General features: G+C 41.4%; 2 protein-coding genes across 17 annotated transcripts; one reads left to right on the top strand and one right to left on the bottom strand.

Moving 5' to 3' along the window:
• Positions 1-8,257: 8,257 nt before the first annotated feature.
• LOC144507991 (SRSF protein kinase 2-like) lies at positions 8,258-208,695 on the bottom strand. 6 transcript variants are annotated; one of them, XM_078235669.1, is made up of 18 exons: positions 208,575-208,649; positions 208,279-208,339; positions 118,650-118,713; positions 90,769-90,908; positions 86,674-86,782; positions 70,395-70,482; positions 64,611-64,698; positions 62,245-62,351; positions 59,854-60,019; positions 52,197-52,222; positions 45,741-45,978; positions 44,161-44,646; positions 32,979-33,079; positions 30,527-30,634; positions 25,267-25,336; positions 20,614-20,706; positions 19,915-20,007; positions 8,654-10,479 (listed from the first exon to the last, which is right to left on the bottom strand). In XM_078235669.1, the coding sequence occupies exons 3-18, from the start codon at positions 118,685-118,687 to the stop codon at positions 10,295-10,297; spliced, it is 2,136 nt and encodes a 711-aa protein (XP_078091795.1). In that variant the 5' UTR covers positions 118,688-118,713; positions 208,279-208,339; positions 208,575-208,649; the 3' UTR covers positions 8,654-10,294. The 6 variants fall into 6 exon arrangements, with proteins under 6 accessions (XP_078091794.1, XP_078091799.1, XP_078091796.1 ...); XM_078235668.1 differs by lacking the exon at positions 118,650-118,713 and having other exon boundaries at positions 8,258-10,479; positions 208,575-208,695; XM_078235673.1 differs by lacking the exon at positions 208,575-208,649 and having other exon boundaries at positions 8,258-10,479; positions 208,279-208,335.
• Positions 208,696-212,650: 3,955 nt separating this feature from the next.
• pus7 (pseudouridine synthase 7) lies at positions 212,651-265,128 on the top strand. 11 transcript variants are annotated; one of them, XM_078235677.1, is made up of 18 exons: positions 212,673-212,742; positions 214,117-214,185; positions 216,136-216,339; positions 220,244-220,723; positions 222,247-222,331; positions 223,501-223,602; positions 224,971-225,115; positions 244,507-244,618; positions 245,631-245,708; positions 246,566-246,694; positions 251,155-251,280; positions 254,663-254,724; positions 254,836-254,996; positions 255,424-255,550; positions 256,077-256,178; positions 259,358-259,487; positions 261,503-261,594; positions 264,739-265,128. In XM_078235677.1, exons 4-18 carry the CDS (start codon positions 220,368-220,370, stop codon positions 264,873-264,875), a joined length of 1,944 nt encoding a protein of 647 aa, XP_078091803.1. In that variant the 5' UTR covers positions 212,673-212,742; positions 214,117-214,185; positions 216,136-216,339; positions 220,244-220,367; the 3' UTR covers positions 264,876-265,128. The 11 variants fall into 11 exon arrangements, 6 of the variants coding, with proteins under 6 accessions (XP_078091801.1, XP_078091805.1, XP_078091803.1 ...); XM_078235676.1 differs by having other exon boundaries at positions 216,191-216,339; XR_013500189.1 differs by lacking the exon at positions 216,136-216,339 and having other exon boundaries at positions 212,651-212,742; positions 258,884-259,487.
• Positions 265,129-272,389: the final 7,261 nt, after the last annotated feature.

Raw genomic sequence — 272,389 nt, forward strand, 5'->3', positions numbered from 1 at the left:
AGCAGCTGGCTTGATTGCCACATCTTAAATATTCATTCCCTCCATCACTATTTGAAGATGCCCTGCAGCAATTTGCCAAAGCTCCTCCAACAGTGCCTTCCAAATGTGATACCTCTACTTCCTAGAACAAGGGCAGCTGATCCATGCGAACATCACCACCTGCAAGTTCCCCAAGTCACACACCATGCTACCTTGAAATCATATTTTTCATTCTCCACTGTCCACTCCATTAGTCCTTTTCTAATAGCATTGTGAGTGCGTGTACACCACCTGTTCAAAAGCAATTAGGGATCGGTAATAAAGACTGGTCTTGCCAGTAATGTTCATATCATAGAATCCCTACAGGGCAGAAGGCCATTTGGCCCATCGAGTCTGCACCGACAACAATCCCACCCAAGCCCTATCCCGTAACTCCACATATTTACCCTAACACTAAGGGTAATTTAGCATGGCCAATCTACCTAACCTGCACATCTTTGGAGTGTGGGAGGAAACCAGAGCACCTGGAGGAAACCCATGCAGGCACAGGGAGAACATGCAAACTCCAGTTACCCAAGGCCGGAATTGAACCTGGGTCCCTGTTGCTGTGAGGCAGCAGTGCTAATCACTCTGCCATTATGCATATCCCAAGAAAAAAACAAAAAAGTGACCTATTGCCTGTAACAGACAATTGCCCGAGATGGCAAAGAATGGACTCAAAGCTTTAAGCAGTAGCTGCACGTGTAGATTGGGCACAGGTTATCCCACTGCTAAGTTGAGCGTAATACTTGTTTTACATCTGAAAAATTAGTGCAATTCCCCCCCAACAACCCAATTCTGCAGGCATTTTCATACACTGGCAGCAGAGGGAGCCCTTCCCCAATTTGTTTTCAAAGCCTGTACAAGTAATGGTGAAAATAGTGGTTTGAGGCTGAAGTGAGCATTACCAATTAACCAACTAACCAATCACAGCAAACGTATGGCTAGAACATTACTCTGCAATTATATAACATTGCTTTTTTTCACTTTTGAGTGCAAGATCCTCTGTATAATGCAAATGCTATAAAAAAAAGTAGAAAATCTTCACCTAACAGCCCTCTATTAGGAAACATAAAGAGGTTGAAGAGTAACGGGTGACCCTCAATTCTGCAAGGTTACAAGTGGAGGACAGGTCAGGAGTTGCCAAACTGGGATCATTTGTTCTGGGTATATTAGGGGTCTTCTCTATAAATAAGGTGTTTATCAAGTACTGGATTCCATTCTAAAAGGGAGGGGCAAGACCGACAGCTCAGTGTTCCAGGGTACAGATGCGATAGGAAAGATAGAACAGGAGATAAGAGAGTAGAAGGAGTTGCATTTTTGATTAGGGAGAACATCACAGCAGTACTGAGAGGGGATATATCCGAGGGTTCGCCCACTGAGTCTATATGGGTAGAATTGAAAAATAAGAAGGGAGAAATCACTTTGATACGATTGTACTACAGGCCCCCCAAATAGAAAGAGGAGCAAATATGTAAATAAGATAATGCAAGAAAAATAGGGTGGTAATAGTAGGAGACTTTAACTTTTCCGACATTGACTGGGACAGCCTTCGTATTAGGGGCTTGGATGGGGAGAAATTTGTTGAGTGTATTCAGGAGGAATTTCTCATTCAGTATGTGGATGGCTCGACTAGAGAGGGGCAAAACTTGACCTCCTCTTGGGAAATAAGGAAGGGCAGGTGACAGAAGTGTTACTGAGGGATCACTTTGGGACCAGTGACCATAATTCCATTTAGTTTTAAAATAGCTATGGAGAATGATAGGTCTGGCCCAAAAGTTAAAATTCTAAATTGGGGCAAGGCCAATTTTGATGGTATTAGAGAGGAACTTTCAAAAGTTGATTGGGGGAGTCTGTTGGAAGGCAAAGGGACAGCTGGTAAGTGGGAGGCTTTCAAAAGTGTGTTAATCAGAGTTCAGGGTGAGCACATTCCTTTTAGAGTGAAGTGTAAGACTGGTAAAAGTGGGGAATCCTGGAAGACTCAGGTTATTGAGGCCCTGGTCAAAAAGGAGGAGAAGGCATATGACATGCATTGGCAGCTGGGATCAAGTGGATGCCTTGAAGAGTTTAGAGGTTGTCGAAGTAGAATTGAGAGAGAAATCAGGAGGGCAAAAAGAGGACATGAGTGCTTTGGCAGATAAGGCAAAGGAGAATCCAAAGCGCTTCTACTAAATCCATAAAAAGCAAAAGAGAAACTAGGGAGAGAGTAGGGCCTCTTAAGGATCAACAAGATCATCTATGTGAGGATCCACAAGAGATGGGTGAGATCCTAAATGAATATTTCTCATCGGTATTTACTGTTGAGAAAGGCATGGATGTTAGGGAACTTGGGGAAATAAATAATGATGTCTTGAGGAGTGTACATATTACAGAGAAGGATGTGCCAGATGTCTTAAAGCGCATCAAGGTAGATAAAATCCCAGCACCCAGTGAAATGCATCCCAGGACATTGTGGGAAGCTAGGGAGGAAATTGCGGGTCCCTAGCAGATATCTGAATCATCGACAGCCACAGGTAAGGTGCCTGAAGATTGGAGGATAGCAAATGTTATACCTTTGTTTAAGAAGGGCTACAGGGAAAAGCCTGGGAACTACAGACTGGTAAGCCTAACATCTGTAGTGGGTAAGTTGTTCTAAGATATTCTGAGAGACAGGATCTACAGGTATTTAGAGAGGCAAGGACTGATTAGGGACAGTCAGCATGGCTTTGTGAGTGGAAAATAATGTCTCAAATTTGATTGAGTTTCTTGAAGGGGTAACCAAGAAGGTAAATGAGGGCAGTGCAGTCGACGATGTCTACATGGATTTTAACAAGGCCTTTGACAAGGTACCGCATGGTAGGTTGTTGCATAAGGTTAAATCTCTCAGGATCCAGGGTGAGTTAGCCAACTGGATACAAAGTTAGCTTGATGACAGAAGACAGAGGGTGGTTGTAGAGGGTTGTTTTTCAAAATGGAAGCCTGTACCAGTGGTGTGCCTCAGGGATCGGTGCTGGGTCCACTATTATTTGTTATTTATATTAATGATTTGGATGAGAATTTAGAAGGCATGGTTAGTAAGTTTGCAGATAATACCAAGATTGGTGGCATAGTGGAGAGTGAAGATTATCTCGGATTGCAATGGGATCTTGATCAATTGGGCCAGTGGGCCGATGAATGGCAGATGAAGTTTAATTTAGATTAATGTGAGGTGATGCATTTCGGTAGATTGGATCGGGACAGGATCTATTCAGTTAATGGTAGGGCGTTGGGGAGAGTTATAGAACAAAGGGATCTCAGAGTACAGGTTCATAGCTCCTTGAAAGGGGAGTCACAGGTGAACAGGGTGGTGAAGGCATTCGGCATGCTTGGTTTCATCGGTCAGAATATTGAATACAGGAGTTGGGATGTCTTGTACAAGACATTAGTAAGGCCACACTTGGAATACCGTGTACAGTTTTGGTCACCCTATTATAGAAAGGATATTATTAAACTAGAAAGAGCGCAGAAAAGATTTACGAGGATGCTACCAGAACTTGATGGTTTGAGGGGCATAGATCAGTTAGTTAGTCAACTTCTTCCCCAAAAGGTTGGAGAGTCTAAAACTAGAGAGCATAGATTTAAGGGGAGAGATACAAAAGGGTCCAGAGGGGCAATTTTTTCCACACAGAGGGTGGCGAGTGTCTAGAACGAACTGCCACTGGTAGAAGAGGAGGCGGGTACAATGTTGTCTTTTAAAAAGCATTTAGACAATTACATGGGTAAGATGAGTATAGAGGGATCTGGACCAAATGTGGGCAACTGGGACCAGCTTAGTGGTAAAAACTAGGTGGCATGGACAAGTTGGTTCAAAGGGCCTGTTTCCATGCTGTAAACCTCCATGACTCTATACATGTTCTAGATCAGGAAAGCCTAGAGAGAAACATTGTGAGAAATGGATTCGTCAAAACAAGTGGATTTAAAAGGATTAGTAAAATAAATGTTTTAGGGCTTAAGATCATTGACTTGAGCGTTGTTAAACTCTTAAAAAGTGTAGACAACAAAAGAAAAACAGATTCTTTACATCCAAATTTTCAAGTACTACTCATATTTAATCATTATAAAGGTCTCATTCATTAGTTTTGGACAACTCCTTCAAAGCATCAGTCTCTGGAAACTTAGTTTTGTGACAATCTCAGGTACAACTTTTAACAATACCTGATAAATAATTTACCTTACTGGTGATCCAGTCCTCAATAAGATCAACATGAATATGCTTCTACGTTTCTCTGGAGCAATGTCCACACCCACTGTAATCAGGAATTTGGTTTGCCTCTACACTTTTAGAATCTAGCATTCAGCATCTTTTTAATTTTACTTACTTTAAAAAAAACATAACTAAACAACATAAATGAAACCAAAGATGCTATCATTGGGGATCATGCCCAGATCTCCAATCTGAACATCTTGTAGAAATCATCCTGCTCCTGAGGATCATAAGGCAGGTGGATTTCAAGGGTGATGGACGCAAACATAAAACAAGTTTTGGTTGGAAATGATTCCTGTTCCTTCAGAAGAATTTCATTAATAATAAATATAAACTTCAACATGCACTAAATTCTATTGTTCATACAGATATTGGAAACTATCTTGTATAAAGTAGTAAGAACTCAGATTACTTTTCTACCCACCATAGACTCATTTTCAATCACTTTTAGATCCTGTCTCAAAAGAAGTATGAACTTCAAAATACACTAAAGAGTATATACCTTAAAGGATCAATATAATAAAAGCTATAATTATTGGTGTCAGACAGAGATAGAGGTAGCTGGATTGTTAAGCTGTGTGCGAAGCTTGAACTTTAATCAAATAAAAAGGAAAATGTATACCAAGATACAGTTAAATCAACTTCATGCTAAAATTCAGTAGAGTCTTGGATGTGGGTTTTCCAACACCCAGGTTTTCAGGACAACTTCGTACATCACTAATCCAAACTGCTTGTCTTCTGATATGCCAAAAATGCTTGGTGTGTACTGATTCAGGTTGCTACCTTACTTGATAAGAACCTTTTGTGCAATAAGTGGCTACTCCAGTATGTCTCATTCAATTTTGGGTTAACAGCCTGGCTGCATTCCAGCAGCCAGGCTTTTCTTTTATTTAGGATTAGGTATAGAAAATATCATTTGGCCAAACTGCTCCACATCAGTGTTTATTAAAGCTTCACTCGAGTCTCCTTCCATCTTTCTTCATCTCAATCTACCATCCTAACCACCCTTCTCCCTCAAATGCTTGTCTAGCTTCCCCTTAAATATATCTATACTATTTGCCTCAACTACTCCCTCTGGTAGCAAGTTCCACATTTTTTCCACTCTTTTAGCAAAGAAGTTTCTTCTGAATTCCCCAATGGATTTCTTGGTGACTATCTTACAGTGATGGCCTCTAGTTACACTCTTCATCACAAGAGGAAATATTCGCTCTCTATTCACTCTTATCGAAACATTTCAGAATTTTAAGCACTTCTATTAGGTCACTCCTCAGCCTTTTTGAGAGAAATGAGAGCCAGCCTGTCAATCCTTTCTCAATAAATACAGCTAGGTATTTCTAGTATCATTCTTAAGTCCTCTCCAGTGCCTCCATATCCAATTCACAATATTGCAACCAGAACTGCATGCAATATTGTAAGTGTACTCTAACAAAGGTGTGATGCAGGTCTAGCATAACTTCCCTACTTTTGAATTCTATCCCTCTAGAAATAAAGTCCAGTGCTTAAGTTTGTTTTTTCATGGATCGCTAACCTGTGGCACAGCATTTACTGGTTGATGTATTTGCACCGAGATACCTTTGTTCCACTGCCCCAACCAGATGTGCCCCTTCCAATAAGTGATCTCCATAGTTTTGCTACCAAAGTGTACTAAATATAACTAGTTAAGGGAGGGAGGAGACCAGGGAGAGATTTAATGCTGAGGGAGATATTAAATTTGAGGCCTTGGAGAACCACACCGAGCCAGAGTTTATTGGTGCAATTAGCAAGTCAGATTTGTGCAGGATAGGATACAAGGTAGCAGAGAAAGCTTTGGAGAGTGAAGAATGAAATGCCAGTCAGAAGTGAATTAGAATAATTAAGTCTAGAATAGACATGGGTAAGGATTTCAGTGGCAGATGAGCTGAGGGCAGGGCAGATGTGGATGATGTTACAGACATGGATGTAGGAAGCCTTTCTGATGGCACGGGGTGGGGGTGGGGGGAATGTGGCATTAAAAGCTCAGTTTGGCGTTGAATAGGACGCCAAGATTGCTAAATCTGGTTCAGTTTGAGATCATGGCCAGGAAATGGGATGTAACCTCTAACAAAATAAATCTTTATCGGAATTTGAGGCAGGGGCTAAAAGGGAATTTTCTTTTGAAAATTTAAACGTTTAGTTGGAGGAAATTAAGGTTCATCAAGGGCTGACAAGCAGTCTGATCACAAAGGTAAAGTGGGAAGTCAGCAACATCCACATGGAAGTTGACTCCATGCTGCATATGTCACCAACAGTACCACAAAGAGGAGGAGGAGGTGGTGGCCATGGATGGATCATTGGTGCGACCAAAACTATTGATGGAGGGCTGAACAGATTTTGTGGTGAGGAATGAAATCAAGCTGGATAATAGAAGTGATACGTTGTAGGAGGATGGTTTGTTCAGCTAGGGAAAAGACTAGAGTTGTCAAGAATGAAGATGGCATCGTGTCAAAGTCAGCCATTCATGACTTTAGTTGGGGTTATTTTGGTGCTGTGAAAAATGTGTAAAATTAATTGGAGATGTTCAAACAAAGGGTCATGTAAAAGATGGGCAAACAGCAGATCTACATCTTGAATGATTTATTTATTGGAGGTGAATCAGAAAATGTCCACAAAAATGGATGCCCTTGACAACCAGGGATGTTAGATCTTCAATGGTTAGTGCTGCTGCCTCACAGCGCCAGGGATTCTGGCCTTGGGTAACTGTCTCTGTGGAGTTTGCACATTCTCTCCGTGTCTGCATGGATTTCTTCCGGGTTCCTCCCACAATCCAAAGATGTGCAGGTTAGGTGGATTGGCCATGCCAAATTGTCCCTCAGTGTCCCAAGATGTGGAGGTTAGGGGGATTAGTGAGATAAATAGATGGGGTTACAGAGATAGGGCCTGGGTAAAATGCCCTATCAGAATCGGTGCAGACTTGATGGGCCTCCTTCTGCACTGTAGGGGTTATATGATTCTATGATTAAAGGCTCAATGCATACTCACAGCTGAACTCTCAGAATCTCCTTGAATTTCAAGGAAATTAACCAATTTAAAACAGGAAATAAAATTGACCCACCTCAACAACAGACGTGGAAAGAAAAACCCATCTTAACCACTCAAATAAATGACAAACTTACAAGAGTGATTTGGTCAACAACAACAGTCTCTTATTTAACCCCAGGAGACTAAGGAAATTTGACATGTCCGCTACGACTCTCACCAACTTCGATAGATGCACCACAGAAAGCATTCTTTCTGATTGTATCACAGCTTGGTATGGCTCCTGCTCTGTCCAAGACCACAAGAAACTACAAAGGGTCGTGAATGAAGCCCAGTCCATCAGTCATCCAGCCTCCCATCCATTGACACTGTCTACATTTCCCGCTGCCTCGGAAAAGCAGCCAGCATAATCAAGTACCCCACACACCCCGGACATACTCTCTTCCACCTTCTTCTGTCGGGAAAAAGATACAAAAGTCTGAGATCATGTACCAACCGACTCAAAAACAGCTTCTTCCCTGCTGCCATCAGACTTTTGAATGGACTACCTTGCATTAAGTTGATCTTTCTCTACACCCTAGCTATGATGATAACACTACATTCTGCACTCTCTCCTTTCCTTCCCCTTGTCTATATAGATTTGTCTGTATAGTGCACAAGAAACAATACTTTTCACTGCGTACTAATACATGTGACAATAATAAATCAAATTCAGCAGAGAAGCAGGTGGTGGGTGGGGTGGGGGGTGGAGGGGAAGAGGGGCGTTGGAGGGGAAGAGGGGCGTTGGAGGGGAAGAGGGGCGTTGGAGTGTAAAGGGTCATGTCCAACAATTCTGAATGCTTGGCAAGTACATCTTCAGGCATGACCAGCCAAGGAATCACAGCTACACCTCTAACACCTACAGCTCCCCAAAACAGGAAGGTTGAATCAGGCTTCCCAATGTCAGGCATTACTACTTCTAAGAAACCCAACTCTTCAGGACCATGGTCTGAAATCTGGCCAAACCATACAATTCAAGGTTGGGAACAGAAGCCGTTCCACATCTGACCAGAAAGCAGTCCAGAAATACAGCATTTCAAATAATTAGTAAAGCGAGCTGGCAAAGAGTTTATGCTAATAACAAAAATAAAATGAAAGGCAAGAGACTTAGAATAAGGCTGTAGTCGTATTGAAGGAGTAAAAGGTTACTTAACCTTTAAGAGGAAACAAATGTTCCAAATGATTGTCCCTTGGTGGATGATGAGGCATTTCCTATTGCATGTAGAAACTGACTGAATCAAGACATTATTAGAGTGGGTGGAGAGAAAAATGCCATACATTTTCCACTTATATATTATTCCAGAACAATACATATAATGTTCTATTTACAACTAAATGCTGTTGTGAAAGTTCAAATTGTAAAATATCTTGTCACTGTCATTCCAATGAGCAGCACAACTTGTGGAAACAAAACAGTTTAATTAGACGGTTACAAGCACCTCAAACAATTGGCTATTGTTACAATACCAGAATTCTTTTGTCCACAATCTAGTTATTGCAAAGGCAGATGGAAAAACCAGCAATTGGTAGATTTAGGAATGGTGGCACCATAATTAATGTGGAAAATGGAAATAAAACTAGCCAGTTCACTTTCACGTCATTGACTGTCTAGTGCACACTTGAAGATCTGACAAGTAGAAAACGCAATGAGATGGAACATGCCAGAATAGCATTTGACCACAACATTCTGTTACCTAATAAGTCTTTCATTATACACAGCAACTCAAGAAACATTTAAACTTACATTTCAAGAATGCAATGCTTACATGGATGATTAAAAAAAATACTTCCTATTTACATTGTTAATCCCTGAAAAAGCTACAAAGACCAGTGCAATTTATTACGTCACTGTCTGATGCTGAGAAAGCAATGCTGTTAATTGACTAAGATCAACTTTCCCTTTATGCTAAAGTTCTGTGGGGTCTGCTGTATTGCAAATTGTTTCAAACAAGTTTGATCACGTCCACTTTTATTTTCACTTTCATATCAATGGCTATCATTTCTGACACAGCAAAATATTTTAACATATAAATTTTTGTGACAAAATAGTAAATCTGCACATAGAAAAGTCACTTTTTTTTTACTCTCTTTTGCAGGCTTCAGTACAGGATATCGCAAATATTTTTCTTGGATATATATCTTACAATGCTGAAGCACAGTAAGGATAGTTGAATTAAAAAGAAATATTTTTTCTAATGCCAAACTTTGTGCAGGGCCCATTCTTGCAGGTATGCTTTCATAAATAAGGAAAGGCGATTAAGGGACTTTTGCAATGACAACAAAGTATACTTGCGGGGGCAGGCAACTTATCTCCTTTAAAGGACTGTTTTAGGACAAATCTGTTGGTCATCTGTATGGTTGAATTCAGCAATTCAACACTAACTGAAGCAAATTTTCCACAGTCTCCTTTGTAAGTAGACAAGCTCCAAAACATGCATTCTCTTAGCCACATTACAGTTTAAGTCCCGTTTCTGTATTTTATGGAAAGATATTTTACAGGAAAATCTACAGATTTTACAAGAATAATGCTTCTTTCCTATTGGATACAATTGTACAGCACTTTGCAATATCTCAGCTACTTCCTTACTTGATACAGTAGCTTCTCGCCTTTATCTTCTTGTCATTCAATATTAATACTCATCAGCTAAAACAATTTTCATAAATAGGTACAAAAAATATCCAAACACGTGAAAAAAACTAACATTTTTCTCATTACTTTCAGTTAGGAAATTTAACATGAGAAGGTCAGGCAACACAAGAAACAAAGCATCAAGACATGTTAAGTGTTTTCAGCAGAGTCAGTTGGCCAACTACCTCTTGCTAAGGACAAAAACTACCCTTCCCAAAACACAGTGCACAAAAGCAAAATTTCAAACATTAACAGTACTTCAGAGTGAACAATGGTCTGATGTTGGAGCCATCTGATTTACACCACTGATGTTTGAGAGTTTGCCACTTTGCTGGGTCCACGATGAACACTGGAGTGATCGTTGGCTCCTTGAAGAAAGCTGGCGAATGCTGCTAGGAACCAAGCCAGGGATGTCTGAGGCATTCTGCTGCAGAAGCGCGTTTCTCAGGGACCATTTCTAACATGGGCAGCAAGAAGTCAGTGAACTGTACAGCTTCTTCATGAGGCCATCCATATTTCTCTATTAGCACATCAAATAAGCTCCAGGGTTTCAGTTTTGTAATGTGTCGTAGTTCACCTATGCACAAAGTATAAAACAGTCAGGAAAATTCATGAGTACACTGAACCTAAGGGTTTATTAGGGTAAGAACAGATCCTAAAAGCAAGATGTGTCTGGATTTCAGATTTTTGCAACTCTATTGCCTAACATTTACAACAAGGATGCAGTTTCCATAATCAGGTGGGTTTCTATAAACTGAAAACTGCAGCCTTTACCCTGAAATGGGCAGAATAGCATGCCACGGATTAACAAACATCTCTCAACTATGATGGAAAGTGCTAAAAACTACATGGAATACTCACCAAATTCTCCCATCTATTTGGAAAGGAGATAAATAGCACATCACCAGCCTGGTTCTTAATATGACTGAAAGGAAACTAACTAAAGTTGAGCACTTTTATGCCAAATGAAGCATTCGTATGACAGAATGCTGAAAGTATTATCTTCTTCCCCAGTGTACTCATATGCTGAGCAGAATCTTTCTAGACACACTAAGGCACCTTTGATGACAGAACCAGGATAAAGGTTGGACAGGAAGGTCGGTTGGCCAACGAGTTCCCGCCTCTGGCTGATTGGTGGGCTGATTGGGAATGCTGGAAGTGAGGGGACAGCCTGCCACTTCCAGGCCAGTAGTCCTCATCACTTTCATCCTGCCTCTGGGTCAAAGTCCAGCAGATACCTAGAGTGGGAATCCTGTAAATAGAACCCTCGCCATAGTTCACCTTGCGAGCTCCATGTATAAATAGAGCATATCAAAGCCGTCCTGCAGGACAATGGCTATCCGGATCAGATCATTGTTAATTCTGGATCGCACAAACTCACAAATGTGCCAAAGGTTACCAGATTCAGACCTGAAAATTGCCTTGTCTACTTCAACCCTAGAAAGGCAAAGTATCCCAAATATGAGAACAACAGGTTAAATAAGCCAGTTCAAGCTGCTACTATGTAGTGTCGACTTGAGTGGCATTTTCCACTAACAGCCCTTCTTAGACAAAGGCACAACATATGCTACCCTCTAATCTTCAGGCACCTCACCTGTGACTGTCGTTGATTCAAATATCTCTGCTCGGAGACCCGCAATTTCCTCCCTCACTGTCCTGGGATACATTTAATCAGGTTCCAGGGATTTGTCTACCTTGATGCGCTTTAAGACTTCCAGCACCTCCTTCCATGTAATATGTACACTCTCAAAACATCACTATTTATTTCCCCAAGTTCTATGCCTTTCTCAACAGTAAATACTGATGAGAAGTATTCATTTAGGATCTCGCCCATCTCTTGTGGATCAGCACATAGATGACCTTGTTGACCCTTAAGAGGCCCTACTCTCTCCCTAGTTACTCTTTTGCCCTTTATGTATTTATAGAAGCTCTTTGGATTCTCCTTTGCCTTATCTGCCAAAACAATCTCGTGTCCCATTTTTGCCCTCATGATTTCTCTCTTAACTCTACTCCTGCAACCTCTATACTCTTCAACTTGATCCCAGCTGCCTATGCATGTCATGTGCCTCCTTCTTTTTCTTGACCAGGGCCTCAATGTCTCAAGTCATCCAGGGTTCCCTACTTCAACCAGCCTTACCCTTCACTCTAAAAGGAATGTGCTTACCCTGAACCCTGGTTAACACACTTTTGAACGTCTCCCACTTATCAGCCGTCCCTTTGCCTACCAACAGACTCCCCCAATAAACTTTTCAACGTTCCTGTCTAATGCCATCAAAATTGGCCTTGCCCCAATTTAGAATTTTAACTTTTGGGCCAGACCTATCATTCTCCATAGCTATCTTAAAACTAATGGAATTATGGTCACTGGTCCCAAAGTGATCCCTTACTAACACTTCTGTCACCTGTCCTTCCTTATTTCCCAAGAGATCAAGTTTTGCCTCCTCTCTAGTCGGGCCATCCACATACTGAATGAGAAATTCCTCCTGAATACACTCAACAAATTTCTCTCCATCCAAGCCCGTAATACTATGGCTGTCCCAATCAATGTTGGGAAAGTTCAAGTGTCATATGTTTACACACAGGGTCCCATTCTTTGAAAACAGAAGGAATATGTTCAAACCTCGAATCTTTTTTGAACTGCCTGAAAGCTTGAGGAGCCTGTAGTTCCCCACTGCATTCTCTCTGGCAATGCCTCAGCTAGAGTCCACTTGCCAACCAATCAGCATCACTTTTCTCCCATGGGATAAGTTGTTTGCATTTGTGCAATATGAAAAGCTTTGGCACTTCTCTCTCTTTCCAGTGATAAAACATTGAACTCATTCAAAAGAAAGGCAACAGCTTTTTAAAAAATTTGTATTGCAAAATCTTATTTTTGAAAGGAATGGAAATATTCCACACCTCAGTTAAACTTTACATCTGCAGGAACATAAATATTTTTTTAAATGTTAGTTATTAATCCAATTGATTCATATTGAAGTAGTAGCTGTGTGCCTGACACACATTTGATTGGAAAAGCTGAATAACTTGCAAAATTCTGAATGCCAGGAATAACAAAGATGTTAGTAACACGCAATTTTAATTTACGATAGTAGTGATTTGAAATATATTAACAGATTACACTTCATTAAATTGTAACTTTTTAACCTCATCAGAATATCACCAATTAGAACTGGATGATAATCAGTCAGACAGCACATTGCTCTGGGATATGGGATCAAATGAAATCAGACTGCTGACCATACTTCTTTGTGAAATGAACCAGAGCAGTCTTTGGTCCTAATTAGCACAGGTCCACAGTATGAAATTAACAACATGGCACAAATAGTCAATCTGTTCAATAGTTTTCTGATGCAGGATACGGAAACTAATATTATAACTGATCCAAGGATAATGCCACACTGCTACCTATGTGAGTATAAGATTTACAGGGCCGCTGGTTAGATGCATTGACCCGAACAGGCGCCGGACTGTGGCGACTAGAGGAATTTCACATTTACTCTGCATCCGTTTCAGGAGTGTTTATGTAGAAATTGAGAGCCTAGACTATAAAGGAGACTAATTTCACAGTGGAGATGTTTGTCAACAGAGCATATTTTTTGAAACTAGTAAAGGCCGTTGATCTACCACATTGCTCTGTTTAATTTCTGAGGATTGCATACCAAGTCTCCTCCAGTCAAGCCAACCAATAATATCAAGCTCTGTGAAAATTGCCAGCCTCAGGCTACCAAGAATAGTTAAGCAAGCTTAATGCGAGTGAGTTCAACTTTACAACACAGCCTTATTATCAGACCACCTGAATTGTATATGTAACCCATCAGTGTTTCAGAAGTACAAAAACTCCATGTTCTATAACCACTAGACAATAATGCCTTCTAAATGTATTTAATAATTCCCTCACTGTTCCTAAATACTTACCAAGTGATTTGATTTATTTAAGAATGCACATTGCATCAACTGCTTTTGCTGAAGGTCTATTTCCGATACTTACTTTTAGTTGGAAAACAATTAGTAGTCTGACTCAAAGCTGGTTAATTCCATACTCCTGTTCCATGATCATCTCCAAGTTGAATTATTTATTTGCATCCATATTATCAATATTTCTCATTATTTTAAAGGGGAATATCATTTAACTTTCCAAACTTTTCTCCAACATGGACATGTTCAGTTCTTGGTCCCTTCATTGCTTCCAGCCAAAAACAATATCATCCTATTTCTGAAGTCACAGTAACATGTAAATGGGCTTTTGGAGGTAGGGTACTCAAAAGGGTATTTTTAAAATGACCTTGATAATAGCTATCCAGAGTTTTACATCAGTCTTCTTTGGTTTGAATGAAATATCCTTGACTCACATCCTAACAATTGATACCATATCAATAATTAATTCCTATTAGATACTTATAGCAATAATTATACATTAATTTCATTTCCTGCCTTTGATATTGCACAGCTAGTGTAAATTTATATTCATGCTTCATGTTCCACTGTGCATAATCTTGCATATTTACCATATTTAATAAATTTATCAAAAACCTGAAAGCTATCACATAACTAGATAGCAGCGCATCAATAGTCATTTTTTTCCACATCCTTAGTTTTGGTTCTATTTTCTTACCATTCATAAATAATATAAACAGAGGACAAGTAGGGTCCTGTAGAACTCCAATCCAATTTCTGCTTCTCGCCAAGGCTTTTCCACTTAGCATCATTTTCCCTTACTAAGGTGTTATCAATCCAGCTCTGAATTGCTATTAATTTCATGAGCCTTGATTTTCTTCTAAATTTTTACAAGCTCTGAAAATATTATTCACAACCATGCCTCATTTCTCACTTCAAACAAAATAAACAACCACTTTCTTCATGTTCACATACTAAATCTAGGAAAACCGGGCAATTCTGCAAAACATTTAGGAAAGCTTTTAGCTATAATGCTTGCCTGAACTTGGATTTATATTTGTTTTAAAACATAATACTGTCTTAGCTTTCCTTGTGACCAAATAAAAAACATATCAGAGTTAGCTTAATACAACATGACTATCTTGCTGAAGATCATTTCAGAATCACTTTCTTATTTTATAAATTCTATAAATTCTTTAAACTCTGCACGTTGAATGTTTGACCTTTTTGAAATATCTTTCCAATAAAACTTTACATCACGTGCAAATAAAAGGATTGCTGTAGAACCAGCTCATGGTAAACGATGCAAAGTGCATTTATACGGTGGATAGCTAAAGCATCAATGGACCTCCAAAAGTACTTTACTATTAAGTACAGGGTTTAACAAAACAGCAATGCTGCATTGCAATTATTCCATAACCACATTTCCTAAACATGGATAAAGTGGTTATCAAATGACTTTAATTTTGAATAAAACTTGATGGCCCAAATCTTCAGATCCCAATACTGGTGAATGCTGAGACGATTGCTGCTATTGAGGGTTGCAATGGTATTGGAAATTCTAGGGAGCTGATTTACCCCCAAACTTGCAACTTCCGGTATGTCAGAAACGGCGCCACGGAAGTCCTCACAGATGGTCTTGTCAGCACCTGCTGCCACATAAACATGGGCTGTTTGCCATATATATATATATATATATATATATATATAATGCTGTTTATTTTACACTGATCCTAGTTGGCAGAAAGCCTGCTCAAAAGTGCAGCTGTAAGTAAATCAGGTGGAATGTCAAAAGCACTAAAGCACCCATGTCAACCCTGACACTGTTCATTGGGACTCCACTCCCCACTGACACTGCTCACCCTCTGCGCACAACCCAACACTGTTCACAATCTCCCCAACATGACTCACCACACCCAGTATCACCCAAAATTGCTTATCCTCTCCACCACCTGACACTGCTCACCCCCCAACCCACATTCCTGACACTGCTCACCCCTCCCCCCAACCCACATTCCTGACACTGCTCACCCCTCCCCCCAACCCACATTCCTGACACTGCTCACTCCGCCCCACTCTAGCTCACCATCCGGAATCCCTGGCTCCTTAGTCCAGCCGATGCCAGAGGTGAGCGGGTGAAGATTATTGGTTGTTGAGAATTGCCGGTGGGGTGTAGGTCACTTCAACGCCATTTTCCCATATCACTCCATTTCTTGAGAGACCAAAAATATTTATTTCTGAGCGTTAACTATATTAAGGATTGGAACATTTACTATCCTCTAGGGGTAGAGAATTGCAAAGTTTCACAACCTTTGCAATGAAGTAATTTCTCCTCGTCTCAGGACTAAATGATCAGCCCCTTGTCCTTAGACTGTATCCCCAACTAGAGGAAACAAATTCTCAGTATCTATCTTATCAAACCTCTTCAGAATGTTGCATATCTCAAAGAGATCATCTCTCATTCGTCTAAACTACAGAGAATATAAGCCTAATTTATTAAGCTTCATCATAGAACAAACCCCTCTCATTCAAGGGACCAATTTACTAAACCTTCACTGTACCACCTTCTACACTTCCTTCAATATGGAGACCAAAACTGCGCACAGTATTCCAGATGTGATCTCACCATAACCCAGAACAATTGTAGCAAGACTTCCTTATTTATCTATTCCAATTCCCTTTCAAAAAAAGGCCAACATGCCATTTGCTTTCCTAATTGCTTATTGTACCCACATGCTAACTTTCTCCATTCCTTGTACTAGCATACCCAAATCTCTCGAAACATCAACATTTATAAGTTTCACATATTTTACAAAATATTCTGCTTTTCTATTCTTACTACCGAAGTGAATAATCTCACACATCCCCACATCGTACTCCAACTGCTATCTTGCCACCCACTCACTTAAGATGTCTATATCGCTTTGCAGCTGTTCTCTGTTCTCCACACAGCTTACCTTTGCACATAGCTTTGCATTATCACCAAACTTCAATCCGTCACTTCTGTCTCTTCACCTAAGTCATTAATATAGATTATAAATAGCTGAAGCTCCAGCACTGTTCCTTGCGGCCCTCCACTAGTCACAGCCTGCCAACTTGAAAATGCCCTATTTAAGCCCACTCTTTGCCTCCTGTCCATTAACCAATCCTCTATCTGTGCTCATATTACCCTCAACTCCTTACGCCCTTATCTTGTGTTTCAACCTTTTGTGTGGCACCTTATTAAATGCCTTTGGAAATCCAGGTACTGGCTCTAAAGTTTTAAAGTTTATTTAAAGTAAAAGTAAATTTATTTATTAGTCACAAGTAAGGCTTATATTAAACACTGCAATGAAGTTACTGTGACATTCCCCTAGTCGCCACATTCTGGCGCCTGTTCGGGTCAATTCACCTAACCAGCACGTCTTTCAGACTGTGGGAGGAAACCGGAGCACCCGGTCACAAGTAGTGTCGCAATGAAGTTACTGTGAACCCCCCCCCCACCACCGGCCACCTAGTCGCCACACTCCGGCACCTGGGTACACTGCAGGAGAATTTAGCATGGTCAATGTACCTGATAGCATATCTTTCGGACTGTGGAAGGAAACCAGAGGACCCGGAGGAAACCCATGCAGACACAGGGAGAATGTGCAGACTCCGCACAGACAGCGACCCAAGCCAGGAATTGAACCCGGTCCCTAGCGCTGTGAGGCAGCAGTGCTAACCACTGTGCCACCACTACTGTCTACTGATCTAATGTCTACCCTTCTAGTTGCATTCTCAAGATAACTCTAAAAATTTGTAAAACAAGATTTTTGTTTTGTAAAACCACATTAACGTTTTCTAATCATTCTATACTTTGCTAAGTCTATTGTTAAGACGTCCTCTATAATAGATTCCAGCATTTTTTCAATGACTCATGTCAGGCTTACAGCCCGTAATTTTGTTTTCTCTCTTTCCTTTCTTGAAAAGCGGTGTTACACTTGCCAACTTCCAATCTGATGGGATCGTTCCTGAATCTAAGAAATTTTGCTCGTGCAAACACTATCTCTGCAGTATCTCTTCTGGAACTTTGGGCCATTAGGCCTCAGGGAATTGTCGGATTTTAGACCTTAGAGTTTCTTCAGTACTTTATTCCTCTGTTGATATTAATTACCTGAATTTCCTCAATCTTTTGAGCTCCCAAGTTATCCTTTATTTCTGATATGTAACTTGTGTCTTCTACTGTGATGACAGACACAAAATATTTGTTCAATGCATCTGCTATTTCCTCAATCCCCATGATAATTTCTTCTGTCTCTTCTTCCAAGGGACCAACGTTTACTGCTGTACCTTTTCAATCTATTTACCAAATCAGCCTTAGCCACCTCTCCCCAGATTCTTTTCTGCGACTGGAGTACGTCACTTTCAAATTTAACATGGAATTCAATGGTATTATGATCACTATTCCCAATGGATCTCTAACAATGATATTACTAATTAACTCTGCCTCTACACAATACTAGATCTAACACAGCTTTGTCCCTAGTTGGTTCCACAACATATTGCTTTAGAAAACTGTCATAAAAGCATTTTACAAATTCATCTTCTAGACCACCCTTACTAATTTGATTGTCCTAGTCAATATGAAGATTCAAGTTCCTCACAATTATTGCACTGCCTGTGTTACAAGCACCAATAATTTCTTGCTTAGTGTTCTGTTCAACGTTATAACTACTGGGTGGCACAGTGGTAAGCTTGCTGTTCCTAATTTCCACCCATAATGATTCCACTTCATGTTCTTCTGAAGCCAGATCCTTTCTCACTAATGACCTTGGCCGAAATTTTCCCATCCTGCCCGCCACGGGAATTGGAGTGGGGAGTGGCGGACAATGGGAAAGTCTGTTGACTTAGAGTGGGATTTTACAGTTTCGGGACTTATAATCCCGCCCCTTGTCTCATCCTTTACTTTTTCCCACCGCCCCCAAGCTCCTTTGCCATTCAGTCTGTCTTTTGAAAATATTGTGGACCCCGAAATATTTATTTCTCAATTTCATCATCTTGCAATCAAGTCTCTGTAATGGTGATCAAATCAAAATAATTACCTGTATTTGTCCCATCTATCTCTTATTGCAGATGATTATACATTCAGACAAAGAATCTTTAATTTTATTTTATAAACTACCATTCCCTGTATGGACATTACTTGCTGGTGTACATTTTTTTGTTAAATTCTCTGTCACTTCCTGTTCCTCGCTGCTGATCTTTACCGACATTGCTACCCTGTTTTGATGCCTTGACATTTCTGTTCAGATTTTTAAATCTCCCTTCACATGAATCCTCCCCCACCAACTCCCCACTGTTGGTTTAAAGGCTATACAATTGGCCAGGACGCTAGTCCCAGCCCGGTTTGGGTGGAACTCTTCCCAATGGAATTGCTCCCACTTCCCTGTATACCGATGTCAGTGCCCCATAAATCAAGACTCCTTCTTCCCACATCATTCTTTGAGCCAGGAGTGGATCAAGAATTAAAAACAAAGCCGGGTCTGTTTAAAAGCAGTGAAATTTAATTAACTGAAGACAGAGCTTAAACTTCTCTGCCATTGTGCTTTGCCACTGGGCCTCCCAATTCACCGATGGATGCAAGCTGGAGCTAGGACAGGAAGGTCCTGGCTCTCCAGGGTATAAAGGCAAGGCAACAGTTTTAAAGAGGGTCACCAGTGTGTGCTCTCTCTCTGCACCTGACCAGGTCCATCTGACCTATTTAAAAGGTTTAGCACCAAAATATTGAGCCGATGCACATTTAAATTCTGCCTAAAATACTTGAGATAGCCATTTATTTTCAGAATCCATTACTTATGCCTGATTTACAGTTCAAATTGTACACTAAGCCATTGATACTGAAATGTAGTACAATGGCCAGTGTGCTTTCCCAAGTATGCAACAAATCGCAAAGGCACCCAGCATTTCAAAGAGCATCCATCAGCTTCTTGACAGACACTTCAGACTTCTGCAGACATCACCCACCTTTAAAAGTGCAGCGTTAGGTAATCTATTCAATCGTTAAAAGTTGACAAGAACATTTTTTTTATATGCTCCCTAAGCAAATCGCCTCTGAACATTTAATATAGTTGAGTCAGTGCTTCATAACTATCGTTACCTTTTTTGGTGAAAAACTCCTTGGAATATTTCCCAGACATTGCGAACTTTCGAGGGATTTTCCCCAGCAGTTCAATGATCAAAGCTATGTGATCTGCATTGAAGAATATTGCCAGCAAAACAAAAACAGTTTAATCAGTACAATGCATGCATCATGTGATACTAGTCCTGGTACAGACAAGAGTGTTTCATCCTTGGCACTGAAACAGCCTCAGAATCATTTGGGCTTCTATAAACATTAAACCTTTATCACACTTCTGCTTTTGTTTCTTTGGGATTATTATTATTATGAGCATTGTGATTTTAAAAAATCAATTAAGTTCAAAGGAACATAGCAAGATTTTTCTCTAAAACGTTAGGCTGGTGTTCCTAGTTCCTGTACGTCAGTCAGCAGGATACTTTTCTGGTTTAGCTGTGTCTGCTCACAGCATTTATAATTTAATGTATATTCTGCAATGTTACAATTTAAAACTGATTACAGTGCAGGAAATACACTTGCAGCAACAGATCGTTGTAATCTGCATTATATTTGTTTTCAGTGGCAGACTACTTTGAAATTTCATCACTGACATTCCCACTGGTTACATCAAACATTAGCTTTAGCTAAAGTTCTGGACAAAATATTATAATTCAGTTGCCATGGAAACCTCTGTCCACTTCTGTCTGTGTTACAGGACCTTCCAAAGAGAAGAGGTACTACCTCTGCGATTGAAGAATTCCCGAGAATATTTCCCAGAAAGAGCAAAGTGTCTTGGGATATTGCCTAGCAGCTCTATGATGTGTGCTATGTGGTCTATGAGGGAGAGAAAAAAGGATACAGGAGTGGGTAAGGACAGGGAAGGAAAAGGGTGGGACATAAAAAGAGGAAAAGAAACTGGAATTAGTAAAATTGGAAAGCAGATTCAAATCACCCATGTTTGCAGCAATCCCCGGCAGAAGATTTTAGGTTAAATCTGGTCTACGGCATCATAACCTGCTGCAAGACTTAGAAGACATTGTGCCTGTGGGTCTACTGCAAGGGGGTGCGATAAGCAAATAGACTTGGAAATGAAAAGGTTGGAACACAGATGAAAACATGAACACCACCAGTGAAATTAATAATCAAACGTTCAAAGTTTAAAAGAAAATAGTGTTAAATTACTTCAACAATCAAATATCAAGAGACATCACAACACTTAAAAAGTATCAGAGGCAGGTAGGTCTGCCAATGTATTTTAAAAAGTAATGTACAAATTCACCTTGTAAAAGCAAAAGGTGTGTTTTAACAAACACTATCAAATAAGATGTTCAAACAAACGTGTTATGAGCTTTAAAAAAAATCTATTGTGTACATTAGTTGGTCTTTTATTATTTTAATAGAAAAAAAACACTTTTAATCACAGCTGCAGTATTTACAAAATAAAGGGCCTGAACTTCCTTGGAGGAGCAGTCAAGAGTCAGGTTGCCATTCCACTTCTGGTTCTTTTTTAACCTTACATTTAAAAAAAAATGCTAACTCATCCAACATTCCGACTCAGGCCGGGTGAGATCCAGGCAGTGCAATGTGGCACATCCCCGGGCCTAATGCTGAGTGCAGCTCTGTTGGGTGCAAAGAGACTATGCTCCCTTTTTTAAGGCACCAGCTGCCGTAAATCAGGCAAGTTTAAAGACCCTTTTACAGGCTCAGGAGAAGGTGAATATATAAGATAAGTGGGTAGGATTTGAAGAGGGAAATCGGGTTATGCCTCCAGACAAGGGATGGCAGGAGGTGGGGTGTCAGTCCTCGAGAGGGACTGGGGAAAGGGGGTAAGAGTCCCTTTGGACGAATTCCCATGGTTATGGGGATTCCCGTGGGAGGGGTGCAGTCCCACAAGGGTGGAGAAGTTCCATGGGGTGGTAGTCAGGGGTAGCCACCTCCGGGTTTGTGCGCGCGCGTGGGGGGGAAGGGGGGGTGTGGTTTGGTGGATCCCATTTTTTTGGCAAGGGGGCAGGGGCACTCTGCATCTGTGCAATAGTTACCCAGAAGTTAGGAGAGGTTTTAATTCTTCTAACTTTTTCTGTGTAACTATTGATATAACCCAGTTGGAACCACCCAATGTTTGCTATTAAAATCTCATTTTTGGATGGTTACCAGTGCAGGGAAATTGCTCTGGGGAAGTTGGTACTTTTGGGCAATTGCTGTGCAAACCTTACCTGGGAACGTCCGGGTAGGGTGGGGGCTCCCTAGTGCATCTTTGGGGTAGCCCCCAGTATGGTGCTTGGAAGTTGTGGCCCAATATTTTTCTTCCATGCACAGTGCTTATGATACGCTCAAACATCTCCCTACTTTGTCTAACCCCCAACTTTCTATTCCTTTCTCCTGTGTGCTTACAGCTTTTCCTTAAATGTAATTATGCTATTCATTATAACTTCTACTTGTGGTAGCAAGTTCCATATTCTAACCACTCTCGGGATAAAGAAGTTTCTCTTACATTCCCCATTGGTGTTTTTAATATTCTTAAACATATGGCCTCCAGGTTTTGGCCTCCCCACATGACAAAGCATCCTCTCTACTTCTATCCAATCAAAACTTTCCATAACCTTAAAGAGCTCTATTTGGTCCCTTTCAACCTTTTCTAGAGAAAATAATCCTAACCTGTTCAATACTTCCTAATAGGTATAACCTGTCAGTTCTTACATAATCCTCGTGAATCATTTTTGCACCATCTTGAATACCTCTATATTCCATGATATTGAGATCAAACTATGCACAATACTGGAAGTGTGGCCGAGCCAAAGTTTTTTACAACTATGTTTTCAATTCCCTGCTTTTCAATTCCAATCTCTTAGAAATTATGCTACTTTTTAAATGGATTTATCAACCTGCATTGTTACTTCTGGTGAATTGTGATTCTCTAATCCATTTAGACTCTAATTTCCCTAGGTGTATATATGGCCTCCTTTTTCTTCCTACCAAAATGCACAACTTCAAGTCATAGAACATAGAACAGGCCCTTCGGCCCACGATGTTGTGCCGAGCTTTATCTGAAACCAAGATCAAGCTATCCCACTCCCTATCATCCTGGTGTGCTCCATGTGCCTATCCAATAACCGCTTAAATGTTCCTAAAGTGTCTGACTCCACTATCACTGCAGGCAGTCCATTCCACACCCCAACCACTCTCTGCGTAAAGAACCTACCTCTGATATCCTTCCTATATCTCCTACCACGAACCCTATAGTTATGCCCCCTTGGAAAATTTTCGGATTGGAGGCAGGTTGCTAGCGGAGTGCCGCAGGGATCAGTGCTTGGTCCTCTGCTCTTTGTGATTTTTATTAATGACTTAGAGGAGGGGGCTGAAGGGTGGATCAGTAAATTTGCTGATGACACCAAGATTAGTGGAGTAGTGGATGAGGTGGAGGGCTGTTGTAGGCTGCAAAGAGACATAGATAGGATGCAAGGCTGGGCTGAAAAATGGCAAATGGAATTTAACCCTGATAAATGTGAGGTGATTCATTTTGGTAGGACTAATTTAAATGTGGATTACAGGGTCAAAGGTAGGGTTCTGAAGACTGTGGAGAAACAGAGAGATCTTGGGGTTCATATCCACAGATCTCTAAAGGTTGCCACTCAAGTGGATAGAGCTGTGAAGAAGGCCTATTGTGTGTTAGCTTTTATTAACAGGGGGTTGGAGTTTAAGAGCCGTGGGGTTATGCTGCAACTGTACAGGACCTTGGTGAGACCACATTTGGAGTATTGTGTGCAGTTCTGGTCACCTCACTATAGGAAGGATGTGGAAGCGTTGGAAAGAGTGCAGAGGAGATTTACCAGGATGCTGCCTGGTTTGGAGGGTAGGTCTTATGAGGAAAGGTTGAGGGAGCTAGGGCTGTTCTCTCTGGAGCGGAGGAGGCTGAGGGGAGACTTAATAGAGGTTTATAAAATGATGAAGTGGATAGATAGAGTGAACGTTCAAAGACTATTTCCTCGGGTGGATGGAGCTATTACAAGGGGGCATAACTATAGGGTTCGTGGTGGGAGATACAGGAAGGATATCAGAGGTAGGTTCTTTACGCAGAGAGTGGTTGGGGTGTGGAATGGACTGCCTGCAGTGATAGTGGAGTCAGACACTTTAGGAACATTTAAGCGGTTATTGGATAGGCACATGGAGCACACCAGGATGATAGGGAGTGGGATAGCTTGATCTTGGTTTCAGATAAAGCTCGGCAAAACATCGTGGGCCGAAGGGCCTGTTCTGTGCTGTACTGTTCTATGTTCTATGTACTTCCAATTTGGTGAGTAGTACTGGACCACCACCGATCCTTGTGAAACAACACTTCCCATCTGCCTGTCGGAGTAACTGCTACCTCTGTTTTGCTTTATAGCCAGCTTGCTGTTGATTCTGCTAATTGTTCCTGGATTCCATATGTTTGATCACAGCGATGAATCCAATGTGTGGTCATATAGTGCTCCTATTATACTTTAGGTTTCTAGATGTTGTAAATTACAAATATTTTTAATTCACTAAACTTAATTTAAAAGACCATAGTTCCATTATTTTTTTCTGTCTCTCTTTTTAAACCTAGATATTAAATTAGTTGTCTGCCAGTCCTCTAGCATCATTGAGCCTCTGCTACCTCAGTACACTTAGAATAAAGTCTTCTCCATAACCGGTTGGCAAAACCAACTAGCTGCAGATAAAACCAACTAACTCCAAACTATTAATGGACTATGTGTCTAAGAATTCTTCTCCCATACCCACCAAACCAATGAATGACATTTTATTTATTTCTTTGTGAATGTTGAATTTGAAAAATATTAAATGGTTTTAATTACTTTTTTTTCTTGTAACACTGAAGAAATGTTACTTATATCAATTTCCTTACCATTTTATTCCTCCAACTGTGGGGTTGAAAGTCAAATTTCTACACTTTAAAAATTAATATCTGTATCTACATTAATAATTCAGAATAAACATTCATAGGAATTACCATTCACTGCTGCACAATTCTTCAGCAATCATCCAAAATACAAATTCAAGGCCGTTGGGACTGCAGCCATTTGGTCACAAATTAAATCAGTGAATTTGAATCATTACGAAAAGTAGAACTTCTAAAAAGTTATAGCTACTATCAAATTGGGGAGAACTTTATGCAACAAAGTAACAGCTGCTATCAACATCAGTTATTAAGACATAATCCTTAAATTTGAATCATGTTTTGAACTAATGGATGATGAATAAGCAGATGCAACAGCAAAAAGACAAATGTGCTGAAGGCATGAATCAGAAAACCATACAATTGTATTTGGTGTTGAAATGATCTTTGGGAATTAACTTTCAACATGAGGTTTTAAATTAAACTATTGAAGTTAACATTTCAACTAGGCATGTACTGACCTTCATCCCTGGAATAGTCTTCACCAGAATGAGGTTCAAATAAATAATCTCCAGTTGCAAGTTCAAAGGCCTTTTAGGGGTATAAAATAAAGATCCAATAAAGCAACATCCCATACAGCAGTCAGTCAAAGATATATTTATCTACTTTGATTCAGTAGAAAGTGTTGCTAAGCTTTGAAATGCAAAATATGTATTAACTATATAATGAAATGCTTAGAACATCCACTTATAAATGCCTTATTTGTGTATTCAGTTTAAAAACACACTCTTATGAGAAACTCACAAAAATCTGTTTAATTAGTCTGAAAGCTCATTTTGAAGCAGCGGCCTTCCAATCGGAGCTGCAATCCACATTACATTTCTGAGGCTAGGCACAGATATATAGTATCTTCTTCACCTAACTTTGGTTTCCAGCAATTCCACGATTCCGTGTTGTAAGGAGAGAGATACAGTTATAGAAGGGAGTTCATGTTTCAGCACCTACTCAGAAATACAAATAGTGGCCTGAAACAACAAGCCAGCCACCTTTAGCAACATTTACACTTTTTTAAAAAACGTGTCACATTTGAAAATGAATTGCTCTATTTCCCAGAAAAACTGGAAAAGAAAGGAAGTCGTTTCTTCAAATTATATATTTATATACAATTACAATTTATTATTCTTCAAACCAATACAAACAGATATTTCAATGAGACATGTTTAAAAGTAGTCAGTTAGAAATCCATCATGTTGGGCCACCTCACCCGGAAGACCCACTTAGATTAGGGCCCATTATTTGCTGTAGCAGGGCATCTAATGGTATCCGCCATTGTGATATGTAGTTTAGATGGATTAGCCATGGTAAATGTGTGGGGTTACGAGGATCTGGTTTGGGGAAGGGCCTGGGTAAGATATGCTGTCAGAGAGTTGGTGTAGACTTGATGGGCTAAATGGCCTCCTTCTGCACTATAGGGATCCTATGAATAATTAGACTTTCTCTTGCACGTTTAAGCTTTTAAATGTTTTGCATAGCAAGTAGCTAAAATCAAGCTGGTAACTGCAGAAAGGGAAAATGGCACCTGGGACATTAGTGAGCAGGGCAAGCTACAGTGTATCTCCTTAACCAATCACCATAGAAATCCCAATAGTGCAGAAAAATAGTAATTTGGCCCATCGAGTCAGCACCGATTCTCCGAAAGAACATTTTATCCAGGCCCACCACCTTGCCTGAGAAGGAAATGTAAGTTAGAATGTGCAAATTCAACAACAAAAGTCAGGTACAGAAAGAGGGAAATAAAAATTGTCTTTTTTTTTGCTCAAAGAGAAGGTTATAAAAAAAGGTAAAATGTAACATTTTTATAAAATCTTCAACAATTAAAACTTGATGAGACTTGTAGTAGTTAATGTTAGTACCAAAAATGGATGACACAACATTTTGTGGTGAATTTAGTTTGTATCTACCATGCAAACTTCATGCTGTAAAAATCATTTCAATAGTGAGGCAGCCAGTGAGATGCCATTTCACAAAGATCACAGTGGAGCAGCAAATAATTTTTAATTATCATGTTTAACCTCATTTTGGCCCTTATCTGACATTGCTGTAGTATTTGCACATAAATAATGGTGAGGGCTTTCAACCATACACCATTATTTGACAGGATATTATGGGCTGAAGCCTCTGAGAAGATAATCCCCAATTTAGTTTGACTGAAGGAAGCAGGGATTAGAATCATTCCTACTTCTTAAAAAGCAATCAAACTTTACACTCAAAAGTTAATGCATTGACTAAGGGGGCGAACTTATCAAAAAAATTCTAAGCTCAGAACGAGCGTGAAAACGGGAGAGTTTCGGAGAGTCTTGCTTTATCAGCGAGTCCAAATCTGGGGTGCGATTCTCCCAGCCTGCTGCACTGCTGGGAGGCTTGAGCGGAGGCTGTAACGGGCTTCCTGTGGGTGCCACGGCCGCCGTGCATCTCCACCAGCCAGATTTCCAGCATTGTCAGTCCCGCGCCAGATATCGGCGTGGAGCTGAATACATTACACTGCTTTCAAAATAGTTAACATATCATAGCAGGCCCGGGATGAAGTCTCCGGACCCGCTAGCAACTCCACCCGCGCCAGGAGTGTTTCACTCCAGCAGAGTTTACAACAGCACTTCACTAGTAGGGAGCTTCCAGCCCGACCCCGCTGGAGTGAAGGGGGGGGGGGGGCATGGAGGCCCGTCCAGGAGGTCGGGGTAAGGAGGGGGGTGCTCCCCTGGGTATTGCAGCTTGGTAGTGCCAACCAGGCCCCCTGGCACTGCCCACTGGGTGTCAGACAGTACCAACGCGGTGGGGCCAGAGGGGCTGGGGTCCCTGGGGGTGGGGGAGAGATCGGTGGGGGTAGGGTGCCCTGCTGCCATACTGTACTGGGATCAGTGACAGAGGATGGGAGGCCAGTGATTAGGGCTGGCCATCGGGGTGCACTTAAGTGCATTAAAAAATCCTGAACTCTGATTTCTGCCTGTTGGGGGAGTGGGCAGGGCTTAAACCGTTGCTGGGGACCAGCTGTAATTCTCGCCGGACAGAACTTTTCTGGCAAGGTCACACATGCAAATGAGCCCGGACCATTGAGTCCAGGGTTCGCTAATTTAATTTAAATTATATGCTAACTCAATTTAAATAATTTATTCAGCCTCGCACCGGAAACCAGCACAAAGGTGATCGCACCGGATATCCGGAGCCAGTAAGATCACGAGAGGTGAGAAATCGGGTGCAAACCTGATTTCTTGGCTCTCTCGCAATCTTACCGGCTCACCCCACCCATCGGCCAGCAGGGCACAATGGTAAGATCACCCCCCAGTCTTTACAACCATTGTGACAAGAATGCAGTTTCAGTCACAAATATGTAGACTTCCTTGAATTTAGAATTAATATTTATCTGTATGAAATTGAAGTCATTATAAATTTCATAATTTATACCCTAAGGCACAATCTAATAATGCAATATCTTTCACCTCAGTTCTGATTGAGGTGCCCTTTAAAGATGGTGTCCCAATCTCTGTGGAGCCAGCCCTGCTAGCTTAATCAGGCCCTGCCTCGCCCGACCCTCAGCTTAAACCATGTCCCCCAATTTATTTTTGTCTGAGTACCTCAAGATCTGGTCTGAAAATTTGGCAGTGAATCTGGAGAGATACACAATTTAACACGAGATTATTGAAATTATGTCATGCGAGGTTTTATTGGAAACTATTGAGAGTATTTTCAAAATTCATAGTCAGGAAGTGGATGCCACTGATAAAGTTGGCATTCATTGCCTGTTTGAGCTGCCCTTGAGAAGTTGGCACTGGACCTTCTTCTCAAATCATGGAAGTTCACATTAGGAAGCTGCTCGCAAAATGCTGTTACGTAGGGAGTTGAGGATATTCTTAGAAATCTTAGAAACCCTACAGCACAGAAAGAGGCCACTCGGCCCATCGAGTCTGCACCGACCACAATCCCACCCAGGCCCTACCCCCATATCCCTTCATATTTACCCACTAATCCCTCTAACCTACGCATCCCTGGACACTAAGGGGCAATTTTTTAGCATGGCCAATCAACCTAACCCGCACATCTTTGGACTGTGGGAGGAAACTGGAGCACCCGGAGGAAACCCACGCAGACACGAGGAGAATATGCAAACTCCACACAGACAGTGACCCAAGCTGGGAATCGAACCTAGGTCCCTGGAGCTGTGAAGCAGCAGTGCTGACCACTGTGCTACCGTGCCGCCCAAATATTGACCCAATAATGACTAGTTAATGGTGATATGTGTAAATATCAAGACAATATGTGACACAGAGGGGAATATGTTAGCGATGGTGTTCTCATGCAGTTGTTGCCCTCAATTTTGTAGGTGGAGTTTCTAGCTTTTCAAGCAGCATGTAATTGCAAGTTCCACTTTTTCCAAGATATGGAAGATTGAATCCTGTTAAGCCTAGCAGCTCATTTATTATGCTGAATACCGCAAGTACAATTCTTATGAAGGCTGTACTCGGACAACAGATTGATACACTTCAATCGGAAAAGCATTGGGGTAGTGTTTGTATATACGCACTTCCTTTTAACTTAATTGACTATTTGCAAAACAAAGCAGGTTCATGTTGTTTTACAACTAAGGAAAGATCAAACAAACTTGCATTTTTGCTCTTCATTATATTGGTGGGGCAATCTCAAGCTCTGCGTGCTCAATGAATGAATTATGCAGTTTTACAGGCAGAAGTGACAGCCTTTGTGCAAATAGCAAGGCCCAATGCGTGAAATGAAATCAATGACGTGTTACTCTGTTTTTGTTAGTTTTGGCTGAGAGAAGAATGGTGGTCATGATGTGGAGATGTCACATCTCCCCGAATAGAAGAATGGTGACCAGACCATGCCAGGATTGGATAGATTTTGTAAACCCACATTGTCCTAGTGTCTTTGTTATCGATGAACAATTTTCATTGACATACTTGTTCATCGGTTTATAGCCTAAATCACACTCAGATGAGGTATGCTTTTTACTACTTCTAAATCTTGTTTGAGATTGCAAGACAATTAAGGGGGCGGCACGGTAGCACAATGGTTAGCACTGCTGCTTCACAGCTCCAGGGACCTGGGTTCGATTCCCGGCTTGGGTCACTGTGTGGAGTTTGCACATTCTCCTCGTGTCTGCGTGGGTTTCCTCTGGGTGCTCCGGTTTCCTCCCACAGTCCAAAGATGTGCAAGTTAGGTTGATTGGCGATGCTAAAATTGCCCTTTAGTGTACTGAGATGTGTAGGTTCGAGGGATTAGCAGGTTAATATGTAGGGGTATGGGGGTGGGCCTGGGTGGGATTGTGGTCGGTGCAGTCTCGATGGGCGAAATGGCCTCTTTCTGCACTGTAGGGTTTCTATGATTTCTATGAATTTGTAACATAATTCAAGTAGACCACAGTGACAAAGGTTTCTGGTTTACTCTTTCTCTTGCTGCATTTCTATCTATTTTATGCAAGAATGCATCTCTAACAATGAAGCATCCCCTCAAGTATTCTCACAGTATTGCATCAGTCTAGATTTTGTATTCAGCTACCTAAAGTAGGGATAGAGCCCACAATCTACAGACTTAAAGTGAATATGCTTCCAATGAACAAAGCTGATACTCCTGGCATGGTCTGGTTAATTCAAGTTACACCATCACATAAATTATGCTGCAAAATTTAACATAAAATAGGGCCAGAAGAAATATATTGCTTATTGTCTCTTTGAAAATTTACTTAATTAAAATGCAAAATTCTGAGCTTACCATGCAGGCTGTACTCCATATATCAGCAGGTGTGCTATACCCAGCACCAATTAGAACTTCTATTGATCGATACTGTCTTGTTTGGATGTCTTCGGTGAAATGCTTATGCTGTAATAAATGTTTTTTGCAAAACAAAGATGTAGCAAAGGTTGTTTGCTCTATATTACAAAACATATGACAGAAACATAAAATATAGATTTGAAGAAAATGATTTGATACATCACTAAACATTTGCACCCATCACATAAAAAATAGAGCTGATTTTCTTAATATTTGACTGAACTTCCAAAGACCAATTTCATTATATAACAAGCATACTATCTGCTTAGATAAGTGGGCCATTTGGCTCTGCGAGCTTGCTCCACCATTCAATAAGATCAGAGCTGATCTGACTGCATTCTCAACTCCACTTTCCTGTGTCTCCTCCCCCCCCCTCCCCCCGCCACAACCCTCCCTTGTCCATCAAAAATCCATCCGACTCAGCTTTGAATAAAAAATAATTTTAGCTTGCATCAACCAAGCTTAGTCTTTCCAAAGCAAAAGGAAATACAATTGTGGAGTAGAAATTTCAGTTTAAAATTGGGCTTTGAAAGCTAACAAGGGAGTCAAAGGTTAATGGGGATAGGTGGGAATGTTTAAATATTTTAAAGTTTATTTATTAGTGTCACAAGTAAGCTTACATTAACATTGCAATGAAGTTAATGTGAAAATCCCCGAAGTTGGGGGCTATGATGATACACTAGCTAAGCCTCATCTGGAGTACTGTGTCCAGTTCTGGGTGCCATACTTGAAGAAATATATGAAAGCATTGGAGAAAGTACAGAGGAGATTCAAGAGAATGATTCCAGGAATAAAGAACTGTACTTTTGAGAATAGATTGGAGAGGTTGGGACTTTTTTCCTTGGAGAAAAGACTGAGAGAAAACTTGGTAGAGTTATCGTAAACAGTACGGACAAAGTACAAGGTAAGAAACTGTTCCCACTCAAAGAACATCAAGAACTCGAGGGCACAGATTCAAAATAATTGGCAAAAGGAGTAGAAATTATATGAGGAAAAGATTTTTCACCCAGAGGGTGGTTGGAGTCTGGAACACACTTCCTCAGAGGGTGGTGGTGGCAGGTTTGATCGAGGATTGCCAACTGAAAATAAAGAATATGTAAGATTGCGGGGATAAGGCAGGGGAATGGGACTAGGTAGAATGCTCAGAGAGACAGTGCTGGCTCAATGGGCTGAATGATCTCCTCCTGGACCATGAAGATTCTGTGATTTTATGATCAGATCAGCCATGATTTTACTGAATGGAGGAGAAATGCTCAAAAGGCCTACTCCTGCTCCTAATATGCAAGTTCTGTTCAGATTGACAAAACATAATTTCAGTTTAAGCAATGCAGATCCAAATATTTTTTTCACAAGTCATGAATATTTCCCAATCTCCCTTTCAAAAATGCATTTTTAAGTTCAAAATAAATTGCATTTATATGTCACCAAACATCTCAAAGTACTTTAAAGTCAGTGAAGTATTTTTAAGTGTAGTCAGTTGTAATGCAGAGAATATGGGAACAATTGGAAATTAAACTATACTGTTCGCAAATTTGATGTCATATTTGACCCTGGAATGGACTTCCGACCACATCCTATGTCATCACTAAGGATGCCCATTTTCAATCAGTCACATTGTTGACTCTGCCCTTGCCTCAGTTAATCAGCTGCTGAAAACCTCATCCATGTCTGTTACCTCCAAACTTGATTCCCAAAACACACCTGGTTGGCATCCCATATTCTACCCTTGAAAACTGCTTTCTCTGTCCTTACTTGCACCGAGTTCCATTCACCTACATTGTCACATGTTTAAGCAATGCCTTCAATTTTAAAATTCTCAACCATAACCTTGCCCTTTCCCATCTCCGCAATCTCCTCCAACCCCATAATTCTCCAAAATATCCGTGCTTCTCTATTTCTGGCCTGATGAAAATCCTCGATTTTAATTACTCTACCACTGGCACTGTGCCTTCAGTTTCCAATGCTCTGTGCGCTGGAAATCTTTCTGAATTTCTCCTGCCTCTCTAGCTCTCCTTTCTTATTTAAGGTGCTCCTTAATCCGTAACCCTTTGGCCAAGCTTTTGGCCATCTGCCCTTATATTGCCTTGTGTGGTTTATAATTCACCTGTGAAGTGCCTTGAAATATTTTATTAAATACGTTGTTGTTGTCAGGTCAATGTCAATGTATGCACAGTAGCCCATGTTGGAGAAATGGTACATTGGCCAGTCTCTTAATCAATACCAAGTTCAGGCGATTTTGAAATAAGACTAATAGAATATTTCTGTTTCTTAACACGTCACATTGAAAGCATTTTTAAAAAAAGATCTGCACTCATTCAACTATTCCTAATATTAATTTCCAGCACAGTCAATTAACAAAAGTTAAACATTTCAGAAAACATTATGTACTTACAACCCAGCAAGCATTTCCCAAGTCAGCTATTTTAACTCTAATTTTCTCTGCATTTCTTGGATCAAGTGGATTTACCAGCAAGTCCGCTGCCCGAACTTTTACTGTAAGATAGAAAAATCATGTTCTGGTGATACAAGGACAAAATATTAATGTTGCTGCCAAAAAAATAAGAGTGGGCACCACAAACCATGTTGTTCAACTAACACACACATACAACACACACACACGTAATCTGTGGTGCAATAAGTGATACGTACTGCTGAACAACTGTCGTAGCCACAAGAAATTAATTTAACAAGTGTGGAGATATTCACTCAAAAAGAAAATCAATGTTGAATATTTTTTAAAAATAACAACTACAATTTTCTTTTAATTCTTTCTAAATTATTTGTTTTAAGTAGGTTCCTTCACACCATAGCTGTGTTCAAAATTTTGGCTTGAATTTTACCCTTGGGGTGTGCCCGAAGTAGGCAAGTGCAGGAGCAGATCCGAAACCTGCTCCTGCCCGAGATTATGTTGTTAATGCGATATTACACTGGATGGGTGGCCAATTAAGTCTCACCCAGCATGCAACATACCTGCTGATTGGGTCTCTGTGTGGGTAGGGGTGGGAACATGTTGGGTACGAGGTCCAATGAGAACCTGGTGTGGTTGTTTAATACCAGAGGATGCTACTCCCAGAAGTCTGCCAAGAGTTTTGGGGAAGACTGAGGGAGCTGTGTGGCTTAGAAGCAATAATGTTACTGCTGTCCAGAAATGTCAGCAGCACCAGGAAGCCATGGAAAGTAGGAAGCCAAGTTGGGTGGGCTAAGTGCCTCCCCCCTCACTGCCGTCTCAGATGAGCGCCTGTCAGTGTCGGTGGTCAGTGCCAGGTGCAACATTCTGATGGCAAGAGAAGTCTGCCCCACCTGACTGAGGAACCTAGACTGAAGTAGCAACCAAGGCCACCTGCATGTATAGTGATGATGATGGGTGAATTCACCAATGTTGTCTTCCTTCCACAGATGAGCCAACCACACCAGCCAGAGGAGACCCCCTGTCAGGCACCCAGGATGACATTGCTGCTGTACCCGCATCATGTTTTCTTTCAGTACCAGGCACCAGCATAGATACTCACCCATCGGTGGGCATTAGGTCATCACCTCTGCAGATAGTGCAATGCTGAAAGCACATTACACTTGTGTGAGGATATGACAGAGGCAGAGAGGGCCCCATGCCCTGACTTTGGGAGCACTGTTGGAGATCAGGACCATACTGAGTCGGAGGCAGATGACAAGCCTCTGGAGATATCCATCAGGTGACAGATGTGTTCTGTCCAGTGGGATGGACGGGAAGATCTGGCAGAGATCTATGAGGATCTGCGTGTCATGGCATCTGACATGAAGGAGCCCATGTGGAACAAGAGCACTGCATTAACCCTGAACACCGAGTGCATGTCCTCCATTGGCAGAGTGGCGATTCTTGTGGAGAGGCTGCTTGAGGGACACCCTCTGGGGTTCCGGGGTTATGCCTGGACCTGCAAGCCAGCATACCAGTTATGACCTCTGGAGGTCACTGCTAGTGTGAGAGCTGAATGAGGCATCTAGTCTCTCTCTCTCTACTGTGTGTGGTAAAGCATTTCTGGGCTAGGCTCTTAAGGAAATTTTTATTGCGAGCGAGACATTGTCATTGGATTGAGTTGGCCTCCATGCCTCGCTGAACGTTTGCCACATCAATCCATCCCTCACATCCCTGTCCCCTTGAATGTTCATATCGTCCACCCCCAAGTCCTCACTTTGTGAGCTCGCAGGCTCATCCTCAGACCCATTGTTGGAGTCATCCTCCCTGGCCTATGGTTCTGGCTCACTCTCCTCAGCCTCCATTGGCTCCCTCCTTGTCAGAGCAAGATTGTGCAGGGCACAGCTGCAACAACTATGAGACACACACTCTGGTGAATATTGCATTGATCCTCTGGATCGGTCAAGGCATTGGAAACGTATCTTGAGCAGCTCAATGGTCCTCTCCATCACCACTCTTGTGGATGCAGGACTCTTGTTGCATCTCTCTGCTTGTTCTTGGGTGTTGGAGTGAGGTCATCAGCTACCTCTTCATGGATAGCCCATGTCACTCAGGAGTCATCCATCCAAACTTCCAGGAGCCATAAACAGCCTCGGTACCTGGGGGTGCCACAAGATGTATGAATTGTGAGAGCTCCTTGGATAACAGGAACATTCTTGCAGAATCTATGACCTGTGGTCATAGACAATTTGCACATACATAAAATGGTACCTTTTCCTGTTGATAAAAGACTTCGGCTCTTATGCTGATGCCCTGATGGCTACTTGCCACAATCTGTAGTACCTTGGGATGCAGGGAAACCCAACCATTGTTGCAAATCCTCGTGCTCGCTCCCCTGGCTTGTCTGTTTGTAGTTGATGAATATGAGGGCAAGTCTGAAGATGGCATCAGACTCTAGCTTGACTGATGTGTGGGGCTGATTTAGTGACACTGCACAGATCTCCCCTAGAGTCCTGAAGTGAACTGGAAACATAGATGTTGAGGGCCACTGTGTCCTTTAAGTCACTGGCATGGGGTTACCCACTCATGCTGTTGGAGGTGCTTTCGGGACATATGCCACAAATTGATGTTACTGTGTCCCTGGAGAGGCGGAATCTCCTGTAGCACTGGACCTTAGACATCTGGAACTATTGGTGCGCTGCCTGTCTTCTCTAGACACTAGGTAATCGGGGGTTCGGCATCCCCTCTCACGTTGGCCTCCCTGCTGGTCCTGCACCAGTTGAGCCCGTGCTTCTCCTCTTACAGGTCTCTGCCTGCACTCACCTCGCCTCCTCTTCCTCCTGTCGCTCTCTTCCTCTTCAGAGGAGATCCTACCAGCATAACACACCAACCCCACTGGATCAGAAGAAGAGGACCAGTGCCGTGCAAATGATGAAACACTGTCCTCCAACCCTCAGGAAAACCTTCCAGGGAAGTCCTGAAATACTGAAAGTCACGCCTCAAATGCTAAATGATAACTAGTAAACTCAAGCTAAACTCCAAACTCACATGAACTCTATCACAGAGAAACTGCCCTGAGGGTTTTTTTATCCTGCCCTCAGATGAGGAAATGCAAGAAACGTAATGCCAACGTAATGCCCCCCCCAACCCCAACAAGCTAAGAATCACAAAGGCAGCATAAAATCATTATCAATTGGACTTTTAAAGGCCTTAATTGGTCCTTTAATTGTTGGTGAGTGCACATCCAATTCGCACACACGCCTGCCAATCTTGAAATTGCATGCACGTGCGATGACGAGGGGAAATGTTCCATATGTCTTCTTGCAAGATTTTACGTTCTTCCAGGTAGAGCACGCGCACGGCCCAGACACATAAAATTCTTGCCTTTATTTAACTTTCTAGACAGTAATTAAACTACAATTTGTAGCCCTTATTTTTTTACTTCCTGCTTTGCAGTCTGTGTCTCTCAATGAGGATTCTTCAATCTGATTCAAAGACCTGCCAGTTGCTAGTCCTGTGCCCCTGTGAAGAGTGCCACTTTGGATCAGAGGCTCAAAAATTGGAAACCTCTGCTGACAAAAACATGAAGAATCTCCACGCAAATGTACACAAAACGAATGGTGAAAGTCACTTGCAACAAATTTCTGTCCATTAATCCATTGCTTTTGCAGGGGGAATTATTAATTGATACAATTAAGTCAGAAATTTTTAATATGAAAAAGTGATATCAAAACAATATTATGATCTAGGAGGAAATACCAGATGCATATTTAAAGCTGGTTCCCAATGAAGATTATAAAATCAGAACTTTGGCAGAGCTTGAATACAAAAAAGTGTCCATAACAACACATATGTATTATGGAAGTGATGCATATTTGGCAGCCGAGACACTAACAAAGAGGTGCCAAATAGCTTCAACACAAGTGACAACTCAAAAACTGCTCTGAATAAAAGCCTATGGTAAGGGAAAGCAAATCATGACACATACTACAATGGACATTGGCTTGTACATGAAGTTATGGCTACATCTAAAAATCATTCAGCTAAGTACATGACACCTAAAGGGAAATTCATATTTTAAAAAAATACATTTTATTTTCTACAGTGGTTTCAAGACTTCACTCCCTACCCCCTTATACCCCATCTATAAACACCTTAAAATAATTTTTATTCAAGGTTTTGAAATCTATCATGAACATGGGCGTTGTTTTATCTCTGAAGCAAGAACAGAGGATGCTGGAAAAACTCAGCAGGTCTGGCGACCTCTATTAGGAGATAATGCAGAGTTAACGTTTTCGAATTCTCTGATTCTTTGTCAGAACGGAAGAGAGGAAGATTGTATTAGGGCAAAAAGTAGCAACTTTAAGAACAAAGGACAGATGGCCTGGTGGGGGAGGGGGGGTTGCATTAAGGCAGTAGATGAATGGGATTTTTTTTAAAAAGGGGTTTAAGATGGAGAAGAAAGATTACAATCTAAAGTTGCCGAACTCAACGTTGAGTCCCAAGGACTGTGACATGCCCAACCAGAAGATAAAATGCTGCTCCTCCAGCTTGCGCCGGGCTTCATTAGAACATTGCAACAGATCAAGGACTGACATGTGGGCATGAGAGCAAAGTGCTGAGTTAAAATGGCACACAACAGGAAGGTCGAGGTCATGCTTGCAGGCCACGTGAAGGTGTTCCGCAAAGTGGTCACCCAATCTGCATTTAGTTCCCCCAAATGTAGAGAAGATCACACTGGGAGCAGTGAATACAGTAGACCATATTGAAGGAAGTGCAAGTGTAACGCTGCTTCACCTGAAAGGAATATTTGGGGCCTTGAACGGTGAGGAGGGAGGAGGTAAAGAGACAGGTGTTGCACCTTCTGCGATTGTAAGGGAAGATGTCTTGGGAAGGGGGTGGGGAGTTGGGCGTGATGGAGGAGTGAGGGCAAAGGTGCCGGAAATGGATTGCACCTGGTTGAGTGTCCTGTTAATCACAGGTGGGGGGAAGCTTTAGTTAAGGAAAAAGACAGACATGTCAGAAGCACCATTTTCGAAGGTGGCATCATCAGAACAGATGCAACAGAGGTAGAGAAATTGGGAGAATGGGATTGAGTCCTTACAGGGAGCAGGTTGAGGAACTGTAGTCGAGGTAGCTGTGGGAGTTGATGGGTTTCAGTCTATCACTGGAAATAGAGACAGAGAGGTAAAGGAAGGGAAGTGAAGTGTTGAAGATGAACTACGTGAAGATGAGAGGGGGTGTAAATTGGAAACAAAGTTGATAATATATTCGAGGTCCAGATGAGAGCACGAAGGAACACCGATACAGTCAACAATCTAACGGGAAAAGAGTTGTGGGAGCGGGCCTGAGTAGGACTGGAACAAAGAGTGCTCCACATAACCCACAAAAAGACAGACATAACTGGGGCTCATGCAGGTACCCACGGTCACACCTATTTTTTTGCAGCAAGTGGGACAATGAAAAGAAAAATTATTTAGTGACAGAACAAGTTCAGCCAGGTCGAGGAGAGTGGTGGTGGACATGGATTAATTGGGCCTCTTCTCAAGGAAGAAGGTTTTTAAAAAAAATTTCATTTGTGAAACATTGGCGTCACTGGCTGGCCAGCATTTATTGCCCATCCCTAGTTGCTCGAGGGCAGTTGAGGTTTGAACTATATTGTTGTGGCTCTGGAGTCACATGTAGGCCAGACCAGGTAAGGATGGCAGATTTCCTTCCCTCAAGGACATTAGTGAACCAGATGAGTTTTTCTGACAATTGACAATGATTTCATGGTCATCAGTAGATTCGTCATTCCAGATATTTTTTATTGAGTTCAAATTCCACCATCTGCTGTGGCAGGACTCGAACCCAGGTCCCCAGAACATGAGCTACGTTTCTGGATTAATAGTCTAGTGATAATACCGCTAGACCATTGCCTCCCTCAAGTCTGAGGAGAGCCCTCAGACCATCCTGCTGGGAGGTGGAAGTGTAGAAGGATTGGACATTCATAGTGAAGAGGACATGGTTTGGGCAGGGAACTAGAAATTGTTGATGTGAAGCAAGGCACCAGATGAAACATGGATGTAGGTGGGAAAAGACTGGAGAGACAATGGAGTCAAGATAGGAAGAAATGAATTTTGTGGGATAGGAACAGGCTGATACGATGGGTGTACTGGGGAAGCCCCATTTGTGGGTTTGGGAAGGAGGTTTCAGGTTCAGATGAGAGCATGAAGTCAAACTGATATAGTCATCCATGTAACAGAAAAAGAGTTGCGGGAGCAGACCTGAGTTGGAGTAGTTGTTTTTTTCTGTTTGGCTTCATTGAGAACATTTTAGGAAGGAACTACTTTTCATTGTATTTTAAAACTTCTTTCCCCAATGCCATCAGATAAACCATCACCAAGGGCAGGGGAAGGATTTTTTTTTAAAAAAACCTAATAGTAAATTAGGAATTCAAACCACTCTTGACCACATTGTTTCATTGAGAGTTACTGATGGTAAACAAATGTGTAATTAGTATTACAAATGCTTCCTAATGCAGTCTCTCATCCAAATGATGGTACATTTTAAGGGGGTCAAGGGATGTACCTCTTTGGAATTACTGCAGTTTCACATCACAAATGGTACTTCTGATTAATTTTCAAAAAATTAGTATGTCACTACTGATTAAAAATTGAGACAACTTTATTTTGAACAGATCAGTTTAAAAGCTCAACAAGAGCTTTGATCCCAGCTTAGCTCCCCCTACCCCAGTTGTCCCCCCTTCTTCTATTGCTGATGCTGTTCTCATTCCCTTTTTCCAAAGTGCTTTGCTGCACTTTCTCTTTTTTCCTCACTTTTCATGCTGCCGGCTTCTCAATCCTCAGAATGCTGATCTTTGCCTTCCTGTGCATTTGCAAACAGTGTGGGCAAAACATTTGGAGTTATGACAGGTTATGGTAGGTTCTTTACCCAGAGGGTGGTGAGGGATTGGAATGCCCTGCCAGCATCAGTTGTAAATGCGCCTAGTTTGGGGGCGTTTAAGAGATCCGTAGATAGGTTCATGGACGAAAAGAAATTGGTTTAGGTTGGAGGGTCACAGTTTTTTTTTAACTGGTCGGTGCAACATCGTGGGCCGAAGGGCCTGTTCTGCGCTGTAATGTTCTATGTTCTACACTATGATTATTTAGGAGGTAGGAACAGCTGGTGCTTACTCAGGCTGATAAAATACTCAGGCTAATAGGTGATCAGATACTGTTTTGCGTGAACAAGATTTTCTTCAGGACTTTAAAACAGAGGGCAGAATTTTCTGTTCTGGAGTATAAATTTGGAGGCGGAGTGTAAGTGACACATGCATGTTCCTACACTACCCATGCACCCTTTGCATTGACATTCAATCCTTCTGCAGGAGAAAAACACTCACAACAGGAGGGATTAGTCCCAGACTTGTGCAGAATGCAGTTCGCAAGCCTCACCATTTGAGGAGGGGGCTTCAGAACTAGCCGGGGAGGACCGGAACTGGACGTAGTGCCATGGACGTAGAGATAGGACTCTCGCAGTAAGCCAGTGAGGATGCCTCCAATCTGCAGTTGTCAGATGAGCCGACAGAGTGAGACATTGTTTAGGTAACAGAATGTGCATAACCAACAGTTAATTCTTTCTCTTCTCCACTCCAAGTACCAGCAAGCAGGCCAAGCAGAAAGAGAGGAGGCATTCTATTCCAGCTCCACTGCTACCTCAGAAGATAATTAATCTCAATCCTCAGAAGAAGCACCAATAGTGGGCATCCCCTATACCCACCACCAGCGCGGAGACATTCATCTCAGTGGGTGCACTTACTAGATTAGGCTCAGGGTCACAATTTCAGGATCAGAGAAACTGACAGCCATTTGGGTCTCTGACACTCGGAGGTCTGCTGCAGACCAAGCCTTTGCTGAGCCCCATGCAGATGTGAGCCTCTGGGCTCGTTCCATAAAATAACTGTTGGATGTAAAGGCAGGCAGGTGAATATCAGGCAGAGGTGCCAAAGGTTATCTGCAGACTTCAGCAAAAGATGGAGGGGGCCATCCAAGTTCTGACTGTTGCAGCACATGAGCACTTGGCTGTCTTTGTGGAATGGATAGTGATTACCTTGGAAACCCAGTAGCTGTTGAATATGCACATGACCTGCATTGCTCTAGCCATTGGTACAGTATATCAATGGCTAGGCAAGAGAGAAACGAAGCACCTCAACCTCCCTCTAGGTGCTCCTTCTCCTCAAGGAGTCAGGAAGTGCCACCAGGCACCCCCAGGGATGAACAATGCCAGCCAGGTGTCTTATGAGGATGTTTTGAGGAATCTTGATCATTACTTCAGTCCAAAGTAGAAGCTGGCAATTGAAAAGGCAAGGCTCAATCAAAGGAGCTAAAAGCCAGGTGAATGCATCGATTCATTCCTTAACAATTATGAGAGGCTGAACAGTGACTTCTGCTATGGAGCTTTAAAATGCAAGTTAATTCAAGGGTGGTGCTATCGGACTTCTTGCAAACCCAGGAGAATTTAACATTAGAGAAGACTAACTGTTGGCAAAGCCGCTGCAAAAGCAGAATCAGGGTGTACCTTGGGGAGATCAAGGCTAGGGAAGAGTCAATCCAAAATGCAGGCCCAAAGTCGAGAGACCTACCCACCAAAGAGCCCATGAAAAAGCCCACCAAAACTGCCAAAGGGGCAGGAAGAACCCCTTCTAACTAATTTAAAATATCCCAGACGCAGTGCCAAAAAGCAGCATCATTGCAAATAATGCCCAACAGGGGGAGCTGAATACTGTCTATAATTCCCTTTTTTTCTCTCTACCTCCCTTTTCAAATAGTGGAGTTACATTAGCTACCCTCCAATCTGTTTGACCTTCAATCCCATCAATTTCCCCAACACCGTTTCTCTATTAATATTGATTCCCTTCTGCTCCTCTCCCTCACTAAACCCTGTGCTCCCCATCATTTCTGGTATTGTATTTGTGTCCTCCTTTGTAAAACATGTTCCACATCACATTTCAGACTTATTCCACCACCTTCCACTCTCCTCTCATCACACTTAACCCTCCCAATATAGCCCTTCCTTTCCCCTTTGTTACCCTTAAACGACCGAGTTACCCATGAGCCTATAACCATCACCCTCCACATGCCTTCTCTCCCCTTTGAGCCCCGCCCCACAAGATGATATGCTACCTGACCATGCTCCTGGACCTGCCACCATATTGCATCCCATTCCCCCTTCTCACTGATGTTCGATCTGCTACACAGAACCCTCAGCTGACAGCATAACCCTGCCCTTAAGGACCATCTCTCTCTCACCTTTCCTGCCCAGAAACCTCCTTCCCCAGACAACAGGACCTCCACAGCCAAGATGCAAGGCCTTTCCCACCCTCCCAAGACCCTGCACCCTCACATTACCTCCCTGGCTCCCTCCATGACCTAGAAAATCTGCCTCCCTTCCTTCCTAACTCAGGCACCCTGCCTCCCTCCCTGTCCCAGATGCGATGGCTTCCTTCTTTGGACACTCTCCCCACATTTATTGAATTTTTAATCTGGCTCTAATTCCACCCTTCCCCAATGACCCTCCCTCTCTTATCCAGCCTTCTTGATCCTTGCCCAGCAGACTGCATCCTTCTTCCCTTGAACATGCACCTTGGACAACTAACAGCCTCAAGCTTAATCACAACCTGCCATAGAAGAATGCTCCTGAAAGAGTAAAAAGTTGCGGCCACACACTACAAAGAACAGGAAGATAAGTAGATGAATTCCTTGCCTGGTGGACGCCACTAATATGCACTCATGAATCTGAAGGCATGTTTTTCTCACTTGCAGGTGACTTAATTTTGAGAGGGAACTTAATTCTGGAGGGGGAGACAACTGGCCTTTTAATGGGCATGCATGACATGCAGATGCAAGTAAAAGAGCTTCCTGATGCTTGGCATCAGGAAGTTAAAGCTCCAAGAACTTGATTACAAAAGCTCATGCCGCAATCGGGATTCTGAATTTTGACCTCCTGCATTCCATGAACAAATAAAAAAAGCATTGCAGCCTCTGGCATATAGGCAGAGTTTTGGAATGAATTTCTGAAGTCTCCTTCCGAACTATGCTGCTATCTTACATATATTGGGCTCTGAATTTGCTGGACAAATAACAGTGAGTTAGTGGCAAACAATGTTAATTAATGCATGAAAAAACAGCAATTTGGGGTGAGGAGGAGTTACTCCATGGATTGCAAGTCCACACAAATTGCTGGGGTTAGTGTTTCTTCATTGTTCGTCTTGCAAAAACAGGAATTCACGACCTGCGAGTATATCAAGAAAAAGTTGGATTTGCGCTGTGAGAATAAATTAAACCGACCACTGAACTAGTATTTCATGTAGTACGATCCTCTTAATTACATGATTTATGCTCCTGACATGTCACTCAACCTCAGAGATCCAGAAACAGAGCAACTGAAAATGTAGTCTTATTCCTGCAAATTGTAAATGTTAAAGGCTTTTTAAAGAATTACTTTTGCTTTCTTTTTCCCCTTTTTTAATCCAATCTTTTTCTCGCTCTTTTCATTTCTTTTTCTGAAATTAATTTGATTCTAATTCACCCCATTTCCTTCATTCAATATCTTTCTTTATCTTTAATTTAATTGGTGAAGGAGATAAGATAGTTGGTTTCTTGGCTCCAGATACTCCACTATCAATTTGTACTTCCAATAATCTGCAGCACAAAAATAAACTGGAGCTGAAGGGAAAGAAGAAATTCCAATGTTATAGAGCACACCATGAGGGCACACTCCAGCAAATTCTGGGCCACTAAAACAAACATCAACTGATTATGAACAATGCCACAGGCAATTTATCAATAGTTTCAGATTTCTTTCATTTCAGCATGAAAGTGCTCCTATCATTGTCCAAATTGTTTGTCTCATAAATCCTCACTCAGATACAACTCTAAAATTATGTTATCATGTGGCAAAGTCCTAATATAGGCCAAATACATTAACTCATTCATCCAGAACAATCATTCAACACAGTTTATTGGAGTGATTTTTTTTACAATTAAGTTTTTATGTTAAAAACCAGTGAAAAATGTGTTCATTCGTATCAATTGAAACCTATGGCAAATCTCAAACTGACAAGCAGCATGAATTAAGAATATATTGATATAAATTAACTTCTTTATGCACTTCATAATAAAAAAGCAAATATCTGCAGACTTACTTTTTGGCATGTCTCCAGTGCTGGATGCAGACACAGTTCTACTCCTGTCTTGTGATGGACTACTATCTTCTCGCTCAGTCACTGTTGACCCATCTGATCCACAAGCTGCAGATTCTAAAAGCTTAGAAAACACAGATTCAGACATTTCAGAGAACTCTGACTCAGGACTTTTATTCTGTCCATTTTGTAACTCTCCATTAAACTGTCCATAAGGGTTACTAAAGGTTAAGTTTTCAGCATTTGGTCCATCAACAGGACTATCTTCTCCATTTGGGCATTCCTCATCATCATCATCATCCTCCTCCTCCTCTTCTTCCTCTTCCTCACAAAGCTGGTCAGGTGAAAATGGACCATTTTCAACATGCCCATTTGTTTTTGGTGACTCATCGCATTCCAGCTCTGTCCTGGTAACCACATTTTCAACTTCATCTTTTCTCACATTTTCTTTTTCAGTGTCTTCCTTTTCTTCCTGATTATCAACTTTATCTAGCAAATTAATAAAACAGAAAGTTATTCCAAAGAAATCATATTAACAGAACAAGGCAAATAAACCAAAAATTATGAAAAATCAAAACAAAAATGGGAAATGTGACACTGCACCAAATGGATAAAAGAAAACTGAAAGAAATCTTGAACATGAAACATTGGTTCACCAATGCAAACATGACAGGCCTAACCATTATGCAACTCTGATTCACAAGTATTTGTTTTTAATTTATTTGTTCACAGGATGTGGACATTGCTGGCTAGGCCAGCACTTGTTGCTCATCCCTAATTGCCCTTGAAAAGATGGTGGTGAGCTGCCTTCTTGAATTGCTGCAGTCCATTTGGTGTAGGTACACCCATAGTGCTGTTAGGAAGGGAGTTTCAGGATTTTGACCCAGTGATATTGAATGATTGGCAATATAATTACAAGTCAGAATGGTGCGCAGCTCTAAGGGAAACTTGTAGGTGGTGATATTAGCATGCATGACTTTTCCCTTTGAGGTGGTAGAGATTGCAGATTTGGGTGTCGTCGAAGGAGCCTTGGTGAGTTGCTGCAGTGCATCTTGCAGATGGTACGCACTGCTACCATTGTGTTAGTGGTGTGGGAGTGAAAATTCAAGGTGGTAATGGGCTGCTAATCAAGCAGGTTGCTTAGTCTTGCAAGCTTCCAGAATGCTTTTGCAGCTGCATGCAAGTGGACAGTATCCTATCACACACCTGACTTGTGCCTTGTAGATGGCATATAGACTTTGGGGAGTTAGATGTTAAGTTATTTGCTGCAGAATTCCCAGCCCCTGACCAGCTAACGTCACCAAAGCATCTATGTGGCTACTCCAGTTCAGTTTCAGGTCAAGGGTAACCCCCAGAATATATTACAAATCAATATGCGGATTTGAAATGTTAATCAGGCTTGAAAGTCATATGAAACATTTACTCTCGTGATACAAATGGAGTTAAAAATAAATTCTCAAACTGACCACAGAAGTTTGAACATGTCAAATTTGGCAATTCTTGCAATGCTCATAAGTACTTAGACAAGATCGCCATGTTTAGGAATACCATTCATGGCGCATGTCTTTTTTCAGAACACTTACAGCATTCATTATGTTGTTCCTCATCTACCACATGATCTATCACTGTTTCTTTCAGCTCATTTATTTTCTCTACTTCTGGGTCATTTGATGCAACAGTTGTTAAAATCTCTTCCATCTTCTTCCTCTCTGCCTCCCTCTCCAACTCTTCTATCTCTTGCATACGTTTCTCCAGTAGCTCCGCCTGTCTCTTTTGTTTCTTTTTCAGTTTCTTCTTTTTGTTTTTAGACATTTTTCCTCCCTGAAACATTAAAAAATGATTTGCTAACACACAATACTCTAAAATTATTGTGCAAATAATCAATAATAATTGCAAGGAGTTGTGAACTATAAATTTTGAAAATACGAAAAAATACAAACTTCAGTTTATTTAATGTTACCATTGCATAAATGCTCACTTGCTTACTCTTCCTTTTTCATTACAAAACCGAATTTAAAATATGGCATGGTTTATTTTCAATAAGTCTACAAAGTACTTTCAGTATTTTTCTTAAAAGAAACTGTTAGTATACGTCAAATCTACATAGTTACTGAGCTGGACAAATTAAGTGATTTCAACAGTACCAAGTAAATTCATTGGTTTACAAACATTACAGCAATGATTTATTGATCTCACATTTGACGCTGAAAATTATGCATAACAAATAAAGAATTTGCATTTCCACACAACCCTTTTTATAATTTCAGGAAATCCCACAGCCAATGAAATATTATTACTATGTAGTCACTGTTGTAAGGTAGGAAATGTGACAGCTAATTTGCATGCAACAAAGTCCCACAAACAGCAATGTGGGAAATGACCAGACAATTTATTTGAATAATGTTGATGAATGACAGTGGGACAACTCCCCTACTCTTCCTAGGATAGTGGCACAGTGGTTAACACTGCTGCCTCACAGCGCCAGGGACCAGAGTTCGATTCCTGGCTTGGGTCACTGTGTGTGTGCGGAGTCTGCATGTTATCCCCGTGTCGGCGTGGGTTTCCTCCATGTGCTCGGGTTTCCTCCCACAGTCTGAAAGATGCGCTGGTTAGGTGCATTGGCCATGCTAAATTCTCCCTCAGTGTACCCGAACAGGCGCCAGAGGCAACTAGCGGATTTTCACAGTAACTTCATTGCAGCGTTAATGTAAGCCTACTTGTGACACTAATAATAAATAAACTAATGCATCTACCTGTTACGTTGTTAGTGTCATAGAGACATAGAAAATAGGAGCAAGAGTAGGCCATGTGGCCCCACGAACCTGCTCCATCATTCAATATGATCATGGCTAATCCTCTATCTCGATGCCATATTCCTGCTCTCTCCACATACCCCTTGACTTAGTGTCTAGAAATCTATTTCTTTCTTAATTATATTCAGTAACTTGGCCTCTACAGCCTTCTGTTTGAGAATTCTACAGGTTCACCACGCTCAGTGAAGAAATTTCTTCTCATTTAAGTCCTAAATGGCTCAGCCCGTATCCTGAAACTGTGACTCTTTGTTCATCCCTGCATCCCAGCCTGTCCTTGCCAGAATTCTATACTCTTTGTTCATCCCTGCATCCCAGCCTGTCCTTGCCAGAATTCTATACGTTTCAATGAGATCCCCTCTCATTCTTCTAAACTCCAGTAATTACAGGCCTAATTATCTCTGCTCATATGACAAATCCTGCCATCCTCAAAATCAGCCCGATGAACCTTCGCTGCACTCCTATGGCAAGTAAGGAAAACAAATCTGCACACAGTATTCCAGGCCTGGTCTCCCCAAGGCCCTGTATAGTTGCTGTAAGAGCTCCTTGCTCCTCCACTCAAATCCTCTTAGAATGAAGGCCAACATTATATTTGCCTTCCTAACTGCTTGCTGTACCTGGGTGTTTGCTTTCAGTGTCATTCAATGGTTAATGTTCTGTATTTCACCACAATTTAATTCATAACCTCTAAATATGACAACACTCAAATTCAAAAGATCTTGCATGATAACGAATGAAGAGTAAAGAAAATTTGTATTAAAAATGCATGGTGAAGAACTGAGCATTAGGCTCGATGGGCCGAATGGCCTTACTTCCACTCCTATGTCTTATGGTCTTATGTTTTCCCAATGTCAGTTTCCATTTTAAACCTAATACCATTTTGGCAAATATGCATTGTATTTGCTTGTTAAACCAAAATAGTAGTGTGTTAGACAAATCAGCTGCCACTTAACATGCAGGCTTTTCACATAGCTTAGTCACTCTCCTGTGTGTTCTTTGCATTTTCACTGTACAAAATTAGCTTCATTAGGTAGTAAGTTATTCTCAGAACGCCTTCCATTTCATTGTGATGGAATATTTAAACAGGCAGTTTTGCCAAATTTTCAGACTCCTCTTGGAGACCAGCAATTTGACTTATCACATGTCAAGCCTATGTGCTTGGAGATTCCCAAAAGTACAGAAACATCAGATGTCTGACAGGAAGCCGAATAAGCCCACCACCTGGCTACAGATACATGTCATTCTACCCACAATATAGGGAAGTCCATGTTTAATGATTCTAATAGTTGTTAGTTACGTGCAATTATCAAGGAATCAAAATTAATCAATGAACTCAACATATAAGACACTTCTGAAGGGTGACTAGGGATGGGCAATAAATGCTGGACTTTTAGTTCTTTTTTATTCAGGCATCAGCAGTCACTAAGAAGCTACATTTAGGTGTTTGACCTTTCCAGAACACTCAAGATGTATTAGGTCTTTTGGGCCAGATGAACATCTGGAACATGGAACAAGCTGCCAGAGGTAGTAGTAGAGGTGGGTACAATTTTATCTTTTAAAAAGCATTTAGATAGTTACATGGGTATGGTGGGTATAGAGGGATATGGGCCAAATGCGGGCAATTGGGATTAGCTTAGGGGGTTTTAAACAAAAGGGCAGCATGGACAAGTTGGGCCGAAGGGCCTGTTTCCATGCTGTAAACCTCTATGACTCTATGACTGCAGTAACTTGGCCACAAATAGGTAGTTGAACGCATTGTGAAATTCAATCTTCTTCATTGATAAAAATACCGAAATACAGTACAGCATGGACTCGGAACTGGAGCCAGTTACACAAGTCCCCTGTGGCAAGACTAAATGTGTGAAAGCCCATGTTACTGTTGACATCATGCGTGCATGCTCATACCCACTAAATTCATCAGCATTTACATTCAAATAGGAAGATGCGCACTATAATATTTCACCCCTCTTAATTCCACTTCCCCTTAAGGAAAGAAACAATGAAACTCACGTCTCAACTAAACGTCAGTCTTTCAGGAACTTTGCAACTATGCTGTGACCCGTGCAGTACCACTGGTGACTCAGAAGACACTAGGTGAGGATTGTTTCAGTGGAGCTAGACCTTTGTGCAAGAGTAGGTTAAATATCTGTGTATGAATGTCCTTCATTCTCTCCTGGAGTAGAGTCCATTGGAAATCCTTGTACACAAGGTACAATTCTCTGTCGAATGTCCACAGCAGCATTTCCTTGATAGCTCTGACTTTGTCTTCCACTGGGGACAGATCCTGCACTGTGATTTTGTGACCCAAATATTCTCCACACTATGCCTAGGAGATGCCCTTGTTATGATTCAGGCGCAGCCCTGCCTCTGAAAACCTCTAATACTTGATCTATGTTGCTGAAGTGTTCCTCTTCAGTTTATCCGGCAATCAGAATGTCATCCAAGTAATCTGCTCCATGAGGAATCCCTGTGACAGATTGTCTATTGTCCTCTTAAAAATCACCAGACTGGAGGACACCCCGAAAACCAGATGGCTGTATTTGTGAGTGTTAATTGTGACATACTGTTTTGAGTCCTCCTCTAACCAAAGCTGCTGGTAGGGGTGGCTGATGCCAAATTTTGAGAACATCTTGCTTCATGCAAGGGTTGAAAACAGATCCTTCACCCATGGCAACAGGTAAGTGTCCAACTTGGAGGCCTGAAGAATGGTAAGTTTGTTACCTCCGCATGCATGCATAGTGCCTTCACTTTTAAGAGGAGGAACAATTGGAGCTGCCCAACATGAGAACTGAATAGGCTCAATAATTCAAAGCCTTTGCATCAGCTCTAACCCCTGCACAACTTTGCCTTTCATGGCGTAAAGCACTGTCCTTGGCTTGAAAAAGCAAGGAGTAGTCTGAGGATCTACTAACAACTTAAATGTAGTGCCACACAATGCACCCCGTTCACTTCATGAGTGTTATGGAGAACAGGCCGGAAAGTTGAGTTGAGGCCGAGACAAGATCAGCCATGATTGTATTGAATGTTTACCTTTGAAAACCTCAGGATATTTCGGAATAACTTCCTCTGTCACTTGTGTGTGGTTTATCTCATCGCAGTTCAACTGAGCTTTACTGAGCCAGTCACACCCTAGTAAACTAGACCCATTCCTTGTATGACCAGGACCAGTGCTCTTGATTGTATGCTATGTGTTAGTTTAATTTGGCATCACGTTTGGCACAACATCGTAGGCTGAAGAATTGGTTCCTATGCTGTATTGTTCTATGTTCTAATGTGCACCTCAAATGCCCCAAACATTTGAGGTGCACACCTTCCTGGTGTACATCTGAATTTGGATTCCAGCCCAAGGGCAGGTGCCTGCTCAGAGTCGCAAATCTTCCTGTAGGTCTCCTTACTAGTTACAGATGCAAAGGCTCCCATGTCCACTTCCATCTTAATTTCCTTTCCACTGACCTCCACTGTAACAGAGATAAGCTTCACGTAAACCTCACTCACATTAAACATGTTGTAGGAGCACTCCTCTTTCTGCGCTGTGCTTTTTAGGTGATGCAACTGACTGAGGACTTTTTCGAATTCAAACTTCCCTGCTCAGTCTTCGACTTGCTCTTAGCACTCCTGCGTTTCTTAGCTCAATGACTAATTTGGTACAACGGTGATAAACAGCGTTCATAAATTCCACTGCTTTCACCTTGTTGCTTGCAGCCTCTTTCTTTATTTGATGCATTGGACCCATCCCGTGCATCACCATTGGCCTTTTGAATATCTTTTGCATGGCTGGTAGCTATTTCCATTCCCTGAGAAATTCAGAGCCTTTTGAAAGTCAGTGCGGCTTCTCCCAACAAATAACTCTGAATGCTGACCTCTTTAATACCACAGACTAGGCTTAAGGATTGTAGAGATTCTGAATGAATGTAACTAAATCCACAAATAGAATGTAGCCCAGTCTCCGTGGTGTTGATAAATTCCTCACTAACCTGTAAGTCTTCGTCCCACATGCACTCATGAGAATTTTAACCTCATTTGTAACTCCATTTACCAACAAAAAAGTGTTCCAACTCACTAACAGTCCCGAACGCAGTCATGGTGCTGCTAACTGTTTTTCGGTGGCAAACTCACAAGCCCGCTAATCAAAGCCCACAACTGCTGCTCATGTTGCAAACTAGCTGCTCACTGTGCAAGCCTTCATAGCACCATGCTGAACCTCAAACTTTTCTTTTCATTTATTTTGTCCTTTTCTCCTCATCACCAAAAAGATGTGGTAACTTGGCCCAAAAAGGTCATTGAACATGTTGTGAAATTCGAAGCCCTTTACTTACAATAATATCGAAATAAAGCACGGCACAGACTTGGAACTAGAGACAGCTCATTACACAGGTCCCTCGTGGTCAAGTCTAAATCTGTGAAAGCCCATGCAACAGGGGGGGCGGTGCGTGGGGGGTGCACTGAGGGGCTGGGGGGTGCGCGAGGGGCCACCAGAGTGCTGAAGGGAGAGAGGAGAAGGAGGGAGAGAGATAGAGAAATCAGGGGAGAGGTAGGGACTGCACCAGAGGGATTGCTTGATAGAGCCTGAGCGAGTGGTACTGCGCGAGGGGGAATGAGAGAACCTTGTAGAAAAAGTGAAGCACTTGCCTGAAGTTGAGGGTGCGTGGGGGTGCAGAAGAGGGTTGTGGCTCATGGTGGACTGGAACTGGGGATGCAGTGGAGGGTTTGGAGATGCTGAGGAGAAGAGTGTCAAGGTGCGGAGGGCCCTGTGAAATCATGTGATAACAAAATGCAAAAAAGAAGAATGTGAAGGAGACTATAGTGAAAGGAAAGAAATGTTGTGAGTAATAAAACATTAAAATATCTGATGCACAGAAAGGTAGAAGCTGATCAACAGAAGAAATCAGATGGGGGCGAGACAGAAATAAATGAGCAAAGAGCGGAGGAAGAGACAGGGTAAATGAAATTATGCAGTGTAGTGAAGCAGTTGGAAAGAAATGAATAGGAAAGAAAAAATGCAATAAACATGGAATACTGGACCCAGTAAATCACAAAGTGAAATGTTTTGGTAAGCTTATTGTAAGAATTTTCACCTAATAGTCCTCTTTTAAAGGAAACAAATTGAGTGTTTACAAATGTCTCGACTGCTGAGTTCTATTTCTGGGAGGCTGATAATTTAGTTGCAATTCTGAAGAGCTGCCATCAGTATAAATAATCTCTGCACAGCAAAACCAACAAATTACTCACCGATTTCTGCTGCGGGGCAGTACTCACTGCAGAAATAAAACAAAAAAATAGTCAGCATCATGAAATGGAAAGCTACATAAAACTGTGCTGCTTATTTCACATTTTGTTGATGTTCTATCATCAAGGATACTGGAGGCAATGCAAACTATGAATGTGCAACCACATTAAAACCTTATTGCATTAAAGAAACCTTGTTTTGAGATTATAACCTTCAAAAAGAGTTAAGATTTTGGTTGTGTAGTTGATCATAGTAAATTATCCTCATCTCATTTGCTGAGTGTGGGTACAGAGTGGGTATGCCTGAACATGCTGCCAGTCATCTTACTAACTCTCCCTTTTTGATTTGCTCACTACCTCCTGTGGTGGAGCTCATGAAGAGAGTAAAGATTACACCAACAATCGTTCCACTCTGTGGCACTGGTTGTATGGTACACTGGTTATATAACAGCTTGATGTGGCTCCTGCTCTGTCCAAGAACACAAGAAACTTCAAAAGGTCGTGAACAAAGCCCAGTCCATCACGCAAACCAGCCTCCCATCCACTGACTCTGCCTACACTTCCCGCTGTCTCGAAAAAGCAGCCAGTATAATCAAGGACCCCATGTAACCCAGACATACCCTTTTCCACCTTCTCCCATTGGAAAAAAGATACAAAAGTCAGAGGTCACATACCAACCGATTCAAGAACAGCTTCTTCCCTGCTGCCAACAGACTTTTGAATGGACCTACCATTTATTAAGTTGATCTTTCTCCACACCCTAGCTATGACTGTAACACTACATTCTGCACTCTCCTTTCCTTCTCTATGAATGGTATGCTTTGTTTGTATAGCGCACAAGAAACAATACTTTTCACTGTATACTAATACGTGACAATAATAAATCAAATCACTTGAGCTTTACCAATCTTGTATACAGTCTAAAAGCAAGCCTTTAAAATCTTGACTATTTGTATACAAACATATAGTTTTGGTCTCAACAAATCTGCCTTCTATTCAGAACTAAGTATTGATACAGATGTTGTAGATGTAACAGGTACAGTCCAATGTCCCTATTGCTCACAAGTCCCTATTGCTCACAAGACCCCAGCTCCCCTCAAAATGAACTTTGCCTTCCATCGGGACTGCCAGGCAGCTACCCAGAAACCACTAGGGAGAATATCTACCTTGAAGGCTTTGATTTTCCTGATGGAGAGCTGGAAGAAGTTCTGGTTTATCTAAGATTTGGGATAGGATTTTTGCCTTAGAGAATTCTTAATTGGACGATGAACATGCTGTTCTGCCACTAATTGGCCAATCCAGCCCAAATCAAAGTCATTTTGCTGCTCCTAACTCAGTGCAGAGTATGGACCTGTGTTTGATGCAAATATCATGGTGCCAATGCAAAATGGAAAATCTGGTTCTTGATGCCCATCAGACTGATAGCATGGAGGCAATAAAAGGCTAAAGAGAAATAGCGAAGAAACACAGCTTTGTATCATCACAAAATGCAAGAAGCCATAGGTACGAGTATAATCAGGGGATAGATGGTGTTTCTCTGTGCTGCAACCAAGAATTCCAAAGGTTGTATCATCTATTCAGGGGTTACAAACACTTGTAGCTGGAAAACAACTTAAGAACAGGAGGGTGAGGATCCCGGTGACATTGTCCACTGAGTAACCAATGAATAGGCAAAACTAGGAATGTTCTTCTGTGAGAGTTTGAAGAGCTGGAGTTCAAATTAAAATGGAGAATCTCGCAGGGTGGTTCCTGAAACACACATAAATTGTCACGGGATAAACAGATTAGAAGGCTAAAGGCAGAACTGAGAGCATAGTATGAGAGACAAGGGTTTTGATTCATGAGGCATTGGCACCAGTTCCAGGGAAAGTGAGAGTTGCTCTGTTGTAACATGTAAACACAGTGGGGCTAGGACAAGTGCCCCAACAAACTGACGGCCCAGGGTGGTAGATAGGGCTTCAAACTAATGAAGTGGGAGAATTCAGTGAAGGGTAAATTCAAAAATACGAAGAAAAATGTCAAGGCTGTAGAGCAGAGGCGCAATTTGGGTTAAAAAAGGAAGAATGGGTCAGGAAGGAACAGACAGCTTAACAAAGTAATTGGACATTGGGGACTAAAGTGATATCACAGAAAAATGTTAAACAGAAAGCATTATATTCAAGTGTGCAAAGCATTCATAATGAAATAACAGAATTAATTGTACAGCTAGAACTAAATAGGTTTGATCTAATAGCCTATATGGAAATTTGGCTGCAGAGTGACCAAGGTTGGGGACTAAATATTCCAAAATACTTGATCTTGAGAAGGGAAAAACAAAATGGAACGGGTTGGGGTAGCCCTTGTAATAAAGGGTGGGATAAATACACTAGAGATAAAGGATCTTAGCATGGAAAATCAAGATGTACAATCAGTTTGGGAAACAAGGGGCAGAAAACCCAGATGGCTGTAGCTTACTGGCCACAAACTAGAAGTTATAGTGCCAGGCAGAACACAAATCAGGAAATTAGAAGTATATGCCACAAAGGTTATAAATGAGAAAAACAGGAGTTTAATCTTCATATAGACTGGGGAAACCGCATCTGCTGAAATAGCCTGAAGAATGAATTCATGAAATGCTTTCAAGATAGTTTTCTAGGCCTGTCTGTCAAGGAACCAACTAAGAAGCAGGCTATTTTATTTCAACATTGCACAATGAATCAGAATTAACATAACATTGTATTGAAGGACCCTCGGAGAATGATTACAATATGATTAATTCTATCTTGAGTTTGAAAGAGATTTAGGGTCTTAGATTGAAACATGGTAAACCATGCATGTACGAGGAACAAGTCAGCTAAGGTAGGTTGGAAAAGCAGATTAAAAGATATGACAGTATATAAACAATTGCAGACATTTTTTAAAAAATCTATAATTTGCAACTCATGGCCAGTAAGAATTAAAACAGCTTTGGGAAAAAGTGCTCCAACTGTGGCTAACAAGAGAAGTTGAATATATGCCCATAACCTCTTAGCTCTCCAGTATTGGATTTGGGAGTACTCCAAAGATACCCTGTGCAATCTCCCAGCCCCCGCTGTCCAACTCCACCCCATTCCATGACATTCAAACATTTAAAATCTGTATCAATGATTTAGATGTAGGACTGAGATGTATCCAAGATTACAGATAATAAAGCTAGGTGGGAAAGCAAACTACGTGGCGAATGCAAAGAGGTTGCAAAGGGATACAGATAGGATAAGTGAGTGGGCAAGAATGTGGCCGAAGTAGATGTGGATAATTATTTTATTTATCTGCTTTAAGAAAAACAGAATTTTTTTTAAAAGTGAAGGACATGGAAATGTTCATATTCATTAGATTTTGAATGTGAAGGGCTATGGAGGTAAGGCAGGAGAGAAGTTGAAGACAAAGATCAGACGTGGATTTTATTAAATGGTGAAACAGACATGAAAAGCCCGATCTCTGCTCCTATTTATGTTCTTATTTTGTGAATTGGGCTGGATATTGTTGCTGATCTTTAGTTACTTGTTTAAACTTTGCGGTGGAGTAGAACTTAAAGGAGTCTGAAGTCCTGATGTTATAGGTTTCCACGGCAAAATTACAAGAATTTGGTTGGGCCACACTTAGAGTATTGCGTTCAATTCTGGCTGCCACATTACAGTGGAGGCTTTGGAGGGGGTGCAGAAGAGGTTTACCAGGATGCTGCCTGGATTAAAGAGTATGAGCTACAAGGAGGGACTGGACAAACTAGGGTTGTTTTCTCTGGAGCGGCGGATGCTGAGGGGAGACCTGATAGAAGTCTATAAAATTATGAGGGGCATAGATAGGGGTTGACAGTCAGAATCTTTTTCCCCCAGAGTTCAAATGTCTAATATGAGAGGGCATGCACTTAAGGTGAGAGGGGGAAGTTCAAAGATGATGTGAGGGGTAAGTTTTGTTACACAGAGGGGTGGTGGTGCAAGCAGGTACAATAGGGGCGTTTAAGGGGCTTTTAGATAAGCACATGAATATGCAAGGCATAGAGGGATATGGACCAAGGGCAGGCAGAGGGGATTAGTTTAATCTGGCGTCATGTTTGGCACATCATGGGCTGTACTGTTCTATGTTTTGAAACATTTATTTTGTTGCAAATAACTTCAAATATTTCACTGCATTTTACCTGCTGATTTATCTTGCTTTACAATTTTGCGCCTTACAACAAACTTGAATAAATATTTTTAGCCTGAATCATATGGTCTTCAAATGTGACGCTTTTCTGCCTATTTGAAAGATCAAGAATATACAGCAAGCATGTAATGCTATTTTTCCAATTTAAATTCCATTAAAATAGCAGAATGCTAGCTCTGAATTCCATTCACTGCATGGATAAGGCCTGCTTTCAACTCAAAGGAAGCACAGGTTGCCTCTGAAGTATTGGTAGACAGCCCAAACACGGATTAGAGAGGGAATTCCAGTATGTAATCTGATTGGAAAGTTAAAATGATATCACCAATGGCTTAATTTTAGCAGTTGAATATTTTCAGTGAACAACTACATGAGATTTTGCTACCTTAGTATCAGTCCCCAGTAACCATTAATTCAATTTTTAAGGTTTAAATACATGAATTTGTTCTCAAATAGAACTAAAGTAGAAATCCTACTCTACTATGGTGCAATTCTGAATATACAGGACAGTCCCAATTCTTGTAGCCTGACCTAAAATACAGGATAGATAGATTATGGAATAAATTCAATAATTTCAAGAAATGTCAATCAAGTCATGTCATCAGAAATGGGGATACATTAAATTTTATATTGCAAACATATAAATGAAACGTATCTTTCTAATTTCATGCAATAAGCTGTACATACTAATCATAATATTGGTTCCTTAAAAGTTTTGTTAATACACAAAATCCACTTTTCAAACCATAGACAGACCAGGTCAGGCAACATCAGCAGAAAGAGAAACATTTCAAGTTGATGACCTTTGCTCAAACTAAGTGAATTATCTGGTAAGTGTTATAATCCCTGTAGAGGCCGATAACTTGTAAAATAAAGGAATTCCCCAAGGCTCCAACAGAAAGAACTCTGTTGGACAAGATTTCATTTTTTTAAACTTTTCTTCTAACAAACCAACTGAAATCAACATTAATCAACAGGTGAAGGAGATCTCAAATAAAAAAGGTGTTTCACCTTAAATACTCCGTAAAACAAAGATATGCCTGAATAGCTACGAGCACTCACATTACTTCCCTCAAATGCAGTACTGTGATAACCCCCATGAATTCCAAGGGGAATCTCTAATTGATCTCCCTGTGGGGCTTATTGAATAAGAGTTCCCAGGTAACAGCCTGCCCAGGTGGAACTCATCACCTTGAGCCCTTTATAAGGCAAACACTGGGAAGGGTCTGCAGAATTATTGTCTCAGTAAGGACTCTTGTGAGAAATACTGTGCAAGTTGGGGGCTTGTGTGAAAACCGTTGTTGCAGTTGGGAATCAAGTGTCCTAGAAGGCGAAACCCCGGACAGCGACAGACGACTTAACTTAAAATGAACTCCATTTTCACTGGAAGGGAGGTTGTTTGCTGCTGTATTAAGGAAGGTATATTTGCTGTTGATATTGTATTATATCAGCTTATTGTTTTAATAATTTATCATTGTGAAATTATAATGTATTTGGATTATAATTTATAATGTATTTGAATAATTGTTTAAATGAAAAGAAAGTTGGGGCTTGTGAGAGAAATATTGTCCCGGTTGGGACTTTGGAAGTTTCTAGGTGTCCAAATCACCAACAATCTGTCCTCGTCCTTCCACGCTGGGATGGGAGGCTGGTTTGAGTGATGAACTGGGCTTTATTCACGACCCTTTGTAGTTTCTTGCGGTCTTGGGCAGAGCAAGAGCCATACCAAGCATTAACTTCTACTTCCCGCTGCCACAGAAAAGCAACCAACATAATCAAGGACCCCACACATCCTGGACATGCTCGCTTCTACCTTCTTCAGTCGGGAAAAAGATACAAAAGTCTGAGAACATATACCAACCAACTCAAGTACAGCTTCTTCCCTGCTTCCATCAGACTTTTGAATGGACCCACCATATAGAATTGTAGAATCCTTACAGTACAGAAGGTGGCCATTTGGCCCATCGAGCCTGCACCGACAACAATCCCACCCAATCCCTATCCCTGTAACCCCACCTATTTACCCTGCTAATCCTCCTGACACTAACGGACAATTTAGCATGGCCAAACCACCTAATCTGCACATCTTTGGACTGTGGGAGGAAACTGGAGCATCCGGAGGAAACCCATACAGATGCAGGGAGAACGTGCAAACTCCACATAGAAAGTCACCCGAGGCCGGAATTGAAGCCGGGTTCCTGGTGCTGTGAGGTTGCAGTGCTAACCACTGTGCCACCATGTTGATCTTTCTATACACCCTATCTGTGACTGCAACACTATATTCTGCACCCTCTCCTTTCCTCTCCCCCTCCCCCCATGTATTCTAAGAACAGTACGTTTTGTCTGTAGAGCGTGCAAGAAACAATACTTTTCATTGTATCCCAATACATGTGACAATAATAAATCAAATCAAAACTTGTATGAGAAATGTTGTCCCGGTTGAGAGTCATGTGTCCTAAAAGGTGAAACCCCAGAAGATGACAGATAACGATTTATAATGGACTCCATTATCATTAGAAGGGAGGCTGTTTGCTGCTGTAAAGGAAGGCATATTTGCAGTTGACTTTGTAATTATATCAGCTTGTTTTAATAATTTACCATTGTGAAATTGTGTGTTTGGATTATAATGTATTTGGATGAATTGTTTTAATAAAAAGAAAGTTGGGACTCACGTATGTACAAAATGTCACCATAAAGTAGTGACTTTATTTTGTGGTTAACAATTCCAAATTAACAATTTTAACTATTCCTTTCCAGTTGGGCTTCCTGAGTTATAAGTACCATGTGCAATTTTACGGTCTTTCTAACTCAGCCTCCATTATGTAGGATCTCTCACTTCCCACTCCATCATTTTGGCAATTGAGTTGCATTTACCTGCAGCTGTATTTCACCCAAAGTCCCTGGACACAGTTAAAACTGACCAGACGGATGATGTCTATGGATCCTCTCTCATTCAAGTCATGACAGTCCTGATGGCACAAAATCCCCATGTGGCCTTTTCTCCCCCATCTCCAGCCCATTTAAATGGTCAGGTAAGGTCTGGCAATACAGGCAGCAGCAGTGGGTTGTTTTACAATCCTCTGCTCTTCTTATCTTCAGCCTCTGATCTTTCCAACTGTATAACACATTGCAATACAGTCTCTGCTGTATTCACAAAGACCCGCTTCAACACCAGGATCTGTTCTAAAATGCAAAACAGTAAACTGATCCACTCATTGAGTCTTGCTTGATTCCACTCATACCATGTATGTTCTGAACTGCCTGCCAACAGACTAGCTGGAAACCTGCCACTGCAGTTAGCTTAGTAAGCTTTCTATTTTTGCTTCTTAGCTTTTCATCCCCATGGCAACCTCAGATCACAAGGTAATTTCTGTCATAATCAGGAAACCAATTAATCCTCTCTCAAAATACTCAATTCACTTTGATTTTAAAGGGGCAACTGCATAAAAACAAAATACAGCTTTTCCCAAAGCACATGGTTCATCATGTAAATATGACTTACCTGCTGATCCAGAAGGTGGTGGAGCACCAGCTTTTTGCCATTCTGTTGCTTCAACAGCCATTCGTCGAATATAGGATTCATCTACACACATTAAAATATTTTCAGGTTTTATATCTGTATGGATAATCTTGCACTTGCTGTGTAGATAATCCAAACCTTGCAATACCTGTTAGCAAACAAAGCAAAAGATATATGGAAGCAAAATAAGTTTTATTTTCATTCACTGAAGTACAATAGCCAAATACAAACTGGATTTTGTAGAGTTTCAGTAATGAGATACTCTAATATGCTGATGATATTTGAGAGTAGTTTGTTCAGTTCTCATAAGTATTGCCCAGAAGTAGCACAACCCTAAAAAAACAATAACTTGATCTAACATTTTACCTTAATTTCTCACTTGCACAAAATTTAATTCGGGCCTGCAGATCTGCTTCAGAATAAAGGCAAAGTCACTTATATCAATAGTTGATAAGCAGTCATGGGGTCAACTGCCTATATATATTTTCCAATGAGAGGGGCTGTGTTTTCAATTTATAGCGTGGTCATTACTTTAATCCAAGTTCTGCTACTATACCATGAACCCGGACTGAAGGAGACAAGTGGAAATAGTTCAATCGGTCATGCAAAATGCAGTTTATATTTCAATCAACAAACATGCATTGTTTAGAGTTATGAGACAAGTCATCACTGATTGTAAGTAAAACCCACTCTGGCGAAGCAGCTGAAGCCAATTTTTGATTCATCGCATCTTTAAAACGATAGGGGATAAAAAAAATCAGTTCTGAGGAAGGACCTGGGATACAGAATAAGCTATCTGACTAATGTGGCATTTTGTCTTCCTTGTCGTAAACTCTTAACTCCAGCAAATTAGGTTCAGAATGCTAGAAAAAAAAACATTTAGTGAAGTTAAGCCCAAATCTGTCCAAATCTGCTCCCTTAGAGGTAAGGCTAGTCAGATCATTAACATGCTTCATGATCGTGCAATGGCAGAGATTGCCAGAGTGTAGTCTATAGATCACACTGGGGCTTTCTTCCCCATTCAAGAGTGTTTGGGATAGCAACTACGCTAGTTGAGAAGGGAAAGAAAAAGACAATAAAGGGAGAAACAAAATATACAATAGGGTGGATTTTACAAGGGTCAAATTACCCACAACTGCCTTTGACCTGAATGTTTGCACTTTGCAGACATGAAATCTGGTTGTCTTGCAGCGATATTACTCTTAGCTAATTCAGATAGCCCCCAGTGTAAGAGTTCTACCCCCATCGGGAAGAAAGAACTGCCCAAGAGAGCTGCCAGCCAATCTGATTGGCCGCCATCTCTGCAGAACCAGAAGAGAGCACTTGGCCACTACTTGGACTATCGCCAGTCCCTAATAAGAAGGTAAAATGGCTACCGGACATGAGCTAAGTCTGGGGATTTTGACTGGATATGGCTGCGAGACGCCGCGAGGGGTTGGGAATGGGTCGAGGCATCAAGGAGGTATCATCTTTGGAGGTGATGTGCTCCAAAGGGGGCCTAGTATTTTAAGTAAGCCTGAAAAGGCAAATAATTGATACCTGCAAAAAATTTTAAATTTGAGCTGCATAAGTGCAGTATCCCTTTGCGCAAGAGATAGCATGCCTCTGCATGGGAAGAAAAATATCTCTGGATGTTTCACTTAATTTCTATCATATTGCCCTATTCACTGACCACCAAAGTGGCAATTGTCACAGCTTTGCAGAAATCCAGAGTAAAATAGCAACTGAAAAAAGTCACCTGTGAATTTATATCTTTTTATATCTTAAAAAAATACATGCTGGACAGCACAGGAAGAAAGTATATTTACTCATCTTGATTTAATAAAATGAAATTGGCATTCAAGAAAATGAATTTTGTAACAACTTGAAAGGAAACAATTGCACTAAATTTTCAAAAAGTAAACATTTTTATAATGTAGTTACAATCTTGATCATTTTTAAATAATTAGTCAAGGCATGCCAAACCCACAGCATGAGTTACTTGTGTGCAAAATAAATAGTTGGATCTCTGAAAATTATGCATGCTACAGTTGCAGAAGTACAAAATAATGTGCCTTGTAGGACTATGACAAATCCTGAGCTGTAAGGAAAGTAGAAAACAGAAATAAATAAAATGTCATCCAATAGTCCGCTATCAACAAAGATGACTATCTTTAAATGTTTATACATCTAGATATAGTTAACATTATGAGCAAATACTCACACTTTTTCTTTTCTCTGCACAATTAAATGTTAATGCCAAAGTTCAAACATAATTTTTAGGCCCATTAAATCTGTAAAAGGTGAATAAAGCCAATACTCGAGGATATACAGCACTTTTAAAACATAGAACAGCTTTCTGTTCAATATCCAGTTCACCTTTAATTTACTTACCTGTTGAATAATGCTTTTCACACAAAGAATAGGAAGTCCCTGATAATTTGATTTGATGATCCATTTCAAAAGATGGTGACCCAGCACTTCAAACACCATGCAGACATCTTTAACATAGTCAGGGAAAAACACTTTGATACAGATTTTTTGTATATCCAATTTATAAGTAAAATTAAGTCTTCACAATTGCCAATGATCTTACTATTTATCATTATTAAACAGAGGAGGAATCCAATTCCCACATTGTAAACATATTTGTGCTGGATTAACTACTAGTAGAGGCTCCAAAGAGGTGGAGAGTCCTGTCCAGACCCCTCAGACAGCACCTTGCAAACCCAATGACTGCTACCATCTAGAAGAACAAGGCAGAAGACACCACCACTCAGAAGATTCCTTCCAAGCCATACACCATCCAGAGTAGAAACACTTTGCTGTTCCTTCACTGTTGCTGGGGCAAAATACTTTAACTCCCTCGCTAACAGCACTGTGGGTGCTACATTCCATGCAATGCAGCAGTTCAAGAGGCAACTCACCACCAACTTCTCAAGGACAATTTGGGATGGGCACTAAATGCTGGTCTAGCTAGTGACATCCACATCCCATGAATCAATATTTTTTAAAAAGCAGCACAATGAGGAATATTATTTGCATGAAAATAAGATATAATTTTGCCTGTAAAAATTAGGAGGGCAGTAGTGGGCCAGTCTGATTGAACAGCAGGCTTTGTTGTAGCTCTTTAACTCAACCATGACATTAGCATCCTGTTTTCAGATTTCTTGATCAGTCAAATTTGTCAAAACAAGGGTTCCTAGTTAAAGGAATTAAGCAGAGGTCAGAATTACTGAACTGTACATTTATCCCTGAGACTTAAGCAACCAGAGGAATAGAAACAGACCCTCATGCCTGGAGGTCCTGCTGGATAAACCCAAAAATAATCTTTCCAATAATAAATTTAAAAAGCTGTGAAAAATGAACTTGTGTTAAGGTTCCAGACCAGAACCCCAATATATATTATGAAGCCAGACGAGGCCCCAACAATTTTTCTATTTTGGCATAAATGTGAGGAAAGGATACTTCCTTCCAGGGGTCATTCCACTGACAATGTAGGGATTTTTTAAATAGTGAAACAAACTTTATTCAATAACAGTTTAAATATAACTCTAGCAAATGAAGCAATTTAACCATTAACAGTTGAGCAATTATTGAAAATGAAAGGAAGCAACTTTATTTTTCAGCTTATGACTGTTCCAGTTTCAAAAAAAGCCCCATTCATGCATAAATCCAATCCACTTTCAAATAAATACAGTTAGCAAACAAAAGCATACTTGCTTCAATATTTGTTAACAGTCTTGGAGCTTTCAGAAAGAGATAGCATTCCAGAAGTTTGCAAAGTCTTTCGATCTTCAATTAGGCTTCAGCTGTAAACTAACTACCATCTGCAAAAGCTTTTATCTCTGCTACAAACCCAGCACTGCACAGAAACCACGTCACCACATGACCCTGTCAATCACTCTGATCAGAAATCCCTGGGAAACTTAACTAAACAAAAGTCCATTAACTCTACTTAAAATAATAACTTGCAAGGCAAAAGTGAGTAATTATCCTACTCTCCCAGTATCTGAGTTGATCAGACAAATTGACTGCCTGTAGCATAAAGCTGAATTTTTAAACATTCCCCTTAAACACAAAAATAGGGGAAGGCAATGGCCTAATGGCTGAACTATTAATCCAGAAACTCAGTTTATGTTCTGGGACCTCGGTTCGATTTCCGCCATGGCAGATGGTTAAATTTGAATTCAATTTAAAAAAAATCTGGAATTAAGAATCTACTGATGACCATGAAACCATTGTCAATTGCCGGAAAAACTCATCTGGTTCACTAATATCCTTTAGGGAAGGAAATCTGCCATCCTTAACTGGTCTGGTCTACATATAACTCCAGAGCGACAGCAATGTGGTTGACTCTCAACTGCCTTCAGGCAACTATGCAATAAATGCTGACAAGCCAGCAACACCCATGTCCCATGAATGAATAAAAGTATACGTAGATCCACCTCAATTGCACTTCTATCAACCCACTCAAGGCTTTCGATCTAAAAATTCTGATTAATCCAGTAAGCAGTACCCTTAGACCCCCCCAGAAACATGCTACCAATCTCATGAAGACAGACACGTATTTGGAGGGGGTGTACAGAATTCTCAATTTGCTACCAGTGTCCTAGAATTTGCAGTGCAATCTTAACCACCACGTTATAACAGAGTGGTGGAGTAACAGAAATTAGGTGCGTAATTTAAAATATTTCTGAAAGTCAAATACAGGGAGGCAATATATGCTGCACCATTAAAGTAAGTCAACTGAAGGATACGTATGCCATTCATGCCTGAAAGTTTGAAATCATCGATTAGTTGTACCACCATGTCTTTATTTGGATCACAGGGATCACTTTCTCGCACCTGAGAAAATAAAATCCAGGATTAATGTCTCCATTTGTTGGATTAATTGTTAGTTCTTGAATGCATTCTAAACAAAATTCACCGTATGCAAGTTAATAATGTATTTTCAATTGGGAAATAGCAGAGACATCTACTTTTCTAACAGAAAAACTATATGTTCCTTTATTAAATTCTTAAAGTATAAAATCTGAATTTCAAGATCACTCAGATAAGAAACACTGGTTGGAATTTAGTGGAGCCTGTTGAAGTGGGTAGGAGGGAGGTGGGCCTGGAGAATAGCATGGGAACCCACGTGTCTGACTTATAATGGCTGGAAATCTATCCTAATTAAGAGCATGGGGGGGGAAATTGGTGAGCTTGGGAAAGTTGTATGCTAGTGGTGGGAAGTGAATTTGGGTTTTTAAGGAGTCACATAAATCCACTGGGTTATCATCGAGTCCACTGGGACTTAATGGCAGCTCAGGAATTAAACAATACGTGCACTGGTCTGTGCCTCCAGAAAGTAACCCAACAGCCTACCAGGGTGGGGGTCCCACATTCAGAGGCACTCAATACCCTGTCGAGGGGCTCGCTATCAAAAATGGGGGGTATCCACAAAGCCAAATCTTTGCCCTTGCTTTCAACCCTCATCTCTCACCTACAGCCCCCTCCCTATGACTCTAATTGAACTCCACTTAACTCTCTCCAGGGACTGAGCATGAATCTGGAGTGAAGGCCCCAGTGTTTTACCAGGAATGGTCACTGCTCCCGGTGGCATCATTGGTAGTTGGGCACAACCAGTGCTGGGGAGTTTCCAGCCTCTGATTGGCTCTCAGGAACAAGAATTCCACCTGACTGGGGGCTTAATCCAACTGGAGGCCCAACGCTGTCCAGATAACTCCTAATTACTATGTCATTTTAATCAGCCTCCTAGGAAAAAACGATACGGTGGTTCCCAGCGATTCTCCAAGTGGTAGGTGGGACCCCTGTCACAAACATTAAATTCTGACCATTATAACTTGGAAGTACATTCAAATTAAGTATGGTACAATGTCACAGTTAAAAATTAGAGAATTGGTTCGTACTGTACTTTTTCGAGCCCTTTCTTTCTTTGTCAACAGTCTGAATGCAATTTGAAAATAATTAGATCCTATATAAAGTCACATTTCATCATTTTTACATTGAGTGATTTCCCATCATTTATACCTGTTTATATTTATTAGCTTCAACAGCAAAGACAACAGAATTTTCAATTTCACTCAGTCTTTCGTGTAGAACACACTTCTGGTATAACATTATCCCTATTTTCAATTACTATGATTTTTGTAGCACTCTTTTTATGTCAATATGTGCAATGGATAAAGCCCTTCTTAATATTTAGCAATAGAAAACAATTTGTCAACATGTTTTAATGGCAAAATCCATTGTTTCTAATATGCACTAGGTGGCACAGCAGAACAAGTCACCAAAACCCACTTACTGCCTCAATAAATGCTTTTTTCTGCCTGCTTTCAAACTTGTATTTTCCCACTCACTTATGTTCACATGATGCTTAAAAAAACTTTTAGTCACCTTCAAATTAAAGTCGTCATTCACTTGGTTATAACTGCCCTTCTCATTGTTTCTGCCTGGCACGACTCAACTGTAACTTAAATTTCCAGCTGATCACCGTGCTCCACTCTTCCTCCGGATTGATCTTGATGCAGATGGCTCTCTCCCAGTTTGTCTCCGGCAGCTCATCCCCTGCAGAGTCTCATCACACTAGCATTTCACACTTTTTCTTAACTTTTCTTTGCCTTATTTTCATGATTCAGACTCTCTCAACCTAGTCACCCACTTAAGAAGTTTTCTTTCAGTGGTTCTTCCCTGCCAGGCTTCTGGCATCTTACTTATATCGGTCCTCCCTTCTCTGAAATTTATCTTCTAGTTAAAAATATAGTTTGACTTCTGCAGTGCGTCCCTTAATTCACCATCGACAATGGCGGGGGAGACCTACTATTACATCAACAAAATTAGATATATGGGTTTCTAAGCTGTAATTATTTGAAGACAAAAGGATATTACTTTGTACTAAAATTAAATTTAAAATTTGCTGAATAAGAGAAAATGTTTAAAAAGATGCTAAATCGTCCATTGAATATTCACAGTAGAAGTCCACAATGTAGGAATAAATTGAGTGAAGCTTTATCTCACACAATAGATGTACACCATTAGAGCAAAGGGCGGATCAATCCTTGTCCAATACAATGCAGATAAGATCAATTACTGGAGCATAATCCTTTCCATCCGAAATAGCTCAAGTCTAAACAAAGCGCTTTTCCACATCAACAGTCTCTGTTTTTAAATAAAAGTGCATCAAATAGAAATTTCAAACTGATCTCCCAGGATTGGTTATTTCTTAAAATGAGATATGGGATGCTTACCTAAGGCAATCCAGCTTTTGTAATCTTTGTCTCACATTTTCCAATGAGCTTATTCCAAATTATTTCTCAAATTCTAATTTACTATTATCATTTGAAGTTGAATACAAAAACTGGACAAAGATTTATCCATGAGGGGTAGTATCTCATCCACACAATTAACATTTTGCACCTCAATTTATGACCTTAGAAGTAAATCATATCCAAAGTACTACATATAAAAGCAAAATACTGTGGATGCTGGAAACGCAAAATAAAAAACTGAAAAAACTGGATAAACTCAGCAGGTCTGGCAGCAATTGTGGTCAGAACAGAACTAACATTACAGAGAGTCATCCAGACTTGAAATGTTAGCTCTGTTCTCTTTCCACAGATACTGTCAGACCTGCTAAGATTTTCCAGAATTTTCTGTGAGAACAGGATAATTTGTTTGATGCAGTGTGTTGTTCTGATCTGCAACATACTGCCTAAAGTATAGGAAGCAGATTTAATACTAAATTATAAAAAGGTAACTGGATAAATACTTGAAGGGTAAAAATGTTCAGGTCTAAGAGGAAAGGGCAGGAAATTGGCACTAATTGGATAACTCGTTCAGAGATTTCGTACAGGCAGAATGGATAAAATGGCTTCTTTCTGTATCATTCTGTGACAAAACCGTGAAAAGATCAAATTGAGCAAAAGATGCCAATGAACCAGAAAGATAGCAATCAATTCTTTCTCCCCACCCTCCTGAAAGTAACTACTTACAAAACAAGCATCACAAAAGTGACCAAATTATTATCTGTTTCTACCCTGTTTTCAGTCTTGTTTTCCTTTCTCATTTAAATAGCTGTATGTTGGCAAAAGACATCTATAAAACATGAAAATATAAAGATACTTTTTTAAAGAATTACTAAACTTGCCCTTAAAATGGACCATTTGTTAGAAACACCTGCAAGAACTTTCCTTTTTGACACATCTTCTCTTTACATTTGGGGTTTGAAATTGAAATTCGCTTGAACTTCAGGTGCTGAAGATTCCTAGCTATGTTCATATACTATATGTGTGACACAGAAATATAGAATGGAAGCTTTCATCCTGTTCCTGTGGGATTAAAATATCTAGTGCTTCTTGTCATGACACTGATACACAGTCCAAGTTCTCACCACGCTCTCCGATGCCTTCCACGAGAGTGATCCTGGCATTGAAATCAGATATTGCAGATACTGGATGCTGCTCAATCTGAGACAACTGCAGGCAAAGACCATGGTCTCCCAGAACATACTTCACAATTTTCTGTTTACTGATGACTCTACACTAGCTGCTGGTTCAGAGTTGAACATGCAATGTGGCATTGACTTGTTCTCCAATGTATGCAAAACTTTGGCCTTTAGATCAGCATGAGGAAAACTGAAGCAATCTACCACCCTGCTCCAGGTTTGTCCCATCTTGAGCCCAAGGCTTCAGTCCATGACCAGAATCTGGTCTACAGAAGTGGATAAATTCATTTATCTTGGCAGCACACTCTCATGAGTCTCTACATTGATGGAGCGGCACATGCAAGAATTGGCAAGTGTACGCTTTGGCAGAATTTGAACATAGAGTCATAGAGGTTTCCAGCATGGAAACAGGCCCTTCAGCCCAACTTGTCCATGCCGCCCAGTTTTTACCATTAATCAAGTCCCAATTGCCCGTATTTGGCCCATATCCCTCTATATCCATATCACTCATATAACTGTCTAAACACTTTTTAAAAGATAAAATTGTACCCGCTTCTACTACTACCTCTGGCAGCTTGTTCCACACTCACTAACCTCTGTGAAAAAATTGCCCTTCTGGACCCTTTTGCACCTCTCCCTGCTCACTTTAAACCTATGCCCTCTAGTTTTAGACTCCCCTACCTTTGGGAAAAGGTGTTGACTATCTACCTTATATCTATGCCCCTCATTATTTTATAGACCTCTACAAGATCACTCCTAAGCCCCCTACGTTCCAGGGAAAAAAAGTCCCAGTCTATCCAGCATCTCCTTATAACTTAAACCATCAAGTCCCGGTAGCATCTTTTCTGTACTCTTTTTAGCTTAATAATATCCTTTCTATAATATGATCAGAACTGCACACAGTATTCCAAGTGTGGCCTTACTAATGTCTTGTACAACGTCAACAAGACCTCCCAATTCCTGGATTCAATGTTCTGACCAATGAAATCAAGCATGCCGAATGCCTTCTTCACCACCCTGTTCTCCTGTGACTCCACTTTCAAGGACTGATGAACCTGTACTCCTAGATCTCTTGGTTCTGTAACTCTCCCCAACGCCCTACCATTAACCAAATAGGTCCTGCCCTGATCCGATCCACCAAAATACATCACCTCACATTTATCTAAATTAAACTCCATCTGCCATTCATTGGCCCACTGGCCCAAATGATCAAGATCCTGTTGCAATCCAAGATGATCTTCTTCACTGTCCATTATGCCACCAATCTTGGTGTCATCTGCAAACTTACATTAGTCTGCAAACATAGAGAAATCTGAAACTGAAATTTATGGAGCAATAGAATGCCCACAAAATAGTTTTTACAAAACTAAGTAAATTGATTTACAAATAACATATCTACGATATATTTCAGTATTATTGAGGTACGCAATATTTTCACCTGGTCAGTCGGTCATTTTGCTATTGCCTTTATGTTTCGGCGAAACTGTGGTAAACAACAGAAACCACAATCCAGACCACAAAACACCATGTTGCAGGACTTCTGCTACTTTTAAAAACAAATGTCAAGTTCTCCAAGTTAAAGGCTTCAACAATCGCCAGCCCAATTCAAAATCACAACATGGGAAAAGCCCTAGGATTGCCAATCTTCCAGAATTTCCCAAGAGCCCCTGGGAATTAAGATCTAGTGCTTCAAGCAGCCAGTGAAAAAAGTCGTAGGAAAATTCAAAGAATTGTTATTTTCTTGAACACCATTGTTTATTAGTTACAAAACTATTGAAGATAGGGGGAAAGGGCTGTTAGACGGTCAAGAATCACTCAATTGAGTAATGAAGAGTTAATTTATCTTCTAATTGGCGAGGTAAAATAGGGACTGTGACAATAGGTGTGCTGGATGACAAAGGGCAGGTGCGTGGGGACAGGGTTGTTGGAGACAAGAGGTCGTGTGATGAAACGTCCAGAAATATGTACAACCAGAATTGGCAACGCAAGAAATTCTTTAACATTAAGTTATGAAGATCCCAGGTTATAACATGAAAAATAATTTTGGTCAAATAGAAGCGATAATATGTTTCAGCATTACTAATGACATTATACTTACACACTTCAATAACTTAATTTCATCCAGGGCTGTTTCTGTGTAGTGTTGAGCGCTCTTTACCACTTTCATGGCAACAAACCTTTTCCCTCTTTAAAAAAAGAATAAATAAATTTTAAAAGGGGAACATCCAAACAGAATTCAAAAGAACAGTAATCATTGGAAGTGTGAAACAAAAACAGAAATTACTGGACATACATCTGGTCAGTGAGCATCTGTGAAGAAAGAGACCATGTCCTTCAGAACAGAAAAATACAAGAGGAACAAGTATTTTAATTGAATTAGCAAAAAGAGAAAAGGAGGAAGGAGAATCAAAACACAGGCAAAACAGATGGAGAGGAAGTGAACGGATGAATGAACTGCAACCTGCTTAAAACAAAAGAGAGAGATTGTTAGAAGATGCGAGGAGTCCTTTCAGACATGTTAAAAGGTGCAGAAATAAATGTGCAAATAACTTGTCAGTAAGATGCTAATAGAAAAACAGAAAATGCTGGAAATACTCTGGAGCATCTGTGGAGAGAAATGGTTAACATTTCAGGTTGATAACCATAGGATCTCAGTAAAATAAGAGAAAATAGTGGATTAAAAAAATTGAGGCAGAAAATCTTCAAATTGAGTTCTGGAATTAAAACTAAATACTTTAGGAATGTCCTGAAGAGATCAAACATATCTGCCAAATTATGGGTGACCCTGGCCTGGACCAAACCAAAATGGAAAAGGTTCAGAACACATTGAGAGATTTCAGCAGGAATGTGCAACGGCAAAGTCAAGGGGTCAGGGGAAATGCACAAACCCCCAAACCCATCTACACAACCCTTTAAGTGCCGCCTGCCCCACAGGCAGTAGAGTCTGCAGATGATGCACTGGACTTATCAACCATCTCAAAATCCATCAAATCAGAGTGCAAGCACAGCAATCCAAAGGGATAGTTAAGAAGACAGTGTTCTCCCTCCAGTCGATTCCCCTTTTTACTTTCTTATTCTATTAAAATATTTATTTGTCATCCATTATTTTGTTGTCTTTCTCTTCAGATAAAGACTGACCTGCTGTGTATTTAAAGTAATTTTAGTTTTGAAAAAGAAACATCCTGTTACTGTGAAATCAAATGCTTTGTCTCAATTGTTAAGTGCTTTTGAAAATATATAATTGATTGCATTCTTTGCTTTATTCTCAAACTGAATGCCATAGTATAATCATGTATAATAACCTTGGAAAGAAAAATTAAATGTAAGGTAATAGTATCATAATATTCACAATAAAACCCTCGATATCCTGAAACAAGTTTGGATATTGATGACCAAATCTTCAAATTAATGGTTGCACCAGGATGCAATTGAAAAAATAAAAACTAAACAGATATTTGCAAATACCAGCCCCGGGGAGGGCGGGGGGGCAAACCACGTGGGGTCAGCTGGTGTGAGGGGGCCACAGGCTATGAGGGGGAAAACAGACTTGGTTGGGCTGGTCCCCAGGAGGCCTGCTGCAGCAGGGCCGTAACCGTGGGTGCCTGGCACGGCAGGGTTGGAACTCTGGGTGCCTGGCACGGCGGGGCTGGAGCCCTGGGTGCCTGGCACGGCGGGGCCAGGGAATGTGAGGGCTTGGCAGACGAGGGAAGGCAAATTCAATTCCAGCCCAGAGAGGTTGAAGTTTTGTCATTTTGGCAGAACTGGGGAGGAGATGCTGACTGAGTAGGTGCGTGGGAGTGAGTAGCTGAGTGAGTGTAGGAGTGAGTGACTGAGGGTGCGTTCATGCATGTAGGTGTGACTGAATGACCAAGTGACAGGATGGGCGAGTGGTTGTGGGGGGTGAGTGAGAGCCTGCCTCATGTCCAGTGTCAGGTTCCAAACTCCCTCTCACCAACACAAACACACATGCACCCCAACATTCCCACCCACACAGACTGACCATCCAACGTTCTGGTCATTTTTATTGCTGACTCTTTTTTAACTCAACAGTTTATTTTATACATTGTTTTACATTTGTTCAGCAATTGCTTCTTTCTTTAAGACCTCAATTTTAAAAAAATTCAGTTTATTGCTGTGCCAAACCTTAACTTTCCGAAATTTGCTTATTGGCCCCTTGAGCAAGGAAAATATGCAAATGCAGTCCCCTGAGCGACAAGGTTGGACAAGCCTGATTCAAGTCCATTCACACGGAAAAACATCCCAAGATACTTCGCAGAAGTGTCCTAAAAATGGCCAATAATTAAATAAACATTAGAATGGTGACCAAAAATTCAATTACAAATTTTAAAGAGGGGTTTAAAGGATGAAAAATTGGAAGGTGGAGAGGTTTAAGGAGGGAATTCCAAAATTTAGAGCTTCAACAGCTGAAGGTACAGCTGTCAATGGTGTGATGATGCAAACACAGAACCCTTGGAAGTGTTGTAAAGTTGGTGAAGGTTACAGGTCAGGAAGGGCCAATGTCATGAAATGGTTTGAACACAAGGATGAAAATTTTATTTCCCTTTTCTTTATTCTTCTGGGGTTGTGAATTTCCCAAATGGAATGCCATGAGGCATTCACCATAAAGGTAATTAGAAGACACTTCCTACCAGTCGATAGCAATGCACAGTGCTACAACATTTGATGCCACCTAGCATACATTCTAACAACTTAAAGATAAAAATGCTTTGTTGAAACAATTTTTTTGCTGTTCAGTAAAGCATTTTTAAGTTACCCGCTCTTCATTTTTAGTTTTGAGGACACATAAAATTTCAGTAAATTCACTTTAAAAGGCTTCAATGCCTGATGAATGAAAGGCTTCATTTAAATTTATGCAATTTTTACATCAAGTTGTCAACTTTGTATACAAAAAACAGACTGCTTACAGACACATGGTTGGTCTCATTAATGGTTCACAGCAGAGTAATTTTAGAACTCTGGTGAGAACTGAGGTAACAAAATCTGGAGTTGCAAAGAGGACACATGAATAGCTCCCAGCATGGCAAGATGTCAAGAAACACAAATTAACTGAAGATACCATCAACTATTTTCTTCACTATTTAAACAATAGTTTTATTGCTTTTGTTATTCCTTACTTAAGATCTTTTGCCCACAAAACAGACATTGAAATGTTAGAAATCACAACCATTGTTCTGTGTAATCATCATTTGTTTCTGTTGCTCCTCATCTTCCCCAAGCAATTCACCATTTTCAACACGACTGATCATTCCAACTTCTCTTATTTGGTCCATTTCTATGGCAGTGCTCTTGCCTAGTTCTGTTCACACCTTTCATTTTCCAGCCATTGCTTCATTTGATGGTTTCGCCTCTGTTCATACTTCAGAGTTACCTTTCTCCACTCATCTTCACCGTTACTCCTTGATGATGCCATTTAGTGGCATGGAATCAGCGTTTACATGCATGTTGACAACACCCAGCTCCACTCCATCATCAATCCAAAAACTGTTGCAAAACTCAGCCAGTGCCGATCAAATAAAACAGCTCGACAAATCAAAATGTTCTCTAGCTTAATGTTAATGTGCTGTTCTTTTTGGTTTTTGCCATCTCATAAGTAACTCTGACTCCACCTAACTTGGCTGACACCTCAGGAGATGCAGAACTCTGGCATACTGCTCTGCACTTGCTTCCTCCCCCACGTCCACTCAGTACCTTCCATCTCCACAACATCCCAATCTCACCCACTCCACCACATTCAATATCTCAATGCTCGCCTTCACAAATTTTAAACTGGGACCAACCTCCCACAACTTCAATCCATCCAAACTATTGAAGTTTTTGATTTCAACACTATGTGTCACATTCCTACTATCTAAACCTCCAGTAGTTCCAAAATTATTAGGCTCTTTCAATCACTTGGCCTTTTGCTGTCCCATTGTCATACACAGTTGCATCAGAATCTTCCACTTGTGCTGCAGAATTCTCTACAGTTTCTTTGATCTCTCCCTCAAGTCCACTTCATCTCTATGAAGTCTATCACCTTGTCCTCGATTCAACATGAAACTTATGTTGTCCTTGTTTTAACAAACCCATCCTCAAACTCAGTTTTCTGACCAATATCCAATCTATTTCTGTCTATTCTGTCTTTCAGATCCTCAACAAGTCATTGCCATCCAAATCGATACCAACCTTTCTCATTTCTCTGTTTGAAAATCAACAGTTCAGCTTTCACCTTCTCAGAATATTTAGCCAGCACAGGTCAAATCTCACATGTAACTTGAACTCTAGTATTAGCTTTCCTCAATCTCCGTGCAACTTTTGGTAAGAACAATCATTCACTACTGCCTTTTCTGGTGATGTATCTCCATGTCAGCTCATCTGTCAAATCACTCAACAATGACTCATAAAATTGGCTCGTTAAAAAGTACATCGCATAGAATCCCAACAGGGCAGAAGAGGCCATTCAGCCCATTGAGTCTGCACCAACTCTCTAACAACCATCCTATGCAGGCCCTCTCCCCCACCTCAACCCTGCAACCCCAGGCATTTACCATGGCCAATCCACCTAACCTGCACATCTTTGGACTGAAGGGGGAAACTGGAGCACCCAGAGGAAACCCATACTGACACAGGAGAATGTGCAAAGTCCACACAGACAGTCACCCAAGGCCGGAATTGAACCCGGGTCACTGAAGCTGTGAGGCAGCAGTGCTAACCACTGTGCCACCATTTTTATCGCTGCGAGCAGGGAACTTTTAATCCCCGAACTTCAGCCACTGCACTCCAGGTCAATCACTGAAAGCAATGGGCGGATTTTTCTCCCTCTCCGCAGCATATTTCACAGCGATGGGAGGCTTCATGCCGCTTGCTGGTGGTGGAATCCTATAGTCCTGCTGTTGTCAATGAGGATCCCTGCTGAACACACAGTTTGCTACTGGGAAACCTGCAGTGGGGGTGCACTGTCGATGGGATCATAAGATCCCACTGGTGTAAACGGCAGCAAGATTTCAGCAAACATATTTACTGATCCTAAAATGAAGCTGACAACTATGATGCCAGCAACACAGGAAAAAGCACTGTTGTTTTGCTACTTGTAACTGAGACTAAACAAAATATTCCATGGTGCAATTATGAGACCAAAGCCAATGTCACTTCTAGATTCCTCTGATTCCTTTTCTAAATGTAAATTCTTATTGCAGTTATAACCTTTGTGATAAGTTTTCATCTGTGCAATTCATCTGACTTCTTGTCCACATGCTCTACATTATTTCTGTCCCATTCAAAGTCAGTAATGATAACCGTGCAGCTGCAGCTGTAGTATATTATCCTTTTTGATTCCGCTGCAGCTTTTAATATTGATGATCACTCAATTGTCCTCCATTTGGATAAATGCGAGGTAATGCATTTTGGTAAATTGAACCAGGGTCGGACTTACTCAGTTAATGGTAGGGTGTTGGGGAGAGTTACAGAACAAAGAGATCTAGAGGTACATGTTCATAGCTCCTTGAAAGTGGTGTCACAGGTGGACAGAGTGGTGAAGAAGGCATTCAGCATGCTTGGTTTCATTGGTCAGAACATTGAATACAGGAGTTGGGACGTCTTGTTGAAGTTGTACAAGACATTGGTAAGGCCAAACTTGGAATACTGTATACAGTTCTGGTCACCCTATTATAGAAAGGATATTATTAAACTAGAAAGAGTGCAGAAAAGATTTACTAGGATGCGACCGGGTTTGAGTTTATAAGGAGAGGTTGGATAGACTGAGACTTTTTTTCTCTGGAGCGTAGAAGGCTGAGGGGTGATCTTATAGAGGTCTATAAAATAATGAGGGGCAAAGATCAGTTAGATAGTCAATGTCGTTTCCCAAAGGTGAGGGAGTCTAAAACTAGAGGGCATAGGTTTAAGGTGAGAGGGGAGAGATACAAAAGTGTCCAGATGGACAAGTTTTTCACACAGAGGGTGGAGAGTGTCTGGAACAAGCTGCCAGAGGAGTAGTAGAGGCGGGTACAATTTTGTCTTTTAAAAAGCATTTAAATAGTTACATGGGTAAGATGGGAATAGAGGGATATGGGCCAAATGCAGGCAATTGGGACTAGCTTTGGGTTTTTAAAAAAAGGTGGCATGGACAAGTTGGGCCGAAGGGCTTGTTTCCATGCTATACACCTCTATGACTCTATGACACTGCCTTTCCTCCATGATCCACTTGCATTGTATATCCTCTAATTCCTTTCTTATTCTCGAGCTAGCCAGTGCATCTGCTGCAGCAGGTACACCTGCAATATCACCTTCAGCATGACCCAAGGTTTCAACCTAGATCTTCTGTAATTTCTTACATGCATGCTGTCCCGTGGAGACATAATCCACAAATATGAGGTCAGCTTTCTTCTGCACATCACCGATATTCATCTTTAACTCTGTGACACAACTCTTGGCAGATGAACACAAACATCAAGTTGTGGCTGAGCCAATATCTCCACAAATCAAACACCGACAGGCCAAAACCATTCAATTTTGTTCTCCACAAATCTCCACATGCTAGTTCCCAATTTTATCTCTGTTCATGCTCACCACCCTGAACCCAACAGCACAAACTTTTGGTGCCCCGAGCAGTAATAAAGAGAGCTTCAAATTTCACACATCTTCAGTCCAAAATCCTCAGCCATATTTGTCACCTCCAGGCTTGATTTTTTTTAATGTTCTCTCTGTCAGCTTCTCGAGTTCCACGCTATACAAATTCCACCTCATTCAGAATTCCACTGCCTACATTCTAATCTAAATTGAAGACTGATCACCAATCACCTGCCCCCACTGTCCTTCACTAGCTTCAGTAAGAAGTTTAACAACACCAGGTTAAAGTCCAACAGGTTTATTTGGTAGCAAAAGCCACACAAACTTTCGGAGCTGCAAGCCCCTTCTTCAGGTGAGTGGGAAACACTTCGTTCACATCCTCCATATTAGAGATTGGAGTATCATGTGCCCTTCTTCTACTGTCCTCATCTTCAGATCCTTTAGCTATCATGGATTTCCTTTCTGGAATTCTTTCCAAATATACCTCAATCTTCAAAAATCTTGGCTAATCTATCTCTTCAATCTTGTTTTTGGTCACCTGCCAAGTTCTTTTTCAAAATTCCTGCCCCCTAGAGCGATTTGAAATAAATTTATAAATAAAGCAGCAGGGTCAGAGGGAACAGGGAAGTTATTACAAATCAGGTAGGGCTGAAAGGAGATACAAAATCTTTTGTGAACATACATTTAACCAATTGGCACAAATTTTGTGGGGGTCAGTTAAAATGGGAGTGTGATTGGGGCTAATAGTATGTAAACACCACCATTTGCGAGTGCCCCTCCCAGCTGTACACTATCCTGATTTGGAACCATAAACGCCTTCACTGTCGCTAGGTCAAAATCCCGGAACTCCTTCCCTAACAGCATTGTGGGTGCACCTACAACACATGAACTGCAGCAGTTCAAGAGGGCAGCTTATCATCATCTTCTCAAGGGCAGTTAGGGGTGGACAATAAATGCTGACCTAGCCATCATCCACATCCCATGAATGAATAAAAAGGGTAAAGTTTTCTTTTAAGTTTACTCTTAGGAGATGGATGATATGGTCTCGCCTATTGTCTATCTTTATTTTCCATGAGATAGGTGAAATGTTTTCTTTTTTAAATTTTAATTTTCAACTGAAATTAATGACAACATTTTGGTTTTGAGTTTTGTCAAAGAAACCAGAGGTGGTGTGTCAGTCTGCAAATAGAAGAGAAGTAGTCGTTAAATGTCAGATTTGCCTGAAATGAAGCTTTAAGAATTTAATCTTCAGTTATTTTCAAAGATTTGCTTTATTGGCTTTTATTTGTTATTTTCAGGGGAAAAAACAAAATTTCTCATTGGAAGACAGAAATCATTATTCTACATCAACTCCTGCTGAGCCACAGATTGTATACTGCGGAATTCAACAAATTACACATTTTCAGAATGCAGAAATGTAGTTGGAAGCATTTTCAAACTGTTGAAGTAAAAAAATCCATTTAAACCTGGGCTTTTGTGACAAATTTGAGGCCTTGTAGTAACAGAAGTTTTTTTTTCCCAATTTAGGCTTTGAAAGACACTGAAAACAATTTAATTGGTAAATTTATGATATTTTTGAAAAATATAATTTGTACTTTTGCTTAAAGCCTCATTATGGGAAACAGATGTTTCAGTTCCTGTCAAAAACTGTTGGGAAAAGTACCTTTCAATTTGTATTTTGAGTGGCTCATTTGGTTCTTTGTGGCTTCAAGCGTGATGAAACATTGACTTCAGGGGTGGGATTTTCCAGCTGCGCTCGTCCCTAAACCAGAAAGTCCCACCCGAGGTCAACTGACCTTTGCATGATCCGCAACCCCCCCCACCCCACCAGCCTGCTACGATTCCCGTGGCGGGCGGGATGGGAAAATTCCACCCATAATTTTTTTCTCATCATAAAATATTGACATGTTACTGAACATTTCACCCATAAGTGTTGACATGAAATGTTTTAGTAGCAAATCATGATATTGGGATGTAAAGTTTACAGATAGGAAGCATAGACCATATGCAAGATTTTTGATATCTTGCACATGAACAGATATAAAATGGAGAACTACTTCTTCACTGAAGTGCACATGCAATCAACATATACAAGTATTTTCATATGGGATGCATAAAAGATTATGTCAGGAATTTTTAGAAGAAAAAAAAACCTCTGAGCAATGCAGACATGCTTACTGGTTTAGATGGAGTTAAGTCACAGTGATCATAGCCAAGTTTTTAAATTTTCTCTAACAAGCATTTATACATTTGGTTGCAGTTCTTGAGACAAACCTGACGGATTCATATTAATCAAAAGAAATCTTTTCAATAGATGGAAAACCAACCTTTAAAAGACATTTGCACCAAAAATAAAGTTGCAGCCACTTCCAAAATGTATGACTGCTACAGAGAGGCAAACAAATAAAGGTTTTAAACTTGAGTAAAGTAGCAAAAAAAAGTCAGTATTTAGAAGAGAGCTGAACAAGTTGAAGAGTGAAATAAAGAAACAGAATAGAATGAAACTGGATATTTGAATTTTTAAATTTTAATGTCAAATTGTATCTTAGGGACATTACAGTATTGGGCTACTTCAAATATCACAATCTGCGATTTACAAATTAAATATTGGAAAGGCATAAAAAGATTGATGAGAGAAAACTGTTCGCTTTATTGAACCAGCTCAATCAACAGACATTTCAACGAACATGATCAAATTAAAAATGATTTAATTGTGAGATCTGAGAACAGACAAAACCACCAAAAAGATCCAAATGCAAAACTTTTCCCAGAAACTGGAGCATAATCAAACAAAAGGGCAAGAATATTGTGTTACTCGTCAATAATGTTTTGCATATGGTTTCAGCAAGACAGGAACATATCAATTACATATCTGATTATTTATGTACAAATATATTAACTTCAATCAGTTATAAAACAAATATTCTTTCAAACAATGGAAACTGAAATAACTGTAAAACAACAAAGATAATGCAGATATGAAAGTCGAGACAAATCCAAATATATTAACTTCTACAGTACTCTGCTTCCAATATTTGCTCAATGAACCTGATAAATGGCAAAGCAGATTTGAAAATTATCCTTCAAAATATACTTCATGTTCCTTAAACCATAAATCTGGACAACAATCTGGATTGCTGGAAGATGACAATTTGTTTTTTGGATTTCTAATACCAGCTTGTTGGCAGCTTTTGATTAAATTCAAAGATATTTTACTAGATTGGGGCTATACACATCTAATGTGTCAAATACAAATGTAAACTTTCCCTCAACACAGCTAAAGCAGTGTGCATTCTGCTATGTCAGTGACAAGAGGTAGAAAAAAAGCCTGATGAAAAGAAGGCATGGAGTCTCTTGTGATTAATTTTCCTATCAGATTGCTAAATTTACCCAGGAGATATCAAGAATAAATAGTCTGCTCTCTTATGGAAACACGATGTTTACCATGCTGTTAAATTATTCAGCAATTTCAAACAGAGATGGGCAGAGGAGTCTTATACCTTGTGAGCTAAAACACTACAAATATACCACCTTAACATGTAATACATGACAGTTGGACAAAAAGGCTGAATTTATAAATACCATAGGAATAGACAACTCTTATTACAAAAGCCAAAATGAAAATAATTTACATAATATTAATCACAAAAGAATGTCCTGTATTTTGGATGGTAAGGAGGGTAGAAGAGAGAAGTAGACATTGAATGCAAGATAAAAGTATTGAGGTGGAAATATAGATTACTAGCACAATTGAAGAAATAAGATGAAAGATTGGTGCACTCAGAGGTGCTACTTTTCAGATGAGCAGTTATAGAATTATAGAATGATTAGGCACAGAAGGAGGCCATTTGGCCTGTTGCATCCATGCCAAATCTCTGCAAAAACAATTTAGCTGGTCCCATTTCCTTGCTTTTTCCTTGTAGCCCTACCAACTTTTTTTCTTCAGCATTCCCATTTGAAATCCACGTGCAAATCTGCCTCCATCATTCTCCCAAGCAGTGCTAGATACGAACCACTCATCATAAAAAAGATTTTCCCTGTGTTGGCTTTGGTTCTTTTGTCAACCATTTAAAATCTGTATTCTCTGGTTCTCGATCCTTTTGTGAACGGAAACAATTTCTATCTAGTCACCTAGATCCATCATGACCTTGAACATCAAGGGCAGGATGTTCCATGCCGCACTTGACATGTTTTGCAGCAGTGGAGGCAACCTGACACTGGCTGCTGTCAATGGAGTTTCCCATTGGGGAATTTCCCAATGGTAAAACCCATTGAGAGGGTTTGCTGTCAGTGGGTCTGGAAGGTCCCGCCAATGAGAACAGCTGGAAAATTCCGACCCAAATCTTCTCTCAGCCTTCTCCTCTCTAAGGAGAATAACCATAGTTTCTCCAATCTATCCACATAACTAAAATCCCTGATCATTGGAAAGATTCGCTTAATTGTTTTCTGCACCCTCTCCAAAACCTTCACACCCTTTCTAAAGAGTTGTACCCAAAACTGGCAGTTGAGGTTCATTATAACTTTCTTGCTTTTGTACTTTATGTCCAGGATTTTATGTGCCTTTTAAATCATTTTCTTAATCTTTCATGTCACCTTTAATGATTTGTACACATATACTCCCGAAGTCTCTCTGTTCTTAAGAGAACTATATCCTTTATGTCTTCATGCCTCTCTTCATTCATCCTGTCAAAACATATTACTTCAAGCTTCTCTACATTTAATTTCATCTGTCACATGTCTGTCCACTCCACCAGCTTGTCTATGTCGCCTTGAGGTCTCCTATTATCCTCGTTGCAATTGACAATACTTCCAAGTTTTGTGTCATTGCAAGCTTTAAAATTTGCTCTACATTCCAAGCTTAAAAGTTATTAATATACAAAATCTGTGATCCCAGTAAAGACCCTTTGAAACCCCAATGTAAACCTTCCTCCTGTCTGAAAAACAACTGTCACTGCCATTTCCAGTCACTTAGACAACTTCACATCCATGTTGACAGTATCCCTTTTTATTCCACGAGCTTCAACATTGCTGGCATCTGTTGTGGCATTTTGTTAAAAGCCTTCTGAGTGTCCATATACACCATACTAACCAGATTACTCTCATCAATGCTCTGTTACCTCATTTAAATTCAATCAAGTTAGTTACACAGAATTTGCCTTTAACAAGTCCATGTGGCTTTCCTTAATTAATCTACACTTTCTCCAAGTGATTGTTAATTTTGTCCTGGTTGATCATTTCTTAAAGCTTTTCCATCAAGGTTAAATTGATTGGCCTGTAGTTTTTGGGTTTATGCTTCAAGCAAGTTCACACCTGCTCCAGTCCTACAAAAAAAATCTCTCAGCATTTTTCACCGAGGCTCAGGGGAGTCCAGAATTGTCAGCTTTTTCTCCACAAGACCATCAATTTAAATATATATTTAACACTGTTACAACTCGGATCCCAACAAATGAGCCATGCATCCCACCAATCTGAGCTGAGATTTCAGCTCTCATTGGATGAAAATCAAAGAAGTAAACACGTGACTAAAGTAGTGTAGGTAAGAGGGATTCCATTTGATGGTGCACTGACATTAGTATTGGAACAGGAGGGATCTGTACCTTTGGGACGGTCTTCACCTGAACTGATCCGGGACCAGTGTTCGAGTACGGGAAGTACAATGGTTAATGGAAAGCAAAGCAGCAGGTTAGCATATGAGGAGAAGGTTCAACTACGTGGAAAACTTTGAAAAATGTAAAAAGGAAGGAGAACTCAGGAGATGTTATTAATGGAAGTGTTAGAATTCAAAAAGGTATAAAAACTAGCATAAGGGCACTTTACCTAAATGCTCGTAGTATTCGAAACAAGCTAAATGAGTTGACAGCACAAATCATTGCGAACAAGTATGATTTAGAGACCTTTATAGAGACATGGTGGTTATGACTGGGAGTTAAATATCCAGGGGTATCAGACTATTCAGGACAAACAGGAAGGTAAGGGAGGTGGTGTCGCTCTGATATTTAAGGATGACATCAGGGCATTAGTGAGGGATGATTTGGTTCTAGGGAGAAAAAGGTTGAATCCATTTGGGTGGAAATCAGAAACAGTAAAGAGAAAAAGTCCCTGATAGACTTGGTCTATAGCCCAGCAAATAATATCATGATGGGACGTACAACAAAGAAATAACATGCATGTAAAAATGGTACGGCAACTATCATGGGGGATTTTAATCTACATGTTGATTGGTTGGTCAAGGCAGCCTTGAGAAGAAGTTCATAGAATGTATCCGTGATAGTTTCCTTGAACAATATGTAATGGAACCTACGAGGGAGCAAGCTATCCTAGATCTGGTCCTGTGTACTGAGACAGGAATGATTAATGATCTCACAGTTAGGGATCCTCTCAGAAGGAGTGATCACAATATGGTTGAATTTAAAATACAGATGGAAGGAGAGAAGGTAAAATGCAATACCAGTGTCTCGTGCTTAAACAAAGACGACTACAATGTGATGAGGGAGGAGTTGGCTAAGGTAGACTGGGAGCAAAAACTTTATGGTGGGACAATTGAGGAACAGTGGAGGACTTTCAAAGTGATTTTTCACAATGCTCAGCAAACGTATATACTAGTGAAAAGGAAGGACTTTAGGAAAAGGGATAATCAGCCATGGATATCTAAGGAAGTAAAGGAGGGTATCAAATTGAAAGAAAATGCATACAAAGTGGCAAAGATTAGTGGGAAACTAAAGGTCAACAGAACACCACAAAAAAAGCTATATATAAAGAAAAGAAAGATAGATTATGAGAGTAAACTAGCTCAGAATATAAAAACAGATAGCAAAAGTTTCTATAAATATATAAAATGAAAAAGAATGGCTAAAGTACACATTGGTCCTTTAGAGGATGAGAAGGGGGATGTAATAACTGGAAATGTGAAAATGGCTGAGGCATTGAACAGGTATTTTGTGTTGATCTTCACAGTGGAAGACACAAATAACATGCCAAAAATTGATGACAGGAAGGCTATGGCAGGTGAGGACCTAGAAACGATCATCATCACTAAAGAATTAGTGTTGGACAAGCTAATGGGGCTAAAGGTAGACAAGTCTCCTAGTCCTGATGGAATGCATCCCAGGGTACTAAAGGAAATGGTGGGGGAAATAGCAAATGCACTCGTGGTAATTTACCAAAATTTGCTGGACTCTGGGGCAGTTCCAGCAGATTGGAAAATAGCAAATGTGACGCCACTGTTTTAAAAAAGGAGGTAGACAAAAGGCAGGTAACTATAGGCCGGTTGGCTTAACTTCTGTAGCGGGAAAATGCTTGAATCTATCGTCAAGGAAGAAATAGCAAGACATCTGGATAGAAATTGTTCCATTAGGCAGATGCTACATAAGTTCATGAAAGGCAGGCCATGTTAAACTAATTAACTGAAATTCTTTGAGAACATTACGAATGCAGTAGACAATGGGGCATCGGTGGATGTGGTGTATCTGGATTTCCAAAAGGCATTAGACAAAGTGCCGCACAAAAAGCTGCTGCATAATATAAAGGTACACGGCGTTACAGATAATGTATTGGCATGGAAAGAGGATTGGTTAACGAACAGAAAGCAAAGAGTGGGGATAAATGAGTTTTTTTCTGGTTGGCAATCAGTGACTCGTGGTGTGCCTCAGGATTCAGTGTTGGGAATGCAATTGTTTACAATTTGCATCGATGATTTGGAGTTGTGGATCAAATATAGCATATCAAAGTTCGCAGATGATACTAAGATGAGTGGTAGAGCAAAGTGTGCAGAGAACACTGAAAGTCTGCAGAGAGATATAGATATTTTAAGTGAGGGGGCAAGGATCTGGCAGATGGAGTACAATGTTGGTAAATGTGAGGAGGAATAACAGCAAAATGGACTATTATTTAAATGGTAAAAAATTGTAGCATGCTGCTGTGCAGAGGGACCTGGGTGTACTTGTGCATGAATCGCAAAAAGTTGGTTCGCAGGTAATTAAAGCAGCTAATGGAATTTTGTCCTTCAGTGCTAGAGAGATGGAGTTTAAAAACAGGGAGGTTATGTTGCAGCTGTATGAGATGCTGGTGAGGCCACACCTGGAGTATCGTGTGCAGTTTTGGTCTCTTTAGTTGAGAAAGCATGTACTAGCACTGGAGGGGGTGCAGAGGAGATTCACTAGGTTGATTCCGGAGTTCAGAGGGTTGGCTTATGAGGAGAGATTGAGTAGACTGGGACTATACTCATTGGAATTTAAAAGAATGAGGGGGGTCTTATAGAAACATATAAGATTATGAAGGGAATAGATAAGATAGAAGCAGGGAGGTTGTTTCCACTGGTGGGTGAAACTAGAACTAAGGAGCATAGCCTCAAAATAAGGGGGAGCAGATTTAAAATAGAGTTGAGGAATTCCCTGCCCAGTGATGCAGTTGAGGCTACCTCGTTGAATATTTTTAAGGCAAGGATTACAGTAAAGGAATTAAGGTTATGGTTAGTGGGTGAGTAAGTAGAGCTGAGTCCATGAAAAGATCAGCTATGATCTTATTAAATGGCAGAGCTGGCTCGACGACCAGATGGCCTACTCCTCTCCTAGTTCTTATGTTCTTAAGTTCTTATTGTCCAGAGTCAGCTGAATGCACAGCTGGAGATTTCCCAAATAATGTGGAAGATGCTATGGAAGGATTTGATAACAAAGACATGGATCTTGAAGTTGATATCCTGGCACTAATAAAGGCAGTGAAGCTACACCAAGAATGGATGTCCTAAATTGCTCGCAGCTAATGAAGTACTTTTGAAGTGTAGAACAAGGTCCCCCAAACAGCAGATCAATGACCAGATAAAGCTTTTGGTTGATGAATAAATGTTAGCCAGGACACATGAAGACTCCCTGCTCATCAGTTAAAAACAAAACCTACAGCATATTTCAATGACTGAAGCAGATGTGGACTTTGTTTAATAGTTTATTTGAACAACAGCACCTCTGAAGGTGCAGCGCTTCCTCAGCACCAAACTGACTTAGCCCACATTTTATGCGCAAGTCTTTGAAGTGCGGTTTGAACCCGTGTCCTCATGACTCAATTTCGCTACTACTGATTGAAGACTGACAGCTGGCAGAGTAACATGTATGGATTTTCTACATGAAATGATGCAGGCTGATAATTTGAGATTTGATGTCAATAGGCAACAGCTCAAAAGCTAGTGGTGATGACAGAGGATAGAATTGGGTATCATTGGCACACACATTACCTCACATTTGTTTGTGGGCAATGATGGCATGTAAGAGGGGACCAAAGATGGAATTATGGGCCACAAAAGCACAGGAAACAAACATGTTTCAGAAGGTGTCAATATGCGCTGTGACAATTAGGAGTGAAAGCATGTAATAGTAGAACAGTGGTGAGTCATGGCAGGGAGAGGGCAAATTGAATTGAAAGCAATCAGTGTTGAGAGCAGGTATCAAGGAAGATTTTGAGTCATGGCCACTCATATAGGATTGGGCCAGGGGTGACTTTAATCAGAGCAGTCTCCATTCTGGAGCTGAGTGAAAAACAAGTAGATACTTCAGTGATAACAATGTGCTCAATGACCTTTAAAAAAACCCAGTTACAACACAATAAGCAATAGTTTAATGATTGCAGATAAAATTAACTTTGTCAACTCCCACAATACAGTAGCTTCTTGACCACCCAGGATCCCTGGCTCAGGCTTTCTTGTTCCGTTTTTTCCGCACACTGTTCCCCCACATATCCTCTAATCTCAAGAAAAGTGCTAAGACTCCGAATTCACATCAATTAAATGAATATCAATAACATTTATATCAAAAATGTTCACTTACTGAATGTCCCAGCACAGCCATACTGTAGAAAAATGTCCCCATCCTAGCTTCCTAATTACATGATATCGTGCATTAAACAGGTCCCCTATTTTCACAGCATGGTAGCCACCTGAAAAACAAGCAAGGAAAAGAATAACTGTTCAGTGCCAAGGCCATTATTTTTCTTAAAAGATATAGTGGAGATATAGAATTGTCCAAAATTGTAACTGCAGCCATGAACTTGAAAATGCAAAATCTCATGTCGAAACCAAAAGAGCATTTTATTAAAGCAAATATGCACAATCCAAAATCATAGCATTCATGAATAAAACCAAGTTATATTTTGTATTCTTTGAAGCACATGGCCATGTAAATGAGAGATGGTAGGGGAAGTGGAGCTGAGGTAGATGAGCCAAGATCGTTCTGAACGACATGCAGGCTTGAGGGATCCTGTAGTCTACTCCTGCTGTTATTTCTTATGTTCACATATGCCTGAACAGCTGTAGTTTGAAACTAAGTTTTCTAATAAAGCTATGTACCAGCCTTCGATAATATAGAATGATTACCAAATGACTTTCAAATGTAAGAGTTTACATGAATAGTTGACTCAGAATGATTATTATTTTTCTGAGAATAAAAGCATAAAATGGGACTGAACTAATTCTTGTATTTTCTCAAGAATCCTTTGAAAATAAATATATGCTATATCTTATTTTTCAATTTTTAAATACAAACTCCTTCACATACCACACAAAGCTCAGGATCAATGCAGGCTAAACGTCTCTTGTACACACATTTGTTAACATAAGCATCACAGAAATGGATGTGCTTTCTCTCTGACACTGGCACCCTGGACCACGCAAGGATGTCACACCACAGCAAAAGCATTACTTTTCCAGAAGAATGACTAGAGACTAGAAACTAGAAAGGTGAAGCTTAAACTTTCAATAATTAACCACAGAGAACAAAATATCACAATACAGGCAAAGTACACCAGCTTAGTTTCTTCATTTCACTTGTTACGTTTGTTACTAGAACGTAAAAAGTAGCACGGTCAAATACATAAGGAAGATACATCCTTCACACAAAGATAAAAGCAAATTACTGTGGATACTGGAATCTGAAAAAAACAAAAATGCTTGAAAATCTCAGCAGTTCTGACAGCACCTGTGGGAGAGAACAGAGTTAACCTTTAAGTCGGGATGACTCTTCGTCAGAGCATTCAGACTTAACAGTCATCCAGACTTAAAATGTTAGCTCTGTTCTCTCTCTACAGATGCTGTCAGACCTGCTGAGATTTTCCAGCATTTTCTGTTATAGTTGTGTGACACGTTTTTCACAAGTTGACAACACAAATTAATTCTACCAAATGGCAAGTCACGGCACGGTGACACAGTGGTTAGCATTGCTGCCTCACAGAGCCAGGGACCCGGGTTTGATTCCCGGCTTGGGTCACTGTGGAGTTTGCATGTTCTCCCAGTGTCTGCGTGGGTTTCCGAAAGACGTGCTGGTTAGGTGCACTGGCCATGCTAAATTCTCCCTCAGTGTACCCAAACAGGCACTGGAGTGTGGCGACTGTGGGATTTTCCACAGTAATTTCATTGCAGTGTTAATGTAAACCTACTTGTAACACCAAGAAATAAACTTTAACTTTTAAACTTTAAGTCTTTCATAGAAGAAATATGCAATCAATCAGTACTATACATTAAATTATCAAAATCTTTGAAGGTGTTACCTTCACATGGGATCAAGGTAGCCCAAGTAAATGGCAAATGATGTTCTCTTGGCAAAAAAATCAGCCGTTTAAAATGCATGACAAAAGTTATTTAGCAAGTGCTTGCTTAAAACTTTGGTTCAGAAGGCATTTATTATGTAGGATGGCAACAACTGTTTAGTTTCATAAGCTAATTCCAGCAGTCAACATTCAGTTTTACTTCTAAAAGATCAGAAAAATGTTATAGCCCTGATCTCAAAAACACAGGTGGGTTTTTTTAACCACTGGAATTTTTTAAAAATCACAAAAATAATGACCATAACTAAGGCAACAGGAAGATCAAATTTCGATTCCACAAAGGCAATGTGTGATTTTTTAAAAAAAGATATTTGGGATTATTTTATATGTTTCTTCATAAACTATGAAATTCTGTCTTGAACAAACTTTCAAACTGGAAGATCGTATGAAGAACATTGTATTGGTTTTTGCATACCGGCTTATTCGGTTGTATTTCAGACTGATATTGAAATTGTTTATGGTCCACAACTGTTAATGAGCCAAGCAAAGCCTGAGTCAGGAAGTGTCAGTTATATAGTTAATTTAATGTCGAATAGAAAGCAAACTAAAGAGAGGGAAAGAAATGTGGGGGTAACAGAAAAAGATAAAGAGACAGAAAGCTATAAGTTTTTAAAAAATCATCAACAATAATTAAAATTTAAAGGAATGAGACTCCACATTTCTACAAGCTTATTTTCATGTCCTTCCACATATTTGAATAATGAGTCAATCAGTGAAATACTGTTAGAGCAAAGCTTTAGGGGACCCGGTGGTACAATGGTTAGCACTGATGCCTCAAACGCCAGGGACCCAGGTTCAATTCTGGCCCTGTGTGACTGTGTGTGTGGAACAAGAACAAAGATCAGTACAGCACAGGAACAGGCCCTTCAGCCCTCCAAACCTGCACCGATCACATTTACCTATCTAGACCAACTGCTTCTAACCCTCTATTCCCGTTTGTTCATATGTCTATCAACCACTCACTTGACAGTGCATTCCAGGCCCCCACCACCCTCTGCGTAAAAAACTTCCCCCGCACATCTCCACTGAAGCTTTCTCCCCTTATCTTGAACTTGTGTCCCCTTGTAATTGTCATTTCTGCCCTGGGAAAAAGCTTCCAACTGTTCACCCTATCTATACCTCTCATAATATATAAACTTCCATCAAGTCACCCCTCAGCCTCCATCCTTCCAGGAAGAAAGAATCCCAGTTTATTCAATCTCTCCTCATAGTTAATACCCTCCATACCAGACAACATCCTGGTAAACCTTTTCTGTACTCTCTCCAAAGCATCCACATCCTTCTGGTAGTGTGGTGACTAGAATTGGACACAGTATTCCAAATGTAGTCTAACCAACGTTTTATACAACTGTAACATAATTTGCCACCTTTTATACTCAAGTTTGCACGTTCTCCCCGTGTTCTGCATAGATTTCCTCCAGGTGCACTGGTTTCCTCCCACAGTCCAATGATAAGCAGGATTGGTTGGATTGGCCATGCTAAATTGCCCCAATGATGTGTAGGTTAGGGGGATTTGCCATGGTAAATGTGTGGGGATATAGGATAGGGTGGGCATGGACATGGCTCAGATGCACTGTTGGAGAGTCAGTGCAAACTCGGTGGGCTGATTAGCCTCTTTCCAAGACAATATTTCTCCCTCAATCATTACCACCACAAGCAGATTATCTGATCATTAATTAATCTGCTGTTTGTGGGATTTTGTTACAAGTAAATTGACTAATTACCCAATTAATTACTAAGGTGGGTAAGTGGACCCGAGTCCACAGAAAGATCAGTCATGATCTTATTGAATGGCGGAACAGGCTCGAGGGACCAGATGGCCTACTCCTGCTCCTAGTTCTTATGTTCTTACCTGTACGATTTATTTACTCAACACGGATTGCACCTTAGAAGTAATCAATTGATGTCAATGTCTATGACATGCCAATGTCAATTTAAGTTCCTTCTTAATCCTAGCCTTACTACTTGTGATACGTAAACAAGTTAAATAACAAAAGGCATTTCAGACGTCATGTCTGTGGAACCCTTGTAGTTTAAGTACGTACTTTTCAGGAAATATAAACTGAGAGTTTTCCCAGTAGTATGTCATTTGTTATATGACCATATATCAAATATGTGAAATAGTACCAAGTTCATATTTTATATTGCTCACTCAATGCCATTTCAAATTCAATAGCAAAGGACATATTCTTCAGCACACCAGTAGAAATTCAAAGTATTCACAGAAAGAAAAAGCTCAGCCAGAAAGCTGAGCAATACATCAAGTCTATTCATACAGATCAGATGTACCGTACCCTATTGTAGTTCAGTAAACTGGAGTTTACCTTTACAATAGTCAGCAGGGTCTTCTTGCTCTTCATCGTCAGATCCAAGGATTTCCTCCTCAGGTTCTGGAGGAACAGGTTCTGGGAGAGGTGGTGGAGGTGGAGGGGGTGCCGCAGGAGCTTTCTGTTGAGCCTCTGGCCTTGAGGAGAAAGAGAACAATGAGCAAGTACTGTTTAAAATGTCATGCTGGAAAAGGTACAATGTTTTTTAAATTGGAGATGTATAATAAAGTACACCTTAAAAGGATACAATTTGTTTTGATTGCTCACATAGAAACAAGAAGCAGGAGTAGGCCATTCGGCCGTCAAGCCTGCTCCACCATTCATCTTGATCATGGCTGATCATTGAATTCAATATCCTGATCACCCCTTCCTCCCATATCCCTTGATCCCTATATAGAAACACCTTCAATATTGGACTAAAACAGTTAATTCTAAAATCCTTTACATATGATTTATGATCTAAAACTTTTATTGTTTTAGATCTTATACTGGGTCAGTGCTAAATTCACCACCTTGTGGATACTGAGACATACGAACCAGGAGAGTCCTGAATCCCTGGTCTCTGCTGTTTAAACTTAATAGGCACCAGTGGCAGAAAGACACAATAACAGACTTCAGCAACCAAAACCAGGGAAAAAGGCATCTATGGTTACTCCCTTGATTCAATGACCACTTTTGAGAAATCTGCCTATATATGCATACTGAAGTGAACTTAATCAGGCTCAGTTGTGAAGGCACAACAGAAGACCCTAAGCAACATGATTGCCTGTGTTCACACTTAAGAACAGCACTTGAACAAGGAGGCTGACCTCCTTGAGCCCATACTCCAATAGTACTTACTGTCTTCAAGAGTGGAGTATGCACGAAAATTAACTTGATAAAAATGTCACACTAATAACCTAGCAAAATTCTCTCAAGAAGTCATCTGGTGTTGTGTGTCAAAAAAACACAGAACAAAGGTGGATTCTTGACAGCAAGAGATGACCACATTTGTCCTCTTTTGAGGGAGATGACCACATTTGTCCGTATGACAAGAATCAATCCTGGATCCCCAAACTTCAAGTGGTCAATTGCAGGTAGCATTCAACATTATTGTAGAGATTTTAATAAAAATGGGAAACATGTGAAACTTTCATGCAACAGCATTTTAGGCATTTGAGATAGAGTTTGTGGAATTTGAGAAGGGGCTGTCAGAAAGTAGATTTATAATCCACAAAGATGATTAGGAATTTGCTTGTTGAGTAAATAAACTGTAAAATGCTATATGGCAAAATTCACTCTTTAGCTACAAGTCATGCTACACCTCCATCTCATGGTGGCATTCCAAACAAGCAAAGACAATATTGCTGATGAGATTTGTATATTAACATTGGTATTATAATATTAACAGCATCACAAATGTATATTGACACAACATTGAAAGAATACCAGTTGAAGTGTTATTTTTCCAATAGCATATGGGCACCAATATACTAAGAATTATGTTTCAACAATTTGGTCATTGATAGAGACCTAAAAAATATGCTGAGCAATGTTTGGCTGAAACCCTTCTCAATTGGTGAACAATAATTGTGTTAAGAGGATTTCAGAGCTATCAAAGGCTTTGGAGGAGAGAAAAGAAAAGGAGGAAGAATGATATAGGCATTACAGTATACTCCTTCAGGATGCACCATCAAATTTGTACATTCGTCGTCTGAAATGTCAAATATTTCAATCTTTGACATTATGAAAAAAACAGATGTTTTTTGACAGTTGTTTCCAGCTCACATTGATGTGCTGCATGCAGGAATGCTACTAGAATCCCAAATTTAAGTTAATGAAAATTGACTTCAAGGGAGATTCACCACAGGTCAGGTCGAAAAAAACAGCTGCATTCTATGTTGCTCTCCATAAGACCTTTTAAATCAGAGCATGCTATTTTTTAAAAAAAGTTTGTCAGTCTCTTCAATCCCATTATTTGTAAGCTGTAGCTGAAGGCAAGATCAATGATGTACACTTGGCTTCCTGATTCCGAGAGCCGCTTTTACAAAAGAATAAGTGCACAAGTATAACAAGCTTAAAGCCAAAATATCAACCTCCAGACAAACCTGCATTATGCTCTAACATCTCTTTGCTTCAGTGCCTGAATTCTGATGCTCCATCATTATATAACATCAATAAGCATAAAGGAAGATGATGAATTTTTCATGCTATAATAAAAATAAAGGATAAAATGTCCAGTTTTGGTACCTGCTAGCATTAAATATCCTGATGTGTAACAGCACAGTAAATGGTTCCCATAGAGACAGATTTTGGATTTACGGACAACTGCTCAGGGAATGATCACCAACATGTTTTTCACTGCCAGTGCAACAATACAACAAAATACTGCAAAACCGAGAATTTTATGATGCTGGCTACAGGCACCATTTTAATTATTTTCAAAAATTACATTCATTTTATAATATTCTTCTCTTTTTCCATTTAGGCTGGAATGCTGTAAGAAACACCATTATTTTTGCAAGTGTATCCATCTACACATTTTATTTTCCAAGAGCCTACTCTTAGAAAATAAAATGTGTAGATGGATACACTTGCATGACTGGCACACATCAATTTTACACCAATATCAATTTCATAAAAATATTTGCCGTAAACGTCCGGCTTAAATATAGTTTGAATTAAAATGAAAATTTCACCTTCTTGCAAAGGTTCCAGATAATTAATCTTTTTGTTACCAATTGGTCAAAGGACAAAGCAGCAAACTATATACTGCATTGCATTTTAACATTATTAACTATTTTTTAAACTAAACCCCAAGGTGCTTTTAATTCAATTTTAATATTCACATCTTACAAAGTCCTGACCTCAGATTGCACTCATGTGCTATCAATAGACTCATAGCTCAGATTATAATGGAATATATACCCTGTTCAACAGAAAGAAATAGAAAAATCTCTTTCCAAAATTTGACTCGATAATCAACGTGGTCCCAGAAGTAGATAGAGACCTAAAAAATATGCTGAGCAATATTCATGTAGACTTTTCAGGTATAAAAACTGTGATGATTGGGTATTGATGTACCGAAATGCAATGTGGCTGAGTAAAGGCAGAAGCAAGTTAGGGACTGCTCAGTCTCCATTCTGAACCGTAGCTAATATGGAGATATTGAGCAAAGGCTGTGCTGTGCTCTGAAAGGGTGAAGCAAATATTAGAGGGTGCTGATGCCAGGCAAGTGCCTGGAGGACACCAATATTCTCTGGAGGCTAGCAGTTGAGCCATTTTGAACTGACAAAGAAATGGGTATAAAATTAATGATATGCTCCATCAAATGGCCAACTCCAATACAAGGAAGTTAACAACATAATATGAAAAATGTAAGCTCTGTCTTGCTGTTTTCGGTATTGTTCTAGAAACAAATATCACAATATGCAGTGGAAAAATTTTTGTGATTTATTCAAAATGTTCAGACATGCTAGATAAAATTAGTATTTGCTTTTTCAGTACATCATAATTTTTTTTACAATCATACAGCATGATTTGTTTGATTTTAACATTAATGTTCATTGTTACTGTTAATTTCATATTAACCATGTTGTCAAACTCAAATTTGATCTATAAAATGGCAGATTATCAGTGTCATAATGCTTTGAATAAAGAATAATCTAACAAGACATCAGGATAGTTTTTTAAAAAGCAACTTTCAGTATATCTTGCAATTCTAATTCACATGATAGTACATGTGCTGCGAGGTTACATAAAGCCATAAATACAAATTAAAATGCAGCTACACCTCACAGAGAATCAGTCCTTGAATGAATCTTGTGAATTACCTCAGTGTCCTACGCCTACAGCTACATTCTTGAGTTTTTGCAAAAATATGAGTTCGCACTGTACTAAATATTTCTGTGGTGGAATCTACCTCAAATATTTGGACAGGATATTGCAACTCTAGTCATGCCACAATTGATATTACAGATGTGGACTGCAAATCTAGTACAGTAATGCATTGACCATCCACTAAACAAGACCCATCACATCTATTTAACATTAACGTGTCTAACAGCTATGGTAAAAATAAAGGCAATGAAGCATACTTCAATGCTGGCTCAGATATTCAATCACAGCAGCAAAGAAATACATTTAAATTATTCAGGTCTATGTTAAACAGCAAAGAAGCCAAAATATTTATTTAAATTGGATGTCAGTGACATGGCCAGTAATTATTGCTCATGCTTAGTAACAGAGTGGTAACACAGTATTCGTTCATGGGATGCGGGCATCGAGGCTGGGCCAGCAATTATCACCCATCCCTGGGCATTTAAGAGTAAAACACATTGTTGTGGATCTGGAGTCATATATAAACCAGGCCAGGCCAGACCAGATGGTAGATTTTCTTCCCTAGAGGACATTAGTGAAGCAGATGGAGTTTTATGACAATTGACAATAGTTTCATGGTCATCATTAGACTTTTAATTCCAGATTTTTATTGAATTCAAATTTCACCAGTTGCCATGGTGGGAATCGAACCCGGGTCCCCAGAGCATTACTGTGGGTTTCCACCACTACGCCACTGCCTCCCCTTTAGAACAGACCATTGTCCGCAGCAAACTACCCAGCCTTCAGGAGAACAGTGACCACGACACCACACAACCCTGCCACAGCAACCTCTGCAAGACGTGCCGGATCATCGACACGGATGCCATCATCTCACGTGAGAACACCATCTACCAGGTACACGGTACATACTCTTGCAACTCGGCCAATGTTGTCTACCTGATACGCTGCAGGAAAGGATGTCCCGAGGCATGGTACATTGGGGAAACCATGCAGACGCTACAACAACAAATGAATGAACACCGCTCGACAATCACCAGGCAAGACTGTTCTCTTCCTGTGGGGGAGCACTTCAGCGGTCACAGGGATTCAGCCTCTGATCTTCGAGTAAGCGTTCTCCAAGGCGGCCTTCACGACACACGACAGCACAGAGTCGCTGAGCAGAAACTGATAGCTAAGTTCCGCACACATGAGGACGGCCTAAACCGGGATCTTGGATTTATGTCACACTATCAGTAACCCCCACAGCTTGCCTCCTGGACTTGCAGAATCTCACTGGCTGTCCTGTCTGGAGACAATACACATCTCTTTAACCTGCGCTTAATGCTCCCTCCACTCACATTGTCTGTATCTTTTTAAGACCTGGTTGGCTGTAGAGATTCGCATTCTAATCAGTATTCTGCAACTTGATTTTGTGTCTCTGTATGCCCTGTTTGAGAGCAGATATCCACTCCATCTGACGAAGGAGCAGCACTCCGAAAGCTAATGGCATTTGCTACCAAATAAACCTGTTGGACGTGAACCTGGTGTTGTTAAAACTCTTACTGTGTTTCCCCTTTAGAAGGCAGTTATGAGTTAAGCACATTGTTGTGGGATTTGAGTAATATTTAGGCCAGACTCAATAATGTCAGCAGATTTCCTTCTCTCAAGGACATGAATAGATTAGTTTTCCTGCACCAGCTTTTTATTTCCAGATTTTCAAAACTGAATTCAAATTCTCAACCTGCCATGATGGGACTTTGTATTTATTTTGTTGGGTTGGTGCAGGCCTCGTGATCACTCAGCCAGTAGCATAACAACAATGCTAGCTTACCATTCCCATTAAAATATTCTGTTACCATTGCTAATACAGAGGAGTATGCATATATTCAGTACCAAGTACATAACCCAGTCAGAGGGCATAAAAATGACATTGGCCCAACAGCACTGACAAAAAGTCTCATAACAAACATTGCGTACGGAGATCTTTATATTTATCTCTGTTAATGGGGCTTGTGCACATGTATCAAAATAAGATTATGAAGTGTAGGAGTTCCCACACTGAGATCTGCAGCAGGCCAGGTTGAGCGATATAATTTTGATGTGAGGGAGGGGAGAGCCGGGTGGTGGTGGAGGGCATGCCCTATGAGTGGGGGAAAAACAGAAATTCCAAGATGAGGTTGGGCGGGCGCGAGGGCGCAGGGGGGGGGCGAGGGCGCGGGGGGGGCGAGGGCGCGGGGGGGGCGAGGGCGCGGGGGGGGCGAGGGCGCGGGGGGGGGCGAGGGCGCGGGGGGGGCGAGGGCGCGGGGGGGGCGAGGGCGCGGGGGGGGCGAGGGCGCGGGGGGGGCGAGGGCGCGGGGGGGGCAAGGGCGCAAGAGGGGGCGAGGGCGCAAGAGGGGGCGAGGGCGCAAGAGGGGGCGAGGGCGCAAGAGGGGGCGAGGGCGCAAGAGGGGGCGAGGGCGCAAGAGGGGGCGAGGGCGCAAGAGGGGGCGAGGGCGCAAGAGGGGGCGAGGGCGCAAGAGGGGGCGAGGGCGCAAGAGGGGGCGAGGGCGCAAGAGGGGGCGAGGGCGCAAGAGGGGGCGAGGGCGCAAGAGGGGGCGAGGGCGCAAGAGGGGGCGAGGGCGCAAGAGGGGGCGAGGGCGCAAGAGGGGGCGAGGGCGCAAGAGGGGGCGAGGGCGCAAGAGGGGGCGAGGGCGCAAGAGGGGCCCCTTTCACCAAGGCAGATGGTGAAAATGGAATTCAATAAAAATCTGAAATTTTTCAAAACCATGAAATTGTAAAAATCCATCTGGCTCACTAATGTCCTTCAGGGAAGGACATTTAATTCTAGACTCTCAATGCCCTCTGATTGAGGACAATTAGTGGTGGGCAATAAATGCTGGCTGGCCCAGTCAGCGATGCTCACCTCGTGTAAAGAGAAATTAATTTCATCACAACATAGAAAATGTACAACACATAGGGACGCCATTTGACACATCCTGACTGTACTCGCCAGAAAAAGCTATCCAGCAGCGTGTCCAATCTAATTACACTTTCCAGCTCTCAGTCCATCGCACTGTTTTCAATACAAGTCAGGCAGAGGGTTCCAGACTTCCGCCATCCTCTGATCAAAATTCTCAACTCTGCTCGAATCCTTCTGCCAATAACTATAAATCTAAGCTCCACTGATAGATCTGCTGAGAGAAATAAGTTCTTCCCATTCACCCTATCTAGGTCCTTCAGTATTTTAGACATCCCAACAAACTCACTCCTTAGCTATCTCAGATCCAAAGAAAACAGCAGCCTCATCGCTGAAATTCTCCATTCCTAGCAACATGCTAATAAATCTCAACTCCCTCTCTATTGCAATAACTTCCTTCCAGTAATGGGACAACCAGTATTCTAGTTGTGGCCTAACTACTGTTTTGTATTTATAGCAGAAGCTCCCGACTTCAATATAATTTCCCGAATTATCTAAATATAGATTTCATTAGAACAGAGAAAGTACAATTTTTCTTGACCAAAATATACCAAATAGGCTATTCATAACAGTACTGGACTATTCATACAAAACATTTAAAAGATCACACATTAACTGATCCAAGGGCGGCACGGTGGCACAGTGGTTAGCACTGCTGCCTCACAGCTCCAGGGACTGGGTTAGATTCTCGACTTGGGTCACGACGTGTGGAGTCTGCACATTCTCCCCATGTTTGCATGGGTTTCCTCTGGGTGCTCCAGTATCCACCCACATTTCAAAGATGTGTGGGTTAGGTTGATTGGACATGCAAAATTAACCCTTAGTGTCCTGAGATGTGAAAGGTTAGAGGGAATAGCAGGGTAACTAGGCAGGGATAGGCCTGGGCGGGATTGTTGTTGGTGCAGACTCGATGGGCCAAATGGCCTCCTTCTGCACTGTAGGGTTTCTATGATTCTATGAAGTAGTCATAATTCTGGATAGCATGGTTATTTTTTTGTGGAGATGTCTGCCGTAAAAATACAGCTTGGCTTCTTCCTGTTCCATGAAAAGACATATTTACAATGCATTGCATAGTTAGTAATCAAGTCAGTCCCAATGAGTAAATAGCACCCATCATTTATTGGACTTGTCCTTGCATATAGATTTTCTATGGGATTTTGCATGCAAATTGCTGTGGAACATCCAAACAAGACATCTGGGACCAGTGTGAACTAGGCACGCCAATATCTATTCCTTAACCAACCAGACTGAATGAGAATGATGAAGTCAGCATCACGAAGTACAGAAAGACAAAGAGCAAAGAGATTGGATTGAGAGAGAAATATGGAACTGAGAATAGAATACACATACACGCCACTCCCCCCACCTCCCATTTTTTATTGCAATTTTAGTTTGTATCTATGATGTTAGTACCGGGACTTCATACTGTCAATACATTTGAATAGGGAACACAATACATGTAGCTTCTGGAAAAGCATTGAATATCAGAACTTCCAGATTTTCACTTCCAACTCTGCATGTGTGGTAATAATGGAGAGTGCTATTAGCTTAATTATTATTTTCACAAACCAGAATGGGACAGATTTTGCTTTGATTCACATCTCTATCTTGCTGAACCTGGTTGCTATTGAAGTCTTGTCAAACTCTCCAATCACTTGTATTCAACCTGGCCGCTTCCTTGAATGACATTTTGCGTAGCATAACTTGACATCAAAATAAATGCCATTTTTACCAGCACGCTGGGTATGATCATTTGAATTAAGAGTAGACGGTTTCTGCAATTCTACTTTCTTAGTACTACCCACTCTTTCAACAATTTGAAATAAGATGGTGTACATTATAGAACATACTCATTACATATTTTATTCCAGTTTATCTTTCCATTCAACACAGTATCAGTCATCATCACCCCTTTTTCTGCCTTATTGGAGGATGGCCAGCTCAAAGCCTGGAAGAATAAACTGCATACAAGAGCTACAAATTTTAAATATAGTATACAGAACTTGTATGCTCAATGACACATCTGACACAAGTTGCAAATGAGCCAGAATGGAAGAAATGCTGCCCATTTCGATCTCCTATTGAACCTTACTCATTGCAACTGGATTGAATCCATACGTAGGTACAATGAATCAGTCCCATGCAATAAAATTATTTGATTTGTCACATGTATTAGTCACGTGAAAGTATTGCTGCTTGTGCATTATACAGATAAAGCATACCATACATTGAGAAAGAAAGGAGATTGCAGATTGCAGTGTTACAGTCATACCTAGGGTGTAGAGAAAGATCAACTTAATGCGAGGTAGTCCATTCAAAAGTCTGATGGCAGCAGGGAAGAAGCTGTTTTCGAGTAGGTTGGTACGTGTTCTCAGACTTTTGTATCTTTTTCCCGACGGAAGAAGGTGGAAGAGAGTATGTCCAGGGTGTCTGGGGCCCTTAATTATGCTGGTTGCTTTTCCAAGGCAGCAGGAAGTGTAGACAGTGTCAATGGGTGGGAGGCTGGTTTGAGTGATGGATTGGGCTTCGTTCACGACCCTTTGTAGTTTCTTGCAGTCTTGGACAGAGCAGGAGCCATGCCAAGCTGTGATACAACCATAAAGAATGCTTTCTATGTGCATCTGCAAAAGTTGGTGAAAGTCGTAGTGGACATCCCAAATTTCCTTAGCCTCCTGAGAAAGTAGAGGCGTTGGTGAGCTTTCTTAACTATAGCATCGACATGGAGGGACCAGGACAGGTTGTTGATGATCTGGGCACCTAAAAACCTGAAGCTCTTGATCATTTCTACTTCGTCCCCATTGATGTAGACGGGGGCATGTCCTCCACTACGCTTCCTGAAGTCTAAAGACTCTCTCTTCCATTTTGTTGACATTGAGGGAGAGATTATTGTCATTGCATCAGTTCACCAGAGTCTTTATCTCTTTCCTGTACTCCGTCTAGTCATTGGTTGAGATCCGACCCACTACGGTGGTGTCATCAGCAAACTTGAAAATCCAATTGGAGGGGAATTTGGACACACAGTCATAGGTGTGTAAGAAGTATGACAAGGGGCTGAGGACACAACCTTGTGGGGCACTGGTGTTGAGGATGATTGTGGAGGTGTTGTTGATGCCTATCCTTACTGATTGCAGTCTGTAGGTTAGGAAGTTCAGGATCCAGTTGCAGAGGGAGGAGCCAAGCCTCAAGCCATGGGCTTTGGAGAAGAGTTTTGTAAGAATAATGGTGTTGAAGGCTGAGCTATAGTCGAGCCTGGTCTATTGCCAGGAAATTTTTCAAATCAATGAATTTACCATCAACTCTGAACCTTATGCTTCTTCAACAAAGTCATGTGAAACATTATTAAATGCTTTTCAAAAAATAAAGTTAAATTGTGCAATTACAACAGTCTATATTCATTAGTTAGCTTCTCAAAAACATATATTAGAAATAATAAATTATGCTTCAAGTCCATGCTGATTGCTTTTATGGTTTGTACTCAAAAAGTAAATAAAATGAGTTGGACAAATGAGTCCATCTTAGAAACTACAGTATCTAATTTTCAAACATTGTGATTTTCACATCCATTACTCTACCCAGCCATTCCATCTCAGGAGCTCTTGGCCATGTTTAGGATGGAAAAGCAGAAAAAAAGATTGGAGTCAGATTCTAAACATGTTGTAAAATAAATCAAGTACATTCCAAATCATGTAATCACCTGTTTCACACACTAAAGAAGTTACCTCAATGCTCTGACCCTGTCTGCTCCTGATGACAGTACAGTCATGCTAAGGAACTTGGACAACTGAATCCATTTCTCCTACAAATATTACAACTGAAGTGTACAATGGGTCGGTAGAATATATAGGTAAATATATACAATCATATCTATGAACATACATGTACAATGGTCCAGGTATATATTCAAAACTAGTTTCTTGGTAACCCAATAAAAACTGTACTACTGTAACTGATCTGTGTCACTGCCTTCTATCCACTATCAACGTGAAAGAAGATTTGCAACAAAGTGGTGATTTCCAAATGGGTACCTAACCATGAATATCAATGAAAAAAAATGCAACACAAATTATATGCAGAGAACAAAAGGATCTATTTTGAGATATGTCAATGCATTTTAGGATCAACCTCATCAGGATATATTAGCACCTAGACATAGAGGAGAGCACAACCAAAAAGTAAAAAAACATCAAAAATAGTTAAATTAATCTAAACCAGGAACATCAAAATAAAGGTGCCATGTAATGACCAACTATTGCATGTGAACTGTTAAACATCACATGCCAATATGCAAGAGTTACTTGAGCACAAACCAAAGTAGAAAATTTATGCAAGCAATCGGACAAAGCCTGCCCAATGATTATACATCTTGATCCTCAGTGACAGACTTTATCTGGACTAAAGGCAAACCACACAAAGGTAAAAACACAAAGGATTTTAAGTTGATTACAAGAAAACAGTTTAAAAGCCAAATCTAATTTAGAATCGTAGAAACCCTACAGTGCAGAAGGAGGCCATTCAGCCCATCGAGTCTGCACCGACCACAATCCCACCCAGGCCCTACCCCCACATATTTTACCCGCTAATCCCTCTAACCTACGCATCCCAGGACTCTAAGGGGCAATTTTTTTTTTAAACCTGGCCAATCAACCTAACCCGCACATCTTTGGACTGTGGGAGGAAACCGGAGCAACCGGAGGAAACCCACACAGACACGAGGAGAATGTGCAAACTCCACACAGACAGTGACCCGAGCCGGGAATCGAACCCGGGACCCTGGAGCTGTGAAGCAGCAGTGCTAACCACTGTGCTACCGTGCCGCCGTGTTTAAGGCCACAATTGGAATATTCTAGAATCATAGAATGGTTCAGCACAAAAAGAGGCCATTCAGCCCATCAAATCCATGCTGAATCTCTGTAACACCACTTTAGAGAGTCCCGTAGCCCTGAAAGATTTCTCTTTTCAGATGCTTTTCCAATTCCCTTTTGAAAGCTATGATTGAAATTGTCTCCACCCACTCTCAGGCAGTGCATAACAGATTCTAGCCACTTGCTGCATAAAAATGACTTTCATGTTTCTTTTACCAATCACCTTAAATTTATGCCCTCTGGTAGTAGATGCCAATTGGAACAATTTCTCTCCATGTACTAAGTCTATATCCCTCGTGATTTTGAGCACCTCTGTCAAATCTCTTCTCAAACTTATTTTATCCAAGGATAACAACAACAGCTTGTCCAATCTTTCCATGGAACTGAAGTCCCTCATCCTTGGAACCATTCTCATAAATCTTTTCTGCATTTTCTTTCAGTTCTTCACATCCTTCCTAAAATGCAGTGCCTTGAATTGGACACAACACTCCAATTGAGACCGAACCAATGTGTTTTATAAAGGTTCATGACTTTTATGCCTCTACTTATGAAGCCCAGAATCCTGCATGTCTTTTTAACTGCTTTCTCAAACTGTCCTGCCAACTTCAAGTGATTTATGTATATATACCCCAGGTCTCACTTTTCCCACAGTCTCTTTAGAATTGTATCCATTATTTTATGCTCTCCTCATTCTTCTTAACAAAATGTATGACTTGACACTTCTCTGCATTATATTTCACCTGCCATGTGCCAGCCCATTCCACCAGCCTATCCATGTCCTCTTGGAAGTCTATCACTATCATCCTAACAATTCACAATATTTCGTAGTTTTGTGTTATCCACAAACTTTGAAATTGTGCCCTGTTTGCCAAAGTCCAAGTTATTAATATACATCAAAAAAAGTAGTAGTCCACTTACTGACCTCTGGGGAAACCCTATAATATGCATTTTTCCAGTCTGCAAAATAACTGTTCACCACTACCCTTGGCTCTCTGTCACTGAGCCAAATTTGTGTCAACGTTGTTACTGTTCCTTTTATTCAAGAGGATTCAATTTTGCTGGCAAGTTGATTATGCGGCACTTTGTCAAACACCTTTCGGAAGTCCCTGTACTCCAAATCAATCAAATTATCTTCATCAACCCTTTGTTACCATATTAAAGTGTTTAACCAAGTGTTAGGGTCCTGGACCTGAACCCCAAGGTACATTATGAAGCCAGGCTAGACCCCAACAATTTTTCTATTTTCAGCATAATATATGAGAAAGGGTACTTCCTTAGGCGCACACCTACACACGCGCACACAATTGCACTATCATCACACAAATTAATTAAACAAAATCTACCTTTAACAAATCAGTACTGGCTTTCTTTAATTAATTCACATCTGTCCAAGTGGCTGTTCTTTTTGTACTGGATTATTGTTTGTAAAAGCGTTATCACCACCGAGGTTACATAGAAACATAGAAAAACTACAGCACAAACAGGCCCTTCAGCCCCACAAGTTGTGCCGAACATCCCTACCTTCTAGACCTACCTATAACCCTCCATCCTATTAAGCTCCATGTACTCATCCAGGAGTCTCTTAAAAGACCCTATTGAGTTTGCCTCCACCACCACTGACGGCAGCCGATTCCACTCGCCCACCACCCTCTGTGTGAAAAACTTACCCCTCACATCTCCCCTGTACCTACCCCCCAGCACCCTAAACCTGTGTCTTCTCGTAGCAGACATTTCCACCCTGGGAAAAAGCCTCTGAGAGTCCACCCGATCTATGCCAATCAACATCTTATACACCTCTATTAAGTCTCCTCTCATCCTTCGTCTCTCCAAGGAGAAAAGACCGAGCTCCCTCAGCCTATCCTCATAAGGCATGCCACTCAATCCAGGCAACATCCTTGTAAATCTCCTCTGCACCCTTTCAATCTTTTCCACATCCTTCCTATAGTGAGGCAACCAGAACTGAGCGCAGTACTCCAAGTGGGGTCTAACGAGGGTCTTATATAGCTGCATCATTATCCCCGGACTCCAAAACTCAATCCCTCGTTTGATAAAGGCCAGCACACCATACGCCTTCTTAACCACCTCCTCCACCTGCGGGGCCGATTTTAGAGTCTATGGACCCGGACCCCAAGGTCCTTCTGATCCTCCACAGTATTAAGAGTCTTTCCCTTTATATTGTACTCCTTCATCCCATTTGACCTACCAAAATGGACCACGACGCATTTATCTGGGTTGAAGTCCATCTGCCACTTGTCTGCCCAGTCTTGCATCCTATCTATGTCCCTCTGTAACTTCTGACATCCCTCCAGACTATCCACAACCCCACCAACCTTCGTGACTCATTTAGTTGCTAGGTTTACGACCTCTTGTGAACAAGTATGCAATATTTGCAATGCTCTAGCCCTCTGATACCACCGCTCTAAATCAAAGGAGGATTGATTGATAGATTATGGCCAGTACTACTGCAATTTTCACCCTTACTTCCCTCAGTATCCTTGGATGGTCAGTCTTTTTATTACCTCCTCTTTACCACTTTTTTGCCCATCCTGTACCCCAACTACCTCTTTCACTGTGACTGGCAGCATCACCATCCTTGAAGACAGATACAAATTATTAATTTAGTATCTCAGTCATGCCCTATGCCTCATGCCTAAATCCACTTTTCAGTCCCTAATTAGCCCCACTTCTCCTTTTACCATCTTTTTTACTATTTATATGCCTACAGGAGACTTTTGAATTGCCTTCTGTTAGCTGAAAGTCTCTTCTCATACTCCCCCTTTGCTCCCTTTCCATTTCTCCTTTGAATTTCCAACATTTAGTCCAGTTCTCGCTTGTATAATGAGCCTGACACCATCATATGCATCCTTTCTCAGCTTCATCTTACTCTTATACCTCCATTCTGGCTTTGGCTGCCTTTCATTTCTCTTGGAATCTGTCAACTATGTGCAAACCATCTCTTCTTTAAAGCCAGCCCATCTTTGTTTCCAATTTACACAGGACAGATTCTTTCTCAAAAGAATGAAATTGGCTCACTTCCATTTAAGTATTTTTACTCTAGATTTCTCTTTGTTCCTTTCTGTAGCTAATCTATAACTTCTGATACAATCATTGTTCCCTAAATATTTCCCTATTGACATTTAATCTACTTGATCCACCTACTCTCCCAGAACCATTTTTAGCAATGTTTTCTTCCTCGCTGGGCTGCAAACATACTAATCAAGAAATTTCTCCTGGACACAATTCAAAAACTCTTCCCCTTCTCTGCCCTTTACAGTATTATGATACCAGTCTATATTAGGGAAACTGTGAACTGTTGTCACACTTCTTTCTAAAGGAACTTAATATATTAGACGAGAAAAAGGAATGATAAAGATAATGCTCCAAGTTAAAGATTCAAGGAAATTAACTGCTTTTTATTGAATAAATATTGTTGGGAGAATAAAAGGCTTGTGGTCTTCCAAAATACATCTATATTATTTATGGCCTGACTGCAATATAACAAGCGGGACAGGAAAGAAAAAGGATGAATTTATGTAGCATCTCAGCAGTAGTTTTGAAAACATCCATCAAATATTTGGCAGAACACCAGCAGAAATTCCTGATTGTGAATAAGTCCACCTGAATGATTCATTAGAATAGGAAGTACAAATTTTACATCTCACCCACTCTTCATTTTAGTTGAAGAAAAGGAAAACCAACATTCTTGCTCACCAATAACCTGGTAGTTCATGTAAAGTGTACCACCCCCTTTCCTCACATAGTGGGAGACCATTTTCAACCTGAATTTAAGATTTCTACTCTGAAACATTGGACAGTAAACCATCAAATTGGTGGTGAACAGATCTATTTTTAAAGTGAAGGTAGCATACCATATCCTGACGTGAGTTTGCAAATATATATTTTTATTTATTGTTCCTCACCTTCATGCTCCTCATCTCAATTGATCCTATGTATTTACTTTATACTGTCTCCATTCCGCTGCTACAACGAATAACTCCTTAATCTCAATTCACGTTGCATTTGTCTCCTGGGTGCATTGCCTATTCTGCTCCCTTGATCTCCCTTGTCACACAAAGCACCTATAAAATTCACTGTTATCCACTAAACCTTGCCAATTCACCTGGTCTCACTATCACTATTATCTCAATCTCAAGCCACTCTGAGCCACTGGTTCATATATAGCTATTCACAGAAGTCTGGACTGTTTCCAGGGACTAGAAAAAGGTCCATCTGGTGCCTACATTTAAAAATAGAAATAGGTCTGAATTAAGAAATTAGAGACAATAAGCTGTAGGTAAGATGTTAGATTGTGAAAAGTTTGGTTGAAGAATAGCATTAAATAACCTTTGTTTGGCTTTAAGAAAAAAAGTTGCCATCTCATCAACTTAATTGAATTTTCTGGCAATTTCTCCCCCTGGAAATTGATCCAAGGATTTTTTTAAATCTCCCCAAAAGATTGTGTGCAAGAGAATGGGAGCAGGATAGGTTTAATAGTGTTAACAGGTTGCAACATATGGGGCAGGACAAGCTTGAACCAGCTAGTCCTTTCTTGTTTTGGATGTTTTTATATTTTATTCAAATGTACCATTCAATCTTTAATTGTGGAATACTATTTTCATAAAGTTGTTTTTCTTCACTGGGTTAGAAATAGCATTCTGGGGAAACGTGCCACATATACTAGCAACACATTCTATAGATGATGAGCTGTTAAGATTGTTGCCCAATTAGTAGTGGTTATTACAATTTAAAAACTTAACTCAAATGCATTGTAATGTTGGAAAGTGCAGGTGGTTACAACCTCAATCTTTTCAACTCTGGGACCTGGGTTTGAATTTATGACCACAGGATTGGAATGTTTTTTTAAAATGGCAGCTGAATGAAACTGCAACAACAAACAATTAGCATACCACTTTTAAAATGCGAAGTATTTCCAGACACCACAGAGGCTTTAACTAACAGCAAACAGAAGTATAAAGTTCAGTGGAAGTGACTAAAGGCAAGTAAGGTGAAGAGATAAGTTTAAATGAGACATTAGCAGACTATTCGAAGATCACTGATGGTACAATGGGAGAAGGAGGAGACAGAATCACAGAATTCCTACAGTGCAGATGGAAGCCATTTGGCCCATCGAGTCTTCCCCCACCACAAAAAGAGATGCAAAGGGTGCCACAGGAATGGCTCGTGTGAAAAGGAAAAGATTTATGTTATTGCAGTAGGGAATGATACATATATTTGATCTATTTCAATAAGCATTGATAAGCAAATAATTATTGCTAAATAACGAGGATAAAATAATGGAGAAAGGCGAGATTTCAAATGCCTGTAATAATAAAATTCTTTTCTTTCATCTTTTCTCAGAGTTAAATATCTGCAACTTCTGGTCATCCTTCAACTGCCTGATGTGACATGTTTCATGCATATTGCAGTATCCATTGAATCACCCTCAGGAGTTGTGCCACGCCCAAGTATGGCAAGTCTCCATATGAGCTGGCAAGAAAACCATATGAGCTGACATAGAAAAATGTTCAGTGGAAAAATCAGAGTCAAATTTGTATAGGTCTTGTTTTGCATTACTGGGCCAGCTCTTCAATTACATTAACCAGGATATCCTCTAAAATATCTAGTAAATAAAAATGGCAATACTTATCATGAAACAGTCCCAAGAAACATACAATGCAAAAGAGCGTAAAATATGGAGTCTTTACCCTTCACACTTGAAAGGGAAAACCCAATCTTACATGTTCTTGCATGTTTTGCCAATGCCATTTGACATCTTTCCTCGACCGTATAATAAAAATATACAACAAGAAAAGGAATATACACTTTTTAAAAAGGCTTTAAAACACTAATTCTTTGCTTAATGTTGTACTTGCATTCCAGAAAAGTGCAGCTATGAATAAAATGAGGTTAAACAAACCAGATTTTCACATTACAACCAATGTAAAAGCTTTAGTTAAGTTCTGTAAGATCTTTAGTGTCAGGAAAGCGTTAAAATATTATACCCTACAAGTTTAAATACAGTAAATTGCTAACTTCCTATATCTGTAAACAAAACAAATGTTTAATTTAGTTTAAAAGCTAGAAGAAATCACAATTATGAATCACCACCAGTTAACATGCAGGTACAGTAAGTAATCAGGAAAGCAAATGGAACGCTGACCATTATTACAAGGGGGAGTAAGTATAAAAATAGGGAAGCCTTGTTACAATTGTACAGGGCATTGGCAAGACCACATCTGGAGTAGTGTATACAGTTTTGGGTCTCCTTACGTATGAGGGATATACTTGGATTGGAAGCAGTTGAGGGAATGTTCACGAGGTTCATTCTTGGGATGAAGAGATTGTCTTATGAGGACAGGTTGAGCAGGTTGGGCCAATACTCACTAGAGTTTAGATGAATAAAGGGTGATCTTATTCGAAAATACAAATTTCTGATGGGGTTTGACAGGGAAAATGCTGACAGGATGTTTCCTCTCAGGGGAACCTAGAACTGGGGGCACAGTTTCAAAATAAGGGCTCTCCCACTTAAGATGGAGAGGCAATTCTTCTTTCAGAAGATGCTCATCTTTGGAATTCTTTACTCAAGATAGTAGTGGAGGCTGGGTCATGGTAAAAATTCAAGGCTGAGACAGCTTTATGACAAGCGAGTCAAGGGTTATGGGGAACAAGCAAAAAAGTGGAGTAAAGGCCACAATCAGATCAGCCATGATTTCATTGAATTGCAAATCAGGCTAGAGATAGCAAGTAGTCTACTCTTACTCCTATTTCTTATGATCTGACAAAATATATTAATTCTTATTGCCTGCTCACCACCTCTTCTGTTCCTTTCTTCCCCTGCGAGTCACCTCTCCCACTTCCTGATCCTCTGGCTCATCACTATCATGCTCTCCAACTGCCCACTCTGCAACCTTTCTTATGGCTGCCTTGCCCACTCCCTGACTGTCCTTCTGCTTGCTGGCCATCCTCCTTTTGGCAGCTTCGCTCTCCAAAACCCTTGCCTTGAGCTAGAGCTCTGGAGAAGAGCAACAAGAGGCAGGGAGCAACCTAGAGAGTGAGAGCAACTTTAAGTTGCTGGCTGATGGAAGTAAGCTGGCTGCAAGCAGGCGGGGGCCCTCCAAAATGGCATCAATTGGAGCATGCAATCCTATGTCACACCTGTCACACATTAATGCAAACCCAAAGTGCTGAACATGAATACCAGCCCCATTAAAACTGCAACAATAAATTGAGATGACTTAAAACGGGGCATCTTAGAATTAGGACTAATTGTACATTCTTGTAATAAGAAAATAAGCCAAACAATTCCATACAAAGAGTGGTTCTTCTGAACCCAACTAACTTATGGGTAATATTGTCTTAAATCTATTGCAATTAAAATATAACTTAAACTAAGAGCCATCTTATTTACTTTGTTCTTTTTAACCTTCATGATGGTACAATGTACAGCAATGCTGATATGAAACTTATATGGACTTTAACAAAGAGGTTGTGCTGGAATCTTTGAATGGCATCAAGATAGATAAGTCGCCGGGTCCGGATGGGATGTACCCCAGGTTACTGTGGGAGGCGAGGGAAGAGATTGCAGAGCCTCTGGCGATGATCTTTGCGTCGTCGATGGAGACGGGAGAGGTGCCGGAGGATTGCGGATGTGGTTCCTATTTTCAAGAAGGGGAATAGGGATAGCCCAGGAAATTACCGACCGGTGAGTCTAACCTCAGTGGTTGGTAAGCTGATGGAGAAGATCCTGAGGGACAAGATTTATGAGCATTTAGAGAGGTTTAGTATGCTCAAGAATACTCAGCATGGCTTTGTCAAAGGCAGATCGTGCCTTACGAGCCTGGTGGAGTTCTTCGAAAATGTGACTAAACAGATTGACGAAGGGAAAGCGGTAGAAGTGGTTTATATGGATTTTAGCAAGGCGTTCGATAAGGTCCCCCATGCAAAGCGTCTCGAAAAAGTGAGGGGCATGGGATCCAAGGGGCTGCTGCTCTGTGGATCCAGAACCTGCTTGCCCAAAGGAGGCAGAGAGTGTGTATAGATGGGTCTTTTTCTAATTGGAGGTCGGTCACCAGTGGTGTGCCCCAGGGATCTGTTCTGGGACTCTTGCTGTTTGTCATTTTCATAAATGACCTGGATGAGGAAGTGGAGGGATGGGTTGGTAAGTTTGCCGACGACACAAAGGTTGGTGGGGTTGTGGATAGTCTGGAGGGATGTCAGAAGTTACAGAGGGACATAGATAGGATGCAAGACTGGGCGGACAAGTGGCAGATGGACTTCAACCCAGATAAATGCGTCGTGGTCCATTTTGGCAGGTCGAATGGGATGAAGGAGTACAATATAAAGGGAAAGACTCTTAATACTGTGGAGGATCAGAAGGACCTTGGGGTCCGGGTCCATAGGACTCTAAAATCGGCCCCGCAGGTGGAGGAGGTGGTTAAGAAGGCGTATGGTGTGCTGGCCTTTATCAATCGAGGGATTGAGTTTATGAGTCTGGGGATAATGATGCAGCTATATAAGACCCTCGTCAGACCCCACTTGGAGTACTGTGCTCAGTTCTGGTCGCCTCACTATAGGAAGGATGTGGAAAAGATTGAAAGGGTGCAGAGGAGATTTACAAGGATGTTGCCTGGATTGAGTGGCATGCCTTATGAGGATAGGCTGAGGGAGCTCGGTCTTTTCTCCTTGGAGAGACGTAGGATGAGAGGAGACCTAATAGAGGTAGATAAGATGTCGAGAGGCATAGATCGGGTGGACTCTCAGGGGCTTTTTCCCAGGGTGGAAATGGCTGCTACGAGAGGACACAGGTTTAAGGTGCTGGGGGGTAGGTACAGGGGAAATGTTAGGGGGAAGTTTTCCACACAGTGGGCGGTGGGCGAGTGGAATCGGCTGCCGTCAGTGGTGGTGGAGGCAAACTCAATAGGGTCTTTTAAGAGACTCCTGGATGAGTACATGGGACTTAATAGGATGGAGGTTTATAGGTAGGCCTAAAAGGTAGGGATATGTTCGGCACAACTTGTGGGGGCGAAGGGCCTGTTTTGTGCTGTAGTTTTCTATGTTTCTATGAAACTTCCACTCCCCAAAATATCCTACCAGGGAAACAAGAGTGACTGGAAAATGAAACACAAAATTGGATCAAAAATCAGGAAGCTCAGTAATGCAATTTTTTTCAGTTATAAAAATTAAGTAAACTTGGGTTGTAATCCCTGGAAATGGTGGTTGAGAAATGCTTTGATTGAAACATTTAAAAAATGAAGGGTAGAGCACAACCTCAGAGGCAAGAATTATAAATTTAACCTGATTGGCAATTAGGAGCTTGTAGAGATTGGAGTGAGCAGGTGATAGCAGTGATACAGAACTTAGTGGGTAATAGGGCACAGACTACAACATTTCAGAAAAGCTAAAGCTTGCAGAGGGCTGACAGAATAGGTCACAAGAACATTAGAGGTCAAACTTCAAGGTGAAGACAGTACAGTGTTAGAGGTATGATGAGATAGACAGGAAGAGAGGCAAAGCAACATTGCAAAGATGAAAGAAAATGGTCTTGATAACAGTGCAAATGCATGTAAGGTGGTGGGCATGGGGGTTGAGCAATATGCAAATGTTCTGGACCACCTGACTCAGACAGGCTGTCAAGGTAGTTTATTGAATAGAGGCTAGAGATACCTCTGTGTTAACGTTAAGCCAGATAAATTTTAACTCTTCAGATCTCAAGATCAGACAAACTGTTAATATATTCCATCGAGGAAGAAAGACTCTACCAGAGGATACGCCATCTGTGACTAACTAAGGAAGTTAATGATGGTATCAAATTCAAAGAAAATGCATACAATGTTGTGAAGATTAATGGGAGGCCAGAAGATTGAATAAAGTTTAGAAACCAGCAAAGGATGACTTTAAAAGTGGGAGAAATTGGAGAATGAGAGAAAACTAGCATGATTTTTTAAAAATTATTTTTTTTGACTGTTTGTGTGTCCTGCTTTTGTGGACCATTATTTCTGGGGCCCTTTTATTCCCTGGAACTGCCTTGATGACATAGGTTATCAATTTAGTCCCCTTATAACTCCAATAATCAATCTGGGATTCAATCAAGAGCTAACCTATCAGAAAGAGTACTTTTAGTTCTGCATGCCATCAATCACAAACATCAATTTCAGAAGTAACCTTTCGAGCTGTTCTGGAAAAAAATCAGTGGTTGTACAGAATAATAGTGAATAGAGGCATGAAATAGTAGGCTGTTCGAAGTACAAATTATAACGACACCATAATTGTACACTTTCTAAAATTTATAGTTGGGAAAATCATTTTTAACATCTACATGAACAACTTCAGAATAAAGGTCAGATTAAATCAAAATTGTGAAGGTACAGAGAACTGTGTTACTTTACTATTAATATGCACATAGGTTAAAGAGCATGCCATCAAAATTGATCAATTAATCACAGCTTTCAATTAGAAATTGTGGTTTCACTGGCTCGCTAATATAAATAACAACCAATAGTTATGCTTATAGAAAAATTAAACTTAGCAAATTAATCTAAATTTGATTTATCTGGTTTACTGACAGAAGGCAAAAACTTCCTTCAATACATAGGCTGCACAGATTTCCTACTTGAGTTTGGAGAGCAATTATCAGACAAGTCCTTTTCAGGCACCCTCAGTTCCACCAGGCACTAGGAATCCCTTTGCAAAATGAAACATTCCAACCAGTTCTTCCAAATCATATGTCATAGCGCTGGCAAACCCAGGATCAATCTAGAATCCTCCTCAGCTTCAGAAACCCTATATCAGTGCTGCTAAACCCCAGAAGCACCCTGGCCCAATGTTACAACTCCCGAGCACTCCTGCCTGTGCTGAAACTCCACAACCCTCACTCGTGACAAAGCCCAATATCTCACTCATCTCCAGTGTCCAATAAGATATAGCATTGGCAGCACTGCCTCTAAAAAATAAATGTTATGGTGATTCATTCCAGAATTTATGTTCATTGATATGCAGAAACTTTGAGGGAAAAACGTGACCAAAAAAAACAATTTGGTCCTCGATTGCCAATGGAGTCCAAAGCAGAAACTCTATGCCTTCATTTATATTAGTGGATCTCCCGTTGTGGTATATGTGGTAAGTTGGAAGATGCGATGTTTTGTTATAAAGGGAAGACAAGTAGCACACAATTAATTTTGGGGTCACTGATTTACAGGGACTCTGAACAACAACCTACCCCCATCTCTGCACTAATACTGCTAAACGCTTGGTCCCCATTTCCAACCTGATACATGTTGCCTGCTGTACATCGTGGGATTAAAAAAACATTAAAATTAGAAGTAAACGAACACACTATAAATAAAAAGAAATCCAGCACATACGAAGGATCTTAGACATGAAACATCAACTGACTTCTAATTTGCCACAGATGGTTCGTGATCTGCTAATTATTTCCAGTTTTTGTGTTTGCACAATAAATCAAGGCTACTGACTTAAAAGTTTTAAAACTGAAAAATGGATGAAGGAAAAACTGAACTCCTGAGGCATCAATATTAGAACCATATTTAAAAATGCAATCTTGACTTAGTCCCTGTAAATCAGTGACCTCAAAATTAATTGTGTGCTACTTGTCTTCCCTTTATAACAAAACATCGCATCTTCCAACTTACCACATATACTACAACGGGAGGTCCACGAATATAAATGAAGGCATAGAGTTTCTGCTTTGGACTCAATTGGCAATCGAGGACCAAATTGTTTTTTTTTGGTCACGTTTTTCCCTCAAATTTTCTGCATATCAATGAACATAAATTCTGGAATGAATCACCGTAAGTGGGCAGTCTTAAAACATTTATTTTTAAAAATCACTTTGTATACTCTGCCGTTTGATGAATACAGCTGAAAACTGGTTTATTATAAAAAATGAGTATTTTTAATTCTAGCTCACCACTGTGCAACCTGATGTTAAGTAACTGAAAATGGCACTCTAAAACAATAACTATTTGCTAGTGATATTGGTAAACAATAGTAATTTCTTAGTTAAGAAAAATTATATTAAAAAATGTTTAAAACATGTCAACATGGCACAGGTCTTCCAGTCTCTGGAAGGTCAGACATGTACTTCAGGGCTCCCTTGGAAGTCTCAATGCAATGGTTCTGCAGGAATTGCCCAGGAGCTTGCAGCTTCCTGTTGGCAATTCCACATCTCCTTGGGGTCCTCGAAAAAGTCTCCAATCCTGAGTTAGAGTCGGAGACTTCAGAGGATTCCAACTGAAGAGTTGCCCAGGAAACATCGGACTCAAAGAAGTCTGTCTAACTCCTGGGTAACCATATAACTGATTTCACGACACTCCCAACCTTACGCCTCCCACTCCCCACGACCCACCGGACTACCCTACCACCTATCTACCCAGCACCCTATCGGACTTGGCTTAAATAATACTCATTCACTAACTCAATGAAAGGCTATTTAAATGTGTTAGTGAAGAAAGAGTTAACAGAATAGGGCAGCTAGTGCTGTAAGAAAGCAGCATGGGTTGGTTTCACCTGATGACCCTGCTCTACAAACAAGGACTACCAGAAGAGGTACACCCCCCTTTTCTGAAGAGGTGCAGTTCAGAACACTGGGCCAGAGACGTGGAGCTCTGGCACTGGGTAAGTAATTGCAGTGGAGTGGATTGCCACTTTTCAGAAGATTCTTCGTGTCTTTGCACCCAAACAACACAGCTTAATTTAAAGAGCTAGTTTGAAAGCCTGCTAATATGAACAATTAGCATAAACCTGTGATGATTAATTCAAGCTTGGGGGTGTGGCCAGTGTTGGAAGCTTAGCCAGTATCTGATATTATGTGTATACACGGGCTTGGACAATTTTGAGTGAATTGTATTTAAACAGCTTAACTGAGCAGAAATGTCAGGCTAAAATGTTTTGCAGATTGCATTGCATGGAATCAAAATTTTAAATTTTCCTGCTTGTTTTTCCAACATCTCTCCAACAGCATAAATCAAGGATTGGGCAGCACCTGCCAATCCACAGATACTAACTTTCGCAGTTAGTACACAAATGATCTCACGGCATACCTATGTGGTCCACTTAAGGCTAAGATCTTCCAACTGAATTTTTAGAACATTCTTCTTTTTCTGCATAAATATGAACAAGGCAAATATTCAAAATCATAGCAATCCTGTGCAGTCACATGCTCCAAGTCCTATACTTGATCCAGTTGTTCAAGACTGAACTTTCACATTTGCAAAGCAAATATTAAAGCAAGTTTCCAAAAGAGTAAGTTGTGCACAACAATTTTTAACTTTAGTAATCTTATTCCATACGTTGTGGATATCACATTGGAGAGGATTGCAATCTTGACACATAAAATAGCACTAAACAGTTCAAGATTCTTTATTTCCTTTAAAATGTAATTGTTTTTCCATGTACTTAATTGCTAAGGCGGTAATCAGCCATTCAGATAAAATAAACTGCTATACTTTATAATTGACTTCAACCCCATCAAACCTGTCTTTTAATCATCTTTCAATCCTTCCTCATCTTTCCAGAGGATATTTGTCTTTTTATATTGTTTCTAGCCCTCTCTGATAATTTATTCCAAAATTCTAATGATGTGTGGAAAAAAGTTCTATCCATTTTCCCAGGTATAACATTGCCACACAATTTACCCAGATCAACTTCATCGAGCCCTTTTTAAATTTTGAAAACCTCAATGTTGTCTCTTTGAAGTCTTACTTTTCTGAAAGGCAAAGAAGGTCCAGCTTCCTTAATTTATCCTCCTCAGCACCTTTTGGGATGCTGGTCTGTGGATCCTCTTGACATCCTCTCAAGCATAATATTATTTTTATGACTAGTCTTCTTCTTCCTCTTCTTGAGTTTTCTGCCTAATACCAGATTCTTAGCAATCATTCGCTGGTCCACTGAGTGCTATGATTTATACTGCAGTTGGGGTGAGGCAGCAGGCCCCAAATCTATCTCAGTCAGAATGGGGTTCAAACCCCATGCTAGCAGCCCTATTATGATCCACGTTAGGCATCTAGCCAATCTTGTGCTGAGTGGCTAATATGCTTCAGCTGCCTTGTCATAATACATATATATTATCATAAAATCTATTCGAACATGATGATGACCTAGGCAGTGATGATGGCATTTCAATTAGGCCAGCAACTCCCAAGTTAAAGAAACATGGGCGAGGGAAGAAAATAAGAACCGAGCCACAATTGCTGGGCCTGAGTGCTATCAGTGATTCCTGCTGAAAGCTACAAATCTGGACATCAATTGAGCACAGAATTGGAATTGTTTGTGATGCCTGTCAAAAACAGTACCAACGCAGTCTAGGTTCAGACATAAAGAATGGCCACTTGGACGCCATACCAGAGCCCTGTTAGAACAGTTACACGTTACGAATTGGTACCTACAGGAGAATGTGGGAACAGGGAATTAAATTGAAGCTTATAAATATGCATCAACTTCAGATCAATATGGGAAGTTTTTCACTGTGTTACTGTAATATCTACATGAAAATTGCTAAATCTCGCACATCACCCAACAGAAGAACGTCTATTACATCGCCTGAAATGGCAAAATGCAGCAAAAAATATGATGGGGTACAAGAGATTGAATAGAATGTGTTTCTTTTATAATGGAAATAGCCAGACAGATAATAATCTTTTCTGGTATAGATGTGGACATACATCCCCCAATATATAAGTTTTGCATAAAGCATTTGGTGGACATGCAATACTTATTTGCTGTAACAGTTGTCCTGTCACACTGTTGGTAACACTTCATTTGCTATAAAACAACCCCATTGTAAGCAATGCCAGGGGGACCTACCAGCAATACATTAAATGTCTTACATATGTTGAAATGTTAGCCAAATACTGTTTGTTCTCTCTTTCAAAAGATGGACCCTCTATCCGAAGAGAGGAAGGACAATTTTTATATTTTTTAAAACATGGTAATCGTCAGATAGGCTCAACAACAAATCATAAAAATGCTTTGCATAAGCACTGGTACTGGCAAACCAACTTTAGTCTCTCTGGATGGCCATAACTATCAACTTAAAATATGCCCATTTAAATTATTTTACTGAACAATGAATGTTGTGGAACCTTTAAAGTGAAGTCAACTATTTTCTGTGCATATAACCATGCTGGCCAAAAAGACAAAGTAAGATTTCCAACCACAGGTGGACAATTACATATTCCCCTTTACTATACTTCAATTCACATTTCAATGTAGCATTTGTTGCAGCACTCTCAAAGTAAAATGGAACACAGGTATGTTTTTCACAAATGAACTGCTTTGTGATATCCAGTCAGTGCCTCGTGCAACATGTTAAACTAACTCTTCTTCTGAGAGTTGTAAAGATATGCCTTTTACCTAATGGCTAGTAAATGTTAAATGTGCTAATATACTGAACACATCTTCAGCAGAAATGCCTAAAATGTAATTAACTAATTAGGTACAGAAGAACTGAAGACTAGTAGTGATGGCTGACTGAAAAGTAGGTACGTACTTGACCAATTTTGAGATTAGTCTCCATGATAATCTAACTTCAATGTGAAAACAGTTAATTACTGGTGCAAGAAGGTACAATTATAAAATTGAAGTGCTGGTAAATGAGTAATGCTACATGGACTTTTCCAAACCACTGCAATTAATTATTTCAATCAATATTTATTTTGGATTGGCAGATATAATACCGTTGGATAAATACTACAAGTAATTTAACCTAACCTGCAGTCATGAAACATTACTGCATCTGCTGAATATTCTCCTTCAGAAGAGAAGCATGAAGCAGCAGCATGCCTGCCTCACAGAAGGTGGCTGACTAATCCATGGGTTAATGATTTCAAATCCTATGCACAGACATACTTTCTTAGAATCAGCACCTAAACAGATCTGAGAAGGGTTAAAATAATAAATGAGATGCTCCTCATTTAGTGTGTCACAGCAGGAAAGGAAGGGGGGTGGGGGGGGGGGGGGTACCCTCTACTTAAATAGAACACTGACACTCAGTTAATTGTCGCTATTTGGTTCACGTTATGGTTCTATTAAGCAAAACACGTAAGAGAGATAAATCAATAAGCCTCAGCAAAGCAACAAGACTTCAGAATAAGAGATTCTGAAAAATATATTAACCAATGCAGTGAAGCTTCCTTTGCTGACGTTTGAATATTGGCAGCCCCCTTCTGCTCCCCTCCCTCCTTCTTTCAGATTTCTCACTGTCTGTTTTTAGCATCAATGCTGGGTGCAATGCATGTTTGCTGTACCTTTCTGAAGAGGACGACTTCCCAGAGTTAACTGACATCAGCAGCTCAATCTTCTGCTTCGTTTCTGGAAAAATTAGAAAACGTTCAGAGCCGAGCACCTTTAGTTTCTCTTTAAATACCTAATTTCAATATTTAGATATTTTGGCTAAACTAGGATGAGGCCACAGGTTTCAAATGCTTCTGCACGTACTGCAATTCACTGCTTCGGAAAAGAGAGAGAGAAAGACAGCAAAAGCTCCAGAGGAATCAAGCTTCACTAAAATATGCACACGACCGTTTATGAAAACAGGAAGTACAGTACCACTTTTTTCACAGTAGGGGTAGCTTTCCAGGCTGTACCAACAGACGATTTATGTCATACCAGATGGAGCGATTATACACAGGAATACAAGTGCTATCTTGATAGCTGAATCAGATGAACAGCTTGCTAAATTTATGATTTCTTCTGACCTCAATCTTAACCAATGAAACCAACCATTTTACATTAGTTCCTTCCCTCCGCTGCTGCAAATATTTCGTTGTGTCTTTTTTTGCAAATTCTGGGTAGCCAGTCATATTTTCAGTTTAGATGTGCACTATTGTTACAAGCACAATCTCAAGTGCCTGTTTAAGTAGGTAAGACAACACAGGCCCTTCAAATTTCACAAAGACATGGAAATTACACAATATCTGAAAATCTTGGGTAATTTATAATTATTTGCCTTGGTTTGCAGAATCATATTACCGGGAAAAGAAGAAGCTCTTCCTCCATTGGTATTTGCCAGAAAATGACAAAAGGAAGAAATCAATTAATGTACATTAAAATTAAAAACACGGTGGAAATTTCAAATAAAAACAGCAACTTACTGAAGACGGAAGATAACTGAATATCCAAACACTGGTTCACATTTCAGGTTAGATATCTTTAACAGAACTAGAATAGGCAGATGAGCCCTGTATATTGTGCTAACAAAAATAGAGATAGAAGTATTGGAGGAATAGGTAAAAGTCACAATCCATGGAATCGTCCCTGCTGAAACCCCTCCCCCCCCACCCCCGACAAAGTCCAAGGTTAAAAATGCCAATAATACAAAGATTATGCCAGTCAAAACATGCAAAGGCATCAGAAATATAAAAAATGAATAAGTTCAAAAGATTCTGAAGGAAAGTCAATAGTCTGAAAATATTGACTTGTTTCTTTTGCCACAGATGCTAATAGACCTCCTGATTGTTTCCCCCAATATTTTCAGTTTTCATTGCAAATTTCCAGCATCCATAGAATTTTATTTTTGGAAAGGTTAACACTTAATTCATATACTTCCAAAAACTGAAGTAGGACAAACATATGATGAGATTAGAAGATCAATTGGGAAATGGCACTTCCAACATAGTTAATTTACATAGTCAGGTCCATTGTGAAAACAGGAGAGAGTAACAAAGAGGTACAAATAAGAGTGTTGGATTTGAAAACAGAAAACTTTTGAGAGACAAGAAACAATCGGGCCCAAAATAACCAAGCGAAAAAACTCAACAATGGGATGGCAATAAGCAAAACTGAATCTTCAACTATACAATGTGAAAGGAATGTATCTATTTTGCACGCTTCCCATCAGGTGAAAAGGAAATAATCGATGGGCATATTTGCTCAAAAAGACCAAAAGTAAATTAAAATTCAGATCTAATATATTAAATAAAGTAATATTCAGAGTGCAATGAAAATTGAATAGGGAGATTAAAAGGACAAAAAAGACTTGTGGTTAATATAAAAGGAAACATAAGACTACTTTTTATAAGAATGCCCTAAATAAGTTTGAAGATAAGACTCCTCAGGGATGCAAAATTAATGTATTGGCAGAGTATGAAGATACTGTGTAGATTTCCATAGTAAGAAGTTTAACAACACCAGGTTAAAGTCCAACAGGTTTATTTGGTAGCAAAAGCCACACAAGCTTTCGAGGCTCTGAGCCCCTTCTTCAGGTGAGTGGGAATTCTGTTCACAAACAGAGCATATAAAGACACAAACTCAATTTACATGAATAATGGTTGGAATGCGAATACTTACAACTAATCAAGTCTTTAAGAAACAAAACAATGTGAGTGGAGAGAGCATCAAGACAGGCTAAAAAGATGTGTATTGTCTCCAGACAAGACAGCCAGTGAAACTCTGTGGGGGTTACAAATAGTGTGACATGAACCCGATATCCCGGTTGAGGCCGTCCTCGTGTGTGCGGAACTTGGCTATCAGTTTCTGCTCAGCGACTCTGCGCCGTCGTGTGTCGCAAAGGCCGCCTTGGAGAACGCTTACCCGAATATCAGAGGCCGAATGCCCGTGACCGCTGAAGTGCTCCCCAACAGGACGAGAACAGTCTTGCCTGGTGATTGTCGAGCGGTGTTCATTCATCCGTTGTCGCAGCGTCTGCATAGTTTCCCCAATGTACCATGCCTCGGGACATCCTTTCTTGCAGCGTATCAGGTAGACAACGTTGGCCGAGTTGCAAGAGTATGTACCGTGTACCGGGTGGATGGTGTTCTCACGTGAGATGATGGCATCTGTGTCGATGATCCGGCACGTCTTGCAGAGGTTGCTGTGGCAGGGTTGTGTGGTGTCATGGTCACTGTTCTCCTGAAGGCTGGGTAGTTTGCTGCGGACAATGGTCTGTTTGAGGTTGTGCGGTTGTTTGAAGGCAAGAAGTGGGGGTGTGGGGATGGCCTTAGCGAGATGTTCGTCTTCATCAATGACATGTTGAAGGCTCCGGAGGAGATGCCGTAGCTTCTCCGCTCCGGGGAAGTACTGGACAACGAAGGGTACTCTATCCACTGTGTCCCGTGTTTGTCTTCTGAGGAGGTCGGTGCGGTTTTTCGCTGTGGCGCGTTGGAACTGTTGATCAATGAGTCGAGCGCCATATCCTGTTCTTATGAGGGCGTCTTTCAGCGTCTGGAGGTGTCTGTTGCGATCCTCCTCATCCGAGCAGATCCTGTGTATACAGAGGGCTTGTCCGTAGGGGATGGCTTCTTTAACGTGTTTAGGGTGGAAGCTGGAGAAGTGGAGCATCGTGAGGTTATCCGTGGGCTTGCGGTACAGTGAGGTGCTGAGGTGACCGTCCTTAATGGAGATGCGCGTGTCCAAGAATGCAACCGATTCCGGAGAGTAGTCTATGGTGAGTCTGATGGTGGGATGGAACTTGTTGATGTCATCATAGAGTTGTTTCAGTGATTGTTCACCATGAGTCCAAAGGAAGAAAATGTCATCGATGTATCTAGTGTATAGCATCGGTTGAAGGACCCGTGCGGTGAAGAAGTCTTGTTCGAACCTGTGCATGAAGATGTTGGCATATTGAGGTGCAAATTTGGTCCCCATGGCTGTTCCGTGTGTCTGGATGAAGAACTGGTTGTTGAAGGTGAAGATATTGTGGTCCAGGATGAAGCGGATGAGATGTAAAATTGCATCTGGAAACTGGCAGTTGTTGGCGCTGAGCACTGAGGCCGTTGCAGCAATGCCATCGTCATGGGGGATGCTGGTGTAGAGTGCCGAGACATCCATTGTGACGAGGAGCGCTCCTGGTTCAACTGCTCCATGTGTGCCGAGTTTCTATAGGAAGTCTGTCGTGTCGCGACAAAAGCTGGGGGTTCTTTGTACAATGGGTTTCAGGATGCCCTCGACATAGCCGGAGAGGTTCTCGCACAGGGTCCCATTGCCCGATAGATTTCCATAATCAGGAAGAAAAGCAACAGGCACTTGGAGAGGTTTGAATTAATCAAGGAGAGGCAGCATGGACTTGTAAAACGCAGATAGCGTTTTACTAATTAATTGAACTTTTGATGAAGTAACTGAGAAGGTTGATGAGAGGAATGTGTTGGACATTGTCAATATGGATTTTAAGAAAGTGATTGGCGAGGTATCACAATGGACAGATTAACAAAATTGATGTTTAGGAATAGGTGCGTCAGTATTCAAAAACAGAAAATGCTAGAAAATCTCAGCAAGTCTGACAGCATCTGTGGAGAGAGAATAGAGACAACGTTTCAAGTCAGGATGACGCTGCATCAGAGTTGATGAATAGCTGATGGGTCAGTATGCAACTGGATTAATAAAATGACTTAAAGACAGAAGGGTTGTGGTGGATGGTTGTTTTCTGACTGGAGGGGAATAGACAGTGGTGGTTCCTCAAGGGTCAGTGCTAGGACCATTGCTGATTTGGATCTTACAATACAGAGTAAAACTGCAAAATTTGCTGATGATATCAAACTTGAAGGGATGACAAACAGTGAGGATGATGCAAGTTAGTTGTAATAGGTTAGAATAATGAACGGACAAATGGTAGATGGAAATTTAAAACAGAGAGGTGATGTATTTAGAAGGAATAAGGAGAGGCAATGCAGATATAAATGGCACAATTCTAAAGAGCATGCAGGAATAGAGGGATCTGGATGTGCACTGATCGTTCAAAGTGGCAAAACATATTGATAGAGAGGTTAGAAAAGCATATGGCATCTTGGATTTCATAAATAGAGACATGGAGTACAAAAGCAGAGAAGGGAGCAAAGATTTACTGGAATGGTTCCAGAGTCGAGGAGCGGGTTAGTTCTTTCCCTCTCACGGCCGTCACATCTTTCCTACATGTGGTGACGAGAACTGGACACAAAGCTGTAATTGGGGTCTAACCAGAGCTTTATAAAGTTTCAGCATAACTTCCCTGCTTTTGGACTCAACGCATCTATTAATGAAGACCAAGATCCCATATACATGAGCTGAATAGGCTGAATGAGCTTCTTCTGTGCCATTAAGGGTCATAATCTTATCACAAATTTTTGCATCAGTATTGACAAATGACAAGTGGACCACTAAAGAGTAAGCTTAATAAACTCACTGGTAATAGAAAAATTATAGAAACATTAAATAACTCACTTTTGCTTCAATTTTTACATAGAAGGTAGTGAAGTAGGCATTGGTTTTTAAAAGGATAAGTACAGTTGGGACAGAAAGGGAGAAAATAATTGACAAACTAGTAAACCAAAAAAAAGGATAAAAACCTCAGGTCCAGATGGTGTACACTCAAGGGAACAGCTGAGACACTAGTTTCTATATATTTTTATAGAAGTGAACTAATGTTGAAGGCTAGTAAATGTTGTTCCTATGTATTTATATGTATATATAAAAAAGAGATGGGAAAATCCTGGGAATTGTCTGGAGACAATACACATCTCTTTAACCTGTGTTGAATGCTCCCTCCACCCACATTGTCTGTACCTTTAAGACCTGGCTGGCTGTAGAGATACGCATTCTAATTAGTATTCTGTAACTTGATTTCTGTGTCTGTGCACTGTTTGAGAGCAGATATCCACTCCATCTGACGAAGGAGCAGTGCTCCGAAAGCTTATGGTATTTGCTACCAAATAAACCTGTTGGACTTTAACCTGGTGTTGTGAGACTTCTTACTGAACATAACTAGGAGCAGGAATAGGCAATTTAGCCCCTCGAGTCTGCTCTGCCATTTGATACAATCATGGCCTATCTCGGTCTTAACTCCACTTACCTACCTGTTCACCATAGCCCTTTAAACTCTTACTAATTAAAAATCTGTTCACCTCTTCCTTAAACTCCCAACATCCACCAACCTCTCAGGTCATGAATTGCTCAGTCTAATAACCCTCAGAGGAGTAATTTCACCTCATCTCTGTTTTAAATCTGCCACCCCTTATCCTAAAACCATGACCTCTTGTTCTAGATTGCCCTACATGGGGAAACAGTCTCTCCACGTCTACTTTGACAATCCCCTTATTATCTTGTACACCTCAATTAGATCTCCTCTCATTCTTCTAAATTCCAAGGAGTATAGGCCTAAACTGCCCAATCTCTGTTCATAAGACAAACCCCTGATTGATGGAATCAATCTCGCAAACTGCCTCCAATGCAACTACATCCCTCCTCAAGGAAGGGGACTAAATCTGTACACAATGTTCGAAGACAAGTCTCACTCATGCTTTATAGTAAGTCGTCTCACAATACCAGGTTCAAGTCCAACAGGTTTATTTGGTAGCACGAGCTTTCGGAGCATTGCCCCTTCATCAGGTAAAGAGACAACGCTCCGAAACCTCGTGCTACCAAATTAACCTGTTGGACTTTAACCTGGTGTTGTGAGACTAGGTACTGTATCTACCCCAGTCCAACGCCGGCAACTCCACATTATGCTTTATACAGTAGCAGCAACACTTCACTACTTTTATATTCTATTTCTTCAGCAATAAATGCCAAGATTTCATTCAACTTATTACCTGCTGAACTGCATACCAGTTTTCTGCGATTCATGCACCCAATCCCCCTGCACCGAAGTACTCCAAAGTTTCTCTCCATTTAGATAATATTTTGCCTTTGTATTTTTCTTAACCAAATGGATGACCCATGTTGAACTCTATCTGCCAAATTTTGACCCGTTCATTAACCGATCAGTGTTGGGGGAGGGCGGGCGATCCTGAGTGAGAGGGAGGGTGGGCAACCCCGAGCAAGGACTTGGGCGGGCGAACCAGAGTGAGGGGGGTGGGAGATGCAGAGCGAGGCGGTTGGTCAGAGAGACAGGGAGTGGAAGTGGAACAGGAGAGGAAAGAGGGAGTGGCAGCACAGAGACAGAGACCCGGCTCAGGAAAGAAAGCTAAATGTTCTCAGTCCTGCAGAGAGACATTTGGTAGAAGAGTTTGGATAAAAATTAGAGGATCGTGAGTCTCCCCAACAATTCCACTGATGAACAATCTTGTTAGAGGTGGGGTCTGACCAGAACCGGCTGTAAGCCTGGTTGAGCTAAGTCAAATTGACCATGCCATCACATGGTGGATGAGTCCTCCATTGAAGCCAAAGCCAGTTTATTGCCTGGAGGCGACTTCCTTGCATAACATAACAGAGGGGGAGGGGGCGTTGAACTGCAGCAGCAATGCTTCCTTCAAATCTCAAACTCCAGCGATGAAGGTGCCAGAAGTCTACAGCTGCAGGCTGTCTATGGAGGGATACACCTTCCACATTGTTGGCCTGGCAGCTGTGTCTCCTGGTGGGGTTGTTGGGTGAACATCGCTGAAGGTTGGACTTGCCACTTCCCTGTTCTGCCTGCCATACTTAATTGGACCAGGTTCCAGAAATTGAACTTAATGTTCGGGTCCTGACAATGTAAGCAAATGTCATACCTGAGAGCATAAAGAGATAGCAATCGGAGATTAAAACAAAGAGAGAATGTGCACCGGAGATGGGTTGGGGCGCAAGTGAAATTCAGGGAGAGAGAAATAAATAAAATAAAGAAATAAAGTAATAATATTGGAATTGGCCTATTTGAAACAGCAATGAACTTGCTCGTCATGCAGGTTGAGCTTTGCATGATTACCTGGTAACAAAATATGTAAATTAAATAACTTTACTCCAGTGCTTCAAGATTTCTTCAACAAAATTAGATGTGCCCATCCACATATATAATTTATTATTCAATATCTTCAGTAATACAGCACTGGCGATAACTCTCCATTCCTACCAGCTAATCATGAGGCTATTGAAAATTTACTTGCTGAACTAAGTTTCCAAGGCATTACATAAGCAGGAGTGGTTCCCTAATGCTGAAAAGTCAGCAACCAGTCAATGTGCGAAAATCAGGATATGAAGTATTACACAAAGATCGGAACATGATCCCTGGAATAGGGAAAAGAAAAAAGTCGTCCTGTCTGTATCAAGATTCTGGCCTTCCAAATGATATGCTCTATATGCCAAGCATCAACAAATAACATATTGAAGATAGCAACATTGAAGATAATAATGGAAATGCTGGACCAAGATTTGATACAGGTTCCTTTTTAACAATACTAAAATTTTAACAACAAATAGAAAAACAGTTATTTATTATATTTCATTTATTGAGAATCTGTAACCAGGGATTTTCTATTTTAATTTAACAAAGCAAGGAGAAAAACCTTCGAACAAGGGGCGTCTGGAGCATGGAATGCTTTGCCAGAGAAAATTGGATAAATGTTTAAAACAGGCAAATGTGAAACCCTGTTTGAATCTTTCCATTCATAGCCAGTGTTGTTTCTCAGTGTTATTTTTACATAATTGTTTTTGAATCATCATCCATGTGAAGCACCACATAAATCCAAACATAGACAGGAAATATCTACCCGATTTCTTATTGGAGCCTGACAATATTTTTACAAAGAAAACATATCAACTGTATTACAGTTTACCCTGAGCTATTACATATTTTATGATAAGTATTTGTACACTTACATTTTGCTAGGATTTTTTTCTGATCTTCATTTACTTGAATAATTTTAAAATCTAATTTGCAACAGCAAAATTCAGCTACTTAGCTGCTAACAAGTTATTTATATTTAGCCTCTTAAATTAATCTCATTGACAGCAGACATGCAGAATCGGCTTCCTGCCATATCTGGCCTAAATGTTTTGCAGATTTTTTAATGTTAATCTACGATGATGTTCTAAGGAAACTTTCACCTTGCAATCCAAATTAAGCAAATCAAAACAAGTATACTTGACTCTCCTTCGATGTTCACTTGTAATTTAACTGGACGCAGGCTCAAAAAAGATTCCTCCATGTATTTTGACACATGAATAGGAGAAGAAAATAGTCATTTGTCATGTTTATTTCATGCAAGTTCTTACTAACCAACAACATATTGTTCATCATCTATTTTTAGGAAAGAACATTTTAAACAATATATTGAATTACAGAATTTTAAAGTACCACAGGCTATTAAATTCACTGTGCCTCTGAGTTCTCTGAAAGAGAATTCACTTAATCCTAATCCCTGGCCTTTCTTAGTGAGTGTTGATCTTCAAGAATGCAACACTAATGTTAACAGCTTAATTTTAAAAACAGTTTAAAAATTCCAAGCATATCATTGCAAAAATATTGAATAAGTTTAAACTTTAAAGGAGTTATTTTAAGCCTACCAAAGACAACTTCAAAGCATTTTTAAAAAATAATGGGACAGGGATGTCACAGGCAAGACCAACATTTACTGCCAAGCTGTAATTCCCAGAGAAGGTGTGGTGTGCCTCCTTCTTGAATTAATGCTGTTCTTGTGGTCTTGGGATGCCAACCATGCAGTTAAGGAAGCAGTTCAAGGATTTTGACTCCGTGAAAGAACAACAATATATTTTCAAGTCAGGATGGTGCCTTAGAAGGGAACTTACTAGTAGCTGTATTCCCATATTCTTGTTGCCATGCCCTTGTTTTTCTATGTGGTAGAGTTCAGTTTGGAAGGGGCTGTCAACAGAGCCTTGGCAAGTTGCTGCAGTGAATTTGGTAGTTGTTACACACTGATGCCACTGTGCACCGGTGGTGGAGGGAGTGAATGGTTAAGGTGGTGGATGATGTGCCAATCAAGCAAGCTGCTTTGTCGTGAATAGTGTTTGAGTTTCTTGAGTGTTGTTGGAGCTTTGCTCATCCATACAAATGGAAAGTATTTCATCACACTCCTTGTGTTTTAATCGGTGATGGACAGGCTTTGTTCGGGCAGTGAGAAGCTGAGTTCCTCATTAGAATTCATAGCATCACAGTCATTACAGCATAGAAAGAGGCCATTTGGCCCATCAAGTGCACGCTAGTTCTCTGTAGGGCAATCAAGTTAATCCCATCCGCCATTCTTTTCCCTCGCCCTGTAAGGTCATTTCCTTTCTGTCCATCCACTCCTGGGTTAGACTCACCATAAACAGGGTCCAGGCAGTGGGTGATCGAGGGGGTTGTCTGACCCGACTGTCTGCCCTCCCCACTGCGGCTACATTCGCGGCCGGGTGTCCCTGGAGAGAGCGCATGTGGAGTCCACGGGCACTACTGAGACCTTCCGTGCCTGTTGGGCCCAGCATGGGCTGGGGTGTATTACTGATCCTTCTAATCACCTTTTGATTCGATGTTTTAAGTTTCCTTTACACTTTGGTTTATTTTGCTTCGGGCGGTCCCCCCCTTTTACTTTGTCCCTCAGTTAATCTGATTAGTTTGTTTGGTTTGTCAAAAAGATGCCTTTGTGTCCATCCAGTGGTCATTGGAAATCATTCTCCACTTTCATCACCCCCTTAGGCTACCAGCTCCAGAGCATTATCACTCACTTCATTCCAGTGCATTCCAGACCCAAATCACCCATGTGAAAAAGTTTTTCTCACAACACATTTGCTTCTTTTGTAAATCACTTTGCCCTCTCGTTCTTGATCCTTTTATAAGCAGGAACCGCTTCTCCCTATCTTCTCTGTCTTGCCTCTTCATGATTTTAAACATCTCTATCAAATCTCCTCTTAGCCATCTTCTGTCCAAGGACAGCAGTCCCAATCTCGCCAATCTATCCTCATAACTGAAGTTTCTCATCCCTGAAACCATTTGGAAAGAAAGCAGGAGCTGTTCCAGTGAACAATAAATATAGCAAAGAAAATAAAATTGATGCAAAGAAACCAGAATGCTCTTATTGCCATTACATTGGAAATCTCAAAGCCAATTGTTAGAAGCTGAATAGTAAAATGGTGGGCAATAATATGAATGCTTAAGAAGTCTTTAGGAAAAGCTGTACCAGAAAAGGAAATATGTGTTAAAACAGTGGCAATGGGTATAAGTGAAACATGTTCCCTCAGAATCTACTAGAAATCTATGATGGCAAATGATAGTCAAGGTGGTTTTTCCTTGAATAGTATTAAAGTGAAGCAAGGTTTTGAAGATTACATTGGTTGTGTCTTTCAGGGAGAAGTATTCCTTTACTCCTTCAACAAAATAAATAAACTCTTTCCTGATTGTGCAGTAGAGCCCAAGTTTCTAAAGTTAGACAGGATGAAGTGGGAAAAGCCACTAGCCCATGACCAAGAAAAGTTATCAGAAATGCAAGAATGTGAAAGGTTGTGTGGCGAATTAGGTTCTGCTAAGGAAAAACTGATCAGCAAAGGGAATCAACTTTCATGTATGCAAGATGAATTTGCTGATTAAAAAAAACAAGAACTGGTGAGAACATTGGACTGTAGGTCACAGGAAGTAGAACACTTGAATGAGGACTTGAAACATCTTAATGATAAACTTGCAGACGCAAATTCAACAAAAATAGATCTTCAATTAAAGTTTGATGAACTACAAGTATTAGAAGTCTCCATTATGTCTTGGGAAAATGCTTTGAACAGGAAAATGAATAACTGATGAATCAGAACAGTTGGTTGAATGCAGAATTAAAAACCAAGACTGATGAAACGTTGGAAGCTTGTTGTGAAACAAGCAATGAAATTCTTAAATTCCAATGCAATCTGGAGAACAATATGGATGAGATGTGTGGCATGGAAGAGTGGATCCAAACTTTAAAAGCAGGTAAGGAAAATTTTAAAAAACAGATTGGGGATCTAACGGGTAAATTGGAAAAGTCTAAGGAGCAATTAGTAACCATAGAATAAAGATTCAGAAATGAAATAATTACCCAAATGAAACTGTTAAGCTTGTAAAAAGATTCTACAAATGAACTGAAATAAAGACAACAGAACTCACCAGAGAAATAGCTGAACTGAATTAAAAGATTAATAAGCTTGAAAAAGAATTGGAAAAGAGAGTAAACACAGATTTGGAAAAAGTTGTTAAAGTAGTGCAGATGACAGTTCCGTATTTTAAGCATCAACAAGAGGAACCTAAAAGTGCACAGAAGGCTGTAGCATCTCTCTTGGATAAGCTAGGAATTTATTTTTTTACTCATTTTACAGGACATGAACATCACTGGCTGGGCCAGCATTTATCGCCCATCTCTAAGTGCCTTCCATTTCAGAGTCACCCACATTTCTGTGGCTCTGGAGTCATAGCTAGACCAGGTAAGGACAGCAGATTTCCTTCCCTACAGGACGTTAGTGAACCAAAATTGGTTGTTAATTAGTGAATTAATTAGTGAACCAGATGGGTTGTCTAATTACTTCTGAGAAATTTATGTAAAGCCATTGGATAAAATCATTCCCTATGGTGAAGCTTTCTTCCTACGGGGATTAAAAACCGTAATGAAACCCGACTTACCATACTGTCGAGAGCAGAGGTCAGAAACTGCTAGTCCTGGAAGACCTTGGAATTTTCACACGTGCAGACTGGGAGCAGGCTGCGCATGCTCAATTCAGCATTTTAAGTTCACGGGACTGAGCATACGTCCAACACGCCTGCGCAAAAAGGAAAAACAGCATGAAAATCTGAATCATGTGACTAGGGAGCTGGCACCATTGTAGACAAGAGACTCAGGCATGGGACAGAGAGAGATCCCAAAAGAAGAGCCCCAGACAGGGGACAAGGACAGGAAGAAGATCCAATTAAGTTAAGAGGGCAGCACAGAAAAAGGTTCCAAGCAGAAATAGGGCTGCAATTAGCAAGCTGCAAGTGAAGAAGGCCCAGAAGATGTGCTGGCTATCAGAGAGGGCTCAGGAAAAGCCTTGGCAATTGAGAGGGACAGCAGAAGGTTGGTGACTCCGTGCTGTGGGCTACTGAAGCAATAATATTTTGCTCGGCACAGCCAAAGAACTGAAGTAGTGCTTGTGAGTTGGCGCTGGAGTGCACATTCAGGAATCCAGAGGAGATGAAATTTAAATCCTGCGAGGTGGGCCACTGCTGTTGCCATCCAGGTTGGAGCGATTTTTGGAGAGAATTCTAACATTAGATCTTCAAAGGTGAAGGTTGAAATCCCTGATGAGAGAGACAAGTTCCAACAAGGCGGGGGGGGGGGGGGAGCATCTGGTGTTTCACTCCAGCTACACCCACTAGGAAACCTTTATCAAACAAAGTTTATTTAAGAACACTGTTAGCATAAACAAGAATTGGCATAACTTTTTTAAAATTTCATTCGTGAGACATGGGCATCGCAGCTGGGCCAGCATTTATTGCCCATCCCTAAGGGCAGTTGAGAGTCAACCACATTGCTCTGGAGTCACATGTAGGCCAGACTGGGTAAAGACGGCAGATTTCCTTCCCTAAAGGACATTAGTGAACCAGATGGGTTTTTCCGACCATCGACAATGGTTTCATGGTCATCAGTAGATTCTTAATTCCAGATTTTTTTTTACTGAATTCAAAATCCACCATCTGCCGTGGTGGAATTTGAACCTGGGTCCCCAGAACATTAGCTGAGTTTCTGGATTAATAGTCTAACAATAATACAACTAGGCCATCGCCTCCCCAGTTACAAAACTTAAACATGACACACTAATTCTTAATAGCTGGATATTTCTGGTATTTCAATTTAAAGCAATAACCTATTGACATACACCCTTCTTCAGAAGTAGTTAACAGCTAAACAAGTATGCTCACTTGATACCAGATTTCTAACTTTTTAACACCTCTGGACAGAAATCTAAACAGTAGTTTTCAGAGAAGGATACATCCTCAAGACAGCAAACCAGAGAAGTAAACCCAGTCTTTAGCAGCTTCCAGTCTTCAGACTTCAGAGATAGAAAAGGATACCTCTCTCTGTGCAGCTTCCAAAACAGCAACACTCAGACAGCAGATACTCCAACTCCAAAGAGAGGACAAAAAAAAGAGATTCTGCTCTCTTTCAACCGCAAACAGCATCTAAAACAGCAATTAAGCTGAAATTCTGTGAAAGCCTCGCTGTCCCCAGTCATATGACCTGATCTGTCAATCATCCAAATCAAGTTCTACTCTGCAATTCCAGGGGAACACTAAAACATCTGAACACTGCATTCTTTCAGATTAAAACAAACATGATATTAATTATATTGCTTCAGTAACAAGGCAGGGTGCTGGTTGTAGACAAAACGGCTCCGATAAAATGCCAGGGACAATTAGAAACATCCTTCAGAGAAACATGATTAAAATACATTTCTTAAAGGCACAGTGTCGTCACAACACACACACGCTCACACAGTGTGCTATAAAACTCAGACTCTAGACACGCACAGAGGTTGTGGTACTCAGGGCTTATGTGGGTGATTTAGTGTTATCCGAATTTCAATGTATATAGTATTTATGTTATATTCAGTGATTTATTCTATTTTGCAATCTATTGCATCTAAGAATACACAGTGCTGCATAGTATATCAACTTGTACATTGTTTATTCCAGACAAGAAATATCTGAAGCAGCACTAACTCAGGTTCCATAAGAATCAATGTTAATTCCAATGACTCACAAAGCTGTTTCACTTAAAAGTTGTGATTTTCAGGAACACCATCAGTTTATCATCAGGGGACTTCAGTGTAGACTGCTTTAAATTAGGAAAGACTGGCACATAGCATCTGTGGCACCTGACACCTTTCTAATATGCATCATGGAATTCTTGCATTTTCTTCCTTAACTAACAAAGCAAAATGCTCCCATCAATTCAGAAATCATGGCTTCTATACTATTCATCATGTACTGAAAATCATAAATCCAAGCAAATTGACATTGCTGACCAACTTTCATCTCAAAAATAATTTCATTTCAACCATCAAGCACAAATCTAGGTCAGTAGTGCATTCATCATCTTCGTTGTAATTGAAGTAACCATAGGATATTAACTGAAAAACACACAGGGTACTATGGGCATAATTAGAACCAGTTATTGCACATCCACTTGTTAACTTTTATTAGTGATGCTCAACACTATGCATCAGGGACAAGAAAGATCCATAAAAATCAACCAAAAGCTAACTTGAATCGATTCATATTACAGGCTACCAAGTGGCTTTGGTACATATATTTTCTCTGTACAGCTAAGAAATTAACATTTTGTTACCCATTTGAAATGCTAATATCCTGTAGATTTTTAAAAAATACTTTTCCAACTCAATCAAATCAAATCCAATTCAGAGTCTCAACAAGTTGAGACATTTCAGATCCAGGCTGACAAGACAGGGCGAGCGACCAAAATCACCCTGTCCTGGGCCTGATCTACATGAGCCAAGCTGATTGGAGAAGGGGGAGGTTCCTCCTCCAAGGCTTGAGCTCATTTGCATCTTAGCCAAAAGGCCGAGATGCCGCTTTTAAAAATTGCTTCAAATGAAACATATGAAGCTTCAGTGTAACCCAATGACCTCAACCAAGTGCAGCATCCAATCCATACCACACCCGATCCCAGCCAAAAGGCCGAGAATATCCTGTAGATATCAGATTTCATTTATACGAATACTCATGAATTGTTTCAGTTAACTAAGATATATATTTTTATACATTCCTGTATTCACAGCATAGTCAAGTTATCTTTGCAATTAGTTTTTCAATGGTTGCACATCAGTAGTATTTTGGGACCTAGATTCCAAGGCACAATCCTTAAATGGTAAGCTATGCATAATAAAGAGGACTGATTACAAATTATCATAGATTGCACTGTAACCTAATTAGTTGGTGAGAGTGATGCGAATGAGAGTCGGCTTAAACACAGTACCTTTGGCTATATAAGTTGCAAGGTGTAGGGATTGTACATAGTTCAAGAGTCTGAAAAACATCATAAATCTTTATTTGATTATCTGTATGCAAGAAGAATCTCTCTCCTTTTGTATTTGATCATGATTTTTTTAAAATTGCAATTATGGAGCATTTTTCACAATCTCAGGATGCACCAAAGTACTTCACAGCCAAAGAAGCACTTTGAAGTATAGTCACTCTAATAGTGTAGGGGAATCTGGCAACAAATTTGCTTACAGCAAACAGCTACACCAGCAATGAGATAAATGCCCAATGTGAATATTAACAGGGGGTTGGAGTTTAAGAGCTGTGGGATTATGCTGCAACTGTACAGGACCTTGGTGAGACCACATTTGGAATATTGTGTGCAGTTCTGGTCACCTCACTATAAGAAGGATGTGGAAGCGCTGGAAAGAGTGCAGAGGAGATTTACCAGGATGCTGCCTGGTTTGGAGGGTAGGTCTTATGAGGAAAGGTTGAGGGAGCTAGGGCTGTTCTCTCTGGAGCGGAGGAGGCTGAGGGGAGACTTAATAGAGGTTTATAAAATGATGAAGGGGATAGATAGAGTGAACGTTCAAAGACTATTTCCTCGGGTGGATGGAGCTATTACAAGGGCGCATAACTATAGGGTTCGTGGTGGGAGATACAGGAAGGATATCAGAGGTAGGTTCTTTACGCAGAGAGTGGTTAGGGTGTGGAATGGACTGCCTGCAGTGATAGTGGAGTCAGACACTTTAGGAACATTTAAGCGGTTATTGGGTAGGCACATGGAGCACACCAGGATGATAGGGAGTGGGATAGCTTGATCTTCGTTTCAGATAAAGCTCGGCACAACATCGTGGGCCGAAGGGCCTCTTCTGTGCTGTACTGTTCTATGTTCTATAATCTGTTCTACTGATATTGGCCAAGAAATGTGTGATGGACTTTAACCTCACATTGTACTTTTTAAAATATAAAATATGTTAAAAATTATATATATTTACTCATTGCCATTTCGAAATTTTAAAACTGGACCTTGGCTGAACATGACCCTTAAAATTGTTGAACTGATGTCCATCGGTGACCCCAGCACCACTTTGAAGTTTCAGGAAAACTCACCTTGTTATCTCTGAGGAGACACTAATCACCTGTTGCCTACACAACTCAACTTTATACAAAGGGCATTTGACAACCCAGCTGGCCCACAGGAGACATAGGGTCTACTATGACAAACATTCCTTTCAAATCAATGGCTGAAACTTTGAGCAGTCTTTGAGACCCACCAAATTCCAGATGATGGGTACACATCCTTTGTTGAAAATCTGATGGAGAGGTAGGATCATGTGACTATTCCCCTGGATTGCTGAACAAGTTAATATTGCCTTGCTACGCTAAATAACTCAGTCTGCTCTTTAACATCTGATGAGCAGCCGTACAAAAAGGAGCTATGTACAGAGTAAACAGAACTTCTGTTGGAAGTTCTGTACCATCGCCTGCAAGGCTGATTCATCTTTATGTACCCAAATCATCTTGTGAAATTGGAAAACTGAATTCTATAATATTGGTTTTCAGCCTGCCAACCTCCGTAAAGAAATACCTCATTGGACGTTTGATTCTAGACTCTGGAACTCACATGAACCTTTCTTTAAATTTTCTGTGGAGCTTGCACTATAAAATCTTTTTTTCTCTATCGCTTTTTTATATTTATTGGTGTCACGAGTAGGCTTACATTAACACTGCAATAAAGTTACTGTGAAAATCTTCTGGTCACCACACTCTGACGCCTGTTCGGGTACACCGAGGGAAAATTTAGCATGGTCAATGCACCTAACCAGCACATCTTTTGGACTGTGGGAGAAAACCGGAGCATCCAGAGGAAACTCACAGAGACGTGGGGAGGGTGTGTGGACTCCGCACAGACAGTGACCCAAGTCAGAATTGAACCCAGGTCCCTGGCACTGTGGTGTAGCAGTGCTAACCACTGTGCTACCGTGCCACCCACAAAAAGAACAGGGACTCTCTCTTTACTGTCTCAATGTGAAGGTGATGTTATGAACCCTCCTTCCCACATTTTGAGTTAATGCAACTAAACTAGCACTTTGAGTTCATCCCATCTTGAGTTTGCTTTGGAGTGATTAATAGAAATTTGAATTGAGCAACAACCAAGGGGTTGGGGAAATACACCACCACTTACAAAGAGTGAATCAAATTAAAACACCTTTCTGTTTACGGATGGGTGCTGAAGAAAGAAATTAGTTTGAATGACACACACACACACGCATGCATGCACACTCTGTCTGTAAGAAATAAACATTGGCCAGGATACCAGAGGAACTGCCTTGCTATTCTTCAAATAGCCCCATGGATTGTTTATATCCAATTGAGAGCAGATGGGGCCTTGGTACAACATCACATCCAAAAGATGGCATCTTCCAACAATGTTAAAGTTAAAGTTTATTTATTAGTCACAAGTAAGGCTTACATTAACACTGCAATGCAGTTATTGTGGAATTCCCCTCGTCGTCACAGTCCGGCACCTGTTCAGGTCAATGCACTCAACCAGCACATCTTTCAGAATGTGGGAGGAAACCGGAGTACCCAGAGGTAACCCACGCAGACACGGGGAGAACATGCAAACAGCACACAGACAGTGACCCAAGCCGGGGAATCGAACCCGGGTCCCTGGCGCTGTGAAGCAGCAGTGCTAACCACTGTGCCACCCCCTCAGTATTGCACTGCAGTATCAGACTGAATTATATTATCAAACCTCTTGGGTAAGGATTGCTCCTGTAACCTCATAACTGAAAATTAGAGTGTGAGATCAAATTGCATACATACATGATGGTACATGGCAGCACTAGACACATCCTCCTTTGTAGCACTCCTCGCCATATGCTACATGGAGATGGCATTTTTCTCTCTCAGGAAAATCATTATTGATCAACGAAAGTAGAATCTTTGGATACCCGATAAAATCCTCACTTCCAACCTATCTCCCTTGTGACAGCAACACAACAATGGCAAAAATTCTGGCTAGTCATCAGATGTGTTTTGGGATGTTTTATTACAAATATACCATAGAAGTCTATGTTATTGTTGATAAAATAATCATGACGACCAGAAAATATTGTATTGGCCTGAGTATGCATGGGAGGCATTCAGTTGATAATTTGCATGTTATAATAGATTACCACATTATCCTGAATATGCCAAAGCTATTTATCTGGATCCTTGTGTACAGAGATGAATCAGTCCTGTAGGCGATGGCACAGAACTTCCAACAGAGGCAGTGTTCCAAAATACATGACTAGGTTCTAACCAGTTCATAATCGAACAAAAGATTTTTCTTACTAAAATTACTTTGAATGTTTTAATCACTACATTAAGTAGTCAGAAGGGGAATTACCCAGAAGGGTAGGGGGTTTTAGTTAAGTCGGATAGCATGGTCGGTACAGGCTTGGAGGGCCAAAGGGTCTGTTCCTGCGCTGTAATTTTCTTTGTTCTTTGTACATCCTTAATGTCAGGAAACAGAGGTCAGTTTAAATAATGTTGATTTTATATGTGGGTATTAGAAATAAGGCATAGCTTTAAGCAAGTTTAATTAATATTGGGTTTCTGTACTTGAAAGGGTTAATGACTTCAGGTTGGTTCAGATGCTTGCATGGTAATGAGGGGTTATGAAAGCAAATAGGGTTTAAAGAAAAATTAGGATGTTGCTTAGCAACCAGGGGCCACCCTGAGACAGGAAGAAATTTTGAGTGAATAATGAGTGAGCGCCAGAAAAAACTGGACACAAGGCAGGAAGCTGCAGAGAACAGATTTTCCAAAAGAACAAGAGAAAATCCCAGAAACCCAGAAGTGGGAACAAAAGAATGCCTCAGGAAGACAGTTAAGTCAAAAATTCAAAGAATAAGAAGTTGAACAAGGTCCTGGTTGGGGAAATTCAAGTTAAAAGCAGACAGCTGCAGCAACCAGTTTTAAAGTCAAATAAGTAAGAAGCCAAACATTGGAGGTAATCTGCCTGTGAAGCAGTGGTGCTCTGTTGGTGTAGCTGGGTACCTTGTGTGGCAGTTTGAATGCATGTGGCGATCCAAGGCAGAGGACAACTAAATGGAAAGGTTGGATTTCTAGAGATGGATTCTTAACGAAGACCCCAAGAGAAAGTATTGACTGGGAGAAGATTCCAAGAGGTGCTCTTCAAGAATGGAATTTGGAAACCGTTGTGTGAAAGCCAGAGTTCCAGTAAGACCAGGTGGCTCAATTACAAGAAAAGCATCTGGAGGATTTGATGAGATCCACAGAAGTTGGATTGGGTGGCATCTGTATTTGGTTTCAGGGTGTGAGATATCTGACCACAATTTGCCTATCGATTTACATCGACTGTGTACTTACTGAGAACATTATGGGGGAGGCAATGACCTAGGGTATTATCACTAGACTATTAATCCAGAAACTCAGCTTAAGTTCTGGGGACCCAGGTTTGAAACCCACCATGACAGTTGGTGGAATTTGAAATCAGTAAAAAAAAACTCTGGAATTAAGAATCTATTGATGACAATGAAACCATTGTCAATCGTCAGGAAAACCCCATCTGGTGCACTAATGTCCTTTAGGGAAGGAAATCTGGTCTGGCCTACATGTGACTCCAGAGCCACAGCAATGAGGTTGACTCTCAAATGCCCTCTGCAATGGCCTAGCAAGTCACTCAATCACTACAAAGTTTCAATAAATAAATGAAACCGGATGGACAACCTGGCATTGTCCTAGGCACCAGAAAAGACAATAACAAAAGAAACAGCCCCGTCGACCGTGCAAAGTCCTCCTTACTAACATCTGGGGGCTAGTGTCAAAATTGGAGAGCTGTCTCACAGACTTGTCAAGCAACAGCCTGATATACTCATACTCTCAGAATCATACCTTACAGATAATGTCCCAGACACTAACATCCCTAGATATGTCCTGTCCCTTCTTCGGCTGATGAGTCAATAACCCTCCATGTTAAACAGCGCTTGGAGGAAGCACTGAGGGTGGCAAGAGCACAAAATGTACTCTGGTGGGGGACTTCAACATCCATCACCAAAATGGCTCAACAGTAGCACTACTGATCGAACCAGTATAACTGTTAGACTGGTTCTGCAGCAGGTGATGAGGGAACCAACAAGAGGGAAAAACATACTTCATCTCATCCTTACCAATCTGCCAGTTGCAGATGCATCTGTCCATGACAGTACCTGTAGGAGTTTCCATGTGGAGACGAAGTCCTGTCTTCACACGGAGAATAATCTCCATCGTATTGTGGCGCACGATCACTGTGCTAAACGGGACAGACTTCGAACAGATTTAGCAACTCAAGACTAGGCATCCATGAGGCAGTGTGGGCCATCAAAAGCAGCAGAACTCCAACACAATCTGCACCATGATGTGGAGATCTGCACCTGCATGGCCCAGCATATCCCCCAATCTACTATCACACTCAAGCTAGGGTATCAACCCTGATTTAATGGAGAGTGCAGGAGAGCATGCCAGGAGCAGCACCAGGCATACCTAAAAATGAAGTGTTAACTTGGTGAAGCTGCCAAACAGGACTACTTGCATGCTAAGAAGCATTAACAGCAAGTGATAGAGCTAAGCGATCCCACAATCAATGGATCAGATCCAAACTCTGCAGTCCTGCCACATCTAGCCGTGAATGGTGGTGGACATCTAAACAACTCACTGAAGCAGGCGGCTGCTTCATCAACGACCTTCTCTCCATCAGAAGTGGAGGTGTTTGCCAATGACTGCACAATGTTCAGCACTATTCGTGACTCCTCAGATATCAAAGCAGTCCATGTTCAAATGCAACAAGATCTGGACAATATCAAGGCTTGGGCTGACAAGTGGCAAGTAACATTCGCGCCACACAAATGCTAGGCAATGACGATCACCAATAAGAGACAATCTAACCATTAACCCTTGACATTTAATGTTGCTATCATCACTGAATCCCCCACTGTCACCATTCTTGGGGTTACCATTGACCAGAAACTCAACTGGACTCACCACATAAACATAGTGGCTACAAGAGTAAGTCAGGGGCGAGGAATACTGCAGTGAGTAATTCACCTCCTGACTTCCCAAAGCCTGTCCACCATCTACAAGGCACAAGTCAGAAGTGTGGTGGAATACTCCCCACTTGCCTGGATAGGTGCAGCTCTGACAACACTCAAGAAGCTTGACACTATCCAGGACAAAACAGCGCACTTGATTGGCACCACATGCACTCCCTCCACCACCGATGCTCAGTAGCAGCAGTGTGTGCTACCTACAAGTTGCTCTGCAGAAATTCACCAAAGATCCTTAGACAGCACTTCCAAACCAACTATCACTTCCATCTAGAATTACAAGGACAGCAGATACATGGGAACACCAAAATCTTGGTCAAAAAATTAAAAACTAAGTTTTGCAGAAAAAAGATAAGATGGAAAGGTTTAAAGGAAGAAATCGTAGTTAATGACTGTGGTATATATGATTGACTATTTACATAAAACAAAGAGTTCAACAAGAACTGCAGGGATAGAGGAGGTTCACAGACAAGTTCATGGAGGAATTTAAAGGCAAGAAAAATTATATACTGGCATTGGACAACAATGTAGGTCAGCAAGGATGGGGTAATGGGCAAGGGCATATTAAAGACTATATGTAAGAGAGAAATACTTAAAAGACAAGACCTTATAATTTTGACAAATGGGCAACAATCTCATTGAAATTTCATTTTGTTATGTCCCTTTCTTGCTACAACACATTAATTTGTATTTTTTACCTTCTTTAGGTCTCCACTGGCGACAGGCAAAACATTCTCAAAGTAAGAGGGAAGACTGCTCCTTAATCTTTGGGCAAACAGTTTATGCTTACTACAAAGCACTAACAAAATCAGCACCAGAGAAAATAATTTCTTCCTGATTGAAGGCAAAACTTATTCAGAGTTCATAGTCACCTCAGTCCTAGGCGCTCGAACTCCTTCGTCTTCCCACTTCTCCATATTTTTAACATAGTCAAAACAAAGCATTTGGGCAACCATCTCTCACATTTTTCTTCTTGGTTGTGCATCCATTTCTTTTTCAAATCAAATATAACAATTACATGTATTGTTCATGGGTATGTGGCAAACATTTTGCAATAAGATTTATATGTCATTACTTTCCATTCAAATTAGTATTAAAAGTAAATAAGTTTCACAAGGTGCGTTTCTCAAGATCTTGTATAGCTCCTGAAGTACAATAGGCCTTTGATAGGGATAACTGAATAACATGCTCCCACAGTGACTTCTCTCAAAATATACCGACACTTTTATCAGCACCACATAGCAGCTGTGAATTACAAGAGTTTTATTGGTACAGAATCTTACTTTTTAATCTAAGAACGATAACCTGAATTATTTAGAAGTTCTAAAAATATATTTCTAATGTTGAAGGAAAATTAAATTACCAAAATGTATTTTTAATGGGCAACATTAAATGCAGAAAAGAGTTGAGGTATAATTAACAAGTAGTTGAAAACCAGGAAAATTAATGTAATCTTTCTAGACAAAGTGAACAGATAAAGAATCAAGTGTTTTTTTTATATTAGATGATGAATTGAGTAAAGCTTTGAACTAAGATCATGCTGCACACTAAACAGTCACATTCTACATCTACATCTGTTGGGTCTCTGTTCTCCCTTAAAACTAGGAAAGTTTCAATTGGAATTTTAAATTCCAACACTGATGCGCATCAATTGGACACAAGGCACAAAGCTTTGGTAAATGAAGGCTTTTATTAACTAACAATGGAACTATCAGAACTTTAACACACTATCCCAGACTGAAGAGGTCCCGCCCGAGCAGGGGGTCTTATACCTCTCCCAGGAGGCGGAGCCAGACTGGGATGTGCCACAACAGTTACAACCACAGGTGTATCAATCCCACCCTAGCCCAACAACAACATTAGAACAACCCAACAACAACATTAGAACAATCCCACAGTGGGAACCAACGATGGTTCACCACAAACACACAAGACTCAATTCAAGTGGGTACATTACCTGGAAAAGGAGACCTAGCTGTAGAATAAGACATCATCAATGTACTGGAAGGGACCAGGGGGTGGGAATGGCAAGAATAATGTAACTGATGCAACTGCAACTTCTAAACAGGTACAAACATTGCTGCCTGATCATTAAGGGTTGTTTTGAGACCTTTTTCCCCATATCAAGTTTTCCAGCTTTACTCTTAGATGACATAAAAATGATGAGGAAGAGAAGAAATCAACATTAATAAGCCTAAGACTACAATACGTTTCCCAGCACAGAGAAGCATTGGACAGGGGTAAAACAGGAGTAAAAGTTTTGAACTGGGGAAAGGGAAATTTTCTGCAGTACTGTAGGGTTTCTATGATTTCTATGATAAGATGCTCTTTGGGACCTCTTTCACAAGTTTTTAATCATCTGACCTAAGATCTTACATGACTTGGTTTCATATGTTGTCTTATATATTTCTGTGAAGCACCTTGGAACATTTCATTATTTATGCAATGCTTTCAACATTAAGTTCTTCTTCTTGTAATGAAAGATGTGACAGTTCATTATCAAAATTGGTTTAAGTTCAAGGATCCAATATCTGAAATGAGCTTGGAAATTTGCTATAAATCTGATGTTTTTAAAGCAACATCCACATTCCCTGATCATAATTAGGAGTTTTAATACAATTCAATTTCCTTCTACATTCATTATTGAAAATTTATCACAAAAATTATGATTTTTTTGGTTATTTGCAATTGAGCAAAATATCATGAAGAATCTATAAAGTGATTTCCTGTACTTGGTCCATGCTGCAATCATTTTGAAGTCAACAGACAGCACAGCAGCCCAAATTCTGTAACTTTAATATATCCCTCAAATAGTCAACGGGACCCTTCTCTGCCTTAATTAAGATTTTCTTCATGAATTGTCAAGATTTTACAATTGACCTGTTACACTATACATTGCGCAGAAATTATGATCGAAACTAGTAACTCTTGTCAGAGCAATTATCACCATTCAACTACACATAAATATATAGCACTGAAAATGTAAATACCATATACTGCAAAGGAATAGGTATGGCAGAATTGCTGAATACAATGAAGAACAAATGCAAATCTTACAATCTTATAAATGGAGTGCACGATATAGATTCCAATGGGTTGGTCCAATTAAACACAAAACAAAACACGAAATCCAGTTGTGCAGGTCTTAAGTTTCATCCTCTCTTGTCCTGCAAGTCTTCTGATACTTGATATTTTTAAGTCCTGACATATCTCTATTGGTTTTGCTCATACATAGTCTTTGACCCTGAACAGTTACATAGTTGCTAACCTAACATGTCCCTTTAAGGCCATTGGTTACGCATATCCCCTGTGCAAATAGCCAAATAGGTGCATTCTAAGATCAACTATTTTTTAGAAGTTTGGCAGCTACTTTACTTCTGCAAAAAGGGGGAAACAAAGTTACTTCAAGATTATAAAAACCAACAGGAAACTATAGGCTTTGCACAAAATGTGATAGACTTGCTCAACAATTCTCTTTGAAAATGGGCTCAGTTCCAAGGCAACAAGCTGGGGCAAGAAGAAAGGGGACGGTTTTTGCCCTCAATGTAAGTTAATTATTTTGCAGAAAAAAATGTTAGTAATTTATCACAAATTGGAAAGTAAAGCACAGGAGACACAGAATAAGGACGTTCCACTTTATAGTTTGTGATTCATTTCTGTGCAGTATATAATATGTAGGTTGATCGCCAATGCTCCATGGCATGCCTCGTAAGTATTCTGATTTTTGATTTTTAAACATCCTGAGGTCAAGAGAGTCTAATAGTTGAGAGCAATTGCTCATAAATCCACTTGCAAATGCTTGGGGACCAGTCCAGGTCATAAGATCATTAAGAAAAGTAAGAATGGCTGGCATTTTCTCTTTTTAAAATATTTTGAACACCCAAAGTGTTGCAGACAAGCACAAGATGAAATAGGAAGCTAATCAGATGAATATAATTTCAGATGGATGATAAAATATAGGAGCAGAATTAGGTCATTCGGCCCATCAAGTCTGCTGATATGATTCTCATCCCCATTCTCCTGCCTTCTCCCCGTAACCCTTGACCCCCTTATTGATCAAGAATCTATCTATCTGTCTTAAAGACACTCAATGACCTGGCCTCTATAGCCCTCAGTGGCGATGAGGTCCACAGATTCACCACCCTCTGGCTGAAGAAATTCCTCTTTATCTTAGTTTTAAAAGGAGCGTCCCTTCACTCTGAGGTTGTGCCCTCGAGTTCTAGTCTCTCCCACTAGTGGAAACATCCTCTCCATGTCCACTCTTTCGAGGCCTCTCAGTATTTTGTAAGTTTCAATTAGATTCCCCCCGATCCTTCCAAACTCCATCGAGTATAGGCCCAGACTCCTCAACTGCTCCTCATATGACAAACCCTTCATTCCTGGGATCATTCTTGTGAACCTTCTCTGGACCCCCTCCAAGGCCAGCACATCCTTCCTTAGGTATGGGGCCCAAAACTGCTCACAATATTCCAAATGGAAATCATACCCAACTACTCATTACAAGTCAGTACAGGGATCAGAGTTATTTCTGTTCAGACTAACTCAACCAACAGTGATATTTATAGATAAACTACACTGGGACTCTATCATAATGCAGCCTGCAATATCAGGGAACTCAACATAATGCAGGTCTGCCTTGAACCTCCAAATTTTCATTCAGATTTATCCTTTCAGATCATTGTTGAAGTATAAATGTTCCACAATTAACTTCGAACCAGCCAACAAGTCTCAGTACTAATTAAGGTGTCATTTTTCCCTTAATAAATCCAGATCAAACTTGCACTAATACCCATATAACCAAAACGAAATTGTGTATAGAGTTACAACAGGAAGTCCAACACCACTGCTGAGAAGTTGAAAATCATTACCCTGATCAAGGAAAGCAAGCAGCAATTTTGCAAATAATAGGGATCACTGAATTAGTGCTTTATGGACAACTTAAAGATGAAGTGAAGTTGAGACTGGTGTCAATGGAGATGGATGAAAGTGGCCAAGAAAGACAGAAATGCTGACAACACATCTCGACAAAACCATATATACACAGTTCATCCAGCAGAGAGCTGTGGACATACAAATATCCGATCCTGTTATTCAAGCTTCAGCTCAGCTTTTGCCACCAAATGAATGAAAATACCAACATCACAGTAGAGTTTGGAGACAGCAAGGGATGGTTGGAAAGATTTAAGAACTAGCATGGCATTTCACAAGTTACTCTAAGAGAACAGTAGTCTCTGGATGATCCAGCCACTACATCATTCCCCACTAAATTAAAGGATGAGTTTACACAGAGTGAAATGTTATAAGTATCTACCTCTTCAAACAACCAACCAACACCTAGTCAGTAAGTGTCTCTGTTATGTGCTCAAGTAGCCATCCAATCAATGCCCTCCAAGTTTAATTTATATGATTAACAAACTGATTCAGAGAATTGTGAGATCCATGTGAAAACTCATCTGAAGAAACTCAATGTGAAAGAGACTATGCCTGGTAAGAAGTGATAATCAACCATATCAAAAACTCCTGGAAACACACAGTGTGTTGCATTCAAGATTGAAGTGACTGCAAAGAGGGTTTTGAACATTTCACGGAAGAATATATATTTGAAAGTGAGAACCATATTATGGGATAACAGCAGATCCATACTTGGAGCCAAATTGATACTGGCAACAAAAATACATGAACGAATATCAATGGCAAGAAGCTACCGAAACAATGACAGATGAAGTATTGGTGCAAAAGATCCAAATCTAGTAAACTGAAGATGATAATGAAAAGAAGTTAAGATGGCATTAAACTGAACAAAAAAAGTGTATAATTCCACAAAGGTAATGGCAATTCAGAAGATTGGACAGAATATAACAGCAAAGAATGACTAAGATTAACATGGTGCAAGAAATTAGAGCATGAGCGAAAACTAGCTAGAAATATGAAAAGATGGTTAAAGCTTCGACGTGTATTTAAAAAGGAAAATAAGTATTTGTCTTCTACAGAGAGAGAAAATGGAATTAGTAATGAAAAATAAGGAAACAGCAGATGAATTGAATACATACTTTGCACAGTCTTCACTGCAGAGCAGGGGTTCCCAAACTGGGCTCTGCAGAACCTAGGGGATCCATGGGGGCCTCCCAGGAAAGACAGGCACATTTGAAAAATGCTGGGAACTGCTTGTCTAATCAGAGACCATGGACAGTAGAGGGAACAGAACTTGCAATGGGGCAGGGTGTGGGCATGTAAGGGGGCAGGGGGATTGTTTGTGAGGGAGCGAGGTAGGGGAGAAGGCGGTAGAGGGGCGGGGCGGTAGAGGGGAGGGGCGGGGCGGTAGAGGGGAGGGGCGGGGCGGTAGAGGGGAGGGGTGGGGCGGGGCAGAGGGGCGGGGCAGAGGGGCGGGGCAGAGGGGCGGGGCAGAGGGGCGGGGCAGAGGGGCGGAGGGGCGGGGCAGAGGGGCGGGGCAGAGGGGCGGGGCAGAGGGGCGGGGCAGGGGGGGCGGCGGGGGGGCGGCGGGGGGCGGGGGGCGGCGGGGGGGCGGGGGGGGGCGGCGGGGGGGCGGGGGGGGGCGGCGGGGGGGGGGGCGGCGGGGGGCGGGGGGGGGCGGCGGGGGGCGGGGGGGGGGGGCGGCGGGGGGGGGGGCGGCGGGGGGGGGGGGGCGGCGGGGGGGGGGCGGCGGGGGGGGGGCGGCGGGGGGGGGGGGGCGGCGGGGGGGGGGGGCGGCGGGGGGGGGGGGGGCGGCGGGGGGGGGGGGGCGGCGGGGGGGGGGGGGGGCGGCGGGGGGGGGGGGGCGGCGGGGGGGGGGCGGCGGGGGGGCGGGCGCGGGGGGGGCGGGGCAGCGGGGCGGGGCGGCGGGGCGGGGCGGTTGAGGGGCGGGGCGGAGGGGGGCGGTTGAGGGGCGGGGCGGAGGGGGGCGGTTGAGGGGCGGTGCGGAGGGGGGCGGTAGAGCTGGGGGGCGGGGCGGAGGGGGGGGGCGGGCGGGGGGGGCGGGGCGGAGGGGGGGGCGGGGCGGAGGGGGGGCGGGGCGGAGGGGGGGGCGGGGCGGAGGGGGGGCGGGGCGGAGGGGGGGGCGGGGCGGAGGGGGGGGCGGGGCGGAGGGGGGGGCGGGGCGGAGGGGGGGCGGGGCGGAGGGGGGGGCGGGGCGGAGGGGGGGGCGGGGCGGAGGGGGGGGCGGGGCGGAGGGGGGGGCGGGGCGGAGGGGGGGGCGGGGCGGAGGGGGGGGCGGGGCGGAGGGTGGGGCGGGGCGGAGGGGGGGCGGGGCGGAGGGGGGCGGGGCGGAGGGGGGCGGGGCGGAGGGGGGCGGGGCGGAGGGGGGGCGGGGCGGAGGGGGGGCGGGGCGGAGGGGGGCGGGGCGGAGGGGGGGCGGGGCGGAGGGGGGGCGGGGCGGAGGGGGGGCGGGGCGGAGGGGGGGGCGGGGCGGAGGGGGGGCGGGGCGGAGGGGGGGGCGGGGCGGAGGGGGGGGCGGGGCGGAGGGGGGGGCGGGGCGGAGGGGGGGCGGGGCGGAGGGGGGGCGGGGCGGAGGGGGGGCGGGGCGGAGGGGGGGCGGGGCGGAGGGGGGGCGGGGCGGAGGGGGGGCGGGGCGGAGGGGGGGCGGGGCGGAGGGGGGGCGGGGCGGAGGGGGGGCGGGGCGGAGGGGGGGCGGGGCGGAGGGGGGGCGGGGCGGAGGGGGGGCGGAGGGGGGGCGGGGCGGGGCGGGGCGGAGGGGGGGCGGGGCGGAGGGGGGGCGGGGCGGAGGGGGGGCGGGGCGGAGGGGGGGCGGAGGGGGGGCGGGGCGGGGGCGGGGCGGAGGGGGGGCGGGGCGGAGGGGGGGCGGGGCGGAGGGGGGGCGGGGCGGAGGGGGGGCGGGGCGGAGGGGGGGCGGGGCGGAGGGGGGGGCGGGGCGGAGGGGGGGGCGGGGCGGAGGGGGGGGCGGGGCGGAGGGGGGGCGGGGCGGAGGGGGGGCGGGGCGGAGGGGGGGCGGGGCGGAGGGGGGGCGGGGCGGAGGGGGCGGGGCGGAGGGGGGCGGGGCGGAGGGGGGGCGGGGCGGAGGGGGGGCGGGGCGGAGGGGGGGCGGGGCGGAGGGGGGCGGGGCGGAGGGGGGCGGGGCGGAGGGGGGCGGGGCGGAGGGGGGCGGAGGGGGGGCGGGGCGGAGGGGGGGCGGGGCGGAGGGGGGGCGGGGCGGAGGGGGGCGGGGTGGAGGGGGGGCGGGTGGAGGGGGGCGGGAGGGCGGGGGGGAGGGGGGCGGGAGGGCGGGGGGAGGGGGGGGGGAGGGGGGCGGGAGGGCGGGGCGGAGGGGGGGCGGGGGGGAGGGGGGGCGGGGGGGAGGGGGGGCGGGGGAAGGGGGCCGGGGGGGAGGGGGGGCGGGGGGAGGGGGGGCGGGGGGGAGGGGGGGCGGGGGGGAGGGGGGGCGGGGGGGAGGGGGGGCGGGGGGGGAGGGGGGGCGGGGGGGCGGGGGCAGGGGGGGAGGGGGGCGGGGGGGAAGGGGGCGGGGGGGAGGGGGGCGGGGGGCGGGGCGGAGGGGCGGGCGGAGGGGGGCGGGGCGGAGGGGGGCGGAGGGGGGCGGGGCGGAGGGGGGGCGGGGCGGAGGGGGGGCGGGGCGGAGGGGGGGCGGGGCGGAGGGGGGCGGGGCGGAGGGGGGCGGGGCGGGGCGGAGGGGGCGGGGCGGAGGGGGCGGGGCAGGGCGGAGGGGGCGGGGCAGGGCGGAGGGGGCGGGGCGGGGCGGAGGGGGCGGGGCGGGGCGGAGGGGGCGGGGCGGAGGGGGGCGGGGCGGAGGGGGCGCTAGAGGGGCGGGGCGGAGGGGGGCGCTAGAGGGGCGGGGCGGAGGGGGGCGCTAGAGGGGCGGGACGGAGGGGGGCGCTAGAGGGGCGGGGCGGAGGGGGGCGCTAGAGGGGCGGGGCGGAGGGGGGCGCTAGAGGGGCGGGGCGGAGGGGGGCGCTAGAGGGGCGGGGCGGAGGGGGCGCGGCGGAGGGGGGCGCTAGAGGGGCGGGGCGGAGGGGGGCGCTAGAGGGGCGGGGCGGAGGGGGGCGCTAGAGGGGCGGGGCGGAGGGGGGCGCTAGAGGGGCGGGGCGGAGGGGGGCGCTAGAGGGGCGGGGCGGAGGGGGGCGCTAGAGGGGCGGGGCGGAGGGGGGCGCTAGAGGGGCGGGGCGGAGGGGGGCGCTAGAGGGGCGGGGTGGAGGGCGGTAGAGCGGCGGGGTGGAGGGCGGTAGAGCGGCGGGGTGGAGGGCGGTAGAGCGGCGGGGTGGGGGGCGGTAGAGGGGCAGGGTGGAGGGCGGTAGAGCGTGGGTGGAGGGCGGTAGAGGGGCGGGGTGGAGGGCGGTAGAGGGGCGGGGTGGAGGGCGGTAGAGGGGCGGGGTGGAGGGCGGTAGAGCGGCGGGGTGGAGGGCGGTAGAGCGGCGGGGTGGAGGGCGGTAGAGCGGCGGGGTGGAGGGCGGTAGAGCGGCGGGGTGGAGGGCGGTAGAGCGGCGGGGTGGGGGGCGGTAGAGGGGCAGGGTGGAGGGTGGTAGAGCGTGGGGGGAGGCGGGAGGGAGGCGGTAGAGCGAGGGTGGGGCAGGGGGGGAGGTGGTAGAGCGAGGGTGAGGCGGTAGAGCGGGGGTGAGGCGGTAGAGCGAGGGTGGGGCGGGGGGGAGGCAGTAGAGCGAGGGTGGGGCGGGGGGGAGGCGGTAGAGCGAGGGTGGGGCGTGGAGGCGGTAGGGCGCAGGGGGAGGCGGTAGGGCGGGGGGGAGGCGGTAGGGCGGGGGGGAGGCGGTAGGGCGGGGGGGAGGCGGTAGGGCGGGGGGGAGGCGGTAGGGCGGGGGGAGGCGGTAGGGCGGGGGGGAGGCGGTAGGGCGGGGGGGAGGCGGTAGGGCGGGGGGGAGGCGGTAGGGCGGGAGGGAGGCGGTAGGGCGGGGGGGAGGCGGTAGGGCGGGGGGGAGGCGGTAGGGCGGGGGGGAGGCGGTAGGGCGGGGGGGAGGCGGTAGGGCGGGGGGGAGGCGGTAGGGCGGGGGGGAGGCGGTAGGGCGGGGGGGAGGCGGTAGGGCGGGGGGGAGGCGGTAGGGCGGGGGGGAGGCGGTAGGGCGGGGGGGAGGCGGTAGGGCGGGGGGGAGGCGGTAGGGCGGGGGGGAGGCGGTAGGGCGGGGGGGAGGCGGTAGGGCGGGGGGGAGGCGGTAGGGCGGGGGGGAGGCGGTAGGGCGGGGGGGAGGCGGTAGGGCGGGGGGGAGGCGGTAGGGCGGGGGGGAGGCGGTAGGGCGGGGGGGAGGCGGTAGGGCGGGGGGGAGGCGGTAGGGCGGGGGGGAGGCGGTAGGGCGGGGGGGGGGGCGGTAGAGCGAGGGGGGGGCGGTAGAGCGAGGGGGGGGGCGGTAGAGCGAGGGGGGGGCGGTAGAGCGAGGGGGGGGCGGTAGAGCGAGGGGGAGGGGGCGGTAGAGCGAGGGGGAGGGGGCGGTAGAGCGAGGGGGAGGGGGCGGTAGAGCGAGGGGGGGGCGGTAGAGCGAGGGGGGGGCGGTAGAGCAAGGGGGGGGCGGTAGAGCAAGGGGGGGGCGGTTGACTGAGAGGGGTGGCAGTGGAGTGGAGTGCAGGTGGAGATGGTGGTTCATTCGACTAGTCATTGGACTAATTATCCAGAGGCCCAGGCTAATGCTCTGGGAAAATGGGTTGAAATCCCACAATGGCAGTTGATAGAATTTGAATTCAATTAAATCTGTAACTGAAAATTAGTAATGGTGACCATGAAACTATCGATCATCATAAAACACATTTTGTTCATTCAGTCCTCTCAGGAAAGAAATCTGCTGTTATACCCTTCTAGTCTACATGTTATTTCAAACCAACAGCCATGTGGCTGACTCTCAACTGGCCTTGGAAATGGCCTACACTCACTCTGTTCAAGGGCAATTAGGGATGGGCAACAAATGCTGGCACTGCCAGTGATGGCCACATCCCAAGACTGAATAAAAGGATACAAAAGTAAGCATGTTTTTCTTCAGTTGTACAGGTTGTTGGTGAGACCACCTCAGAGTAATGTGCACAATTTTGCTCTCATTTTACAGAGGATATAAATGCATTAGAAACAGTTCAAAGAAGGTTCACTTGACTGATAGATAGTTGGCATGGCGGGGGGAGGGAAGGGTGGTATCCTACGAGGAAAGGTTGGACGGGATGAGCCTATATGTATTGGAGTTCACAAGAGAGGTGATCTTCTTGAAGCAAATAAAGATCCTAATCAGACTTGACAGAGTGGATGCTGAAAGGATGTTTGCACTCGTGGGAGAGACTACAACAAGGAGACACAGTTTAAAAATAAACTGTCTCAAGCTGGAGATGAGAAGAATTTTTCTCTTGGAATGTTATGAATCTTTGGAACTCTTCCCCAGAGAGTGGTGGAGAGAGGCAGGGTCAATGCATATTTTTGAAGCAAAAGTAGACAGATTCTTGACTAACGAGAGAGTTGAAGGTTATCAGGGATAGGCAGAATGGGGAGTTCAGCCCATATCAGATCAGCCATAATCTGAATGAATGGTGAAGCAGGCTAGAGGGGCCAAACGGCCTACTGCTGCATGTAATTCATACGTTCATATAATGGCAATGTCAAGACCAAGCCACTGCCATCATCTCATCCCATCATCCACTACCCTAGCAGAATCACTGAGATGGCCAGAAACCAATGTAAAAAACCAACGGCAGCAAGTATGACATTACTTCAGAACTTTCTATATCAAGCAAAGACAGAGGTGGGAGTAAATATAAACAGTTAAAAATTATTGATTTCTTTTCAACACACATCCATCATCTCATTAATCACTAAGTGGATTTAAATAGTTCAATCATATTCATATTTCTGTTACAAGAATAAAATTTACCTGAATGGTCTTTGTTCACTTCAGGTCAGAAGATTTGTCCCTTAATGAGCCCGTTTTAACCATATTTTCTGGAGGTTCTGCATTATTTTGGCTATTGACCTGGTGTTTTTGAAAGAAGATTACTGATAACATGGTCTTGAGAAATAGACCCCGTGGAACAGGAGGGGCACAGGATTGGGTGGCGAAGATTGCAAGCGCAAGACTATCCTTTAACGAGGAAGGGAACTCCACAGAAACCTTGGCAACATGGGTGAAATAGGATTGTAAGAGTTTTAACAACACCAGGTTAAAGTCCAACAGGTTTATTTGGTAGCAAATGCCATTAGCTTTCGGAGCGCTGCTCCTTCGTCAGATGGAGTGGATTAGCTCCGAAAGCTAATGGCATTTGCTACCAAATAAACCTGTTGGGACTTTAACCTGGCGTTGTTAAAACTCTTACTGTGTTTACCCCAGTCCAACGCCGGCATCTCCACATCATGAAATAGGATTTGCAGGAGTGATTACTTCTGGGTATGATTCTACAACATGTCAGGATGGGTGCATATTTTACAGAAGCAAAATACTGCAGATATTGGAAATCTGAAATAATAACAGAAAATGTTGGAAACACTCAGCAGGTCTCAGGCAGCATTTATGGAGAAAGAAACATAGTTAATGGCTTTCATTAGATGCTGCCTAATGGTAACATGCTGAGTTTTTTCTGCACATATTTTACTGTAGGTTTACATGGTGGCTGCTTTTGATTTGATATTTATGCAAGAGTATTGATTTTATTCTGACAATTCAAGAGTTCGATGAAAATACTTTATTCTCATTTTTAGTTATAAGTGTATTGCTTCAGCTCAAGATATTGCTATGCTGCCATCTAGTGTTTTTGCAGTGGAAGTGCTTTACGGAATCTCGGCCAAAATACAATTCCAGTGATATGTTTTGCACCTCGTGTTACGGATGGGCATTTAACACTGTAAAAAAAACTTATCACAGGCAGAACAGATGGCACAGGAAAATGCTGACTCTTAAAATGAATTTATCCATTAACAAAACCTAATTTTTGAAGTGTGTTTTGAGACAGAATGTTGTAACAGCATTTTTAATATATCACAGATATTTGTCTGTCAAGACCAGTTTTATGTACATCACATTATTATGTGCGACATTTACTTAATTTCTCTTCAAGCTTGAGGGCAGAAACATGGGTTTTCTCCTTGTATTAGTTAAGACATTTACAATAAATTGCTAGAGAACTTTATAAAAGTCCAAATGACTTTGTTTCTTTAATTTATTTACTTTCTTAGATAAAGTATGACATAAATTTGCAGTGTAGCCATGAAATGTTCCAAATGCATGCTGAACTTCAAATTATACAATGATGTCACACTGCTTGTAGGTCGCTAGTGTATGCTACTTTGTAAGGCAAGGAACATTGAAAATATTACAATTGTAATTCCATCATTTAATGTCAATAAACAAAATGTCTTCTTTAAAAGTATAAAACTGATCAAATTAGACATCAAACTTTTATAGAAATTAAAATTAGATGAAGTTTATACTGATTGTTAGTTGTTTTCCTGACTTATTTTAATCTTATCACTGATTATCATTTACTTTATTAAATTTTCTTTTTTATGGATTCTCCTATTGTGCATTGGCATATCATATTCTATCATTCAATTCCTGCTTTACTACACTTCTCTTTGCACCCCTTATTTCTCACATATCATGCATCGCATCGCATTGTATTATTGCTCACAATTATTTGAGTTAGTCCTATTGCTTCAAACTCAATACAAGAAAGTTGGGGAGTTAAAGGAAATATTGCAAGCTCAAAAGTCAATCTTTTCAAAACCTGTGGCTGAAGGCAAAGCTAGCAAAAAGGCATAGAAACATAGAAGGTAGGAGCGGGAGAAGGCCATTTCGCCCTTCTAGCCTGCTCCGCCATTCATTACGATCATGGTTGATCATCCAACTCAATAGTCTAATCCTGCTTTCTCCCCATAACCTTTGATCCCATTCTCCCCAAGTGCTATATCCAGCCGCCTCTTGAATACATTCAATGTTTTAGCATCAACTACTTCCTGTGGTAATGAGTTCCACAGGCTCACCACTTTGGGTGAAGAAATGTCTCCTCACTTCAGTCATAAATGGTCTACCCCAAATCCTGAGACTGTGACCCCTAGTTCTGCACTCCCCCACCATTGGGAATATCCTCCCTGCATCTACACTGTCTAGTCCAATTAGAATTTTTTAAGTCTCTGAGATCTTCCCTCATTCGTCTGAACTCCAGCAAAAACAATCCTAACCTAGTCAATCTCTCCTCATACATCAGTCCTGCCATCCCTGGAATCAGCCTGGTAAATGTTTGCTGCACTCCCTCGAGAACAAGAACATCCTTCCTCAGAAAAGGAGACCAAAACTGCACACAATATTTTAGGTGTGACGTCACCAAAGCCCTGTATAATTGCAACAACACATCCCTGGTCCTGTATGCGAAACTTCTCACAATGAAGGCCAACATACCATTTGCCTTCTTTACTGCCTGTTGCACCAGCATGCTTACTTTCAGTGACTGATGCACAAGGACACCCAGGTCCTTCTGCACACTCCCCTCTCCCAATTTACAGCCATTCAGGTGGTAATTTGCCTTCTTGCTTTTGCTTCCAAAGTGAATAACCTCAGTTTATCCAAAATATAGTGCATCTGCCACTGATTTGTCCACTCACCCAACCTGTCCGGATCATGCTGAAGGATCTCTGCATCCTCGTCACAGTTCACTCTCCCACCCAACTTGGTATCATCTGAAAATTTTGAGATGTTACATTTTGTTCCCTCATCCAAATGATTAAGATATATTATGAATAGCTGGGGTCCCAGCACTGATTCCTGTGGCACCCCACTAGTTACTGCCTGCCAATTTGAAAAGGAACCATTAATTCTTGCTTTTTGTTTCCTCTCTGCCAACCATTTTCTATCCATCTCAATACACTTCCCTCAATCCCATGTGCTTTAATCTTGCACGATTATCTCTTATGCGGGACTTTGTCCAACGCTTTCTGAAAGTCCAAATATACTACATCAATTGGCTCCCCCTTGTCAACTCCACTAGTTACATCTTCAAAGAATTCCAACAGATTTGTCAAGCATGATTTCCCCTTCATTAATTAATGCCGACTCGGTCTGATCCTGCCACTGCTTTCTAAATGCTCCGCTATAAAATCCTTGATAATGGATTCGAGAATTTTCCCCACTACCGATATTAGGCTTACCGGTCTATAATTCCCCGTTTTCTCTCTAACTCCCTTTTTGAATGTTGGAGTGACATTCGCTACCCTCCAATCTGCAGGGATTATTTCAGAGTCTATAGAATCCTGGAAGATGACAACCAATGCATCCACTATTTCTAGGGCCATTTCCTGAAGTGCTCTGGGATGTAGATTGTCAAGCTCTGGGGATTTATCGGTCTTCCATCCCATCAATTTTGCATTAGCTATGGATGGTAAAACATAAGAATCTGTTCATTGATGGCAAGGTTATGAAGGAGGCTATGATGGTTGCTGCCAACACTTTGTTCAAAGACTTTTTAAAAAATGAATTATGACAGCCATCAAGAGCATGCTGCTTGGTGTTTTAACAGTACAGTAAGAAATCTCACAACACCAGGTTAAAGTCCAACAGGTTTATTTGGTAGCACAAGCTTTCGGAGCATTGCCCCTTCATCAGGTGAGTGGGAGTTGTGTTCACAAACAGGGCATATATAGACACAAACTCAATTTACAAGATAATGGTTGGAATGCGAGTCTTTACAGCTGATCAAGTCTTAAAGGTACAGACAATGTGAGTGGAGAGAGGGTTAAGCACAGGTTAAAGAGATGTGTATTGTCTCTAGCCAGGACAGTTAGTGAGATTTTGCAAGCCCAGGCAAGTCATAGAGGTTACAGATAGTGTGACATGAACCCAAGATCCCAGTTGAGGCTGTCCTCATATGTGCGGAGCTTGGCTATCAGTTTCTGCTCAGCAATTCTGTGTTGTCGTGTGTCATGAAGACTGCCTTGGAGAACGCTTACCCGAAGATCAGAGGCTAAATGCCCGTGACTGCTGAAGTGTTCCCCAACAGGAAGAGAACACTTCTGCCTGGTGATTGTCGAGCGATGTCCATTCATTCGTTGTTGTAGCGTCTGCATGGTCTCCCCAATGTACCATGCCTCGGGACATCCTTTCCTGCAGCGTATCAGGTAGACAACGTTGGCCGAGTTGCAAGAGTATGTACCGTGTACCTGGTGGATGGTGTTCTCACGTGAGATGATGGCATCTGTGTCGATGATCCGGCACGTCTTGCAGAGGTTGCTGTGTGGTGTCGTGGTCACTGTTCTCCTGAGGGCTGGGTAGTTTGCTGCGGACAATGGTCTGTTTGAGGTTGTTTGAAGGCAAGAAGTGGGGATGTGGGGACAGCCTTGGCGAGATGTTCGACTTCATCGATGACATGCTGAAGGTTCCAGAGAAGATGTCGTAGCTTCTCCGCTCCGGGTAAGTACTGGACGACGAAGGGTACTCTGTCCACCGTGTCCCGTGTTTGTCTTCTGAGGAGGTCGGTGACGTTTTTCGCTGTGGCGCGTCGGAACTGTCGGTCGAGTCCAGTGCCATATCCTGTTCTTACGAGGGCGTCTTTAGGTGTCTGTTGCGATCCTCCTCATCTGAGCAAATCCTGTGTATACAGAGGGCTTGTCCATAAGGGATGGCTTCTTTAACATGTTTTGGGGTGAAAGCTGGAGAAGTGGAGCATCATGAGGTTATCCGTGGGCTTGCAGTACAGTGAAGTGCTGAGGTGACCGTCCTTGATGGAGATGTGCGTGTCCAAGAATGCAACCGTTTCCGGAGAGTTGTCCATGGTGAGTCTGATGGTGGGATGGAACTTGTTGATATCCTCACATAGTTGTTTCTGTGATTGTTCCCCATGAGTCCAAGGGAAGAAAATGTCATTGATGTACCTAGTGTATAGCATTGGTTGAAGGTCCTGTGCAGTGAAGAGATCTTGCATGAAGATGTTGGCATATTGAGGTGCGAATTTGGTCCCCATGGCTGTTCCGTGTGTCTGGATGAAGAACTGGTTGTTGAAGGTGAAGACGTTGTGGTCCAGGATGAAGCGGATGAGTTGCAGAATTGCATCTGGAGATTGGCGGTTATCGGTGTTGAGTACTGAGGCAGTTGTAGCGATGCCGTTGTTGTGGGAAATGCTGGTGTACAGTGCCGAGACATCCATTGTGACGAGGAGTGCTCCTGGTTCAACTGTTCCATGTGTTTCTGGAGGAAGTCCGTAGTGTCGCGACAAAAGCTGTGGGTTCTTTGTACAATGGGTTTCAGGATGCCCTCAACGTAGCCGGAGAGATTCTCGCACAGGGTCCCATTGCCTGATACGATGGGACGGCCGGGCGTGTTGGCCTTGTGTATCTTCGGGAGGCAGTAGAGATCTTCAATGCAGGGAGTACGTAGGATGAGAGCACGGAGGGTGCTCTGAAGGTCTGGATCAAAGGTCTTGATCGGTCTGTTGAGTTGACGGGTGTGTTCTTTGATCGGATCTGCGGGTAACTGTCCTCGTTGTTCAGTTGTTGGTACACTTCTTTGCAGTAATCTGTTCCATTCAGTATGATGGTGGCCCCTCCTTTGTCTGCTGGTTTGATGACAATGTTGCGGCTGGTCCTGAGAGCGCGGATGGTGTTGCGTTGTGCTTGAGTGGTGTTCGGGGCTGTCTTGAGTGTGGCTGATGAATCTGGCATTGACGCACTTCCTGACGGCTTGGGCATACATGTCGAGTCGAGGGCAGCGGCCTTCCGGAGGAGTCCAATTCGACTCTTTCCTCTTTGGTTGCTGCACCGTGGATTTCTTTGTCGGCTGTTCCGGTTCATTGGCTGTCTCATGGTGTTCGTTATTGGCCTCTTTGGGTTCCACCCTAAACACGTTAAAGAAGCCATCCCTTATGGACGTGCCACAGCGAAAAACTGCATCGACCTCCTCAGAAGACAAACACAGGACACGGCGGACAGAGTACCCTTCGTCGTCCAGTACTTCCCCGGAGTAGAGAAGCTACATCTTCTCTGGAGCCTTCAACATGTCATCGATGAAGACGAACATCTCCCCAAGGCCGTCCCCACATCCCCACTTCTTGCCTTCAAAACCTCAAACAGACCACTGTCCGCAGCAAACTACTCAGCCTTCAGGAGAACAGTGACCACGACACCACCCAACCCTGCCACAGCAATCTCTGCAAGACGTGCCGGATCATCGACACGGATGCCATCATCTCACGTGAGAACACCATCCACCAGGTACCCGGTACATATTCTTGCAACTCGGCTTGTCTACCTGATACGCTGCAGGAAAGGATGTCCCGAGGCATGGTACATTGGGGAGACCATGCAGACGCTACGACAACGGATGAATGAACATCGCTCGACAATCGCCAGGCAGGAGTGTTCTCTTCTTGTTGGGGAACACTTCAGCGGTCACAGGCATTCGGCCTCTGATCTTTGCGTAAGCGTTCTCCAAGGCGGCCTTCATGACACACGACAACGCAGAATCGCTGAGCAGAAACTGATAGCCAAGTTCTGCACAAATGAGGACAGCCTCAACCGGGATCTTGGGTCCATGTCACACTATCTGTAACCCCCATGACTTGCCTGGGCTTGCAAAATCTCACTAACTGTCCTGGCTAGAGACAATACACATCTCTTTAACCTGTGCTTAATGCTCTCTCCACTCACATTGTCTGTACCTTTAAGACTTGATCAGCTGTAAAGACCCGCATTCCAACCATTATCTCGTAAATTGAGTTTGTGTCTATATATGCCCTGTTTGTGAACACAACTCTCACTCACCTGACGAAGGGGCAGCACTTCGAAAGCTTGTGCTACCAAATAAACCTGTTGGACTTTAACCTGGTGTTGTGAGACTTCTTACTATACTTACCGCAGTCCAACGCCAGCATCTCCACATCATGGTTTTAACAGTAACCAGAAGGGGGAATTGTTGTCCTACAATACGTCTCAGTACATACACCAAGACTTATCAGGCTGTGAATGTTTCTCAAACTGCAGTTGGTGAATCAGTAGACATGATGGATATGGCCCAGCTGATTGTTTTCGTTCGCATGGCATTCAAAAATGCAACAACAAAGGAGGACTTCTTCATTCTTTTGCCACTCAAAGAGACAAGAGGCGAGGATGTCTACAACGAATTTAAAAGCCAAGTGACTGAGAAAAACATTCCGATCAACAAATTGGTTTCAATCACAACTGATAGCTGCAGAAATTATCCTGAATTCCCTTCTTTTGTCAATTACCACTGTGTTATCCACCAACAAGTACTAGCGAGCAAGGTTCCTGACTTTTCTCATGTAATGACAATTGTTGTCAAGATCGCCAACTCAATCTGCGTGAGAGCTCTGCAACATGGCTTGCTCAAATCATTACTCAATGATCTTGATGCCACCTATGGTGAGCTAATCCTTCATGCAGATTTTTATGGTGCTTAAGTCAAGGAAAAGTCCTCCAGAAGTTTTTATATATGCTCCTGGAAATTGTCACCTTTCTCAAATCAAGAAATGAGGTGTATAGCGTGCTGTCAGATAATGTGTGGTTGCAAGACTTGGCGTTTCTTACGGATATAAATGCAACATTGAAGTAGCTGAACCGTGAACTGAAGGGGAGGGACAAGATTTGTCACACATGATCAGTGTAGTAAACATGTTGAAAGTTGAAACTGGACCTGTGGTCCTCCCGGTTAAAGAACAAAATTACTGAGCACTTTCCAAATCTGGAGAAAATCCAACAAGTCAAACAGTAAGGATTCCATTCAAATAAATTCTGAAGAATTTGGAAGAGAAATTCAACAGACAATTTCAGAAGTTAGAAGATGGAACAAATCATTGTTTGTCTCACATCCTTTTCTTCAAGTGGACATTGGAGATTTCACGGCAAAATTTCAGCAGGTGTTCAAACAAAGCAGTGGACTTGACATGGAAATAATCAGCATGCAAAAATGACAGAGCTGAAAGCTAGGTCAAGAGACAAAGACTTTTGGGGACTTGTAAACAGGGTGAATTACTCTCTTCTGGCATTGTGCGCGCTCAAGGTAAAGGTCTACTTTGATTCCACATACCTCTGAGGCGGCTTTTTTCCCAGATGAAAATCATCAGGTCCAAGTATCGCATTCGTCTCACAGATGCATTCCATCAGAGTGCATGAGGCTGGCCATGTCAAACTAAGACCCAGACTTCACAGCACTCTCAGAGAAGTAGGCCATATGGTCCCTTGAGCCTGCTCCACCATTTAATCAACCATGATCTAATCTGTTTGCATTTCATGTTCTATATTCCCATCTACTCCCAATTACCTTTGATTCCCCTTGCCCAACACAAACTCATCTACCTTTGCCTTAACAATATTCAATGACTCCACTTCCACCGCCTTTTGAGGTGGAGCGTTCCAAAGTGTCTCAATCCTCAGCCCTAATTTAACAACAGTGCCCCCTAGTTCTGGCCTCACCCACAAGAGGAAACATCCTTTCAACATCAACCTTGTCAAGACCATTCAGGATCTTGCATATGTTTATCGAGTCACCCCTCACTCTTCTAAACTCCAGTGGAAACAAGCCCAGTTTGCCTAACCTTTCCTCACAAGACAACCCGCTCATTTCAGGTATCAATCTAGTAAACCTCCTCTGAATTGCCTACAATGCATTTACATCCTTCTTTAAATAAAGAGACCAAATCTGCACACAATATTCAAGATGTGGTCTCACCACTGCCCTGTATGTCTGAAGCATAACATCTTTTTAAAAAGGCAAAATTCTGCAGATGCTGCAATCTTGAAAAAAAATAGAATATGCTGTAAAATCTCAGCAGGTTTGACAACATCAGTGGAGAGAAAATTGAGCCAACGTTGAGTCAGGATGGCCCTTCATCAGAGCTGAAGCGTTTCTTTTCTTTAGAGCTTAAGATAAAGATCCTGCACAAAATACACCTGCACAAAAAAAGTGAACTCAAAAAAGGCACAAAAACCTAGGAGAGAGGACAGGGAGGAGTTAAAAATGAAGTTCCCAGTAAGGGAAGCGAACAGAGAAAATAGGAGGTGTGCCTCAATTTTCTTTATGGTATAGACATGTGCTATGACATATGAAAGATTGGGAACCACTGCACTAGAAGCATCACATCAACCTGTTGGATACACTATGCAGACTTCACAAACACACTTTCTGTGAAGCTATGAAGAATGTTGACTGCCAAATAACAATGTTTCAGAATGGCTCGGGGACCAAGGGATAGGACGTACAGGATGTCAGATCAGCATTGGAACTCCTGGTGGAGGAGGTCCAGCGAAGGACGGATGTTCTGTACCTGTCCAGCTCACCCTCCCATCTCTGTCCCCAGGTGGAGCTAGGTCTGCTTGCTCTGGCTGAATCTCCTATCCCTCTCATCTAGTGATTCCTAAAAGGTCAGCAATAAGATGGACTAGCATAGCACATTCTCTTTTTAGGTGAAGTCCTCAGAATTTCTGTGAAAAACATTGCTGGAGAGCTGGCAAAATCTTGACAAACAGTCCCAAAAAGTCCAACTTTAATCTAACGTAGTCCATCTCCAGTAACAAATGGTTAAAATTCTCAGGCACCAACTTATTTATTCCTGTTCAGGCGGTCGGTGTTAAAGAGGTAATTACTTGACTTGCCAGTGACCAAAATGGTGTGTAGCCTCTTCTATGTACATTAGCAGGCAATTTGATTGTCAAAGTCTTATCAAATCTTGGGACAGCTATTCCTGGAACATGCACCAACTCCTTCACCAAGATGCCGCCTTCTGCTAAAACAGTGTTGCATCCACAATTTCAGAACAGGGGAAGGAAGATTATGCATCTCACTGGCTGACAATGTGGAAGAATTGGCTTGACATGTCACCGAAATGTGGTGTCCAAACCATCAAGAACGTGCGAACAATGACAGCGTCCCATGGTCCCCAAACTAAATAAAATCATGCAGAGGCTTCCACCAGGGTCCATTTGGCAAGTCCCTTGGCAAAAACACACAACCTTAAGTGGACATCATCCTCAACTCAAGAGACAGCCACTGCTGCTGCCGAATCATAATTAGAGCTTAAATCTGCACCTTGGCTATGTTCAGGTGCTATATAAATGCAAGTTGTGATGCACCTTGGCTATCTTTGAGGCTTATAAGTGCTAAACGTAGATGGATAAAATTGCTCCCATAAACCTCAAGGTTAAAAAGCTTCATTTTAAATGGGGTAGAAACAAAATTAACAGAAATTTGTACACCGTTACATTATTTGCACCAGAGGAAAACAAGACAAACACCTGTATTATACAGTGGTTAATAAAAGTAAAAATCTTCCATTAAGATTAAAATAGAAGATAGCAAAACACTGCATCAACTGACCGAGCAAAAATATATTCTCTAAATCTCAATAAAAGAGTGGGGGATATTGACAATAAGACCTGCAATCGCAAACTCTGACAGGCTTTTTTAGCACGAGTGCAACTATAACTGGTCGACTGAAACATTCTGCTTTAGGTGAAATACTTCAATTTTACTAAGTAACCATAGCAAATACTAATTGTACAATTGGCATTTCCTCAAGTTCTGTTCCTTCTACAGGCATCGCAAAATTGGAAAATTCAGTTCTGTTTATTACCATACTTTCCAACAAAACTCAGATTCACAAAAACAAGTTTAAATGTCAGATATTAACCCACATATTAAATGATGCGAGTAGGTTTCCAACATGATCAACAATTAAGAATCAAGAGTCAGGTGTCAGAAAATTCCCCAACAAACCCTTACCATGACACAGAAAATTGTGATTCCAAGAATGTAAATGTACATTCATAGTTTTGACTTTGTTTAATCCTCTGAATCCAAAAATGGAAACTGCTTTATTCAAAGTATAACAACAGGCAACAAGAGAGAAAAGCTTGCATTTATAAAGCAGCTCTAACATAGAAAATATCCTGAGACACTTCACAGAAATGCAAGGAAAATGGGGTGCCAAGCTAATATAGCAGATATCAAGAGGAATGACAATATGTTTGCTCAGAGAGTTGGGTCTTAAAAAGGCCCATAATGGAGAAAAAGGACAGAGGTGTTAAGAGAGGGCCTAGAGGGTAAAGATGTGGTAATCAAGGTGAATCAAAGAGAAAGGAAAGGATCGTGGAAATCTCTGCATCACACTGAGCTGAGAATTTGGGTGGTTGGCTGGAGGAGGGTACAGAGATAAGAAGGTTTATAGGAAGGTATTGAGATAGAGCATAACAAGGCATGGAGGGTTCTCAACACAAAAAAAAAGAACATTTTAAATTGGAGGTGTTGGAAGAACCAGAGGCCAAAGTAGTCAGCTAAGACAAGCTAAGAGCTGACAGGATACATGGAGAAAAGTGTTGAATCAGCTTCAGTTTAGGGAAGGCACATGTTGGGTGTCTGGTCATGTCTGCAGGTGACGGAGGCACAGATGAGGGTTTCGGTGTTAAGATAGGCTGAGAAGGGAGTGGTGAGAGACAGTGGTGATGGAGGTGGACAATCTTGAGAGATATATCATGAGGAGCAAGAGGATTACATTTATATAGTATCTCATTTCATTTTTCAAACATCTCAAAGCTTTCCCCATGCATCATAACTTGCATTTATATAGCACCTCAACATAGCAAAATGCCCCAAGGCACTTCACAGGAGTTCTGTCAAATAAAATCTAAGCCACGCAGAATTATTAGGGCAGGTCAAAAACTGTCAAAATGGAAGCTTTTAAGGAGCATCTTACAGGAAGACAAAGACAAAGAAAATGGCAGAGAGGTTTAGGAATGGGATTCCAGAGTATAGTGAATGTTTCGAACTTCACTTGATATTTTAAAAAATGCACTTTCCATTATGTGCTATGCATATCAATTTGATTAATGACAGATCATCCGTTTCTGTTGGTTAAGAAAGGAATAGTGCACAGACTGTCAGCCTGGACGATGTGCTGGATTGGGGCATGAACAAGTCAACATTCTTACTCAAATAAATATGCTATCAACTCAGCCAAGCTACATTACCCACTGTCAAATTCCACAAATCAGGTGGCTTGGACAATTCACAAGCAGAAATGTCAAGTGATGCTATTTGGATTATAACATTTATTGTATTTCACTCCCAATCTATAAGCCCTGAACTTAAGTGTTACATTTTCCTCAATGTTGACTATGAGGCAATCAGCCTCTTTGTCTCATCAGCTTAGCTCCGGATCTCTCCCCAGAAATATATGGATACTTATTTTGAACATTTTCTCAAGCAAGAACTGGAGTCAGCTGCTAAAACAGATTAACACCAAAACTTTTACAGATAGATAAAATGTTCAATGACAGTTTAATTAAGATTTAATTGAAACAATATAAAATTAAAAATTGAGGGATTAAGAGTCCTGTGAAAGTGAACAAAGAGGAGCAAGATTAACCAGCAAAAATCAACAGTTGACTGGTTCATTTCTGCTACAGGACATTTCAACCAGCAGTATAACATCTTTTTTTAAATATTTGGCCATTTAAAAAAGGGAGTTAAGTCCCAAATAGTTATAATATATTTAGAGTTGATGGGATGACACTAGATATGGCTGGACTTGGACAATTTGTCTAAACTAGTTTATTCAAAGAACACCCCTGGCACATCATAATATTTCAGAAGAGGCTGCAACTTTGAGACATCACTGAAATAGCTAGTTAACAGGTTATGGTTTGCTACATTAAAAACAGACACCAAATATACAAAACAAAAATTCTTGAATGCACAAAAACAACAAACACTGCTAGAATCAAAACCAAAAGGAGAAAAAAAATTGCGGCTTTGAGCTACTCCCAAAGGAATGATCCAAAACAAGAGAACATGAAATGCTGAACAATGGAATAAAATTCTGAGTGAATTTGTAACATAAATAATTGATTGTACAAATCTGAAACAGACCATCAGCAGAAGCAAAGATTTAAAGCTTTCATCCATGACAGCATACGTTTAAAAAAAGCATATATGTGTTTTTAAAATCATTATGGAATTATAATGAAATTATTGACAAAAAGTATTTTCTTTAAATTCCTAACAGCATGCTGGCTAATTGCTGCAAAACACAGAAACAAACTTCCAGCAACAAATATGTAACAGTAAGCATTTGGCAACTGAAGCTCCTTTCTAGAAAACACTACTGACAAAATAAGCCTTTTTGTTCCACACAAAAACTCCAACGATAGCTAGAGCACAAAAAAAAACAAACGTCAGTACTTCTGACTATAGGGCTTTTTTCATTGTGATCTGCTCCTTTGGTCACATACTAGTTTACTGTTAGCAACCAATCAAGCAACTTCTAATGCTTATCCACAATCAAACTATATAGAAGTATCACTTGATGAAAGTGGTCCCTCTATTTATCCAGGGTCCAGATATTCTTGGCAAGGGATCAACTTAAAAATTTGCTTTTATACACCCAATCCATCATCTGTACCTGCAAATACTGCAGCAAAAGTTTTAAAAGATAGGCAACATTTTCTCAAAGCAGTCAGTTCATTTAAAACATTTCCAGCAACTAGAACAATACAAATCTCTCAGTTATGAAGCTCAAAAGAAAAATTAGATGATGACAATCAAGTTGGAAAAATTATTCACAAGCAAAATTTTGGCTCCCTGATTTCAATTCAATCCTACAATTGATTGTAGATTAAACAATGTATATATTATGGTTAAAAATTCAAATCCATCGAGAAATTCAACAGTGCTCTCCCTCTCTTATTCTGCCAACCTTAAATCTCAAACATTTTTGTTAGAACTTCATAGGGTGAGGTCAAGACATCTGAAAACTCTGCCACCAAGTGGAAATACCAGAAAACTGATGGAAAATACTTCTTGATCTTGCAACTTTAAAGAAATGTCAAGGAGCTTGTGTTTTAAAATTAAACACAGATAAAAACAGTTAAGAAAGACACAGAACATTACTAAAAATATCAGCAATATGACTTGTCTTGAATGCAACTGAGATCTTAGGTCAAGAACTAAATTCTAGATTGAATGCAATTGAATGAAAAATAGCATCAGAGAAATTTAATTTCATACTTTTCAAAACTTAACTTTAATTACTTTCATCAATGAGCAAGTTGTCGTGACGCAAGAGTCACTTGACAGCGTTGTTGATAAAACCTTCTATCACGTAGCAATTAGATTAGTCCTTTTTCATGGATAGGGCATAGCTAAGCAATTTTCCTTTTTATTGGATAGATGCCAGTATTTTACTGGTCACCATCAACTCTCTCCTCAAAAAAGTTGACTCCTCTTCCTTTCAGACTCCAGTCTCTCTTTCCTTTCCAAAGTTTTATATGTGCTGTTGTTTCCCAACCTATGAACATCATTTTTCAGAAACACATGTTGGAATCCCTCAGGTTTCTACTCATGAGCAACATGACTCTCAAAGTCATAAATACAAACAAAATAAGATCTGAAAGATAAACCATCAGTCCTTATCTTACTTGATTAGCCTGTGGTCTTTGACGTAGCTGACCATACAACATCCTTCAGCAACTTTCCATTGTTGGGATTGCTGTCAGGTTTTATTCTTGTCTATGTAGTTGCAGTCATAGAATCACATGTAATGCTTTCTCTTCCGCTCTTGCACTGTTATTTCTGGAATCCCTCAACAATCTATCCTTGGTCTTCTTCTATTTCTTACCTATGTGCTGATGATTAGTGACCAGATCCAAAAATTGCCAGTTTCTACATGCATGCCGATGACACCCAGATCTAGATTACCAACCCACCAGACTGTTGCTCCAACATCCAGTTCTGGATAGCATAAATTTCTTTTAATTAAATATTGGGAAAAATGAAGTCTTTTTTTTAGGTCATGGCACAAATCCCATTAGCTAGCCACTGATTCCATCCTTCTCTCTTGCCCACTGAGGCTGAACCAGGCTGTTTGCAATCTTGGTGTCACATCTGGTCCTGATACAAGCTGCCAGCCACAAATCTGCACTACTACGAAGGCCATCTACCTGCTGCTGAAAGCCTCATCCTTGCCTCTCAATTTGACTTTCCAGATGCACTCCTGAGAGGCCTCCCACATTCTATCCTCCATAAACAAGAGGTGATCCAAAACTCTGCTGCCCTTGCCCCAACTCTGAAGTCCATTCAGCTTTCACCCTGTGCTTGCTGACTCACACTGACCTGAGATTAAAAATTCTCATCCTTATTCTCAAATCCCTCCATAGCCTCACCCTCCCATCTCTAAGCTCCTCCAGCTCAGAATGAGGGCACAGAATGGGACAGAATGGAAAAGATGAGGCCCAAGTGGAACGAGGAACAAGTGTTAACATGGGAATTTGGTGCAAGTGAGTATTTCTACTATTTCTTAAGCTATAATTTAGATTAGTCCCTCCAAAAGACAAGTTAAGTGGGTGAGCAACAATCGCAGATAGAGTTTAAAAAGAGAAAAGCTGTGATGTTAGTGTGCCTTTAAGAGATTTCTTTTAAAAATCAAGCTCACAGCCTTGGGTGATGTCATTGCTGGGAAGGAGGAAAAAAACCTATGGACAGGTCAGGTGACCGAAGTTTTTCAGCTTTCAGTTGTGTTTTGGCTGCAGTGAGAAAGGCAGTCTTAGAAGCAAGCTGGAAAAGAAGTCTCTTTCTCTGTTTTGCTTTGAAAATTTTTACCATTAGCTGCAAGAAAGGCCTGTCGCCATGCTGCAGTATAGAAACTGTGCTTTGTTGTTTTGGGGAGCAGATCTGACTACAAACTGCTCTGTGTTTTCAAAATCATTTGAAATCAGCATTCAACCCAGGGAACTGGATTCCAGTATCATGTGAGCAGTGATAAATATCTTTAAAAGGATTTTGTTTATTAGATATTAGTTTTGATTGGAACATCTGATATATATTGGTAAAGGGTTATACATTATTGTGGTTGTTTTGTTTTTGCTTGTAATTGATAAATGTTATTACTAATTTTCATTCCGTATATGTTAACTATATTCTTAAATAAACTTTGTTTGATAAAAGCTCCCTCGTGGGTTTTTTGAATCATACCTGAAGTGAAACATATCATTGCTTATCCTAGCCAAATTCAAGATGTAAAACTTATGATTGAGGCAGGCTTCATAAAACACTTGAGTTTCTAACCTGAACGATAACAATTGGGGGTTCTAGCGGGATTAAAATCTATGTTTCTAGATTGATTTGGGATTTTTGAACTCAGAGACAGTGAATGGTGACCACATTGGTGTATTTAGCTTTAAATAGGGAGTGCCTTGTGGAATAATGACTCTTTCAGAGGTGGAGTAAGCCACATAAGGTGGTTTGCAAAAGGTGGCTAAAACAAAACTTTTGGAATTGGCAAAAACATTGCAGTTGATATTCTCTGACAGTGTTCGGAAAGGGGAGATAATTGTGGCGATAGCTAAGCATTTAAAATTGCCAGAAACAGAGTCAAAATCATTGGAGATGGCAACAATTCAATTACAAATGAAACAGCTTGAACATGAAAAATAATTAAAACAGCTTGAATTCGAAATAAAGCGAAACAGAGAGAGAAAGAGACTACTTTTCCAACTTGCTTCCAAAACTGCCTCTCACACTGCAGCCAAAACAAAACTGAAAGCTGAAGTACTTCAGTCACCTGCCCAGTTTTTTTTCGTTCTTCCAGCAATGACGTCACTCAAGACTGTGAGCTTGATTTTTTTTTAAATCTCAAAGGCACACGTACAATATTTTTAATAGGCATGCAACTTGTAAATGTCCATATGCAGAAAGGCTTGGGTGTACTTGTTCAAGGAACACAAAAAGTTAACATGCAATCAGAAAAGCAAATGGCATGTTATTTTGTATTGCAGTGGGTTTGGAGTGCACAAGTAAAAAGATTTGCCTTCTATCCCTGCATCCAAGTCATTAATATAGATTGTAAATAGCTGGGGCCCCAAGCATCCCACTATTTACTTCTTGCCATCCAGAAAAAAAAACATTTATCCCAACTCTCTGTCTTCTGTCCATCAACCAGTCACCTATCCAAGCTAATAAATTACCCCTAATCCCATGTGATCAAATCTTGTGAATTAATCTTTTGCATGGCACCTTATCAAACGCCTTCCAGAAGTCCAGATATACGACATCTACAGAATCCCCATTATCCACTTTGCTTGTTACATCCTCAAAGGACTCTAGCAAATTAGTCAAACATTCTTTGCCTTTCATAAAACCATGCTGACCCTGATGGATAGTGTTTTGACTTTCCAAATGTCCTGATATTTTTTCCCTTGATAATTGATTCTAACACGTTCCCAACAGCAGCAGTTAAACTAACTGACTTGTAATTTCCCACATTTTGCCTCCCTCCCTTTTTGAATAAGGGTGTTACATTAGCATTTTTCCAATCCATTGGAACCTTTCTTGTGTCCAGGGAATTTTGGAATATTATAACCAATGGATCCATTTTGAGTATATTGCTTGTTTGTTAAAAGATTACATAAAAATTAATGATAACAATGAATGATAACAATAAAAGAAAATTACCCAGAGACCTAACTTTAATTAAAATTATTCCAATACATTGAAATAATCAGTCAGTGCATCCCACCCTGAGCACATGTCCTCATCCATACATCAAACTCCTGTTAAAAGTTCTTATAGAGAAGGGCACAAACGAGTTCAGGAATCGATCTGCCCTACATTTGAAGGATTGTAGCCCTTTTCAAGAATGCAACCAGCAGTAATATTGAAACAAGGGATGATGATTTTCATTGTTCATGACACTGTCAAAATTCTTCAAGAGCCGATTTTGTCATGAAAGATCCGCTCATCGATAACACCCCCGCCTTATCTCGTTGTACTCAAAGTACACAACAGAGGGGATCCAGTATTCATAAACATGGGCTTCGAGTAAATCCCAGAAACTAACACCATTTGGGTCCTGTTGTGAAGGGGATCGCTGATTAAAGTAGAAGAGTAGGTAGGATCAAGGTTTTTCAATAAGTTTGAGTTGTTACAGTGTTAAAAATTGAAAAGAAATCCAAAGGTAGTGTGAGCATAATTGCCTAATCTACCCGTGTGCTATTGAATCAGATGGACAAGAGCAACATTGTCCACTGACTTATGAGGTTAACAGCCAAACTGTCATTGATCAATATGTGGAACACAAGGATCTAAAAGATGCTTTGACACAATGAGCTCAGACCACTTCAGGACTATCGATGCAAGAGCAGCTGGTCAGTAATCATTCTGCTAAGCAGGTCATAACTTCTTAGCAACTGGGATGATAATGGCTGGTTTCCAAAAGCAAGGAACAGTATGCATGTGGAACATATTCTGAAAGACCAGAGAGAAAGGAACTACCAATTGATGATCATATTCCTTAAGATTTTTTCCCTCTGATCTGATCTGGGCCATATGTTGTCCATAAATTCACCTGCTTGAATTGCTTCTCTACCTCCAATTTGCTGATAGTAACCCAAGATTCTTCTAATTCACAAAGTGAAATCTGCTGCGGAATCACATGTCCATTTAAACTGGCTAAAAAATCCATTCAATTCATTTGCAACATCGCGAGGCTTATTTGTGGACGAAAAGGGGATCATTTCTCTCTTTCAATCAGAGTCTGACATTTTATACATATACTTCCATACATCTCTCAGATTATTGAAACTGAAAATAGTTATGCAGCCTGATTCTATACGCATCCTTCACACTCTGAATTTCTTTTCACACCTTGATTTTTAGTTTGTCAAGCGTGTCTTAGTCCCTTACACAAATGTAATTTGTCTTTCCTTCATCATTGCTTTCAAGTCTTTTAAAATCCAGGGTTTCTCGTTTGGATGGAAGTGTGTCATTTTAGTTTGGATATGAAGCTGTTCACAGATGATATAATCATTTATAGAATCCGTACTGTACAGAAAGAGGCCATTTGGCCCATCGAGCCTGAACCAACAACAATCCCACCCTCTCCTCATAACCCCACATATTTACCCTGCCAATCCCCCCGAAACTAGGGTCAATTTAGCATGGCCAATCATCATAACCCACACATCTTTGGACTGTGGGAGGAAACTGGAGCACCCAGAGGAAACCCATGCAGACATGAGGAGAACATGAAACTCCACACAGACAGTGACCCAAATCGCAAATCTAACCCAGGTCCCTGGCGCTGTGAGGAAGCAGTGCTAACCACTGTGCCGCCCAAATGATATATATGATATGATATCTGTGCTCTTATTTAAATCTTCATCTTCCATAAAAAAATCCTAATTTTTGTGACCAAAGCAAATTTGCAGATCTTTAATGGCCAGGTAATTCCAAACTTCAACCACTTTCCTGCCAGGTTTTACCATTTTCAGTTTTTGTTGATCTGCATCTTCAATCCCTGGTTGAATCAAAGACTTCTCAGAGTCAAAAATAGAGCAAAAAAGCGTTAAGAATCATAGAATCCCTACAGTGCAGAATCAGGCCACTCAGCCCATCAGTCTGCACCGACTCTGACGGAGCATCTTACCCAGATCCACCCCTGGCTCTATCCCCATAACCCCTCTTCCCCCTAACTACATATCTGGGGACACTAAGGGGCAATTTAGCACGGCCAATCCCGCTAACCTGCGCATCTTTGCAATGTGGAAGGAAACCGGAGCCATTCCTCTCTTCAAGGCAGATCTAACTTACAGCATTGATCAAGTTCTTGGCAGCTCAGTATCAACTTTTGTTCGATAACATTTCTTAGAAGTGCCTTGATACATTTTATTATCTTAAACACACCGCGTATATGGAAGTTATGTTCATTTGAAATGCTGGCAATTTTTGCAATTTCAAACATGTTTGATGCACATTTTAAAATTACTTCAACTGCTTCTAGTTAAACACAATGCTGAGAGATAAGATCTCTTATTATGCAAGATCATAAATGAAAACAGCTTTATGTGGCACTAACGGAATAAAAGTTTGTTTGTACAGATGTCTCTGAAATACGATGATCTGATCCTTCATTGTTCAGTGGTGGACTCTAAACCCATAGAATGCCCAACTGTTTAGTCTGTTGTTGGAGGAAAATCCAAAAGGCAATGTTACAGACTAAAATATTTATTTTGTGAGAAACTCTGAGATATTCATGCATGTGGAATATTTCACATGCATTACTTTTGAAACATTGGGAGAAGTTTATTAATACAATGATCTGAAAGTGTTTTCATTTTTTCATCCAGTTCCCCAAGTATCCTGAAATCTCATCTTAGGTAGAGCTTCATGGATAAAAGTTCCAATAATACACAGGTTGCTTAAATGAATATCATGTGTTCAGAATGGACTCATCCTAATTTTGTGACTTGGGCAATTATCTTGGCCAAGAACATGCAATAATGACCAGTACAGGACCACAATGATACACAATGTTGTTTTGAATAGAATTTACTCAAAAATTGGACTATAAATCCAGAAACATCAAACTAGCAATAAAAAAATGAGGAAACAGCTGCACCAGTAGCAACAGACTAATCTGACAAGAATGAGCATTTTATCTTCCATTCCTACAACAAAGGTATAACTGAACATATCTTGCATTAAGTTTATAAATTTATATAAATGCATATATATTATATTGCAACAGCAATTGCATTAGTTTCTTAATCTATAATGGAGTTGCATCACTGCTTATTACTTATTCATTTTAGTGGCTCTTTAGCCATTCTGATAGAGTGTAATAAATGTGCTAAGCACACAGTGGAATTTAGTACTCGTGAAGGAGGAAAAATATGCAGATGGGTACACATAAGATGGTTGCCTGGCACACAAACAGTCACCTGGGAAAGAGACATTAAACGGACACTGACTTTCAGTACAGACAGCCACCTGAGATTAAAACATAAAGGACAGACAGCTATCCAAAGTTAAACATGCAGGAATCAAATCCTACAGGAAGCCAGCCAGGGCTTAAAGATAAGGACAATAGGGATAGATAATGAGATTAACTACAGGTGGGATCGGGAATACAGAACTGCAGGAAAACCAATTACTGTAAACTACTGTATGAATAGACCGAAACTAAAGTCATTGATAGTCACTGACGCAGGAAATGTATCCATTCATAGAACAATGCGATGTTAACATGCTTATGTCTGTATTTGTCTGTATTTGTCTATAACGACGTGTTTAACGATCGATCACCTACTTGATTACAATGATGTGATAATGGATAGATGTCCGGTCCATCTATTGTGTAAAAGGTGTAAAGGTGGACCGCTCCTATTGTCTCATTGAGAGAAGGTAGCTGTCTAGAAGCACTGCAGAGTGCCAGTGCCTTTTCTCCACGAAGCTTCGTTAAATAAAACTGTATTGTTGAAACCTTCAAGCCTGACTCACAAAGTGGCATTTTTCCCACAACACTAGCCATAGAAAAAACCTCTTCCAACCAGCAAATTGAAAGAGGATACACAACAGGGGAGGTGGTGGGAGCATGTAGCACACCCTTTGATATGAAGATACTTTTAGATGTTGTTATTGCCCACCTTTAATTGCCCTTGAGAAAGTGGTGGCGAGCTGCTTCCTTGAACCGCTGAACTCCATGTGGTGCCAGTACACAAACAGTACAGTAGGGAGGGAGTTCCAGGTTTTTGAGCCAGCGACAGTGAAGGAACGGTCATTTAGTTCCAAGTCAGTACGTTGAGTGGCTTGGAGGGGAACGTCCAGGTGGTGGAGTTTCCAAATGCCTGCTGCTCTTGTCCTTCTAGATGGTGATGGTCGTAGGTTTGGAAGATGCTGTCCAAGGAGCCTTGGTGATTTCTTGCGGCACATGTTGTAGATGGTACACACTGCTGCTACTCTGTATTGGTGGAGAATGTGAATGTTTGTGGATGGGGTGTCAGTCAAGCAGGCTGCTTTATCCTGAATGATGTCAAGCTTCTTGAACATTGTTGGGTTTGCACTCATCCTGGAGAATGCTCCATCACACCGCAGGATTCCTAGCCTCCAACATACTCTTGCAGTCACAGTATTTATGTGGCTAGCCCAGTTCAGTTTCTGGTCACTGGTAACCCCCAGGATGTTGATAGTGGGGGATTCAGCGATTGTAATGGCATTCGATGTCAAGGGGCGATGGCAAGATTCTGTCTGGTTGGAGATGGTCATTGCCTGGCACTTGTCACTTGTCAGCCCAAGCCCAGATATTGTCTAGGTCTTGCTGAATTTGGATATGGACTGCTCCAGCATCTGAGTCACCGCAAATGATACTGAACATTGTGCAGTCTTCAGCGAATGTGCAGTCTTCAGCGAATATCCCCACTTCTGACATTATGGTGGAAGCAAGGTCACTGATCAAGCTGCTGAAGATGGTTAGGCTTAGAACACTACCCTGAAGGACTCCTACAGTGATGTCCTGGAGCTGAGATGACTGACTTCCAACAATCACAACCATCTTCCTTCTGAGCTAGGAATTCCTGACGAGGCGATGGCCCAGTGGTTTTATCACTGGACTATTAATCCAGAAACCCAGTTAATGTTCTGGGTACCCAGGTTCAATTACCACCGTGGCCCACGGTGGAATTTGAATTCAATAAAAAAAATCTGGAATTAAGAATCCACTGATGACTATGAAATAAAAACATAAGAAATAGGAGCAGGAGTAGGCCATCTAGCCCCTCAAGCCTGCTCCGCCATTCAATAAGATCATGGCTGATCTGATAGTGGGTTCAGTTCCACTTACTCGCCCGCTCCCCATAACCCTTAATTCCCTTAATGACTAAAAATCTATCTGTGACTTAAACACATTTAACGAGGTAGCCTCTACTGCTTCATTGGGCAGAGAATTCCAAAGATTCACTACCCTCTGGGAGAAGAAGTTCCTCCTCAACTCTGTTCTAAATTGACTCTCCCGTATTTTGAGGCTATGCCCCCTAGTTCTTGTTTCCATTGTAAGTGGAAATAACCTCGCTGCTTCTACCCTGTCGAGCCCCTTCATTATCTTGTATGTCTCTATAAGATCTCCCCTCAACCTTCTAAACTCCAGTGAGTACAGGCCCAGTCTACTCAATCTCTCCTCATAAGCTAACCCCCTGATCTCCGGAATCAACCTGGTGAACCTTCTCTGTGCCCCCTTCAAAGTTAATATATTCTTTCTTAAATAAGGGGACCAAAATTGTACACAGTACTCGGCCTCACCAGTACCCTGTACAATTGCAGCATGACCTCCCTGCTTTTATACTCCATCCCTCTCGCGATAAAGGCCAACATTCCATTTGCCTTCTTGATTACCTGCTGCACCTGCAAACTGAGTTTTTGTGATTCATGCACAAGGACCCCCAGGTCCCTCTGCACAGTAGCATGTTGTAATTTTTCACAGTTTAAATAACAGTCAATTGTCGGAAAAACCCATCTGATTCACTAATGTCCTTGAGGGAAGGAAATCTGCCATTCTTACCCGTTCTATCCTACATATGACTCCAGAGCCACAGCAATGTGGTTGACTCTCAACCACCCTTGAGCAACTAGGGATGGGCAATAAATGCTGGCCAGCCAGCGATATCCATGTCCCATGAACGAATAACAAAAATCCCCAATTCCTATTGACTCCAATTTTGCTAGGGCTCCTTGATGCCACACTAGGTCAAATGTGGCCTTAATTTCAAGGACAGTCACTGTCACTTCATCGCTGTAGTCCAGTTCTTTTGTCCATGTTTGAACCAAGGTCCTGGTCCAGGACCAACGTCCTGGTCCAGGACCAACGTCATAGAATCCCAACAGTGCAGAAGGAGGCCATTTGGCCCATCAAGCTTGCACCGACAACAGTCCCACCCAGGCCTATCCCTGTAACCCCTCATATTTACCCTGCTGGTCCCCTGGGCCAATTTATCATGGCTAATCAACCTGACCTGCACATCTTTGGAGTGGGGGAGGAAACCCACGCAGACATGAGAAGAATGTGCAAACTCCACACAGAGAGTGACCGAAGGCCAGAATTGATCTCGGGTCCCAGGCACTGTGAGGCAGCAGTGCTAACTACTGTGCCACCATGCCGTCCTGGCAGAACAAAATCTGAGCGCCAATAAGCAGGGTATTGCTAAGCAAGGGCTGCTTGATAGCACTGTTCCATCACTTTACTCATGATTAAGAGCAGGTTGATGGGACAGTAATTGACCAGGTTGGATTTGTCCTGTTTTGTGTGTACAGGACATGACTTGGCAATTTTCCATGTTGCTGGGTAGATGCCAGTGTTGTAGTTGCACTGGAACAGCTTGGCCTTTGCAGTCTCCAGTGAACTCTGTGGGAGTAAATCAAATTGGCTGAAGACTGGCACCTATGATGCTGGGGACCTCCGGAGGAGGCAGAAATGGATCATTCACTCAGCAATTCTGGCAGAAGATTGTAGCAAATGCTTCAGCACTTGTAAGATCCCACTAGTAACATCGCCCGAAAACACTTAAGGCAGGATTTTCCCCTGCAACCCCGCCATTGGCGAGCGGTGGGATAGTCTGGTTGAATACACTTCTCACTGCCAGGAAACCCACAGCGTGGATGTGCCATCAGCAGGACCGGAAGATACCACCAGAATAAATGACCATAAAATTCCAGCTTCAGTTTTCACATGTACACAGCTGTAGCTCATCACAATCATTCTCGATCCTGTGACGACACTGTGCCTTTAAAGAAATGCATTTTAGTCTTGTTTCTGTGCTGAATATGTTTACTAGTCCCTTCCATTTTATGGGAGCCAAGTTGTCTGGCTCAGAAGCACTATATTATTACTGCAGCAACATTATAGATCTTATTTATTTGTAAATGCAGGGCTCTGTTGTTTTGAGTTTTCCCCTGGAATATTGCAAGTAGGCTTGATAAGGTTGTTTGACAGGTCAGGTCATATGACTGGGTACAGCTCGGCTTTCACAGAGAACTCAAGGCAGTCTGCTTTTGGGATTTTGAGAGAGGTTGCTTTTTCTGTATCGCTTGTTCTGTCGGAAGTGGAGACTGGAATCTGCCAAGAAATAAGCCTTTTCCTCCGAGATGCTACTGCTTGAGTGGAGCTTTCTTTGGAAGTTGCTGCATGAGAATTAGAAGACCAGTTTCTGTCTGGATCACTCTTCGGAGATGTTAAAAGGCCAGAAATCTAGTACCCACATAAGCATCTTTGGTTTCTGTGCTAACTGGTTCTAGAGAAGGGATTTATGTCTGTGGGGGACACTGCTCAAGTGGAACAATAGAGATAGCTAGCTGTTAAGAATTATATTTGTCATGTTTCGGTATTTTAATTGGTAAAAGTTATGCTAATTCTTTTTGTTATATTCAACTGTGTTCTTAAATAAAGTTTGTTTTAATAGAAGTTTCCTAGGGGGTCATCTGAATCCCACCTGGGTGAAACACCTTATGCTCACTCCAATGCCACAATCAAATGTAAAAGTTAGGGTTTAGGCTAGCTTCATAAGATACCCTGGAGTTTCTGATCTGGTCCTTAACAATCCCTTCACTGTTGCTATATTATCAGACTGCTTGCCCAGTATTATTGTAATGAGCAGAAGTTTCCTTCAACTAAACATTGGCAAGACTAAAGCTATTGTCTTCAGTGCCCACACAAAATCTGTTTCCTAGTTACTGACTTCATCACACTCCCTGATAGTAGTCCAAATTGAACCATATTGTTCATAGTCTTGCTACCATAACTGACGCGAAGATGAGCTTCCAAACACACATCGCTGCACTCACTAAGATAGCCTATCTCTACCTCCATAACATCCCCTGACTCCACCCAGGGCTAAGCTCAATTGCTGCTGAAAACCATTATCCATGTTTTTGTTACCTCGACACTTGACTATTCCAATGTAACCCCAAGCTAGCCTTCTACATTCTACCCTCTGTAAAAACAAAAGTGAGGCAATTCAAACTATGCAGTCTGTCTCTTTATTCACAACAAATTCATCCAACATCCCTGCGCTCACTGGCCTACATTGGCTCCCGGTCAACAAGTTCCTCACTGTTAAAATTCTCATCTTGGTTTTTAACTCCGTCCATGGCCTGTCTCTCCCTCATCTCATCGAGCTCCATAAATCTCCGAGATACCTGTGATCATCTAATTCGGATCCTCTTGGGCAACTCTGCTTTTTAGTTGACCCGCCTCATGGCCATACCTTCAGTTGCTGAAGCCTTAAAATTCTGTGATTTTCTTCTCAAACCTTGCGCCTCTTTACCTCTCTTAATTCCATTAAAATGGTCCTTAAAACCGCCTCTTTGACGATGCTTTAGGTCATCTGCCTTCATATCAGTATTCAATCCTGCTTCATAATGCCCCTGTGAAGCACCCGATATTGTTTTACTACTTTACAAGGTACTAAAGATCAGGTGACCCCAGAGCAATTCGCTCTTCCCAGTGTGGGAGCCGGTTGGCCAGTCTACGTCCTGACTGTAGGACAGAGCACATCTATTATAAAGTGTTCAAGTTACCAAGCCTACCTCGTGGTTCTTTATGCACCATAGTTCGATAGGAGCATACATAATATCTTTACTGTCCTTTGAACCTGTAGTCCCAAAATGCTCTGTGTTCTTTCACAGCACAAAGACTACTTCATCTATTCTTCAGAAGAGCTAGCCATACTTCTTATTTTGGTATCCTAAACAACTAATATTGGACCAACTATAGATTTTAGATCCCAATACAAAAGTGACCGATACAAAAAAAACATTTTGCAGAATCCTTTCAAAAGAATAACTGTAAATATAAATGGTTGCCAGATGTCAATATGCTCCACTCAGAGCGAGAATTGCACGGTATACAACAAAAAAAGTCCTTATTCCAAATTTTCCAAAATGCAGAAATCAATTAGCTTAAATGGATTCCTGGCATCTTAGGATACCTACAAAGGAATCCCAAGGTGTTTAAGATTGAAAATATGGGCAACATGAATACCATGTCTCAAGTACTTTACGTTCTATATTTCTGTATTAAATCGATTAATAGTACCAGTTTTGTTGCTGTGTTTAAAAGAAAAGATTTTCACAATAGTAGCACTATTGTATTTAGTAGTCAACGTGGTCCAGGTGTGGTCTTTCAAGTGCCTAGTATTTGAATACAATTTGAAAATCAGTTTAGTATCATCTTATCACAAAAATATTATACTGCAGCCAAATATCCTATCGCAGTAAACTATTTTGAAATGATGATTGCTCTGCTTTTCAAGTAGAGAAATTAGCATTAGCAAATAATATGGTATTACAAGGCATGGATTTTCATCTTTATACAAGAGAGAAACATAGTATCTGTTTTCTAAAATAGGATTTTGACAGAATAACTTAAATCACCTGTGCCAGATGACAACACTAAACTAAAAAAAAAATCAGATGTTGCGCATTGGACCAAGGTTGCATCAATGCAGCTCACTCTTATTTGAAATTTGTCAAAACAAAACAGAAACTTTTTCTATTATTCGGTTATGCGATGGGGGCGTCACTTGTTAAGCCAGCACTTACTGCCCATCCCAATTGCCCTCGACAGAGTGGTGGTGTGCTGCCTTCTTGAACCACTGCAGTCCATCTGTTCTAAGAAAATCCACAGTGCCACTTAGAAGAAAGTTTCAGGATTTTGACACCAGGAATGCGAATGAAAGCCAATTTATCCAATATAATTTTAAAACCTGCAGTTAATTTCAAACATCAGGAAATTCATCTTGCTGACTAAACAATAACTAAGAAAAATTAGATGCAGGAGCCGGATTCATGTAACGAGATACTGCAATAATTATTTGGCAGCAAAGAAGTTGAATATAGTTCTTATTGTCCAATGTGTAAAGGCAAATTCAGGGTGCTAAATCCTATACACTCGAGGTTAATTTTTTGTTTTGTATCAATTTTGCTGATCTCAACCAAGGAAGCAACCAAGGCACTACAATTTGACTCAGTACCCTGTGCTACGGGAGAAAAAACATTAGCCTGGATTTCACCTTCTAGTTGTGCTGATAAATGTGTAGTCACGTGTGTAAGGAGATCAAATGAGAACAGAAGTAGACTTAACTCAAAACAAGTCACCTGCCAATGTTCAATGTCTAGCCTCAGACACAAAGAATGAATAAGATAAATGATAGCTGGTGGTGATTTTCAAACTACACCCCACATAATTTTGACTGCTGTTAGATTAGTTAGATTATGGTTTCAATATGTTAGTCAGAGATTAGGTGAGAAAAAACTTGGCAAAAAATTGATATCGCTTTAAATTTATAGTCTTTACGGATGAAAAATTCTAAGACTTTTTTATAAGAGGCAGTAATATACCAAATTTCATATGAACCATTTAAAAGCAATTGGTAGTAAATTATTCTGCAATGGAATATAGAATAGCCACTGCTGTTATTTTATGTTCAGTAATAACTTGAGTACTTTTCATCCCTCAAAGTCCCACAAGGTCCACTGCAAAGACCTAAACATGCTACACTGAAGTCTCAGCTTAACTTGTAAGTAGGGTGTTCTTTTTATACTGCAAAAGGTATCTCTTTGGTTCAGATGTTAAACCGTGGTTTGGTCTTTCCTCTCGGGTGGCACTATTTTGAGGAGGAGCAGCAGAGTTCTCCCTACATCCTGGTCAACATTTACGTCTCATAACTAACATTTAAAAACAGATGATCTGGTGATTATCTTATTGCTGTTTATGGGACATTGCTGTGTGCAAATTGACTGTCTTGTTTCCTACATTATGATAGTGACTACACTTCAGAAGTAGTTCATTGGCTGCAAGGCACTTAGGAACATCCTATATTCATATAGTGCACATCATAACCACAAGTTCATTTTTTTCCAAATCCTGACTACTGTCTTTCATGATCTCAAGGTAGCCCAAAGCACTTGATTTTGATTTCATTTATTGTCACATTAGTATATAGTGAAAAGTATTGTTTCTTATGCACTATACAGACAAAGCCTACCGTTCCTAGAGAAGGAAACGAGAGAATGCAGGATGTAGTGTTACAGTCATAGCTAGGGTGCAGAGAAAAATCAACTTAGTGCGAGGTAGGTCCATTCAAAAGACTGATGACAGCAGGGAAGAAGCTGCTCTTGAGTCGGTTGGTACGTGACCTCAGACTTTTGTATCTTTCTCCCGACGGAAGGTGGTGGAAGAGAGTACGTCCGGGGTGTGTGGGGTCCTTAATTACGCTGGCTGCTTTGCCGAGGCAGGGGGAAGTGTAGACAGAGTCAATGAATGAGAAGCTGGTTTGCGTGGTGGATTGGGCTACATTCACAACCTTTTAAAGTTTATTTATTAGTCACAAGTAGGTTTACATTCACACTGTAATGAAGTTACTGTGAAAATCCCTAGTCACCACATTCCAGCACCTGTTCGGGTACACTGAGGGAGAATTTAGCATGGCCATTGCACCTTATCTGCACATCTTTGGACAGAGAGGAAACCGGAGCATCTGGAGGAAACCCACGCAGACAAGGGGAGAACATGCAAACTCCACACAGACAGTGACCAAAGCCGAGAATCGAATCTGGATCCCTGGCGCTGTGAGGCAGCAGTGCTAACCACTGTGCCACCATGTAGTTTCTTGCATTCTTAGGCAGAGCAGGAGCCATACCAAGCTTTGATACAACCAGAAAGAATGCTACAATACTTCTGAAATGTAGCAAACGTAACAGCCAATATACTCAATCTAAGGCCCCAAAATACAAAGATCCATAAACAGCAATACAATAATGACCAAATAATCTTAAAAAGTAATGTTGATTAAAAGATAAATATTGGCAAGACACCTGGGATCACTTCCTATTTTTCAATACTGCATGGGATCTTTAACATTCATCCAAGAGGGTCTTGGTTTAACTTCTCATTCAAAAGACGCATTCCGATAGCCAGTGCTGCACTGGAGTGTCAGCCTAGATCTTGTATTTAATTTCCTGGTTTGGACTCAAGCTTAGATGATTCAGAAGGCGAGAGTGATACGATAGCTGAAAATAGCCAGAATTGTTGACACCGTGATTAACATATTTTGAGAATAGTTGCATTGTGTACCAGTTTGATTATTTCCACATCAAGTTCAAGGTAACTTAAGCCAATTAAACAATTTACAGTTTTAAAAGTACTCAAGTATTTTAGGTTTAATGTAAGAATGATTATTCCAACCATAACTGCAATAACTCTTCGAAATGTTCATTAAATTACATAAATATTTCTGTTTAATTTTATCATATATATATAGAGGAATCATGAAAAGTTAATAAAATTGAACAACTGAAGCAATTTTTTTGTGAGAATGAGTAATTTCCAACTACATTATTTACAGTTTGAAACTGCACTATGAATTAAAGGCTTTATCTTAGTGTGAATACCTCTTTTCCTATAGTCATAGGTCGTTTGGGGGGGGGGGGGGGGGGGGGTCCGCTGCCACTCTGCATGCAATCGGTCTGGGTAGCACGGGGGTGGGGAGATAAGGGGGACAGTTATGTTGTGGGGGTGGAGCAATGTCTGTGGGGGACCAGGGGGAGGCTTTATCTGGCCCGAGAGCAATGTAGCAGTTTTTCTTTTTTTTTTAAACTGCGCATGCACAGTTGAAGGCTCTGATCGGAGTTGCAGTGTTTCGGGCGCGTTAAGCCCTGCCCCCCAGGCTTCCACAGCGCGATTCAGAATCGCTGACTTTTTTTCAGGCAGAGTGCATGGGGGGGGGGGGCGCCACCGGAGAACAGGTCTAAAAGTCGGATTTGAAACACTCCCAGATTCAGCACTTAGAATCAAAATGGTAAAATTGGGCCCAATGATACAGTATAATGGCATGGATTTGGCATACGGCCAAACTTCCCCACTTTGTTATCTAAAAACATTTTGCTCAAATTTGTCAAATACCAAAGGAGAAAAAGATTCAAATTTATAATGTACATTATCACAGGAACATGTCAAAATTATGGAATAGAGGGATTGGTTCTGAAAAATTATGTAAATTGGTCATGTCATCACTGGAGAAGATAAGGCTAAGAGGGGGTACAATTGTTGTTTTAGAATTCTAAAGGTATTAGATAACCATATACCACAACAACCAATATCACTTGGCCAGCACAATATATCCAAAGAACAAGGGGGGTAAAATTTGAAACTGAACTGCAGAAATAATATTTCAGGTGATCAATAAACTCCATACGGAAGTGATGGAAGAAACGAGTGTTAATTCAAATGCAAATCAGGTAGCTTTCTTTCAAAAATTAACACTTCGTGGTGCAGTATGAGAGTATTTTGCCACATGACATGCAGTATGCTGTATATCTTGTGTAAAATGTAGCATGCTTGGGAAAAACATGCGAGTTTGAATCTCTGGTTCCCAAAATATTAGGTTTTCCTGCAAGTCATGAATGGGTCTGCTCTAGACAAATTGATTTGTAAGATTAGAATACAATTGTATTTTCATTATATCTTGTGACTACCAGAATGGTAGAAGGAGAATGAGGTGGACTTTTTAAAAAATATATAGCAATTCCTGTATTCTTATCTTGCCACAGCACTGCTTTTATCTGCTCCCAATGAATTTAAACTTGTGCATGGTTGTGGAAGTGGCAAGGGAAGTAGAGACACAAGGGAAAATGAAAGAGAATAGGAGGGAATGGGCAGCATGCATGTTGCAATCAATCCTTGTCACCTAGACAACAGTATGATGCACTTTAAATCAGCGAAGACTGTGTCAGTTAAAATATTTTTTATCCTATAATACTGCTATTGTAGCATGAGGTATCAAAGCGAGGTAGCTTTGCATTACAACAGTGATTTATTGAAGGATAGTAACAACCATATACAAACAAGTTCAGTACAAATACAAGTCTAATCCCACTGACTCCCAGGCTCACAATGAAGGTTCCTGACTGCCAGGATCCGTGCCCTAACACCTGATAGGCAACAGTTCGCATCATTCTGGTTGGCCCCAGGGGGTTCTAGTGACCCATTAACAACCACCCCTAAAGGGGCCACGCGACCACATTCCTCCACCGTTTAATTCCCTTACAATCATAAAAATTCTTATATGCAGTTATATACAGTCGAGATAGAATCTTCAAAAGAGGCCACTTGGCAAAGTTCACAAAAAGTCAATCATTCTGGAGACTTCCGGACTCATGGAGCATCGCAACTCCGCAACCAGGGTCTCTAGTCTACAAGTGGTAGGTGGATTGACAGATTCTGAAGTTGAATTAGGGCCAGTACCCTCATCCTCTGCTCCCACTGATAGTCGAGATCCTTCTTGGGGAACACCAAGTTCTGCTAGCACTGACTCAGCTGCAGACATAGTGGACTCTATTACTGAGTCCTGATGACTGGCTTCCTGCCTTCTGATGTGATTGGCGTGCTTCCACACTTCACAGCCCTGCAGATTGATGATATAAGATACTGGGTCTGTCTTTCAAATTGTCTTTCTGGGTACCCAAGCTGCCCTTCCGCCCATAGTTCCAAACAAAAACCAAGTCATTCAGGTCAAATAACCTGTCACCCCTGGCTGAATCGTGATATTTCTTCTGTGAGGCTTGCTTAGCCTCCGCCCTGTCTGTCAAATTTGGGAAAACGAGGTCAAGGCAGGTTCTTGGCATTGATCAACCAACAATTCAGCCAGCATAACCCTTGTAGTAACATGGGGGACCTCATTATATGAGAGCAGAAAATTGGTTAACCAGAGTGGCAGCAGTCTGTTGGATTGTTTCCGCATTGATGCCTCAAAGGTTTACCCTGCTCTTTCTGCCAAACCATTGGAAGCAAGGTGGTATGGGGCTGTGCATATGTGTTGGATGCCATTCGTTCTGACAAAGTGCTGAAAGTCTTCAGCTGTAAAAGGGGTGTTGTTGTCAGAAACAATTACCTCTGGAACGCCATGTATTGTCAACATTTGCCACAGCTTGTCTATGGTGGCTGATGAGGTCGTGGAATGCATCAAGCCACTTTAGAGTGGGCATCCACCGGAATCAAAAACATCAGTACCATTAAAGGGCCAGTGAAATCAATGTGAAGCCTCATCCAAGGGTAGCCGGGTCACTCCCAGGGGAGTAAGTTTGCTGCAGGTGGAAGGGTCTGCTGTGTTTGACAATGTTGAGAAGAGTTGGCCACACCCTCCATCTCCTCGTCAATTCCTGGTCACCAAATATAGTTCCTGGCCAACATCTTCATCTTGGTCTGCCCAGTATGTGCCTTGTGCAATTCCTGAAGGAGTGGCTGACTTCCCGGGGATGGTACTCTCATTCAGCTCCCCCACAAACGCATCCCTTCTTTGCAGCTGATTTCATCCCTACACTGCAAGTAGGGCCAGACTTGCTCGGATTTGTCAAAATGTCAGCTGGTCAAAACCATTCATGTAACTTTCAAAAGGACTGGGTTCCTCTGGGTTCATGTTTTGCTGTGGGCTGACAACATTGGCAGAATGTCCTAAAAATTCAAAGCAAGCACTATCTCCTGTGAGGGGGAGGGGGGTGGGAAGGTACCATTTATGGAAGTGGGAGCCAACTTAGAGCATCGGCATTAGAGATGGGTCTCTGGCCTGTCTTGAAAAAATGCACCTGTAAGCAGCAAACAGCAAGGCCCATCTTTGTACTCTGGCTGATGCGATTGGCGGAACTGTTTCACCTTTACAAATAGCTCTAGTAACGACTTGTGGTCTGAGTTGATGGTGAAAAGACAGCCGTAAACGTACTGGTGGAACTTCTTGACAGTGAATATAACTGCCTGACTCTTGATCAATCTACAAATACTTCTTTTTAGCATCATACAAGGTCCTGGAAGCAAAAGCAACATGGCTGTTTCATGCCATTTTCAATCTTATAGGGAAATTACAGCCCTCATGATGCATCACGTGTCACTATTTTCTGCTTTCCTGAGTCATAATAGACAAGTGGATGATTGTAGGGCCCATTTTACTTGGTCAAAGGCTTTCCTCTGAGAATCTTCCCATTGCCAACATTGTTGCTTTTTTAGAAGTTCGGGTAGGGGTGCCAAAATGATAATCAAGTTAGGTTTAAAAAGAAGCCATAATAGTTGATCATCCATGCGACGATACTATACCTTTAAGAAATATATTTTAATCATGATGCTTTGCAGGATTTTGTTGGCACCGTGTTGTCTGTGATTGGTATCCTTTACTGCTGCTGAAGCAGTATAATTGAGATTATGTTGATTTTAATCTGGACCAATGCAGTATTCTGGGGTCTTATGTTCTTGTGGGGAGTGGAGCTTGATTTGGGGATGATTGATGGGTCAGGTGATATGCATGGGGAGTTTTTTTTCCCCCCACAGAGAAGTCCAATTTTTAGTTTCATTTCTCAGTTGCTGCTCGGAGCTAATGGAAGAAGGCAGTGTTTCTGTCTCTCTTTCCAGAGGTTTTCTCCTACCAGGACCTGTGCCCTAACACCCGATAGGCAATGGTTTGTGGGCTCCTTTCTGATAGGCCCCAGGAGGATCGTGTGACCCACAAACAAACAACCCCTTAAAAGGGGACACATTATCACAGCTTCCAATAAAATTGCATGAACAGCAATACTTAAAGATTTTGAGGTTTTTTTCTGCAAAGACCTGTGGCTCTTTAATGTTGCAGGTGGGAAGGATTATGCCTGTAGATTTGGATGTATCTTCCAGTCATTTCTAATGAAATTCTCTTTAGTGTTTTTGCACTTCAAACAGAAAAAGATGGACTGTATTTTATTATGGTTCCCCATCATATAATAAATAACCTGTTCTCAAAATATCGTCTTTATTGTAGCTTTTAATAAGACTTAAATTAAAACAAAGGTCTTTATAATATATCACACAAAAAATTGACATTGTACATAATACACCAGTTGTCACACTTTTGTACAACACCAGTAAATCTGACAAAATCAGCTTTGATGAACATAAGAACATAAGAACTAGGAGCAGGAGTAGGCCATCTAGCCCCTTGAGCCTGCCCCGCCATTCAATAAGATCATGGCTGATCTGAAGTGGATCAGTTCCACTTACCCGCCTGATCCCTACAACCCCTAATTCCCTTACCGATCAGGAATCCATCTATCCGTGATTTAAACATATTCAACGAGGTAGCCTCCACCACTTCAGTGGGCAGAGAATTCCAGAGATTCACCACCCTCTGAGAGAAGAAGTTCCTCCTCAACTCTGTCCTAAACCGACCCCTCTTTATTTTGAGGCTGTGCCCTCTAGTTCTAGCTTCCTTTCTAAGTGGAAAGAATCTCTCCACCTCTACCCTATCCAGTCCCTTCATTATCTTATAGGTCTCTATAAGATCCCCCCTCAGCCTTCTAAATTCCAACGAGTACAAACCCAATCTGCTCAGTCTCTCCTCATAATCAACACCCCTCATCTCTGGTATCAACCTGGTGAACCTTCTCTGCACTCCCTCCAAGGCCAATATATCCTTCCGCAAATAAGGGGACCAATATTGCACACAGTATTCCAGCTGCGGCCTCACTAATGCCCTGTACAGATGCAGCAAGACATCTCTACTTTTATATTCTATCCCCCTTGCGATATAGGCCAACATCCCATTTGCCTTCTTGATCACCTGTTGCACCTGCAGACTGGGTTTTTGCGTCTCATGCACAAGGACCCCCAGGTCCCTTTGCACAGTAGCATGTTGTAATTTTTTTCCATTTAGATAATAATCCAATTTGCTATTATTTCCTCCAAAGTGAATAATCTCGCATTTGTTAACGTTATACTCCATCTGCCAGATCCTCGCCCGCTCAGGATTTTTCGAATCAGGATGAAGGGTCATCCTGATTCGAAAAATCTATTCTCTTTCCACAGATGCTGTCAGACCCACTGAGATTTTTCATAGAATCCTTACAGTGCAGAAGGAGGCTATTCAGCCCATCAAGCCTGCACCAACTCTCTGATAAAAGTATCTTACCCAGTCCCTAACCCCGCAACCCCACGTATTTACCGCCTAATCCCCCTAACCTACACATCTTGGGACACTCAGGGGCAATTTAGCATGGCCCATCCATCTAACCTACACATCTTTGAACTGTGGGTGCTCCGTTCTTCCCACAGTCCAAAGATGTGCAGGTTGGGTGGATTAGCCATTTTCCAGCATTTTCTGTTTTTATTTCAGATTCTAGCATCCACAGTATTTTACTTTTATCAGTAAATCATAATTGAGAACTAATTTAAAATAATATACACAAGAATCAAGAAATAAACCAGTTTTCCTGACCTTGAGACAGCCTCATGAAACTATTCAGGTAACAGGAATAAAGAAGCAATCAACTGCCAGGATCCAGCTGGCCACTTTCCCAAAGGAAGTATACAGTAGTGGCCTGAAAGAGTTTCAGTTAAATTTCACGGATCTGGTTCACATGTTCTCAGGATTAACATTTTGTATGTTTGATCCAAAATAAACTTCTCGAAAATACCTGAAGATCATCAGCCAGCCCTCACACTCTGAAACACAACTATAGGATGTCAACTGACATTCGTATAAATAAAAAGCTTTGAGGGCATGCAATATATTTTGTCACTGATGCAAAATTCTGTGTTAAAAAGAGGAAAACACTTAGCTGATTTTTTTCTTTCAGAAAGACACAGATTCATAGAATCTACAGTGCAGAAGGAGGCCATTAAGTCCATCGACCACAATCCCACTCAGACCCTATTCCCGTCACCCCTCATATTTACCCTGCTGATCCCCCTGACACTAGGGTCAATTTAGCATGGCCAATCAACCTAACCACATCTTTGGACTGTGGGAAGAAACCGGAGCACCCGGAGGAAACCCACGCAGACATGGGGAGAATGTGCAAACTCCACAGAGACAGTGACCCGAAGCTGAAATTGAACCCGGGTCCCTGGTGCTGTGAGGCAACAGTGCTAACCATTGGGCCACCGTGCCGCCCCTATTATCAGATGCTTGTGAGTCTATGGGGAAATATGCTGACCAGCAGTAAATTCTCTTAACATGTGCCTAGACTGAAAACATAGGTAAACAAGGAAAAGGAGCAGAAGAAAGTTATTTGGCTCTGGTCCACCATTCAACAAAGTCATAGGTAATCTCCTACCTAAACTCAGCCTTCAATACATCCTTTAGTACCCAAAAATCTACTGACCTCGGTCTTGAATAAACTTAATAAGTATTCACAGCTCTCTGAGGTAACTAATTCAAAGGTTCACAATGCTTTGAATAAAGACTTTTTTCATTTCAGACCTAAAAAGTGCCTCCTTATTCCGATATCATGAACTTTAGTTCTGGTCTCCATAACCAAGGGAAATATTTTCTCAGCACCTACCCTGTCTAGCCCTTAAGAATTTTATATTTCATGCAGATCACCCCTCATCCTCTAAACTGTAGGGAGTAAATGGTTAGTCTATTCAAAGCCTTCTTCATAGATCAAAGCCTTCTTCATAGATCAAACCCCTCATCCCAAGAACCAGTCTCGTGAACCTTTGTTGCATTATGCTCTTCCTTAGGTGAGAAGATCTAGTAGGAACAGTTTACTACCACAGTCACAAAGAATGTTATTTGTGCCTTTGATGAGAGTCGTTTTGGTACTGTGGTGGGGCAGAAACCCAATTGGAGGGATTCAAACATGGAATTCTGGGTTCAACATAGTCTTAAAGGAATGCACTAGTAACACACACCTCTACCTTGTGTGGCAGAGCATGCTGTACAGTTTACAGCATAATGTTCCTGTCCTTCGTAATAGATTCTGACTGAAAGTAACTTCACAATAAACCGGTGATGTGTTGAAAATTTAACATATATTGTGACACACCTTTTGGGTGGATAGCACAAACAAGTCAGTTACATTTCTCTGATTGGATCCTTTAAACCATACAAAAATTACTTTACCACTAATTACTCAATGCACAGAAGCATCAGCCTTGATTACTTGAAGTCACTAAGGGGGGTTTGAACTTAGGACCTGCCACTAAATAATTTTGTTGGTACACTTGCTCTTCTGTAAGCATAAGTGAGGATATTTCCAGTAATAATTTTGAATTAAGTAATTCCAGTCTCTCTTTTGGGTCTCATAAAATTCATTAAAATAAAGCAGAATGTATACATACTGCCCAATTACTAAATAAATATCAACCAAGTTGGCAATTTTCTGGAGCAGGGGTGTAAGAGAAGAAACATTTATGAAGATGGGAAATCACATAATTATGACAGGCTGATTCACAGCTCTCTTGATTATATAGCATAAGTAGCAGCCACTCAGATGACTCAGCAGCTTATCCAATAAGTAGCTAAGCTATCCAGATAACGGAAATCCCATATTTAACCTTCAATATTTGCTGAATTAACTGGCCTTAGCCACAGAAGGAGGAGTGGTGCTACAATTTAGTTTGTAGTCCCTAAATTAGGGAAGAAGGCATAAGATGGCCTGTAATTGCTATACAGTAACTGGCAGTGCATATATATAAAAAACAGGGATTTAACTGTTATTATCCCACAGCTGAATAGCCTGTCAAGATTCCTGGTCAGGAAAATATGGTATCCGCGGTTAGACAGCATCAATAAAACCATACTTGGCAAGAGATGATGTTTTGCCAAGAAGAAACAAAAGTATAAGATGATGCTGTGTTATTTCAGTAAGAAAAGCACAAAAAAGGAAATAAAGACAGGTTTAAACTGCACCATAGTATGCCTTTTTGGATAACTGCTGCATTATCTTTATGATCTCTATATTGCAAAGTTAATTGTGCCCAATGGAAAAAGAACAAAGAAAATTACAGCACAGGAACAAGCCCTTCAGCCCTCCAAGCCTGCACTGACCATGCTGCCCGACTGAACTAAAACCCCCTACCCTTCCAGGGACCATATCCCTCTATTCTCATCCTATTCATGTATTAGTCCAGGCACCCTTCAAAAGTCACTATCGTATCCGCTTCCACTATCTCACCCCGCAGCGAGTTCCAGGCACACACCACCCTCTGTGTAAAAAAAAACTTGCCTCATACATCATACACCTTAAACTTATGCCCCCTAGTAACTGACTCTTGTACCCTGGGAAAAAACTTATATCTACTCTGTCCATTCCCTTCATAATCTTGTAGACTTCTATCAGGTCACCCCTCAACCTCCATTGTTCTAGTGAGAAGAAACCAAGTTTCTCCAACCTCTCCTTATAGCTAATGCCTCCATACCAGGCAATGTACTGGTAAATCTTTTCTGCACCCTCTCCAAAGTCTCCACATCCTTCTGGTAGTGTGGTGACCAGAATTGAACACCATATTCCAAGTGCAGCCTAACAAAGGTTCTATAAAGCTGCAACATGACTTGCCAATTTTTAAACTCAATGCCCCGGCCAATGAAGGCAAGCCTTCTTGACTACCTTCTCCACCTGCATTGCCACTTTCAGATCCCTCTGCCTATCAATACTCTTAAGGGTTCTGCCATTTACTGCATATTTCTTATCTTCAGTAGACCTTCCAAAATGCATTACCTCATATTTGTCCAGATTAAACTTCATCTGCCTTCTCTCCACCCAAGTCTCCAACCAATCTATATCCTGCTGTATTCTCCGAGGTCCTCATCGCTATCCGCAAATCCACCAACTTTTGTGTCGTCCGCAAACTTACTATCAAACCAGTTACATTTTCCTCCATATAAATAAATAAAGGTCCCAGCACTGATCCCTGGGGAACACCACTTGTCACAGCCCTCCATTCAGAAACACACCCTTCCACTGCTACCCTCTGTCTTCTATGACCGAGCCAGTTTTGTATCCATCTTGCCAGCTCACTTCTGATCCCATGCGACTTCACCTTCTGTACCAGTCTACCATGAGGGATCTTGTCAAAGGCCTTACTGAAGTCTATGTAGACAACATCCACTGCCCTGCCCTCATCAATCATCTTCCGTCACTTCCTTAAAAAACTCGATCAAGTTAGTGACACACGACCACCCCTTCACAAATCCATGTTGCCTCTTGCTAATACATCCACTTATTTCCAAGTGGGAGTAAATCCTGTCTCGAAGAATCCTCTCAATAACTTCCCTATCACTGACGCAAGGCTCACCGGCCTGTAATTACCTGGGATTATCCTTGCTCCCTTCTTAAACAAAGGAACAACATTGGCTATTCTCCAATCCTCTGGGACCTCCCCTGTAAGAAGTCTAACAACACCAGGTTAAAGTCCAACAGGTTTATTTGGTAGCAAAAGCCACTAGCTTTCCTAGCTAGTGGCTTTTGCCACCAAATAAACCTGTTGGACTTTAACCTGGTGTTGTTAGACTTCTTACTGTGTTTGCCCCAGTCCAACGCCAGCATCTCCACATCATGACCTCTCCTGTAGCCAGTGAGGATACAAAGATTTCTCTTAAGGCCCCAGAAATTTCCTCCCTTGCCTCTCTCAGAATTCTGGGGTATATCCCATCAGACCCTGGGGACTTGTCTACCTTAATGTTTCTCAAGACCCCTAATACCTCTTCCTTTTTGATCTCAACATGACTCAAACTATCTCACACCCTTCCCCAGACTCATCATCCACCAAGTCCTTCCCTTTGGTGAATACTGATGCGAAGTATTCATTTAATATCTTGCCCATTTCCTCTGGCTCCACGCATAGATTCCCTCCCCTGTCCTTGAGTGGGCCAACCCGCTCCCTGGCTACCCTCTTACTCTTTACATGTATAATTCTGCTAATACTGTAGAAAACAATACTAGATTATGAATGTAAGTGGAACAGAGTAGTGGCAGCAGACTCTTAGTGTCCCTGAAAACCACCAGCACAATATGTAACACATGAAGAGTGCAAGTATTTTTCCACAGACAAATCACAAAGCGAAAGCATATTTGAAAGGATTCAGGACGATAATTAAGGATATAGAGTCTGAACATTTTGTAAATTTTCAATTAATCAGAGACAGCTAGCATGGATTTATAAAGAGTACATATTACATTTTTTTGACGAGGTGACCAAAATAATGGACAAGGAAATGTCGAGATTTTAGTTACCAGGAGACATTCAATTAAGTCCCTCATAAGACATTGTTAACTAAAGTTGAAGCCCAGGGAAACGAGAGCAATTTACTGACCTGATTAGGCCGATGACGGGCGGGTTGTGGCTAGTGGTTTCCCATAGGGATCCATGTTGGGATTTCAACTACTCACTGTATTTATTAATAATTTAGATGTCAGAATGGAGAGTCAGATATCCAGATTTGCTGAGGGCACAAAGACAGATGGCACTGTAAACTGTAGATGGAAGCACCAAGTTACAAAGAAGATTTGATAGATTAAATGAATGGGCAAAACTGTGGCAAATGGATTTCAATGTAGACAAGTGTGGCTAGATCCAAAACAGATACGTCACTTCTGAAAGAAAAGATATGTTAGCAGGTGGCACGCTGGCACAGTAGCTAGCACCGCTGCCTCACAGCGCCAGGGACCCGGGTTCAATTCCGTCCTTGGGTGACTATCTGTGTAGAGTTGGCACGTTCTCCCAGTGTCTGCGTGGATTTCCTCTGGTGCTCTGGCTTCCTCCCACAGTCCAAAGATGTGCAGGTTCGGTAAATTGCCCCTTAGTGTCAGGGAGATTAGCAGGATAAATACATGAGGTTATGGGGATAGGGGCTGGGTGGGATTGTTGTTGATGCAGGCTCGATGAGCCGAATGGCCTCCTACTGCACTGTAGGGATTCAATGAAACTTCTTGTCTTGCACTCATCAGGGCAAAATCGCAAAAATACCAAATCTCAAAGGGAACGACAACTTATACCGCATGAGAAGGGGTGCTGATTGATTAGCAACTGGACTCAGATTGGTGGAGGCATTGCCATGGAAATGCACCAAGGAATTGCTTAACAACAGCTTGGGGTAGTTACCCATTTCTTCATGCATTTTCCATGGCAGCCTCTCTGCCAATCAATCAGCACACTCTTCTCAAGTGGCATAAATTGTTGTTCCCTTTGAGAGTTGTATTCTTCAGATTCTATCGTAATGAGTGCAAAATGAAAAGCTTTGACAGCATGTCACTTTTCTCAACAATACTCAAGTTCTGTACGACCAAGCAGTTAAAAGATAGACCAGCATGTTTTCTAAATGGTGAAAAACTAGCAATGGTGAGTCAAGTCACACCTCCTAAAGTGTCTAAAGATAGGTACAAAAAGTGAAAAAGCCTAATGAAATGCAGACCTTTAAAACTAGAGGCCGAGAATACAAGTTGTGAAAACTCACGTTGCAATTAAGGAAAGTCCGGATTACATCACATCTGGAGTGGTGTTCAGTTCTGTACACCATACCTTAGGAAGGATATAGTGAATGTAATGGTTCTGAAGAGGAGTAATTTTAGACTCAAAACATTACCTGTTTCTCTGTCCATAGGTGCTGCCAGACATATTGACTTTTTCCAGCACATTCTGCTTTTATATTGAATGTCGCTTAGTTTTAGCAGGATGATAACTAGACTCGAATGATTTAGTTACGAGGAGACTTGCATTTCCTGGAATTTATAAAGTTAAGCAGCGTTTTGATCAAAATTTTCAAAAGGTTAAGGGGAATAAATAGGCTAGATAGAAAGAAACTATTTCCATGAATTGGGGAACCTAGCACGAGCAGAAATAATCTAAAAATTAGAGGCAGGACATTTAGGAGTAAAATTATGAAACACTTCTACACACTCGTGTGGTAAAAGTTTGAAGCTTTTTTCTGCAAATGGCACTTGATGTCAGCTCCATTGTTTGTTTTAAACCAGAGATTGATAGATTTTTATTAGCCATGGTATTAAGGGATATGGAGTTCAAGGTCAAGATTAATAAGTTTTTGATTAACAATAACGTAAATGGGTTATGGAAATTGCGTGGGTAAAATGCACCAAGTGTCTGATCAGCCATGATTGTATTGAATGATGGAGCAGACTCGATGGGTTAAATGGCCTACTTCTATTCTTAGATCAGCTACAATCTCTGAACGATGGAACAGGCTCAAGGAGCTAAATGGCCAATCCTGTTCTATGGTTTTACATAACCTCTGCCATTTTTGCAAGCCACTTTTACAAATCAAATTTCAGACAATCAGCATCTAGGCCAGTTTCCAAAATATACACTAATAAATCTAATTTCCTCTTTTCAATTTCAAAACCGGAGACCAACAGAAAAATTGTCCATCATTTTTGACAAGGCCAATTTAGTATGAATATATAAACTTTTTTTTAGGAACAGGTGTCAGGCCCTTAAGCACGTTTTGCTATTCAGTGAGATCATGGATGATCTGTATCTTAGCAGCATATCCTTTTATACCCCTGCCGAATAAAAATATATTGATTTCGGGATTTTAAATTATTGAACTAGCATCTAAGCTTTCCGTGGGAGAGAGTTCCATACTTCTGCCACCCAGACATGTTTGCTAACTTTTCACCCAACTCTGTTTAGCTATCTACACGATGAACTTCTTTCAAATTTGTAACGTCTCAATCAAAACACATTTCTACTATTCCAGGAACTATATTATATTATAGAGTTCTAGTTATAAAGGCTAATATCCTATTAGTTTTTTTTTAAACCCAATATTTTAATATCAGAGAGAGTACACAGGCCAATAAAATTCTCTGGGCCTCCCCTGTTCCTAGCTTGCCACTTTTATAAAGGGTACTCAAAATCTATTCTTTCTTAATCCAAAAGGAATGACCTCAAATTTGTCAAAATCCATCGCAACAGAGATCCATTTGCACGCTTAATCTCACAATGTATCTTTTTGTATCTGAATCCTACCCTCGACAGTACCCAATATACTAATCACTTGGGCCCCTGCCTTGGGAAAAACCTGGCTTGGGAAGCAACAGCCCTCTTTCAAGTGGCTGCCACACATCCCAACTGTGCTCAATACAAGCACGCGGTGGGGACCATGAGCCTTAAATCCAGGTCAAATTTCTGTAGCAGAAGCATTAATTGCAGCAAGAGCCTGAATCCATGTGGCCAATTCTTTTGACAGAAAGGCTTCATTTTGGATAATGGAGTCCTCCCCTGATCGCACTCTTGTCTTCCTGCGCAGACGTCAGCCCAGTACTAAAAGAAAATACACAAGTCAAGATAATGGAGTGGACTGGGGTGGCCGGGGAAGAAATGGTTGCAGCAATAGTGAGAGCTGGGAGTGTTAAGACAGGACGAGGAGGAAGCACGTCTTGTCACCTTCATAGCCATCCCGAACTCCTCCTCAGCGATAAAATCTCTAAAGCTCCCAGGCCCAGGAGGAGAAAGTGTGAGAGAGCCCCGAGACTGGAAGTAAGCTGGACAAAGAGACAAGCGCACACCCTCCTCCGCCCTCTCCCAAAAACAATCTCCACACCAGATCTGGAGAGGAGGAGGAAAACCTTTCTGAAAGGTAACCTGCTTTCAACCTTCCACTTTCATTCAAATTCCACCAAGGCCAGCCCAAAGTGTCCACCACCAGAGGTGAATGCTGGCCGGTGTTAGTTAAAATACTTAGCTCAGTCCCAGTTTTCTCCCTCCTCCTAATGACTAGGACTTGGGCCTAGTCCCTCTCTTTCTCGTTCTGCTTCTCAGGTGCAAAAGTAAAACAGGTTTTATTAATTAACTCTGCTACTTGGAAATTTATAAATTACCAGTTTATTGCTTTAACGTTGTTTATGTTTTCTTGACACCTTAAACTTTTTTAAAATTCAAGTCCAATGTTGAGCCAAGCCAGATCTCAAGCAGTTTCTGCTGGGTTTCTTGAACGACAATGAGGGGCTCACAAGAAGTCTGACTGCTTTTGAATGGTTGCAAAAGGGTTTATTTTGCTCCAGTAGAAACAGGAATTGTTGGAAATGCTCAGCACATCTGGCGGCATCTGTGCAGAGAGAAGCAGAAGTAAGAACTAGCACAAATTGCAAACTTAAACAATTAACTTGGTTTCTCTTTCCACAGATACTGCCTCGAGTAATTCCAGCATCTTCTGCTTATGTTTCAGATTTCCAGCATCTACAGTATTTTGCTCTTCTATTGTATGCTCCATGCTAGCATTTGCAAGTGTGGTTATTTTCAATTTAGAATAAGAAAATATTTATCACTCAATGCAATGTATAATTTTTCTGTTTTAAAAGACCATGTGCATGGATAGAAATAGCACATGATTTCAGGTGAATAGGTTGGTACTAATTTACTGGAAGTTTTTTTTTATTTTTAAACTGGGAAGTGAAACCACAAGTCATGTGCCAACAGAATAGTTCAGCGTTAGTTCAAGATATTGTCATTTTTACATGGGATTGTTTGTGGTGCCTATGAAGCTCAAGTATTTTGGATGTTGCTGTCCTTATTTTGCATCGTGCTAAGTGCAAAGAAGTGGGGCTGTTTACATAATATGAATGACCAAGTTGTGTGTCATTGTCTCACAAAGCCATGGTTGATGCCACAGTTTTAAAGTGCATCATACTTAAACCTGATCTTTTAATGGGCTTTATAAATAGAGGCATAATGTACAAAAACCAAGTTTTGCTAAACCAACATAAAACTGTTCGACCTCACTGTAACAATGATTCCCAATTTTGGGCAGCCAAATGAGGTAAGGGGAGGGTTAAGGTCAGAGGGTGGTAGTGAGATAAGGGGCCTAGAAACAGGTAAAGCACCAGGGCCCATGATTTTTCTCCCCACCCTGACCACCAATCTCAGGTCATTGCCAAACTTTAACATGATGGTGTTTATTGTGCTATGTTAAAAATATGAATATATGAGACCTTAGCACAGATTCTTGCTTCCTTCCAATTATCCCTACTCTCTCTTCCACTGCTTATCTAATTTCCTAAACAAGTCAATAGTTTGTCTTCTGTTCCTTCAGCTTTAACTTCAGCCAACAGTCTCTTACTTGGAAGCCTTCTGGCAGTCCATATAAACTGTGTCCATAAATATTCCAATCTTATGTTGTTAGGACTTGTTTTAAAAAAAACAGATAATTAACTTTGGTTCTCTCTTCATAAAAGCTGCCTGACCTGTTGCGTAATGAACATTTTCTGTTTTATTTTACAAACCTATACTGGCTGTCTCTAATTAAGCTTATTTTTTTCTAAGCACTCAGTCACTATATCCATAATTTTAGATTGCAATAACTTTCCCACAGCAGAGGTTAACCATGTCTATAATTTTCTGGTTTCTCTCACCTTCCTTGAATTACGGAGTTACATTTTCAATTCCCCAATCTGAAAGGATAATTCCTGAATCAAGAGCGCGTCGGAAGATTATGGTTAAAACATCTGCATTTTTTTAAACCAACTTCCTTTATATCCCTGGGTGTAAACCATCAGGTTCTCGGGATTTGTTACTATCAGTGCCATTATTATTTCTAATCCTCTTCACTGACATCAGCCATCCAGAATCCAATCTGAACAACAAATGTTAAAGCAGCCAAATAGCAGAACTAATCTCGAGGAGATAAAACAACACATTAAGCAAACTCTCACCACCTAATTAATGGCTGTTGCTAGTAACTGATTACTTACTTTGTGCTTTGATAACAACAACTATAGTGGGTGCTTACTAGGAATATAAAAATAGTGTGAAATTCAATTCCGGGTCAAACAAAAATGAATCCAAAAGTAATTCAAAATCAAATTCTCTCAGTTTGTTGCAAAAGTCCAGGCCAAAGAAAGTTCAGATTTGACCATACAAAATCCAGCTTTAACAATTATGTCTATCCTCATTGAGAATTGATATAGATTGAATAGCCTTAATCAAAGACCCTGACTCACTTTGGTCCCAGTCCAACGCCGGCATCTCCACATCATCACTTTGGTCTACCAGTGGATTCTGTAATACGAGCAAACTTTGTTTCTTTGTGACTTTCACTTTGGACTATAAGAAGTTTATCATGATCTCCTTATGTTCAAAAGAGGAATTCTGACAAATGATTTACATGACACTGGCAGAGTCTCTCTCCAATATTCACGAGATACATTATGCAGCCTCTTTACAACAGCACCAATCACATATTTCTCCTCATCATTTCAGTGGTTTTTATCATGACCTTCTGACCAGCACTGAACTCTCAAGTTTCATGCTTGGTATATCATGACTTCTTCACTTTGTCTTTCATAGATATTGATGTCAGGCTTAAGAAAACTGAACCTTGTCCTGGGTAAACAGTAACTCGTAAAGTAAGTGATCTGCTGTAGACTGGGGTTATTCTGTAAGAAAACAAAAAACGGTCTGGCCAGTGTCAAAAAGAAACATGGAAATTATTGCCTAGCTTGTCACTGAGCAATTACTTCTGCAAAGACCATTTTTATGATTAGCACACTTCTTTTTCCAGCACCAATTGATGCTGGTTGTTTGTTTACTTCATTCTTACTAAGAAATATTTCAAACTCTTCTCACATAAACTGTGGACTATTATCTGACACCAACACCTCTGGCAATCTGTAAATTGCAAACCAACTTCTCAAAATCTAAATAGTTTTGGCACACGACATTTATCTACTTGCTATAAAAATCATAGAATCCCTACAGTGCGGAAGTAGGCCAATTGGCCCATTGACTCTTCATAAGATCATCTTACCCAAGCCCACCCCCCTGCCCTATCCCCATTACCCTGCACATATTTGAACATGAAGGGGCAATTCTTCATGGCCAATCAACCTAACCTGCACATGGGGCGGCACGGTAGCACAGTGGCTAGCACTGCTGCTTCATAGCTCCAGCAACCTGGGTTTGATTCCCGGCTTGGGTCACTGTCTGTGTGGAGTTTGCACATTCTCCTCGTGTCTGCGTGGATTTCCTCCAGGTGCTCCGGTTTCCTCCCACAGTCCAAAGATGTGCGGGTTAGGTTGATTGGCCATTCTAAAATTGCCCCTTAGTGTTCCGAGTTGTGTAGGTTAGAGGGATTAGCGGGTAAATGTGTAGGGATATGGGGGTAGGGCCTGGGTGGGATTGTGGTCGGTGCAGACTCGATGGGCCAGATGGCCTCTTTCTGCACTGTAGGATTTCTATGATTCTATGATCTTTGGACTGTGGGAGGAAACCGGAGCTATCAACCAAAACTAAGTACTCTTTTCCTTCCACTTCAAAGAAATTGACATGTACTCATTCCAATGGTTTTTTTCTGTTTGACCATGCAATGAAAGAAATCTTAGCTGTATCATTTCTAATTCTAAAACACATTACATAACTTTTCACTGACTCTTCAATTTCTCTATCGACCTTTGGATACAAAAATAACTTCTTGCTATTGTTTTATACAGAGGCTCTTGCTTGACGTTCTGTCACAATCACTCTCTAAACCTTGGCAGAATAATGACTCTTCAACCCTATGGGAGACAGCCTTCCTTGATCTACACTCAGTTTATTTCTACATGTGAAATACTCTTGCACTCTCATAATCACTCTTTAGGCCAGCAATTCAAGACATAACTGAGCACTTCACGGAGCACCACTAATTTCAGGCAGATATTGGCATGCTCATTGCGTATATACAGTAATTTAAAGGTAACTCTGTGATTAGAAACATGTCTTCATGGGAAATCGCCAAAGAACATTCCCATTTGCATGATCTGCTGAGTTACGATATCTAATATTGTACTGATGACTAATTCTATAATTTTGTCCTCCTTGATCCTGATCTCTTAGCACTTCCTCAATGATAGATGTACTCCTACCAATTCCTACTGTAACTAACTCAGTCCAGTTGAACCTCAAGACAATTGCTTCCCTAAAAAGAGAATCTGTTCCCTCCTACTACTACAAATGACAAGTAATAAAATCATTGTATTCCACTCTAACACCAGCTTGACCTAACACTGGGATATTGTTCTTGAAATAACTAGTCAGTTTCACATCAGTTCTGCACAACAAATGTGATTTGGGGATTTCATGTAATCTCCTTCTGAAATAATCACTGCTACAGCTGTATTAAAGAAGAAACTAAGTTGTGAATCTCTGACTTGCATTTTTACCGAGTGCTGGAATTACATTTTTCATTTGCTATTTTTCTTGCTCTCTGGTTTGATATCAACTTATGCTTGCACATCCATAATGTGCATATTTGAGGACTTTCAGACAACAGCATTAGATCTACTACATCTTGGTGTATGGCTAAAACCTGGAGCTTTAATCACAACTTGCAGCATTATTGTTTCCTCTACTTCTAAATGCTGTCTGGATATGACTGACTCTCGCCAAGGCCATCCCCACACCCCCACTTCTTGCCTTCAAACAACCGCACAACCTCAAACAGACCATTGTCCGCAGCAAACTACCCAGCCTTCAGGAGAACAGTGACCAAGACACCACACAACCCTGCCACAGCAACCTCTGCAAGACGTGCCGGATCATCGACACAGATGCCATCATCTCACGTGAGAACACCATCCACCAGGTACACGGTACATACTCTTGCAACTCGGCCAACGTTGTCTACCTGATACGCTGCAAGAAAGGAGAGGCATGGTACATTGGGGAAACTATGCAGACGCTGCGACAACGGATGAATGAACACCGCTCGACAATCACCAGGCAAGACTGTTCTCTTCCTGTTGGGGAGCACTTCAGCGGTCACGGGCATTCGGCCTCTGATATTCGGGTAAGCGTTCTCCAAGGCGGCCTTCGCGACACACGACAGCGCAGAGTCGCTGAGCAGAAACTGATAGCCAAGTTCCGCACACACAAGGACGGCCTCAACCGGGATATTGGGTTTATGTCACACTATTTGTAACTCCCACAGTTGCGTGGACCTGCAGAGTTTCACTGGCTGTCTTGTCTGGAGACAATACACATCTTTTTAGCCTGTCTTGATGCTCTCTCCACTCCCATTGTTTTGTTTCTTAAAGACTGGATTAGTTGTAAGTATTCGCATTCCAACCATTATTCATGTAAATTGAGTCTGTGTCTTTATAAGTTCTGTTTGTGAACAGAATTCCCACTCACCTGAAGAAGGGGCTCAGAGCCTCGAAAGCTTGTGTGGCTTTTGCTACCAAATAAACCTGTTGGACTTTAACCTGGTGTTGTTAAACTTCTTACTATGACTGACTCTACCATAGGTATAGCACTTTGACTGGAAATAGCAGCAGTTAAATGATTGGTGACTACCATGGCAATGGTAACATCTAAATTTCTGAGCCAGAAATTGTGAACTTGGCTGTTGTATCTTGGATCTTGCCAAAATCCAGTAGATTGCCTTGTCAGCTCAGGAAAATAACTCCCTTGCAATTTGCAACTCTCCTTCTGCCAGTTCTATGGTTGTGCCCTCATCCACATCGTTCCATATCAAGATTATTTGCACAAAAGCTTGCACTGGATTTTATTGTTCTTTAGGTCTCCTACGAACGTCTCTCTAAAGTTGATTTCTAAGTTTGTGGCGTAACAAGAGTTTCTTTAATTCGAGAAGATAACATGCAAGTCTCATTTGTCAACTGCTTCCTCTGACAAAACTGTGCAATCTCATTCTTAGTTATGCCATAATAAAGTACAGAATAGCAATAATTTCAGAACAGTCCATACTACTGGGTCTCGCAGAAAACTGAACTAAACTTTATTTACACCTCCCCAATAGAGAAGGCAGCAGAGAGGGTAATATAACAAAATGCATTATACAACAACCCTAAATATAATTTGTTTAAAAGTAACAACCTAGTAAAACACTGTTTCAACAGTGACCACGACACCACACAACCCTGCCACAGCAACCTCTGCAAGACGTGCTGGATCATCGACACGGATGCCATCATCTCACGTGAGAACACCATCCACCAGGTACACAGTACATACTCTCGCAACTCAGCCAACGTTTTCTACCTGATACGCTGCAGGAAAGGATGTCCCAAGGCGCGGTACATTGGGGAGACCATGCAAACGCTACGACAACAGATGAATGAACACCGCTCGACAATCACCAGGCAAGAGTGTTCTCTTCCTGTTGGGGAACACTTCAGCGGTCATGGGCATTCGGCCTCTGATCTTCGGGTAAGCGTCCTCCAAGGCGGCCTTCCCGACACACGACAACACAGAGTCGCTGGGCCGAAACTGATAGCCAAGTTCTGCACACATGAGGACGGCCTCAACCGGGATCTTGGGTTCATGTCACACTATCTGTAACCCCCTGGGCTTGCAAAATCTCACTAACTGTCCTGGCTGGAGACAATACACATCTCTTTAACCTGTGCTTAACGCTTCTCTACTCACATTGTCTGTACCTTTAAGACTTGATTACCTATAAAGACTCACATTCCAACCATTATTTTGTAAATTGAGTTTGTGTCTTTATATGCCCTGTTTGTGAACAGAACTCCCACTCACCTGACGAAGGGGCAGCGCTCCAAAAGCTAGTGGCTTTTGCCACCAAATAAACCTGTTGGACTTTAACCTGGTGTTGAGAGACTTCTTACTCAATTTACAAACCCAGAACCACTGTGTCACCATGCTGCCCCATATCATGAATATAACTTTAGAAAGATTACAATGTTCAGTTTTTTTAGGTACTTGTTTCCATTTGTATCCACAACTCAAGAACATTGTTTCTTGGCCTTTTGGCTAAGATCAAGTGTCAGATCAAGTCCAAGATGGGGGTGCAATGCCTTGTCAGCTTGGATCTTGTATGTCTCTCCTGTGGGAACCATAAATTGGATTCAATTTGAATTTGGTTTTTGGAGCTAGCAAGGAAATGGATTTGGGATTGCCCAGTCCACTCTGTGCGCTGGCTTTGTAACTTTAATTAGGCAGTAAAAAAATATGTAAAACTCTCAAAGAACATATTTTATTTTTGAAAGATACAAGTTTCTGTGAGACTCACTTCTCGATACCTGTTAGTCACCACAAAAGAAATGCTAGAATGAGCCTAGGTGAAGGCCTGATTTTAGATTTAACTCAGTGTATAGCATTCTCTCTCAACACAAACATACAAACCAGGTATTCTGCTCCCACATATCAGATGTTGGCTCAGCATTAGGGAAGGATCTGTCAAGGGAAATATATCATAGAATCATCGAATCCCTACAGTGCAGAGGGAGGCCATTTGGCCCATCGAGTCTGTAACAACCACAATCTCATCCAGGCCCTATTCCCATAACCCCACATATTTACCCTGCCAATCCCTCTGATACTAGGTCAATTTAGCATGGCCAATCAACCTAACCTGCACATCTTTGGACTGTGGGAGGAAATCAGAGCACCCAGCGGAAACCCACACAGACACGGGGAGAATGTACAAACTCCACACAAGCAGTGACCCGAGGCCGGAATTGAACCTGGGTCCCTGGTGCTGTAAGGCAGCAGTGCTAACCACTGTGCCACCCCACATCATGAATATAACTTTAGAAAGATTACACATGTTCAGTTTTTTAAGGTACTTGTTTCCAACTCATGAACTGCTAGTGCGCAAGTCTTGCAAATGTGCAGCTAAAATGTCAATATTCCAAATTCACACCACAAACCAGGAGAGGAAAATAAATTCCCAAAGACAACGCAACATCATACTGCAGATCCTCGATATGCATGAAAAGAATAAAAGGTGTGAAAAAGTATAAAAATATTTTTAGAAAATCTAAACTTTTTTGACATAACTGGCTACAGGAGAATTTGTTCATTACCAGAGATATTTTAATTGTGTTTCTACAACTGTATATTTTACATTAATATTGTATTATGTATAATACAAGCCTGCATTTGTATTAAAACCAAGAAATTTCAATCTACAACAAAGTACTCTCAACTTACTGACTCAGTTTCCCTACATTGTATACTATTTCCCCATGAATTATAATCAGCAATGAATATCTGTCAAGATCATATCCAAAGAAAGAGAAAGTGCACAAAAACTGCCACAAACTAAGTCCACTACGAAGCATTGAAAACCCCAGAGTTTCAATGCTCCCCAAATGTAGTTGTCATTTGAATTTCAAAACAGTTCCGATGTAGTCTGCTAATGAAAACCCATAATAAATCTATAAGTGAAGGACTTTTCTGTAAATCACAGAAAATGCTGGAAACACTCAGCATATGGAGAGAGAAACAAAGTTAACATTTCCAGTCGATGACTTTTTGTCAGAACTGAAAATAGTTAGAGATGTAATAGGTTTTAAACAAGTACAGAGACAGGGAAATGTGGCAAGACGAGGTGGGGGGGGGGGGGGGGGGGAGTACAAAAGAGAAGCTAGTGGATAGAGTGGAAGGCAGGAGAGATTAAATGACAAAAAAAGGGAATGATGGTGCAACACAAAAGGAAACTGAGATTGCACAAGGCAAGAAACAAACAACAAAAGGGTCGAAGACAGGTGTACGTGGAAAAAACAGAATCGTCATGATTAGCCAACCCAAAAAAAAGGTAGAAATTATGATCTGATATTGCTGAACTCAATGTTGAGTCTGGAACATCTAATCGAAAGATTTAGCACTGTTCCTTGAGCTTCACTGGAACAGCGTAGGAGGCTGAGGTAAAGAGGTCAAAGTGGGAATGAGGCAGATAATTAAAATGACATACAACTGGAAGCTTGTGGTCATGCTTTCAAAATAAAATTGTCCTGAAAAGTTCTCACCACATATATAGGATAAAAGCAAAATACTGCGGATGCTGGAATCTGAAACGAAAACAGAAAATGCTGGAAAGTCTCAGCAGGTCTGGCAACATTTGTGGGGAGAGAATAGAGCCAATGTTTCAAGTCTAGATGATCCTTTACGGTAGTGACTTTTAAGGGGTGACTTGACAAATACATGAATAGGATGGGAATAGAGGGATATGGTCCCCGGAAGGGTAGGGGGTTTTAGTTAAGTCGGGCAGCATAGTCGGTGCAGGCTTGGAGGCCGAAGGGCCTGTTCCTGTGCTGTAATTTTCTTTGTTCGTCAGAGCTGTGACAAAGGATCATCTAGACTCAGAACATTGCTCTATTCTCTCCCCACTGATGCTGCCAGACCTGCTGATATTTTCCAGCATTTTCTGTTTTTGTTTCTCACCGCATATGTTTGACCTCCACAGCCACAGAGGAGGCCATGTCATAATCAGCAAATACATTGAAAGTACAATTAAATTGCTGTTTCATCTGGAAGGGTCTTGAATGACGAGAAGGGAGAAAGTAAAAAGGCAAGTGTTGCATTTCCTACTCTTGCATGAGAAGGAGAGGGGGTATTGGGGTAATTGAGGAATGGAGCAGGGTACCACAAAGGGAACGGTTCCTTCAGAATGTTGAAAGGAGAGGGGAATTATATATTTGGTAGTAGTATCAGGCCGGAAGCGGCAGAAATGGTGGATGATGAACTGTTGAATGCAAAAGTTGGTGTGATGGAAGGCAGGAAAAAGGGGAACCTATCATTGGTCTGAAAGGGAGGGGGAGGAGTGAAAGCAATAGTGTAGGAAATGGAACAGACGCAGTTGAAGGCCCTGTCAAAAATCTTCAGTTGTGATCAAAGGAAGACATATCAAAAGAACTGATAATGGAAGGTGAAATCATCAGACCAGATACAACAAAGAAAAACAAGAATGGAACATGTTTGTGGAGGAAGCTGGGTGGGAGTAAGTATAGTGAAGATAACAGTGGGAGTCAGTGGATATTGGTCAATAAGCCTACAACACAAAGACACACAAGCCAAGGAAAGAAAGGGAAGAGTTAGGGATGGACTGTGAGAATTTTTAAAATTTATGCTTCGTGTGTGGGGAAATTGCCCTCATGAAGATGGCAGTGAGCCATCTTTTGGAACCGTTGCATTCCATGTGGTGTTGGTATGCCCACAGTGCTGTTCGGAAAGGAATTTCAAAATGTTGATCTATAAGAACGTGCAAAATAGAAGTAGTAGACCATTTAGCCCCTCAAGCCTGCTCTGCCATTTGATATCATAACTGCTCTGTTTATGTTTCAAGTTCTACATTTCCATCTACTCTCGATAATCTTTCCTTTTCTAACAAGATTCTACCTACCTCTGAGTTTTCAATTTCTGCAATAATCTTTGATGTGGCACCTTATCTAATGCCTTCTGGAAATCCAGATACAGTATGTCTATAAGCTCCCCTAATCCACAGCACATGTTACTCCTTCAAAAAACTCTTTTAAAGATCCAGTGACATTGAAGGAATGGGAATGTAGTTCCAATCAGGATGGCATGCAACTTGGAGGAGAACTTAGAGGTAGCTGTGTTCCCATGCACCTACTGCCCTTCTCCTTCTAGATTTGGAAAGTGCTATCGAAGGAGCCTTGGTGAGCATATCTTGTAGATGGTACACACTGCTGTTACTGTGCATTGGTTGTGGAGGGAGTGAATGTTTAAGGTGGTGGATAGTGTGTCAATCAAGAGTACTGCTGTGCCCTCGATGGTGTCAAGTTTAAGTGTTGTTGGAGCTGCACTCATCCAGGTAAGTTGAGAGTTTTCCATCACACTGCTTTTAATCAACTGATAAAATGTTTTGCAGCACTACAACAACACACATGCATGAGGAGTAATTTTAAGCTGTTGATATGAAGCAAATAAGAGCTCACCACTAAAATGTGAACACAAAATATTTCATTAAAAAAATATATTCCCTTGCTGCTTTATAAGCAAACAGTTCCACAATTCACAAAATGCCACTAGTACTGCTTAATTTGCATGCAATGTTGGCCTGGAGTTTAAAATCAAAGGATTAAACTTAAATTACTGGCATCAAATAATATACATGTGACATCATGTTGTTATCGCAGAGTGAAATGCCATCATTCAGGCTTGACAACTACACTAATACTCAATGTTTCCAACAGAACAAAATCACTTCTTTGTGCTGCTTGATCTAATGACATGTTCAAAGCACAGAATGGATAAAAAGTTGGAAGGATAAGCATCTGAACCAGCATCAGACAAAACCTCATCAGTTACTGTGGAAATTTAAGCCAATCTCTTTCATATACTGTAACAAATGTGATCCCTTTCCAGTGGCTCAGAGGGCAAGTACAATATAAAGGTACAGTACAGAGCCATATAGATCAGGAAGGTGATAGATTATTAGCAAAACACAAAATATAATGCAAATTAGCAACATGAGCCATCATGCTTATGGGACAAAATGTCCATCAAGTACCGTCATACCCAAGTGACATTACATGCACATTCTATTTGAACAGTTTACATGCCTCCAAACTACTCGTCAATTAGTTCACAAAGAAAACTTCCATCCACACAGAAAAAAAGACTTCAACCTTGCAGAGGGTTATAATTCGTGGAACATTCCTCACAAAATATTTAAACCAACATTAACCACAAATTAGATCTTTTTTTAAATCAAATTTAGCCAAGAACAAATTACAGAAAACGCCAACAAAACGACCACCATTTCTGAGAATAAATATATTTCAGTACAAAGCAACACCCGTGACAGATGCATAAACACAATTACACTCTTTTTAAAAAAAATCATACCAGTGCTTTGCCAGCATCAGCCAGTGAATAAAAGCCCTTTCTTTCTGCCGAAGAACCAAACTGCCGTTACCAGATCCAGCAACAGCAGCAGCAAGAGGAGGAGCTGAGCTGCATCAATTTACACAAATACACACCACTCTCTGCACTACTCACTTTTTATGAGCCTTCTCTTTCTTTCCTTTGGGTCTCCTCTTTCGAGCTTGAATGGCCAGGACTGACAAAAGACAGCAAAATAGATAAATGTATAAATAATTTTTTTTCTTTTAAAAATCCACCCCGCAAACACGATCAGAAAAAAACACACACACACACACCCCCGGTAATCGTGGAATAATATAACCAGGTTTGCTCTTTTTATTCTCAAACGTGTTTCTTTTCTCTCCCAAATGAGATGGACAGGAGTGAGGGTGGTGGTGGTGGACGGACGCCTTATTTGTATTTTTCCTCACCTTTCCTGGAACTCATTTTCCAGCCGGGATTGTCCTCGCGGGAGCCGCGCGCAGGCGCAACCCTCAACTTCCCGGCGCTCGAGCGCAGGAAACTGGGCGACCGGTACACAGCCGACGTCACGCGCCATACATGGGACCTGTCCAAGTTAAAGGGCCCACAACCTGCATGGAGAGATTATTGAAGAATGAAAGGTAGCACCGCACCTGAAGGTTTTAAACATAAAACATTCCGGTTCCCTTCACAAAAGCAAACACCCGGAGGGGAAAAAAAAACCGTAAAGTTGTCATTTATTAATCAGTATCACAGGTCGGCTTAAAATTAAACACCACAATGAAGTTACTGTGAGAATCCCCTGGTCGCCGCCACACTCTGGCACCTGTTCGGGTACACACTGAGGGAGAATTTAAGCACAGCCAGTGCATTTTTTTTTGGACTGCGAGAGGAAACCGGAGCACCCGGAGAAAACCCTATGCAGACACAAGGAGAAAACCCTATGCAGACACAAGGAGAAACTTGCAGACGCCGCACAGGCAGTGACCCAAGCCGGGAATCAAACACCCGGGTCCCTGGTGCTGTGAGGCAGCAGTGCTCACCACTGTGCCACCCTAGAAACAGACTGACTTTCAAAATCTATCATTTTGGACCTGAGTACAATGTTTCAATATGATGAATTAGAATTATTAATTCATGTATTAAATACACATTTTAGAAATATATATATTTCAGCATTTGATGCACTTGATATCACATTCACCTATGTCTTTCTCTTATCAGAAAACATTGGTCGGCGCAATCAGGAGTGTGGACCTGTTGTATAAACCTCTTCTTCAGAAGTGCTTTGTGTGTAGCACTGCGATGCTTAGTTTTTGTTTCTGCCCCTATAACCAACACACCCACCCCTCTTTACCTGTTCTTCAATATGTTTCCCATTTATTTATATAGCCTATTGAAAGCATTTTACAGGACAAATTAGAAATGATTTAACTGAATTTCTGTCATATATGCTATATATTCTTTAACGTTTGATTTACAAGGTTTTCTACCACATGTAATTTTTTGAAACTTTATACATATTAAGGGGGTGATATGACCTAGAAAAGTAATTGGGCAAACATTTTCTACTCTATTTTTACCATAGTGTTATAATCAATTCTATTTCTGTAATATCTTCCTCCCTCACATCCCTCTGAGATATCTGTGCTCTTCTAATTCTAGTCTCTTTGAGCATCCTAGTGTGGTGGCCATTGGTGGCTATGCCTTTAGTTGCCTCAGAAATACCTTCCCTACACCTTTCCCTCTCACTTTCCTCCCCTAAGAGATCCCTTAAAACCTACCTTTTTGACCAAGCTTTTGGTCAGCTGATCTAATATCTCTTTATGTGGCCCAGTGTCATATTTTGTTTTATAATGCTCCTGTTGAAACATCTTGGGATGTTTTATTGCTTTAATGGTCATATATATTTTTAAATATTGACATTGCCACTGCAGGTCACAGGAACAGGAGTAGGCCATTCAGACTCTGGAGCCTGCTGTGCAATTCAGTGCTGTGGAGATGCCGGCGTTGGACTGGGGTAAGCACAGTAAGATGTCTCACAACACCAGGTTAAAGTCCAACAGGTTTATTTGGTGGCACAAGCCACAAGCTTTCGGAGCACTGCTTCTTCATCAGGTGAGTGGGAGTTGTGCTCACAAACCTCAACCGGGATCTCGGGTTCTTGTCACACTATCTGTAACCCCCACGACTTGCCTGGGCTTGCAAAATCCCACTAACTGTCCTGGCTGGAGACAATACATATCCCTTTAACCTGTGCTTAACCCTCTCTCCACTCACGTTGTCTGTGCCTTTAAGACTTGATTACCTGTAAAGACTCGCATTCCAACCATTATCTTGTAAATTGAGTTTGTGTCTTTATATGCCCTGTTTGTGAACACAACTCCCACTCACCTGATGAAGGAGCAACATTCCGAAGGTTTGTGGCTTGTGCTACCAAATAAACTTGTTGGACTTTAACCTGGTATTGTGAGACTTCTTACTGTGCAATTCGTACCATTACTCCACTTAATTTTCTTGGTTCCATATTGTTAATACTCTTACCCTTTGCACAGTGCATTCCCATTTCCTTTGTTACTGCCCTTGAGTTTTGGCCCACAGCATACAGTGATTAACACAGAGTATATGGAGAAATTAACAGTACCCTTTGAGTTCAATGGTCACTGCACTGAAGAGTTGGGGATGAGTGCTGAGTAGGCCTGATTCTGCTGACCTTTGTTAGGAAATTTTGATATGCTGCCTTGGCCTTCAAAACAGTAATTTTCAACATAAAAAAACCCAAAACAGAAAGCATAGATGATGCACTCATATTTTCTGTGGTCCAACTTTAGAAGTCTAACACATTGGTTTTGAGCAAACTTGTAAGTAGGGTTTCTTGATCATAGAAACCCGACAGTGCAGAAAGAGGCCATTTGGCCCATCGAGTCTGCACCGACCACAATCCCACCCAGGCCATACTCCCATATCCTTACATATTTACCCACTAATCCCTCTAACCTACGCATCTCAGGACACTAAGGGGCAATTTTAGCATGGCCAATCAACCTAACCCGCACAGCTTTGGACTGTGGGAGGAAACCGGAGCACCCGGAGGAAACCCACGCAGACACGAGGAGAATGTGCAAACTCCACACAGACAGTGGCCCAAGACGGGAATCGAACCACTGTGCTGCCCATACTTCTTCATGAGTAACCCACACTGAAGAACCCTAATAAAGTTTTTTCAAGATTTTGATTAGGCTGAAAAATATGGATGCGGAATCACAAGTGCAATACACAATTCTTTAAACAACATATATGGGTCAAAAAAATGAGCATTCGCATAGGTTGGCCCTAGCTTATTTTTTCACAAGATCCACTTTCTTTTCCCAATCCACACCTGGTCACTCAGCTATTTTTCATTGCCTTTACACCTGTCAACATTGCTGAAAGCTCTCTCTTTGCTCAGGCACCATTCTCTCCTTTCAGAACTGTTCTTTCAAAGCTCTCCTCAAAATTAACATTCTATCTATTTGAACTATCATTCCACCTCTCACTGCCCTTTTGTCTAAAAGGACAGCAAATACATCCTTGGCTCCTCTTCCATGCCCATCTGTTTCAAAAGTCTTTCTTTGGATTTCTTTAACATAACTTCCATCCTTCTCACAGTACATTTGTAACTGTGACTGCAGTGCATTAACCCTTCATGTTCTCTGACATATCCTAGCCTTTGATATAGTCATAAATCAATAACAGCATCCTCCAACATTTGTCTAATACATGATCCACTATCCACATGTGGCCAATTAGGAATCCAGATATGGGTAATTACATTTATACACTATTTATCTCTCAATCAACATCACTAAAACAGACTATTTGGTTATTACCACATTGTTTGTGGGAGCTCGCTGCACACAAATTGGTTGTCACTTTTCCTGCATTGCAACTCTTCAAGCTTACTTCGACATAAAGCACTTTGGACCATTCTGAAGTCACAAAGGGCACTGTATAAAATGCAAGTGCGCCTTCGTACTAATTCCATAATAATTTTAAGGCAACCAATATATTTCCAGAGTGGTCCTTTTGTGTTTTAAACATTGCTGTTATTTAGTTTGTATGGAGGAAATGTGCCATTGTTGATTAAACACCATGCTGTTAATTTCAATCAGATGGTAATCTGTACTATCCCCTAATCTGGGGGAAAAAAAGTATTTAAAACTCCTCCCACCGTTTTTTCATCCAATCCCATCAACATATCCTCCTAAACCTTTCTGCCTTGTGTGTTGAGCGAGCTTCCTCTTGAATGCCACTGACCGAGAAGCGATGTTTGCAATCTGTGTTTAGGATTTGCAATCAACCCTGGGATTTGCTCTGTTTTCAGAAAGCGTCCCTTTATTTTATTGTTTTTGGCCAATAGGCAATTGACTGTGTCAAGGTGTCAGCTCCATCATCCCTTTCCTTCCTTCCGGTTTATCCGTCGAGCCGGACGTAATACGTCACAAACACTGATTGTTGTGTCATGCCCATGGACTGACCAATCAGCGTGCGGGAAGGGGGCGGGGTTTGGTGTTGCTGGAGTCTGGGTAGGGGAAAGGTCCACGTGTTTGTGAGGCGGCGGGTTTGCTGTGTGCTGTGGTGAGTGATGTGGATACAGTGTCTTTACCTCATGTACCTCGACATATAAAGCGCCGGGTTCATCAACCATGGAAGTGGCGTGTAGCTGTCACTAAAGAATACCCAGTGAGACATCCTGTGAGGAGCCGGGGCCCTGTTATAACGTACCCTAATTTGCAGCCTGCATCCTCTGGCGGGGAAAAAGCTGATGATATTGGCAGATAACCCTGTGTTTCGGATAAATAGCTTTTGTTTCATTTTATAAATATAGAAGCCATCTAGCAAATGATTATGGGTGTCAGCAAATATAAGATGTTGCGCTATATTAGCATCAGTGCTGAGAAACTGGAAGAGTGCTAGTTTCGGTGATTTGAGAAGGGATCGCGCAGATGAATTGAAAACAAATATTGTCCCTAAAAAAAAGCTGTAAATGAGCAACGGCTGGCCCTCAAGGTGGAGAAGACACGTTGGATACTTACCAAGCGTTGTCCCATAAGGAAGAAGAGAGGCCATTAAAAACGAGAGTTCTCTGGTTGACAAAGGAAGTAAGGTTAAAAACTGGCCGCAGCTAGAGAATACAGGGTGAAATAGAAGTATATATGAAGGGCAAAGAGAAAGAATGAGAAATGTTGAGTGGGTAACATGAAAGGAAATCCAAAAATCATTCATAAAAAGTTAAAGGAGTGCTGTAACTTATTAGGGACAAAACTGAAATAATGATGTGGAGGCAGAGTGTATGCCTGATGTACTGAATGAATATTTTGTAACTGTCTTCACAATAATAGGATGAAATTAATGTTGTAGTAGACAAGGGGGAGTCAAACTATTAGATAGGATCGAAAAAAGAGGGACTAAATAGGTTGCCATCACTTGCAACCTAGGTTACTGAGGAAAGCTGGAATAGAGATAGAACTGAATGTAGTCCTGGAGGACAGACTGACTGTAAATGTTACACTCCTGTTCAAGGAAGAGGAGAGCGATAATTGCAGGCCAATCTAATGCCAATGCCAGGAAAACTATTAGATACAATTTTCAACTACAAAATTAAGTTCTTGGGAAATAAGGGATTACAAATAATCATTTATTAAAGGCAAATCCTGTCTGATCATTATAATTGAGATCTTTGCAGTAACAGAGAGGGTTGATGAAGGTACCAGAGTATGTGTATATATGGACCTTCAAAAGGCATTTGATTAAGTGTCATATAACAGACTTCTTAGTAAAATAGAAGCACATGGTATTTAATGAATATTAGTAACTTGGATATGTAATTACCCAAAGGACAGGAGCCACCGAGTAATGGTGAATTGATGTTTTTCTGACTCAAGAGAAAGAGGTAGTACTATCTCCAAGGGTCTGTAGAAAGATCATGTTTTTTCTCGTGTTTTAATTCAGGTCAAAGACTCCAAAGTGTTTTATGAAGTCTGCCTGGATCATAAGTTTTGCTATTTGAATTTGGCGAGGGTAAGCATGAGATATTTCACTTCCAGTTTGATTCAAATGACCCACTAAGAACCTTTCATCAAACAAAGTTTATTTAAGAATACAGTTAACATGTATAGAAAGAAAATTAGCAATAGCTTTTACCAATTACAAACAAGAAAAAAAAACATGATATTGGATAAAGCTTAACAGCTAAATACTGTTCTAACGAAACACATCCCATAAACGAAACCCTTGCCACAGGTTTAGCACAGAAAATACGAATGCTCAAGTGATGCTGGAACTTGGTCCTTTGGTTGGATGCTGCAGTTCTCTTGATACACACACAAGTTTGAAGTCAGAACAGCTTCCCAAAACATCAGGAAGAGAGAGACTCTAGGTACAATCTTAAAAAACCTGCAACGGCAGAACTTTCACACCAGGAAGGCCAGGAGACCTGCCTCTAGCTAGTCAACAGAATTTACAAGACCAGAGAAAGAGAGAGAAGACCTACCTGCCACTTGACAACCAGGACAGCTTCTGACTCTAAACCAAAAGTGAAAATGAATCCTTGGATTCTTCTGAGGAGGAACCACTTGACTTTGACTTGGCAATCAATCTTCCCCCTTTCAATGCAGGGTTATAAAAGTATCCCAGAAAGCACCTGAGGCCCCGAGTAAAGCAGCAATAAAAGGATTTCTAGCAGACAGCTCAGCTACAATGAAACCAAAAGGCTCGCTTACAATGCAGAGAACATGATTTTAAAAAACATTTCTTGAAGGTACACTAGCATCACACTTGTTGGCTTGGATTTGGGTATACATTTTTTAAGTTAATGGGTGATATAAAACTAGGCATTTAGCAAATACTATGTATGGTAGTACCAGACTTCAGGAAGACTGTACCTAGAATGGTGAAATGCACAGACATGGAGTAGGAAATTAAATGTATAATTATGAAGAGATCCATTTTAGTAGAAATGATAAGGAGAGACAAGTGTATTTTGAAGGGAGCCAGGGATGCATATTCTCAAATTCTTGAAAGTGGGAGGGTAAGTTGAGAAGTCAGGTGTTAGGGTCTTGGACCAGAATCCCAAGTTCTATTAGGATGCCAGATTAGACCGCAACAATTCTTCTATCTTGGCATAAATTTGAGGATAGGATGCTTCACTCCAGGTGTAATTCCATCGGCAAATTAGGAATCTTTTATAGTAAAATGAACTTTATTTAATAACACAGCTTAACTATAAGTCTAACAAATCAAGTTTAAAAATGAAAAGAAACAATTCTTATTTATAACTTAGCACTATTTCAGATTCAAATAAGCAACACTCTTCTTACAGACTTAAAATTCCACTTTTAATGCAGTTAACCATAAATATACTTGCTATAATGAGTGTAGACAGTCTCCTCTTTAAGATATATACCTTGTTACATTTAAGCATGCAAATTTAACAGTAGTATAGTTCAGTTCAGTCTTTTCCAACATTGAACATTCCCCACTCCTCACACAGAGTTGTGATAAAGCATCTGCAATCACGTTCTCTCATCCTGTCATGTGTAAAATCTTCAAATTAAATGGCTGTAATAATATGCTCCATCTAAACAATATTGTATTTTTATTAAAGCTTCTCCAGAATTTCAGTAGATTATGATCAGTGTAAACAATTGTCTCTGATGAATTGCCGGCAACATGAATGTTAAAATATGGCATTGCCAGTACAAAATTCAGTATCTCCTTCTCTGTGGTCAAATAATTCTTTTGATGAATATTTAATTTTCTGGTAAAATAACCAATAACCAACCTATCCTTTTGTCATCTTCTTGAAACAGTACAGCACCAATGCCCACATCACTTGCATTAATGGACACCTTAAAATCCTTTTGCATAATTCGGTGCCGCCAAAACTGGTGTGATGGTTAACAAAGTTTTCAGATTGTCTAATGCCTCCTGATGTTCACGTGTCCACTGAAATTTCCTGTGTTTTTTCAGCAGTTCAGTCAGTGAAGCTGCCACACTGCTAAAATTTGGTATTAATTTCCTGCAGTAACTACTCATGCCGAGGACGTAATACTTCTCGTTGATGGTATTGGGAACTCCCCAGTAACTTTTGTTTTCTCATTCCATTGGGGCATCTATCCATGTCCAATTGTATGGCCTTAGAACGTGGCTTGGGCTTTCGTGAATTCATTTTGAGTTAAGTTTACCACCAAGCCTGCCTCCTGTAGTCGAACAAACAATTCTTTTACATGTTCTAAATGCTCCGGTGGGGTGGGGTGGGATGGGCACTGGGACCCACTGTGCACTCTGCATTACGGATCGCTGGGGGAGGGAGGGAGAGAGAATCGGGGCTGGCCATGTGTTGGGGGGGGGGTTCGGGCTGGCCATGGGGGGCTGACAATCGAGGCTGGCCCTAGTGGTTCGTGCGGGGAGGTGTCACAGAGGCGGACAATTGGAGGGTGGGAGGGGGTGGGGGTGGTCAGAGAAGCCGGCGGGTAATTGGAGAGCAGGGGGGTGCAGGGAAGCAATCAGGGAAGCTGGCGGTAGGAGGGCCAGTATGCATGCAACAATCTCCTATTGACAGACCGGCATATGCACAGTGTCCCACTAAGCATGCTGATAGTGGCCTCTCAAGTGGGATGAGCCCCCCCCCCCCCCGCCAAGCGTGAATCCCCGGCGGAACTTCAGAGCACAGAATGCCGGGAATCTTCAGGAATGATGCCAAAGTGTACAGAACAGAAATACCAGGGAGAAGGACTTTAGTTATTTGAGAAGACTGGAAATGCATGGATTCTTCTCCATTGAACATGCAAGCCCAATGAGAGACCTAATAATGGAAACTGAAAATCGAAAAGGGTTTGATTGGACAAGTGGAGTGAAACCATTTCTTCTGGCATGTAAGTCGTTAGCCAGTAGTTGTAGATGGCAAGAGAACTAGAGGGAAAATAGGGAGAAATTATTGCACGAAAGGGTTATGATTTGGAACATAATTACAAGAGAATTGGAGTATAAAAGTAAGGATGTTATGCTTCAGTTATCTAGGGCATTGATGAGACCGCATCTTGAATACTGTGTGGAGTTTTGGTGGTCTTATTCAAAGAAGGATGTAAATGCATTTGAGGTGGTTCAGAGGAAGTTTACTAGATTGATACCTGGAATGTGTGGGTTATCTTATGAGGATAGGTTGGAAAAGCTCGGCTTTTCATAGAATCCCTACAGTGCAGAAGGAGGCCATTGGGCCCATTGAGTCTGCACCGACAACAATCCCACTGAGGCCCTTTTCCACGTAACCCCACATATTCCCCCCCGTTAATACCTCTAACCTATGCTCTCGGGACACTTAAGTGGCAATTTAGCATGGCCAATCAACCTAATCTGCACATCTTTGGACTGTGGGAGGAAACCGGAGCACCCAGAGGAAACCCACACAGACATGGAGAGAATGTGCAAACTCCACACAGTGACCCGAGGCCGGAGTTAAACTCAGGTCCCTGGAGCTGCGAGGCAGCAGTGCTAACCAGTGTGCCACCGTGCTGCCCTTTTCTACCCTAAAGTTTAGAAAAGTGAGGGCTGACTTGATTGACATATTTAAGATCATGAACAGTATTGACAAGGCTCTTGTGGGTGAGTCCAGAACTAGGGGGCACTGTTTTAAAATTAGGGGTCGCCCTTATAAGACAGATGAGAATTTGTTTGAAGGTTGTATGCTTCAGAAGACGGTGGAAACAGGATCACTGAATACTTTTAAGGTAGCGGTGGATGGATTCTTGTTGGGCAAGAAAATTAAAGGTTATCCGGTTAGATGGGGAATGTGGAACTCAACACAAACTGATCACCATGATATTGAATAGTGGAGCAGGTTTGAGGGGCCAAATGGCCTACTTCTGCTCCTATTTTATTCGTATGTAACAGCAGGGAGGGTGTTGAAATCAGGTTCCATTGGAACTTTCAAAAGATTGACATGTATGTGAAGAGAACTAATTTGCAGGGAAATGGGGGAAAAAGTTGAGCTGTGGGAATAAATTTGACATTTCTTTCCAGCTGAGCTGACTGGCCACCTTCTGGGCTGTCATGTTCAATGAATATAAGAAATGATTTTACAGAGAAGTCAGCTATAAATTTAGCAAGTATCCAACCCTATTTAGTTCACAATCAGATTACTTATAACGTGAAATTAAATGTTTATCAGATTATAATTACTTTCTGGTATTACTACATGGATATAGTTGATTGAAGAACATGGTGAGGTGAGAAATAGCATAATGTTTAAATTGGTAGAAGCGCCTCTGGGTTAGATATGGGATGGAGGAACCCAGAGATTTGAGTCAAACAGCGGTCATGAGTATGTTACTTACAGTGATATATTAGGTGAGCTAGTGAGAAGCTTTTATAAGGATATTTAAGGAAACAAATGTTCCACCAGGACAAAATGGCTGGATGGATGGATTGCTGGGGACAGTAGACTTGCAGATTTGTTTTGCTTACAATGCTGTGTATTCAAGTTTGATCACTTACTGAAAAAAATGCTACTTGTTCATTACCAAGAAGCTAACAGCAGTATCTTGAGAAAATCTAGGGTGACTTTAAAAAATGCTTTGTTAATATGGCATCTGCCTGTGAGGTGTAGGAGAAGTTTAAAAACTCGATACAGTAGGGCTTGAACCTCTGTCTTTGCACAATATGATGCTTATAGGTATATGCTTCAGCATCAATGTCTTTGAATTATGGAGTTGGGATTATTTAAATATACACACTCATGACAATTAATTTTCTTCAATATCCTGTATCAGAGTCATAGAGGTTTACAGCATGGAAATAGGTCCTTCGGTCCAAATTGTCCATGCTGCCCCTTTTTCTTTTAAACCCCTAAGCTAATCCCAATTGCCCGCATTTGGCCCATGTCCTTCTATACCCATCATACCCATGTAACTGTCTAAACAATTTTTAAAAGACAAAATTGTACCCGCCTCTACTACTACCTCTGGCAGCTCGTTCCAGACACTCACCACCCTCTGTGTGAAACAGTTGCTCCTCTGAACCCTTTTGTATCTCTCCCCTCTCGCCTTAAACCTATGCCCTCTAGTTTTAGACCCCCCTATCTTTGGGAAAAGATATTGACTATCTAGCTGATCTATGCCCCTCATTATTTTATAGACCTCTATTATAGATCAGCCTCCTATGCTCCAGAAAAAAAAGTCCCAGTCTATCCAGCCTCTCCTTATAACTCAAACCATCAAGTCCCAGTAGCAAACTAGTAAATCTCTTCTGCACTCTTTCTAGTTTGATAATATTCTTTCTATAATAGGGTGACCAGAACTGTACACAGTATTCCAAGTGTGGCCGTACCAATATCTTGTACAACTTCAACAAGACATCCCAACTCCTGTATTCAATGTTCTGACCAATGAAACCAAACATGCTGAATGCCTTCTTCACCACTCTGTCCACCTGTGACTCCACTTTCAAGGAGCTATGAACCTGTACCCCTAGATCTCTTTGTTGTATAACTCTTCCCAACGCCCTACCATTAACTGAGTAAATCCTGCCCTGGTTCAATCTACCAAAATGTATCACCTTGCATTTGTCTAAATTAAACTCCATCTGCCTTTCGTCAGCCCACTGGCCCAATTGATCAAGATCCCGTTGCATTTGGAGATAACTTTCTTCACTGTCTACTATGCCACCAATCTTGGTGCCATCTGCAAACTTACTAACCATGCCACCTATATTCTCATCCAAATCATTAATATAAATGACAAATAACAGTGGAGCCAGCACTGATCCTTGAGGCACACCGCTGGTCATAGGTCTCCAGTTTGAAAAATAACCCTCTACAACCACCCTCTGACTTCTGTCATCAAGCCAATTTTGTATCCATTTAGCTACCTCACCCTGGATCCTGTGAGATTTAACCTTGTGCAACAACCTACCATGCGGTATTATTCTTTTGAGTCTTGTGCAATCTTCAGTTACAAGTATGGACATTTTTTAGAGGAGGCATATAAATCTGATTTCACAATTTTAAGCCAGGAGATATTCCATATCCTTCTTAACTAATATGTCTGTTAGATTTTTGACTGATTTCTTTTTTATTCTTCAGGATTTTGGGACTCGATCTAGTTTTTAGAAAGATATTTGGTCATGTACCCATTAAGGTCTGTCAGTTAACAAACATATGGACGAAATTTGAAAAAGAAAATTGCGTCTGCATACTCTTGAATAAAATGGAAGTGAACGAAGCAAACAATTTAGCTATAAAGCGTTGTCTGCCTAATGCTGATGATGAGCAAACTGAACCTGAACAATATAAAAAGATCAAGCTTTCAGAAACTGGCATATCTTCAGATACTGGTAAACATACAGAAATAATCGAAGGTGGTTTACAAGCTCTCCCTTCTCAACAAAATGAGAATAATGAGAAAGAGGATGAGGAAGAATTGGATAATGCTGTACTTGAAGACGATGAAGGTGATGGAGACACCTTTGCTGATATGATGAAATATGGCTTGGTCGAGCAAGATGTTGGAATCACAAAATTTGTTAGCAGTCACCAAGGTTTCTCAGGAATTCTGAAGGAAAGGTAAAGGCGATCATAAGTAGAGTTGATGTTTTATTAAAGTGGAATTAAATGAAATAGAAATGAAATTCATGTCCGACTATGTATGAAATCATCCACACTTTCCTCCTTAAATCTGTTTAAATATTCACTAAGAATATATTTGCTGCTAATGCTTGTTTGATTTGATTTATTTACTATTGTCACATGTATTAGTATACAGTGAAAAATATTGTTTCTTGCACGCTATACAAAGCATACCATTCTTCGAGAAGGAAACGAGAGAGTGCAGAATGTAGTGTTACAGTCATAGCTAGGGTGTAGAGAAAGATCAACTTAATGCGAAGTAGGTCCATTCAAAAGTCTGATGGCAGCAGGGAAGAAGCTGTTGAATCAGTTGGTACGTGACCTCAGACTTTTGTATCTTTTTCCCAACAGAAGAAGATGGAAGAGAGTATGTTTGGAGTGTGTGGGGTCCTTAATTATGCTGGCTGCTTTTCCAAGGCAGCTGTAGGTGTAGATGGAGTCAGTGGATGGGAGGCTGGTTTGCGTGATGGACTGGGCTTCATTCACGACCCTTTGTAGTTTCTTGCGGTCTTGGACAGAGCAGGAGCACTATCAAGCTGTGATACAACCAAAAAGAATCAAATCAAATATTTGTTGCTGATGCTTGTCTGTTAACTGGTACAGAAGTCAAATGATATGCATTCACATAGCTCACCTGCTCTAAGTTAAAAGGAAACTGATTTTGTAATTAATCTTAATTAAGTTGTAATAAAACCTAAGTTTGGCAATTTGTCCATGAAAATGATGTTTACTGCATAACTGCAGTATTGCAGCTAAAAATACCACCCTGCAAGTTCTAACTTTGATCATTAAAGAGTTTGTATGATATTTATATATATTGTTGATAGTAGAGAACATGAGCCTGGGGTTGTATTTGTTTCCATAATGATCCTAAAATAGTTGGCAGTTTTGATAGAAGAAAGCTTGATGTTGTTGAACCAAATCTGATGATGAATACCTGAGTCAGCTGGGCACTTGGTGTGCTCACGTTTGTGTTCCATTGCATTTTGACACGAATAATCCATTTTTTCAGATAATGAATTTCTTGTAGTGTTGTTTCAAGTGTATTCGCATCAAATCTAAGTGGAACCTACTGTTGATTCAAAGTAGATTGCTGCTTGAAAATAATGGAGTTCGCATTAGGTTTTACCATTAAATGGATCACAAGTCATTTTTGATCTTGTGCTTTTTAAATTTGAATGATCGGATGATTCAAACATTAATTCAACTTAAGAGGAGTTAGCTTGTACAATAAAATGTTCTTTGTGAATTCTATCTTCAACATCTAGCCTCAAACCTACTACCAAGTATGACTGAATAGCATCACATGCATCTTAGTTAAATGAACTTATTGGGATAATTATAAATCATGGATGTTGACATTCACTGACTAAATTGTCTTCACTGTGTTGTGTCCTTGTTCAATGATTTAAAAAAAACAAAACTGAAACCTTTCTTCATCTCCACTTTATCTGAACCAGATATTCAGATTTTGTTGTTCATGAAATAAACAAGGATGGGAAGATGGTTGTTCTGGATGATTTGTCTGTACCAGCTGATGATGAGGTAAGACTAATTCAGTTTTCAGTACAGATAATGCTTTTATCACACTAACTTATTGGATAAATTAGTGAGACTGCATGAAAGGGCATTGAACAGTGTAACAGTAATGACATTTAGCTGCCAGATCAGCTCATTTATAATAGTATATTATGGACAACTACTGTAAGCAAGATTTCTCTTCAGTAAAATTCTCCAAATCTTGATGTGAAAGCAGCAGTGTACGGCGCAGTTTAAGTAGGATTCGTTCTTGTGTATTTTGGGTAGGTCATGGACTTGAAGGTGTATTGGGCTACTGGGAGTGAATTATGGAGAAAAATTCTGCTTGTAAAGGGGAGCTGTACTGTGCTTAGGCATGTACTGTGCACCTCAAGAGCCTAGCTCACACTCCCCGTAGGTACTTTTTCTGCGTCCGTAGTTATTTCATCTGATATTGAATCTCTTGGTGTACAGTTATCTGCTTAATATTAAAATCATTCTTTTTTCAGCTTGCTGAGGGTTCAATTTATTCAATGTTTGCAAGGCAAAGATATGCTGTCACTCAGCATTTTAATGCCTGTAGTTTTTGGTTAGAAATGGTCCAGAAGAGACCAAAAAGACAGTGAGGAAAATAGATTTTAAAATAAGGGAAACCACAACGATTCTTGCTCATTGATCTCACCCCCATTTTAAAATTAAATTCCAAATATCCATTTAGGATATTTACAGATACCGACCTCGGCTTATCCAAAATGGCCTAAATTTTAAATTGTATCCTGTGCATAAAAATCCTGGTTGCTCAACACATGTATTGACTTTAAAACCAAAAAGAAACTTGAATGAAAAGTGATTGGGCACTAGCAGATGCTGCCTCTTGGAGCGATGGAGGCATGCAGTGATTTCTGTGCGGCAACCATAAAAGGTGTCTAATAAAGGCCACAGGAGGAATAATCAATTCAGTGAAGAACTATTGATAGGCTAATGTTCGAGACTGGAGGCAAGACAGCAACCTGTACTGTTAGCGACAGAACACACATGCTGTGAGGACATTCTTGATAAGGTAGATGGCAAGAGGAAAGCAGGTTTTTTTTTACTCTTTTAAATTATTCTGGTGTCTGTTTCACTCCCCTCCCAGTGACCTTTGGGTAAATACCAATGTTATATATGAGCTTGTGACATCTTTAATGATCTTTCAGGAACCGTCAGAGGACATTTTTTCTGTTTTGTCTGCTCAAGACAAGCAACGTTTAGAAGATCTTCAGCACTTTAAGAATAAGGAAGACTCTGTTGTGATAGAGGTAAGAAGATAAGTTACTGGAAAATTATGTAGAATATACAGCACATAAACTCTGCTTTTTTGTGTTGTCATTTATACACACAGGTCTTCTCCCCTTCCATCTGCTTCATCTCTGCCTCTTGGCACACCTTTCTAGTCCCTTTGCTGACATACTCATTTTGTTTCTGTTCAAAAGCATATAACCATATTTGCCTCAACCATTTCCTGTAGTAGTGAGTTCCACTCTCTAAGTAAATAAATTTCTCCTTGGTCCCGTACTGGACTTATTAGTAACTACCTTGTTTTTATGATCCCTAGTCTTGGATTCTCCTCCCACCAGTGGAAACATTCTCTTATATTTACCCTGCCCTAATCCATTTATACTTTTAAAGACCTCTAGTAGGTCACCTATAAATCTTTTTTATAAAGGAAAGAAACACCAACTGGTGCAATCTTTCCCGATAGTCATAATCTCTCATTCTGATATAATTCTTGGAAATCTTCTTTGCACTTTTTCCATCTTCCTGTCTTTTTCAGAATGTAGAGACCAAAGTTGTATCTTTAAGTGTGGCCTGATCAGCGTCCTGATCAGTTTAAGTTAACATAACTTTACTACTTTTGAATTCTAAGTGCTGCGCTGGCTGGTCTATTTTGAAACATTGCTTAACTAAGAGCTAATTGTAAAATTCATACACTTGTTTTCAAATTCCTTCGTAGTCTAGCCCTTCCCTATCTCTGCAATATTTTCTCCAGTGCCACAGCCCTCACTCATTTTATTCTAACCCTTTTAACATCCCAGATTTTAATTGCTCCACATTGATAATCATGAATCTACCAAGGCCATAAGCTCTGGAGTTAAACATCATCACTTGTAACCAGACCTGCACTTCTGCCTTTTTGTTTCATTCTCTTCCATTTACAGAATCATGAAGGCACAGAAGAAGGTCATTCAGCCCATCAAGTCCATGCTGGCTGTCTACAGCAATCCTACAGTTCCAGATGAATTTTTTCCCCCCTTTATTTCTCGTTCTCTTCCTTCTTTAATTCATAGAATCGTAGAAACCTTACTGTGCAGAAGGAGGCCATTCGGCCCATCAAGCCTGCACCGACAACAATCCCACCCAGGCCTTATCCCCATAACACCACATATTTACCCTACTAATCTCCCTGACACTAAGGGACAATTTACCGTAGCCAATCAACCTAACCCGCACATCTTTGGAGTGTGGGAGGAAACCGGAGCACCCGGAGGAAACCCACGCAGACACGGGGAGGACGTGCAAACTCCGCACAGACAGTGACCCCAAGCCGGGAATGGAACCCGGGTCCCTGGTGCTAACCACTGTGCCACCGTGTCATCCTTTAATTCATCAAAGATCTTTCTAAACAGGTTGTTGAAGATACTAAAGAAAAAAGAACGGTTATTCATCAGGCCGTAAAAAGTCTCTTTCCTGGGCTGGAGACGAAAACCGAAGAAAGAGAAGGAAAGAAAATTATTGTAGCCTACCATGTTGCTGGGAAGACTGCATTGGCAAGTAAGTTTTATACTGTGGAAGAACGCCATGGAATTGTCACTTTGGCATATTTCCCAGAGCAAGGTTTTAATGTAATTACTGAAACACTGTTGATGTGCTGACACGTTCAAATGATGCTTTCTTAAACATTAACATTGCTCTTTGTAAAATGAAAATGATTTGCTAACTTGAAGCACTGCACTTTTGTTAATCGAGAAGTTTGTTACTTCTCAAAATCGATCCTTTATAAAGTTCTGAAACTTTTAAGTCTGAATATTTTTGTTAACTTTATCTGAAAAGTTTTGTTTGTGACCTTTTGGAAGACAATTTTCTTTACGCTACTTTCAGAATGCATAGTATTGCTGGTATTCCACGATTCTGAATGTGTTTTTGATTACAGCTTTTGCATGCATCCTGCATGTATGTTTCCCTGATCATGCATGTGTTTTTTTAAAGAATTAACTACATCCCTAGTAAAGTCATGCTGTTTCACATTGCTCGACCTTCACCTGTGTTATGCAATGTGTGCTGTTAGCTGAGTAGTATATATTGGCATGGTCCTTCCTACATGTTGAATAACCAGGAAAATAAAACGGAAAGTGTTAAACAAGTGCTGCTGTTGCAGATCCTTGTATCTCTGAAGGCACAATATTTGGTGGTGATCTAGGCATTTCCTATAAAATGACCCTGGAACAAGAGTTGCAGTTCATAAATGATGAGCATTAATTTGGATCAGGCTTAAGAGTGACAGATTGGAACTGAATTTTACTGATCTTTGGGCAGTTTTTGAAGATTTGTTTGGCTTTGGTATTAGTCTGGTATTGGCATCATGACAGCTTTTGTTAAAACTGTGAATCTTTGTCATTACAATGGAGATTATACCTATCTAGTCTGTTAATCATGCAGATGAGTGTTACACAAGCACTCTGGAATGCGTCCTGTCTGTCATAATAGTTTAAAAACAGTCAGGCATGTGTTGGCTGTATAATTTTGCTCTACCTTCTTGCAGAGAATTGTAAAACAAAGCTATTGTGAAAACCTTTGAATGGACAAAACAGCAAAAGTATCCTTTAAAGGTTCCAAAATACACATAGAAAATATCCTATATATATGTATACATATATATAAATCATCATATCAGTGATTTGGTCTTTACTGTATGGAATATTATCAAGAAGTTTGTAGATGATACAAAAATTGGTTGTGTGGTTGACAATGAAAAAGAAGAAAGTTATATACATAGCAGGATGTCAATGGTCTAGTTGGTTGGCAGAACAGTGGCAAAGATCTGCAGAAGTGTGGGGTCATGCTTTTGGGGAAGGTTAACAAGGCAAGAGAGTGCAAAATAAATGGTAGGATACTGAGAAGTGTAGAGTAGCAAACCTTGAGTGCATGTCCACTGATGGTGGCTGGACAGGTGAATAATATAATCAAGAAGGTAAACAGGATACTTGCCATTATTAGCTGAGGCATAGAATGTAAGAGCAGGGAGATAATGTTGGAACTGTATAAAACACTGGCTAGGCCACAGCTGGAGAACTGCATTTAGTTCTGGTCACCATACGATAGAAAATATATAATGGCACTGGAGAGTTACAAAGGAGATTAAGGAGGATGCTGCTTGCACAAAAGAATTTTAGTTATGAGAAAAGATTGTATAGGCCAGGGTTAAAAAGTAAAGTGTATTTATTAGTCACAAGTAAGGCTTACATTAACACTACAATGAAGTTACTGTGAAATGTCTCTAGTTGCCAATCAACCTAACCTGCACATATTTGGACTGTGGGAGCAAACCAGAGCACCTGGAGGAAACCCACGCAGATATGGGGAGAATGTGCAGATTCCACACAAACGGGGAATTTGAAGGGCAATGGGGATTTGGTACTCACAATTTTCAGAGTTTTCTGATTTTGAGCTGTTTTGGTTAAATCTACAAATGCAATCTTGGAACTCAAATAGGATGAATATATTTTCATTATCTGTTGTTGGGGATATGATCAGTAATTTTATTTTTGTCAGTTAACCGTGTTTCTTAAATTGGTCAATAATTTAGCTCTGAAAATATGTTGCTTGCTAATCCATAAATGTGAACTGGAATAAAGAGTTACATAATTAGTAGCTCTGACTGTTCTCTGTTAAACTTTGTAATCAGAGTTAAGTTTGAAACCAGTTCTGTAATGCAATTGCATCAGCAGAAATTAGGATTGATGGGAAAAGTCACTTGATGACTGCAAAAGCAGGGCTTGGAGCTCGGTATAAAAAGCAAGTAAAAATTACCTTTTAAACACTTATCACGTTGATTGAAAAGTTGGCCATGTGTTTGATGGCAAGGAAGAAAGCTGCAGATTTGCTAGAAGATATCATTGGACTGATCAGTGGGAAGATAAGTGGGAAATGGCATCCAATGGGACATAACCTCTGAGCTCCAGAACCCCCTGGATAGCTATTGCACAGAACCACAATTACCACTCACTGCGGGTCCTCCTCCAGGATTTCTGTTAAGAAACTGGGAGTGGAGTGGCAAGTCGACTTTGATTACCACTCCGAGGAAATTAAAGTCCATTACACTCAAGGAGAGCAAACATGGGAAAGCAATACAAAAGAAGGGTGGAGGAACAGAGAGACAGATTCCACAGGTAGAAGGCACCGGGGATACTTTCCTTTATTAACAAAAGCTTGGATACAAGAACAGGGAAGTTGTGCTAGAATATATAAAACACTAGCTAGGCTATAGGTAGAGTGCTTTGTATACTTCTATTCGCATTCAAGGAAGGACTTTAACCCATGAAAGAAGTTACAGAGGAGATTTACAAGGATGTTGCTGGAATGGAGAATGTTAATTGTGTTAAAAATGGAACAGAGAAGAGATCTAATTAGGTAAGTTATGAGGGGTCAAAATAGAATGGCTAGGAAGACCCTGTTCCTTGAGCACAGAGGTCAGTAACCAGGATTCATAGATTTAAAGTAATTGGTAGAAGGATTAGTCGGGAATTTTTTTCACCCAGGGGATGGTGGGGGCATGGAACTTGCTGTCTGAAAGGTGCTGCCATAGGTAAAAATATTTGTTTAAAAGATACTTGGGTATGCACTTGAAGTGTTGTAAACTACAGAGCGATGGGCCAAAAAGTAGAAAATGGGATTCGGCTGAAATAGCTTTACTTGGGCTGGCAACGAGCTAAGTGGCCTCCTTCTGTGCGTTACAATGCATTTCTGTTTGTTTGACTTTGAGTTACTAATTGACAGTTTTTGAAGAGGCACAGAGTCTATATTTATAGATAACATAAATATTTGATGTTGGCAATATTAAACTGCCTTCTGATTAAAAAATTATAAAAGCTGTTGCTCAAAAGGTTTTAAAGTTGAAAGGTTAAAAACTTCAGGTGCAGAATTTTACATGGCCTGGGTGGGTATGCGCCCAACCCAGAATGTATGAAATAGTACGCGATGATATTGGGCACGTATCCTGATGCCACGTTACACTCGTGCAATATTTCGGTCGATGGGCGCAGGTGCAATTGGTAGCACACGAGTCGGCAATTATGGAGCCACTTGAAAGGATTACATTGCCTGTGCGATTTTTACGTTGTTGCACAGGCAATATGGGCACACGGCTAATCCATTTTTGCAGTTTTCTCATCCATGGGTGGGATAAAGGGGACTGGAGCAAAGGCATGCTGAGGAGTTGGGAGTTCTTGGGAGTAAGTTGAAGGTTTGGTTTTGAGCATTATCTCTGCATTCTGTGGAGGGTTCAGCATAGCCTGGAGCTTTCAGGGCATGGCTGTCCTCTGACATCGGAGATTTGGTCCACCTCTTACCCTCTGTGCACAGGTCAGCCCCATTTGCACCTCTGCAGATGGGTATCGTGTACATAGCAGGGAGCACTTCCTCTTCTGAGAAAGACAGGACAAACTGTGAAAAGGCCAGATGGTTGCAGGCATCACTTTAGAGCAGGGGCTCAGGCACAGGGTGTTCAGGGCCAGCAGGAGGGCAAGAAGGACGTCCCATCAGAAGGCACCACCACCCAGTTGCCAGGGCGAACAGGCAGAGAACCAACTACCTGGACATGACCAAGTTTCACAGCATGCTATGGATTTTGAGGGAAGCTGTCATAACCACCTGCCAGATGATTGGGCTGGAGGTAGTCTCCAATTGTGTGGGTGGACACCCAATGCTTATGGCTCTCAAGGTCACTGTGGCACTCAACTTTTTTATGTTTCCAAATCATTCCAGGGCTCTGTGGGTGATCTCTGTTAAGTCTCTCAATCCGCTTCACTCAGCTGTGTCAAACTAGTGGCTCATGTTCTGTTCAGGCAGGTGAAAACATTCATACGTTTCAGGATGAATCAAGTCAGCCAGGCTGAATGGACCAGGGACTTTACTGCAATTGCAGGGCTCTGGGGTGCCATTGATTGCACTGATGTGGCCTCCTTAGCACCAACTGGACAGCCTGGCACCTTTGTTAACAGGAAGGGGTTTCACTCAATGAATGTTCGGATAGTTTGCGACCTTAAGACCCAGATTCTATAGGTCTATGCTAGATACCCTAGCAGCTCTCCTGATGTCCACATTCTACATCACTCAAGTACCAAGGCTGTTCATTGCTCCAGCTCGCCTTGACGGTTGGTTGATTGGTGACGAGGATTATCCTTTGAAAAGGTGGCTAATGAAGCCTCTCAGGCAGCTGAGGATGGAGGCAGAGGCGAGATATAATCGCTGACATTTATCGACAGTGGAGTGGACCACTGGCCTGCTGAAGATAGGGTTCTGATGCCTGGATTGATCTGGGGGTGCCTAGTAGTATCTTCCCGAGCCAGTGTTGCTCATCATTGCTTACTGTGCTCTTCAATTTCCATCTCTTGCGGAGGAACCACAACCAGAAAGACATTGATGCTGCGGCACATGTCTCAGACAATGTTGACTCGGATGTAGAGTCTGGGCAGCCAGGAGGTGAGGTCAAAGAGCTGAAATCATGAACCTGCAGGGACACCAGGGAGGCTTTGATGTAGCGGTTTTTATTTGGCTAGGCTGGCATGCGCTGCTTTCCCACAGAGTTCATGGGCACCTCCATCCCAAATACCTTGCGCTTAACCAGTTGAAGAGTCCACTGAGGCATCACTGTCTTAGTAATAAAGTTCGATACCCCAGACCCCTCCCACCAGGCGCGATGAGGCTGACAGCAATTGAACGCACAGGACACTCATGACTTGTGAGAAAGTGGTCATTTATGGTGATTGTTTTTGCTGTGTTTTAAATTAATGCATTCAGTCAGATCATTTGTAAACGCAAGTGATATGAAAAGAAAACATTGGCACCCAGTGCAAACCCTTGGCTGTGTCTTAAGCTTATGTTTGTGGGTGCTACATCTAGGTGCCACCCATTGCTAACAGCTGCATTAGAGCCATGTTGCTGACTATGGTGCCCTGTTGCCATAGATGACCTTGGTCATCCTCTTGCCAGCTGGGCCTGAGCAGGAACCACCTTGGAAGGAGCATTCACCGACATGGTCAGGCACTCCTCAGTCACTGCGGACTTGGAGGATGGTGTAGCGACTGCCAGAAAGGCAGAGGAACTGCTGCCCTCACATTGGGCACTGTGAGAGGAGGCCGCAGATGTGACAGCCAGTTCATCTGCCATTGTGTCCTCGCCTCCTTGCTTGCCCATCTGCGAGATTGGTTGCCACATTCGTCTCCCACTCTGGCAGTGACCTCCTGAGATCAGGGCTTATGTGAGAGCTTACAGGTCAAAGTGCAATCCCATGAACCTCTCATCGTGTCCCTGGACCTGCCACTCCATGAGAGACGCCATTCTCTTGATGGATGGGGCTGAGCACTCGGAGCTAAGGGTCAAAGCAGCGTTCATGCTCCACAAGAATTCCCCCATGACACAGAACCTCTGGAATCTACATCAGATCTCTTCGCTATTCCTGCTGGACATCCAGCATTTACCATATGGTGACTCCAATGCTCATAATCTTTCTCAGACTCAGCTAGCGACTTCCCCCAACTGCTTGCACCCTGGGGACTCCCTGCCTCCTCCATCTGCTCCAGCGAGTACGATGTGCCTTCACCACTGTGCACTACCAACTGAGCCAACGCACAGCTGTCCATCAAGATGGCTATATCTGCACTGCTGCTGAGACAGGGTGTGCCATAGGTACATCTTCCACTGTCACCTGCTCCGGTGTCAATGGAGAGTCATCGGTCTCTGGATTGGGCGTGGTGGTTTGCTGATCTGAGGGATGAAAACAATCGATCCGTACTTGGTCATAACACAGAGTCGATTTCCACAACATGCTGCACAATGCGATTAATTTCAGTGGTATTATAGTGGCTCAGTGATTGGCACATCAGTGAAATCCTTTGAGGGATGAGATGCCCATTCATTATCTTCACAAAGCCTGTCACGCATCAGGCTACTGGGCTCTTGTCTTCCTCGGAGACGCCAACCTCTCCACAAGCTGATGACCTCCCTCCCTGCTCGTTGTTGTTGTGGCTCCGTTTCTCCTGCAAGTTAAGCTCAGAGCTCTATTGAGTCTCAACTCCTCACTTCAGCGACATACCATGCTGTCCCCAACCCAAGATCACTGCAAGAGGCTTGAGATCGTTCCCACCCCTTTGGACTCCTGAGCCTTTGATGGATCCAGGGTTTCAGATCTCCTCTCCAGCTTTGAGGCACACAGATAGATGTGTGTTCTGAGGCTCCCTGAAACCCACACTCTTGGGCCACCCTTTCTCAGTCCCCCCCCACACTGGGCAATGCCCACTCAGAACTCCCCTTACTGAGCGCAGTAGGTCATTAAACCTTTTCTAGCACTGGATCCAGGCCATGCCCACTGACCTCAGCTGTCACATCTGGTCAGGTCTCATTGGTTATAGATGGGATGGTCTCTTCCTTCCATCGCTGAGCAGGAAGATGTCCCTCCTGTCTATTGCCGCCTTCACCAGGGCTTACCGACAATTGTCAGAGAAAGTGAATCTGCTCCCTTGCCTGAGCTTCCCTCCCACCTGATGTGTTTTTCTGCTGCCACTCTTCCCCCCCCTCCTTCCCCCCCCTTCTCCCCCCCCCCCCCCCCCCCCCCCCCCCCAACTTCCTCTGGCTCCTCTGTTGTCTGCAGGAGCCTCTGGATGCTGTCTTTAAAGCTTGTGTTGGGCTGCCATTGGATACGGCATGCACCTGCACCCACCCATGCCAACTCAATGTGGATGTGAATCATGCTGGCTGCCACTTAAGTGGACAAGCAGTGTAACATTTTTATTGATCTCAGGCTGGACCGGGAAATGTGGCCACTTACAGTTCAGCCCACTATACACGCTCGTTACACCTGAAATTCTGCCTGTCACAAAGTGTTGAGTTGGCAATTCACATCTATAATTCCTTTTGCAGTAAATATCAGCTACTTTAAATGCAAATCAGGCGTCTCTGCAATGATAGGAAATTTGTGTTACTCCAGGTTCATCTGGTCTTTTGTAGATTAGCAAACGGGTTGTTTGTCCTACGTTTTGGTTTGTGTGTGACACAAAGGACATTTAAAAGGAAAAGTGGATAAAACTTCATTTCTTTAAGAAAAACACCGATGTTTTTATGTGCATGAGATTTAACCATATGCTAAGATGTGATGTGAGATTTTCCATTTAATATGTATACATACCTGGGTCTATAATCCTAATCTTTATATTGAAATGTTCGTGTCCCTTTAAGAAAGTTTTTTTTAAATCAGCCTTAGAGGAAAAGAAACTGTGTCGGTCACGTGACAGGGGTTGTTTTTAGTTTTGTTTTGGCTACAATGTTAAAAGCATAGCTGAAAGAAGTCTCTCTGTTTTTATTTTTAATTTTATCAGTTAGCTGAAAGCACATCTTGTTTGCCATCTTGCAGTAAAGAATCTATGTTTTGGGGAGCTGATGACTACAAGCTGCTCTGAGTTTTCAAGATCATTTGAAATCAGCATTCAACCCAGGGAACTGGATCCCAGTATTATGTGAGCTTTAGCCTGTGCAGACATAAATCTGTTTAAAGGGTTTTGTTTATTGGATTTTGGTTTTAATTGGAACACATCAGAGATATTCATTAAGAGTTATACATTATAGTGGTTGTTTTGTTTTTTGTTTGTTATTGATAAAAGTTGTTGCTAATTTTCTTACGATACATGTTCACTATATTCTTAAATAGACTTTGCTTGAAAAAAAAGCTCCCTACTGGTCACTTGAATTATACTTGAAGTGAAACATCCCATGCAAAACTTGACTTTCAGGTGGGCTTCATAAAACACTTTGGAGTTTCTAACCTGAACCACACAACACTGTTATCTTTATTCCCATTTAAACTATTTGAATTCCAATCTAAATCCCAAACTTGTGGTGTAGGTTGTGGTAAGTGATACCTGTGTTAAGGACACGGCTAATGATAAATGCAGAACTGTTCAAATTTCAGAAGGGAAACTTGAAACAACTGCGCTCATATTTGTCTTTGCAATTTGTATAGTATAAGGAGAGGTTTTGAAAGACAGAAATAATGTCTCTCACTTGTGGTGATATTATGGTGAAGTAAATGTTGATTAAGAAAAAGAAAAAAAAATAGAATTATGCTTAAATAAGACAATGGCTTCACACGGTACCAATACTTTAAAACAGTTCCAAACAATCTAATTTAACCACCTTCAGAGCTAGTCCTTCCATCTGTTCAGCAACACCTTATAGATTTTAAGATCTATAAAAGTCCAGCCCACACAGTACTTTTCATTTTCTTTTGGAGTTACTCTGAGCTTCCCAGCAGTTGGCTTTTCAGATCCGGCTTTGATCACACCATTTGCTGAGAGTTGGATCAGCTATTCCTGCTGTCGATTGAAATCTAAAACAGCTCCTTTCATGAGGTTTCGGTGTCTCTTTAAATAAGTTCTTTTGCTTTGATCTCCCCATTATCTTACCCAATTTTTTTCGAACTGCTCTCTTCCAGAATTGATAACTTCATCTCTTAACTTTAGCTTTTAGAATGTAAAAGAAATGTAAACCCACTCTATCCATAGCTTACCAATGTCATGTTTCCTTCGCACCTTGAATCACAACAACCCATTCAAATCTATTCCTGTTCTGTAACCATCTGTACTAAATTACCTCTGGTAAACATCTGTTTGAAGTCCTGTTACAATCATTAACATATCAAACTCACAGTTTACGTTCACACATTCATTCTGTCCCTTGCTTTAATTGCCACTCACATACCACAGCACTTAAAAAAAATGACAAGAATGCTGCCAACAGAAACATATTAAAATTTCTTGGGTTTTCCTGACAGGTTTTCTTGACACTTGCTTTTGAAGAAGTTATTCCAATCATCACAAACTACTGCTACTTCAATTTATGTAATATGTTATAAAATTGGTCAAGGTTTGTAAGTAATGGCTCCAAAGTTTAAGTGATGATGTGAGAGGCATGGTGCAGGGAATTGTAAATAAGTGGGAGGCTAATGGTTCAAACGGGTAGGGAGAGGCCACAGTGTTGAATCACGCCAGGAAAGATGAGGCTTTTCGAAATGAGAGGCTGCATGGTCGGGTGATATGAGGGTAATGTAGACTAGAATCCCTACAGCGCAGAAAGAGGGCATTTGGCCCAACAAGTCTGCACAAACTCTCCAAAAGAGCATTCACCCAGGCCCTCCCCTCTACCCTATCCCTGTAACCTGCACATTTACCATGCTAATACATCTAACTTACACATCTTTGTGACACTCGGGGCAAGTTAGCATGGCCAGTCCACCTAATCTGCATATCCTTAGACAATGGGAGGAAACCAGAGCACCTGGAGGAAGCCCATGTGGACGCAGGGAGAACGTGCAAACTCCATACAGACCCAAGGCTGGAATTGAGCCTGGGTCCCTGATGCTGTGAGGTAGCAGTGCTAACCACTGTGCCACCATGCCGCCCTAATGTCATCAACTCTTGAGTCTGATTGTCTGTCTGTTGGCTCACTTGCAGTAAAAAACTATGCAGGAGAGGTGAGTCCAGAATCAGACTTTCAGAGCTGCTTATTGTTATGGTTGTGGTATTAACATTTGAAGAATAATAGCACATGGTTAGCGCAGATCAATCAAAAATCAGATTTGCATATATGTACATCTGTTTTTCATTGAACTGTATGCAAAGTTAAATAAGCACTTTTGGGAACTAGAAAAGCAGAAATTAGAATTTTAAAATTTTATTCTTCAGAAAGCATTGCATCATAAAAAATTTTAAAAAGTTTTACGGTCATGTTTGGCTGGTGATATTTCTATGATAATTTGCAGTTGAGTTGACATTTAATTTATTAGTTGGCGTTTATCTTGTTCTTCCACCTTCTGATCTGTCTTTGGGTAAAGTACTCTGATAATATCCGACCATTTAATCATGCTTGGTCTTAAGAAAATTTGCCAGGACTGCATCTGCCCACATTCAAAGTGGCAAGATCACAGGAGAACCACTCACTCCAGTTTACTAAATCTTGATAGTATTTACAGTGATAGCAATTACATCACGACTATGGACTTCGTGATCAACAGTTTGTGGTTTTCTAAAATGAAAAAGTCTCGTCACTTTTTAACCACATGTTTTTTGTACTTTTTTAACATTAGGATCTCCCATCCAAAGCCAACTGTCTCTAATATAGATGGGATGTGACATTTTGTGATAAAGTCATGTCAATTCTTTGTGAAACCATAAAGATATTGAGTAGCCAAAGAACATTATCAGGGTCAAAGTAAGAAGAGATGGGAAAGGCTCTTGGAACAGATTGTTTTAATTTGGGGCACAATGATTTTAACCTTTGAAGAAAAGGGGAAGACCTATCTCAGAGATTATTGACAAATAAATTGGATGCATCTAATAAGATGAAATATTAATTAGTAGGTTTGGAAAACAAATTCTTGATCTAGTTTAATCCTGCAATTGTGAAGATGGCCCTGAAAATACATAGATACAGACAGTCTGCCAGGATCCGGGAGAGGGAGCAAATAGAGGCAGGTTCATTGAGCACGAATGAGAGTGGGAGCTTGCACTCAAATTGAAAAGACCAAATTCATGAGGGTTTGAAACAAGGCAGGAAGATTTGCCTAGCTGCTTCTCCTAAAGGAAGAATCACCAGAGAAAACCCTCACCATGAAAGGCAATTCTGAGATAAAAGGTACCAAGTTGGGAAAGGAGAAGAATTGAAGTAAACCTCGAGAGCGGTTTCAGGAGATGTGAATGTGTACTTGAGGGACAGTGTAAAGTATAATCAAGGTGTCAGATTTTCAGTTGTGTTAAAAGGGGAAGTTCTGTTTTATAGTTTAAAGTACAAGTTGTCCACAGAAATAGTATTTAGTCAATGGTGCTTTTAGTTTGTTACAGTAAAAGTCTTAAAATGTGAAACCTTGTTGTGTAATCCTTTCGACTATTCGCTGGAAGTTTGCATTTCTTTTGTTACCATCCTCTTAGAAATTATAACCAATGCAAAATGTTCATTGCCTCATGGAAACACGTATTGAATAAACAAATGTAGTAATTTTCCCACTGAACTAGATGTTGAACATTGAAAGCATGTAATCTGGAGCTGGTTGCTGAATGTGGATGGCATTCTCAGGAAAAGAATGAATAGGGCTGGATGATGAGTAAATGGAGGGTATTTCCACAGAGGAGAAAGAACAGAACCCTGGGTAACTCTTAAATTACTGGAAAAGGTTTATACAATGAGCCACAGCTACAACAGAGGTAGAGTGATTTGAGATGAAACTAGATAACCATGGGGATAATGTTTATGGAAGACCCATATGATGGTATCTTGTTTTAGAAGTGCTTTTAAGTTATCTAAAATAATGATAGATAGTTTGCCAGAACATTCAAGAGCAAAGTTTGAGTTGCTTAATAGCCAGATGATTGGAACAACCATGCTAAAAATCAGTCACAATTGTGTAGAACGCTCTGGTCTTCAAAGTGGAGGATAATCTGATGACCAGCAGCAACTACCATAACTTTGGAAATATTGAAATTTTAAAAAGGTATTTGAAGGGAAAGAGAGATCAAAGAAAAATTGCTGCACATATTACTATTAATGTTTCAAGGAGCTGCAAGAATTCTATGTTCCTGGTACTTTGAAGCTCCCATTTTTTAAAAGATGCTTGGGCACAATTTGCATTGTACCTTTCATATTGAAGAGCCTGGCTGGTAGACGTTCTAAGAACAAAAAACAGTACAGTGTAGGAACAGGCCCTTCGGCCCACCAAGTCTATGCCGACACAAATGCCCCTCTAATATTGTCTTGTCTCTAATGATCCATATCCCTCTGTTCCCTGCCTATTCACGTATCTATCTAGATGCCTCTTGAACGTTGTGATAGAATCTGCTTCCACCAGCTCCTCCGGCAGCATGTTCCAGACATTCACCATCCTCTGTGTGGAAAAACTTGCCCCTTGCATCTCTCTTAAACTTTCCCCCTCTCACTTTCAATCGAGTAATTGACCCTTTGATCCTGGGAAAAAGACTCTGACTATCCACTCTATCCAAACCTGTCATAATCTTGTAAACCCTCTCATCCTCTGATGCTGCAATGAAAACAATCCAAGATTGTTCAATCTTTCTTCATAGTCCATATCCTCCAAACCTGGCAACATCCTGGTAAATCTCTTCTGCAATGCATCATCCCTTTCCAATGCATCAACATTTTTCCAGTAGTGGCGACCAGAATTCTACACAGTATTCCAAATGCGGCCTAACCAAAGTCTAATACAGCTGCAATATGATTTTTCAATTCTATACTCAATGCCCCGACCGATGAAGGCCAGCATGCCATATGCCTTCTTGACCACCTTGTACACCTGAGTTGCCACCTTCAGGGAACTGTGGATCTGCATACCTAGATCTCTCTCTATGCTAATATTTCTAAGGGCTCTACAATTTACTGTATACTTTCCTTCTGCAGTAGACGTTCCAAATCACATCACCTCACATTTGGCCGGGTCAAATTCCATCTGCCATCTTTCAACCCAGGTCTCCAGCCGATTTATATCCTGCTATATCCTCTGACAATCCTCCTCACTATGGTGCTACTCCCCCAATTTTTGTACCATCTATATTTTCCTCCAAATCATTTTATATATATATATATATATATATATATATATTACAAACAACAGAGGCCCCAGCACTGATCCTTGTGGAACACCACTTGTCACAGACCTCCAGTTAGAAAAATACGCTTCCACTGCTACTCTCTACTTTCTATGCCCAAGCCAGTTTTGTATCCATCTTACCAGCTCACCTTTGATCCCATATGACTTCACCTTCTGTTCCAGCCTGTTATGAGGAACCTTATTGAAGGTGTTACTAAAGTCCATGTATAAAACATCCACTGCCCTGATCAACTTTTCTTGTCACTTCCTCAAAGAACTCAATCAAGTTTGTGAAATACGACCTCCCCTTCACAAAAGCATGCTGCTAACTGCCAATAAGCCTATTCTCTTCCATATGTGAGTATATCCTGTCCCTAAAAATCTTCTTCCAATAATTTCCCCACCACTGATATAAGATCTGTAATTTCCCAGATTCTCTTCTGCCCTTCTTAAACAGGGGAACACTAGTCTCTAATTCTCTGGTATCTCGCCTGTGGCTAAAGAGGATGCAAAGATTTTGGCCAAGACCCCAGGAATTTCTTCCCTCGCCTTTCTCAGTATTCTGGGATAGACCCTATCTGGCGCTGAGGACTTGTCCACCTTAATGTTTTTCAATACCTCCTTCCTTTTCATCTCAACATGTCATAGAATGTCAGCATCCTCCTTTCCACACTCACCATCGACCACGTCCTTCTCCTTTGTGAATACTGATGCAAAGTACTTGTTAAGGACCTCCCCCACCTCATCTGGCTCCACACACAAATTCCCTCCACTGTCCTTGAGTGGACCTACCCTTTCCTTAGCTACCCTCTTCCTCCTTATATACACATAAGAAGCCTTGGGATTCTCCTTAATCCTGTCTGCCAAAGACATTCATGGCCCCTTTTTGCCCTCCTAAATCCCTGTTTAAGCTCTTTCCTGTTATCTTTGTATTCCTCAAGAGCCTTATCCATTTTCAATTTCTTGAAATTTGTGTATGCCTCCTTCTTTTTCACTAAGCTCACAATGTGTCTTGACCTCCAGGGGTCCCGAATCTTGCCATCTTTATCCTTCATTTTTACAGGGACATACTTGTCCTGAATTGTTAACAACTGACTTAAAGACTTCCACATATCGGATGTGCATTTACCTTCAAATAGCCGCACCCCCCCCCCGCCTACATTTCCTAGCTCCTACCCCCCCCCCCCGCCTACATTTCCTAGCTCCTACCCCCCCCCCCCCCGCTACATTTCCTAGCTCCTACCTAATACTGTCATAGTTAGCCTTCCTCCAGTTTAGTACTTTCATTCTGGTACTACTTCTATCCTTTTCTACAAGTATCTTGAAACTTATAGAATTGTGATCACTGTTGCCAAAATGGTCTCCCACCATGACATCAATCACTTGTCTGGGCCCGTTACCCAGGACCAGGTCTAAGACAGCCCATTCCTGAGTTGAACTATCTTCATATTTCCTCAAGAAGCACTCTTGGACACACTGAACAACCTCTGCCCCATCCAAGCCCCTGGCACTAAAGGAATCCCAGTCTATATTGGATAAGTTAAAATCGCCCATCACAACAATCTTGTTGTTTTTGCATCTTCCCATAATCTCTTGACATATCATTCGTTAGTGTTCAATGACCATGAGACTGTTATGTCCTTATTTGATCTAACTAAAGTTTGAATATGTGCTAATGGGACAACAAAGCAATTTTCATTTTTTTCATAAATCTTTCTTGATACATGCAACTCACTAGTCATTAGAACTTGCAATTGGGATGTTGTGAATCACTTGGCTGGTTATTCTTTCTATGTGTATTTTTTTTTACTGTATTTAAATACATGGTGTCAGCAAATATGCAATACCAAGATGTTCCATTAGTTCAACCTGATGAACATGGTTAAGAATTTGCTGTTAATAACACAATCCAAGCTTGTATTATAGTGGCAGAACAGGCACTGACTAGTTCTCCATTTTGCAAATCCTCACCACAGAACACAGCAAATACTTTTCCAATATTAAAGAAAATGCTTATGACTCTGTAAAGTTATTTTTTTATTGAATTTCTTCCTCCTGTTCTGAATACATTATAATCTGTGGGGGATGTAAGGAGTCGCCCACATAGCTATTCTCTGTGTATGACTCTTGGCAGGCTGAACCTGATCTCATCTCTCTCTGCAGAAAGGGTTACTGAGATGACAAACAGAAGTGGAAGCCCTTGTTATTTTTATCTTACTTGTGCCATTCTCAACTGGAGTAGTAGTAGTGGCATTATGAATGACTGCAATGGCCCTGGTTGGGGATGGAATAAATAGCCAGGAATTGATTTCTAAAGTAGCAGCCACTGACCTCCCCAGGCAACTTGCAATTGGAGAGTTGTGAGTTACTTGGCTGATTATTTATGTATGTGCTGTTTTTTTACTGCATTTAAATACATGGTGCCAGCAAACATGCAGTACCAAGATGTTCCATTAACTCACCCTGATAAACATGGTTTAGAATTTGCTGTTGGATAATGTCAGAATTGGGCTTGTCTCTGCCTTGCTGTGGTTAGGTGGCCGACTAACATTGGCTTTGAGGTGCATAGCAGAACCGCATTGTAAAATTGCCAAGAGTGGGAAACAAAGAAAATGTGGTTATGTGACTTCATGCTTGTGTCCGTTGGTGAATGGTAAACAATTAGGATGGTTGTTGCCAGCAATTCTTCTTTTATTCGTTATTCTGGAAGAAACTCCCACCCAACTGTCTTTTGAGTCTGGGATATGAATCTCGGCCAAAATTTGTCAACTCTGAAATTAGAGAATAGACATTAAGATTATGGCTCTCCCTCAGCACTACACTGAAGTGTCAGCCTAGATTACATATTTGAGTTCCAACTCTGGTGACAATGCTACCAGTTAGGTTGCTTCCACTGCAAATGTGATCCATGAGAAGGAGATGAACAAGGGAGACATATCACTCTGACCAACCTTTCTAAGATGTTTCCAGGGATGAAGGATTACAGTTGCATCGACAGACTGTTGTTGTCCTTTGGGCAAAGAAGGAAAGAGAGATAAACTGTTTCCAGTGATTAAAGGCTCAAGAATCAGAGGGCACAAATAAAAAATGATAGATATAACAAAAAAAGCTATTTATGCAAAAGGTGGTTAGGATTTGGCGTGCCAGATAGGATGATGGGAAGCAGATTCAATTCAATTATTTAAGGGCTGCAGATCTAACTGGATTGCTGTTCAAAAGAGCTAGCGCTGATGCAAAATAACGATTGGCCATGTTCCATGTTGTGCCGTACTGATTCTATTAGAGATAATAACACACCTGGGTTTGTACATAGATAGCAAAATGAGTTTATTGCCAGCATGGTGACTATTATTATATTGGGTGGGGGTGGGTGTGTGTGTGTATGGAGTGGGGGGGGGGATATATATATTTTTTTTAATGTTGCTTTTGGGCACCAAAACAGTATGGTACAGAATGAGCATTTTTACCATGTCTTCCCAACCACATTTTCCACAGAGCTTTTACTCAATGCAAAGGATTATGTATAATGAAGAAAATGACCAATTCAACAAATTACGTATTAACATCTTTTATGCTGTTTTTTGAGTCTTTTGTGTGAGACTATAATAATTGTCTTCCACTCATTGCGTACTATTGCACGTTTTCTTGAAAAATTTGTTCAAGTTAACTAAACTACAGAACTAAGTAGTAGTGTGATGTGCATGCGTGAGAGATTGAGATCTCAGTGCTATTACAAACTTACAGTTGAATAGTTGCTAAACTAACTTGGGAGAAGGTCTGAACGGTATTTAATACTCGGACTGCTTGATGACCTCTCTACTTCACATATTTTGCACATTCATAGCTGCAGCTCTTGCATGGCCACCTGCAACACACCCACACTAGCATATTGTTCTACAAATTAAATAATGCTCTGTTTATACTTCTTATGCTTTTCAATGGTTGGACAGAGGTCAAAGCAGCAGGTAAGATATGTTTCATTCAACTGAAAAGAAATGTGGGCCATTATATACAGCTTACCAAACTGAAGATTATTCTCTGAAGCTGTTAATTAAGAGCAAAACGGTTGACCCATTTTTAAAAAAATTACATTTCTTGAAATTCCCACATAATCTTCAATATTTTATAGAATAATTTGTGAAGAGATGGCTGTTGACTAAGCTTGCAATATATGTTGCTGGATTGCTTGTGTTACAAAATCTTTTAAACCATTAGTATTGTTTTGGTCTAATGTTACTGAGAACTATCTGTCCTTGGGTGTGTATTGGCTTAATGTAAATGTAACGTTTGGTTGCTAAGGTACAACACCTGTTTGTCATATGGAAGGTAACACAACACTCATTTGAAAACTGCTGAACTGGAACTTGAATGTTTGCCGCACTTGTCGAGTTGAATTACAATCTATTATTAAGGAACACAAAAGTAGCTCTATACTTCACTTTGGGTGACCAGAATGTTTATACAACTCATTGGAAAATTAATCTCCAGCCACATTGTACATGGTGATTTTCTTAATGGATTTCTTTTGGATTGAGAGTTGAAAATTTAACCATCTTTGTCCACAAAAAAGATTAAATTAGTTTAAATCACCTTTTACCTTTAGTGGAAAAAATATAGCTTAGAATGTGTAAGCTTGTCAGCTTTTTACAGTGGTTGAAGAGTATATGTTAACTTCCGCATGCGTATTTAATTTTTTGGTCACATAGAAAAGCTTTAGAAAATTACACGGAGTCCTATGTTCAGATATAATTTGTACTTAATAAATAAAAAGTAATTGCATATTTAATATGCATGGCTTTAAAAAAGGTGAGAATTTATTATGTTCATTTAAATTGCTGGGCATGTTATATAGGCATACATGACAGCACTTATTAAGATAACGAATTCCCACAAACAGTGACATCAGGAACATTTCTTTTGGTGTTGGTGTTTGGGGGAAGAATGTTGGCCAGGTCTTGGGGAGACATTCCCTGCTCTTAGCATCCATCTGAAGCACTGGAATGGACTGGCAGGATGTTAGTTTAACATTTCATCCAAAGAATGATGCCTTTGACAAGGCACCATTCCCTGGATTGTCAGCTGAATTTGTGAAGTGGGATTTGAACCAATAATCTTCTCACTCTGAGATACAGCCAACTGACCTATGATGGCATTACAGAGACACTGCCACCATACGATAGCTTTAATGTACATAATATCTTTAATGTAGTTCAATGTGTAAGAAAGATGTGGAGATGCCGGTGTTGAATTGGGGTGGGCACATAAGAAGTCTCACTACACCAGATTAAAGTTCAACAGGTTTATTTGGAATCACGAGCTTTCGGAGTGTTGCTCCTTCCTCAGCCACTCACCTGAGGAAGGAGCAGCGCTCCAAAAGCTCATGATTCCAAATAAACTTGTTGGACTTTAACCTGATGTTGTGAGACTTCTTACTGTATAAGAAAAGTTTATAGTGTGTTTGAAAATTGCATTCTTGATAATTGTAGGAAATGTAGTTGATTAACTGGTCACAATTTTTGTTCTGGGAAAAACAACAATCCTTGTTCAACCAAATTGAAATTCTGTTTGCTGTGGCATTTTATACCTTTCCATTGACTATCACACTCAAACTATTAAAAGAATTAATATTGCATTTAGCAAACCTTAGTTTGTTTCCTATTTGTACGAAGATCTTTCGAAGCTGTTATATAGGTTTAAGAGATACAACAATTGTTAATATGCAATTTGCCGGCAAATTTTATTTAGGTCCATTTTACTAACTATAATAACTCAAAAAGCACTTGAATGGGAAGGAAACATTTAAAAGGTTATGGGAAAAAGCAGGGGAGTTTGTCAGTTGGATAGCTGTACCAAAGAGGTGGCATAGGCTGGATTGATTGGCCTCTTTCTGTGCTGTATCATGGTCTAATTCCATTACAATGTATGAGGCTGCTGATCTATAGTTTTCATAGGCAACTAGAACGAATCACAGAATTTAACACTAAACCTTAATGTAAAAGTTCTTGAATCCATGAAATAATAACATAATTTGACTTCACTGAGTGTAAATCAGTGCACCTGCAGATGAGAAATGATTGTGTACTGAACTATCTCAATTAAGTGATTTGCTTATTGTAGTTTGCTTTACTTGCAGATTGCAAATTGAATTTGTGGAACAGATCCGTTTCTGTTTTGCTGCTTTATATAGTGATTATCATTTTTAACTTGATACGCAGTCTACCTGCTGAGGAAATTGTAACTGAGGGAAGAAATGTGCTTTTAACGTGTTTCTTTTGTTTAATTAATCGTTTTATTTTTAAAGATCCAAGAAAACATTCGTGGCCAAAAAGCAGGGGTAGCTACTGCCATTTTGTGCTTTATAAGGAAAACAAAGATACAATGGATGCTATTAATGTGCTGTCTAAATATCTGAGGTATGTTGAGTTGGCTTTTGTTACATATCATTCACAGCAGATGTTCCACACTTTTAAGTCCAAAGATGTGCGGGTTAGGTTGATTGGCCATGCTAAAATTGCCCCTTAGTGTCCTGAGATGCGTAGGTTAGAGGGATTAGTGGGTAAAATATGTAGGGATGTGGGGGTAGGGCCTGGGTGGGATTGTGGTCGGTGCAGACTCGATGGGCCGAATGGCCTCTTTCTGTACTGTAGGGATTCTATGTTAATACAAATTACAGAAACAGTTTGTATAAGTTAAGATCAATTAAATACAGATACAAAATATATGATTAGTTGATCACTACGCGATGGAGTTGAGACAAGGTGCAATATTGCGGCCAAGCAGGGTAGGGGAATAATGGAGTACGGCGAGGAAGGATTGTGAAATGTGATGGAGGGGAAAAAGATTTAGAGTCTGGAATGGAGGCAGAGAATGGTGGGAGAGGCAGAAGAACGAAAATGATGGATGGGGGTAGGAGGAGGGCGGGGGAGGAGGAGATAGAGAGGGAAACAGACAAAGAATACATTTAATCTTGGATGTTCTATATACAACACCAATGGCAATTGTTCATGTGTGTGTGTATACCATAGGTCTGCTATGGCATTGCACAAAGTGCAGGCTGGGAGCTAGGTGAGCGCGACAAGATCATATAATTTTCAGTTAGAAGTCTGCATGAAATGTGAACAGGGCTTACATGTATCTTTCAGTCCCTATTTTAATGATTGCTAGCTCTAACAGCAGAGTTGCCTACGTGGAAATCTGCAAAATCATGGAAACCTGTTTACAAGTTGTGAACTAATTCTTTAATGTTTTGTGTTGGTCTCACTTCTGCTGTTTTTAACTCCAGCTCAAGCCTAAACTATTGGTTTGAAGCAAATCCAGGTTACGAATATCCTTCTTTGCCTGGAAACATAGATCCAGAGAAGCTGGACATGTATTTAAAAGGTTGTGCTTCACTATCTTAAATATCTTTCTCTAATGTTTCTGCAGGGTAAAACCAAACATATTTTCTTACATGGGAACCAAAGATAAAAGAGCTATAACTGTACAAGAAATTGCAGTCGTAAAGTAAGTATTGCTAGACAAATAGTATGTAGTTATTAAACTTCTTTTCTTCTACATTCTTCTTCCTTTCTGGATTGCTGCGGGCAGTAGAGTGAACATGTTACAAATGGTGAATGTGACTTTGATTGGCAGAAACGATGGTTTCAAATAGATGTACAAACAGATTAAAGTAAAAGTTTATTTATTAGTCACAACTAAGGCTTACATTAACACTGCGATGAAGTTACTGTGAAATTATGTATTTGTAACGGGCTGTTTCTCCCAGAGTTTAAAATAGATTGCTCTTGTTGCAAGCCATAATAACTTTGGGGGCTCCTCCATGGTATAGTTGTACGATCTTCCAGGCATGCCAGTTGAATTGAACTCCTTTTGAGACATGAAATTGTCTGAATTATCAACAGTCTGTGCATTGAGCCGTTTTGTTGCCTTCCCCAGTGATATTTTAATCCTAGTAAAAGGGTAGGGGTGATGGATACCTTCACCAAACTGGGTAGCGCAGCCATTGATTAATAAGGTGGTGTTAACAGTACTGGCTACCTGCAACAGTATTAAGAAGCTTGCATTGTTGATTTCAAGATATATTGATGGGTCACTAGCCAAGAGATCAGAATGTTTCATTCCCGGTTCCAGTTGAAAATATGTGAACTTTACCTTGTGAATACTTGTCAATTTTAGATATTGGTTCAGGTACACATTTGTAACCTTTCTGTATGTTTGTAATATTAATATCATGTGAAGTGATGTGGGAATCTCCAGCTTTATATCCTGACTGTGTTTTGGGAGGAATCTTTGTAGACTGTCAAGAATTATCTAATTTCCCATGCCATAGAGATGAGATTTACTTAAATTTCTCTTAACAGAATCACAGCACAAAGGCTTTCTCATCTGAACAAGTGTTTAATGAACTTCAAGCTAGGGAATTTCAGTTATAAAAAATATCCCCTAAAGTTGGGCGAATTGCAAGGAAATCATTTTACAGTTGTTCTAAGGTAAGGATTTTAAGGAAAATTGAGAAAAATCTATTATAACTGTATTGGTAAATCGATGTTTGTTAGACTGTTGAAGAAGTGAGCTGTATTTCATGGAAATCCTTCCCGTTTCAAATGCTGCAAAGGATAATAGTTAATCTGTTACAGGATGCTTCATTTTGAAATCTCACTGCTGTCACATTTTATTTATACCGGGAAGTATGGTGATCTGACTGTGAATTTCTGCATAATTTATTATGCAGAATTATCAGCAGAGAGCCCCAGGAAACTTACCTTGGAACATGGAAATGCACAGGATGGGAAAGTACTGGAATCCATCTGACTGGCACCAGAAACCAATGCTCCTTATTCACCAACTCCCTTAAAAACTTCAACTTTGTTTAATTTTTCTAAAGTAACTGCGCTCTTCCTCACATTCATTATCCTCGGTATAAAGTAACTGATTTCTGTGAAGTTCCACACTTTTAAGCTTGTTTGAAGTCCAAATTCTGCACATTTTCAAAATTAATATCATTTGAAGTAATATGAAAATCTCAAACTGTGTCCTCACCAAGCTTGTATAAGTGTCTTGGTTTTAGAATTTGTGGAGGTCCTGAACAAATATGAAACGAATTTGTATTGTGCACCCTTCAGAATCAATTATCCTTGGCTCTTCACCCTTACCTCATTGCCAGACATCAGTTTGGTTTTGGCTTTTCTGCTCCAACTTTGATCTGAATATCCTATTTTTTTTTTTATTCTGTGATCCTTGTTGTGTCGCATGGTGATCAGAATTGTACTCCATGTTCTCATTCCGACCACACTAGTGCCTGATTATTATTATTCATTATTCATTACTCATTACTATTTTCTGGAATTTTGCTCCATCTGTTCAGCTTTCCCTATTGTCTCTTCACACTTCATTATTGGTTTTGTTAATGGTATGTTAATTATATTAAGATAGAAGGGTTCATGGTATTGTTTTTCTGGGACACTGGAGCGGAAGGCAGACATTTGTTACGCTGCATTCTCTAAATAAACCTTTTATCAAGAAAAGGATTTGCGTCTAGTTTCACACTTAACCATCTGGCTTGGGATCCAATTACCAAATTTAAGTAAGCACGCCAATATTAGAACCATACGATTCCTACAATGCCATTCGGCCCATCGAGCCTGCACTGACTCTCCAAAAGAACATCTTACCCAACCCTTCCTCCACCCCCAACCTTATCCCTGTGACCTCCCACATTTAGCATGGCTGATCCACCTAACCTATACATCTTCGGATAAAAGGACAATTTAGTATGGCCAACCCTCCTAACCTGCACATCTTTGGATTGTGAGAGGAAACCAGAGCACCTGGAGGAAACTTGCGCAGACACAGGGCGAACGTGCAAACTCCACACAGACAGACACCCAAGGCCTTCTCCATATTTTTATTTTCTTTCCATAGTCTTATTCCATGAATCCACATTAAATGTCATTTGACACACAACCTATCCAAAGTGCTTCGTATTTGGTTTGCCTTTTCTCTTTTTGCTTGACATACCACCTGAATAGTAGACATTAGTCAAATTATATTATTGTGACGATACTATGCCTTTAAGAATTGTATTTGTCATATTTTATGTGCAGGATCTGTTGTAACAGTTTGTTATTTTATTATCAGAGCCGTTCTGCCTGTATACTGCAGAACTGTGTTGTTCCTGCAGCTACATGATTGATCTCAATTGCTATAATGTTTGTTTTAATGTGAACTAATGCAAGGTTCTGTTTTTTGTTTCCCCCTGGGATATTGCAGAGTAGGGCTTGATTAGGTTGATTGACAGGTAAGGCCATATGACTGGGTGAAGCGAGGCTTTCACAGAGAACTCAAGGCGGTCTGTTTTTAGGATTTTTAGAGAGAGGTTGCTTTCTCTGTGTCTCTGTTTGAAGTGGAGTCTGGAATCTGCTAGGAAATAAATCACTTTCTTTTGAGATTCTACTGTTTGGGGGGTGGAGCTTTCTCTGGAGGTTGCTGCGTTGAGAATTGGAAACCAAGTATCTGGATCACTTTCCAGAGGTGTTAAAAGACCAGAAATCTAGTAGCGCATAAGCATATTTGGTTTTCTGTGCTAACAAGTTCTAAGGGATTTATGTTGGTGGGGGGGTACTGCTAAATTGGAACAATAAAGATAGCTAGCTGTTAAGAACTATACTTTGTCATGTTTAAGTATTTTAATTGATAAAAACTGTGCTAATTCTTTTTGTTATCTCCTAACTGTGTTCTTAAATCAAGTTTGTTTCAATAAAAGCTTCCTAGTGGGTCACTCGAATCATACCTGTGAAACACCTTATTCTCACCCTCGTGCCAAAATCAATGTAAAAGTTAGGATTGAGGCAAACTTCATAACGTACCTTGGAGTTTCTGATCTGGTGCTTAACGTTATTGCAAATTAGTAGAATAGTAGACAAATGGGTGGCAAGGTGGAACAGTGGGTTGGCATTGCTGCCTTACAGCGCCAGGGACCTGGGTTGATCCCAGCCTTGGGTGACTGGCTGTGTGGAGTTTGCACGTTCTCGCCGTGTCTGCATGGGTTTTCCTCCAGGTGCTCCAGTTTCCTCCAACAGTCCAAAGATGTGCAGATTACATGTATTGGCCATGGAAAATTTCCCCTTCATGTGGGGTAAATGCAAGGGGTTACAATGGGGAGCTTGGGTTAGATGCTCTGTCAGATCGTCGGTGCAGACTCGATGGGCCGAATGGCCTCCTATAATTCATTACAACACTCAATACTGTAGACCTCTATAAATGGCTCATGTTTGCTCCATTTTAATGGTGTTAGTAATACCATTTTCTTTAGTTCTTCCATTTAAATCAATTGTTGTAAAATTTGATGTTTCCATCATGCTCTTTTGTTTTCATTATACACTTACCCTTAAATTCTATTATACCATTTGCACTGTTGGTAAGATATTCTGACTCTTACCCACTCTACCATCTTCTGGTTCTTGCTTAATATTCAGTTCAATGCCATCTGTTTGAGCATTAGCTTACAGCGTTATCTGGAGCTGAGTTCCCAAAGACTGAGGTATGTTCATTTAGAGAGCTGGTGCAGATATGATGGGCCAAAAGGCCTCTTTCTGTGCCATTACAATTCTGTGAAGTTTTCGGGTCCCATCAATGAGACAGGCCAGATGGTCAATCATTAGCAGCTGCCCAGATATTGCTTGGTAGCTTATTGCCTTAGCCTCACAGAGAGATCCTTTCCTGGCCTCTCCATTTAAATAACTTGGAACTAATAAGAAGAGAGTCAGAACCATGATCTCTTCCTGAGCAGTATAGTGAATAACTCAATTGAACCTAAGATATGAGAGTACATTCCTAATATCTTTATAATCACAATTCACAACACTAGTTGTGAACTAATTATAGGCATGGTGCTTCAGAAACTGTTGTTTGCCTCTTTATAATCCAGTTGTGGTAGACTATAAGCCCTGGATATAATAGCACAGGTTTAATTAACAGCTTTCAAGCAACTTTTATTTTTAAAGACAATTACTGTTTCAATAATTTACGACTTTCTACAGCAGGTCTGCTTCATTGTAGTGACAGACTCCAGGTCATGCTATAAGCCAGCTGCCTTTGTTTTGTATGTTCAAGTTCAATAAATAGTGTGCACCTTGTTAACTTGTCCTCAGCTGATGGGAATCTGGCCTTCCCCCTTCAACCTGCTAAGTGAGAGGTGTAGTCTGGATACCTCCCTTCACATGGCTCTTTGTCAAATCCATCTCCATCTTTTCTTGGTCCTGGATCTCATATGTGGACCAAATACTACTTTTATGTACTGTCTCTGAGAGCTTTGAACCATGAAGAAAAAAATGCAACAAATCTGATTTAAATTACGAGACGAATGAAATGGCAGTCCTGACGAGAAGACTGATTACTAATGGAATGTCTGAATCGTGGTAGCCTTTAACAGGCAAATGGCATTTATTAAAATTATTGCTATGTTGGCACAGTATTTGGATAGCCATTATTTAGCTAAAATCTTACTAACTTGTTTTGACTTGTAACTAATAGCTACTATTTCCCTTGAGGCAAGAAACAAAACTGTCACATTGGAAGCTTGTCTTAACTGCAAATATGATGCGTGTCATTGTTCAGGTTTGCCTGCAGACATGGTTGCTTGTCCCGTCCTTAAGTACTTACAAAGAGTGTTTCCTAAGTCTAAAAGCTGAACTTTTATTAGTGAGGAGTCCGAAAGCACAGGCAGTACTTTGTTTATTTGACAGCACAATCAGCTGATTTGGTATACTGAAGTGTTTTGAAAAAACAGCTAAAAGAGCAAAGTGAACCAGTGGGATCTGTTTAGAACTGATATGTTTTTGTTTTAACACGATCTATCACTTCTGTGCAAAATCAGATTTTGCGCATTAATCTTTGTAACTGAACGTGGACAACTTTATTGGTTATGATGATTTTATTTGTCATTTATTAGGAATATCACTGGGTCAAATCAACAGGTAGAGCAGGCGATGACTTCACTCAGGGACACTGGATTTATTAACTACTATGGAATGCAGAGATTTGGAACAACGGCAGTTCCGACTTACCAAGTGGGAAAGTAAGTTAAACCTTCCTTTTCTGAATTAGTCTAGAAACTGTGCAGTTTAGCACACTGCTGTGAAAAACAGCCAAGGCTAATTAAGGATAGGTGCTTTATGATAAATTCTTCAGATTGCTAAGCTTATTTATCTAAAAAATGGTGGCGGGAGAAAGCATGCCAATATTTATACATTTCAGGTGATACTTTCGCAGTTCCAATTGAAAATATAAATGATTCATATTAAACACATCAAACCCATATTCTGAACCTCTAAGTGAACAAACACATTTTGACAGCTGAAGTAAATTTGAACAAAAATGATTTACATTTTTATAGTAATTCTATGTCCTTAGGGCATTTCAAAATGCTTCACAATCAATTATGTACTTTTGAAATGTAGGTTCAAGTGACAGCCAATATGTGTCCAACAAGGTCCCACAAATACAGTTAAATAGATGACTAGATAATTTATCTTCGTGGTAATGATTGAAGGTTACCCCCAACTGAATAAATAGATGGAGTCTCATCCCAAAAATGCCACCTTTGGTCATTCAGCAGTCACTTCACTGCAGTATTGAAGGAAAGGATCAGGCTAGATTGTGCTCAGGTCTCTGATGGCGTGCTTCAGCTCATGACCTTTGGACTCCGGAGGTGAGAATGCTAGCACTAAACTAAGTTTGATCTTTAATCTTAATCTGTGTGAGAAACTAAAATGTTAATGAACGAAGGTAAATGTTTCACATTTGTTTTCGTTGCAAGGTATATGATATAGCAGTGGTGTATTTTTGGATTTAGTTCATAAACCTTTCACTTGTTATCAATGAAAGAAAAATATTTAAGATGACAATCTTTAGTAGTGGTAATGCTGCTTGAAAATTGCAATCCTTTGCACAAAATTTCAGTTGCAACCTGATGTGTTATACATGTTTCAAATCACATTAGAAAACAAACCTGTCAATTTAAACAAGGATTTTTTATCAATACGTTCTCCAGTTTGCAAGCATTGTACTCTGTGCATAAGAAGCCTCCATTTTAGTTTTCAGAAATCCATTGGACTAATAATGTATTATTCATTGAGTGCTTGGGAAACAAAACTGCTCTTTGCACTACTCGGTGCTGACTGAGTGAATATTGTATTGTGTACCCTAAATTCTGAAAGCTCTCATTGATAAAGGAAAAAGTAAGTTGGGAAATAAAATTAAAAATAAAATTTGATGCTTTCTTAGTCCCATTTTCTTTTAAAGCACCATTGCCCCATATACTGTTTTCCAAGCCATCTCTCTGTTAATCCCTCTTGACTCACTTTACACACACAGTGGTTGACCCGATCACCACAAGTCAAGCCAATTGTTTATGGGACCAAGCACCTGCCAGACCAAATGAATCTATTGATTCATGATGGCCTTCCTGTTCTTCAATGGATTTGGCTGCACAGCACTTCCATTCAGCCAGCACCTAACCATCTGACTATCTGATACCTCAGACTTCCAAAAACCTTCTATTTCTGATCACAATGACAAATATTGGGTTTCACTGCACTAATGCTATCTTGCCACTCGATCTAATCCTGTTCTCCAAGTAAGCCTTGAAAGCTGCCACAGAAACAAAAACCTGACAAACATATCCTTATTATAATCTACTTCCCTATCTTGCCACAGCACCTCCGTCCATTTCTCGCTCCTCACCCTCAACCTTACTTTCATCTCCTCTTCTGCTTCCCTCCCATTCTTTCCTTGTTAAGATCAAACATGACAAACATCTTCCAGGATCAAGATACACTGTTAATCTCCTCAAGGGGGCATTTCACAAGCCACACTGCTCTTCTACTTCTCTGACCAGTCCTGGCAAAGGGTTGCCAGTTCCAGTAACACTCGGGTCTTAGACAGATAATGACAGCAGGAAAATGATGACCATCCTGGAGTTTGTGCAATTCTGCATTGTTATTGAAATGTAAATAACATTGCCCCCTAGATCCTGTCAAAGTAACAGTGAAGTTAATAGCGTTTGTACAAATGACACAGCAACCTCAGTTGAGAACATGTGCAGTGCCTCATTCCCCATTCAAAAGAATTGAGTGGCATGCACTTTCTGTGCTTGCATGACACGTACTAAATTCACCACAGGAAGGCAGAGCATGTCCATTTCAGCCCAAGTTCCTTTTTACTAACTTGATATGCATTAATTAGCGCCAGACAACATCTCTGGCACTGAAGTGCAGAGTTGCATTCCTTTAAGTTTGAACTATTGTTGAAGGTTGATATAAATTTAATTTCCTTTTCTATTTTCTCACTTGCTGTCTCTCTCAGAATCCAATTTTATCTTCCTCTTTCTATACCTGATTTAACATTGAATTCAACACTCGAATACATTTCCTTCTTCTGACGCTGCACTGCTCATTTCACAATCTACCATCTGATTGATTAATGAGATGCACAGTTGACTCCCCTGTTCATCCCTGGATGCCCAGTAGAAGGCACCACTTCCGTATTGCACTTCCAGTGCAAAATATCATCAACATTAAACAGGCAAGGGCAATTCTCACTCTAGGTGCCACTTGTTGGCAATTTTTGGGTCAGCAACTCTGAACTTTATTCCTCCGAAGATAGCGTAGGGTTCCAAGAGCTGCTGTGCCTTATAAATAGTCCAATAGTTTAAATTTCTAAGCCACTATTGTGACCTCCAAATTTGCCTAAATACTTGCGTATCCACCAACATTTAAAGTATTATTTTTTTTCTGTTATTGAATCTGGTTTCTCTAAAAGCCACATTGAAATGCTTAATTCCTTTTGTTTAATCCAGGCAGCTAAATAAAAGCTCAAATATTTTGTGGGGTCCATTGCAGTAAACTGGTTGAATTTTACTTGGATTTCTTTACAAATAGTATTAAACGTATTTATCATTCTCTTCATATCCTTATCCTGTGGACTCTCCAAGTGTCTCAACTGTGCTGATTCTGAAGAAATCAGATTGGAGGGTGATCTAATTAAAGTAAATGGATTATAATTGGTATAGAATCCATTTGGCTTCCACCAGTGACATATATGTACAAAAGCCTTTCAGTTTCCGTGTGGCCATATTAACTCCACAAGCTTACAAGGGTTCAACTTCTCTGCAACGTTTCTGTTAATTCAGGGCCTTCTGTGCTTCAACCTTTTGAGTTGGACTTCCCGTTATTAGAAAAGCACTGAGGGCAGCATCAATCATTATTATTAATCCTGCTATGCTTCAGGTGTTATTATGAGAAAGGGAGAAAATTGGTTTAAATGTTTGAATTCCGCCAAAATACATTTGCTCATTCAAATTATGATATTCTGTTTCTCTTACATTTACAATTATTTTCTGGCAGATGACGTTTTGTTGGACATGTGTTTTCATTGTCATAACTGGTTATATTGTTTAGAGCAATTCTGCATAACAAATGGAGTGAAGTTATGGACTTAATCCTAAAGCCACGACCTGGAGGTAGGAATAGTCATACATTTATGTATATCCAATATTACCAATTTTATTTTTATTGAGAAGATTGTTGTATTGGTTTGGAAATGTTTCATACCATTCGAATCTTGCCTCTAGCAGAGAGAGGTTATCTGGTGAAATGCAGAGAAGAATGGGCTAAAACCAAGGACCCTGAGGCTGCATTGAAAAAGCTTCCTGTGAAAAGGTGTGTTGAAGGACAGTTGCTGCGAGGTCTGGCAAAATATGGAATGAAGAACATTGCGTCAGCATTTGGTATGGTAAGTTTCAGCTTGTACGTCCTCGAATGGAACATGGCTGCCACTGGTTGGGCCAGTTTCTGTGCTGTATATTTTATGCAATTTTCATCCCCCACTTAATTCCTTTTGCTGTGTTTTAATAGGGTTTGATATAGATTTGATTTTTATCCAGGTTCTGAATGAATAATTGTGATCTGTTGCATTTTAATATTATTGTTGAAGGCCATTCCTCACATGCAGTAATATAACCATATGAAAAATTCAGCACTGTATACTTTAAGAGGTTACATGTATTCATTATTGATAACCTTGGACATCAATTTAAACTGAATCCAACTTAAAGCTTGAAGGAAAATTTTCTTGCCTTTTGCAATTCTTTTGTATTTCTAGCTGCTGGATGCATAGGATTTGAAAAATCCACTTGGGTTCACCATTTATTTACTTTCAGATTCCAAGGAATAATAGACTAATGTACATTCACAGTTATCAGAGCTATGTGTGGAACAAAATAGTGAGCAAAAGGATTGAAGAATATGGACTTAAGGCCGCGTCGGGAGATTTGGTGCTGAAAGGAGGTAAATGGACTTCAACTTTTGTATTGCAGCTGTACTACAACCCATCAAATTCAGATCTATATCTGTATAATATACACAATCAGAAACCCAAGTCATGCTGCTCACTGTAACTCGCACTGCAAGGTTAATGGTGCTTTGTGTGCAAATGATCTTGATGGCATACACAAAATTCCACTAGCTATAATTGTTATAAGATCCACAGTATCAAATTTTTTATTGCCTGAGGACAAGCTGAATTATGTTGGTGTGGGATTTAAGTTCTATTTAGACCAGACTAACGGTGTGAAATTACCTACCTGAACTAGTCTTGCATCTTTTGCTCTAGTGGGCTCCGGAGTAATATTGTTCATCTATTTCCTGAATAATGTCGTGACATTTTTGCATTTGTGGGAACAAGGCATAAAACTATAAGTAAAAATTGTTTGGTGCTTGAGTTAATTTACAGAATTATCTAAGTCCTGCTTAGAATCAAGAATCAATGTTTAATATATGACAGATAAAAGCTGCCTGTTTTGTTGATTTTCAGCAACAGCAGTTCCAATTGAGGAATCGGATGTAGAGAAACATACTATACATGATGTTGTGATGCCTTTGCCTGGATTTGATGTTCTCTATCCAAAGCATAAAAGTAAGTTATTAGGCAGTGTTTTATTCAGTGATTATCTGTATCTCATGCCAAACATGTTGAGATGAGAGAAGGGGTTGTATTTGGGGCAAACCCAGTAATGCAATGTATTGATGGACGCGAGTACAGAATGTAGTTTCGTTACATTCAAAGTTTCTAGTGTTGAGTGAAACACTGAGGGGAATTGTTCCCCAAAGAATTAAGTCATGACCATTCTCAAATTTGTGGCAAAGCTATAATTCTTTTGAGAAATTAACTACAAAACCATGACATAACCCTTCCATACAGTATTTCCCCCCACACTGGTTTTTGTATGTGTATGCAGAATTAATTGTACGTATAAGCACAGAACAGATGTGTCAAGACAGTAGATTCTGTTAATGTTGAAAATGTTGTGACAATTGAATGCATGCTCTAGTTGTGATTAAGAGCAACTGATACTAACCACTCCCTAATTAGCATCAGTTGCTCTTAATCGCAACTAAAGCATCCGTTCAATTGTCTCAACATTAACAGAGTCTACTTTCTTGATACGTCTGTTCTCTTGTGCTATACGTACAATTAACTCTGCATTCAATTGTGCTTGAGATCTACCCACACTCAAGTCACTACTGTAATTCTTTGGCTCAAATTTCTGCGGGATAATGGCTACCCTAATCCAATCATTTAGTGCTGTATATCACACAAACTCATGATCTGGCCAAAGGCCATTACTTCTGGCCCTGAAAGGGACCCAGCCTACCTTGGATTGGCCTGAAAGGGCAAGGTATCACAAAAATATAAGCAACAGGTGAAGCCAGCTATTTCACACTGCTACTATGCCGTAGCGACATGAGTAGTATTCGCCATAAACAGGATGCTGCCTTCAAGCCAAGAAGACATTCTGCCTATTACACAAATGAGTAATGAGGTATATGAATTTCAGTGTCAGTGTGATGTAGTTGTGTAGGCAATATGTTCCAAAGATTGGCGGATCATATCAGGCAGCATATCCCAGTCACCCTTCGCAACGGCAAGGTACAGACCATACCCAACCAGCCTGTGCTTGCAAAACATGGGTTAGGACTTTCTGCTCCTGTTCATGTTGGGCAAGTTTGGCAGCAAGAGCAGAACATATTGTGAAAAGGCCTCAGTCACTTTTCTCATTGACGTAAATGTAGGACACGATTGACCCACCCTCCCATCAATGGCGGGCTGCATTTCCTGCTGTTCAATGTCAGGAACCTCATTGAAATACATTAGCATATCATTATCGGGTCCATACGCTGGAACTATACCTGCACTGTCATATAATGTGTCCATAGTACCGTGATGTCAGAACGACGCCATGTATGACCGGTTTCAAAAGGTGTGTGACTGGAGAGCAGAACTTCAAGGGGAGCTTGGAGTGAGTGCATTCTAGTTGCCACAACACTCCAGAGCAGTTCCATGTCTTCAGGGGTGAGTGGGAGGGAGAAAGCGGTAGGTGATTCGGGATGGGGGGGTGGGTGCAGGCAAGGTGAGTGGGGTGGGGGAAGCAGGGAGTAATCGGGGTGGGAGAGCAGGGGGTGAGGGGGGGAGCAAGGAAGGTGAACATGGGTGCAGAATGTTTTTCTGTGTCTGGCTGCCATGATCTCCCAGCGAACTCCAAAATGTGTTTACAGGAGCAGCTTTCAAATATGACGCCCAGATTTTCAAGTGCTGAAGTGATAGCAGGATGGGCAAATCGGAGGCTGCCAGCGGTACAGCATGCAACCAATGCCTGCCAATTTTTTTCCCGAAGTGCTGCACAATAATGGCGCACAAAGCCTTCATTCCCTCAAAGGGCTCAATGTCGTTTTTCCCGCCTGCCTTTGGGCTTTGCCAATATTGGAGACGATCCACCCATCGTGTCCAACATGAGATGTGATTGAGTGATTGAACAATATTTGCTAAATAATCTTCAGTGTACTAAGAATTATGCTGACAGCAAATTTCAGATTTCAGTTGGGCTCAGTTTGGTACTGGAACCTACATATATTAATACACAGGGCCCTGTTCTTTGCAGACAGAATGTGTGCACAAATTGTGCCTTTTTCAGTTAAACAAAATAAATGACAGCCATTTGCTGATTCATTCCTCAGGACAATGCCTTGTCCAGTCAGGTTTAAATTTACCTGGTTTAAATTTTGAACAATGCTTGGCAGTTAGCTGTCAGTCACCATCAACTGGTGTATTCTCCATGTCAATGTCTCTATCATTAGAGTCCACTTGCCAACCAATCAGCTTTCTCTTCTCATACAGTATAAATTGTTGTTTTCCCCTTCTGTTGGCATTCTTGCTAAGTGTTTGATTAGTACTAATTGGGCGGCTCGGTAGCACAGTGGTTAGCACTGCTGCTTCACAGCTCCAGGGACCTGAGTTCGATTCCCGGCTTGGCTCACTGTCTGTGTGGAGTTTGCACATTCTCCTCATGTCTGCGTGGGTTTCCTCCGGGTGCTCCGGTTTCCTCCCACAGTCCAAAGATGTGCGGGTTAGGTTGATTGGCCATGCTAAAATTGCCCCTTAGTGTCCTGAGATGCGTAGGTCAGAGGGATTACTGGGTAAAATATGTAGGGATATGGGGGTAGGGCCTGGGTGGGATTGTGGTCGGTGCAGACTCGATGGGCCGAATGGCCTCTTTCTGTACTGTAGGGTGTCTATGATTCTTTCTATGATTCTAAAAGCTTTGACATGTCTCTCTTTTTCAGCAATAGTCAAGTTTATACTACTAAATGACTATAATTTCATGCCTTATACTAGAAGTGAAAAATTGAACATGACAGTGCACAAAATACTGGCCGGAATTCTACAATGTCATACTACCCGTCACCACTACCAGCAAGAAAGGAGAATTTGGCGCTCAGCCAAATCTCCATTCACAGCAGCGGGACCGAAGAATCCCAGCCGCGGGTGAGGTCGGAGATTTGCAGCCAGTGTTTTACATTGACACAGTAGATTTCAAATTAATTTTATAAATATGCCCCAGTACAAAGAAAAATCTACACAAAGCCTTTTGTTCTTTGCCTTTAAGGATCCCACTGTTTTATGATGATTTATATTTTCAGAATTTGTTTTGTCCTGCCATTGTTCTGTAAAATAATTACTGGTGTTTATGAAATATGGGACATTTGTTTAGAGAAATGGTACATTTCAAATAGTTGATTGTGTTTCTGTATTTTAAGTTGGCAAGGCCTATGAAGAAATGATGGCTGCAGATGGCTTGGATATAAATAATATGAAACACAAAATTCGAGATTATTCCTTATCAGGAGCATACAGGAAGATAATTATTTGCCCTGAGAACGTCACCTGGTGAGTATGAAAATCTTGAATAGGTTTTATTTTAAAAAAACTAACGCTGAATTTGGACTAGTTATCTTTGTGTTTATTTGTTATGTTTGAGGTGAACAATGTTGATATTCCTTCCTATCCTAAATAAGTCACTTGTGCATTTTGACTTTGTACATTTTTGTACATGCAACCAGATCTCTTGCGGCTTTGCTCTTGGTAAATCAGAAGAGGGTGATGGGAGTAAATAATTATAGGAAGCCACCGTGACACCTATAGGAAACATCAGTTACATTTACATCTGCACCTGAATGTTCCCCATAATTCAAGTTACTGGAGTACCTTGGCAGGAGAGGAAGATTCAATTTGAGGCTCTCCCTGAAGTAGGAATAGTTATGTTTTCATATAAATACATTTTAAACACTTGCAAAAGCCTAGGCATTGAATTTGCACTGCACAAGAATCTATTATCTTTTCTGAATTCTGGTATCAGTTTTTCAGCGGTCATCATTTTTATAGTTTCCTTTATGGACCACAGAGTTGTACCTATAATTATTATTTTACTTATTGCTGGTGAGTCCTAGTGCTTTCTACCACACTTGTCTCTCTGTGCTCATCACTCAATATCATTTTGTTTTCTCCCAATGACATCTCTTTCACTGTTTTTATGGACTGCACACTTAACTGGTTTAGCTGCCATTCTACAACATCAGCTCCTAGTCATGCAAGCACTATTTCAGCAGATAAGGGAAGCTGTACTGTTTGCTAGTTGAATCTGAGAGCCACACTTCATAAACAAGAGAGTCACAGGTTTGTCACTCATAGCCTAAGCGGAGTTTATGCTAGAAACTGCAACTGTGTGCAAGTCACGTAGAGATGCTTTTTTTCCCCCAAGTTTGAATTGATCTCTACTTTCTGATTGGTAATGCAGAGGGATATTTGAAGTGCACATCCACTTGGTTATTCATGAGCTTTTGTAAGTAGTGTTGAAGGGTGCAAAGTCGAGCATCGTCCTCAACCCATTATTGCTGTCTCTCACTGAAGAGTTTACATATTTGCAAATACATTTGGAGAACATCAGTTCTTCGGAAGAAAGCTGGACAAGTTCCTGAAAGGAAAGGAAGTTTTCAATTAGAAAGCAATCTGTAAACTGGCTAGGATTAGAAGAATGTATGGGGTACCACAGTCTGCTGTTTGCTTAATTGCCATAGGAAATTGAAGAAAAATTTACCAGCATTTTTCCTAATTTTAAAAAAGACTTGCATTTATATATTGCTTTCTACGGCCACCAATTGTCTCAAACAGCTTTAAAACAATAAATGATTCCTTTAGTGTAGTCATTGTTGCAATGTAGCAAGTATGGCAGTCAATTTGCGTACTGCAAGCTCCCGTAAACAGCAGTGCAATAATGACCAAATTTTGTTTAATGTTGATTGAGGAATAAATATTGGCCTGGACACTGAGGATAACTCCTCTTGGTTAGTATCCCCACCTGTCACATGGGAGACCAGAGTTCAATTTGCCGGTGGGGAGCTTCAAAGGCATGCTGGTATGGTGTCCAAAAAAACCCACCTTTGCTCATCTTCAAAATATTGCCTGGGATCTTTTGTATCTACTTGAGCAGGTAAACGGGGCCTTAATTTAATGTTTCATCTGAAAGCTGGCACCTCTGACAGTGTGGTACCCCCAAGTACTGCACTGGAGTGTGAAGTGTCACCCTTGAACCTCAGTGCTCAACTCCTGGAGTGGGACTTGAATCTGAAACCTTCTGTCTTGGATGTAAGATCGCGACTGACTGATGCAAAAGTTGGCTTCAGGTTTTCTCTTGTTCTCATCTCTCCTCTCCCAGTTGTTTGTATGATGAGGACGGGAGAAAGGCTGCATTATGTCTGAATGTAGTGGACCTTGTGGATCAAATGTTCTTTTCCCAGGTTTTTGTTAATTGTTCATATAAACTCAATAAACAATATGATTTATGTTGCTAACTTCATTTTCCTTCAGATTACTGATATTTTTTGTTGGGAATCTCAAATTCACAGGGAGATTCTAGTGTATGATGATAACAAAATTCCATTGGTTCACACTGATGTGGAAAAGCTGGAAGGAACACCTTTGCCTGAATCCTGTAAAGGTAGGGAAAACATGGGAATGAACCTTGATGTTGAATTGATACGATATTGACGAACTTGCAACTCATTTTCTAACATGCAAAGCCTTGTTATTTTTGGCCGGGTTTTGCTCCTCTGTGCTGAAGGGATTTCCTTTTCCTTGGGTCAAGGTTTTATGGTCACCATTGATGAATTGTGGCCATTCCTCATGTTGGGTGTTTCCGCTCCAGCACTGAAAAGGCCCTCATCAAAGTCACAAATGAGAATTTTCTGTAAACCATCATTCCTCATCCTTTCACCTGCCTGTAACTTTTGACATAGTTGACCTCACCATCCTGCTTCAGCACTTCTCTTTGTCCATAAGACCATAATATATCAGAGCAGAATTAGGCCATTCGGCCCATCGAGTCTGCTCCGCCATTCAATCATGGCTGATATGATTCTCATCCCCATTCTCCTGCCTTCTCTTCGTAACCCTTGATCCCCTTATTGATCAAGAACCTATCTATCTCTGTCTTAAAGACACTCAATGACCTGGCCTCCACAGCCCTCTGTGGCAATGAGTTCCACAGATTCACCACCCTCTGGCTGAAGAAATTCCTCCTCTCAGTTTTAAAGGAGTGTCCTTTCACTCTGAGGTTGTGCCCTCGAGTTCTAGTTTCTCTCACTAGTGGAAACATACTCTCCACATCCACTCTATCTGGGCCTCTCATTATTCTGTAAGTTTCAATTAGATCCCCCCATATCCTTCTAAACTCCATCAAGTGTAGACCCAGACTCCTCAACCGCTCCTCATATGACAAACCATTAATTCCTGGGATCATTCTTGTGAACCTCCTCTGGACCCTCTCCAAGGCCAGCACATCCTTTCTTGGGTATGGGGCCCAAAACTGCTCACACTATTCCAAATGGGGTCTGACCAGAGCCTTATACAACCTCAGCAGTACATCCCTGCTCTTGTATTTTAGCCCTCTAGAAATGAATGCTAACATTGAATTTGCCGCCTTAACTGCCAACTGAACCTGCATGTTAACCTTAAGAGAGTCCTGAACCAGGATTCCCAAGTCCCTTTCTGCCTCAGACTTCCGAAGCTTTTCCCCATTTAGAAAATAGTCTACACCTCTATTCTTCCTACCCAAGTGTATAACTTCACACTTTCCCCACATTGTCGTCTAGCTGTGTGGAGCTGTCCTCTCCTAGTTTCAGTTTTGTTCAACCGAGTTGTAACCAAGGCATCATCTGCAATGTTTTCGCTTCCTACACTTTATCTCTGGAGTCTCTGAGGATTTATCCTTGACCTCGTCTGTTTCTCTCGTACTGTGAAAATACATGCTGTCTCTCAGTGACATCATCTGAAAACATGACATCAGGTTCCACACGTTCTACCTTACCCACAGTTCTTTCAGTTCTCCATTGCCTCTTGTCATACTGTTTGTCTAACATCTAGTATTTGAAGATTAGAAATTTCTTCCAATTTAGCATTGGGAAAACTCACTGCCTTTGGTACCTACCACAAACATCCTTCCCTAGTCACCTGTCTGCATTGCTCTACTGTTGCCTCAGTGAGACTGTTGTCATTGCCTAATACTGATTCAGAATGTTCACAGCTACAGTGTCCTTTTTGATGCTGAGCGGGGCTTCCAACCCCATATTCTTTTCATCACCTATTTCCCTTCTGTAACTTATCTTTGTTCCTGTGTCAGATCATCTGGTGTTGAAACCCTCATCCATATCTTTTGATCGTTTTAGATTCAACTATTCCAGTTCTCTTGGCCAGTCTGTTAATTTACACCTTCCATAAACCTGAGCTAATCCAGTACACTACTGCTCACTTCCAAGTTCACATCAAATCCCTGTAACCCAATGCCTCTGGGCTTGCAGGCCTCCATTGATTCCAGTCTGGCAATGTTTCAACTGTAGAAAAAAAACTCATCCTTGTTTTCAAAATCTTCCGAGACCTTGCCCCTAATATCTCTGCAACCTTCTCAAGTCCTACAACCCTCCAACATCTCAGTGCTCCTCCAGTTGTGACCTCTTGCACATCTAGATTTTCATTGTTCCATCATTCTGGCTGTCTTCAGTTACCTAGGCACCAACTTTGGAATTCTCTCTTTAAGCATTACTCCCTCTCTACTTCTCTCTCCTCACTTTAAGATGTTTCTTAAAAGCTGTCTTGGATCAAAATTTTGGTCATCTTTCGTAATATCTCCTTGTATTGCTTGGTGTTAAATTTTGTTTGATAATGTTCCTGTGAAGTGTCTTGGCAAGCTTTATTCGGTTAATGGTTCTGTACAAACACATTGTTGTTGCTGTGCAGTCAATATGTTTAAAGTATTGGAACGCTGTTTCTCTAACATTCCAATGTCTGCAAAATGGTAAACATTTTGGACAAAAACTTTCTCCTGATACTTAATGTTAATGAATGACAGGCAGAAAACACAATTGTTACAAAATTAAAATGTGGTTCTGATACTCTGCAAGTATATTTAAAGTCTCTACTGCATTGGGACCACCTGTACATTTACATTTTTCTTAAGGTTGGTGAAAATATCTTGTTGGCTCTGCTGGCCTGCCCCTTAATTTCAGCCCATTAACTGTAGTTTCCTTCATATTTCCTTAGAATATGCAGGGAAATAAATAATTTTGTCTGGGTTATGTCTTAGAAAAAGCTCTCTGAAAATGACTTTCTATGGAAGGCAGCGTGGTAGCATTGCTGACTCGGCGCCAGGGATCGGGTTCAATTCCAACCTTGGGTGACTTTCTGTGTGGAGTTTGCACATTCTCCCTATGCCTGCGTGGGTTTCCTCTGGGTGTTCCGGTTTCCTCCCACAGTCCAAAGATGTGCGGGTTAGGTGAATTGGCTATGCTAAGTTGCCCCTTGGTGTCCAAAGATGTGTAGGATAGGGAGATTATGAGATAAATGTGTGGGGTTACAGGGCAGAGAGTGGGTATGCATATCGGAGAGTGGGTGCAGATTCAATGGGCCAATTGCCTCCTTCTGCACTGTAGGCATTCTATGATATTGTAAATGTTTTATAAATACCAGCTTTCTCTTGCAAAATACAATAAAGGGTTTGGTGGTTCTATAAACATTTTCAATAGTCACAAGTTCAGCTGATAAATGTCTGATTTTTTTGAATTAATTTTGTAGTTATTTATTATTACAGATGGTAAATATAAAGCCCTGAAAATGGATTTCTCACTTCCTCCCTCCACTTACGCTACTATGGCTATTCGAGAGGTGCTGAAGATGGACACGAGCATCAAAAATCAAACTCAGCTGAACACAGTCTGGCTGCGGTAACCTGATAAATGTTCCGAGGATCTTTAGAGAAATGGAATGTGCTTTGTTTCAAATGAATCAGTATTGTTTTGTAACAGTTACCGAAATGTTCAAACAAAATGCTACTTTTATTTTCATTCACATCAGCAAAATAATTTTAAAATTAAGTTTTAACGTTGGAGGGTTGATTTTATTTTTCAGAAGTTTGTAAAACTTGATTTAAAGAGCGCTATGACAACATTGATCAATAAACATATCTTTGGTATTCTACACACACCTTGCTTTTTCTTGCATTTCATTTTGGTCTTTTTTGCAGTGGTAATATTTTCAGTAGCAGCACAAAAGTTAGCAGTTTTGAACATGGGAAAAGAAAAAGAGCTTCAAGTCACCTTAAGTTTGGAATTTAAACTACTAAAAGCAAATCTGAAAAAAGAGAAAACAATTTTGGAATATTCCACTAGTTTACCAGCTAATCTCATCCAACAGTTTTCTACAGCTGCCCACTGAGTTTTTGTGTAAGAGTGACCCAAAAGCTTCTAACATGCTCACGAGACAATTCAGAATCATCTGCTATTAGTGCAGCCTCTCTCATCTCAGAAACTTTACGGTCTTCCAGGTGAGACCTTATTCTGAAAGGGACAATATTTTTAAATTCCTGCACTATCATTACCTTTTTAGGGCTTTCAAAATCTTGTTCAATCTTCATAGATCTATACCACCTATCAAATATCATCTAATTTTCTCTAAATTCGACAAAAATCTGCCTTCTGGAGGGTCTATGTACACAAATTTCAAAAGGTGGCAGGATAAGTTGAGTAGATTGTTTAAAAGGCACAAGGGCTCCTTGGTTATGTTAGACTCTCCATAGAAACTGACAACTTGAGATGAATTTACCAGTGGCCAGCTCAAAGGATTGCAGTTTCATATTTTAAGACTTTTACTGTAACAAATGCACTAAAATCAACATAGACTAAACCTTACATAGTAGGCAACTAATATATTAAACCACAGAAAAGGTATACCCTACGAACCTAACACAACGGAAAACCCCACCATTGTGATACATCACCCTGCAATCTCAGCAGAAATGCAGTCCTGTGTTTAAGGTGTCAAGCTCCTCCCATCTTTAAGAGAATCTCTTTTCCCTATCTCACCAAGTGAATCTTCCAGTTCACTTTTAATCAAAATCCCCTTCATGCACCCTTTCAGCATTGTCGAATTGACTTCTGGTAGCTGGGTACTCTCTGATAATTCCACGGTCTTCAACTCTTCACAAGCCTCGTTTCTTTGAACCATGAATCAGACCTCACCAGCAGTCTGATTGTTAGTTAATCTTTTTTTCTGTCAGCACTTGTGTGTCTTTTCCTCCAAATCTCTTGTTCTGATTGAACAGAAGTGGGTCATTTGGCCCATCAAGTCTTCTCCGCTATTCAATGAGATTATGACTGATAAGATAATCCTCAACTTCACTTTCCCACTTTATCCCCATAACCCTGACTCACTGATTAAAAATCTCTCCTATTTCAATGTGAATATAACAACCCAGCCTCTACAGTCTTCTGTGGAAATTTGGCATGTCAGCTACGACTCTCACCAACTTTTACGGATGCGCCATAGAAAGCATTCTTTCTGGTTGCATCACAGCTTGGTATGGCTCCTACACTGCCCAAGACCGCAAGAAACTACAAAAGTCATGAATGTAGCCCAATCCATCATGCAAACCAGCCTCCCATCCATTGACTGTGTCTAAACTTCCCGTTGCCTCAGCAAAGTAGCCAGCATAATTAAGGACTCCATGCACCCGGGACATTCTCTCTTCAACCTTCTTCCGTCGTGAAAAAGATACAAAGGTCTGAGGTCACGTACCAACCGACTCAAGAACAGCTTCTTCCCTGCTGCCATCAGACTTTTGAATGGACCTACCTCGCATTAAGTTGATCTTTCTCCACACCCCGGCTATGACTGTAACACTACTTTCTGCACTCTCTCGTTTCCTTCTCTATGAATAGTATGCTTTGTCTGTATAGCGCACAAGAAACAATACTTTTCACTGTGTATACTAATACAAGTGACAGTAATGAATCAAATAAAATAATTCCACAGATTCACTACCCTCTGAGAAAAGAAATTCATTATCATTTCTGATTTAAATGGGCAACCCCTTACTCTGAGATTATGCCCTCCATGTCTGGGTAGCAGCACCACCAATCAGCTCCTCCTTTGTGTTAGGGTGTTGCAACTTGCACTTTACTTTGAATAAGTATATTCACCTACAATAGACAAGCTCCAGCCGTACACATTATAAGATGTGCAGGTCTAGATGGATTGGCCATGCTAAATTGCCCCTTCGTGTCAGAGAAATTAGCAGGGTAAATACGTGAAGTTATGGGGGTAGAGCCTGGGTGGGATTGTTGTTGGTGCAGGCTCGATGGGTCAAATGGCGGCCTCCTGCACTGTAGGATTCTATGATTCAATAAAAAATGACAACAGTGAGATTAGGAGAAATAGATTTATACATTCAGTAGTAAACTTAAGGCTCCAGTTCACCATTCCTGAATGCAGTAAATGTGCAAAACATGTAACGCATATCTGCTTCTCAACAGATTATTTACAAATCGGTTACTGCTGGAGGTAAAACCCCGATTCATTTCCTTTGTGCACGGTGCTAAAATTTTTCTTCGGTGCAAAGAGTTCTTTATGGTGGAATTATAAAAGAAAATAATGTTCTTGAGGCAGCAATTTGTGAAATTGAATTATGCAAACAGGCAAAAAGGAAGACAAAAAAAATTAACAGCTTGGTGCATTAAATCTGTCCATTCAACCATGTTACAACTGAACAATGCAACCTTCAATGTTTCCCACCCACCAACAGCCATGCAGTCAATCTTTTGGCAGAGCCAAAATAGCAGATTTTGTTTTAAGTAGTTCAGTAAAACTTTCAGCCAATTCATAGAATAGTGCCGAAGAGGCCATTCGGCCCATCAAGTCTGCACCGACTCCCTGATAGAGTACCTTACCCAGGCCTTCTCCCCCACCTTACACCTGTAACCTTATACATTTACCATGGCTAATCCATCTAATCTACATAAGTGACAATAATAAATTAAAATCAAATGCTTCTTAAATGTTGTGAGGGTTCCTGTTCCTACCACCCTTTCAGGCAGTGAGTTCCAGATTCCTACCACTCTCAAATCCCCTCTAAACCTCCTGCTCCTGCCCTTAAATCTATGCGTCCCTGGTTATTGACCCCCTCTACTAAGGTATATAACTTAACGTGCTACTATTTTTTGTACTTGGTGATATTAGGCTTCTCCACGAATTTATCCAGTTTCTTTTTGAATGTTTGCAGTAAACCTACATCAATTACACAATCTGGCAACGTATTTTGATGGTCAATGAGCCTATGGGATAAGAAACTTCCTGACATCTAACCTAATCCCGTGCATTTGTAATTTAAATGCATGTTCCTGCATTCTCCCTAATATATATATATATAATTTGAATAATCTGTCCAAATGTACACATCAAGTGCCTTTATTTCAATTAATAATTGTGCCTCCAAATTCTATTTTTTTCCAGAGTAAAAGGTCCCAGATCAATAAGCCTGTTGTGATAATTAAGAGTCGTTAAACTAAGTATTAATCTAGTGACCCTCCTGAATTTTTCCAGGGCCTCAATTTCCCACTACATAAAGGTACTTCGTTATTCTCAATGACGCATAACCAAGGTTTGTAAGATCATTGTTGTCTGGAAAATACTTGAAGGTTAAAGAGCTTGCACCAAGAGGATTCAATGGGAAGCACCAAAGCAGTCTATCCTAAGAATGTGAAGTTGATGGAAGACCCTGTGGTTCAGGCCTCGTGACAGGAGTGGTGCGGTTCAGGCCTCGGGACAGGAGAGATGCGATTCAGGCCTCGGGAAAGGCAAGGTGTGGTTTAGTTCTCTGAAAAGGAGTGGTGCAGTTCGGGCCTTGGGAAAGGAGTTGGGGATTTCTGGCCCCAGGAAAGGCAGGAAGTTGGATTGAAGTGGAGAAAAAAACTGGAAATACTTGAAATCTAAAGTGACAACATAAAATTGATAGAAAAAGGAATAAGCTGCCAACACTAGGGGTTCAGGCCTTCTCTCTCTGCCTGGCTAAAGATTCAAATTCAGTTGTTCTTGGAATTTTACAAAGAAGTTTCTCTTCCATTTAAAATAATTTTATGCATGTTTGTATCATTGGTGATTCAGTGGTGGAGGAAATGAGTGTTTAAGGTATAGGATGGGGTGCCAGTCAAGTAATGAAATCATAGAATCATAGAAACCCTACAGTGCAGGAAGAGGCCATTCGGCCCATCGAGTCTGCACTGACCACAATCCCACCCAGGCCCTACCCCTACATATTTTTACCCGCTAATCCCTCTAACCTACACATCTCAGGACACTTAAGGGGCAATTTTAGCATAGCCAATCAACCTAACCTGCACATCTTTGGACTGTGGGAGGAAACCCACGCAGACACGAGGAGAATGTGCAAACTCCACACAGACAGTGACCCAAGCATCGAACCCAGGTCCCTGGAACTGTGAAGCAACAGTGCTAACCACTGTGCTACCATGCCGCCCAAGTAGTCTTGGATGGTCTTGAGCCTCATGAGTGATGTTGGATCATCCTGTCATGAGAGTATTTAATCACACGCCTGACCTTTGTCTTGTATATGGTGGAGAAGCTTTGTGGAATCAAGAGGTGAGTTACCAGAAAATTCCCAGCCTCTGACCTGCTCTTGTAGCCAAACTTTTTATGTGATTGATCCAGTTAAGTTTCTTGTCAGTGGTAATCACCAGGAAGTTGGGGGTGGGTGTTTTTGCAATGGTAATGACTTGAATATCAAGTGGTGATCATAGAATCATACAGCATAGAAGAGGCCCATCGAGTCTGCACCAACACATTAGAAACTCCCACCTAATCCCATCTGCCAGCACTTGGCCCATAGCCCTAAATGTTATGATGTGCCAAATGCTCATCCAGATACATTTTAAAGGATGTGAGGCAACCCACCTCCACCACTCACCTCAGCAGCACATTCCAGATCGTCACCACCTTCTGGAAAAAAAAGTATTTTCTCACATCCCCCCTAAACCTCCTGTCCCTCACCTTGAACCTATGTCTCCACATGACTGGCCCTTGAACTAAGGGGAATCGTTGCTTCTTATCTACTCTGTCCATGTCTCTCATAATCTTGTACAGCTCGATCAGCTCGTCCCTCAGTCTTCTCTGCTCCAACGAAAACAACTCAAGCCTATCCAACCTCTGTTCATAACTTAAATGTTCCATCCCAGACAGCATCGTGGTGAATCTCCTCTACAACCCCTCTAATGCAATCACATCCTTTCAATAATGTTGCGACCAGAACTGCACACAATACTCTCGCTGTGGCCTCTCCAAAGTTCTATATAACTCCAACATGACTTCCCTGCTTTTGTAATCTATGTCTTGATTGGTAAAGGCAAATGCCCCATATACCTTTTTGACCCTACTAACATGCCCTTCCGTTTTGAGAGATCTGTGGACAAACATGCCAATGTCCCTTTGTTCCACAGAACTTCCTAGTATCCCACCATTCATTGAATACTTTCTTGTCAAATTACTCCTTCCAAAGTCATACTTTTCAGGGTTAAATTCCATCTGCCACTTATCTGCCCATTTGACCTTTCCATCCATATTGTCTTGTAGCCCAAGACACTCTGCCTCATTGTTAATCACCCATGCAATCTTTGTGTCATCTGCAAATTTAATAATCCTATTCCCCCACATAGTCATCAATGTCATTTATATAATACGAATAATAGAGGGCCAACTGGACACTGGCTTCCAGTCACTAAAGCAGCCTTCTGACATCACCCTCTGTGATGATCATTGCCTGGCACTTGTGTTGGATGAATGTTATTTGAACTTGTCAGCTCAAGCTTAAATATTGCCCAGATGTGGCAAGCAGACAGACTATTTTGTTATCTGAGGAATTATGAATGGTACTGAACACTGCAATCATCAGCGAACATCCCCACTTCTTACCTTATGATGGAGGAAGATCATATGTGAAACAACTGAAGATGACTAAGCTTAGGGAGCTAAGGAATTGCTGCTGCAATATTCTGGTGCTGAGATGATTGGCCTGCAAAAAACACAACCATGGTCCTTTTAATCTAGGTATGACTCCACCTAGTGGAGAGTTTTCTCTCCAATTCCAAACTCAATTTACTGGAGCTCTTTGATGCCAACATTTCATCAAATGTTGCCTTGATGCCAAGGGTAGTCACTTTCACCTCACTTGCAGAATTCAGCTCCATATTTGGCCCAAGGCTGTGTCTGGAGAAAAGTAGCCCGAGTGCAATCCAAAATAGGTTCTGGGAGCAGATTATTAGTAAATGCTGCTTAGTAGCATTGTTGACAACACCTTCCATCCATTTGCTGATGATTGAGAGTAGACTGATGGGATGGTTGTTTACCAGATTAGATTTGTCTCACTTTTTATGGACAGGATGCACGTGGCCAATTTTCAACATTCTTGGGTAGATGGCAGTATTTTAGCTGTACAGGAACTGCTTGGCTAGAAGTGTGGCTAGTTCCAGAGTACAAGTCTTCAGCACGACAGCTAGAATGTTGTCAGGGTGCATGGCCTTTGCTGCATTCAATGCTCTCAGCTGTTTCTTAAAATCAAGTGGAATGGATTGAATTGGCTGAAGACTGGCTTCTGTGGTGGTGGGGACTTAAGGAGAAAGCTGAGATGGTTCATCCGCGTGGCACTTCTGGCTGAAGATGGTTGAAACCCCTTCTACCTTGATTTTTACTGGGCTCCCCATCATTGAGAAAGGGTATGTCATAGACCCTCCTCCACCTATTAGTCTTTTCCTCTCTACAACCTTTCATGACTGGATGTGGCAGACTGCAGAACTTTGATCAGATGAATTGGTTCTGAGATCGCTTAGTGCTGTCTAAAGCATGCATATTAGTCATGTGTTGTACAATATTCCTGGCATGCATTTCTACAATCTTCATTGAACAAGAATTGGTTATGTACCTGGCCTGATAGTAATGGTAGAATGAGGGAATATGTGTGCCATGGAATTAGATTGTGCTGGAATACAATTCTGCAATTGCTGATAGCGCATAGATCCTCACAAATTCCCAGTTTTGCTAGATGTATTCTGATACTATTGCATTTAGCAGTGGTTATGCCACACAATGAAGTGTGTGCTCAGTGTGAAGACAGGGCTTTGTCTCCACTGAAGATCTGTGCAATTGACATCCATATCAATATTCTTTTGGACAGTTGCATCTGCAAAAGGTAGTTCGATGAGGATAAGGTCACTGGGCTATCCCTCTGTGTTCGTTCTCAGCACCTGCTGCAGGATACTGAAGTCCCCCATGAATCTCTGCCCTTGCTTCAGTCAGTTCCTCTCCCAAGTACCACATGAAGGAGGAGAGATGTAACAAGCCAAGCGGATAATGGGGATCCTGTAGATGCAATATATCTGGACCTCAGGAAGGTGTTTGAT

Source organism: Mustelus asterias, chromosome 19 (assembly GCF_964213995.1).
Source record: "Mustelus asterias chromosome 19, sMusAst1.hap1.1, whole genome shotgun sequence".
NCBI lineage: Eukaryota > Metazoa > Chordata > Chondrichthyes > Carcharhiniformes > Triakidae > Mustelus > Mustelus asterias.

What these genes read in the sequence shown, in the direction of transcription:
- pus7 (XM_078235675.1), top strand. Translation starts at nt 220,368, where the DNA reads ATGGAAGTGAACGAAGCAAACAATTTAGCTATAAAGCGTTGTCTGCCT. An exon ending in CTGTACCAGCTGATGATGAG is followed by an intron (nt 222,332 to 223,500) that starts GTAAGACTAATT and finishes ATGATCTTTCAG; the next exon opens with GAACCGTCAGAGGACATTTT. An exon ending in CAAGAAATTGCAGTCGTAAA is followed by an intron (nt 245,709 to 246,565) that starts GTAAGTATTGCT and finishes TTCTCTTAACAG; the next exon opens with AATCACAGCACAAAGGCTTT.
- LOC144507991 (XM_078235668.1), bottom strand. An exon ending in AAAGAGAAGGCTCATAAAAA is followed by an intron (nt 90,909 to 208,278) that starts GTGAGTAGTGCA and finishes TTTCTCCTCAAG; the next exon opens with GCCAGAGGCTCAACAGAAAG. An exon ending in AAATTAAGTTATTGAAGTGT is followed by an intron (nt 64,699 to 70,394) that starts GTAAGTATAATG and finishes TTATTTTCTCAG; the next exon opens with GTGCGAGAAAGTGATCCCTG.